At 42.7% G+C, this 283,938-nt stretch overlaps 1 protein-coding gene, 2 long non-coding RNA genes and 1 pseudogene across 4 annotated transcripts; 2 read left to right on the top strand and 2 right to left on the bottom strand.

Annotated features, from left to right (window-relative positions):
• Positions 1 to 111,429: 111,429 nt before the first annotated feature.
• Positions 111,430 to 188,849, bottom strand: TNFRSF21 (TNF receptor superfamily member 21). Of its 2 annotated transcripts, none has more exons than XM_059701492.1 (6): positions 188,357 to 188,849; positions 161,293 to 161,944; positions 159,216 to 159,701; positions 135,445 to 135,710; positions 114,660 to 114,888; positions 111,430 to 112,858 (listed from the first exon to the last, which is right to left on the bottom strand). In XM_059701492.1, exons 1-6 carry the CDS (start codon positions 188,438 to 188,440, stop codon positions 112,629 to 112,631), a joined length of 1,947 nt encoding a protein of 648 aa, XP_059557475.1. In that variant the 5' UTR covers positions 188,441 to 188,849; the 3' UTR covers positions 111,430 to 112,628. The 2 variants fall into 2 exon arrangements, with proteins under 2 accessions (XP_059557475.1, XP_059557474.1); XM_059701491.1 differs by lacking the exon at positions 188,357 to 188,849 and adding an exon at positions 172,735 to 172,767.
• Positions 115,751 to 119,711, bottom strand: LOC132237257 (uncharacterized). The gene is made up of 2 exons (XR_009453493.1): positions 116,225 to 119,711; positions 115,751 to 115,981 (listed from the first exon to the last, which is right to left on the bottom strand). It is a non-coding gene; the product is annotated as an uncharacterized LOC132237257 (long non-coding RNA).
• A 96-nt stretch (positions 188,850 to 188,945) lies between the features above and the next one.
• On the top strand, positions 188,946 to 197,900 carry LOC132237256 (uncharacterized). The gene is made up of 3 exons (XR_009453492.1): positions 188,946 to 189,220; positions 195,892 to 196,408; positions 196,612 to 197,900. It is a non-coding gene; the product is annotated as an uncharacterized LOC132237256 (long non-coding RNA).
• Positions 197,901 to 260,121: 62,221 nt separating this feature from the next.
• LOC132236540 (large ribosomal subunit protein uL15-like) lies at positions 260,122 to 260,575 on the top strand (annotated as a pseudogene).
• Positions 260,576 to 283,938: the final 23,363 nt, after the last annotated feature.

Raw genomic sequence — 283,938 nt, 5'->3', positions numbered from 1 at the left:
AATACTAATTACATTTTTAAATATCTTATTTTTTTAACCAGAACATTTTTCTATTTTAGGAATGCAATTTTTATATGCCAAGGGACACAAGATCCCTAAGAGATTCTCAGTCCATGAATGTCAGGATTGTTTCTTATTTTCTATGATCCCAATCATCTAGCCCTGTATTTATAACATAGTCAGCACTTGACAGAAATAGTAATAAACCCACTACTTCTTAAGTTTTAATACAATATCTTGGAAAATTTAGAAATAAACAAACAATTCATAAGTTTTAAACTGCATCAAAGTAGCGTGATGAAATTTGGAGTTGTCCTGCTCCATCCCACGCAGGACGTGAATCATCTCTTTATCCACCATATCTACAATGTAGGTATCCTATGTAATAAAAGCCTAATATGCAAATTGTCCCCTTGACCAGGAGTTCAACTGCTCACTGTGACGTGCGCTGACCACCAGGGGGCGGTGCAGAACATGGTGGGTGTTGGTGACACAGTGCTGGCAGTGGAGGCGCTGCCAGCCGCAATGGGCCCCGATAGGCCCTGATGAGAGTGGGACTGTGGTGGGATGGTGGAACAGGTGATTGGGCAGTATCAGGCTAAGGAGGGTATGAGCAGGGCTCCCAGGCACTGAGGGAGCCGGGTGGAGCTCAATCACCCTGCAGACGGTGACCAGTGGTAGTGGCAGGGGGTGGGGCTGCTGCCCAGCTCCCAGGTGCTGAGGGAATCAGGCAGAGGCCGGATGATTCAAGCGGAGGGGGTACATGGGGGCCCAGGGGCCCAGGTGCTGCCCAGGCCTCAGAGGTCAGCTGGGACCTGCCCTTTCACACCAGATGCTGTGCTTCGATCACTGGCCAGGCCTAGGGACTGCACCCATGCATGAATTTCATGCACTGGGCCTCTAGTAGTACAATAAAACATTTTGAGAGAGAACAGGGGAGAGAGACCATAACTTGTATTACAGTATATTGTTATTTTTTTCATTATTTTCAATAATTTTTTTCATTATTGTTATTAAATCTCTTAAGTTGCCTAATTTATAAGTTATACTTTCTCATAGTTGTGTATGTATAGGAAAAAACATAATATATATAAGGTTCAGTACTATTTGCTGTTTCAGGCATCCACTGGGGGTATTGGAATGTGTCCTCTGCAGATAAGGGAGACTGCTCTACAGTGTCTGGTCCAGTGTGCTCTCCAAAATACTAATTGGTTGGTGTTTAAGTGAGGAGAATGGCATTTTTACCTATTTTTTAAGATGTAAGAACTAAAGCCCCATCTGGTACTCTTGTTCAAGAAACACAAAAATTGGCAGTGACAAAGATTTCCCCCAGCTTCCTCTCCAATATCTTTCAATTAGACTGGCTGCCCGAATCCTAAGCCACACGATAGATACTTAACAAACAATAATATTAATAGTCACTGCCATGCATGAAGACCCTGCTCTTTGCTGGGCACTGTCGGTTCCTATACTCACATTATTTAAACATTAACAACAACTCTGTTAGATAATTATTATACCTAATTTACAGATGAAAAGGAAATATAAAGCTATTTTGAAAAGTTAGCCAGCTCACTCAAGAGTTCACAGTCAGTAAATGGCAGGTCTAGGATTTGAACCCACATTCCACCACTCATGCTCTTTTCATTGATTCTCTGTCATTATGCTATCTTTCCAAATGGGGAAAAATGGCAAAAAATATGATAAATTATTGAAAAAAAATTTGCACTGTACAGTCACTTGATGCAATGTATTTCAGGGCACAAAAATCCCCTCACTTTTTTTCTACCTAATTGCTATAGTTCTCAAGTAGTTTATCAGACAGGGCTGGTTTTGTCTACCCCTAAGGCACAGAGCAAAGGGAGGACTTGGAAAGACAATTCACCCCAGCAGGGATGATTGAGGTGGGTCCTGGGTAACAAATCCACCAAGAATGTCATGGACTCCAATGCTGTTTTCAGGAGGAACACGGTGAACTGAGTTGTTTGGATGTAAACATGTGTTTCTTCTCAATAGAACCAGACTCCTCTAACAGCTGTTTCAAAGATATAAGCTGGACCTGTTTGCTTTTGAGACTCAACTCCACGCTGATGTATTTTGGTTGTTCTTGGCTCTACAAGCAAATGGCCATAAGGGAGTGATTGCTGTGGCTTCCTCAACTTGGCAACCAAAGCTCCTGGGTGTTTACTGGGCATGTTCAATCCTGACAGCTACTCTCAGCTCTCAGGAGAGACAAAGGCAAAGAAGCCAGGAAACGGGCTGGGTGGTGGGCAAAGAAGAAAACCTGGGTCAAGCCAAAGGTGGATAAGGTATTGTCAAATGACCCTGAAAATACATAAATAAGACAAATGAGATCTAGTCTGAACTTTCATGGGACTTAACCCCTTTACTGATTCAGGTATTTTGCTAGAGCTTTAGTTGTAAGCTCTTCCCATGTAGCAACTTCGATAGGTACATGTGAGCAGCCACATGTAAATGCTTTCTGGCAATTTCCTTATAGGCCTTGTTGCCCCTAGAGATGCAATGGGCATAAGGGTGGAAAGTAGCAATGCATTTACAGACCCATGAACCAAGAGACCAATCGCCACTGTGAAAAAAGCCAGAGGACAGCGCCTCACCTAAGCATTAACTTCATAACTGGGGCGAAGTCCTCAGGTTGTCTGTGGCAGCAAAACCAGGCTGAGTAACTAAATTCCAGAAGAGCCGGGTTCCAGTGAGCTCTTCCATTACCCAGCTTTGCAACTTTGTGGCTTCAGTTTCCAAAAGTCTGGGTTTGGGGGCTCCTGATACCGAAAACATGGAGGCAGCACAACATGATGAAAAGTACATGAAATTTGGACTCAAACAGCCTGTGGGATGCTAGTTAACCTCTCAGAGCTGACTCAATGCAAAAGTTATTTTTCGGCTATTATTTACGGAGCATCTCTAGGCCCTGGGAATGTGGCAAAGAGCAAAACACATCAAACCCCTGCTCTTACCTTTTAGGAGGGGAAATAGATGATAACAAGCTAAACAAATATGTAGACAAGGAATATAATGTCAGCTAGTAGCAAGCTCTGTGAAGAAATAAATAAATAAAGCAGGAGAGCAGAAGAGAGGGCACTTGCCATTTTAGTTGGAGGTGTGGGGGGAGGGATTGAGCAAAAAAAGAAAAAAAAGAGAGAGAACTCATGGACATGGACAACAGAGTGGTAATATCACTCAGGGCAGGAGGAGAGGGGAGGTGGAAGAGGGCATAGAGAGGAAAAATGGTGACGGGAAAAATAAAGTAAAATAATAAAAATTAAAGACAGTTATTGTGAGAAAGCTAAAAGAGAATGTATTTTAACATATGACATCAGTAGGCAAACTACCACAGCCCTGTGGGGTTTTTTATTGTTGTTGTTGCTTGAATTGCTAAAAGGACTACTTCCCATAAGATAAGAGAGTTTTCAGGCTATTCCAAGACTGGGAAATATAGCTCAGCGTGCCAACTCTGCCATTTCATATTCCCTGGTTTCTTTCAGCACTGCCTTCTCAGGTTACTTATTTATTTATTTACTTATTTATTTGTTTGTTTGTTTGTTTATTTATTTATTTACTTTCCATCCTGCAGTATGAGCTTGACTTCTGGAGCAAGAACTTATAGAATACAAACACTTCTAAGAAGCACTGGTATATGGTGCCACCGATCATGAGTTCGTGGTCATCTCTGCTCCCCAGTGTTCAGGCTCAGCACTGGGCTCAAGGCTTGGGGGCCCTAGGTCTGTTTGTTTGGGAGAGACGCATCTGCATCCGCCAGGTGGTAGAACCTTCCCCGTCAGGAAATGAGCCCTGAAGCCATCAGGCCAGTGGACTCCCTCCGCCCTGAGCACAACAAAGAGCTCCTCTGTGCAGCCACATCCTAGCCCAGAAAAACACCCTCAGGTAGTAACACCCAGCCCGTGCCCCAGCCTGACTCTTGGGCTCAAGATCCTGACTTGAGTCTCTGTGAATTCATGAATTTTAGGTTTTAGAAGAAAGCCAGTCATCAGAGAGCTGACCTTCCCCATCACAAGCAAAACTCTGTTTTGCTGTGTGATTCCATCTATATTTTCTAAGCAGTCTCCTTAATAGCAGCACAAAGAGACTACCGAGGATTGCAGAGTCTTTGACAAAAATGTGATAAATAGAATTATGGGAAATTACAGAATAAGAAAAACATTTTAAATGTTTCTGGTTGTCCAGCCAACAGGCACTTCCCAATGTCATTCGAATCTGTTGTTGTTCTTCTCACCTAAAACCTTATATGGAATGAACTTTTCCTTAGAAACTCATGGCAACAAGCCTCCGAGCTTGCCCTGGGTGATCCTCACCCCATGCTATTCATGCCCTTATGTAGTCCCGCCTCACACTGAACCAGGACTCATATATGTGAGCAATAGAATAGAGCAGAAATGTGATTTCGGAGGCTAAGTCAGAAAAGGGATTGCAGCTTCTACCTTGGCCTCTTGGATTGATAAGGGGGTGGGCGGGAGTAACCCACCACGCCATAAGGACACTTGAGCAGCTCTTCAGAGAGATTCACATGACAAGCAGTTGGGCATCTCATCCATAGCCAGCCGTGTAAGCAAGCAACTTGGAAGTGGATCCTCGGCCCCAATCAAGCCTTCCAATGAGTGCAGAACCAGCCGACATCTGATTACAAACTAATGAGAGGGACTGAGCCAGCGAAGCCACTGCTGAATTCCTGCCCCACACTTGCTGTGAGAGATAATAAATGATTATTTTTTTAAGCCACCCAAGTTTGGGCAGTTTGTTGCACAGCAAGAGATAACTAATACAAAACCAAGTCTCAGGTCCCAGGATTGAATGGAAGAGACTATGGTCTCCTAAGCCCACCAGGCTTGAATCCCTTTAGAATGAGCCCTAGATTTACATGAATGCTATATATACCGTCTTGCCCAACACCACACCAATGATTTTTAGAGAATTATTGCCTGAAATTGGCATTGCATTTTGGAGTACTTTTAAAAACCGTGAGCATTCTAAAGAAACGAGCCTCTAAGCATTGCTCCTGAGTATGATCTTACAAATGTACTGTCCTTTCTTTTGTTGATGATGTGCTGAATTTCCTACCGGTAGTTGGCTAAAGGCTGCTGTAGAGGTGAATATCAATTCCCTGGCAATTCGTGACCAGAGTGGGCTCCTGCCTCAGAGAAAGCCAGCAGGCCAGTGGACTCAGGTGCTGGTGGTTGCAAGGTGAACCAGAGAGCTCAGAAATGGTATTGGCTGAGAGAGTATGGATGGGGACAACAACTGCTGGCTTCAGTTACCAAGCCAAGGCCTCAGACACAGGAGGGAGGCACAGACCTCCCAGCAGAACTGTGGCTACAAGATGGTGATTGAGATTTAGGAACAAACTCCAAGGGCAAGCCAAACGAGCATGAAAGTCAGGGCCAGACTAGTAACAAAGCCTTCCTAGAGCTGAGGTAAGTCTGAGCTTCCTAAATCCCTCTTGCTGGGAAGGAAAAGGAGGAGGCTTAAATACTGGGGTTCCTTCTCCTGCCTTCCAGCCCTAACCACAGGCGCAGGATTCACCATGCTCCCCTGTTGGAACTGGGCTACCACTTCATTGCCTTGCTGCTGGCTCTTACCTGAAGCAGCTCTGCCTACTATGGGCCACCCTAGGTGGGGGACAGGGCAGTCATTTAGAAATAAACTCTACCAAGGACTTAAAGAGATAGCACTCCTCTTCTTAAGGAAATCCGTGAGTTGAAGTAGCGCCCGGCACTCAGTAGGTGCTGCACAAGTATTAGGCCTGCTTCTCTCCAGCCACTGACTTATGGCTTCCGGCTGGAGCAGATCCATAGATCTAATCCAGACCTGCTCTCTCGGCCTTCTTGTCTCTTAACAAAGATAGCACAGATGGTGGCACTGAGTCCTCCATGAGTGGTGATGCTGCCTTTTCACCAGGAATCCCTCCCCCTGGGTGAAGGGTTGTTCCTGAGCCCCATTAGCTTGGAGCAGGCAAACAGGATGGAATGCACAGGATGATCCACCATGGGGCACAAGCCAGCCCCTTTGGCATTGATTTGTGGAACCACATGAGTTTGTTATCACTAGCCCAGTGGTTCCATGTTATTTCATGCTCAGGGTCATATATATATATACATATATATATATATATTCCTCCAAATATATTCCTCCAAAGTCCCCTGTCCTTAGTTCTAATGTGCTTTGAGGCAGGGACTTAGATAAGGAGCAGGGGCAGAAAATTGTGTCCTTTTTTTCCTCCTGCATTTGCGTCTCTGACTTCAACCTGCAGAGGGCACTGATCTTCAAAAGACTGAACCCAAACCCCAAGGCCCGCCCTGCACTTCTCCCGCTGTTTACCCTGCAGGCGGGAGCGAGCCTCGGCAGCTGTTCACTGTCTGTGAATAATGGAGACGGTGAAATTGAACCCTAGAGTCTAGGGCCTAGACTTTATTAACACTTATACATGGGGAATCTTCCCTGGTAACATAAGGAAGTCCCAAAGCCACAGCCGCTGCTGCTCTTCATGTCTTCCTGTTGGTGAGGCTGCCTCACCTTCACAGTCTCAGCTCCCTGTGTCTAGTAGACTTTCTCTGGAAATAACCCAGCAGTTCCCGGTCAAGTTTAGTAATTGGGTAACATCAGAAACTGGAAGAAACCCAGAGGCCCAGGAGCCAGTCCAGAGATTTTCAGGGGCACCAGGAGGCAGCAGTGATGATGTAGGACTACCTGTTAGCAAACAAGGACAGGAGTTTTTAGAGCGCAGTATACCTGGTTCCAGACCCCACCTCTGCCTCTTACTAGCTATATGACTTTAGGTAAGTCACACAACCACATCCCAGCCACACCTGCAAATGGAAATGGTAATTAATTTCATAATTTTTTGGCATGGAATAAATTCTTTGGGGCATATAAAAAGCTAGCACTTTGCCTGGCACGAAATAAGTGCTTTGTAAATGTTAATTTCTTCTTCACCAGCCTTCTTTCTACCTTTAATAATACCATACAGGATGAATAGATTTCTGCAAGTTTTCCTGGGAAAGCCTCAGCCACATAAATGAACCTAATTCTTGCCACCTTAAAAATAAATAAATAAACGTTTCTTGTTGTCTGCTAACCTGGAGGCCCGGGGCCGCCTTTGTGTTTGTACTCTGACTGCTATTGAGTTGGTGAAAGTTGGCAGAGACCTCAGGACAGATCGATCTTTGGGGAATGAGATTGGAAATGTACAATCAGATGAGGCACCTTGTTCTCCCTTCCCCACCTCAAGTCCCTTGTATGTTTCAAGGATGATATTAATGCTAAGTTTCATGATGAGTAGAGGACGTTCACAAACAAATCTTGAATCCATGTGCCACCTCTTGTATCCCAGATGTTCCCCAGCAAGTCCTGAAGCAGGCCCAGTCCTAACCCCTGAGACTGCCAGGCCCTTGTCCTCAAGGATCTTTCCGTCTCCCAGGGAGATGAGCAATGAACAGCGATGACAGCATCGTGCAATAAACGTAGGCATTTGTAGCCAAGTATCACCTGTCCAGGACTGAAATTGTAAGAGGCGGGGACCTGGGCTCTATTGAGGATGACCCACGTCCTCATCACTTGCCATCTTTGGCCACCGGGATGACTTGTCTGGATGACTGGGCTGAACCTTCTTTGAATTCCCTGTCCCTATCCTATCATGTAACTGCTATGCCTCAGTTTATTTGTCTTAAGGAAGGGCCAGAAACTAGACTTGGGAAACTGCAGGGATAGATCTAACCAGGGCCTAAACAGAGTGAAAATGTGGAGAGGAAAAATTAGACCTTTAATTATTTTTAAATGAGGGCTTTTAAATTTTTATGATTTTTAAAAATTCTCTTCTAATTTTATTTTTCAATTACAGTGGGCATTCAATATTACATTGCATTAGTTTCAGGTGTATATCATAGTGGTTAGACAATTATATAATTTATAAAGCAATCCCCCCAATAATTCCAGTCCCTACCCAGCACCATACATAGTTATTATACAATATTATTGACCATATAACCTATCTTGTATTGACATCCCTGTGACTATTTTGTAACAACAATAAATAACTAAATAAAAATATGTTTTCAAAATTTATTTTGAGCCTAGATTGTGTGGCTCAATGGTTGAGTGTCAATCTATAAACCAGGAGGTCACAGTTCGATTCCTGGTCAGGGCACATGCCCAGGTTACATACTCAGTCCCCAGTGTGGGGCATGCAGGAGGCAGCCAATCAATGGTTCTCTCCTATCATTGATGTTTCTATCTCTCTCTCCCTCTCCCTTCCTCTCTCTGAAATTAATAAAAATATATATTTTTTAAAAATCATTTTGAAACTCATTACAAAACTGAAGCTATCAACAAAACAAAAACCTAGCATTCACCAGCCATCCTGGCTTGTCTGGGTTGGTCCAGTTGTAGCACTGGGAGTTCCACATCCTGGGAGACCCCTTAGTCCGGGGCACATTGGAGCAGATGGTCATCCTAGCTTTGTTCTGATCACAGAGGTAGCAGCAGAACTCAGAGAAGTGTGCCAACCTGGTGCTTCAGCCCTGAACCATGAATGCAGAAACCATGAGGCCCAAGTTGCTTCCTGAGTATAAATGGGAAGGTAGATAATATTTAACCAACACAAATATCGATAAGTAATGAATGAATATGAGACCATCTCTGAGAATATTCAAGAAGACACAAAATTGTGGTTTCTTGTTCTTGACAAAATTGCCTGGAGCATAGCCTTACATGTCACTGAGAATGGCTGAGATCTACATTTGCCTGGAGAGGCTTAACAAAGGAGCATAAAGGTTAATAGCCTGGCATTGATACAAGACAGATCTGACCTCAACTCATGGCTTTAAGCTTACACACTGTGTGACCCAAGGTCAATTCCTTAACCTTTCTGTGCATTGATTTTCTTTTCTGTAAAATAATTTCTACTTTGAAGAGCTGCTCTATAAATTAAAATTATTACAGTACATGAAATATGATTATTTAATAAATATTAACTGCTATCAAAAAAAAAAGCAAGAACAAACACATAGCATTTTACTGTCTTGGGGGTACCAAGTAGAGTTAGTAAGGGTCTAAGAGTCAGTCAGCTCATGAAAACAATTTCCATGAAATACTAGGACGATAGTTTCAGATCGAATTTGGACACCATTATCTTTTCACATGTCCCCACAGCTAAAAAAGGCCTGGGGCTGAATATCTCCATTCGCTGTCTCAGTTTCTTCCTCCATCTTTTTCTTCATCCTTCTTTGTGCCCTTAGAGGCTGGCCTACGTAGTCTGTATCAGTGCACTTCCTGGCCCTCTGGATTCCTACTGGATTTGGTACAAACCAGCTGGCTGCTTCTCTCAAATGAAGGTCACACTCCTGTTAAGAGGCCTCTCCACCCAGCCTCCCTGCCTCCAGGTTACAGATGTCAACTGTTGACCGCTGCAACCAGCCTCAGGGATCTGCACCATCCTTTGGGGATTCCCAACAGTCTGACCACACATTTGTCAATCATCCTTTAGTAAACTTCTCAATTTATCCAAGTGAATGTTCCTTTTGTTTCCTGCTCAAATGCTGACAGATACAAACTTCAAAAGAGCCTCAAGCTCAAGATTCCCAAAAATGAATTTGGGAAGAGTTCTGGTCTGGCCACTGCAGAGTCACCTAGGGATCTTTTTTACCATACGGGCTCCTGGCCCTTGTCAGTGTGGCTCAGGTGGTTGGAGCATCATCCTGTGCACCAAAAGATTGTGGTTTTTATTCCTGATCAGAACACATACCCAGGTTACGGTTTTGATCTGAGTCAAGGTGTGTATGGGAGGCAACCGATTGATGTTTCTCTCTCTCTCCCTCTCCCTTCCTCTGTCTTTAAAATCAATGAGAGAAAGAGAGAGAGAGAGAGAGAGAGAGAGAGAGAGAGAGAGAGAGAAACAAAGAGGGAGGAGGAAGGAAGAGAAGGAGGGAGGGAGGAAGAGAAGGAAGGAGGGGGGATGGAAAGGAGAAGAAGGAAGAAAATATGGATTCCTGGCCCTCACACCTGGAGCGCTAATTCGGAGCAGTCATGGGTGAGGCCTGGCACTCTATATTCTGCACAACCAGACCTGGAAGAGGTGCCTGCTGGGGCCCCTGATGCAGCTGGGCACTTCCCTCATCAGTGTTTGCTGCTCTTGCTTCACATTCCACTCTCTTTGGTTTCATTTTGGGTAGAGACAAAGAAAATACAGCACATAAAAAACAAAACAAAAACAGTGTATATCCTCCTCAAAGGTGATTTCTATAAGGATAAGAATTTTAGTCTATTTTTTTCCAGGTCTAGAGCCTTGTCTGGCGTACAGTTGGCACTCAGAAAATATCTAAGTGAATGTTGAATGAATAATTTATTAAGAGCATTTGCAGAACTGTACAGGGCTTAGAGTAAGTCAAGTCTGTGACCTCCAGGAGGGGATGACCTAAGCTTTGCATTTGGTTAAGATCCAAGCAAACAAAAAGTGATCCTGATAAAGAAAGATGAATTCTTCATCAAAGCTGGGTAAGTTGCTGAATATAGGCATAATTTCCAGCTGGTGGCTTTCCTGGAATTTCCCCCAGCCTGTCCTCCAAAGCCTGATGCACACAGCTTTGGACAGAGTGGCTAGCGCTACAAGTCAGGAAGTTACTGTACACACCCATCAAGGCCCTGGGAGGTATGAAACCCCAACATTAACTTTCCCCACCTCCACACTATTACACACATTGCAAGCACTCACGGTGCCATTTTGAACCCAGAGGTTCTGTACATTTCAAATTGAGTGTTCAAAATAAATGTCCATGCAAAATAAAAGCCCAGAGCCAGGCAGGTCCTTCTACCCCCTACCTAGTCTACCTCTGCAGCAATTCCTAATTGCCTAAAGGGACTTGTCTCTGTCCTTAGTCATCCGCCCCTGCCTGCCCCTGCCTGCCTCCCCACTCCCCCACCCCCCACCCCCCCCACACCCCACCCCCCACCCCCCGCCGCTTTTTTGAGTTGCTAACAGAAAATCTCTTGGCTTACATTTTTCCGACAGTATATATGGGTAAAAATGTCTATCTAATTTACCTCTCTTTATGCCAAGAGGAAATGTACTTGAAAAATGTTGGTTGAAACAGTCTAGGATAAGAAACACACTTCAACCTTTGAACCGCCTTGTACTGCTCATACCCTTTGTGAACAGCATGTTTTCTAAATAATTCCTGGTCATTATTACGAAAATCGTTGCTGATTTTATGGCATTTTAAACCCAGTGACTGCCTAGGAGCCAAGAAGGTGGAGAGAGCAACTTGCACCTTTTAGACCTGGGCCCAGTCCTGGTGCATTGGCTGGGCCCTTTGCCTGTTCTTTATAGCCTTTCTGTCACTCCATTGCTTTATGGCTTCCTGCTATCAGGAGGCCTGCTCCTAAGTGTGTGTGTGTGTTGGGGGGGGGGGGGGGGAGAAGGAGTGGGGGGTGCCAAAATACCCCCTGAGTAGGGCAGGGGTCACTCGAGGCTTTTATACAAATATATATTTATACCCTGAGTTATGCAAAAGCTGATCTGGGAGGAATCTTCACAATTTGAAGGATGTTGTGAAATGAGAAAGTTCTAGGAATTAGCAATACACTGGTGTCTAAAAATATTTGTGTAGATTTAAAGAAAAGATTATGAAATGTGTGCTATTTAACTTAGAAATAAGCCTGATGAATGATCAGATCTTGCTTTTCATAGTTGTTATTGTTGGAGACTAGCTCTGATGCAGGGGTGGGGAACCTTTTTTTCTGCCAAGGGCCATTTGGGTATTTGTAACATCTTTCCCAGGCCATAAAAATTATCAGCTTAAAAATTAGCCTGTTATATTTGGCCAAACATTTAATTAACTAACCCTAATGCCTTGGCAGGGCCAGACCAAACCGCTGTATTAGAGAAAAGGAGACTTAGAAGAGATAAAGACAAAAATGGCTATGAAGGCTACTTGCAAAGCCCTTCAGAGGGAGTTGTGGAATTGCTGGTCCTTGCGATCTCTACAATTAGCACCATTTACTAAATTTACCTGCACTCCTGCCTGACAGGAATGGATGCTATGGGTTCTCAAATTTCTATCTAACCTCAGGGTTCAGAAACACTATTTCCCCACCTCCCTCCTATTATGCATTATGCGTTGAAGGTATGCTGTCCATAGGTTCACAATCAGGCCTAATCTCTTTTATGTTTTTTGTTGGAGTGTTATGGAGAAGTGAAACTATGTACTATCTAGGAGAAATAGAGAAATAGGAAAGTGGAATTCAGAATTTAAAAATATACTATTGTTTCTGGTCTTTGGAGGTACATGTACCCTGAAACATTCTGACTCACTCCTTTACATTATACAATGAGGAAGTATGAAGTATTAGGAGGAAAACCGGGCTGTAGCCGGGTAGCCAGTATCTTCTACAAGATACCAAATGCATATATTCACAAATGAAGAAGTATGGCATTTTGAGTTAAGTTTGGGTCTCTGAAATTCTCATCTTATCTCCTTTATCATGAACTCTAAGATGTTCTTGGCACATTATTTCACCTCTCAATGTTGTACCTCCTTGTTATTCTCTAATGTCATGTTCATATCTCAAGAACCAAAAATCAAGCAAAGGAACATGGAATGGTTGTCCTTATTCGCTGCCTAGAATTTGTCAAGCAAATAGGACCTATTTGCTGTCCAAAAATAATCCCTTCCCATATCTAGCAAGAGACTTCGCTTGCCCTGTAAGGCCCTCCCTTAACTTAGTCATCACTCCACCTAGTTCTAGAGGAGGAGTCATGAAACAAATGAGTCAGCCCTGGCTGGTGTTGCTCAGTGGTTGGAGTGAGGGCCCATGTACTGAAGGGTCACAGGTTTGTTTCCCGGTGGAAGGCACGTAATTGGGTTGCAGGTTCCATCTCTGGTCCCAGTCAGGGTACATGCAGGAGGCAACCAATCAACGTGTCTCTCTCACATCAATGTTTCTCTCTCTCTCTCTCTCTCTCTCTCTCTCTCTCTCTCTCTCTCTCTCTCTCTCTTTCTCTCCCCCCCCCTTCCACTCTTTCTAAAATCAATGGAAAAAATATCTTCCGGTGGGGATAAACAACAACAACAAAAAGATTCAAATCATTTTTATTTTAAAAAAATTTTTAAAAGAAAAAATGATAATAAAACTGACAATACCTTCCTTTCATGCCCTAACAGGAAACTCTCCATCGCCAGGGGAAAGACAGTTTGTTACCTGCACAAATTGGCAAATGGGGCCCAATGCCATGGGAGAAGTTTGTCCTTGGTGCCACAGGGGCTGAGAAAGGGCAAATATATCTTTTGAGCAACTGTTTGGTTTAATTGCTGAGAAGTCAATCTGGCCCAAACTGCTTGCATTTAGCAATTTCTGTTGATTATAGTTCTCTGAGTAAACATTAGGTGACAGATGACCTCAGGGAAGAAAACCAGCTTTAGGACCAAAAGAGGCAAAAAAGGATAAAAAAGAACTACTCGTCCCTCCACTCTCACAAATATATTGCTTTCAGACTGAGCCTCCAATCCCAGGTGCAGCAAGCATTAAATATCCTTGGTCATCACTCAACCTAGGACTCCAATAAGTACCTAAAAACTATGACACTTTGGAGCTTCAAGGAGCCTTAGAGATTATATCATCCACCTCTTTCATTCTCAATGACTGTAAAGTGACTTGCCAAATGTCTCAGGAACTGAGTCAGGATTAGAACTAGGGTCTCCTAATAGCTAACACAGTACTCTTATCACATATCATTCAAGGGGCTTTCTTGGCCTAATGTCCCAAATTATGGAGCACAGGCTTTGGGCTAAATCCACCTTGGGAAGAGGGGACGAGTGGAATGACAACTTTTATAGGAACCTCCCAAGGAAGCCTCACAGTTATTCTGCCCACACCCCCCCTCCCCAGCCTACCCCCCACCCCCACCCCCCAGAACCCAGCACTTCCAGAGGCCATATTTGTCTTCTCTTGGAAGCCCAGCAGAATGTTGTAATATATTTTGGGGAAAACTAAATGGTTATGCTTTAAAAAAAAATTATTATTGACTTGAGAGAGAGAAGAAGGGAGAGGGAGAGAGATAGAAACATCAATGAGAAAGAATCATCAATTGGCTGCCTCCTGCACACCCCCTACTGGGAATTGAGCCCACAACTCAGACATGTGCCCTGACCAGGAATCCAACTAGTGATCTCTTGTTTCAAGGGTCAACACTGAACCACTGAACCACACCAACTGGGCTAAATGGCCATGCTTTTGATGACAGCCCAAACCTCCTATCCTCCAACAACACACCTGCCAGCCCTGGTATTCTGGTTTCCAACGCTTTCACAACGTCCACTGCAGCCTTTGAGAGAGCCAGTGCCTAGAGTGGTCACAGCCATTCTAGCTGGCCCAGTAGAAGCCAAGACATCATTTATCTCTGGCCTCCAGATCTGTGCACTGATGGGGCAGGAGAGGATAAATGTACAAAGAGAGAAAAATGGAGCCACCGCCTTTGCCCATTTTTGTCATTGTTACTGTTGCCTCTGGACTGTGAACCGTTCTCCCTTGGTGGTTGGCTTCCTCTCTAGGTCTCATCCCTACCTCCTAGTGGTCTGCTGCTGTTTCCATCTGGATGCCCTCTACCCCTCTTGTTCACCAAACCTGAAATTGAACTCTTTCTTCTCCCTGAAAGATGGACTTCTCCATTTCTGTTAAAAACAAAACCAAACCAAAAAAAGCCAAACACTACTCTTCTGAGTTTCTTTTTGATCCAGTCCTCCTTTCCCACTCCCACCAGACATGTCAGTTGGTGCCCAAGTCTTATCAAGTCTTTTCTTTGGCAAGTCTTTCTTTGATGGCCCACATCTTGGGCCTGGAGTGCTAGAAGAACAAATCACCACGCCTACGATCCTTCTCACCCTTCCCTCTACCTCAATCCATGGTGCTTGCTCATTGCACATGAGACAATACACGTCTGTTGTTCAAGCCACCGGTATGCTATTATGTTACTGTAGCCCTAGCAAACGAATACACAGCCTGTCCCTCCCTACATAGCTCCAGGATGCACCCCACATTTCATACCCCCATGCCTTGGCACTGGCTGATGTCTTTGCATGGAATGAACCCCACCCTCCCCTTTGTCTAATTTGGTAAACTCCTATTTGACCTTTAAGATTTAGCTTGAGTGTCCCTTCCTCTGTGACTCTTTCATGGAACATCCCTCCCCCAAGGCAGTATTAGTCTCTTTCTCCTCTGCCGTGACTCACTAGGACTCACACATTCCTCGCATGGCACATAGCATGTGGAGCTGCCACTACCTGCCTGCTCTGCCTTTGCTTTTAGGCTGCCGTTCTCCATCTTTGCTGCACATGAGAATCACCGGGTGTGATTTTTTAAAATACTGATGCTCAGACCCTACCCCTAAGATTCTAATTGGTGGCCTGGGGTGAGGCTCTGGCATCAGTGTTTTTTAATAGCCCCCCCCAGGTCCATGGTCAGCAAAACGCGGCTCGCGAGCCACATGCGGCTCTTTGGCCCCTTCAGTGTGGCCACAAAGTTTCAATCGCACTGTACGTGCGCACCCGCACATGGTATTTTGTGGAAGAGCCACACTCAAGGGGCCGAAGTTTGCCGACCACTGCCCCAGGTGATTCTAACATGCGCCTAAGGATGAGAGCCACTGTATTACACGATGCTCCCAAAGGATAGGGTTTCCACCTCAGTCTTTGATCTGCCCTCACTCCTCACCCCCTAAACAGTGGCTAGCCTCAGGTAAGCACTTACTAAATGTTCATTGAACTGGATGAGGAACCCAGGCCCTCTGTGTGTCTTCTCCTTTTTTTTTAAAAAAACTTTATTGTTGAAAGTATTACATATGTCCCCTTTCTTCCCCCCATTTCCCCATTGTCCCCTTCTAGCCTGCCCCTGTCCCAGGCCTTCACCACACTATTATCTGTGTCCATAGGTTATGAATATATACATACAAGTTCTTTGGTTGACCTCTTCCCACCCACCCACCCACCCCTGCCTTCCCTCTGAGATTCCACAGTCTGTTCCATACTTCTATGTCTCTGGTATAACATCTCCATCTCTCCTCAAAGAAAATTAAAAAAAAATTTAAATCATGAAATAAATCCTCTGTAAAATGCCCATAAAATGCCTACCTTAAATCAACTTAGGCTGGGGATGTAAAAGTATGTTAATAGTATTTTTTTTAAAGTAAAACAAAAATGCAAAAGGAGCTTATTTTGAATATCCATTTTCCCGTCTTCTAATATATAAAGCAATCTCTTTTCTCCTCCTAAACAGAGAACGTGGGAAAGAGCCTCATCAGCCCGATGCATCTCCTACACCCACTCCATGCTTTTTCCCATGAGGGGTTTCAGAGAGGAAATGCAGTGCTATATTTACCCTTTTCCACTGTTCTAACCATGCTTTGCTCAGTAGAAATGGAGTATGGGAAGATTTTAGACCAACAGTTTCTCCTTCTAGAACCCCAACTTAGCTCTTCTCAAATGCACTGGGCCTCTAGTTGTTTTATAAAACCAGCAGGCCACATTACCCTAGATTTTGTATCTTTTTTTTTATACTAGAGGCCTGGTGCATAAAAATTCATGCACATGGGGGGGGTCTCTCAGCCCAGCCTGTGCCCTCTCACAGTCTGGGACCCTTGGGGGATGCCCACCTGCTGGCTTAGGCCTGCTGCACGAGAAGAGATGATCTAAAAGAAATAATCATATCCTTGGGTAAGGATTTTTTGAAAAGGTAATGGTCACATGAAAATTCACTGCCGGCAGGGCTGAGGGGACTGGAGGACTCCGGCACCTGCTGCCCCCCTGGCGGGGCTGAGGAGACTGGGTGCCGCCATCTTGTGAAGGCATGATGGTCAATTAGCATATTACCTCTATATTATATAGGATGCTTTTATTGATTTCAGAGAGAGAAAGGGAGAGAGAGATAGAAACATCAATGATGGGAGAGAATCATTGATCTGCTGCCTCCTGCACACCCCCTAGTAGGGATCAAGCCCACCACCCTGGCATGTGCCCTGACCAGCAGAATTGAACTGTGACCTTCTGGTTCATGGGTTGATGTTCAACCACTGAGCAACACCAGCCAGGCTGTATCCTTATTTTTAAGCTGAACACTATATTAGGATAGCTACCTTCTTTTTAATTAGAAACTGAACTGAAAGTTAAAGGCATGGGGTCACAGAGAGGGAAAATTCAAACAACAGCCCTCTGGGTTTGGTGGGATTTGAGGTACAGAAGACTCTCTCTTAGTCTAAGGAAATTTCCTATGTGAGAGCACAGGCTTCATTTAGCACAGACATTGCCAGTGACTAGGTATATGGGGTCATTTTTACTACCAGTTATTTGTAGATGTTGGCTTCATTTGGTAAGGACTGTTCTACAGTTCGGTTCTTGAGTAAATGAGGAAGGAATCCTGAAGGACACAGTGGCCCCCACCCCGAGGTCCCTCTTTTGGAATAGAGTGGGTAGACCCTCCCACATTTACATGATCTGATGACAGGCGAACCTACAAAGATGTGAGGATCTCTTGAACAAAACTCAGATATATTCCAGACGCCGAAGATTACTAAGTCTTGTTGCAGAACAGCTGGTGGGAGGCTGTCTGAATATTGGAAAATGAGGACACACAGTGAAATATATTCCAGGTGAATATAAAACTAAAAAAAGAACAAAATTATGTGCTTCTTCCCCTGAACTGGCCTAAGAGAGGAGGCAGTTTTAGGGTCCTGAACAGGTGTTGACAAATCACAATCCACAGGCCAAGTCCAGCCATACTCATTTGTTTTAAGTATCAGTCACGTTACCCTCCCATTACAATGGCTGAATTCAATAATTGGCAGAGGCCATTTGGCTTTCAAAGCCTAAAATATTTACTACCTGGTCTTTTGTAGAAAAAGTTTACTGATCTCTGACTTAGAGAAATTCATTCTAGTTCCAGGAACTCCCCAATTTAGGATTGTTGTTTTCTGGTGGGGAGAAAACTTCATTTTTCATAGAAGGAAGGAATGAGGAAATATACCATTCAGTGGGGGTAAGCAGTTTTGCATCAGAACCTAAGAATTTGGGCCTGTCTGGCAAGTGTCTGTAGGGAATGGAGGAAACAGGTCCCTTAGAATCAAATCAGATTGGGACTCAACATCTTCCCATAACACTGCACCTTCTACACCCATAATCATAGAAACACCTCTTGCACCCCTTGTAAATCTTCTGTAGGGATCAAAGGGGGTTGAATTATGCCAGTGATAACTGAGAAACATTTCAAAAGAGTTAGACAGCAAAAGGATGTTTCACAAGTCTCCAAGCTTTCCATTAGGGATTTGTTTTTGAAAATAATGTAGTCTGGTGGTGAAATATTTTGTCTCTGAGTTTTGCTGGATGAGTGAGCTGGGACAAGTTACTCTTCTTCCTATAGCCTCAGCTTTATCATCTGAAAAACAGGAACAATAATAGCAGCCACCTCATAGGGTTGTTATGAGAGGTGGATTGAACAATGAATGAAAAATATTCAGCACAATGCCCAACATATTAACAGTGTTCAGTACATGTTAGCTGCTATTATTATAAGGACAGTCCTCTGGCTGGCTTGTGTACTAAGAGTGCTGTCATCATAGCTTCCTAAAAAGTTTTTTTAAGCATTATTACTAATGGGCCTGGAAGAGTTTAGGCATTTAATAAGGGGTAGTAATACAAATCTGGGGTTTAGATTACTTTAGCTAATGGAAGTATCTTTGAAACTTGTTTAATTGAATTCATAAGAAGGACTACATTGTATAATGACCCCATCACATACACGTGTGTGTGTGTGTGTGTGTGTGTGTGTGTGTGTGTGTGTGTGTGTTTATAACTGAAAACAATGTTCAGGAAATAATGCATAATTTTCCCAAATGTAGTACACTTTTATATTTTCTACTATATTTTTAAAAGGTGGGCACAATCCACTCAATTAATTTTGCAATCCAGTAAGTGGTAAAGACCCACCGTTTGAAAAACACGCACCACAGTGCCATCAAATTGAAAGTCCTGAGATATAATGTCTCTGATCTCTAAAACAACCATCCTTTGCCATTTTGAGACCTATAACATATTCAATTATTATTTGTTTTATGTCTTGCATCCTTAAATATATCTTTTGAAGTCAAAACAAAGTGTATGCTTCTTAGGATCTTGCACAATTGTCTATCAGAGTGGTGGAAATAAAAAAGCTCTCAAATTTGTTTTTAGGTGTAATTAAATTTATAGTTGCAGGAAATTTAAGAAACAGATTGCCCTGTTTTCCACAGGAAATTTCATAACACAAATTATAGAAGATAACCAGATGCCAAAATTGTCCATTAAGGTCTACACCAAAATGAAGTTTTGCAGAGAAGAGATCTTCTGCAAACTATATAAGGAAAAAACCAGCCGATCCCACTAGTTCCTATCTCCACTTAACCCCCAAACCACATTGCTAATGACAATTGCTAAAGCGCTGGATGCCAATGACTTATCATCCAGTAGTTTAAGAGTTTCAGTTCTATCTCAACTCTTCTCTCTCTAATTATACTCTGGATCCAACTCGCTAAATTATGATGCCCTCTGTCACCGACAGAAACACAACCAACATCTACTGTTTTTGCCCATGTGACTTAATCAGGACCGTGAGCTCCTTGGAAGAGATGCCAAGACCTCAGTGCAAACTGAAGCTCCTGGGCTCCACCTGCATTCCAGAGCCACACTTCTGTTTTCAGCACATTCAGCTGCTCACAGCCTGAGCCAGATGAGACCAGCTTGCAGAATCCCAGGTCCTAAAATCTCCTTCCCTTAGTGCAATTAGTCACTCACGTTTTCTAATCATAGTCCCTGTAACCTGCTGAGCTTTTCCCCCATTGGAATTTCTAAGCAAGCAGTACTAGTACACGTTCAGCTAGTTAGGGAAGCTATTTGAATTTCAAATAAAGATTCACGTTTACAAAATTTTACTTGGGATCTTTATCCTTCAAACAGTGTGCCTTAGCTAAATATTACCAAAAAAATAAACTCAAAATATTAGTAGTTTAATGTTGACTCTTTCCCCTACCTTCCTCTTCTTCCTTCCTTTCTTCCTCCCTTTCTTTCTTTCTTTCTTTCTTTCTTTCTTTCTTTCTTTCTTTCTTTCTTTCTTTCTTTCTTCTTTCTTCTAATTTGCTGAATTTCCTGCCTTTTCTTTAATGAATCATGAAGTGATATAAAAAACTATTGCTTAAGAAAAAAATTAAACTTTTCTATCTCTTAAAATTTCAAGGAGCTTATATACAAGTATTCATTATATCTGGGATATTCATACCTGACTATCAAAGGCAAGGTCAGGAGAACAGGACATGTAGAGGAGTCATTAAAGGGAAGATAACCTGTGTTCAGGTACTTCCTTCCTTTGTTATTTTGTAGCTGTGTGACTCTACAAAGGTGCCTTACACCTTATCAGAGTTCTACCCCAAAGCCAGAGTCCCTATGGGAGGAAATTTGGGAGGACATGAAATATTTATGATTTTGAGGGTGGTGATGATTTCACATGATTATGTTCAAACCCATCAAGTTTCATTCATTAAATTTGTGCGGTTTTCTTAAAATATCAATTATATCTCAATAAAGCTGTCTAGAAAACACTGGGTTGGCATGCGTGGAAATACAGGTAGAGCAGAAATAACATCTGTCTCCATTAGAAACTAAATCATGCTATTAATAAATATAGTTTAAAAGAATTTCTGATTAAACAGAAATGGCAAAAAACAAACAGAAGATCCCCAAAGCCAGAGCCTATATTCCTGAGTTAGAAAGAGGCCTCCAGCAGCATGGCAGAGGCAAACTTCATTTCCATTTTCACCGAGAACTTCCCACCAATGAACAGCCAGTCCTGCGACCAGAAGCTATGGGAAGGACCTCCCAGAAGATGTGACTTAGTGACCATCCCATGATGGATCCTTAAAATCCTCACCTCTGATTGGCCTGCTGCTCCACAGCTCCCCAGGGCCAACGGCTCATAGGAGTGTACCTGCCCCTCCTAAAAATTCCTGAAAAGCACTGTCAGTGATGGAGTGAGGCCGAATGGAGAAGCCTCCAATTGATTTCCCACATCAATTGGGAAGAGGCTCCCACAACGTGTTTATCAAGAGCAGACAATCTGAGGCAGGATGAGGAAGACGGGGCTGAATTTCACCACATTACCCAGATTTCACAACATTATCCAGATTTCCCCAGACTCCACAACTTTGACCCTGTGTCCTAGAACCACAAGCTGGGAGCACATGAACTGGGAACAAGGGGTTCCACGTGTCCCCAGCTCCCAGACATTCCTGCCAGGCTTCCTACTGTCTGGAAACTTCTCACAGGACCTTAAGGAGGTGTGAAAGCCAGCTCTAAGTTCATCAGGCCCAGTGAAAAGATAACTCCCTGGCTGGGATGGCCAAGGTATATCACCTATATTGGGGAGGGAGAGACCTTTGGATGTCTCCGAGGCCAGCTTGATGCTCTTTGGAATGCCCTAGACCAGCGGTTCTCAACCTTCCTAATGTATTAAACAACCCTTTAATACAGTTCCTCATGTTGTGGTGGCCCCCAATTTCATTGTTAGAAATTAAATAAAATTAGAGCATAGTGATTAATCACAAAAACAATATGTAATTATATATGTGTTTTCCGATGGTCTTAGGCGACCCCTGTGCGACCCACAGATTGAGAACCGCTGCCCTAGACCAGGGGTCCTCAAACTTTTTAAACAGAGGGCCAGTTCACTGTCCCTCAGACCGTTGGAGGGCCGAACTATAGTTTAAAAAAAAACTATGAACAAATTCCTATGCACACTGCACATATCTTATTTTGAAGTAAAAAAACAAAATGGGAACAAATACAATATTTGTATTTGCATGTGGTCCGCGGGCCGTAGTTTAAGGACCCTGCCCTAGACTATACCTCAGCCCTCAGAGGAAGAAATAAAGCCAACAGTGACTTCTGGCTACTCTCTAACCCCAACAGACCTGTCTAGAAAAAGTTTTCACAATGTAGATGTTGAAAATGGATTGTATAAGCTTGGATCTGAACAAATAGAGCTGTAGACACATACCACAACATTCCCTTGCATTTCCCAGTCTCCAACATTTGGCCCTAAGCCCTGGAGCCCCAGGAGTCTGAGAACAAAACAAGACATTTTTGCCTCATGCTGAATTCCCAGATCCTACAATTTCCTGTCACATCTGCAGCTGTTCTCTGTGCCAGGGCTTCGCAGTCACATCTCTCAGACTGGGAAGGACTCTAGGGATCATCCAGGCCACCCCCTACCTCCTAGCAGCTACACTCACATCGTGAGATATGCTCATGGCTTTGTGAGTTTGACTTTCCTACACATCTTCCAAGCCCCTTCCAGATGAAGCTTTCATAGATAACAAACAGGGCTGGATATTCTGATGCCGAGTCAGAAAAGAGGAGCCCCTTCTCAGATTTTCCTCAGCCTCCTTCTAATGTGTAGATTCTCTGCTTCGCTTGTAACAGGAGCCCTTGCTAATACATATGTCATTGCCACATATTACAGAAAGCACAAATTTCCGGTAATGTCCCTGGGTTGGCCACTGTGTGATACACAAAATCTGCTTGCTTCTCAGGGTTTGGCGCTTGATGATATCATAGGTATGAGGGAGAAGGTAAGTTAAAGGTGACTCTGTGCTTCTGAGCCTGGATAACTGAGGCATGGTCTCTGATTGTATCAGCAAGTCAAGAAGTTGAAGAATTTTGAGGCTGTGGGAATATCAAGAGAGCAGATTCATTAGCCTTCAGCACAGAGTCATTTTCAAAGGCATTTAGACCATCATTCTAAATCCAGAAAGGATGAAACTCATTGGGTTAGTGATTTTCAACCTTATTTTTTATCACATAGCACACATAAACTAATTACTAAAATTCTGAAGCACCCCCCAAAATATATTCTATTTCTTGCCAATCTGGCAAAAAAAAAAAAAATAGTTATAATTTTGACTCATTCACACCAGATGGCTAGTGGGGTGTTGGCTGTTACCATTTTTTTATTTAAAAATCTAAGGAAAATAGGCCAGTGGCCCTGACTAAATAGTCAGGGTTTTGTATGTTTTAAAAATTCTTGCAGCACACCAGTTGAAAATTGTTGCACTATATAAAAAAAACTATTTCTGAAGATGAGGTGGGACTGCTCTGCTGTGGAAGCTATGATTTGTCACAGGACTTAACTAGAAGAATAGGAAGGAAATACTACAAGTTAACACAAAATTTCTTAATATTTATACTTAAAATAAAATGACCTTCTTCTATTTCCAATGTAATCTCCAAGGAAGAAGGAAATTGTAAGAGAGATTGTAGAGGAAATAATGATGCTCCCTCTTTCAACGTCAACCCTGAGTTCATATACATATATATTTCAGATAGGAAGGGAGAGAGAAAGATAGAAACATCAATGATGAGAGAGAATCATTGATCAGCTGCCTCCTGCACACCACTTACTTGGAACCGAGCCCAGAACCCGGGCATGTGCCCTGACAGGGAATCAAACCGTAATGTGACCTCCTGGTTCATAGGTCAGCGCTCAAACACTTAGCCATGCCAGCAGGGCAAGCTTTCTATTTTTTAGCAGAACAGCCCCAGTTCCATCAAGTCTTCCTCATACATGATTTGTTTCCAAAACCCTTAACACTCAATCTCCTCTGAATACATTTTAGTTTGTCAATGTGCCTCTGAAAATGCAGCATCTAGAATTTTAGAAAAGTCTCTAAATACAGTATGTTCTGAAAAAATTAACAGCCCTGCCACCCTATGCTGGCCACATTTCCCCTTAATACAGCCTAATGCCACATTGGATTTTGAGCAGCAATATGGCAGTCACCATTGACTTGTACTGTCTTTTTGTCCGTTAATTTCAACTTGTCTTTTCAAACAAATTGCTTTTTTATCTTAATTTAGTTGTTTTGTTTCATTTTGTTTTTGTCCAACTAACGGCAAAAATTTGCCCTTCTTAAATTATATAATATAAATTGTAGATGCCTGTTAATGGAACTTATTGAGACGACTTTGAATCTAGATTCTGACCTTTTGTTAGCCATCCTTCCCAGCTTTGTATCATTCCCAAATTAATAATCAAGCCACTTAAAATTCCTTTCAAAATGTTTGATAAAAATATTGAATTGGAGGAGGCAGGGAACCAATATATTATTTTCTTTCTTGTCAACTGGGTTCTTCAGGATTATATTGTTAATGTATGTTTTATTTACTTAGAAAATAAGCCATTGTATTATATAAGTAATTGAAAATTTTATAAACTATTTTCATAATTCCCATTTAATGCACTTCATTGGATTGAAGAAGTATATAAATAGCTATTTCATTAGGAGAAAAAAATGTCTATGTCATTAAATTGGAATATAAAAATAATATTCAACTACGTGAGGCTCCCATTTGGGTTCATTACATAATATCTTTCTAGCCCCAGAGCAAAGGTTAAGGCTGAAGGGAGAGTAGAGAATCCATAAAGTGGATGTTGACAGTTGCAGAGGTCACTACTCAAACTTCAGCAGGGTGGTGACATCATTACTTAATGAAATTCCTGAACATTTTATGTTGCATAGGCCATGTCAATTACTCTGGTACTTGACATAAATATAATAACATTTAAAATACCATTTTTCGCCCTGGCCGGTTTGGCTCAGTGGATAGAGCGTCAACCTGCGGACTGAAGGGTCTCAGGTTCGATTCTAGTTAAAGGCACATGCCTGGGTTGCAGGCTCGATACCCAGTACGGGGGAGGGGGGAGGCAGGAGGCAGCCGATCAATGATTCTCTTTCATCATTAATGGTTCTATCTCTCTCCCTTCCTCTCTGAAATCACTAAAAATATATTAAAAAATAATAATAAATAAATAAATAAATAAATAAATAAATAAATAAATAAATAAATAAATAAAATACCATTTTTCTCTTAAAATGATGTTTTCCAATGAGTATAAGCTAAAGACCTGGAGTAACTGAGTGGCATATTTTGGCATGATTATAAAGGCGGCAGAGGGAAACCTTTGTGAATATGTTGATATTCACCTATTAAATGTTCAAAGTGAACTGAGTTTCTTTCTGGCTATGGATTCCTGAAGGACAATCACAGTTCCTCAGTGAAACAATGTCCAGCATAATCCACACCCTTATCTCCTCTTGCGTCCATAGAAAAAACAGGCTTGTTGGTGATCCAGATTGGATTTGCTGAGACTGACGTGTAGTAGTCCCGCCCTCCTGTGGCCTTCCCAGGCCAGTGGGCTGACGGCAAAGCCCTCTCACGGGCAAGGCATCAGGGGTCACCTGCCCTGAGAAGATCAGTAAGAAAGTTGGAAACAAGCACAGAAAGAGGGTGTTGGCCTAAGTGGGGAACCCAGTGCAGGTCCGTGACTCTGAATTTCCCTTCTGGGTCTACCTAGCCTGAGTGTGGCAAGAATGCTTCAGATTCATGCACAGAAACCTCACACTGTAGTGACAAGCCATCCCAATTTCCCAGGGACTGAGAGGGCACCTGCTTCATGGGACTTTTCCACACTAAACCTGGGAAGTCCCAGGAAAGGGGGATGAGTTGGTCACTTTACCTCTTACACGCACTGGACAGTAAGATCACAGGGGCTCCTCCAAGTCACCCAATCTCTTCACTCACCCTGAAATCCAAACTATGATGGAAAAAACAACACTTGTTTGTCAACTCATATGGTGATTAATTCAACCCCTTCCAATGGAGTCCTGAGGGTGTGTAGGGTTGGTGGTTAATTACGGATTATTATCCAAGGAGCCATATAACACGTGGATGGGAAGCTAGACTCTGGCCCCAGACTGCCTACGTCTGAATGCTACATGACCTGATGAATTTTTCTTAACCTCTCTGTTGTTTAGTCTTCGTATTTATAAAATAGGGATGGAAATAGGACCAACCTCATATGTTGGCTGTGAGGATTGTGTTAAAATAGAAAGTGCTTAGTACGGGATTGGCCATGCAGTACCTAACTAACATCTGCTATCATTTCTATTTTGGGCAATCCAGCAGATCTTTGCTTGATCTTTGTTAGATCTTGAAACACACTGCATGTGATCATTCTTTGTCAGCTCCAAGCACAGTGGTGAATAAGACCAAGGTCCAGGCCTGATGCAATCCTCAAACCCCAAGGCAAGATAGATTAGCCAGCAACTGCACTCCACTGAAGTAAGGGCATTATTTTTGGAGTTGTCATAAATGCTCCGGGGTGCCTTCAGGAGGTGGTGTAACTGTCTTCAGAGTTAAGAAAGTGACATCGAGATTGAGATCTGAAGGAGGAGGAGGAATTGGCCAAAGATGGAGAGGCAAGTGGTGGAAACATTTGAGGCAGAAGGAATAGAGGAATGGGAGGGAGCATGTTCAGTTGCTGTACAGTTTAGGAAACATGCTGCTAAAAACCTTAAATTCCACTCCCTGTTGAGTTCTGCTGATAGACCTAAGGTTGTGGCAGGAACTAAGAACTGAATCCCATTGGAACCATCTTCCTTTTAGGACTAGGACTCTGATCTCCTCTGAGTTTTAGCTGACCACATGACCCCTCATATATTCTTGAACCTAAGCATAGCCTTGTGACTAAATCTTGGTCAATGTGCCAACTTCCAGAATATGTTTTTTAAAAAATAATTTGCTTGTCCTCTGTTTCCTCTCCCCCCCACTTCCTGTGGGTTGGAATATGTGGGTGTGGAGTAAGCCAGTTTCAACCATGCAGATAAATGCAGTATCCTACAAGATGGACTCTGGCTCTCCACAGGGCCTGGTGGAGAACAAGCTCCTTTTTCCATTGCTTCTGGACTAGTTCAAGAGTGTGAAACAAATTCTTCTCCCTTTTTTATGCTACAACATTTTGGGATCTTTTGTTATAGCAGCTTATCATACACTCTAAGGAAAAAACAGAGAGATGTGTTGAAGGGGGGTGGGGAGGGAGTGGAAAAACAGAAAAGGGGGTGAAGGGTTGTGCTGAGAAGAAAACAAAAAAAAGCTGCTTAAGCTGTCTAGTGCTTAAGTGATTAAGGGTAGGACTATTTCCAAATAGCCAAATCTGGCGATGAGGGAAAGGTGGCCTGAATCAAGGCCACCAGCAAGAGAAAAAGAGGCATATTAGTGAGCTGGCCCAGGAGCTGGTCTCCATCCTCTTAGGCAAAACTCTCTTCACCTCTCCGATGCTGAAAAAAACAAACTTAAGGATGAGCATAACTTCTGTGGATGCTTACTATATGCTGAGTGATTTACATGGATTCCACCCACCCAACCCCACCCCACCCTAAGGGTAGGTACAATTATCGTCCTCACTTTAGATTTTAGGAGTAAGAAGTGAAATAACTTACCCGAGGTTACACAGGTAGCAAGCAACCAAGATAGGATAGAATTCCAATCCAATTAGTTCTCTCCATAGCCTGGTTGTTTCACTGCTACATTTCACTTCAGAGTGAGCTGGAGTCTTAGGGGAAGCCCCTGAAGAATACTGAGAATACATCAGAGTTTCAAAACAAAGTACAAGTTTAATGAGAATTAGGTAAATTCTCAGCCACCTTAAAACGAACAGAGGAGAAGTATGCTTTGGACCAGGTAACCCACTCTACCACACACAGCTGATGGGCTCAGAAGGAGTGCTTTGCCCAAGGGCAGCTGATCCACAATATCACCAGTGAGTATGTCATGATTGGTCAAAAAATATGACCAATTTCTTCCCTTACAAAGATGAGCTTGAAAACATCAAGAGAATGTGTAATTGTCTACAGAAGCTTAAGCTAAAGTGTCTTAATATGAAGAAGGAGGCAGGATTAATTTTGAAGTTGAGGAAGCAGAAAGTATGAGAAAGGAGAGAAAAGAATGGAGACGGTAAGGTGTCGTGGGAAAGAGAATATGTAGACCGCAAAAGTGAGCCTGAGAGAATTGCACAGGTCAAGTTCAGGCCATTTGTACCCATAAAATGCAGCTGCCTTTTCTGAGATAACCTGAGCAAGTCTTCATTTATGCAACCACAAGAGCTGAAATAAAAAAATAATTTAAAAAAAAAACAGAGGAGGAGATTATTTACCTAGGACAGTGGTTCTCCAAATATGTTCTAGGAACCTCTGGGGACCCAAAGACCTTTTCAGGGTGTCTTTAATGTACGGACTATTTTAATAGTAATAATAATAAGAGGAAGAATAAGAACAAGAAGAAGACATCATTTTCCCTTTTCACTCTCATTCTCTCATATTTGTACAGAGTATAAAAATTCATTGATAGAGTTTGAAATTTCACATTGCAACTAATCTTTAAGAATCAAACACCTGTCAAATTTTGGCATATTATTCAAGAAGAATATCCATAATTTCCTGAAAAGCTATTAAATTACTTCTCCCTTTTCCAACTAACTACATATGACAAGCTAGATGTTCAACTAAAAGGATACATCACCACCGACTTAATGGTGACACAGATATAAGAATACAGCTATTTACTAAAAAGCCAAACACTAAAGAGGTTTGTAAAAATGTAAAACGATAACGCTCTTCTCACTAAGTTTTTTGTTTTGGAAAATATAGCTACTTTTCATTTTACGAATGATGTTACTTATGCTATTAAGGAATGAGTTTTTATTATTTTGAAGTGAAATAATAACTATTTTCAATGTTCTCAGCTCTACTATTCAGGGAGGTAAATATGATGGAAGCAGCCCACATAAACAAGAGCTCTTTGAGTTCCTCAATAATTTTTTAAGAGTGTAGAGGGGTCCTGAAACTTAAAAGTTTAAAAGTCATTGCTATAGTGTTTTTAATTCCCCTTCATCATTTGGCTTTTTATCCAACGTGCTTCACACACCGGCCCAAGCCCCGAGTCACTGCTTTCCCACCATTTTAACCCACTGTCCTCTCAGGTCACATTTAGGAGGTTGGGAAGCAAAAGCCAGTGTGCAGGGTGCTCTGCCAGGCCCCTGCACCACCTACCCTGCAGGCACTGTTTTTAATCCCCCCTTTCATTGACTCTAATGATTAGAGCCTTTAATATGAACTCTCCAGCTGATCTCATTTAGCAGGAGCTGGTTGACAAATTGGAATGAACTCGCTTCATAATTAAGATTCACAGAGACCGCCTCAAATGGAAACATCCTCCTTCCTGTTAAATTATTTATTTTGCTCCAAAGGCATGCTGATTTCACTTTGCACCCTCTTTGGGGACACAAAACACTATGTAGCCGTGATTGAGATGAAGTTTGGCCAGGCATGGTCATAAGGACTTTATGGGCATGGCTGAACTTACTTCTATGGAGAACTCTGCTGGGGCTGTTGTGGAAATGAAGTTCTCAGAAATAGAAAGTGAGCATTAAGCAGGACCTGCTCAAGAAACATGATGGTTGGAAAAGCCTCCCGACTGCCTCGTGACCTGCTTGCTGTTCTCAGACCCACTTTACAGATGAGAAGACAGACATGAAGCAGCCCCTGCAAGGTCACCCAAGCAGCGTAGCCAGGCTTGGAACCCAGCGCTGTGGCTTGAGAACCCACACTTTTAACCACGATACCTGGGACTTGTATTTGCTAGGAACTTATGAGACTTTCCGGTAAGACTGATTTTGTTCAACAACAACAACAAAAATGTTTAGACTCTGAGTAGTCTCTAAAATGAGAGAAATAATCTTCTTTTATTTAAATTCCTTGGTATGGTTCTTCAGAAACAATAATAAATAAATGCACAGCTACTTAATGCTGTCGTTATCAATCCTGTAAAAAAATAAAAAGAGGAGTAAGGAATTGACAGTTATCTAACAGGGAAGCTATATGGGTAATAGCCACCAAATCTCTTCTCTCAAAAGGTAAAATATTTCTATCAATGAAAGTCTCTTTCCTTCTCTCTCTTTTTTAATTTTTCTTTTTCTTTTTTTACCCTGGTTATCCGGATCACTAATAATGTCCTTATTTGAGGTTCTGAATCTTACAGTCTGCAAAATAAGAGCAATTAATCTGCCTCACTCCACAGACATTCATGGCAAGGCCAGGACTCAAGTGAGATCCTACAAGGCTCTTTAGTTGAGAGGAATTTAGTTGATGCTCAGAAAAACTGTGCTGCCAAATGTTACAAGCAAAAGTTAAAAGACTGGGGGGTGGGGAGGGCGGGGGCTGGTAAAGTGAAAATATCACTTTATTAGAATACTAGAGGCCCAGTGCACAAAAATTTGTGCACTCGGGAGGGGGGGGTCCCTCAGCCTGGCCTATGCCCTCTTGCAGTCTGGGACCCCTTGGAGGATGTCCACCTGCTGGCTTAGGCCAGCTCCCTGGGGGATCGGGCCCAAGCTGGCAGTCAGACATCCCTCTGGCAGCCCGGCAGCCCTCGGGGGATGTCCACTTACCAGCAGGGAGCAGACCTAAGCTACAGTTGGACATCCTTAGTGCTGCTGGGGAGGCAGGAGAGGCTCCCACCACCACCACTGTGCTGGCAGCCATCAGCCTGGCTTGTGGCTGAGCAGAGCTCCCCCTGTGGGAGCGCACTGACCACCAGGGGGCAGCTCCTGCATTGAGCATCTGCCCCCTAGTGGTCCGTGTGTGTCATAGTGACCAGTCATTCCCAGTTGTTCTGCTGTTAGGGTCAATTTGCATATTACCCTTTCATTATATAGAATAGAGGCCTGGTGCACGGGTGGGGGCCGACTGGTGTGCCCTGAAGGGTGTCCTGGATCAGATTGGGGGTACCGCTAGGGTGCCTGGCCAGCCTGGGTGAGGGGCTGATGTGTGTTTGCAGGCTGGTCAAGCCCCCCAGTGGGAACTCTCACCCCATGGGGGTTTGGCCAGCCTGGGTGAGGGGGTGAGGGATGTTTTCAGGATTCCCACACCCCCTTCAGGGTGGGGGTCCCCACTGGGGTGCCTGGCCAGCCTGGGTGAGGGGCTGATGGCTGTTTTCAGACTGACCAAGCCTCCCTGGCAACCGAAGCTCCCAGCCTTTCCTTTTTTTGTTTTTTCGCTCTAGCTCCATGGCCATGGCGACTGGAAGCAGGTATCTGGGGTTTATTTACCTTCTATAATTGAAACTTTGTTGCGTTGAGAGGAGGCAGCCGCCGGTTGCTCCGTCATTGGGGCAACCAAGCCTCTGCTCGCTCCAGCTCCGTGGCTGCTGGCTGCCATCTTGGTTGGGTCAATTTGCATATAGTCGCTCTGATTGGCTGGTGGGCATGGCTTATGGCACAGCGAAGGTATGGTCAATTTCCATCTTTGTCTTTTATTAGTGTAAATGGTTATTATAATTAATAACAACAATTTATATCACCAACATGAATGTATATTCTGCTGTTATTAATGATAAGATACACAGCTTTGAAGATACACTGCTCTGAAGATTTCCAAAATGCTTGCCTCAGAACCAGTATTTGGAATATCTTTTGAAAAGGCACACACATATAAATTGAAGTCATTTACAATCATAGGAAGGAATGTTTCAAGTGCTGGAGAGAAGAATTGTGCCAATGGGACCTCAGTGGGGAACCCTCAGCCCAGAGACCGGATGAGTGACATCCACAGAGTGGCACCGGGAGAGTGTGGCAAATTTGATGGAGACCAGGCAACACCTGACAAGGGCAGTCGGAACTTCCCCTGAGTATGAAGTGCCCTCACACGCAGAAGAATCTTGGGGTCATGGGGAAGTGGTGCTCAGTGCTTCATTCAAGTTGGCACTTAGTGGAGGAAGCAGGACACAGAGCAAAATCTGATGCCAAAATGCAGAAAGCCAAGATCTTGGCCTCGAAGACAAGAACCTGCCCTCTCTCGCATGGCTGTTGGGACAGACAGGTGAGAGGAAGTCCTTCTCAGCCGTCATGTCTGTGTTCCCCTTTCCCAGGCTCCGAGGTGAGGATGTGCAGGTTTCTCTGTGTGGGTGACAGATACTGTGAAGCACATTGGAGATATTCACATGCAGAAGGCGGGTAGCACCCTGCCCCTCCCTGACTCCCCACCCCCACCGCCATGGAATAGGATTAGCAAAGGCCACAGAACTCCTTGCATTCTAGAAAGCATTCCTTCCTTTCACCATGCTAATAACTCTGTGAGCCGAGCAGGAATATCTGTGGAGGACAGTCACAGGACAAAGCCACAGCTGTCTCCTGTGATTTTCATCCAACCTGCAATAGCTAATAAGAAAGAGTAAGAAAAGTGAGATATCCCTCCACCCGAATCCTTTGGCTTGGAGGCCAGGGTGCGTCATGCTTCATTCTTGTTTCTGTGTTAATGACACCAGATGTTAAGAAGCAACTATGTAGCCACGGACATAAAGCCACCCAAATTGTCTGAGACAGTCTCCTGCAGCCCCCAGTGCCATCAGAGAAAGCAGAAGTGTTAAGGGATGATATATCCTTCCCTCTCTTTGTGTTTAATGTATGTAGGGGTTAAAGAGTACACGCGACTGCAGTGCTGAGCACGCGGCAGCTGGTGAAAACACACCGACACGGACAGCCAAAGCCCTGCTTTGGGCACTGGGGATTGGGACAAGTCCCTCGGTGAGCCTCGCCAATATTTAAACACAGAGGAGGGCAAGTCAAAGGAGCATCTTTGTACAAATAAATTATAGACTTTTTTTCATTCAGACCACAAAAAGCAAGTGTGATTTGCAACAGGCCAAACAGCACTGAAATGTGCACCTCGAAAGCCCAAACTCGCCTCCCCTCCTCTCCTTCCCTGCCCTCCGGTAACTGTTATGAACAGTTTCATGTGTATTCATTCTGTCTACCACGCTTCGGTACAACCAAGCAAGCATTCACGTGTATCATATTGAGATTTTTAGAAATTTTATTCCACATCCAACGCATCAGGAAATCCTGTTAGCGGTACTTTCGTGATACATCTAGCATCTGACCCCTCACGCCCTCCACAGTGGCCACCCCGGTCTGAGCAGCAGCACCTCTGGCCTGGGTTATTGGAGTGCCCTTCTAAGTGGTCTTCCTGTGCTCTTTAGGATTTTTGATAATAAAAAACGTACGTTCCTTCTTTGTCTAAATCCTCTAAATCAGTGATGGCAAACCTATGACACGCGTGTCAGAGGTGACACGCGAACTCATTTTTTTTTTTTGGTTGATTTTTCTTTGTTAAATGGCATTCAAATATATAAAATAAATATCAAAAATATAAGTCTTGCCCTGACCAGTTTGGCTCAGTGGATAGAGCATTGGCCTGCGGACTGAAAGGTCCCAGGTTCGATTCCGGTCAAGGGCATGTACCTTTGTTGCGGGCACATCCCCAGTAGGAGGTGTGCAGGAGGCAGCTGATCGATGTTTCTCTCTCATCGATGTTTCTAACTCTCTATCCCTCTCCCTTCCTCTCTGTAAAAAATCAATAAAATATATTTTTAAAAATATATATATAAGTCTTTGTTTTACTATGGTTGCAAATATCAAAAAGTTTCTATATGTGACACGGCACCAGAGTTAAGTTAGGGTTTTTCAAAATGCTGACACGCCGTGCTCAAAAGGTTCGCCATCACTGCTCTAAGTATTCCTCTTTGCCTCAAAGTTACAGTCCTCCCCCTACCTCACAACCCTACCCTACTGCCTCTTCTGAGCCCCCAAATCCCACTCCTTTTCCAGTGCATTCTGTGCTCCAGCCTGAGCCCCAGCTGCCTGCGTGTGTTCCTCAAATGCACCAGCCACACTGCCCCCAACCAAGGGCCTTTGCTGGGGCGGCCTCCTCTGTTCAGAAGGCGCTTGCACAGAACTCACAATGACTCCGTCTCTCGTTTCCTTCTACCCTTTGCTCAAATGTCACTTTCTCAGTGTGGCCCACCCTGCAAACCCTATTTTACAATTAACATGCTACGCTCACCCCTGTACCTCCCCCTCACCTCCACTTTATTTTATTCACAGTAGTTGTCACCTTCTGACATAGCATGTAATTTTGTTCATTTATGGTTCCCCCCCCCCCCCAGCTAGAGTTTATGCAGAGGCTTTCATCTGTTCAGGATTCCAAAGGCCTAGATCAGTGCCTGGAACATAGTTGGTGCACAATAAATGTTAAACCATTAAAAAAATTTTTTGCATAATTGTTGAATATTATTGCAGGATAATCCATAGGTGTGTGTTCTATGATTTATTCACTCTTGATGGGGAACTAAAGAACAACAAAAAAGGATCCTGACAAAGAAATAAAGTCTGACATGTGGAGTGGAATGAGGAAATTGTAGAACACGGGTCCGATGCCTAAGCTATATCATGCGGTAAGACCACACATGCCCTGGCCAGTGCTTAGTGGTTAGAGCATTGGCCCACAGATTGACTGAAGGGTCTCAGGTTCAACTGCCAGTCAAGGGCATGTATCTCCATTGTGGTTTGATCTCTGGTCCCAGTTGGGGCAAGTGTAGGAAGCAGCCAATCAATGTGTCTCTCACATCCATGTTTCTCTCTCTCTCTCTCTCTCTCTCTCTCTCTCTCTCTCTCTCTCTCTCTCCTTTCTTCCTCCCATTCTCTTTGATCATCAATGAGAAATATCCTCTGTTAAGGATTAAAAAAACACACAAAAACAGACCTTTTAAAACATAACATCATGTTCTCTCAGTGTTGCCTGGTACCAGTGGTCTTACTCAGACCTTGGGATACTGGAAACAAATTAACAACAACAGTAAAAATACACAGCGTATCTAAAAATAATTTTGATCAAACCTCATGATTTTAGAAAGGCCACCCCTCACTCTTTGCTCTTCTTTGAACTATCTTGCCAAAAACTGGAAGTTATCAATGCCAAGTCTGGGTGCCCAGTGCAGATGTGAGAACTAACACAGCCCAGGGTCTTAGGAGAGAGGAACATGAGAAATACCAAAAAAGTCCATGTCAGATCAAGCCCCTCTACCCGCCCTTTTCTGTGCCAATTCTGCCAGCCACACACCTTTGCTGTAATTCATTCTGCTTACTGTTGCTCCTTTTATAGGCTCCCATCCCATCTGCCAAGTTTCTAAGGAAACACTAAAGGGCGGAAATGGCTTGGGTGAGGAAAGGATTAGAATACCCATGCTGCTGGGTGAAGCTTATTTAGTACTAGAGGCCGGGTGCACGAATTCGTGCATGGGGGGAGGTCCCTCCTGGTTGATCAGGGCCATCTTGCTCAGTCCCGATTGGGGTCGATCAGGGTGATTGGGGCCAGTCGGCCAGGGGGAGGGACCACGGGAGATTGGCTGGTCATGGGAGGTTGGCTGTGGGAGCACACTGACCACCAGGGGGCAGCTCTTGGATTGGGCGTGCACCATGGTGGTTAGCACGCATCATAGCTTCTGGTCGTCTGGTTGTAACAGTCACTTAAGCATATATATATATAAATTGGGGTGGACGGCAGATATACACTCCAGGAATTATTGTTATTGCTCTCATGTCTCTAATGGTCTATAAATATTCAAGCCTCTGTACTTATCAGAGTTCAAGAGCCTTAAAAGACAATTGAGAAAAAAAAGACAATTGAGTCTGACTGGGGTGGGGGTAGGGGGGGCACACTCCTCCAGGCATTCAACTGAAATATATGAAATTCAACTCCCTTGTTAAACACCTAACTGGTATTTGAAGCTTTTGCCATCCAAGCATATTTCTCTTTCTCCTGGCTCTCCCCTTCCCTCAGGAAAATCAAAGATTCTTTTGATTTATGGGAGTATCCCAGGATTACCACAGTCTTGGGTCCACCCACTTCGTTAGATTGTCAGTTAGCTTCTTTCACAATCTGGCTAAACATCAGTCCCCTGGACCCAATAGTTCAGCTCCAGGCTCCACCTTTTTCCAAGTGCTGTGGCCCAGAGGGGAGGGTATGAATGGAGTGCAAGGATAGCAGGAGATCCCATCTGGTTGTTGCCATGGTAATTTACTGTTGAATGAAATCCCAGTGTGGATGACTGAGTGGCCCCCATGTAGAGCAAATTTTACATTCATGTGTTCATTCATTCAATTCATCCAATAAATACTCAGCAAGCCTTATGGCATAGGTAATGTTCAAACTACACTTAGAAAAATGAATCACTTCTGAACAATAGAAGGGGAAGCACTGGGAGAGGGAAAGAGAGGGAAGGTGACATTTGTTTTCAGGGCTCTGGGAAAACTGCTAGAGCCAAGATCAGTTCATGGAAACTAAAAAAAGTGCACAAAGTTTGACCCATTGTCCAGGCCCCCCTTACCCCCCGCCCCACCCCACCCCACCAGGCTTCATGTCCTCTACTTTTCTGAAGGTGTCAAGACTGTGAAATCAGATTTCCCCCCCCGCACCCCCACCATCTCCTCTCAATGTGCTTTCACTCCGTCCCCTTTCCCCTACAGGGTCAGATAATCTGATCTCAGAAAATGACTCAACTAAGGTATGAGTTACCATTATTGACACTCCTGAGATCATGCACTTTCACAAGAGATAAGCAGCCTGTATCCAAATACATGACGTTGGACTCAGACTGTAGGTGCTTGGATGCCACCTCACCTGCATGTGGGGTCTACTCGCATTCCTCATGCATTTATTTTGGGTTTTCCTCTGTTGTGTAACCTCTTTGAGGACAGCTTTGTCCATTTCCTTTTTAAAAATAATATTTCTATTGATTTCAGAGAGGAAGGGAGGAGAGGGAAATAGAAACATGAGTGATGAAAGAGAATCAGTTATTGGCTGCCTCCTGCACTCCCCCACTGGGGAAGTACACAACCTGGTCATATGCCCTGACCAAAAATGGAACCATGACCCCCTGGTTCATGGGTTGATGCTCAACCACTGAGCCATATCAGCCAGGCACCATCTCCTTTGCCTCTACATCTGCTGCCTAGACCAGTGCCTGGTCTGGAATGGATATTCAAAAAAGACTTGTTAGCTGAGGGTTTAGTGAATGTTGCCTGTTTCTAGTGCCCTGTAGCACAGATCTGAAAAACAAAGGAAGAGAAGAGAAAGCAAGAAAGCCTGGAATTTAAAAAATAATGTTTTTCACACAGACTACATGTTCATTGTTGAAAAAATATTTAAAACAGATAAGTAAAAATAAGAAAATTGAAAGCATTCATAATTCTCACTCCAGTCAATTGCTGTTAACATAGTGATGCAAACCCACCCAGATTTTTATCTGTGTACAGTATATCTCTTTTTATGTAAAGGTATGTTTGTATGTCTGTATTCATACATACGTAGACATAAAGTTATATATATTTTAACCAAAAAAGTCATACTGTTCTTAATATTTTATAACTTGCTTTTAAAATACAATAAATCACAAACATCTTACCATGTAATAATATGTTTTATCATTTTTTAAATGAATGTCTAATAGTCTAGCACAGTGGTCGGCAAACCGCGGCTCGAGAGCCACATGTGGCTCTTTGACACCTTGAGTGTGGCTCTTCCACAAAATACCACGTGTGGGCACGCACGTACAGTGCGAAGTTGACTTAAAACTTTAAGTAAAGTTTATTAAGTTAATTTTAGGGAACGTTGTGGAGTGAAAGAAGATGTAGTGTTGAGGATTGAGAAAGGTATGTTGAGATGGTTTGGACATATAGAGAGGATGAACGAAAAGAGATAGACGAAACAAGTATACAAGACGAGTGTGGATGGGAGAGTTGGAAGGGGTCGACCTCAGTGAATGTACCTCAATCAGATTGAGGACGTTTTTAGCAAAGCCCAGCTTAGGAGTACCCTAATTAAGTTAATAACAATGTACCTACCTGTATAGTTTAAGTTTAAAAACTTTGGCTCTCAAAAGAAATTTCAATCGTTGTACTGTTGATATTTGGCTCTGTTGACGAATGAGTTTGCCAACCACTGGGCTAGCACCTAGATGTACCAGCTGGCCTAATGTCTATTGCTGTGTGTTAGGTTGTTCCAACTTTCCATTCTCATTTATGAAAACACTGTGCTTGCTATTTCCTCATACAAGTGCAAACATTTTCATCATTAAACATTGACAATATTTACTGAGTGCACTCTCTGTGCCAGGGTACTCACATTACTTGATTGAATCCTCCCCCAAACCCTATTATTCACAGATGAAGCCGGGAATTGCTATTAGTCATGTCTCCAATGTTTTCAATACATATTGCCACACTGTCTTCTGGAAAGGCATTCTGGAATGCCTCTGGAATTACCTGGGAACCTGCTGCTTCAGGTAAACCCTCTGTGAGGGGGGAGATTATACAACTTCCTTTAGTGAACAATTTCCGGGGTTTATTGACCTGCCAACGTTTGTTTTCCCATTACACTTATCCAAACCTTTGTGATAGATTAATCACTGTGTACTACCTGGCAGCCAGGTATCTTCTGATACAGCCTCTGTTCTCTCCAGCGCTCCAGAAAAGTGATACAGTCCTGGGCTCGGATCCTAAAACCGATGATTGAAGCCTGATTGCATAGCCTTGCCTGGCGTGGGGTCCTTAGGCACATCCGTCAGCTCACCCAAGCCTTGGTTTCCATATAAGACGACAGAAATGACACCGACCTCACCCGCAGGGTTGTGAGGATGGGAAGAGAAAATGAGACGGAAAGAGCTTTGCGTGCTGGGAAGATCAGTGGGGACGCGGTGTTGTTAGCATCATCAGCGGCAGCATCTTTAGCACAACCCTTAAGTCCTTTACCATGCTCTTTATCAGTGTTTTTTTCTTTTTTTAAATATATTTTATTGAGTTTTTACAGAGAGGAAGGGAGAGGGAGAGGGATAGAGAGTTAGAAACATCCATGAGAGAGAAACATCAATCAGCTGCCTCCTGCACACTCCCTACTGGGGATGTGCCCTCAACCAAAGCACATGCCCCTGACCAGATCGATCCCGGGGCCCGTCAGTCCGCAGGCCGATGCTCTATCCACTGAGCCAAACCAGTTAGGGCGATATCAGTGCTTTTAACAAGTGAAAGCAACCAGCGAGAAAGAAAATAAAAGATAGGAGGGAAAGAATGATGGAAAAAAACAAGAGGCCTGAAAGGAACGACCTGGGGTATTGGGGGACACGCCAGGGAACACCCGGTAAGGAGGAAGAATTGATTGAAATGCAGAACAGGCTGAGTGAAACCGGATCTATACCAGTGGATGGCGCATTGAAGAAAGTACTCCCAGGGAAATGTAGTCCGGCCTGTATAAACCTGCGGGCCTCACCCACAATCTGCGATTATCAGAAGTATCCTATCAAATTCCTTTGTCCCTGGGACTTTGCAAATGTCTTGCCCTCTTTCCAAGGCCCTGGGATTCAAGAACACTGAAATCTCACCCTGTAGGGAGAGGAGACTAGATTTATAGCACCTGGTATCTGTTATTCAATGTGGGTCCAAACCGCACTGTGTCTTTCTGGCCTCCGCATCACAGCCCCAAGCGAAGGTTTTCCAGGAGATCCCACGCCTATTGCCAGCAAGGTCTAGCCGGCTGGAGAAAATCCACTGCACAGAGAAGTTAGATTTTTAAATTTAATTCCTGCTTGCAGTCAGTCATTTCCAAATGAAATTTTTAAAAAGATTAATCTAATGCAGGCTTTGAAACAAAGCAGAAGATTAAAGTTAGCTTCTCTGTCAGGAAGAATTCTGAAGAGAGCACATAGAGAAAGGAAAATGGATAATTGATATTAAGCATGGCATGTCAGAAAGAAACTAGAATGGTTTCTAAATGGAACTATGTGCTCCCATAATTTCTTAAAGATGCACTTTTCCCCCTAAAAAGGGATATGAGAAAAATAGCTTTCCTCCCCCACTTATTTAAATAAGAGAGCTGAATGACATTTTATTGCCAAATTATTCTAACATTATTACTTGGCTTTTAAGAGGCAAAGAAAAAAAAAAAAGCAATGTTTCTATGAATGGTTTGAGACTAAAAATGCAAATGTCTGCCTCATTTACATAGCTGTTGTGGGGGAAGTGGAGCTGAGCCCTGCAGATGGGGCCATGAGGTTCAGTCACTAATTTTTCTAGAATGTGGGAGCCAGTAAAGCTGTTTGGTGCAGGTTTCTCAGATTCTTTGCACAGAAAACTGGTGCCCATTATCTTAAAGTCCATGGTGTTAGGTTGAAAAGATTTGTCTTAAATCGTTTAGACATCAAGTTGGGCAATGACTCTAGTGAGGAAATCCAATTCCTGGAATCAACCCGGTGAAAAAAAATGTGCTCGCTGATAGCCAGCGGCATGTCTTGTAAGGGGTCTCTTGGAAAGATAGCCTTTGGGAATGATGGGAACGTAATTACAGTTAATGAAGTGGATCGTCTTGATTGCAGAGGTCAACCTGGGTTTTACCGAGTTGCCCTGACGTTGTGGGGAAAGATCCAGGAATCCACTGAGCCAAGCCAGGGGCTGTTGGAGGCATGTGGAGGAAAAGGAAGATGGGCTGTGAGTCTCCTCTTCTGGGAACACTCTGGAAAAGGGTAGTAACGGTGCTGGGATTAGGTCAGTCCTACACGTCCTCACTTTGCAGGGATGGGGAGGCACAAGGGTTGTAGGTAGGAAGAGCAGAGTGTCACTGAGAAACCAAAGGGAGGAGAGAGAGGGGGAACATGCAGTAAGTGTGGTGGCATCCATTGTGACAGTCCTGCTCTGTGAATGACAGAGCACTGTGGTCCTTGTCAGCTCCTCCCCCCCCACCCCCAGGGGAGTGGCTGCACCTCTGGAAGAAATAGTTCCCCCTTCAGCCTGCTCTGAAATCCCCCCATATTTCCATAACAGCGAAAATGCAGACTCTGGTGGAAAGCAAATGAGCTGTTTTGGGAAATGTTGGAATAAATTAAATGTTGATTACTCACTCATATCTTGGAAAATTTTTATTTAGCAGAGATACCCCTTTTGCAGGAACTCTGATGAAATGTGTACGGTTCTTTCTGTATTAACAGTGGAGAGAGGGAGAGAGGAAAAGGCGTGCAAAGGGTTTGGTGCATGAATGTGTTTAATAGTGTTAATTGAGCACCTACCCACTCTGTGCAAAGTCCTATACTTGAAGTAGAGATTTTCAAAGGGGCTAAAGACAACAGCCCTGTCCTCAGGGGCTTACAGAGTTGTTCAGGATCGAAAGCCTGAGCTGCAGAGAAGGTAACGCTCAACAGAAGGCAGGACACAAATGCCAAATGAAAAGTAGAGTCCATTCTAAGTGCCACAAGAAGGCAGAGGAAAGACAAGACCTCTGAGGACGTTCAAAGCTTCCCCAAGAGGGGCCTGAGTAGAATATTGCAATGGCACAGAGGATGCTAACGTGGGAAGGTGAGAAGGAGGGCACAAGAAAGGGCTCAGAAGGTGGCTGGCTAGAGGAGAGGACGGGGACACACAACACAGGAAAGCAAAACCTGAAGAGAAGATTCTCAGTTGGGAACCAGACTTGCACAAGACTTGAAAGGCAGCCTGGTAAAGCAGAAAGAGCCCTCCGAAAGAATTGTAAAACCCCTCGGAGCTCTATTTCCATGTGGTCATTTCCCTCAGAAAATGTACCAGTTCATTTTTTTTCCTAATGAAATTTCTCCTCTTCCACTGAGAATTCTTTGCTCCACTCTAGTCCTGGAACTTTCCTTTCTATCTCTATATTTCTAGCCCCATGTTTTCCTCTTTCTTTGTTGAAGCCCTTGTTTTTGAGATGCACATCCTACAGTATCATTTGAGATACAGTTTGCAAAAAATACATTTTTTGAGACATTGCCAGTCTTTAAATATGTCCTTAGTTCACTCGTACCATTGTTTTGTTCGTTTGGCTGGGTTTGGAATTCAGCCCCCGATCCACAAAAATAATAATTTCCTTAGAATTGTAATATTTTTCTTCATGGTCTTTTTTTGCTTCCCATTTTCATATTGAGAAGACAAATATCATTATTTTTCTTGTTATACTGGGAATGATCTATTTTCCCTCCTGGAAACTTTCAGGATTTTTCTTTCTATTCCTTGTTTATGAATATTTCATGATTAAGACATTGATAAGAGTCTTTTTTCTTTCATTGTACTGGGTCCTTAGTGGGTTCTTAATACCAGAAAACTCAGATTCTTCTGTTCTGAGATGTCTGCTTCTATTATTTTAATGCTTTTCCCCCCTCTTCTCAGGGCTTTCTGTTTTGTTTTGTTTTATTTATTTATTTTTGTTTCTATTTTTGGAATCCTTATTATCTACTAGACTGATCCTCCAAGTGTTCTATTTTTTTCTACTTTTTGAGTTGCTTTCCTGTGCTTTTTGTTTTATAACCAAAAAGATTTCTTCAACTTTATCTTTCAAACTTTCAAGAATTCCTTCTAATCTTTAACCTCTTGTTGTTGTTTGTTGTTATTGTTTGTTTGTTTGTTTTTCACTAGTATGCTGGTCTTATTATATGAATGCAATAACTTCTCTTGACTTTTTGAAGATTTTTTTTTGGTTGTTAATCCTCACCTGAGGATATTTTTCCATTGATTTTTAGTGAGAATGGAAGGGAGGGAGGGAGACAGAGAGAGAGAAACATCCATGTGAGAGAGATACATCAATTGGTTGCCTCCCATACACATCCCAACGAGGGGTGGGGATCGAGCCTGCAACCAAGATGTATGCCCTTGACCAGAATCAAACCCGGGACCCTTCAGTCTGAGGGCTGATGCTCTATTCACTGAACCAAACCTGCTAGTGCTCTTTGAAGATTTTAATAATAGATTTTTAAAGTTTTCTTCTATTTCCTGAATTCTCTCTCTTTCAAAAACTAATCTCCTCAACTCAGGTAGTCAGCTGAGCTCTGCCTAGTTTCTCTCCCATCACAGCCTGGAAGCTGAAGCAATCATAGCACTCATAACATTCATTTTCTGTCTCTCAGGAATCACTGTCCTTCATTGCCAGATGTCCACTGTTTCAAAAATTATTGTTTCACATATTTCATCAGGGTTTGGTTGTTTCAGTTAGAAAGATAAATTCAGTCCCTCTTATTCCCTTTTAGGAAGACACAAATTGTGTGTGTGTGTGTGTGTGTGTGTGTGTGTGTGTGTGTCCTTACTACTTTTGTAAAAACAAATACATTTTTAAGATCTCATATTATTTTAATAGTTTTTAAATTTTTATTTTCTAATTTTTTGATATAATATTTATATCCCTTATTAATACATTTGTCTAGCTGTAATTGACTGTGCATAGCAAACAAGGTCTCAAAATAGTGCCGAGTGGAAAACCTTGTTTTTTAAAGTTTCCCGTGTTTGTTCTGCTGGGGGACTGCGTTGGTTGCAGTATTGTTCATACACCAAAAAGTTCGACTGCAGTCAGAGCACATACCCAGGCTTTGGGTTTGATCCCTGTTTGGGGCAGATATGGGGGGCAATTCTCTCACACATCAATTCTCTCTCTCTCCTCTCTCTCTCTCTCTTCCTCTCTCTCTAAAATCAATGAAAACAGGCCCAGCTGGTGTAGCTCAGTGGTTGAGCATCAACCTATGAACCAGGAGGTCACAGTTTGATTCACAATGGGGGCACATGCCCGGGTTTTGGGCTCAATCCCCAGATGGGGGTATGCAGGAGTCAGCCAACCAATGATTCTCATCATTGATGTTTCTAGCTCTCCCTCCTTCTCTCTTCCTCTCTGAAATCAATAAAAATATATTTTAATAAAATAAAATCAATGAAAACATAGCATTGGGTGAGGATTAAAACAAAAAGTTTCTAGTGTTTTCCCCTAAGCCTGATGATGACAGGGTTGGAAATATCTTTTTTATAGTTGTTTGGTGAAGAAAGTAGTCATCTATTGTAGTTTTCCTATGTATCTGTTGTTTGTCTGTGTTTTTAGATCAGAACTAAATATTGAACTTCATTAAATGTCTTTTGCCCCTCGCTGGTGTGGCAAAAGCATGGATAGAGCGTCAGCTTGCAGACTGAAGGGTCCCAGGTCCCATTCCGGTCAAGAGCACATGGCTGGGTTGCGGGCTCGATCCCAAGGCAGCCAATCAATGATTCTCTCATCATTGATGTTTCTTTCTCTCTCTCCTTTTCCCTTTCTCTCTGAAATCAATAAAAATATATTTAAAAAAATAAATGTCTTTTGGCCATTTATTGAGAGTAACGTTTTTCCTTTGATTTATATTAGTATAGTGCGTTATCACAATATATGTCAAGTACTGAGCTACCCTTAGTTTTTAAAAATGCACTCACCTGCTGTATGTTAATATTTTACTGAATTATGAATTTTTAATATTTGATTTAGGATTTGTCATCCCTAGTCTTAAATGAGATTGGGTGATAGGGTTTGATTGTTTTTCTCAGTGCTATTTTTGTAGAATTAGAGTTTTGATACAATGTTACTTTGGCTTTCTAAAAATAATTTGAAAGCTTTGTGTATTTCTCAATGTTCTGGAACAGTTTAAATAACACTGGGATTATGTATTACTTAAAGATAGGAAGCAACCTCAGCCTGACATTTTCATCAGTGGCCAGCAGGTGTAGGAGTCAAGGAAGTGGGTGGATAGATCTTTAATAAGTTTTTCAATGTCTTTTGTGGTGGTTGTTCTGTCTCATGTGTTTATATCTTTTGAGGTTAATTTGGTTGCTTAGAAAATTATGCTCTCATCTAAGTCTCCAAGTACATTTGCATATTGTCTTGCAAGGTGCGGTTTAATGATGCTTTAAATAATTTTCAGAATGTGTGGCTATTCCTAACTTCTCACTTATAATTATGTAAATGATTGGTGATGGTTTTTTTTCTTCCATCTTCTTGATTCCACTGGGTAGGGGTTAGCAGGTGGTTAAGATGTAATGGGCTCTGAAGTAAAAATGCCTGGGATCAAATCCTGTCCTAATTATCATTTGTCTTTAGAGTCTTCGTCTGTAAATGAATTTATCCATTAGGACAAATTAGGTTATGCCATGGAAACAAATCACGTCAACCTCTCAGTGACTTGCCGCTCCATCATGCTGCATGTTGATTGCAGATCAGCTTCATCCTGGCTCTACGTCCCATTCTCTCCAGGACCCCAGCTAACAGAGTCGCCTCTGTTTTGGAATGTTGCCTGACCCTTAGCAGAGAGGGGAAAGAAAAGGACACAGAGGATCACATGCTGGCTCTTGAAGCTTCTGTTCAGAAGTGATACATATCACTTGTGCTCAGATTTCCCCGGCCAAAGCAAGACCTGGCCAAGCCTCTATCAGTGAGGCAGATCAATTCAATCCTCCCCAAGGAGGGACAGCTAATATCTTAAGGGATTATGCAGTCCACCAGAGTAGATGACATTAATAAATGTGTGAGGATAAATCTACATGACTTCCTCGGCATAGTGCTTTACTAGAGTAAAGACTTACTAAATTATTCCATTCAACAAATACTCCAGAACCCCTGCTCTATGCTATGCCCTATGCTAGGCACCAGGGAGGTAATGTCATTGCAGGGGTGTTTAGTTACAAACCCATTCTCGCCCGTTTAATCAGAAGAATTGAACAATGAATGTATATTAGCTATCTTCCGGAATCTGTGGGGGAGGAAAGGGACAGAGAATATGGTTTGAAGGCTTCTGACTTGTGAATAGTTCACAGTCAAATTACAGGCCTGCTCCAGGCTTTACCTGCTGCCCCACAGTGTGCACGAACACAACAGGTGGTCCCAATGTTGCTGAATATCAGATGCAGAACCTTCCCCACTACTGTCCTCTTAAAAGCTTGACGCCCGCACATCCATCCTGGCCAAAAGGTGGATTCCTCATCATGCTTCTTCACGTAATCGCTTCTCAATCAGTCTCACACAAGTTAGTGTGGCTGGTAGAACCTGGGCAACTTACCTGAATTCTAGTTTCAAGGGAAGATATGTGAGTTCCAGATTCTCAAAGACACAGGAGTAAAGAAAACTGGCTTAATTCAACAAAGTAGTTCAAAATACTGGGTGACCAAAATGCATGATCAATATCTACCACATAGTGTAAGGGAAAAAGTGGGCATGGGCTTACCCTCATGGAATTTATAGTTCGGAAGAGTTACTGATATTAATCAAAATTCAAACAAATATAAACGTATCAGAAGCTCTGCCCAGTTATATTATAGCATGTAATATTCAGGTGTAATGAGATGGTCAAAGCTTCCCTGAGGAAATGGTAATTGAGTTGAGATTTGAAGTAGGACTGGAGTTTATCAGACAGAAGATAAGGAAAGAGCCTAAGAGGCAGAGGGAATGATTTGTGCAAAGGCCCCTGTCAGGAAGGAGCTAGGAACCCCTTGAGGAGCTAAAAGAGAAGCCACTGAATCAGGAGGGTGGAAATTTCTCAGGAGACAGCACTGAAGAGGTAGGCAAGGCTGCATCCCAGGATCCTCATGGGGCTCTGATAATGTAGATTCCTGGGCCCATCCCATTCCCCAGGTTTGATTCAGTTAGTGAAAAGCAAGACAGGAACAAGTGTAAGAGTAAACATTCCCCCGGAACTCTAGTGCATAGTTAGGATTTGGAAGCATCAGTCTAGCCTAGCATTCCCTTTTAGTGTGACCTTCCAAATGGTCTTAGCAAGGCAGTGAAAGAAAAGGAGTGATTGGCAAGACAGGTCAATATTTTTCAAACACTTACCATTTGCCAAGCACTGTGCCTAGGGGCGTTATATGAATTACCTCATAGGGCGCCATATTAACACAAATGAGAGAACTAATTCTCAGCAGAGTTAAGCAACTTACTCAGGGTCATACAGGTAATCAGGAATGGGAACAAGCTTTGAACTGGTGCCTCTCAGCTTCCAAGCCCCACAGCCCGGTCTTGCCATCACACTTTGTTCCCACAACAACAGATTGTGGGAACAATGCACCAGGCCTGTGATCCTCCCAGTGTGGTCCTCAAACCAGTAGCATCAACTGGTTTAACATTTCTGTGTTAAAAAAGCAAATTCTCCAACCCCACCCAGAGCTACTGAATCAGAAACTCTGGGGGTGAGACCCAGGGAGTGATCTGTGTCTTAACCAGTGGAGCTGGTGAGCCTGATGCACAGAGATTCTGAGAACCAGTGCACGAGGCCAGCTGTTCTCCAGGGGACTTGCTGAGGGGCTCTCACCCTCCGGTGACTAGTTTCCGAGCCTCTCTTCTTCAAACACGAAAGGCAGTCTTAGAAGTGCTTCTTAGGGAAGACCCCATGGTGCTACCAGGAATCTGCTCGCAGCAGCAGCACAGTAGCTACTGGTGTGTTCACAGATGTTATTGCCCTGATTTAAAAATAGTCCAACAGAACCTACCCCAGGGGCCCATGAGTAACAGCATGTGCATTCTCAGCTCCTCTGGAAAGTGGAGAGCACAGGAGGAATACAAGGGGAAACTTCCTGTCCCTTTGTACTTAGAAGAATGTAGAACTGGGGAGTGGCTTTAGAGCTCAAGAGAGGATTCTCAGCATCCTTAAAAAAGAAAAGCCAGCAAGAGGGGCCCTCACAGGGCAGGAATACCGCAGGAAAGCAGGAATCAATCACTTCTGTGTGCGTGTGTAAACAATATTAGCAGCTAAACCTATTATGGGACAGTGTGGCTCGGTCGTTGAGTGTCGACCCATGAACCAGGAGGTCACAGTTTCAGTCCTATTCAAGGCACATGCCTAGATTGTGGGCTTGATCCCCAATAGGGGGCATGCAGGAGGCAGCCGATTAGTGATTCTCTCTCATCATTGATGTTTCTCTCTCTCTCTCTCCCTCTCCCTTCCTCTCTGAAATCAATAAAGTCTATATAATAAAAGCCTAAGCAACCATTGTGGTGGAACAACCAGAACGACCGGTCACTATGATGCACACTGACCACCACGGGGAAGATGCTCAACGCAGGAGCTGCCCCCTGTTGGTCAGTGCACTCCCACAAGGGGAGCACCACTCAGTCAGCAGCCAGGCTCATGGCTGGTGAGCACAGTGGCAGTGGTGGGAGACTCTCCCGCCCCTGTGGCAGTACTAAGGAGCTTTGAGCTGAGTGGTAAGGAGTGAGCAGGCAGGTGGTAAGGAGCGAAGGATCCCGATTGCAAGAGGGATGTCCGACTGCTGGCTTAGGTCCCAGGGGATCTAAAGTGGGGATTAGGCCTAAGCTGGCAGACAGACATCCCCCAAGGTGTCCCATACTGCAAGAGGGTGCAGGCCTGGCTGAGGGACACTTCCCCCTCCCCCCCCCCACCACCACAGTGCAAGAATTTCATGCCCCAGGCCTCTAGTAAATAAACAAATAAATTAGTAAATAAATGAGTAAATAAATAAATAAATAAATAAATAAATAAATAAGAGCACAGTGGCAGTGTGATAGGCAGGAAAATCAAGAGAGAAAGATGAAGCCCGTGGGTGCCTGGGGGCAATAGGAGATGGGGTGCCACTCAGCCAAGCTAGGTCTGCCTGACTGAGGGATGTGGGGTTCGTTGTATATGCATGGGATGCTGCCTTTTTCACAATGGATGGTAGAGCTTCCTCCTCTCTATCCCTTCCCAACTTCAGCCATTGCCCTCTCCTGCCACGGCCCCAGTCAAGTTCATGGTTTCCCCAAAGCATCCAGCTTCAGAACAGTGACCCAGTTTACCATGGCCTGAGAGAGCCTGGCATTGGGGAATTGCAGTGTTAGGCTACACTGACTCTTTGTCATTTGCTCTAGACATGTGTCAAGTGTCAGCTCGGTGCCAAGACAGAGCCTAGATCTGAGGGTAAGGTGGCAACACCAACCACACAAAGTTTACTTTGGCTTCGAACCCTGAAGCGGAATTAGTGCTGACCCATGAATTTTCAAACAGGGCACTGCGAAGTTCAGAGGGTTGGTAGAGGAAAAATGAGGTTAAGCGGCAACCAAAAGCCATCAATTGCTTTAGTCAACAAGGATGGGAAAAAAAGGAAAACTCACTCGGTTATGCCCATGGGAAGTGTGTTTGTTTCTCTGCTCGCTGCAGAGCTGGGGCAGCCTGTGAAATCTCAGTAGCCTCTTTATTCATATGCAACAAAAGAAAGAGTGAGAAGAAAAATAGATTTGCTTTTCCTAAGCAGGTGCCGCAGGTGGGTGTCGGGTTCTCTTTCTTTTCCTGGAGAACAGTTCTTTTTCACCAGGTGCTGGTTACAGAGGAAGGGCCTGGATTCCCAGTATTTCTCTGTAACAAGGCTTATGTACCATGCACAACGTACAAGCTATCCTCCAATGTTCACATAAAGAATGAAAGTGGGGTCTCAGCTGATGCTAAAAAACAATCTGAATTATTTAGTAGACTTCATCACATGGCTGCTTCTGCTCACCCTTAAAAGCTAGTTGACCAGCCTCTCACAGGAGAAGAAAATTAACATTGAGGTTAAAGAACCCCCACCACATGAGTCAAACTCAGCATTCCTCCACCAGTGGGGTCAAGAGGCATTGCTCTCTGCTTAGCGGTTTCCCCAGCCCACAGCTATTACTGGGGCCCCTTTATCCTCCTCCTATGCCCTCCTCACTGCAAACCTGAAGACCTTGCTCTCAAATGAATGTAAGTTCTCACTCCGTGCTACGCTCTGTGCCAGATGACCTAAGTGTTTCTCTTAATTCTCACAACCCTACAATGTCACCTCTTTTGCTTTGGTTTTCTAATTAAGCATATGGAGCCAGGAAGAGAACAAGCAATCATAGTTAGGTAGGCGGTATCTAGCAGAGCTCGGATTTGAACCCAGAACTTTTGATTCCAAAGTTCCAGCCACAGCAGTGACGTTTATGAACAGCGCCTGCCTTCTCAGAGCACACAGAGGTTAACAAAATGCAGATGGACCAAGATTTTATCTTTTAAAGTCCAGGGGGTTTGCTTTGGGGTATTTTGAGAAATGCAGGTGCTAGTTGCTTCCTTCTTAAACTGGTTTACTCCATTTAATCACGCATGACAATTATTTCCTCAGCTGACACACCTAGAGATTTGGGCACAGCCATACCTCATTCATCTTCCTATATCTTACAGTGACACCCCTAGCAAAATGCAAAGGAAAATAACATTCAGCCGAGGATGGACTTAAAATGTGGAGCAAAATGAAGCCAGCATGATTCTTACACTGTCAGGCCCTAGTCTTTTTTTTTCTTTTCTTTATATTTTCTTTTTTTTAATATATTTTATTGATTTTTTACAGAGAGGAAGGGAGAGGGATAGAGAGTTAGAAACATCGATGAGAGAGAAACATCAATCAGCTGCCTCCTGCACACCCCCTACTGGGGATGTGCCTGCAACCAAGGTACATGCCCTTGACCGGAATCGAACCTGGGATCCTTGAGTCCACAGGCTGACGCTCTATCCACCGAGCCAAACCGGCCAGGGCTTTCTTTTCTTTCTTTTTTCTTTTTTTTTTTTTTGTGTGCCCTTGACTGGGATCAAACCCGGGACCCTTCGGTCCACAGGCCAACACTCTATTCACTGAGCCAAACCAGTCAGGGCAGGCCATAGTCTTTGAAGCAAAATTTTAATGGACTAGAAATGAAAAGCCTGCAGCCAGAAAACACAGGGAATTCCAGAGCTCTGCCCCCAAAATTCCCTGAGTGTTGTCCCTATCTGCATAAACCAGGGATTTTAAAAACAACCATTATTTCATAGTATGCATTGAGTCAATTTCAAAGGTCTGAGAAGCAGCCTGGCTGGTGTGGCTCAGCAGTTGAGCGTCCACCCAGGAACCAAGAGGTCATGGGTTCAATTCCCAGTCAGAGCACATGCCAGGGTTGCAGGCTCCATCCCCAAAACTGAAGACCTTGCTCTCAAATGAATATAATTCCCACTCTGAGCTATGCCCTGTTACAGAGTAATGGGTCTGTAAGAGGCAGCCAATTGATGATGTTTTTCTCTCATCTCATCGATGTTTTTTTCTCTCTCTCCCTCTCCCTTCCTCTCTCTCAATAACAACATTTTTTTTAAGTCTGAGAAACAAATAGTTGAATGTGTTCTGCCAAGATCTCATGATTCTAGGAATATTGAAGATGCTTCTGCTAAACAAACAAATAAACTGACTGACTCCAGATCTAAAAAAGGAAATAAAGAAATCTTTTACTCCTTGTAATGAACTCAAACAGGGAGACTGAGAGAGACTAAGAGAGAATTATGCTTCCTTTGGGATCACAGTTTCTTCTTCATCTGTGGCATCTTTCTCCCCCAGTGTTTTTCGATAGGACAGATTCTTAGTAAATTAAAGTAAAAACTGCTATGTCATCACACCTGGGAATTTGAGGCTATAAACCCATGAGGTCAGCTGATCCACATCTTCTCAATCTTCGGTATCATGCCACGTGCTGTAGAACATTGAGATTTCTTAAAACTGTCCTTATGTTGGAAAAGCTTATATTCTTTTATGGGAAAAGACAATCACAAATTAAAATATTAAATGATTACACTTTCTGACATATACTGCAAGGGCTGTAAGGGTTCAAAAGGCAGGAATTGGTTTGAAGCCTTTTGGTAGGCAGAATCGGGCTCATTCAATTTCTTAGTCTCAACATACTCCTTCCCTAAGGCCAGCCCCAAGCCTGGAGGCTGCCCTGCCAGGCCTGCTGGCGCCTTGCTTTGATATTAACCATAACGACTTCAGACATTCATACCTTATTAGCTTCCAGTCCAAACAAACAGAAATGTACTAATAAACTATCAGTTGCAAAGTACTTCCTGTGTTTTGAGGACACAGCATCACTAAGAAACCACTATTCTTCAAAGACACTTTCTTTGGATGAGGGCTGGGCAAGGCAGGTCTGTTTGGCCAAGGCACATATTGCAAAGGACCAACAGCTGAGGGTGTCTGTGCACTCCCAGCAGGTGGAAGGATGAGCCCTTCAGTGCAGAAGGGGGATCTGGGCAGTGCCTCATAGCATACACCAGTCTTTCCTTTACACCGTGAGGATCCACTACTTTAAGATCTGGAAGCATCTACTCTAGGATTCCAGGGTGGGTTGTGAGGGGTGGGGAGATCTTCCTGAGGGAAACTTAGAAAAGAAAGGTCAGCCTAGGCACTACAGCTGGTTTCAGAATCACATCCATTACTCATTATTTCCTTCCTTTTCAACTATTGCAGATTTGCCCTACCTCCTGGCTAGCGCCCCTGCGGTCTTGGTGGCTTACTCAGTGGCATTACCCATATCTTCATCCCTGAGGAATCTCAACCCTGGTCTTCCGGCCTTTATCAGACTGTGGCTGCTGCTTTTTTTTTTTTTTTAATCAATGAGCAAGGGAGTATCCAGAGGCACCCAAGTGAATTACTTGGGTCACAAACATAGTTCTTTCTGCCTCCATTGTGTAGCAGAAGCCATACTTTATCCTGATAATCAGGGTAAATTATTCCTGCTAGGACTGACTTGAGCTCGAATCCTTGAATCAAACTCAGGTTTTTGCCTCACCCATCAGCTAGTTGTTAGGAATCCGGATGGCCACAGGCATGAACTGAGAGAGAGGTTCTGTTGCAAGTGATGATGGCATGGGGCTCTAGGCTACTTGCTCAGATACCTAGCTTTTGCACTCTGGCCCTGCTCATGCTCAATCCCTCACGTGCTACTTCCATCTCACACTGGATTATTGCTGGGCCTGTTCAACCTATGATTTGGTGGGTCTGACAGAATTCTGTTCATGATGGACAGTTTTGACTCCACGATCATTTGTCTCCTGATCTGTCATTCCATCTCTACCATAGCGAGTAGCATGCTATGTGTAAAAATACACATTTTTCAAAGGGTGTATTATTATTTGTTAAAGTTGGCATGGTCTTGCTCCAGAATCCTAGGGTCCATGTTGTGATTGCTCTTTGGGGGTTAGCACAGGTATCTTGTGCCAGATGCTATTAATTAGATGGTGGGTGGAGGTCCTCATTCCAGGTCGAGCAGCAAGTGACCCAGCTACAAAATTTCATCTTAGAATCTAGTTTCTCAAACCACTTTTAGTATCAACTATCATGGGATGGGTTCTCAGGAAGCAGACTCTGAAACAGAGAGTAGCTTGCAGGAAATGTATTACAGGTTGCTCTCGAGAGTAATACCTATGGAGGAAAGGGGAAGAAAGCAGGATTGTGCAGAGGGAGAAGCTGGGCTAGCAGGCAATCTCGACAAGACTTCAGTTGACTCCTTGGGCACCTCTGACCTTGGGCTGACCCATAGAGTTGTGCAGACTTGGGGGAAGGGGCCAGGCATTTGTATCTTCACATTAGTTGTTGGATGTAGGCTGATCCTTATTAATTAATATTAAAGAGGATTGACAGCTAAAGCCTCTGTGGACACTACTCCTCCCATGCAGCGGAGGAATGGTCCTTCAGTGTTCCGGAGGGACCTAGGTGACGCTCTGCAGCATATGCTACAGATGCTATTCATCGTGTGAGCAGATGGGATAACTAACACAGGCTAAGGAGCCTTAGGGGACCAGATCTGGACAGTTCACACTGGAAGGTTATATTCCCAAAAAAGGACTGTATGCTTCAGAAAAATTGTGTGGGCTACCCTGAGGGTAAGTTGCTGAGTCAGGGAGACTTTGAGGTGAGCTGTGCGAAAGGTGCTGTGGAGATTCAGGACACGGAGACTTTGGCCTTTTCTTCCTCGGCTACTAAGTGACTTGGAAAATCACTTTACTTCTCTGTCCCTCCGTGTCCTCATCTGGAAATGAAACACGTGCCTAGCAGATCACATGGGAGAAAATCTAAATGACCTTTAGTACGGCAATGCCGTTTTAGGTATAACACCAAAGGCATGATCCATGAAAGAAATCATTGATAAGCGGGACTTCATTAAAATAAAAAACTGCTGCTCTGTGCAAAACAATGTCAAGAGAATGAGCAGACAAGTCACAGATTGGGAGAAACGGTTTGCAAAAAACACATCTGATAGAGAGCTGTTATCCAAAATATAACAAAAACAAACAAAAAAAACGCTTAAAACTCTCTACAATAAGAGAACAAACTACCTGATTTTAAAAATAAGCCAAAGATCTTAACAGTCACCTCACCAAACAAGACAGACAGATAACTAATCAGCATATGAAAAGATGTTCCACATCATAGGTGATCAGAGAAAAATGCAAATTAAAGCCACAGTGAGATAACACTGTACACCTGTTGGAATGATATAAATTCAGGACACTGACAACACCAAATACTGCTTCGGAGGATGGGGAGCAACAGGAACTCTCATTAATTGGTGGGAATGCAAAATGCTACAGACACTTGGGAAAACTGAAAACTAAGCATACTTATACTGTGCGATCCAGCAATCATGCCCCTTGGTACCTTACCAAGATGAGATCAGATAAGAACAGGGGTTACTTATGAGTGGAGGAAGAGATAGTTCTAGAAGGAGGAAATAGACTGGAGCCTTGAGAGTGATGGGGGCTCCAGCAGGAGTAGTGCAGGGACCCACAATGAGGCTAGAGAGGCAGACAGAAGCTGAATCTTGCAGGGTCTCCAAGGCCATAGCAAGGACTTTAGATTTTGGCTCAAGAGCAATGGGAAGCTCTACCCGGTTTGGCTCAGAGGATAGGACATCAGCCTGTGGACTGAAGGGCTCTGAGTTCAATTCCGGTCAAAGGCAAGAACCTCGGCTGCAGGCTCCATCCCCGGCCCTTGTTGGGGCGCATGAGAGAGGCAACCAATCAATGTGTCTCTCACATCAATGTTTCTCTCTCTGTGTATCTCTCCCCCTCCCTTCCACTCTCTCTAAAAATCAATGGGAAAATATTCTCAGGTGAGGATTAACAAAAAGGAGCCATGGGAAGACAAGGAAGGGCTTTAAGCAGAGTGAGAGGTGATTGAAGCTGCATGGGAACTCTAAACTATGTTAGGAACTTTGCACTTACACTAATGCATCAACACTGGAATAGATTATTAGCATAGCTGGGGGGGGGGTGGAATTCTCCAGAATAAATTGAGTGGATTATTAAGGAAGATAAATAACTTCACATGGGAAAGTTGCAGAAGAGAGCTCCAGGGGTTTGCGAATTAGGTCAGAGTTGGGGACTTGGATAAAGCAGAGATATCAGGCTCTGGTCTCTGAAATAGGAGCCTGCAAAGTGGGAAAGGAGTGGTAGACATTGAAGTCTCTGTTGAAGGGATACAGCAACATGTTCCTGTTGCATCTTAGACTGTTGCAAGATGATAAGACAATATTTCAAAAGGGGTGGAGTGATTAGGACAGCCAGAAGAACTGCTCCCTCCCAATTCTGTAAAGACTTTTCAGAGACTCCTCCACCTGCTGTAGGCAGTTAGACAGACATGAGCAGAGCAAGGACAATGGGCCAGGTACAGAAGGTCACCAGGGTGGGAAGCCCTGGGTGCCTAGCAAAGGACAATTGTAGGATGGGACCTCATCCCCAGGGTGACCTTACCTCCCCTAGCATATCTCTGGTCATGAGGTTTGAAACCCCTTACCTTCCCTCCCTAGAAATAACATTTAGGCCTCAGCTGTATTTCAGTTCCAGTCCCAGAAAAGCAGCAAAGCCAGACAAACAACACCATAGCTGACCTCCAGACCAGCGGCATTGAATAATGACCACCTGCCCTGGCACCCACCAATTAATCAGTGGAGACCACACCCTGAAAGGACACACCTGGAAAGCTGCTAAATAGTCTATTGATTTCTTCCTCTAGGGCAGTGGTTCTCAACCTTCTGGCCCTTTAAATACAGTTCCTCACGTTGTGACCCAACCATAAAATTATTTTTGTTGCTACTTCATAACTGTAATGTTGCTACTGTTATGAATCATAATGTAAATATCTGATATGCAGGATCGTCTTGGGCGACCCCTGTGAAAGGGTCGTTCGACCCGCAAAGGGGTCGCGACCCACAGGTTGAGAACCGCTGCTCTAGAGTCTAGGACTTCCCCTAAAAGCTCCACCCTTAAAACTCTTAGAAGAAAGGACCCATTGTGCTTCCCTCTCCCTCACCCCCTTGCCCCTTCTCTTCCCCCTTGCCCTCCCCCTTTTTCTTCATCCTCTCCCTCCCCTCTGGCACCTTACATTCCTCATTCCCAAGCTCCTAGGGCCCTTTCTTTACCTCTGCAACTTGTTTCCTAAGCCCATTTCTTCTAGGAATTACTTTTTCTATCTCTGATTTTATAAATAAACTAGAGGCCCAGTGCACAAAATTCATGCATGGGTAGGGTCCTAGGCCTGGCAGGCGATCAGGGCCGATCTGTGGGGCGACCAGCAGGGCGATCAGGGAGGCGGGGAGGTGCTGTCACCACTCTTGGCTGGCCTGGGGCCTGCGGGCTGGGGGCAGCTCCTGCATTGAGCATCTGCCCCCTGGTGGTCATGTGCGTCATAGCAACTGGTCATTCCACCAGTCATTCTGAGTTCAGTTGATTTGAATATTAGGCTTTTATTATACAGGATGTTCTCTTATAGTTTGGGTCTTGGCTCTGAATTCTTTCCTAGCCAGAACTCAAGTACTGAGGTTGCTGAACTGAGGTTCGGTCTGACCCCACGGGTCTAACACCTGCTGCCTACAACACATCCATATCGATGGATGAGTATTTTTCTGCAGCACCACCTGTCCCCAGTAGGTGGGCACCTTGTGAAGATGGGAATGGGCAAGGAGATGGTCTTCATTTTCAACAAGTTCTCAAGGCACATTTTCCTTTTTCTATTCAGTGTCCCCTGTCTCAGACTAAACTCTGTGTGACTCTTTTGGTTTTATTTCACAATTTCTGCCACTTAAGGACAAATAGTTAGAATGTTGGATTGGGAAAGCTTGTAAAATTCATGGTTGACAGTGGTCAATGGTGATAATTTCTAAGTACAATCCCAAATACACTTAAGGATAACATTCATGTCTATTGAGCACATAATAGTACCATGCCACCATAAATTTTTTTACACATGTAATTTCTAGAAAAGTATTAGTACAAATATACCTGAAACCCTGAAAAGCTCCAGTACATCCTGGTTTTAGCTCGTTACTAATTGGTTTGATGGAAGAGAAGTCAAACAAAACAGCAGAGATACCAGAGGATGCTCAGATCTCATGTAAAAGATCTGTGGATCATTTTGTTGCATTTAATGGGAACCGCCAGTTAAGAGTCCTTTTATTGAGTATGACCAGAGCTAGAAATTCTAAATAAATTATGTTAACTGTGACACTATGGCATAGGAGAACATGTGTGTGTGTATGTGTGTGTGTGTGTATGTGAATAAAATATTGTTGGAAATTAAAAATTCCATGTCAAGTAGCATTTCAACTTGTCTTTAATGTTTTATTTGGTATTGCATTTGGTATCTCATAACTGTCCTTTCTCAACTCCTTTCTTTTTTCCCATTCATTGAACCCAGGGCTAGAACTTAAAGGAGAAAAAGCTCAAAATCTTTTGAATGGTAAAGAGATCAAAACATATGGTAATCACCAACATTCAGGATGTTGGTTGTTCTATCAACCCAATTCCCTGAGCAAAGACTCTCTGTTGACCCATAAGAAACAAACCTTTATCACTGTAACTTGCTGAGAGTTTAGAGTTGCTTGTTATTGCAGAATAAATCTAGAGCATAGGTCTAGCTCCCAGTAGGAGCTTAATAATGTGGTATTTTGTTTTCCTGAACCATGCCACAGAATTTAAGCATTTGTAATCTGTAGTTCATAAATAGCATCAATAGTCAGCCATGCATATCCCTCTTGCATTTTATTTCTTTTGAACTTGATTATTTTTATAATGAACATCCATGAACCTACCACCCAGGCCAAGAATGAACATATTGTCAATAACTTCATCTATGTATGCTCTTTCCTTATCTCATTCTCCTACTTCCCCATACTGGGATAACCATTATCTTGAATTTTCTGTTTCTCATTTTCTTACTATAAAAAAAATTAATCTGTTTTATCATATGTATGTAGGCCTAGACAATATATTGTTTTGGCTTTTGAACTCTATAAAAAATATACTGTATACATTTTCCTGAAATTTTAATTTTCAATCCAATTCATCCATATTTTCCTTTTTGTAGCAGTAATTCTTTAATTTTTTTCTGCTGTATAATATTGCATTACATGAATATCCCAATATTTTATCCATTCTCCTATCAACAGACTTTGCATTGTCTCATTTTTTACTATTATGAATTGTGTTGCTATGAACATTCTTATACATATCTACTAGTAAACATCTCAAGAATGATGAGAGAAATAAAAATGAAGACACAATAAGATATCCTTAGGTATAAAATTATTCAAAATCTCAAAAATTAAAATGTCTATCAAGATCAAGTGTTGGAGTGATAAGTATCATTAGGATCTTGTATATATTGCTGATGGAGTATAAGTAAAAGCACCATTTAAAATAAGTTGTCATAATTCTTTTTTTTTTTTTTGCTTTCATACTCATTTCTTTTTTTTTTAATTAAATCTTTATTGTTCAGATTATTACATTTGTTCCTCTTTTTTCCCCCCCATAACTCCCCTCCTCCCAGTTCCCGCCCCACCCTCCGCCCTCACTCCCTACCCACTGTCCTCATCCATAGGTGCACTATTTTTGTCCAGTCTCTTCCCGCATCTCCCACACCCCTTTCTCCCCCAAGAATAGTCAGTCCATTCCCTGTCTATGTCCCTGATTCTATTATAATCACCAGTTCATTCTGTTCATCAGATTATTTATTCACTTGATTCTTAGATTCATTTGTTGATATATGCATATTTGTTGTTCATAATTTGTATCTTTACCTTTTTCTTCCTCTTCCTCTTCTTAAAGGATACCTTTCAGCATTTCATATAATACTGGTTTGGTGGTGATGAACTCCTTTAGCTTTTCCTTATCTGTGAAGCTCTTTAGCTGACCTTCAATTCTGAATGATAGCTTTGCTGGATAAAGTAATCTTGGTTGTAGGTTCTTGGTATTCATCACTTTGAATATTTCTTGCCATTCCCTTCTGGCCTGCAAAGTTTCTGTTGAGAAATCAGCTGACAGTCGTATGGGTATTCCCTTGTAGGTAACTGAGTTTCTTTCTCTTGCTGCTTTTAAGATTCTCTCTTTGTCTTTTGCTCTTGGCATTTTAATTATGATGTGTCTTGGTGTGGTCCTCTTTGGATTCCTTTTGTTTGGGGTTCTCCGTGCTTCTTGGACCTGTAAGTCCATTTCTTTCACCAGGTGGGGGAAGTTTTCTGTCATTATTTCTTCAAATAGGTTTTCAATATCTTGGTCTCTCTCATCTTCTGGCACCCCTATAATTCTGATGTTGGTATGCTTGAAGCTGTCCCAGAGGCTCCTTACACTATCCTCGCATTTTTGGATTCGTTTTTCATTCCGCCCCTCCGGTTGGGTGTTTTTTGCTTCCTCGCATTTCAAATCATTGACTTGATTCTTGCGCTCCTCTGGTCTGCTGTCGGGAGTCTGTATAATATTCGTTATTTCAGTCCGTGTATGCTTAATTTCTAGTTGGTTCCCCAACATAACATCGAGGGTCTCATTAGTTTTCTTGTAGATCTCATTAAGTTTATCGGCGGCTTCTAAACAGTTCTTGAGAGACCTTAAAAGTGTGGTTCTGAACTCTATATCTTCCATTGACAATTTTGTCCTGTTTCTTTGTCTCCGCATTTTGTTATGCTTCCTTGGTGCACCCCCTAGTGGTCTTTGTGCGCAGTCTTGTAGTTAAGCCTTGATTGTTGTAGCTAATACCAGGGAGGGTTTGACCTCCAGGCCAAGTGGCTGTGAAAATTAGCTGTGTCTGCAGTGAGAGAACTTCTGTCCTCTAGGGAGGTGCTAATCTAGCCTTTGCCTGAGGCTAGCCGGCAAATGCCTTTGTGCAGGGCTTGGGCGGGGCAGGTGGGTCTCACGGGATCAACAGGGCGGGCCGGAGAGAGCAGTTATGGCGGCTCTCAGTCCTGTCCCCAGGGCTCTGCCTCTCTGAGTCCCAGCGACCGCTGCAAACCTCGGAGAGAAAGCTGCACTCGCTCTGACCGAAGCCAGACAGTCCCATTTCTCCCGTTTGAGTCTGGGTCCCTAAAGACTCGCCTGTATCTGGAGCTCAGAGTCTGCGACTCCCTCCCGATTGAAAACGCCAACCGCGCCCTCCGCCGCCAGCCCGCTCCGCGCACTCCACACCTCAGAATTTGACTTCAGCACTGCGCCTCTTCTGAGTGTCCGTATGCGTTTCTCTTTCCTCCTAGTTGTAGGACTTCCACTCAGCCAGCGTTCCTGTGGTTCTGGGTGATGTCCGTTCCGTCTTTTAGTTTCACTTTTGAAGTAGTTGTTCAAGGCAGCAAACTCCGGCGTTAACTTATGCCGCCATCTTGGTTCTCCTCCAAATTGTCATAATTCTTAAAGCTGAACACTGGCATACCCTATAACAAATCTCAATAAATGTTGAGTGAGTACATGAGTGAGTAAGTATGACCTCACAGAATTAGTGTAAATACGTTCTACCTCTTTTTATTTTTGTCCCTTGCCACTCTCCTAGTGACTTTTCCATCTTCATGGATTTTCCTGTCTGCATCATGCCTGCCATCATTTTTGTTAACTTCAATTTCCAAGTGGATGATTCATTCAGTATGCTAGTCTTCTCTTTACATGACATCAGTATGAGTCCTAAATAAGCTAATAAATCCAAAATGCTTAGAACAGTGCCTAGCACAGAGCAAATGCTATATAAATTTTATTATTATTGTATTTTCTCCCATGCCCTTATTGAAAAATAATACTATGGTCTGGCACATAATTCAGGTGCCCTTGACTCTTTAGCTAAATATCTTTGTACATTCATTTCAATTTCATTTTGATTTGGGGCCCAGATATTTGTTTTCCTAATATATTTTTCCTGATTTCCCCTTTGGGGGTCCCCCATAGTGAACAATCCAGCATCAGTGAATTCTAGGTATGCCCAAGCAACCATTATTCAAATGAGTCACACTTCCCCTTCCATTCTATTGAAAGGATAGTTCCACTTGATGTTGCCTGCTCTTGGTCATTACAACAGCTAATGAGGATTTGAACTTAAGCCCCTGGAGCTGTGCCTGTGTTAACCTCATCTTCCCTTAGAGTTCTGTCTTTACAACTTGTCCAGGGTATGAGTCATTTCTACTTTTTCCTCTTCAATCACACTGCCACCTTGGAACTTACTGACCAATGCTCAAAATAGCTTACGGTGATCTTAATTCTTTTTCTCCACAAATGATTCAAATTTTCTCTGCCACCTTGTATAACTGTACCAGTCATCAAAGGTAGGTTCCTTGATGGAATTTATTATTGATTCCCTGTCCATAGCTTTAAGAAAATTGCTAGAAACTTTTCTCCTGCATCAGGAGCAAACATGCATTAGGCATTGCTATTTGAGGATTTAAAGCATATGCAATCCACTCTGGAGTTCACCCAGTAGAATTTCCTTAAGCCAGGAAGGACTTGGAGAGCACAGCTGATTCAGATGAAGCAGTTGCCATACTGATCATGTGAGCCATCAAAACAAGTCAACTTCCATGGCCTGTGAGAGAATTGTGTCTTGGGCAGCTTAGACATACTGTTCTGGGAAAGAGCTTGGAATGGGCTCTATTAGTGACAGCTGGTTCCACACCTGATAGCCATTCTTTCTTTGCTAACAGAACCCTGATTTTGTTTAAGCAGCAATATGCCCAACCCCACTGGATGATTCATGAGTAGTCTAAGACAGTCATGACAATACATATTCTTGAGCCAGTGACTCTTCTGGGGATCAAACCAATGAAAAGAGATGTCTGCTGGAGGTTTCTGGGAATGTTTTACTTCCCTGATAAGAGCCATCCTCCCTTTCCTTTCATGTTCCTGCTTTTAGAAGCTGTCACATGCAGATGTAATGTCTAGAGTTGTTGATGCCATCTGAGTAGATAAAGAAAATTACAAAGATACCAGCTAGTATTCTGATATCATTGAGGTATTTATTGCATATACATTGGAAACAACTACCTCCAGACTTCTTGTTAGGTAAGGTAACAAAGTGTTTATTTATGGTTAAAGCAACTTCTAGTTGGGGTTTCTGTTACTTGAAGCCCAAAGCATTCCTAATCAATGCCATTAGTCAGGATTACAGTAATAGTAAAGACAGTAATAGTAGCAGTAATAGTACAGTGGGCTAGAATACAAGTCTGTCTGGCTCCAAAGTCCCTATTTTTTCTCTTATAATGTGCTATCTTCCTTCTTTTCTAATTAATGAATAATTAATTTCCTTGAAATACTTTTAAGTTTTTGAAAGAAAAAAACAACTTTTTTCCAAAGGAATATCATAAGACCATTTAGTTACTCCAGATCATTTTAATTGTACTCTGGTCTTCCTGAATATTAATCACATTATCTTACTTAGCACTTTTTACAAATTTAATTAAGGCAATTTTCATTTTTTTCTTACTTACTAATAATGATAAAGAATAGAATTATCTCCAAGTCAATGCCAAAGAAATACCATTCAATTGTGAACATCTACTCTCTCCATCCTTCCTTCCCAGCCTTGAGTCACCAGCAATCCTCCCTCTGAGTTGGCTGTGCACCCGGCTCACACCAGTGGTGATTCCTGCCACCCACCCACCACAGCCGCCAAGCTCCCGGAAGCTCTCTCTCTTTCTTATTTTTCTTCACAAACCCCCAAAAGATACTCAGGCTGCAAACTGTTCCATCAATTCTACTGGTCCACTTAATTGTACCAACCATCTAAGAAACTGCATAGCAAGTTAAGGAGTTTTGCTACTTATATGACCTAAATTCCCAGAGTAAGGAGAATTAGGTGATTACTAACTGCAGTAAGCTTTTAATATCCTACATAATATACTATTTTTCCTGAGGGAATTCCAATAGACTGTTGAGGAAAGTGATTATGATGTTATCACTTTTAAGGAAATTGGGTAGAGAAGGTCCAGCCCTCTGAAATGGTGTGCATTCCCATATCAATAGATGAATTTAATCACAAACAACATAAATTGACCCTGGAGAAAACAATTTAAATACATAGGTTAGTGCAGTGATGGCAAACCTTTTGAGCTCAGCGTGCTAGCATTTTGAAAAACCCTAACTTAACTCTGGTGCCGTGTCACATATAGAAATTTTTTTATATTTGCAACCATAGTAAAACAAAGATTTATATTTTTGATATTTATTTTATATATTTAAACGCCATTTAACAAAGAAAAATCAACCAAAAAAATGAGCTCGCATGTCACCTCTGACATGCGTGTCATAGGTTCGCCATCACTGGTAGTGTCATATCCTAGATAGCTCATAGGATAAAAAATAGTATTGTTCACTCAGAAGGACAGGGGGAAAAAAGCAGTTCTGGGAATCTTGCTAACCAGGACTAATGGGCAGGAACTACCATTGGGATGATATTGTGCCACTAGCACCATTAATACCAAGCAGACAACATGGAGTGGGGAAGGAAAGATCTGCCACCCCCCCCCCCTCCCCCGCAAAATGGTGCTCTTTCAAAAAGAAAGAAGGAAGAATACTGAGCATGCTAGTGCAAACATGTGTGTTGCAATGGGGAGAAGAAAAATCTGTTGACAAAACCATCTATGCTGTAGGCCATGAGAAATTACAGGAGCAGTATTTGCATCCTAAATAAAAGCAACAAGGAGACAGTGAAAGTCATCAGTCTTTCCTAGTCTCTGGCTTGCATCAACCACCTACAAAACTGAAATGCAAACTGGGAAGTTTTGTCCTTGGGAGTGTCAGACTTCTTTAGAAAGAGGTATAGAGCTACATAAAGTTGGAATATGCTTAGAATACTGACTATAATATGCTTGAAGTTGTCCTGCAAGGAAGGCCATGAGCTCTTGTATGTTTCTGTAGATCTGGTACTGACATGCACAATTTGACCAAGCCAGTCCTAGAACCTTAAGTGCCACCTTAGCACCTACTCCCCAGCTCAGCTCTGATTATCCTTTCCAGCAAAAGGCATTTGACTCACCCTCCTATGCCTTGGGGACATCATCACTATAGTCACCTATTCTCTCTGTGGGAAGGAAGGCCTTGCCAGAATATTCACATTACTTACATTCTTAGCCAGCCCTGGAGAGAAGGGTTTATGTTACAAAGGGGAATGAAACTTAGCCTGAGGGCTCAGAATGAGCCACACTGTTTTCACTGGCCAGGTCTTCAGCTCTGTGCAATCAGCACTTTCCCCATTTCCTTTATGTAACTGCTCAAAGCAGAAATCTGAGTCCCTGGTTCCTAAGGTCAGTCATGGGTGGAGGAGGATTGGGGGAGTTTGGGGAACACTGTCTGGGTTTCTATGTTGCAATAATCATCGCTGTGACTTCTCACCCCAATCGCCAACATTTATCAAAAGGACACAACCATACCTGTTTATCAGGACAGGTTATATAATTTGTGGGGACCAGTGCAACAGAAAAATATGGGGCCTTATGTTCAAAATGTTAAGACTGCAACAGCAGGGCATTAAACCAGTTGCAGACACTCTGCACAGAGTGCAGGGCCCTATGGCACAGGTTGAGCACCCATGAGTCTGAACCCATGTCCATTACTTCCAGCCCACTTGTCATTATACATATATAATATGTATAACCTATAATAAAGTATGTAGTAGCTACATGTAACATTTTTTCCAAATTTTATTCAAATATAATTGATATGTAACATTATATTAGTTTAAAGTATACAACATAGTGATTGATATATGTAATATACTGCAAAATGACCACCACACTATGTTTAGTTAACACCCATCACCACACGTAGTGACAGCTATTTTTTTGTGTGTGATGAGAACTTTTAACACCTACTCTTTTAGTAACTTTCAAATATACAATACAGTATGTCAACTATAGTCATCCTGCTGTGCAGTACATCCCCAGAATGTATTTTACCTGAAAAGTTGTTCCTTTTGACCACTTCCACCCATTTTGCTCTGGCGGCCAGCAATCTGGCCTGTTTCTATGAGTGCGAATGTTTTAGATTTCACGTGCAAGTGAGATCATATGTTATTTGTCTTTCTCTGTGGTACTGATTTCCCTTAGCATGAATCCTCAGGGCATTAACCATCACCATGCTCTTCCTCACCCTGCCCTCTACCCTTCTCTGGAATTTTCATTGTAATTCTGTGGGGCAAGAAGAAACTTTTCTCTACTCCTCCATGTTCTTTCTATTGGACTAATAATTAAATTGACATGAGACTAATAACGAAATTTAAATACCTATGCATGAGAACCCTGCATACATGGGACAGTCAGAGTCCTCACATACGTGGGAGGTTCAGGGACAGGAACTTAACCTGAGGTATCTGACATTCTGAACTAAAGATATGGGAAGGCATCTTGTGACTTTGGGGTTGTGGGGGGAAGGTCATTTCAGGACAATAAGAAGAGCAGGTGTTCAGTAGTTAAAAGTTCACCCTACCCTATAGATAGATCATAAAAAGTTATTTCTGGTAATAACTCTTATTATGAGCAAAGCCCATAATTTATACTCTATAAGAGAGAGATAAAAGTTCCTCATGAGTCTGCAGGGTCTTGATAACCTTTAACACAAAGAATTCGCATACCACACCGTGGGGTGGGTCATCCTGAACCTCTCAAGTTCTTTCCAGTAGAAGCTGAGACCTAGGCCTGGTTTTTCAGATAACCATGAAGCCTGTGAATGAAGCTTGTCTCCACACTGGCCTCAGTGAGGCTCGCTCTCCTCACTCAGGAGTGGTCATGTGCATCCACTCTCTATACCCTACTTCCTCCTGCTCAGTGCTGGCCATCCACCCCTCCAGCGCCAGGTTAGGCTCTCCCAGTACAACTATCCCTGCAAGAAATCTCCGCAGACCATTTTGCACCTCTCCACTCCCAACACGTAACTATTTCCACAGCAACTTCCTGATAACAGAATTGTTTTCCTTTCTTTTTTGTATTTTATTTTACTTTCATTTTATCCATTTGTTATCCTGAGGACAGAGTTAACATGTCAGACAAAAAGAGCCATATAGGTCAATAGACAGGTTTGGGGGCAAATTACTCTATTGAGCAGTGACCCTGGGTGTTAGACAAAGGCACGTGGGGATGCAAGACAGCAGGGCTTCATATTCTGGGCTGGGGTTTTTTTTCTACTCTCACCAGAAGAGTGGGGGTGCCCCTCCAGGGGCCCTTGGCTACAGCTGCTTGGTAAGAAAGAAAGAGTTGAGATTTGGAGGAAGACCTCCCTATTGGAGTAAGACCTGAATTCATTGCTAACTCACTTTGTGGCCCTGGACACCGTTCCAAATGCTTCTCTCTGGGCCTCAGTTTCCCCATCCACAAAATGGGAAGGATCATATCTGCTTTCTGAGATTGGTGGGTAAAGCACCTGGCATCTAAGAGAGGCTGAGAAAATGGTTGTTCTATTACTCCATCCTTGCTGACTCATTTTGGAGAACAAGGGAGAGAAGAACACGCTCAGGGGCCCTGGGACAGACTGGGTGTGGTGTCCGTCTTCAAAGGAGAACCCTGGGGTGTGATGAGCCTCTTGCTTTTCCTTCCCCAAATCACTTCCCCTGCTGGCTTCCTGCAGCTCATCCCACCCTGGAGTCATCTCAAAGCTTCCTGCCAGCATGCCAGCACTTGCTGTTCAGAAACAGAGTTTAAAGGCCTATTTGGGCATAGCCAATGGCCGTAAAAAAAGCACTTGGCCTTGACCCACATTTGGCAATCAGAGAGCACCTGAGGATATGCAGCTGACCGTATGATTCAAGCAAAGAAATCCCCTCTCTCCCTTTTCTCCTTAATTTGTTCTATTTGCAGAATGGCATCTGTAATTGCTTAATAATTACATTCATGGACCGATAATTTTTGCACCAAACTTCCCACACTCACGCATTAAACTCTTGAGGTTCCAAGGCAACTAAGATTTATTTCCCCACCCCATGCATAAGAGTCAAGAAGGCAAGGCTTCTGGGCTCCAACATTCCTCTGGGGTCATTCGAGGTATCCATGCGGCTATATTTTACTTACGGATACATAAAACCAGCCTCCCTTCTGTTGCAAGACCCAAGGCTGCATCCTGCTGAGTCTTCCCTGGCCTCCTTCACTCAACCGCGTCATGCCCCCTGCTCTACAGTGTCAGCCCTGCCTGTGTGGCTGTGCCCTGCACCTCCACCTCAAGCTGACCAAGGGTCTCCTGTGTAGACACTTGTCTACAGTGGGGGGTTAGTAAAGGTTCTTGGTAAAGGGCCAGATAGTGAATATTTTAGGCTTTATGAGCCAAGAGGCAAAGTTAAAGATATATTGTAGGTACTTCTGTAATGCATTATATATATACTAGGGGCCCGGTGAACGAAATTCGTGCACTGGGTGTGTGTGTGGGGAGGAGTGTCCCTCAGCCCAGCCTGCCCCCTCTCACATACTGGGAGCCCTCAGGCGTTGACCCCCATCACCCTCCAATCGCAGGATCGGCCCCTTGCCCAGGCCTGACCCCTCTGACAGAGGGGTCAGGCCTGGGCAGGGGACCCTCATTTCCCCCCATCACTGGTTCTGCCCCCAGCCCAGGCCTGATGCCTCTGGCCCAGGCATCAGGCCTGGGCAGGGGACCCCCAGACCCCTCCGATTGCTGGCTCTGCCCCTTGCCCAGGCCTGATGCCTCAGCCAGAGGCGTAGACCCCCATCACCCTCTGATCACCTGATCGGCCCCTTGCCCAGGCCTGACGCCTCCGACAGAGGTGTCAGGCTTGGACAGGGGACCCCCATCTCCCCCCGATCACTGGCTCTGGCCCCCGCCCAGGCCTGAGGCCTCTGGCCCAGGAATCATGCCTGGGCAGGGGACCCCCATCTCCCTCTGATCGCTTGCTCCACCCCCCGCCCAAGCCTGACGCCTCTGACCCAGTCTTCAGGCCTGGGCAAGGGGACCATCATATCCCCCCAATCCCCTGCTCCGCCCCCCACCCAGGCCTGATGCCTCGGCCAGAGGAGTTGACCCTCATCACCCTCCAATCACCAATCACCGGATTGGCCCCTTGACCAGGCCTGAGGCCTCCGGCAGAGGTGTCAGGCCTGGGCAGGGGACCCCCAGCTCCCCGCGGTTGCAGGCTCCGCTCCTGCCCAGGCCTAACGCCTCTGGCAGAGGCGTCCGGCTCAGGCAGCGGGGACCCGCAGCTGCAGTGGCCCCACGATCGTGGGCTTCGCTTTAGGCCCAGGCAAGGGACCCCTAGCTCCCGGGACTGCCAGCTTCGACCATGCCCAGCTCCCATCGCTGGCTCCACCCCTACTTCCTGCTATCACTGGCCAGGGCAGAAAAGGCGCCTGATTCTCCGATCATGGCTGGGGGGCAGGGCAAAGGCGGCCCCAGGGCCGCCTTTGCCCTGCCCCCCAGCTCTTAGCTCCCCCCTGGGTTTCTGATCACTGTCAGTGGCAGGGGGCTTCTCCCTGCTTTCCCTTTCGCCTCCCTGCATTGTGCCTACATATGCAAATTAACCGCCATCTTGTTGGCAGTTAACTGCCAATCTTAGTTGGCAGTTAACTGCCAATCATAGTTGGCAGTTAATTTGCATATAGCCCTGATTAGCCAATGAAAAGGGTATCATCGTACGCCAATTACCATTTTTCTCTTTTATTAGTGTAGATATATATATTACTCTTATTAATTTTCTTTTTCATTTTGGAAGGTCTTATTTGGGAACCTTTTATTTGTTTCTTATTTTGCCTGGTGCCATGCCTGGGGATCAAACCTGCAACCTCAGTGTATCTGGACAACACTCCAACCAACTGAGCTACCAGGCCAGGGCTGAAGGTGCTATTTGGTTGTCAGATAGGGCCTAGTCATTTTTGATAACTCTTGTTTTTTTTTACTCTTCCACTTGATAACATCTTTTCTTTGTTAAAAATGTTAAATATACTTAAATTTATTCCATTATCAATAATGGAATATTTTTGCCCTAACTGGTTTGGCTCAGTGGATAGAGCATCAGCCTGTGGACTGGAGGGTCCCAGGTTCCATTCCGATCAAGGGCATGTACCTTGGCTGTGGGCACATCCCCAGTAGGGGGCGTGCAGGAGGCAGCTGATTGATGTTTCTCTCTCATCGATGTTTCTAACTCTCTATCCCTCTCCCTTCCCTTCTGTAAAAAATCAATAAAATATATATTTTAAAAAAAAATAATGGAATATTTGAAGTGTTTGTCAGCCTGTGTCTGTTGTTGTCTTTGCTGATATCTTGTTTCCTCAAGCGAGCTGGGGTTCTCTTTTTAACTGTAACTCCAGTTCAATGGAATTTTCTACCTGAGAATCTTTGAGGCCTGTGATAAAGGTGATGCCTTTCCCAAGAAGAGGATATGTTTCTGGACTGTGTTACTAGTTCTGGGACACATTAAAACACGTTATTCCCTGGGGTTTTTCAAACCACACTGACAATGTCCATTTGCTGCCAGCCTCCATAAAGGTTGACCTGTGGCTATAAATTCTCAGACATTTCCTCCTGCTATTTAGAACTATGGTTAAGACAGGCAAGTTTCCTTTCGGTCCTCTTCAGTGGGGAAATGAAGTTGCAGAACTTCTGGTTTAAACTGTCACCCAGGAGATAGCCTTTGGGATCCAAGATAATTTTTAAGAGGGTCTCTGACGTCTCACCTTCCCTAGACTTCATCTCACATTTGCCTGCAGATATTCAAACCGACCCTCGGAGTCACTTGGAAATAGATACTGCCAGGGGAGCTTTCTGCTTAAGCACTCATTCATCTCTCTGAATTTATGCTTTTACATTTATTTGTTTTGCCTCTCATTTTCCAGTTAGCATAGTGATGTCTTTGAAAATATTTTTAAAAATAATTAATTTGGAGTTTTTAGGTGTATTAAAGAAGAAAACTTTTTAAGAGATTCAGGTCACATGTTACCTCTGGTATATGTTTCGAAAACTCTAGTCTCCCCAAAATATGAATTCAGTGGTTCCAGCATTTGAACTGGTCCCAGTGGGTACTCTGGTGTTTGTCCCCTAGTATAATTCTCTTTCATGTTGCATTAAGGAGGGTCTGAGTGACCAGTGAAACCCAGCAGAGGTGATACTTTCTCGGACACTTGGTCATAAAGGCGCTGAGGTTCCTGTTCGCTCTTTGTCTCTTCCAGCCCTCATTCTGGGGGAAGCCAGCTGCCGTGTGGCGAGAACACTCACTTATGGGGAGACCCTCCCTATGAAATGGAGGCCTCCTGCCAACAGCCATGCATGTGAGCTTGAAGCAGATCCTTCTGCCCCAGTCAGGGCTGCAGCTGCACAGACCTGGCCAATATCTTGATTGCATCCTCAAGGAGACCTCAACCTGGACCTACTTAGCTAAGTGGTCGCTGAATTCCTGACCCTGAGAAATTGTGGGAGATAAATTTTTATTGTTTGTTTACAGCTGCTAAGTTGGGGCAAATTTATTACATAGCAATAGATGTCAAATATAAACCCTTTCTGCCCTACCTGTAATTCCAAAAGTTTTAGAAATATTTTATGGCCACATGCCCAGAAATTCCTCATTAAAATGTATCTTTGTTCTGTGGGTGGGTTAATATATTAATACCTAACCCCAGATTCTCTTGTATAACTGGTTACCACCCTTCAGAAAGCTGTGCTGGGCAGCCTGGAACATGGGATGGGCAAGCTCAGTTGTAGAGAGCATTGTGGTCTGGAGTCAAGACCGTATTTCAGAGGGGCCTATTGTGCCTGGTGAACAAGAATGGATGGCATGATGCCAGGAAGTGCCTCAGGTCACTGAGGCGAAGTCTCTCTCCGCCCATTGCTGACACTGTTTCCTCCCCATGCAATCCTGGTTCCCTAAGACCCACTCATTCTTCATTCAACTCAAGTCTTACCTTCTCAGTGCAGTCTTCTCCACTTGATTGGAAATGAGTGATTGCTCATTCCCTCTTGTCAGCAGCTACCTCAGGCAGCACAGAACGTGCACTGCCCTCCTTCAAAATTAGATTTGAAACGTCTGGGCATCTATGCAGCCCACAACCTTGAACCTGGCTGAGCACTTTTGCATGGGGAGAGTGCTCTGTGCAATGATGTTAATGAAGGCCCATTTTGAGAATAGCTTGCCTCTCAAGAAAGGGCTATTATGATTTAGGTTGTAGTCTTAAATAAGATGTTTTAGTCTTCTAGGACTTAGCATCCTCATTGATGAAAGGGAGACACACTTAGTGTAGAAGCTTCCCAGGGCCTTCTTGTACAGTTACAAGGAGTAACTGTGCTACACAAGGGTCCCAGCTGAGAGGTGATGGGGGTTGAAATCCAGCCACCACTCCCCTCCCCAAATCCGGTGCCAGCCCAGAGCAAGGGGCACATTTTGTAATTAATCCACCCCGGGAGGCCCTGTGAAACAGACACAGGATGTTCTCTGTGCCAACAGGGCCCTGCACATTTCACAGTAGAAAGTGGCACGGTCTTGCCAGCTGCAACCTGCTCTATGGTACAAGCCCATGGGCTCTGCTGTTTGAGTCCCGAGATCATCAAGGAGGCATCGAATAACCAAGGCAGGAAGCTGGTTCTGATTCTTGAGCAAATGGTCAAGACATGTTATTTGCTCTCTTCCCTCAGTGGCTAATGGTACCTGGCTATGACCTTGATTCAGATACTTATGTTTTGGCTAGGATTCCTGTAGGTTGCCACATAACTCTCTCCCTGACTCCTGGTCATTCTCTCCTTTTTGTGTGTTTTAATGTTCCTTGTTTCCTGGTTAGACCAGTTTTCAGTGTTGATATTTAATACATCTGCTTTTAATAAACCTTGCAGGGTGTTGGCATTTGTGCAAACAGAAGAGTCAAATACATTCAACAGCCACTTGAATGAACTAATGATGATAGCATGACCCTTTTGCTCAGATGTGCAATAACATGGGTGCTCCTTTCCATCTTCTTTTTAAAGTCTTAACCCTAATCAGTTTTCTCAGTGGTTAGAGCATCAGCCCTTGGACTGAAGGGTCAAGGGTTTGATTCCAGTCAAGGTCACATACCTTGGTTGCAGGCCCCAGTCAAGGTGCATGTAGAAAGCAACCAATTGATGTGTCTCTCTCACATCAGTGTTTCTCTCTGTCTGTCTGTCTGTCTCTACCTCTCCCTTCCACTCGCTCTAAAAATCAATGGGAAAAAAAAAATCCTTCGGATGAAGATTTAAAAAAACAAAAAAAAACCCCACCCAGTTAGGATTCAAAGTACCTTCTGAAAAAATTACCTATGTGTACTTTTGTTCATAATTCTCTACCAAATGATTAATCATTCATAATATGTTTCACCCACATGGTAAATAATAGGTATGATATAAGTTCTACAATCCAGGGACCAGAGTCTCATGTTGCCCCAGCAATGCTGGATGCCTGGGATCCCCAAAATGCGTAGGGAGAGGTTGCTTCAGTCTTCCATTTTCCATGTGTTCTTTTCCCTGCTATTTGTCCACCTCAGATCTTGTTTTTCTTTAGCTGGGGCAACATTTTATAGGGGTCGTGTTGGAGGTTTCCTATGAGCTATGACTAAAAGAAAATCAGAGAAGTCTTCCGAAAATATAAATATTTACAAGTGCCACATGCCTGAAATTCTACATAAATGAGTCCTCCTTGCTCTTAGGTGTTAACTTTCCCTAGGATCCCCCAATTTTCTTTCCTCTCCCCGACATTTTATTATGAAAAATGTCAAACATACAGAAATAGCAATAGAACTGCACAGTGAACACCTCTAACCCCTAGATTCTACAATGAGCATGTTTGCTGTATTTGTTTTATCACATATCTAAGCACCTAACCACCCATCAGTGCATCATATTTTTAATGCATTTCAGAGTACATTGCAGACATCAGCACACTTCATCCCCAAATTTTGCAGCATGCTACCATTAATTAGAGTTCAATATTTGTTTACAGTTCCTTTTTAAATATATTATGTACCTACAATAAAATGAACAGGTCTTGAATGTGCCAATGAGTTTTACTTTGGACACTCTTTTAAAATGCAATGATCGCCCCACCTCTTGCCCTGAGAATGATCCCTGAAGTCACTCATGCCTGAGTATGAATTGGGTTGATTGTTTCTTTCTTCTTCATAAGGAGAAACACACAACTAGATGAAAATATATAGAAAGTGAAAATATATAAAAGTAAAAATCTTCTACTTCATTAATTGGCCTCTTTGGAGCTGACTAGCCTTTTTTTTTTTAAGTAAGTAGCACTTAATTTTGGAATATATGTCTGGTTCCCAATAATATCATTGTGTAAATCAATATTTCTAGGTAGCATCATCATCTTTATTAGCACTGGTAAGGATCTTCTATGTGTCAGACACTGAATTAATTTATATATATGCACATATCATTTAATCTTCACAACAATCATATGGCAATTATAATAATAATTGTTATTAATTTAAAAATGTAGGAATGAAGGGTCAGAGAAGTTAAACAACTTGCTCAAGGTCACAAAGACACAGCAGAAGCTCAGAACATGGCATGTCTGCTTCCCAAACCCACTCCACAGTCAACATTACAGCAATATTTACTAAGCACCTACTAACTCCCACCACAATTCTAGGCACCAGATACACAGTGGTAATCAAAACAGACTTGTGCCCAGAAGAGCTTACAGTTTTACTAGAGGAGACATATTAAACACATAAACATACCAGTTTTGTTTAGCAAATGAATTTTCACAGAAATCATGAGTGGAATATTTTATTATGCCTCATTTAACAAGGAGAAACACTGAAATTCCCCATAATAAAATTGGTCAAAGATCACAGTCCTAATAAGTAGGCCAATGGTATTAAAATAAAGACCAACTGCAAAAGTCAATCATTAACGGCACATGACAATTTTCTTTGTGGGGAATTTTCTTGGGTGTTGTAGAGTCAAAAAAGTGAGAATACAATCCTCAAAATTCTTACACTGAGATGGAAACAAACAAACAAACAAAAATTCAGTTGAGCAAAGACAACAAATCATATAGCCTTCCCCTGCCCCACTCTGGCTAGAGAAAGGTGATGTAGTCTACTGAGTAAAGATCATTAAAGAAGAAACAAGTCTTTGAAAACTGAGTAACATAAGATTCCCAAAGAAAGCAAACTTGAGGGGAAAGTCACCAAGACATTTTTTTTAAAGAACTCTTTTCAGTCCTAGCTGGCTCAGCCCTAGCCCTAATTGGCCTACAGACCAAAGAGTTCTGGGTTCAATTCTGGTCAAGGGCATATGCCAGGGTTGTGGGCTCGATCCCTGGTAGGGGGTGTGCAGGAAACAGTCGATCAATGATTCTCTCTCATCAATGATGTTTCTATCTCTCCCTCTTCCTTCCTCTCTGAAATCAATAAATATATATTAAAACCAAAAACAAAACAACAACAAAATCCAAGAACTGTTTTCAGACAGCAGGAGAACAGGACATGCGTTGTTTCTACTTTGGTACTTCTGAGCAGTTGTATCCACACTGCTTTGGTTATACAAGGAACATAAATACCTGGGCTCAATCACAGCAAATGAGACAAACAATCCTGAGTATGAATCACAGGAAAGGTTTAGGGCCCAAGTTCCGTAAGTAGGGACTATGGGAAATCAAATTAGATTGTATTTGATCCTTTTGGACTATGTCCTAGTAAATAGGAGAGCAATATAATTGCAATGATTGTAAAAATAATTAAATCAGAATCTCTGGGGATGAGATCCAGAGATCAGAACATTGGAAAAGCTCTCTGGGTTGGTTCTAATGTGCAGCCAAGGTGAAGAAAGAGCCTGGAGCATTGGAGAAAGAGCCTGAGGGCTGAGGTCAGGACAGTGGGTTTGAATTGCAGTTACAAGTTACCAGTCGTGTGGCCTTAGAGCAATTTACTAATCTCCCCATTCCATTTCCTCATCCACAAAATGAGATGAGAACACCTACTTCATAGAACTCTTGTGAGTATTCCATGGGACAATGTAAGCCAAGTATCTAACAAAGTGTCTGATACAGCACTGAGGCAAAATTAAAGTCAGGGAGGGTATTATTTGCATATAGACTAGTAACAATGAATACATGTCCAATTTGAGTGATTTTTCTAATGGCCACCCATCCAACAGTGCCTGGATAATTAGGAGATGCCAAAATCACTTATTTATTCCCTTGTTACACACACACACACAATCTGAGTGCTCAGTTAAATTTCAGATAAATGACAGAAACATTTCAGTATAAGTATCTCCCATTCAATATCTGGACCATACTTATACTAGTACTAAATAAATTTACGTAGGGATTAGAAGATGGCGGCAGAATAGGCAGATGCATCCCAAGGCTTGTCTCGGAGCAAATAAAATGAGCAGCTGAAACTAATAACACCCACCCCGAATTGCCGAAATATACTCAGCTGGTGTTTGCAGCCAGGAAGGGCAGAGTTCCCCTGGAAAGGTAAAAACCAGGGATCTGGGCAGGAAAGTTTGCCAGACCTCTGAGCCCAGAGGGTCACAGGGAGAACACGTGGCACCCAGCCACATCCCTTGGGACAGGCACAGCCCCTGACTGTGGAAAGGAGATCCTTGGGATTGCTGGCCCCGGGGGATTCGAGATCTGGGTTCTGTAATTACAGAGGACTGAATCTAAAAGGGGCAGCCTGAAGCACTGACCAGATCATGCAGTACCAGTAGGAGAGGAGCTTACAGAAACTCAGTCTTCTCCATTTCTGTGGCCGGCGTTTGTTTGTTTGCTTTCATTGAACCCTGTTCATAGGACATTTCGGATACAGACACTCACCCGTGCTGAGGCGCGGGAGAAGGTGAGGATGAGTGGAATCTGGGGAGAGGCTGGGGAGAAGGGGGTCCAGGAGAGGTGGCAGCAAATTGAGTGCTGAGTCACACCTGAGCCCAGGACTTGGACAGCCATTTTCTCCTGAGAATATAACTCTTCCCTCCTGGCCCCAGGCAAGGAATACAGCCACACCCAGATTCCACCCTGAATGGGATGAAGGATTAAAATAATCTGATTAGTCCCTGGGAGTTAACAGGGTCTGGCCTATAGAGGGGCTTTCAGTCCCAGCAACAGAAAAAAAAAAAAATCACAGACATTCCAGAAAACTGGGATCTTAAGCCAGCCAAAGGAATGACATTTCAATTTTTCATTTTTATTTTTTTATTATTATTTTGTTAGCTTTTTGCTTTTTTCTTTGTTCTCCTTTTTTTTGTTTGTTGCTTTATTTCCTACTTCTTTTCACGTTATTTTTCAACCACGTGAGCAGCAGACACGTGAGCAGCACACGCTTGTCCAAGGAGCATCAGCCCCGTGAGCAGCCTGCCTCAGGCCTAAGAGCAACAGCCTCATGTGGCCTGCCCCTATCCAAGGAGCAGCAGCTGTGTGAACGGCCCGCATCCCCTTCCGAGGAGCAGCAACCACACGAGCAGTCTACCTACTTCTGAGGAGCAGCAGCCCTGCACAGCCCGCCCCCACCCGAGGAGCAGCAGCTGCGCACAGCCCGCACCCTGCACTAGTCCAAGGAGCAGCAGCTGCACAAGCATCTTGCCCTCGTCCAAGCAGCAGCAGCCGCAGGAGCTGCCTGCCCAATCCGAGGAACAGCAGCTGTGTGAGCAGCCTGCCCCCATCTGAGGAGCAGCAGTTCTGTGAGCAGCCCATCCCCATTTGAGGAGCAGCAGCAGCCCACCTCAGTCCAAGGAGCAGCAGCCACATGAGCAGACCGCCCACGTCCGAGGAGTGGCAGCCCCGCGCAGCTTGCACTGGTCCGAGGAGCAGAGCCACACACAGCCTGCACCTGTCCAACGAGCAGCAGCCGGGTGAGTGGCCCGTCCCCATCTGAGGAGGAGCAGCTATGCGTGCAACTCACTCCCGTCCAAAGAGCAGCAGCCGCACAAGCAGCCCACCCCCATCCGAGGAGCGGCAGACTTGCAATCAACCTGTCCAAGTTCAAGAAGCAGTAGCCCCACAAGCAGGCCACCACATCAGAGGAACAACAGCAGCGTGCAGCCAGTTCACATCCAAGGAACAGCAGCCACGTGAGTAGTCTGCTCCAGTTCAAGGAGTAGCAGCTGCATGTGTAGCCTGCCCCCATCCAAGGAACAGCAGCCTCGTGATCAGCACACCCTCTGTCTGAGGAAAAGCAGCTGTGTGAGAAGCCTCCCCCCACCAGCCAGAGGAGCCACCACAGCTGTGAACAGCACCCACCAGAGGAGCTGCTGCCAACTGAGGAGCAGCTGCTACCACAGCCGCCTGAGGAGCAACCAAAGCCCGAGGAGCCACTGCCACCCAAGGAGCAGCCCCTGAACGACTCAACATCTAGATATGTCAGTGAGATCAAACATGGGTAGACAAAGAAACCCCCAAAGGAAAGAAAAGGGGGACTCACCAGAAAAGCAGCTAAGTGAAACAGTGGCATGCAACATGACAGAAAAAGAATTCAGATTAAGGGTCCTAGAATGCATACACCAGATGGAGAAAAAAAATCAACAACTTACGCAAGAATCAAGAAGAAACGGATGCATATGAAAACATGCTCAAAGTCACTAATAATCCAAGAGATGCAAATCAAAACAACAATGAGGTACGATCTCACACCTGTCAGAATGGCTATCATCAACAAATCAACAAACGACAAGTGCTGGAGAGGATGTGGAGAAAAAGGAACACTCGTGCACTGCTGGTGGGAATGCAGACTGGTGCAGCCACTATGGAAGACAGTATGGAGTTTCCTCCAAAAACTAAAGATGGAACTCCCATTTGACCCTGTGATCCCACTTCTAGGAATATATCCCAAGAAAACAGAAACACCAATCAGAAAGGATATATGCACCCCTATGTTCATAGCAGCACAATTCACCATAGCTAAGATCTGGAAACAGCCTAAGTGCCCATCAGTAGATGAATGGATTAGAAAACTGTGGTACATCTACACGATGGAATACTATGCTGCTATAAAAAAGAAGGAACTCTTACCATTTGCAACGGCATGGATGGAACTGGAGAGCATTATGCTAAGTGAAATAAGCCAGTCAATGAAGGAAAAATACCACATGATCTCACTCATTTATGGATAATAGAGACCATTATAAACTTATGAACAAAAATAGATACAGAGGCAGAGCAGCCTCGAACAGACTGTCAAACTACAGCGGGAAGGCCGGGGAGGGTTGGGGGACAGGAGGGAGGGGGGTAAGAGATCAACCAAAGGACTTGTATGCATGCATATAAGCATAACCAATGGACATAAGACACTGGGGGGTAGGGGAGGCCAGGGGATTGTCAAGGTTGGGGAAAAAAGGAGACATATGTAATACTCTTTGTAATACTTTAAGCAATAAAACAATAAAAAAAGTGAAAAAAATAAAAAATAAATAAATAAATGTACGTATTGTTTATCTGAAATTCAAACTTAACTGGGTGTCCTATATTTTATCTGGCATCCTTACTGTGTAATAGGTTTTATGCTAGAGATTCAAGGTAGAAATGCTGAGAGTGAGTTCTAGGAATAATTAAAACCAAGATAGCCCTGCTGAAGTTGAGCATCAACCCATGAATCAAGAGTTCCCTGGTTCGATTCCCGGTAATTTGGGACACATGCCCAAGTTGCAGGCTTGGTCCCCAGTAGAGAGTGCAGGAGGCAGCCGATAGATGTTTCTCTCTCTCTCTCTCTCTCTCTCTCTCTCTCTCTCTCTCTCTCTCAAAACATATTTAAAAACAAAAACCAAGATATGAAAAATGACAAACAGATGGAATACTGAGATGACGCATAAGGAAAGATCATACCTAGTTGTGTAGTTAGGAAGAGCTAACAGGTGATATTTGCATTTGACCTTAGAAGGCAAGTAGAATTTGCCTGTATGCGAAGGAGAAAGGTGGCATTTCAGGCCACCGAATGGTGTGAGCAAGGACGTGGGGGTGTGGAAAAGTAAAGTTATAGCTAATCTAGCTAAGAACAATGAATTGAGCTGAATTAGAATCCACTTTTTTCTGTCTCCAGAGTCCATGCCTACCAAATTGTACTAATTACAGAAGAATGAGGTCTACACAGGGTAGAAGCCAGTGACAACAGTTGTTTGGGAACAAACTGTCCAGGGACTAGAATGCCAGGATGAGTCTTCTGGGCTTAATTAAGAACAACTTAAAAATAATGAGGAAAGATACCACCTCTAGAGGACACTACATGCCCAAGCCAGAACTAACAGAGGGGCTCCAGAAACGTTTGGGACTGAAGGTGAGGAGGGCGGTAGGGGTCACAAAGCTGGTCAGTTGGCCAGATGCTTTCCTCACCACCCCAAGCCCACACCCTGTGTGCACATCCCTAGCATATGTAACAGTGTGACTGGGAACCAAAGAGGCCGTGGCATTTTATTGGCCAGAGATGCATTTGGCTTCAACTAGTTATCAGTGTTCCAAGCATCCATTTTGTTCTTGTTTTTACCAAAAAAGTTTCAAAAGTGTGCATCTCCATTGTAAGACGCCAACAAAGAGAAAAGCAGCTTAACAACTTCACCCATAATTGTGCTGACTCTGAAAATGCTTTCCTGATGAGTGGCTAGGTCATGGCAACAGTCATTCTGACCTTATCTTGTTTGCAAAAATGTGTCTTCTCACCCAGTTGTTCCTCCTGTGGAGGATGAGGTTGGTCAGGTTGGTTGAGACTTTGGAGTGGGGGCTGGAGGGGCGGGGGCAGTCAAAGTGGATAAACATAAACGTGCATTGTCTGTTACCAATGACTCACTGGAGAGCACCTGATTCCCCCAGGGCTATCTCCAGAGTGCCTCATCCTGAAGAGCAAATCACTCACCACACAGATCACCCAGTTTACACATCCATCTGAAGCTCCAGAGGGAGTTAGGGTCCATTTATAATCATACCCATGACCTCAATATTGAAGAGCTTTGTGAATGATATGCCCTAGGGAAGGAGAGCCCTTTAGTCAGGGTGTTAAATGAGACTTCTTCTGGCCAGAGAAAGGACACAACCAAAGCAACTGCTGTTTGTCTGTATCTGCCATTTGGCAGGTACTATGTATCTTTGAAAAGTGGACAAATTTATTCTGTAGTTATGAGTAAGATCACTTAAAATTTTTTTAACTTGAGCACACTGAATGTGGCTCAAAGATACCATATAACTAATTTATGGGGATAAAATTATGGGGATATAAAGCAGAGTAATGCCTTCCCCCGCCTCCACTCACCCTCCCCACCCCCACAGTGGAAGAATGATTGACTAGAAAATGGCACAACGTAATTTTCCAGGGTGATGAAAAGAGTCATGTCTTGATTGGGATGTTGGTTTCAGACAGTATGCATTTATTAAAACTCATCAAATAGTACACTTAAGATCTATGCATTTATTGTATACTAGAGGCCTGGTGCATGAAATTCATGTACAGGTGAGGGGGAGGGGGGGTCCCTCAGCCCGGCCTGCACCCTCTCCAATCCGGGACCCATCTGGGTATGTCCGACTAAACCAGCAATCGGACATCCCTCTCATAATCCGGGACCACTGGCTCTTAACCACTCACTGCCTGCCTGCCTAATTGCTCCTAACCATTCTGCCTGCCTGCCTGATTGCCCAAACCACCTCTACCTGCCTGCCTGATCACCTCTAACCCCTCTGCCTGCCTGCCTGATGCCCCTAACTGCTCTCCCCTGCTGGCCTGATCGCCCCTAACTGCCTCTGCCTTGGCCCCTGCCACCGTGGCTTTGTCCAGAAGGACATCCAGAAGACATCAGGTCTATCCAGTCTAATTAGCATATTACCCTTTTATTAGTATAGATTATACCTCAATTTAAAAAAATACAAGCTTTTTTTTTAATGCCTGCTCCCTAATCATACAACCAGAGTCTATGGAAATCATCTCTCACTGGAGCCTGAGTAAGCCCTGTGGCCTAAAGAGGGACTTCCACAAATTCTACATCTCCATAAAGCACTCCAGAAAAACAGTGGTAGTGACAGTCCTATTTCCAAAGTTAGATATTTAAAGTCTTTATGGCTATGCATTTTGTGTTTTAATTTTTGTTTTACATTTTAACATGCATTAGATCAACTGGCCCAATAGGTACATGACTGTATAGATATTTCTTAAGTAAGATTGAGAAAATAGATGTTGTGATAGATTTTTGCTAATTGTCTAGACTATCTCGTCCTCTTATTTTATTCATAGAACCCAAGTTTTATTCTTAGCCATGTTACTAGTTAAAAATAGTTATCTCCTCAGACTCTCTTACAGCTAGGATGGCATGTGGCCAAGTCTGGCCAATGAAATGTAAGCAAAAGTCTATTGGACAGGAATTTGGGAAAAACTATTATTTTCCTGATAAAAAGGATCAGACACTGGCAGATAACTTTTTCCCTTCAATTCTCCTCCATCACCCTCTCCAGCACCAACATCCATCTTCCTGAAAAACTAGATGAAATGGCTGGCTAAGGTACAGATATTTTGGACAATGAAGATGCTAAGGATGGTAGAAAAGGAACAAAGAGTCTGTTTCCTTGAGCAGCTGCCCTTGTGCTGCATATCTTAACTGTAGCCTCTTCATTACATGAAAAACAATTCCCAAGACTGGTTAGGCCACAGCAGTTGGTTTTCTTGTATATCCAGCCAAATCAAATTCTGGTACTTTAAATTTTTCAACTTGAAAAGTATGTTACTTAAGTATACATATAGTTGATCTATTATGCAGAAGACATAAGTATGAGACACAAATGACTGATATCTAAGAAATACTGGATTATACCATGAACTCTTTGAGGATGGGGACCATGTCTGCTTGTCGTAACACCTTTTCATGAGCCCAGCACTGGAACACAATACAGGTATGATCTATAGCTACTGCGTGGAACTCCCTGCTGCCCCATGCAAGGAGTCACATTTCAAGAGAACCTATTTCCCAGGTCCCAGATTTGTTTTCTCTATAGAAACTTGTCCTAATAGGGACAGTTCTTGCATTTAGGTGACTCTTCCTTCAACCAAACTTGAATTCTTCCTGAGGCTTTGTAAGCACTTAATTCACTCCTTTTTTCCCCTTTAGTTTTATTGAGATACTAGTAGCCCTGCACACAAATCCATGCACCAGTAGCTCGCTGCCACCCTCTAATAGCTCTGTGCCCACTGCCCTGCCCTCCTGTAGCTCCCCCGCTCCCTCCCCTCTGCCTTCCCCATAGCTTGCTGCCCTGCCCCCTCCTGTAGCTCTCCACTGCCCACTTGTAGCTCGCTGCCCCACCCTTCTGCTGATCCACGATCCGGTTGTTATGCAGTCGGTTGTTATGCTTCACGACATAACAACCATTTGCATATTACATCTTTATTATATAGGATAATTGACATGTAATATTGTATTAGTCCAAACTGCACAACATAATAATTTGATAAATGTATAAATTGTGAAATGATGACAACAAGTTGTTACACAGTTACTTTTTTTTATGATGATAATTTTAAAGGTCTCTCTTAGCAATCTTTAAATATACAACACAGTATTACTATCTATAGTTATCATGCTATATATTTCATCCCCAGAACTTATAAATGTAAGTGTTTACCTTTTGACTACTACAACCTTCCCTCCTTGACCGGAAGGGAAGGCAGAGAATAACATATACTCTCATTCTAAAAATTATGAACTCAAACTCAATGCAGATTTTGAAAGGTTATTTTACTCGTATTATCTCTGGGTTCACATTAATATTCTGGCCTCCCTATGTGAGGATTATGTTGAGAATCACCATAACGTTTTGTGATGAGACTGGGTTTGAGCTTCTTGGGGTGATGTGTTGCATGGAGAGACCTGATTTGTGTATCTTCTCCCAACTTCTGATTCAGTGACTTCACATTGTAGCTTGACATGGGCCATGGTGGAAATATTTATATCATGGAAACAGGTAAATGCTATAAATCAGGGGTCTTCCCACCCCATTTTGGTCCCAAGAACTGTCTACTAAATATTTACCAGCACATCACTATGCTTATCAATCCATACTTCCTGGCTCAGTTATAAATACGGCCTTGTATTTAGATAGTGGGTTACAGTTTTGGAAGTGGAACTACATAAATTATCTCATTTGGCTCTCACAGCAGCTCTAAGAAGTAGACAGGGCAGTTATTATTTGCCTCCTATAGTTTCCTACTGCTACTGTAACAAATTTTCACACACTTAGTGGCTTAAAAATAACACAATATTATCTTACATTTCTGGCAGACAGAAGTCCAAAATGGGTCTTATGGGGCTGAAATCAAGGTGTTGGCAGGGCTGTGCTCCTTCTGGAAGCTCTAGGAGAGAATCAGCTCCTTGCCTTCTGCAATTTAGAGAGACCCCTGTATTCCTAGGCTGGAGATCCCCTTCCATCTTCAACGACAGCAACCTGACTTCTGCGTCGGCGGGCACATCGCCTTCTCCCGCTCTGACTCTCCTACCTCTCCCTTTCACTTATAAGGACTCACATTGAACCCACTTGGATACTATAAGATAATCTACCCAACTCAAGACCCCTAATCACAACTGCAGATCCCTTTTTACCAGGTAACATATTCATGGGTCCCAGGGATCAGGGTGATCTGGGGGTAGGCCATTATCCTGCTTACCTCCCTCCCTTTTTCAGATGAGGAAGATAAGAGTCCTGCACAAGTTCATGAAGCTGTCAGTGGACTTGGGCCAAGGCCAGTGCTCTGTCCACTGCAGTGTGCTGCCTCTCTTTGTGAGCATTTGTCCGATAGCTGGCCCAGGAAAGGACACACTCTGGGGCAATGTGCATACCATATCTAAGGATAGAGCCTCTGGGGAACTGAATTTTGGATCTTCTGAGTCCTCCCAGGCCCAATCTTCTACTAGCCAAACTTTCTTAATTTTTCTTCCCAGCATCCCTGGGAGACTTGGGAGGTCAAGGTACAGTGACCTGAAGTCCCTACGAGCTGGATTTTCTAAGTGTCAGCTGAGACATAACTGAGGACCTGCCAAGACACAGGGACACATTTCCTCCCACCTTCTCTTTAACCATTCATGATTAACCCCTTTCTTTTCTGGGGCTTAGCCTCCAGCCTCATCACTTCCTACTCTCTCCTCCATGCTAACCACCACCTCCCTTAGTCAGATGAAATAGTGGGTAAACAGGGGAAACTATTAGGATATCAAAACATGGCAAGGACATCTGTTCCACTCAAACTGATGGGAAGGTGATGGCCTTAGAAATCCAAACTGGAAGAGGGACTAGAGCCCTGGGCTACTCCTCCTGCTCGAAGTCAAAAGAAGTCAGACTAAAAGATTCTGAGTTAGGAAGCCTTCATTCACACTCTCCTTCCAATTCATTGCGTGCGTGAGTCACTTCTTCTTGTGAACTTTCATCTCCTTCTCTGGATTGATGCAAGGGGCCCTTTGCTCCATAAGGTCCTCTAACTTGGTGTGAGAGTGCCGGATCTAGCATCAGACTGCCTGAGTTCATAACCATGGTTCCATCAGTGGGTACATAGGTGAAGCTGGGCAAAATACTTAACTTCTCTGTCTCTCATTTTTCTTAGAAATAAAATAGGGATTCTAATAATGTCACCAACCTTACACTTATCGTAAGGATTAAATGAGCTAATATGAATAAGGCACTTAGTACAGTGCCTGAAACATACTAAGCTCTTAATAAATGTTAATTATTGTTGCTATTGATCAGTGATTTTCTAAGTGTGCTCCCTGGATCAGCAACATCAGCCACGCCTAAGAGATTGTTAGAAGTACACATGCTTAGGCCCATTCCAGGTCTTATGAACTGGAAACTCTGTGAGGTTGGGAAGTAGGATTCCGATGCTGCAGGTTAAAGTTTGGGAAGCACTGTATAGACGGTTCTAAGATCCTTTCCAGTTCTTGAATTCTACTTCCTGCAAATGTATCCAAGGCTCCAGGAAATCATTATTATTTGCCCATGTTGTTCCACAAGCGTTTATTATATCTCTGTTCATGCTGAAATCTGGAGGGTATTAGGGGTGGGGGAGACAAGACAAGACAGAGCTAAGGCTCAACTAGTTTACAGTTCATCTCACTAACTTTAACTTAGAATTTTAAAAATATGCTGTTTGTAAGTTTTTCTGCATTTGTTCATGAATACATGAGTTTCACTACATGAAAACAATATTTTTGAAAGTGTTTTCCTGTGGTTACAGTTTGAGTAAAATATTAGCTAAGTGACCTTGAATCTCAGTTTCTTCATTCTAGAACAGGATTTGTGATACCTATCTCACTAATTTGTTATGAAGATTAATATGATTAAATATGATGACATGTATGAAATGTCCTAGCTTGTTATAGATATCCAGTAATGGTCAGTTAGATCTCAATCTGGATCTACTTCATAATTAAATATTGTTGATTAGTATTGATTTGGCCTTATGGTGTATGTTATTAATATACAAAATAAAATGAACATAGATCAGCTCATTATATGTTGAAATACAGCTCCTGAATATTATAAAGAGCATGCACCACTTTCTCTTTTCTAGACTTCAGGCAATGAAGACCCTTTGTACTTCAGAGATAAGTCACAGATGTAACTTGTGTTTATCCTAAAGGCAAAGTGCAGGCCAGGAGTCAAAGGAAAGTTCACACTCAGCTACAGGTTTCTCACTGTTTGTAGTCAAAACTTTGAAATCCCCTCTGAAAACTCCCTTTTGATTATTATCTCATTAACCAGGCAGTCCATAGATTCCAGAAGACTTTCAACCCTTGTTAGTTAAAGTCCAAGACCTGCCCTGAGCTTGAACTGGAAATGGGACTCCTTCTAATTCACCAACTTCCATTCAACAAACATCAAAGACCACGATGCACTACTTTTGAAGTTCATGACTTCTTCAACCACAAGGGCTCACTCAGAACTTGAAGACTTTCTAGATGAGAACAGAAACTTTCCCCACACAGGGAGAAGGACAACCACCACCCAACCCACTGATATGAAGCATTGTATCTGTGTTTCCTTTATCTGCCAGGCTCCTGAGAGAGTACTTTTCTTGAAACACTTTGGGCTGAGATTTGAAATGTGAACCAAGATCTTGCTGCTCCGATAAGTCCCAGCCAGAGAAGAAAGACTGCTGAAAAAGGCACCTCATCACTCCTTAGGGCACTAGGAGTATTCCTCACCCTTCCCTGCTGCTTCTCACTCTTCCCCAATCTCCAGTTGCTGAAATCCAAGTGGTTTCTTTCTTGTTAATGAATCCAGGTGAGCTTTGAATTTTTAACCAGGCAATGATAGTCCCAGGTCCTATGAAGTGAGTTAGCACATCCAAATAAGAATGTTGTGAGGGTTTCTATGTTAAAAGTATAGCTCTTGATAATTGCTGTAAGGGACACAGTCTAAGATGCTTTTGTCTATTTGGGGAGATGTTTTATCTACAAGATGTTCTTCAGGGAGCTGGGGTTTAGCATGTTGAAACCCCGAATATCATCATCACTCTATTTCACTGAGTGTTTGTTATATATGTGTCAGGCACTGTGTGAGACCCATTTCTTACCTGACCTCATTTCAACCCTCATGACTCTGCAAGGCTGATTTTATCAACCCCATTTTCTAAGGGGAGACATCAAACCTCAGCCTGGTCAAATAATGTAGCTGAGTGTCCATGGTTAATTCAATAAAAGTGAGATTGAACCCCAAAACCCATAATCCAAACCTGTTTGTCCTGATCTTCCTCCTTTCCCTATGCTCCAACCATTGGTAACCACTTAGAGTTTTCTGAACGCACTGTGCCCTCCAACCTCAGTGCCTTCCAACCCATAGTTGGCTCCCTCTGCCTACATCCTATGCAATTGATTCTCTCTCGTTCTCTGAGACTGAATTCAAGCATAACAACTCTAGTAGAACTTCCCTATGATCACAGCTATCCTCTGAGGTTTATACTAAAGGCACTGTCTATGCCATAGTGATCAATTTGCCAGACTGTCAGTTCCTTGTGAAGTGGGCTACAGGCTTCTTGAAAGGGACTGGCACATAGTAAGTGCTCAGCAATTTTTCTGAAGTTAAAAATAGTGAAGGTAGTATATGACAAGGGACAAATAAGTTCTACAGAAAATAAAATAGAAAAAAAAAGCTACAAAAAAAGTTTGAGAGAAGGAGATCATAGTCACTAGAAAGTCCAGCAACATCTTCAGTGTACATAAGAGAAAACTGAGGCACAGAGCGTTTTAATAAGTTTCCCACAATCACACAGCTAGTAAGTCAAATCTCAAGTTGTCAGGTATCAGATTCCATACTCTACCTATATAAATTTTTTGTATTTTAACAGTATGCATTTAATTCACAGTGTATAAAATATACATATGAACTAGTGATTTCATGAATATTATCATTTTGAATGAGGATAAGATAATGATTAGCTCATTGAAAAAATAATAGGAGTTTTCAAAATAACAAAAATCAGGACTGTTAATAACTGATTAAGGGTCATCTTTATGAAACATAATTAACTATGATAAAAGTTAACAGGCACATAATTTACATTACTGTGGCAGATAGTGGATGAGATGCACTGTAATGCTAGGCTTACGTGACTCCATGAGAATTGATTGACTGGTTAAACCTTATTACTGTACCCTCAGGAACTCTCATTCCATTGTCAATAAATTCCTTTACACTTTGGACCTTTGGCCTGAATACTTGCACTTTTTCCTCCCCCTTCCATTTCCTTCCACTCCTGAAAAGCTAACTTTCCCTCTAACCAGCTGTTCACCATCTTGGTAGAGTTTCCATCCTTCCTCATTTCTCCTTTATCTCAAAGTCAAGAAAGGAACATATCTCACTACCCTCTACTCCAATTGCACCCAGATCGATTTGCATTACTTTTTTCCTCCTAAACTCAACAACCTCTCCTGTTTGTGCTTTTTAAATATACATATATATGTTTTTATTGATTTCAGAGAGAGGAAGGGAGAAAGATAGAAACATTGATGAAAGAGAAAAACCAATTGGCTGCCTCCTTCACACACCCCACTGGGGATCAAGCCTGCAATCCGGGCACATGCCTGACTGAGAATTGAACTAGTGATCTCCTGGTGCGTGGATCGATGCTCAACCGCTGAGCCACACCAGCTGGGCCCACTCCTGTTTTGAAATCCATGTCAGATTATCATCTTCAGCTTTGCCCTGCTATCTAGTAGTCTTCCACATGCTGAAGACTCTGGCCACAACATTTGCGTGTGACTGCCTTTTCCTTCTTGAAAAATCTCTTCATTTGTCCTTTGCTGGCTTTGTGTTTCTCTACTAAAAAAGGTAGGATTTCAAAGTCCCCCTACATGCAGCACTTAGCTCTTTTTCCTTTCTCTTTTCTCCCTGGTGACTGCCACATCTTCAACCATTATCTCTTTTCAAAGGTCTCTCAACCCCACATATCTTGCTCAAAACTACTCTGAGCTACAGGCTGTAATTTCCAAAGGTCTCTTTGCAATATCTCCAAAATATCTTGTCTCTATAAGAAAAAAAATCAACACTGTCTTCTTTCTAAACCTGGCTCTCCTTCTGTCTCCTTTCTCCCAGTGAATGGTAATGATATAGAAGAGAATGCTGAGAGTAACTTCCAATGTCTTTCTCTCTTTGGTCATTCCCAACATGCCTTTGGTCACCATGCCTCTTCAATCAATCATCATCTTTCTGTTCTTATAGTTGCTCAACCAGGCTATCCCTCATGCCTCACCTTCTGTGGACACACTGCATCAGTTAACAGAATGGGCTACTAGACTAACGGTAGAACACATCATTCTCTGACTCGGATCTCTTCCAAGTGTCAACTTTGTGTATAAGATGGAGCTAAAACTTTTTAGCTTGAAAGCCAAAAGTCTCCCCCCAATATTTTTCATCATCACCTATATACTAGTACATCCTATGCTATCCAACCCAGATTTCTTGATGTCACCTGAACAATCAATTCATTCATTCACTCAAGAAATTAAAAAAATAAACTTAGTAGCCCTAGCCAGTTTGGCTCCATGGATAGAGCATCAGCCTGCGGACTGAAAGGTCTCTGGTTCAATTCCAGTCAAGGGCACATGCCTGGGTTGCCCTTGTAGGGGACATGCAGAGGCAGCTGATCAATGATTCTCTCTCATTGATGTTTCTCTCTCTCTCTCTACCTCCCCCTTCTTCTCTGAAATCAATAAAAATATATTTTTTAAATAAAATAAGTAAAACAATTATAAGATATCTTAGGACTTGCTAGAGTTATCTTTAACCTCTCAAAATATTTCCACTATTATTCACATACTTTACATATTCAAAATTTTAAAAAATCATTACCAGTTTGATTCTGAATACAAATGAATACTCTACAAACCAACTTTCTGATTCAAGTGAAGCAATCCACTCAACTTTTTTTGTTTGTTTGTTTTGTTTTTACTTTTTGACTTTATTATGGAATTTTTCAAGCATACATAAAAATAAAGAGTATAATGAATCACTAAGTATGCATCACTCAGCTTCAATAATTAATAGCATGTTGCCATTTGTTTTATCTACTACTACTCTCATCATACCTTTGAAATATTTTTATGTATGTAGAGAAAATCTCAAACGTCATGTCATTGCACCTGCAAATACTTTAATATGTATCTCTAATAAATAGACTTTAAAACATATCACCAAAATGCCATTATGATATCTAAAAAAAAGTTACAGTAATTCCATAACATCTACTATCCAGTCAATGTTGAAATCTTTCTGATTGCCTTAAGTTTTTCTTTTGGTAGTTAATTTGTTTAAATCAGAATCCAAACAAGTTTCTACTTGTGCATTTAGGAATTATGGCACTACATTTTTCTTTTCCCCCCCACTCAACTTTTTAAGCTCAAAACATTCAAGTAGCAACTCATTAATGAGGTTGAGTTAACTATTCACACATATCTCTCTTTTCCAAAGAACAACCTAGGAAATTGTTAAAGCAAGCCAAAACAGAAAAGTGACATTGGACTTTTGGTTTTCTAAGGATTGAAACCAAAAGGATAAGTCATATTCTTAAATTCTAAATTGTCTAATGGTCATTTGGAGATGGCTGATTTGAAGACGGCAAGGACAATAGCTAGACTGATGGATGAATTTATTACGTTGTAGATAGAATGACTTTGAAAAATGTTCAAACATTTTAGTAGCTGAGGACATTAAGATCAACTTAAACTCTAATTTGTACAATTGATAAACTTCAGTTTTAAAATATTTTAGAATGTCTATTAAGCATTTTTCAAAATTATTCTGCAACAGAATCTGGAGCTTTTGTCACCTCCCCCCTCCCAAAGTCCAACCTTTAAAACTTTTTATTTATCACATGATTTTTTTTATTTTTTTTAGGGGGAGAGAGAGAGAGCGAGAGAGAAAGGGAGAAAGACAAACACAGAGAGAAAGAGAGACATGACTTTGTTGTTCCACTTATTTATGCATTCATTGGTTGCTTCTTGTATGTGCCCTGACAGGGAATTGAACCCGCAACCTTGGCATATCTGGACAATGCCCTAACCAACTGAACTACCTGGCCAAGGCCCCCAAAGCCCCACCTTTTAAACACAAAACATGAAGGTCGCCAGCTAATCCCTAGGACACAGGATAGAACTGGTATTCAAGTGCAATGCTACATTTCTTTAAAAAAACAAAACCCCGAAGCAACTACTGGTAAATGTTAATATCTGACAAACTGGATTCTTTTCTATTGGTGTGAAATATTTCATGTCTTTACATGAGAGGAAAAATGCCCATGTATTCCAAAATCACTGGAGAACTCAATAACTGAAAGAATTTTCTGTACTGTTTCTTAATTATCCAAGCTCCCTACTTGCCCCATGAGCACGTAGGCCAGAGCTATTTCTTCGGTTTCCAAAGGAAGAAATAAAAGGAGTTAGGAGAAACCAAGTGATTCTGGAGTAAGGGCAGGTCCAAGTTCAAGTTAGACTTTCAATTAATACTTATTTGATTAATTGGTTGCTTGTTTAACAGGAGTAAAAGCTCAGCTCCTTAAGAAAGCTGGGATATGTCACCTTCTATTCACCACTGACATGGCAGTGCTGGCTCAAACTAGGGAGACCTTTGTGTGACTTTAGTAGTGACAACAGGTTATTAGTAATATGGGACCAATCCTACTCTCAAGAGTCCTTGCTTGGGGCTGGTGGACCCAGGGGTATGGGTACTTTATGTAGCCTCAGTGTGAAGCAATGTTAATAAATCCAAGACTAGAAAGAACAACTGAATCGAAGGACAAGAAAGAGCAGAGCTATCCCCAAAGAAATTGATTTCCAAGCTGCTCCCTCATTTTGCCAGCATTTCAGTGGCTGCAGAGGTGACTAGAGGGTGTTGATTTGGTTGGTGGAGAGTCCACCAACAAGCAAGGGAATGCGTGGTAATCCCAGTACAGCTCTCGATTTCTGCTCTCTCCTTCCGTTCCATGCAGCAGCGTTTATTAAGCACTAACCTTTACTGAGCACCAACAGCAAGACACCACTCTGTCTTCTCCCCTCCCCCTCCCAGTGTTCTCTCTCTCTCTCTCTCTCTCTCTCTCTCTCTCACACACACACACACACACACACACACACACACACACACACACACGCCCTGCTCCCCTCCCCCTTTCCAGGAGCCAGCTGCTCAGCTCATTCCCAGTGTCCTTGACTCATGCCTCCTTCTCTCTCTCCAACACCACTGCCCATGAAACTTTGCCTCAAACAGGCCAGTCCAGGCTTGTGGCCCTCCTCTTTCTCGTATGCATGTTGGCCCATGTTCTCCTGAGAAGTCTCCGAGTGTCCACCCACTCACCCAAATCCTCCCAATCCTTTCCCCCTGGAAACCTTCCCTGGACCCATCAGCTCCTCAGCTTCCTGAAGAGTCTGTGGCACTGAAAACCTCTCCCGTGAGGGGGAGTTTCCACCTAAACCTCTGTAGGGTGGGTTACCTCACTCCCTTCACCAGACCGAGATCCTTCCCGCTGAAACCCTAGCCTGCGCTGCTCTGGGACAGCACCAAGGGCCTGGGGCACCCGCGTACCCATCTCCGGGTGACTCTGCTGTTGTGAGGCATGAATAGCTGAGAAGGGGGTCTGGAAATTCAAGGAAATGGGGCAGAGCAGAGGAACCAGGACATGTGTGACTTAGGAATACAAGCACATTAAACATGTAGAATTTCCCTTGGCTGTGTCTCAACCCAGGGCCTTAATGCGTGCTGGAGGATTTTAGGGACAAGGACACAGGTAATATACTCACTGAAGCTTCTGGGGGGTGTGGGAGGATGTAATTCAAATTCATCCTCTCTGGAGAGAGAGATCAGAGTCACAGGAAGCAAAACTGAGTGTGTGAGGTGTGTGTGTGAGGTGTGTGTGTGTGTCTGTGTGTGTGTGTGTGTGTGTGTGTGTGTGTGTGTGTGTGTGTGTGAGCATGTGTGTGACTATTGTTTGCAGGAGTGGTTCCTGCTTGGCCATGGCTCTCCTGTGCCCTCACTGGGCAGCCACAGTCTGGTTAGAGCCAGAACTCACACTGAGAATGGGAAGGTCCTCGGGACCCTGAAGGCAGAGCTGGAAAGGAGTAAGAGAGCAAGAAGCCCACGCCCATGGCACCAGTAGAGAAGTGAGGCCTGGAGATGGCGCAGAGCTTGGACCAGGCTATGGCTGAGCAAGAGCCGCAACTCAAGCCCTGCTCCTGACCTGTGGTGAGGTGGGGCACCAGTGCCCGGGAGCCTACTTTGTTACCTATAAATCACCGCCTGTGAGGGAGCAGCCGCAACCAGGCTCGCCCTCTCATTAAGTTGCCATCCGAGACTTGGCTGCACATAGTGTCTTTCCAAGCCTTGACGCTGGGACTGGCAGCAGACTGTCTCCTCACAGCCAGAGAGGGTGGGGAGGGTTTAAGTAAGTGCGATGTATGAACAGGTGGGAGAGAGGGCACCCAGAGGAGGGGCCGATGAGGTGCTCCAAAGAGAAGCCAAGGTGAGCCAAGGAGTCAGCTATGGACGTGTGACTGCCAAGGCCCCTGGCCAAGTTTAACAAAGCGTTTCTCCTCGCAGCAGGGGAGAAAAGCCAGACCAGGCAGGTTCTGGGAGGCACCTCAGAAAATCCAGCCTCCTGAGCCCTTAGGTTTATATTCCCGTAGCATAGAGCAAAGCTGGTGTTAGGATGAGCCCCAGATGCAGGCAGGTTCCCTAGGTAATTCCAGTCTTACTGAAGGAGACCGCCATAACTGCACCTTGGGACCAAAGCTGGGCCCAACCTCAGGACATGGTAGTTCCTTTGAGTTGCTGATCAACCATTGGTCTGAACCTGTCTAAGACCAAGACATCTTGTGCCTCAGCCAGCCTAATCCTGAAAAAGGCTTTCATCTTACCCCTCCCTGGATTAGATCACTCTCCTGGGTCCACATCGCCTCCGGCTTCATGTCTAAACTGTTCTTCCCCATACGAGGAGCCCCAATCCAAACCTGCCTCACTCCTATCCTTAGACCCCTCTCCTCATGCACACTCCTGAATTCATCAGAACTGCCTCCTCACTCTTCCCTGCACCCTCTACACTCAGTCCTAACTCTGGTGCCTTTTTTCCCTTCTTCTTCCCCAAGAAATCCTGTCTTCTCCCTCTGCCTGAAAATAATCTCCTACCCACCAACGTGTGGCTCGGGCTCACTTTCTTCCATGAATTCTTCGTTACCAATCCACACTGATCTCTCAAAATGTCATTGTAACAGCCCAGTGCACATCAGGGATTGAACCGTGTGTGCTCTGTAGAAAGCCCAGGCTTATGCTCAGGCAGCAAAATCAAGATTCAATGCGCCGACTCTGGAATCGGCTGGCCCTGGGTTCACACTGGGCCACGGCTAGCCCATAGGCACACTTGCGTCCTTTAGAAAGAGGTGTTCCCAGCCTGCACAGCTGTCCACAGCAGCCCTGGTGCAAATCTCTCCTCTGCGGCCCACCAGCTGCATGATCTGAGGCAAGTCCTTCTCTTCTATTATTGCAGTTCCTCTTCTGCAGAATGGAGATAATAGTGCCTCCCCGACTGGGTTCTTCTAAAAGTTAAGAAGCGTAATGTAAAGTGCTCAGCATTAGAACCTATTGGGCGCTCACTAACTATTAGCTATTATTGTCATTCGTCTTCTCTACTTTGATGAGCTATCTCCAGAAGAGGAAGGGGCATCAGTAATTTCTTGAGAGAGCAGCAGACTCGCCTACTTCCTTCTCTTCCTTTTCCTTTGCCATTATATCACCACATCTTTTAATTGGCAATTTCAAAGACTTCAGAACCAAAAATAATACAGCTTTGTGAAGAGTATTTCTGGGGACTAAGAGTAATCATAGTTAGCCTAAAGCAATTCAGCATCAGGTATCAAGTAAAGAGAGAGAAAAAATTAACCTCTAAATGGGAGGAGAGTGAAAAAGTTTTCCCTAAAAAAAGTTTTCCCAGCATTTGAGAGTGGGATAGTATCAGAACAAATGAAATGGATGAAGAAACCAAAGCATTATAGGGTAGACTTGGGTGTTTCTTAGTGATTAACTGAATTGGCTTTGGAGTCAGATGCCCTTAAGGTTTGATCTTCAATCTATCCCTAACTTGCTGTGTGAACTAGACAAGTTATTTAGCTTCTCTGTGTCTTTTTTTTAAATTTATTTCTTAAAGTATTACAAAGAGTATTACAAATGTCACCTTTTTTCTCCCCCTTGACATTCCCCCGACTTCCCCCACCCCCTAGTGTCTTGTGTCCATTAGTTATTCTCATATGCATGCATATAAGTCTTTCGGTTGATCTCTTACTCCCCCCAACCCTCCCCAGGGTTCCCACTGTAGTTTGACATTCTGCTCAATGCTGCTCTGCCTCTGTATCCATTTTTGTTCATCAGTCTATAATGTCTCGTATTATCCATAAATGAGTGAGTTCATGTGGTATTTTTCTCAGCTTTCCAGGGGCCGTCTCAGTCTCACAGGGGCTGTCTCCGCCTCACAGAGGCTGTCCCAGCCTCACGGGGGCCGTTTCAGCCTCTCAGGGGCTGTCCCAGCCTCATGGGGGCCGTTTTAACCTCACTGGGGCCGTTTCGACCCCACCAGGACCATCTTGACCTCACGGGGGCCGTCTCAACCTCTACGGGGCCGTCTCAGCCTCACCGGGGCTGTCCTAGCCTCACCAGGGCTGTCTCAGCCTCACATGGGCCGTTTCAGCCTCACCAGGGCCGTTTCAACCTCACTGGGGTCGTTTCTACCTCACCAGGGCAATTGCATCCTCACCAGGGTCACTGCAACCTCACCGGGGCCGATTCAACCTCACCAGGGCCGTTTCAACCTCACCAGGGCCGTTTCAACCTCACCGGGGCACTTGCAACCTCACTGGCGCCACTGCGACCTCACCGGGGCTGATTCAACCTCACCGGGGCCAATTCAACCTCACCAGGGCTGTTTCAATCTCTCTGGGGCATCTCAAGTCCACCGGGGCCATCCCACCCCTGCCAGGGCTGTCCCAGCCTTGCTGGGGCCACCTCAGCCTCACCAGGGCCGTCCCAGCCTCTCGGGGGCCACCTCGGCCTCACAGGGGCTGTCTCAGCGACACGAAGTTTGACATTCTGTCCTTTGTTGGGTGGCTCCTTGCTAGACAAAATCTCCAGGCGTTCCTGGTGGCTGAATATCTGTTATTCTTGCTTGGATTTCGTTTTCTACCAAGTGCACAGATTGCCTGTCTGCCGTCACCCAGCGTCCCATGTGAGACTGGATCTGGTGGGCCTGCCTGTGCGTTTGCTGGTACAGCGGTTCCACATTGCCGGCCCAGCCGTGTCTGGCTCCGGCTTCCTCCAAACCTGATTCTGCTTCCTTATTGTGTCCCTTATGTATGCGAGGAGTTGAAATCTGCATTCTGCTGGGCTGGGCTGCAAAAGCATCAGTGGTTCTCTTTGTGTCACTAACACAGCTTGGTTGAGGATGTAATTTGAGTAGGGCAGGGTCCCCGGGAATCACCAGGGCGGGGCCAAGGGCAATGGCATCTCCGCTTCTACTCGCCTCTCTGCAACTCAGCGACTCGCGTCCCCGAGTGCCGGCGAGCAGTTCCGCGAGACAGCCATTGTCGCTCTCCGGGTCATTGCAAGGCCGTCCCACTTCTCCCCATAGGGGTCTGGGACCTAAGGACCCCACCCCAAACACGGCCAGTGGATTTGATAGTCCGCCTCCCCTTCTGGTTGAAAAAAAAACATGCAACCAGTTGCAGCCAGCCTGGCGTGCGATTCCGTACCTCCGTCTTAGAGCCTCTGCACAACCTACTCAGTCTCAATGCTCTTCTTTCTTTCCTTCCAGTTGTAGAGCTCCCACTGGGTCAGCTTTCCCATAGTTCTGAATGATAGCTGTTTCTTTTATAGTTAATAGTCTCGATGTTGTTGTGGGAGACAGCACGCACAGGTCTGTACCTTATGCCACCATCTTGGTTCTCCCTCTCTGTGTCTTAATTTCCTATCTAAAGATAGTAGATGAGTGAAATCATATAAGGGATATGGCATGGTAAGTGTCCTCATATTTGGTGGCATGCAATGGGAAAAACTATGCCCAGTAAATGTTGATGGGATTAATAAAAAGAAGTTAGGAAGTTAAGAGATTGGTTAGGGCCCTAGCCCGTTTGGCATAGTGGATAGAGCATCAGCCTGTGGACTGAAGGGTCCCAGGTTCGATTCCGGTCAAGGGCACATGCCCGAGTTGTGGGCTTGATCCTTGGTTGGGGGCGTGCGGGAGGTAGCCAATCAATGAATGATTCTCTCTCATCATTGATGTTTCTATCACTCTCTCCGTTTCCTTTCTTCTCTGAAATAAATAAAAATATATTTTAAAAAAAGAGAGATTGGTTAGGCAAGAAGGCAGGACACTAAGAAGAAAGGGAAGCAGGACGGTAAGAGAGATGTCCCATGGAACACTACAATATACAACATAAATTCAGTAAGATGGCTCTTGCTAGCCAGGTGTGGGGCCATAGATGACCATCTCCCCCCAAAGGAATCAGGGTCAGGGTCCAGGACAACTGGGTTCAGGTTGAGGAATAAGCAGGAAATATAAGGATAGTTTCATTTATCACAGTAAATATCTTATGCCTTGTCAAGAATCTGACACATTTCACATGTGCATTAATTTTTGATGAAGGCATATACAAGCATTCAGTTAGTATTTAATTTAGCCTGGTAAATTATTTAACCAGAACAGAACTCATGATTTCTGCAGTATTTATTTTGAATTTTATATTAAAAATAATTTACACAAAAGTAGAAAAGCTTAATAAGCCCTAGGGTAGCCATCGCCCAGATTCAACAATAATCAAGTCATAGCCAAGCTGATTTCATGTATATCCCACCCACTCCCTGCTGACACCCAAACTATTTTGAAGCAAATCCAAAAAAACTACATCATTTCATGCTGAGGATACTTCAAACAGAAAAAAAAAAAAAGGGAGAAGAGACACATGCATTTTACATAAATTTTATTTACCCTAAAACAAGGGATGGGGCACGGCAGAAAGGAAAGCAAGACACCCAGTTCCTAGGATGGACAAAAAGCGACTAATTCTACTCCATTTTCATTGCTTTTCCACTTTACCTTTACACAGTCTATTCTTTATCATTGCTGTTGAAACTGTTGCCCTGTAATTTCAGCTTTAATGTTCTCACTTGGGTTTGTTATCAACTCCTATGGAATCGGAAACACCTGACAAGCAAGAGACATCTTATTACAGTTAATGCTGTGTGTTGTAGTGCTCCGTGGGACATCTGGCTTACCTTCCTATCTCCCTTCCTTCTCCATGCCCTGCCTTCCTCCCTAGCCAATTTCTTGACTTCCTAATAACTTCCTTTTATCAATCCCATCAACATTTACTGGCCCAGCTCCTAGCATTTAAGTAGACAAACTAAAAAATGAAACAGATACTTTGCAGGCCCGAAGGGAGTGGCACGAAATATTTAAAATGATGAAGAGCAAGGACCTACAACCAAGATTACTCTACCAAGCAAAGCTATCATTAGAATCAAAAGACATGTAAAGAGCTTCACAGACAGGAAAAAGCTAAAGGAGTTCATCACCACCAAATCAGTATTACATGAAATGTTAAAGGGTTTTATTTAAGAAAAACAAGGAAAGAAAAAGATCAAAACATGAACAATAAAATGGCAATGAAACATATCTACCAACAATTGAATCTAAAAAATAAAAACATAAAATAAACAAGCAAGCAGACCAGAAACAGACTCATAGTTACAGAGAACATTTTGACGGTTGCCAGATGGGAGGGAGTTTGGGTGTATGGGTGAAAAGGTAAAGGGATTAAGAAGTACAAGTTATCCTGGCTGGTTTGGCTCAGTGGACAGAGCATTGGCCTGCGGACTGAAGGGTCCCAGGTTCGATTCCAGTTAAGGGCATATGCCTGGATTGCAGGCTCGATCCCCAGTAGGGGGCGTGCAGGAGGCAGCCAATCAATGATTCTCTCTCATCATTGATGAAATCAATAAAAATATAATTTTTTAAAAAGTACAAATTGGTTATTACAGAATAGTCATGGGGCTGTAAAGTACAGCATAGGGAATATAGTCAATAATATTCACTTTTAAATATATATTTTATTGATTTCAGAGAGGAAAGGAGAGTGAGAGAAACATCAGTGATGAGAGGGAGTCATTGATTGGCTGCCTCCTGCACACCCCCTACTGGGGACCAAGCCCAGTGTGTCCTGACCAGGAATCGAACCATGACTTCCTGGTTCATAGGTGACACTCAACCACTGAGTCACACCAGCGGGACGGTAATATGCTAATAACTATGTATGGTGTCAGATGGGTGTGAAATTTATCAGGATGACCACTTAGTAAGTTATGTAATGACTAGTCACTGGGGTATGCACTAATATAATATTGTATGTCAACTGTAATTGAAAAATAAAAAATGATTTTTAAAAATGAGGTGAAAACACTTAGCAGACACTGGAGGCTAAGAGCTGGCAGGAACATGATGAGTGCAGCTGATCCTTGAAGAGTAAGAATGAACTCGCCACTGAAGGAGGAAGTGAGAAGTAGTTGAGGGTGCAACAAATGCATTCTAGGCCGAGGAAGCAGCCTGGCAAGCGTCTGGGATGGAAATTTGGGGCCTAGTTGACGAACTGCAAAATGTACCATGTGGCTGAACCAAGAAATGTGATGGATAAAGGAGAAGTGGGGGGGAGGGGGGATAAAGATTGAAAATACAGAATTAAGCACAGTCCAGATCTTGGAAGACAGTACTGATTGAACTGAGGGGGTGAGGGGGCCCAGTTGGAGTAGAGCTGGTGGGAGAAAGAGTCCTGTAGACAGATGATCCCTCTCCAAGCACCGGCATTCATGGCAGCACTTCCAATTTCTACAGCGTCTCCTATGAGCACATATCCTCCAAAATCTACCATTTTCTTCTATAGTTTACTAAGGACTGGTGCCTCCACCAAAGATTGTTCCTCGATATAGGAATATGTCAGATTAGCAATTATCCAAGGCACGCACATTTATTTAGTTTGCAAACATTTGTTTTCCCAGAAAATGTTCTCAAAACAGAAACTAGGCCAGACCTTATTATTTTTATATATTTGTTTCACTTGGTGCGACAAAACAAATGCTAATGGGAATGGAAGGATGGGAATGCAGATAAATCATTTTTATTCGGGTTATTGTTTTCACTAGGTTGACTGTAGCAGCAATGCACCTGTGCCTGGGGAAATACATTTGGAAATGTTCACTTCATGGCACAAGAGCTGCTTAATCATGTAGCTGAGACTTTGAGCTAGATTTGCATATCTCAAAATGAAACCCAGAGTTGCCAGTTGGTGGCTGAGTTGGAGTGGTGCAGATAAACATGGCCATGGCATTATCTCCTCTGGCTATCACTGCTGCCCCAATTTGTTTGGCAGTTGAAAATTTTACACTTTGCACTTGACTGGTTTCAGAGCCCCAGGGCTGGAGGGAGGATGTTTTTTTAAAGTTCCAGGGGTCATGAATTTGAATTGCAATAAAGTATGCAACAGAGCTTTGGGGTGAGAAGTGTGATTAAATGACCTCTAATGTTCCTCGCATTTGCATAATACTCTGGTCCTTGGGCCACAGCTATCTGGAGCTCCTAAATGTCTAACTTTTTTTCTAAAATAAAAGTTATTCAGACTTCAGGGAGATGACTTGGTGACCAGTTTAGATGATGTTGGGAAGAGTTTGACAAGATCAAGATCTAGTTTCATACTGACGAGATTTGGATTTGGATTTCATCAAGAATCTTATTCCAGGATATATCAGCTCCCACATTAAGACATGACCTTGTTTTCACCCATAAGCTGTCTCCATTTGAGTCAGGGGCTCACTCACCTGTTTTTCTCATTTGTAGTCCATGGTTTTCCATAAATAATGTATTTATTTATTTTTTTAAGAAACCCACTTTATTTTTTAATTGTTTTTGTTAATTTTCACCTGAGGATGTTTTTCTATTGTTTTTTTTGGGGGGGGGGTGTTTAGAGAGCTGGAAGGGACGGGGAGAGATAGAGAGAGAAACATCAATGTGAGAGAGACATATCAATTGGTTGCCTCCTGCACGTGCCCAACCAAGTCTGCAACCAATATATGTGCCCTTGACCAGAATCGAACCCAGGACCCTTCAGTCTGTGGGGCTGATGCTCTATCCACCGAGCCAAACTGGCAATATATATATATATATATATATATATATATATATATATATATATATATATATACTTTATCTATTTCAGAGAGAAGAAGAGAGAGAGATAGAAGCATCAATGATGAACTATCCATTGGCTGCCTCCTGCACACCTTCTACTGGGGATCAAGCCTGAAACCCATGCATGTGCCTTGACCAGGAATCCTAACCTCCTGGTTCCTGGGTCGATGCTCAACCACTGAGCCACACCAGTCAAGCTGTAGTCCATGGTTTTCTATGACCTGATTGTACTGTCTTGCTCGGCTGCCATCCATCCACCTCTCACCTTCATCTATTAGCTCAATTATGCCTCCAACTCCAGGGATAGATCTGATCTTAGAGAAGACAGGCTGTTTCTTGGGTACTTACAGCTGATAATCCTTGTCTTTAATCCCCCCACTCACAGACCATCACTAGTGGGTCTATTTCCAATCATTCGGAGGCTGCTAGCTTTCTTCATAACAACATCCTACTCTGTGGACGTTGGCTGATCTCCCACACTACCCCTGCTTGGAGCTACCGCTGAATTTTAAACCATAAGGCCTTGAAAATTGTCCTTGTGACCTACAACTTCTAGATCCCTGGGACCCATACCCTCTGGAACCCCACCATCATACATCTCCCAGCTGGGCTCTCATATGGACCTTCAGTCTCTATCTTGACTTGACAGCTCACCTGGACTCGTACTCCCACAGTTCCAGAGTCTGTCCCAGCCCCTGCCAGACCTGAAGCCTCACCTATGACTCTGGACTTCGTTCCCGGCCAAGGAGAAAGTGAAAGTGAAATGTCTGGCTATGCCAAAGCCTTCCCTCAGTTATCAGCACCGCATTATCACTAACTGATTTTCTTCCTTATATGTCCGGACACTGGTCTCTGACCCAAAGTTTGACCTGACCTTGGTAACAGTGTCTGTCTTACACTTCTTGCTTCCCTGGAATTCTCAGGGCCTCTTGAGCCACTGGGATATTACCTTACTCTGATGGTTGGCTCGGATGTGCTCAGATCTTTCTAGTCATAACCAACAGTAGGTGGGGGCCCAGGACTTCTGAACCCAACCCAGTGTCCTTTCTAGGATGCCACAATGTTATGATCTACCTCAGAGTCCTCTAGACTCACCTCTGTAGAAAAGTACTATTCTATAAGACAATAGAAATTTGTAAAGGGGGGGGGGGGGAAGGAGACAAATGTACTACTCTTTGTAATACTTTAAGCAATAAAAAAAAAAAAAAAAAAAAAAAAAAATTACATATATATACATATATATGTTTATTTCATGATCATGTGAATTTGGGAAGCTTCATTATAGGACTTTCGGAGTCCTTTAATATGCTACTGATGAGCATTATAATATTAAAGGGATGGTGGGAAAGGGGCAGAGTATATAGTTTTTTAAAAATGTGTTGGCCTACAGAAGTTTTTCTGTGAAATAGTCTACATGTCACTAGAAGTTCCCTGGAACACCATGTGGGAAATATTGAGTGATTTAAGCTCTTTTCTTTGATGCTGACCTGGAGCCAGCTGAACAAATTTCCCTCTAATTAGAACCTACATAGAGCAGGAGCATCAAGACTTGTCTTGATTCTATATCACAATGAAATAGAATCCTTATCTTACACTATACCCAACAATCAACTCTAAATGGATCAAAGGTTTAACCATAAAACCAGAAACTATAAAACTCCTGGAAGAAAACATAGAGGGAAAGCTTCGTGACTTTGGTCTTGGCAATCATCTTATGGATATGACACCAAAAGCACAGACAACAAAGCAAAAATAGATAAGTGGTATCCACCAAACTGAAAAGCTTCTACACCACAAAGAAAGTAATCAACAGAGTGAATGGAATGGGAGAAAATACTTGAAAATCATATATCTCATAAGGGGTTAATTTCCAAGATATATAAGGAACCCCTACAACTCAGTAGCAAAAACAAAACAAAAAAAATGAATAACCCAACTTAAAAATGGGCTAAAAGGTTGCATAGACATTTCAGAAGACATACAAATGGCCAACAGATATATAAAAAGATGTTAAACATCACTAATCTTCAAAGAAATGCAAATCAAAACCACAGTGAGATATTACCACACACCTGTTAGGATCAAAAAGTTAAAAAGTTAAAAGATAACAAATGTTGTTGACAATGTAGAGAAAAGGGGACCCTTGTGCACTGTTGGTGGAAATGTAAATTGGTGCAGCCACTGTGGAAAACAAAATGGAGGTTCCTCAAAAAATTAAAAATAGAATTATCATATGACCCAGCAATTCCACTTCTGGGTATGCATTCAAAAGAATTGAAATCAGGATCTCAAAGAGATATTAGCATTCCCATGTTCATTGCAGCATTATTCATAACAGCCAACATATGGAAACAGCCTAAATATCAACTGACAGATAAATGAATAAGGAAGATCTGGTATATACCATAATGGAATATTGTTCACACTATAAAAAGAAAATTCTGACAACATGGATGAATCTTCAGGACATTATGCTAAGTGAAACAATCCAGTCCTTGAAAGATAAATATTGCATAATTCCATTCACATAAGCTATTTAAAATAATCAAATTTATAGAATAAAAAAGTAGAATAATGGTTGTAAGAAGCTAGAGAGAGAGAGAAAATGGAGAATTATTCATCAATGGGCATAAATTTCAGTTATGCAAGGTGAATTACTTCTAAACATATGCTGCATATCTTTGCATCTATAGTCAATTATACTGTACTGTATGCTTTAAAATTGTTAAGAGGTAGATCACATTTAAGTATTTTTTCTACAATAAAATAAAATTTTTAAAAAAGAAAAAGAATATAATCGTAGTAATTAAAAGCATTAGAAAAATAGGACTTTCAATTTTAAATTCTTGCATTTGTCCAAAACTTTATAAATTCAAGTTTACATATTAGAATGACTAAAATAAAAACATTTTAATAACATTATATGTAATACATTTTTAATGAAAATAAAATACAACAATATTAAGGACTAGCAAGGATGCTCTTGAACATACAATGGTACTACCAACTGTGAAAACAGTTTGATAGTTTCCTATGAAGTTAAGCATACATTAACATATATTCACTATACTACCGAGCAATCATACACCTGGATATTTGCCCTAAAGTAATGGAAAACATATGTGCACACAAAAACCTGTATGCAAGTGATCATCATAGCAGCTTTACTTGTGGCAGTCCAAATGTCCGTCAGTGTGTGAATGGTTAAACTGTGATGCATCCTTATCATGGATACTCCTCAGCAGTTAAAAAACAACAACAAACTGTTGATATATTCTACAATTTGGTTAGGTCTCAAGGTAATTATGCTGAGTAAGAAAAAACCAATCTCAGAGGTTACATACTGTATGATTCCATTTATATAATACTCTCCAAGTGACAGGTAAATAACTCTCTCCACCACTGCAGGGATGGAGAACAGTTGCCAGGGTGTAGGGTGGCGGGAAAGCATATAAAGGTTAACAGGAAGAAGTGTCTTTCTGGTGATGAAACAGTTCTGTATTCTGATTATGGTGGTGACTACACGAATCTACAAATGATAAAATGTCATAGTGCTATACACCAAAAAGAAATAATTATAAAAGTGCATGTAAAAATTGGTGTGAACTGAGTAAGGTCTGTAGCTTAGTTAATAACATGGTCAGTTTCCAGATTTGGGTAATGTTTATGGCTACACAAGAAGTTATCCTTAGGGAAGCCAGGTGAAGGGTAGATAGAAATTCTCTGCACTGCTTTTGAAATTTCTTGTATGTCTTAAATTATTTCAAGAAAAGTTATTTTACTTTTCTTGCTTGATAAGGAGAAAGCCAAAACTAAAACAAAAACAATTCAACTTTGGTGGAGTCCAGATGAAAGGCTCTAGGAAGACAGGAATTGAGTCCACCTTATTTGCCATTCAGAGCCATGCCTGGCTGACTCCATTCTATAGCTGGTCTTCCTGATTCCATTACATACTAGTTATGTGACTTTGAGAAAGTCACAATCTATCTGTCTCAGTTTCTTCATCAGTAGAATGGAAATAATAATGGTTCCTACATCATAAGATTGGCTGGTGTGGCTCAGTTAGTTGAGTGTTTTCCCGTACACCAAAAAGTCACTGGTTTGTTTCCCTGTCAGGGCACGTGCCTAGGTAGTGAGTTTGATCCCCAATAGGGGATGTGCAGGGGGCAGCTTGCTGGAAGCCGGTCCACCCTTGCTGCTTGACACAGTCGCTGCAGGGAAGAAACATCTGCACAGCTTATGTTTCAAGGGACCTGGTGTATATGGCATATGTTTGCTCCCCCTCTTAGCGCTATGTGTTTTAAACAGGACCACCTCTCCGAGAAAGGTTGTTTCTCCAGGTGAGGATTCTTCCCTGGAGTTAGGGATTAACAGGACTAAGGAAGAGAATAAATCAGTAAAACCCCCTATTGTTACAGAAATACCATGTACTACTTATGAAGAACTTGGACTAAGACTGTTAGCGATAAATTTGGGACTTGTTGGGCCCACATCCCCAGGGGTCTGCCCACCAGGGAAAGCACCAAAGCCTATATACCCCTGGAGACTCACCGACACAGGGCAGTCCCAGGGAAGGCAAGCAGCAAGGCTGGGAGGACATAACCTTTACTGGGTAGGATAATCTCCTTCAGTCACTTCCTTGTACCTTATCAGTAGAGCAGTGACCTTGGAATAGCCCTTATAACGGAACACAGAGATTAACCTAGACAAGATTAAAATCAACAGAACTAGATAAAGACAGGATTTTTGGCAAAGGTCAGGTAAGAAACTATGGAAATAAAATAAGGAACTGTAGAAGGTTACCCAAAACATATCATGATGTGATTATAGAGGCATGCTTATAGGATCAAATGGTATAAATACAGATGTAACAGGACAATAAAGAGAGAACCTGACTAGGCTGATGATCTGGACGCTGCCTCTGTGTCATTCCTTCATTCTTCGCCGACTCTGTCCACACCTTTGGGAACCCCTGGACCGCTGGGGCTGGACCTCAACAGCAGCTGATCAATGTTTCTCTCTTCCTCTCTCCCTTTCCCTTCCTCTCTCCTAAAATCAATAAAAAAAAAAAAAAAAATTTTTTAAAGATTCAGGTTAAGGTTAAAGATGAATAGTGTCAAGGGCTTTGAATACTTTATAGGAGGAGGAGTTCCATGAAGGGATATATACACTCTAATCTATAAATATGTGATATATACAAACAGTCACATGATTGGCCTTATGTCTGGTCAAGATGGTTTACAGTACACCTGAGAAATGGTGAAGGAGCCAATGTATAAATGAAATGAACTTCTTGCTTTTATAGTAATTCTTCACTATACCTATATTTTCCTTATGGTTTTCCCCCTTTTCAACCTACCTCACTTCCCAAAGCTTTGAAATGCATGGAACACCAATTGCTAATGTGTTGCTTTTGACACAATTTTTCTTGAAATGAATACAAAGGAGGGCTGACACTATGGAACTTTGCAATATTTTCCTTGATTCATTTTTTGTTTGACTCTCTTAAGGTCCTTTTTAGTGTTTCCATCATTTTATGTAGACACATTTGATTATAATGTCCATACACCTGGTCCCCTTATGGAGCTGTGAACCTGAGTTTGGAACCTGCATGCCTTCATTTATTCAACATATAGTGACTGAGCACCTACCGTGTTCCAGGCACTATTCCAGGTGCTGAAGATACAGCAGTGTACAGACAAATGGCCTGTTCCTGTTGGTAGTTACAACGTTGTATGGAATTCTTTGTATTTCCATAGTTCCTGGCCCATGGTAGGTGGTTAAATGTTTCATGGATGGATGGGTGGAGTAATAAAATGAATATTTCTGATGTCAGATACACTTATTTAAGCAAAATAAACCCAAACCTGATGGGAAATGGGCTTCCTGAGAGAATGAGAAACAACTGTCATGACTATTGCAAATGAGCTATTGCTTTGCCTCTTCCTCCATCCCCACGAGGTTTTCTACTTAGCATTTTGCTCCGTACAAAGCAGTAGGTGCACAAAACAAGACGATGTCAGCAGTGTCCTTTGGAGAGATGAAGAACTACTAAAAGACTCTTAAGAAATCTTTGACCTTTTTTCTCATGAAGATTTTAATTATAAGCAATTTCTGTGCTGAGAAATATAAAAAGATTGGCCAGAAAATAGCTGCTATGCTCCTCTCTGAAATTCTAAGCTTGAATTGTCTCCATTTGAATTTTGCCTCACTCTAATGCTTGTTTCGGCCAAGTCCAGGAGAGGATCTAAAATCATAAAGAGATTGGGGGGTGGAGTGCCACAGCAGGACAAGAGGCTGATTCTCTGCAGATTGTACTAAAATGCTCCTCACAAAGCTATTACTAACATTTTAAGTCTGGTCCATGCATTGCTTACCTTGGTTTTGAGGTGTGTAGATTCACTGGACGCCATAGAAATATTCTAAAACTAATATTAATATATAAGTTTTTTTAAATTAAACAATACACACGACAAGGTACAAAACTTACAAGGCTCCAAAGAACAAATTGCCCAGCTGGTGTAGCTCAGTGTTGAATGTCGACCTATGAACCAGGAGGTCACTGCTTGATTCCGTCAGGGCACATGCCAAGCTGTGAGTTCCATTCCCAGTAGGGGACGTGCAGGAGACAGCCGATCAATGATTCTCTCTCATGGTTGATGTTTTTCTCTCTCTCCCTCTCCTTTTCTCTCTAAAATAAATAAAAACTTAAAAAAATAAAAGGATCCAAAGACATTTAATGATAAAAACATGTCCTTCCTCTCCTCTTCCTGTTTCCTGGCCACCCTGTTCCTCTCCCTAGAGAGGAATATTAATGTGTTTCTTATATCCTATATATTGTATGAATATCTATGTTTTGGAAATAACACGACTCCAGCATCCAAACATGTTTCACATATGCAGCTACTTGGAAGTCAAATAGACTATGTAAAAACTTTTTCAGATTTCTAATTCTAACAATTCCTGCGCACATGATTAATTTTATTTTCTACTTATTTTCAAGAAAAGAAGCAAAAAGGGATTATCTTGGAATTACGAAGGAGTGCTGGTGGGGACTAAAGCAACGTGGCTCTGTCATTAACAGGCAGATACAGCCTGACTTCCCACCTAAAAACTACAGGCTTTCTAGATGACATCCAAGCTCCTTCCAAAGGTAAGACCCTCAATTCTGCTAAACAAGAGATCACACTTGCTCTTCTCCAAAGCTCAAGATGTACCCACAGGACTGTACAATGTTGTAGCTGTTGTACCCACAGGACTGCACAACGAGATGGATGCTCCAATGACTCAGGTGCTACAAATCTGAGATTCTCTGATACAGTCAGTGCAGTTTTATGACTCATTACAGGTTACTTCATTGCTTTGACTAGTGAGAAAACTTCAATCAAATATATATAGAAATATCAATAAGAATAACATCACTCCCCAAATGTTCTTGACTAATCATATCTTATACATTATGCTCAAAACCACAAATTGATTAGTTGCAGATTTTATCAATGCAATGTAAGCTTTAGGATGTTGGTATTGTATCAACTCTTAACAGTTCCATAAGCTTTTACAGTAAGGTTATGGGCCCTACAGCAAGTCTACAGAGCTGAGCAGGACTGTCTATAGGAAAATCACAATGGCAGATTTATCCCTGTAAGATTTATCCATGAGATCTGGGGGTGAGGCCTGAGAAGCGCTCCCTTCGCAAGCTCTTCTATCAGTGGTTCTCAAACCAACTCTACTTTGGGACCTCCTGAGGAGCTTTTTTTGTTTTGTTAATCCTCATCCGAAGGTATTTTTCCATTGATTTTTAGAGTGGAATGGAGGGGGAAAGACAGAGAGAAACATTGAAGTGAAAGAGACACATTGGTTGGTTGCCTCCTGCACACGCCCTGACTAGGGCCAGGGATCGAGCCTGTAACGCAGGTACCTGCCCTTGACCAGAATCCAACCTGGGACCCTTCAGTCTGTGAACGGACACTCTACCCACGGAGCCAAACCTGCTAGGGCCTGAGGAGTTTAAAAATGCAGATGCCTGGGTCCCATCCCCTGAGATTCTGCTCATCCCAATGTGCAGTCAGGACTGAGAGCTTCTGCTGTAGATTTCGACCTGGGTTACCTGCCTGGAAATCTCTTTGGATCAACAGAAATTGTTTACTTCCCTCCCGTGGAATTAGTGTAATCTCCATTATTAGCGCTACTCTGCGTGAAAGCGAGGCATAATCTCAGGCCACTCAGTGTGATCTGGAGACCAGCAACATCCACATCACCAGGCACCCGACTCCCGACAACTGACACAGAATCTGCATTTTAACAAGATCCCCAGGTGTTTCACTTGCTCATTCAAGTTTAAGGAGCTCAGCAGAGTGGCCTTAACCACTATGCTGTACACCTGAAACTAAAACAAATATTGAATGTAAATTATACTTAAAATTTTTTAAAAATAAATAAGAGCGTTTGAAACAGTGGGGGGAAAAACTCTGGGCCTGCCTTCACAGACTGCTGTTCCCAGGTGATTCTTATCTACAGGAAGGTGGAGAACCACCAGGGTAAGAGTCTTTCTCTCCTTTGCAAAGCAGCCCAATCTAATTGCTTAAAAGCTCCTCTGCGTTTAACCCAGTGGTTCTCAACCTGTGGGTCGCGACCCCTTTGGAGGTCGAACGGCCCTTTCACAGGAGTCACCCAAGACCATCCTGTATATCAGATATTTACATTACGATTCATAACAGTAGCAACATTACAGTTATGAAGTAGCAACGAAAATAATTTTATGGTTGGGTCACAACATGAGGAACTGTATTTAAAGGGCCAGAAGGTTGAGAACCACTGATTTAACCTAAATCATCCCTGAGGAAACAGTAGTCTCTCTAAAGCAGTGGTTCTCAACCTTGGCTGCACATTAGAATCATCTGGGAATCTTTTTTAAATCCTGATTTCTGGGCCTCATCCTCCAGAAATCTGTTTATTTGTTACTAATGTTGGGGCCCCACCCCACAACAAAGAAACAGAATTTCCAGAGGATGAGGCCCAGAAATCAGGATTTTAAAAAGATTCCCAGGTGATGCTAATGTGCATCCAAGGTTGAGAACCACTGCTCTAAAGAAAAACCGTCTCTTCCTTAACCCTTCATAATTCGGACGAGTCTTTCCCTTGCCCGTATGGTCTTCATCAGGCTTCGAGCCCCCAACGTTTGCTCCTGATTCTGTTTCTTGCTCTTCTGGTTACTCCCACTCCCCACCCCACACTGGAAACCTTCCAGTTCAGCACACCCCTCAAATTACACGGCTCAAACCAGAGGAAACCTCCAACAGGAGCAACATAGTATAGAAAGGAGACTATCAACTCGGATCAGAATATTGTATTTTTAATCATGCAGCTGGAGGTCGCTTTATGTTTTGTTTTTAGAAAAGCTCTGTATCATGTTAACTTAATATTAACCTTGTTTACCAACAACTGCTATATCCCTTTCCCCTGGGTCTTCAAGAGACACCACCAATACTTTCACAATTATGCATTGAACGTAAGTACAGGGCTTTACTTATAACCCATGTACATTTCATCACTTGATCTTTGCCCACTGTTTCAGCCCAACAGTTCTGGTTACTAGTCCTGGATAAACAGTCTTGGATTCAGATTCAAGTCTGACCTCTACAACTCTGCTGTAGGGCCTTACGCAAGCTCCTTAGCCTTTGTAAGCCTACTTTTCACTGTATAGGTACAATAACAGTCCTATCACAGGCCAGTTGTAAGGATTCAATAAGGTAAAGTAAAAAGCCTTTGTAAAGTACAAAGCTGTGCAAATGGTTAAGACTCAGTGGTTCTCAACCTGTGGGTCGCGAACAATGAAAATACATCCTGCATATCAGATATTTACATTACGATTCATAACAGTAGCAAAATTACAGTTATGAAGTAGCAATGAAAATAATTTTATTGCTGGGGGTCATCACAACATGAGGAACTGTATTAAAGGGTCGCGGCATTAGGAAGGTTGAGAACCACTGGTTAAGAGCATCCCCAAGCTTTGAATAATTCACACTTAATAACCATAATATCTTTGCATCCATTCATTGTTTCCCACCCTCACAATAAGTGGCCGTCCTGAAATCTTTTGTAATAAAAAATCTTTCTCCTCCACTACCATCTATGACTCATTCTAGTTTGCCTTTTTTAAAAGCCTTTTTCTTTTTTTTCTTTTTTTAAGAGAGAGGAAGAGGGAGCGAGAGCAAAAAACATCGACACGAGAAACAGACCTGTTGCCTCCCTTGTGCACCCCAACTGAGGATCAAACCCACAACCTGGGTATGTGCCCTGACCGGGAATTGAACCCACAACTTTTTGGTATTCAGAATGATGGTCCAACCAGCTGAGCCACACTGGCCAGGGCTAGTTTGCTTTGTGTGTGTGTGTGAATTCTTGTCTTCTGTCCCAAAGGAGGAAGGGAATCATAGCCCGAGAACCAGTTAAACCAAATACCAGGATAGTTCCCTAAAACACCCATGTGGAAGTGGATGACACAAAAATACCCTGTCGTGTCCCTGACACGGGTCAAAGTGTTCAGACAGAGTATCTACTTCCAGTTTCTCATGGAAAGAAGAACTCAAAATTGCTGATTCTAGCATCGGAATTGTTGAGCCAGGGTTCCCAAGATAAGCTGTGATAAAATATAAAATATAATAAATGTAATGTTATATGATATATTGTACCATAAGATTTCTCCCAGCCTTACTGCCAAGAAAGAAGTTACTTGGGGCAATGTGGTTTCACACAGAAGCCAATGAACTTGTATAGACCCCATGAGTGATAAGTTTCCTGGATGGAAATGAGTAAGACGAATATACTCCAAGGCCTCACCATTTGTACCTCTTCACCCCTAAATCCTCATTTCTTAATATAGGGACAATCTCAAAAACAGGAGCCTCAGGTTTACACAGCGAAAGACAAGGAAATGCTCGGCCACTTAGTGCTCGGTAATCCTTCTCTGTGAATCTCCAGGGACTTTTCCAGACACAAACTTGTGCTAATTTGCATGATTTACAGAATAGAAAGGCTGGGGTTTTTATAACCTGAATACTTTCCCAAGGGATGAATCAAAGAGTTATAAGGTGAGCACATGTACAAGGCAAGGATTCAATATACTCAGACTACTCAGGTAACAAACACCTAATATTTATTAATAAATTAGTACACTTGAAGGCATTTTTCTGATATCAGTCCCTCACCACTATCCACAGACCCCTCCCACACAAAGGGAGTCCACATCACCTTTGATTTAGAATCTGACAACTGAGCATTAGAGAGTATGTTTATAAATGGAAGCAGAGGTGCAAATATATCAGACAAGAGCTCTTACAGCTGCAGCCACTTTTGACGTGATTGAATGATGCAGGAATCCCACCGAGTCCAAGGCCTTGATCCAGGGCAAACTGGACCAGTCAACTACTTGTGGATTAAAAAAACACCTTGAAAGCAAAGTGGGGCAAATTCCCTGTGGGAAAGGTGCCCTGACACTCAGTTGTGACCTTCCAAAGTGCAGCAATATGTTCCCGAACAGCTTGACCCCTAAAAAGATGAAGTTCAAGTTCTTTGGTGGTCCAATTGTTAAGCCACTTAAATAGCAGGTCCTGGTGGCTTGAGGATTTCACGTCTCCAGCCCAGAGCGCATTAGAGGAGGACAAGTAATCAAGCATTCTACATGGTGTCCAGGTGAAAACCAGACAATTGGCAACGGTGTGGTCAAGTTTCGGCCATGAGCATGAACGACACAACAAGGCATATGAAAAAGACAACGCAACATCTCATTGAATTACAGTAACTCGACAGGGTCTTACATGTCCTTCACCCTTAAGAAAATTCGCAAGTGACAATCATAAAAAAATGGTGAGAATAAAAAACATAGATGTGGATGTTGAGACACGCAGACCGCTGACAGAATTCACAGGGCGCCATCACACTGCTGAAGAGGCTCACAGTCCGGTGCGCTGGAGCAGTCACAATGCATTTGTGCTACATGAAGTGAACATCAAGTGCGCAGAACAACTTGGAAAATACATAAGAAGGCAAAACAGAGAAAATATGGAACCTAAAAAACTTTAGTGGTGGGTATTTTGCAACAGTTATATCTTGAAAAGGTTTATAAACTAACTTCCCAGAAGGGCGGGGGGGACAAAAAAAAGGAAAGAACTCAAAAGACTGGCCATATACTTACTCTGTTACACACACACACACACACACACACACACACACACACACACACACACAAACAGACACATACCAAAAGCAACAACAACAAGAAAACCAGCCACCCTGACACTAAGATGAGTAACTTCCAGAGTGCAGTCTTCCCTGCGTCCTACAACAGGTCGGGAAGATGGCTATAAACAGAGTCTAGGAGGGTCTGGCTGGCTTCCTGGCTCTTGACGCCAATAATCTCAAATAGCCGGTCCAGCTTGTCCTCAGCCTGAGGAATCTCTTCAATCACACGCAGCTCCTCAGGATTCAGAATGTGGAGCATGTCATCAAAAATAGGCTGCAAGTCACAGGGGTCCAGGCGTACCTGTCGCAAAACCGTGTCCTTCTTTTCTGCACAGGGAAGAGAAGAGGACAGCGGTAAAGGGACTGTGCTGGGGGCCAGGGAGGACCGCTAAGAGTGACAGCTACTCTCCCCCCAGGCTATCCCCAACCTACCACCCCAAGGTGAGTGAGGGAACCTCTGGCACATTTTTAACAACACAGGAGTTCTTACTTGCATTGCATGTAAGAAAACAAAATAATATTTGCCTAATAAAGATCAGACAAAGATCTGCTTCAATGGGTTGCTGATGTGTGTGTCTTTTAACAGGACCTTTGCCTAACCCTAAATGACTTCTAAATTCTTCTAAAACTCAGAAGGAAAATACTGTAATACCTTTTTAAAAATCTGAAAAACTACCCCCCCCCCCAGATATTTTACTATTTTCCCCATCAGTAGTTTGCTCACTAAACAAAAGACCTCAACCCACCTCCCCCCCCCACTGTTTATTTCAAGTCAATGTGATCTAATTATATGACTGTCTGCTTATGATGCCATATTTTAAAACTGAACTGCTAAGAGCAAAAATACATACATGAGAAAATAATGTTTCTTGGGTCATGCCTTACAATGGTGTGAGAAACTGTAACTTATCTATATATATAAAAGCCTAAGCGACTGTTCGACCGGTAGCTATGATGCGCAATGACCACCAGGGGGCAGACACTCCGACTAGTAGGTTAGGTTGCTGCTGGGGCCCTGTCAACCCCGAATCTGGTTCACCCGCACCCCAGACCCAGAGAGGAGGGAGGAGGGAGCCCAATTCCTCACGGAATCGTCCGTGGGTTTAGCTTGCTGCTGGGGCCCTGTCGGGCCTGAATCTGGTTCACCCGCACCAGATTCCCTTTCAATGTGCACAAATCTGTACACCAGGCCACTAGTTATTATCAAAATCTTTCTCACCTGGCCGGCATGGCTCAGTAGTTGAATGTCGACCTATGAACCAGGAGGTCATGGTTAGGTTCCTGGTCAGGGCACATGCCTATGTTGTTGGCTCGATCCCCAGTTGGTGGCATGCAGGAGGCAGCCAATCAATGATTCTTTCTCATCATTTATATTTCTCTCTCTCTCTCTCTCTCCCTCTCCCTTCCTCTCAAATATCAATAAAAATATTTTTAAAAAGCTTTCTCTAAAATATAACACAAAATATAAATATTTTACATAAGTATAAAATAGATAAATATAAATATTTAAAGTATTTAAAATATAAGTATGTAGAATAGAACATATTTTATAAATTATGAAATAGAACATAAAATATAGTCCTTCACTAAAATATAACTGGAATTAAACAAACTAGGAAATTCCTAACAAAATATCTGTCATCGATATAGTGTGCATGTTAATTCCTAAGCCTGCTATTAAAAACTGAAAGTGGCAAATTATGTACCAAAAGTACCAATTCATAATGCTTAAAATATTATTATTTACAACTAAGCTTAACAGTGAATTTTAATTCGAGTCACTAAACCCTATACTTCAGCCACTCAAGAGAGGCTGATGCTTTAAATCCGTGGGTTCTGCAAGCCTGGTAAATAATTTTCAGAAAACCTGCCAGACTACATTGTATCGGACCTTTTCTGAAACACACATTTGATAGCATGAGGATCAAGGGTGACGGACACTCCAGGAGCACAGGCTCTCAGACAGACAGCCAGGGCTGTCAAGAGTTTCCACGTGGATCCCCGCTGGCTAACGACATGATTTCTCCCGGGCCGGCCTTATCACGTTGCTGGGACAGGTTCCCTAGGACTGTGGAAGTGGCAGGGAGGCGTCCTGAGGGCTCTTATGGGGAAGGCTTCATGGCTGTACCTTTGGTAATAAAGGAGCCCGTCCTGCTCAGCGCAGAGGAGCCACTGGATGTGGAGTCGCAGCGAAGAAGGGGCTCGGACTCGTCCACAAAGAAGCCCTTGCTCTTCTCCAGCGGGGAGGGCTCCACGGTCAGGAGGGTGGAATTCTCAAGTTTCGGGTTGGGGCTGGGGATGGGGCTCGGGCTAAGTGGGCTGGGGCTCATCGGGAGAGCCAGTTTGTCTGCATCCAGCTGTGGGAGGGAACAAAAAAAATAATGTGTTTAATGATATACTTAAAAGTCATAGAGAAAGAAAATGAAATTAAAATGTTCTCAGATGCTTTTCTGTCTCATTTAATATTTTATAGATAAAGTCTCCCATTGACAGTCCTTACTAACTTATCATATTATTGTTAAACACACACAAACTCACCATACACAACACTTGAAAAAAAAAATTTATTGATTTTTTAGAGAGAGAGGAAGGGAGAGAGCGAGCAACATCGATGTGAGAGAGGAACATCCATCGGTTGCCATCTGCACACTCCTACTAGATAGAGCTCAAAACCCAAGCATGTGCCCTGACCAGGAATCGAACCAGCAACCTTTCAGTGCCTGGGATGATGCTCAACCAACTAAGCTACACAGGCCAGGACCACACAGACTTTTAAACCCTTCAAAAATATACATAAGAATATGTACGAGCATTAAAAATCCGGGAGCATATATATCGAGCTGTCACCTCATAGGAGTAGAACTGGACAGGGAACAAAGAGGAAGATCTCCAACTTACAGTGTAATTTTGTAGAGCTAGAAAAGGTCTTAGATAATAACTGGTATACTCCTCTCTGATATGGTTTGAATTATACCCCTCCATCTCCAATTCATACGTTGAAGCTGTAACTCCCTGTATCTCAGAATATGGCTGCATTCAGAGATAGAGCCTTTGCAGAAGTAAGTGAGCCCTGGCCAGGTGGCTCTGATTAGAGCATTGTCCTATGCCAAGGTTGTGAGTTCAATCCCCAGTCAGGGCACATACGAGAATCAACCCGCGAATAAATAAATGAGTAGAACAATAAATCAATCTCTCTCTTTTTCTCTCAAAACAATAAAATTTTAAGAAAATCTTAAGGAGATAATTGAGGTACAATTGGGTGCTGATTCAGTATGACTGTTGTCCTTATAAGAAGGCACAGACACACACAGAGGGAAGATCATGTGAAGACACAGGGGGGAGACGACATCTTCTCCGAGAGAAGCCTCAGAAGGCACCAACCCTGGTGACACCTTGATCTCAAAGGTCTAGCCTTCAAAATTGTGAGGAAATAAATTTCTGTTGTTTAAGCTTCCCAGTCTGTGCTACTTTCTTTCTTTCTTTCTTTTTTTTTTAATATTTTATTGATTTTTTACAGAGAGGAAGGGAGAGAGATAGAGAGTTAGAAACATCGATGAGAGAGAAACATCGATCAGCTGCCTCCTGCGCATCTCCTACTGGGGATGTGCCCGCAACCCAGGTACATGCCCTTGACCGGAATCGAACCTGGGACCTTTCAGTCCGCAGGCCGACGCTCTATCCACTGAGCCAAACCGGTTTCGGCTGTGCTACTTTCTTATGGAAGCCCTAGCAAACTAATTACACCTCTTTACAAGTAAGGAAACCGAGGCCTCCAGAAGTGACTTAATTAAAGACTCCCAACCAGTAAGCGCCAGCACTAAGTCTAGATTCTAGGTTTCCTGATTTCCATTTCAAATTAGCTCAGAAATTAAAATTGTTTGAAAGAACGAGAACAGAGCACCCGAAGCATGAGCATGAAGCTTGCCTTCTGTAGTGGGCACCAGAGAGACATAACAAAAAGCAAACACAAGATGGTTTCTGATGGAGAGAGTGAGCTTCATGGCCACCCCGGCTGGTGTGCAGACAAGAATCGAAGTAGGATGACAGCATGCTGCAACTTTGGCCAGGTGAGCTAGAATCAAGGCTGTACCCGGTGTATAGTGGAGATGGGGGAAGTGATAGTGTTATCACTCCATTTTACAGGTGAAATAAGGTCACACAGCTACTGGGAGAAAATCAGTGTTCACCTCAGGTCTGTCTGCCATCTCTACACAGCCCTGTCGTTTGACACTATACTTCAGAACTCTGGCAGGTACTTGTGGTATTTCCTAGTCCATCGACTTTATCTTTTCATTGGCTCTTCTGGCATGGATGAAAATCTGGGAGCAGGTCACACAGGGCAGGGTTCAGGGATGAGCACTCTTCCCAGAGCTGTTAATCACTACTCATTAGAACCCTCAGACTTCACTCACACAAGTCAACTTCAAGTTCCTCAGCCAAGAAGACATTGACCCTCCTTTCAAAGTATCACGTTGAATAGCTGTAAAATGCACAAAGCAAACACAACTGCCTCTTTTACAACCTTTAAGGCCTAAGAAATTCTTGCAGTGGACTGCAGGTTCTGAAGACCACTGATTACCTCACGTCTAATGTTGTTCCAAGAGCATTTTTCCTCTGTACAACCACCCACACCTCACTTTTGCTTCCAGTGCAAGTTTAAGACTTGGAAAACACGCATTCCCGGCAGCCCCCGTCTGATCCACAGATAAGTTTTATGTATATGCTTTTAACATTTTCTTTCAATAGGCCCTGGCATGTGCCCCTGCTCCCTGCAAATGCACATGGCCATTCATGCCAATACACGGTTTTCATTCACTCAGACAAAGAGCACTTGTCTACACTCTGGTTCTCAGGAACATTACATTGGACAACATGGTCAGTCAATATAGTGCACTATTCTTGCTTAAAAAGTAATTCCCACACACAAATCACATGATAACAGGCTAAGAAATAAGATGTCCACCCACCTATTTCCTGAACTCAGTTCAAAACTTTAAATATTTAACCCCCTCCCCCTACTTTTGCCGAAGGACTAATCATGTGACTTCCAACATAACTTGGGAAGACAGAATGCTGATGTGATGCTCTCCTATAATTAGGAATGAGTCAAGTGAATATGAAAATGCCCCTAGGAATTGTTTTAGCATCACCACACTGGAGCTAAGCTAACATCTACCACTAAAGCCAGACCATGACAATCATCTTTCTAGAAAAATCTATTCTACTAAGGATACACAGTAGCTGGTTGCATTCGAGATTTCTCTAAAGTTATATGCATTTTTTCACTCTAAGAAAAAAAATTGATCCTACAAACTTACTTTTTTCCTCTTTACTTTAATATTTACAATATCCCCCAAAATTGGTTTGCAACACAGCATGTAACTCAAGCACTGTGTTACCTGTGGTAGCTCTCATCAGAAAATCAGTCATCAGGATATTTGGAATAAATGAATTCTTTCTTTTATTAATTCAGAAAGTCCTTGGTTCAGTATGGAGTTTATAGCAACTGAGGAACTCTTATAATAAGATTTAGAAACTGAAAGAGAAGACAGATATTCTAAACAAGAAAGCCAGATTTCCACAGAAGAGGGTCTTTTCTTACAAAAGCTTTGAGGGTAAACTTTTCAAAACATGCACAAATGAGTAACTTAATTTATTCCTTATGCTTCTTTGAGCTTTCCAAATTCTCTGCAGGGACATATTAACTTTATAATTAAGAAAACAATAAATGTTATTTTTGAAAGCAGTCACCACTGATAAGTATATTTTCCTTCTGCTAACTTGAAAATGTTGTGGCCGCAGCCTCTTTTATTTATATCGGTAGCCAAGAAACAGGATAGTTGGAAGAGCATCTACTTGGCTGAGCTCCTCTCTATACTTTTGTTAAATGTTCATGGGCACAAAAGGGCAACACCCCCCCCCCCCCCACACACACACACACAAAAACCCCTCTTGCAGTCAGACAGATATTAAGATGTAAAAGAAAGGCCCTGGGAAAACTTGGCCAATGAAGGAAATGTATCCACCAGATATCTGAAGCCCCTTTGGAGAAATGTGAAAAGTTCGGTTCTTAGCCATGTTTTATAGCCATGAGGTAATCACGCTAACTTGGAAGGCTCAATTGAGAAATGAGGTAGAGACAGTAAGACAGACCAAAAGGGGAGGGGGCAGGGATAATAAAGAAAGAACCAGCCCAAAACAGATGGTTCTATTGTGGAAACTTCAAGAGCATGTACTATATTTTGGCCAAATGAGCCCCAAATGTCCTTCTGATTAGTTTCTTTCCATGGAAGTACACTTAGTCCTTCCAGAGACTGCAGTTATTAGTCCAACCTGAAATGGGAAGAGATAAATGGTTCCCCTGACTCAACAGCTGAGTCACACCATAGAGGAGCTCCACCGCTGATCTGACCATCTTCCTTTGATTTCCAGAGCCACCCAAATCGGTTAGTACACGGGGTATTGACTGAAATGTGTGAGCTTGAACACCTCTGGGCTACGGAGGTTTGTAGCCGTGTTTATGAGAACGAGGATTTTACTTGTACTCGCGTTGTACTGGAATGAGCCATTTCCAGCTGTGTCCTTACAACCCTCTCTCCTACCTCAACCAGAGCCCCAAACTGCGTGTTCACTCTGGGTGCTCCACCAAATCACAACCAGAAACTGAAGCTGGAGCTAAAGTCTCCTCTTTTCACATCAAACCAAAAGACCACTTGGTTGCCTGCCTGGCCTTCCCTAAGATGCTAGGAAATGGAAGGTCAAATGTTTCACTAGCCCCTTGGGAGAGTGGAGCCGGGAATGGTAAAGGAAAGTCCTTCCGAGCTTTATCCAAGAAAAGGGCGGTATATACATGAAACAAGATTCTGAGAGCACTTTTCTTCTCTCCTAAGAGCTAGCAGCATTCCTGAATATAGTCTACCAACAGGAATGTGCCCAGAACTCTGGCCTCAGAGCTACCTTTTCAGCATGCATTTCATTTTCCCCACAGTCAACTTTTAAAAATCAAAGTCATGAAAATCCTGGAATATCATTGCAAGGGAAGGTGTGATCTTAGAAAAACCATTTCCTTCTGCAGACCTGTTTCCCTGTTTCTAAACAAAAAAGTCTAGACAAGGTCATCTCTGTTCAAATTATGTCATTTATTGTTTGTCTTCCTATTGCTATTTCATTCTCTACTCCCATCCCAACCCCCACCCCAAATCCGTTTCTCCTTCCAAGTTACCGCCAACTGGTTCACTCAACTAAGGTTTACCTCCGAGTTAATTTCAATTACTACCCAATTACAATCTCCCTGTGGATGCACAATCTGTTTTCATAAAACTAATTAACAACTTCGATGCCTCAGTAACCCCCTGAAATGAAGCAGTAATTACCCAGCCTGGGTGCTCCTTACCAATCTGCTAAAATGATTCAACTTAACCCCCTGGCTCCTGGCACTGCCCATTTGGATTCCAGGAGACACCCCTTGTCCTCTCTGCAGCCAGATATGCCTGACAGACTCAAGAGGAAAGCTTCTTAGAGTCACAAGTCACCCTTTCAACTAAACTTTTCCTCCAGACCTCATCTAACACTTAGAAAAATTTCCATCACTTTAAAAATGGTTTTTAAAAGCCTATTTGCTAAATTCAATGAAATCAAATTGCTATTCCATCTAAGTTGACCAGCTTGTTACACAGATCCAGGATATGAAAAGGACCATTAAGAAATAGGCCATTATTAATACTGTGCAAAATGATCCAGCATGAAATATTATGTAATCCATTTGCTGTTAAGGTAGCTTTTTATTAGCTCCATTTTACAGATGAGAAAACTGAGGCTCTAAGAGGTTTAAGTAACCCAATCAAGGTCACAAAGCTCCAGGATTCAAGATCGGGTCTGTCTAGTTTCAACTAATCTTCGTTTGGGAGCCTTGTCACTTCCCTGTCTGGACCCACTGCATTTAGGGAAATTGAGAAACACTATAAACTCAATATAAAGAGTCTAAGGAGCTGCCCTGGCCCCTTAGCTAGAGTGAAGGGGTCAGAGACAGGGTCTTCAAGGGTCTGTCACTCAATGGCAGAGCTTACACCCCAACTGTTTGACTGCCTGGAGACAAAGATGAGAGATTCTGTCAGTACCAATCACTTCAACTGTAGCCAATAACTTTGTTGTCTATTGGAAAATATTTCAGATCCAACAGACCAGTGACTGTTTAAAAAAAACAAATTCCATTTCTATTAAAGGTTTATTTCAAAGGAATTAATACACAAGTAAATATATAACTACAACTACTTAAGGATTATAATAGCTAAAGCTTGTTTCTCCTGCTTTCCCAGCTGCTCATGTAAATGAGATTTCATGACCTCCTACGTAGGTAAGTGCAATGGAGCTCCACTAAAAACAAGCATTATTCTCCTTGCCCTATAAGCATCTCTTGATATCTGAATCTATTCAGTCCATTTTTATAAGAATTTAGATAATAAGAAATGCTTTGTTATCCAAATCCAAGATTCCAGCTATAAATGAGGGCTCAGATAATCAGGGTTACCAGCCCTGATACCAAGGAAATACCTATAAACAATGATTTCTCCCTTAAAACAAACAAACAAATAAACAAAAAACCAAATACACCGCCCCAAGAAAAAAAGAAAAATCGAGGCAGGTTTCTTTAAAATCCTAAATGACAGTTTTACAGGCGGTGTTGGTGAAATTGGACCTCGGTTCTTGAGTTTGTTTGGCAAAAAAAGATTTCAGAGCCAAGAACTCAAATTATAAGAGCAAGTTTATTCAAAAAGTTAGAGGTAATAGAAGGGCCGGCCTTGAAGCTTAGGAGAGAGGAAGGCAGAAGTTAACATTCCTGGGGGTGTTAAAGGCTGATTGCTTAGGGGAGGACCTCAACACAATACTCATCAGCTTTATGCTGATGCGCCAAAATCAGATTTATTCCCCCGACTTCATCCGTCCGCAGGTGTGTTTGACACAAATGGCACTGACTGGATTTCTGCTATCTCCTGAGGAGGGTGATGTAAGTTATTCACCCTCTGGCTGGGGAGTGTAAACTACTTACTCTTAAGTGTCCTTGGTTAGGGAAGATAGGATTTTTCGGTTTATTAAATGGCTGTAAACTGCTTGGCGGTTTAACTATCTCAGTTTCCTTATCCCACTTGTCCTGGCTTACCAACCTGTCTCAATAGGAGACTATGATTTTTAGGTTCTTGTGAGTGTGAATTCTTGTTATACCCATCCCAGAGTAGGGATTTGGGCAAGGATAATCCACATTTACTCAGCATAATTTTTGCAAAACAAAAAGAAAAAAGTTGAGGAAAATAGGCAGATGCTGATTTTTAAACTTTTTTTTTTAAAGAGTTAGGTTATCAGTTATCAGAAATTTGGAGGACGTCTCAGAAATGAAAATATGTACTACAAATATACACTCACATATATATAAAGCAAAATGATAAAATGCAAAGAATTATTGAATCGAGCTGATGCATTTATAAGTGGTTGTTGTACTGTGCTTTCAACTTTGTTTGGTAAGTCTTACTTTTAAAACTCAGGAAAACAAATTTAAAACATGGGCTAAGAGCCAAATAACCTTATGACAAAAATTCCCCAAACTTTTCCTCGTCTTTTCATTGTTTAGGCTTTTGTTGTCTTTCCTTCTTTTTTCTTTTGCTGGTCCAGATCACAGGAAAGGGAGCAAGGAGTGCTTCCATTGTATAGGTAGGCAACAGGCTGACACTTAAATCTAAAATGATCCATTGGCAAGCAGACATTGTTGACCTTACTCTGTCTAGAGCTCCCTGAGGTCATTGTGACACAATCCAGTAAGCCAAGATAAGTGGAATAGGGAAACTGAGACAGATAAGCTGAACAAACCAACAGAACAATTTACAGCAGATACAGAAGGTCGCCTTCCTAGAGATAACATCCAGGCCTCAGTTGTATTTCAGCTCCAGATCCAGAAAAGCAGCAAAACCAGGTAGTGACACCAGGACCAGCTGCGATGACTAATGACAGTCACAGACACTGACCAGCCCTGGAGGAGCACACCTAGAAAACTGACTAACATTCTGCTGAAACCCTCCCCTGAAACCTCACCTTTGACTCCTGCCTGGGAGAAAGAGATAAAGCCTCATGACAAAGTACCCATTTCACGTTCTCTCTTTGGGGAGCAGCCCCCCTATTCCCCTTTCCCCTCTTCTTCTCCCAGAGGCATGCATTTTCTAAACCCTAAAGGACCCCACAAGGCTTGAACCAGGGGAGCAATGGGCAGCAGCAGCTGGCAGCTCATGCCAGGCTTCGCTGGACCTGATTCCAGGTCGCTTTTCTCTGTTTTCCCAGACAGCGAGGGCAGCCTAGCATGGGCTCTCCTGTTGCTTCTTCTACGCCAGTAGTTCCCAACCTTTTTCTGGCCATGCCCCACCTAAGCATCTCTGAAGTCCTGGTGCCTCCCCTGTGACATATGATTCTTATTCAAAAAGTGAACTCCTATTCACGTGGAGGAAACCTAAAAGGCCATTAACGTGGTCTAAGCAAGCTTCCAAAGAATATGGCATCCAGGAAAGAGAAAAATAAAAGAACGAAAGGACAGTTGAAGTACTGAGGAAGAAATCACTAAGAAATTGTTAAAAAAAATAATAATATGAAGTGATATGAAAAGATAGCAAATAAAGTTTCAAAACATATAATAGCGAACTGAAATGTATACTAGTAAATGTCACAAAATATATTTATATACTACTGTATATGAGGCCCTTAGAACCACAAGAAATGCAAAAAAAAAATCACTATTAATAACTCATTCTCGAATTGCCCCCGTTAAAAATTAAGTTGCCCCCTGTAAGGCATGTGCCCCACATTGGGAACCACTGGTCTATGCTAAGCCCTTCCTTGTTTTACCTCCCCAGCTTTAATAAATGTTCCCTCACAGTCACCTGGACTCGCATTGTGAAATTTTTCCTGCACGAAGTCAAAAACCCACACACTACTTACTGGCTGGCCCTAGGCAGACCCACCAAGGGCCAGGTCCTCCTTCTGGTAACAATTGGAGATCATAGTGTAGACGCTGGAATAAGAGTGGATGCCAAGATGCACCAGACCACAGGGGTTGCAGAACCCAATGAACACTATGCAGTGCCCAGGTGAGTGGGGAGCAGAGCCTGCAGAGTGAATTCTCCCACCCTCAAGAGGCTCACAGGATGAACTTGACTGAAAACTGCCAAAACCGCTAGGGAGTTAGTTATTTAAAAAAAACAAAACACCCCTCACCCACCCTAGATCTGTCCAAGCATCAGATAACGAAAGGATTTTGTTTCAACTGCAACCTTACGTAAGATTATATTTAAACTTTAGTCCAGCCTAGCGGGCCATGGTGTGTTTTTCCCTTAAGTGCCCCAAACGCAGGTGAAGGTAGCTGCTCTAGTCTTGTGTATACAGTATAGGTCATCTGCGAATTCTGATCACTTCTAAGAGTTAATTTCAAAAGGCTACAAATCCTGAAGGCTACACATCCACCCACATTTAAGTCAAGGTGTGAGTGGCCAATCCTTGCCCTAAGCAAGGGAATTGTTCCTCTTCTGGAAGCCTGGGGGGAAACCACAGGAAGTCACACAAGTAGGAGTGCTGTGCAGAGCTGCCAAAGCTGGTAAGAACCAGCCCGCTCTGGAGGGAGGAGGGCAGGGTGTGCCTCGCCCAGCTGCTGGTGCCTGTGTCTGCAAGCTGTCCGGCCGCTGACATCAACAGCAAGGCTGCGGCCCTGAGCTGACTCACTGGCTCTCAACAAAGCAGGCTGGCTCCCCTGGTTCAGAGTCAGAGTCCACTCACATTCGAACGTACTGCCGCGCCTCTAAGAGCTCAGCCCCATGGAGACGTGAGGAGATCATGCTGTTGGAAATGATCTCCTCTTCAGTGTGTCCTAAACTTCACTGAATGAGACCTATTAGGAAGCCTTCCCACAAAAAAGCCTTTGGACAATTCTAACCACGAAAAAGAAAGTTGCACAAAGCATGCCATAAGACATTGCGGAGGATAGAAAGTTCACAGGAAACGCGTGACTTTGACGTAAGAAGGCTCGAGCTCATCTGTGACTCAAATGTTTTCAACTTGCCACATTTGATTAGGGTAGCATTATTTCATAAAATGGTCCATTGGATTCATGTCATCATAATTACACTATATGCGGTACACTATTCCAAAGGTTCAAAAGAAATAGACTTCTCCCTCGCTAACCACTGACTTCAACCTCCTGCTTCGAGGTCTCAGCTACTCAGTTCCACTCCCGGGTGGTAACCACCATTACCAATTCCCTGTGTACTTCCAGAAATACTCTACACTCACACCAATAAAGAGGTACAAATATCCCCCCCCCCCACCCCAGCTCTTCCTTTTCATTTGTTACAATTTTTTTACATTCTTTTTTACAATATGTGACACAGTGTACGCATTGTTCTACACTTTGCCTTTTCCCATTTAAATGCAGTTCTTGGGGTTAGCACATACAGATCTGAGTCACTCTTTTTGACAAGTTCATATTGTCTCACTGCATGGATGTTCCGTGACTTACATAACCAGCTCTCTATTGGAGGGCATTTGTGTTATTCGCCTCCTGTTATTACAAATGATGTTCTAAGGAACACTTGCAGGACCTGTTGCTAGAAATGGAATGTCAGTGGTCAACTGACAGTTACTCTGGTAGCTAACGCCCGATGGCCCTCCAGGGGGACTGGGCCACTGCACACACCCATTATCAGTGGACGCTGTTCTTTCTCTGTTCCCTCACAACACAAGAATTTTCCAGGCCATACTTTTCCCTCTTCGCCAGTCTGAGTGGTTAAAATTATATCTCTGTAGGTGTTGATTCGAACTTTTCTTATTAGGAACGAGGCTTAAAATCTGTATACCTTTAAGAGCCTTTAGTATTTTCTTTTGTGTGAACTACCTTGTTCACAGACTGCCCATTTTCCTTTTGAGTTGTTGGTGTTTTAGTTAATTTATAAAAGCTCTTCATTTTTTCAAGGAAATTAATCTCACATTGCAAATAACTTCTCCCAGTTATTTAGTCTTTAGATTTGCATGTTTTCCAGCTCACACAGTTACTAAGTAGTTAAATCTTTCTTGTATAGTTTCTGCGTTTCATATTACTCTCAGAAGAGCTTTACCTCCTATTGAAATTATAAAAAATTCCCATTTTTTTCCCTAGTAGTTTTTGGGTGATAAGCCACTCTAAATGAATGAGTGGTTATTGCAGCTTATCCCCTGAAAGCCCAACTGTGGAGAAATCAAAATTCCCTCTGTGACAATTTTTTCATGGGAAAATCATGAGTGATAGCTGTTTCAAGGAAATAGTGAGGGAAAAGCAATTTAAATGTTGAAATTAATTGGGATATAATAAAACTTGCTACAATTCCTCATCAGCAAGTGTACCCACTATTAGCACTTGAGCTATAACTCACAACCATGGGTGGAGAAGCTAGGCCAACAGTGGAAGCTACTAAGCTTTATCCAGATTATGTTTTGGCTTTTAAAAAATGAAAATATGATCTTCAGCACTGGTAATTGATGAAGAAAATACGCTTCTTTTCACAATATTGATTCTGATTTCTTCCCCATGAACCTTCTGAGAAAGCCAGGAAGTGTGTAGAAGAACAGGCTGAAAATGTCATCAACTGAGAGACTCGGCCTTTTCTGGATGTTGAGCACATGTCTCCAGAAGAAAATAAAAGCCCACCTCAAATCATCTACATAACAATTTCACAGAATATATCCTAAAGGTTGGCTCACCAACCTATCCCTCCTCTAAAAATGTCAGCATCTGGAGGGATGATTGTGTTTTTATGTTTTGGTGTGTGTGTGGTGTGTGTGTGTTTCATTTAATATCTTCCATGCTTGGTGCAGGGCTCAAAATACAATGGGTGTTCTAAGAATATTTACTAAATAAATTGCTTGTGTTAAACCATTTCAACCTTAAAGGCTACTGGGGGAAAAAGAGGCATGTGTATATGAGAGTACATCGATGGCAAGACCCCAAAAATCTGTTTCCCCAACTTTTCTTTTTGTAACCTGAATACCTCAAGCTCAACTACTACATTTCATTAATTCTATGATGCATATTTTTCACATTTTAACATCTCTGAAATGGGGATGTATCTTACAACTATAATTGGCAGTATTTTTGTTTCTTTCTTAGCCTATTTGGTACATTTTACAACTGACATGGCCTTCAACAAAATACAGAATACATTTTAATTCCATTACCTACCTATACCTCGCATGACCATGAAGCTTGCTAGATAAGCACAGATGTAAAGCACTCAGATGGTGTTTGGGACACCATAGATACTCAGCAAATAATGCTTTCCTTTCTCCTTAACGTGCATTATTGAAAGCAGAGTGGTATTATTTGCTCTTGAGTCCAAAAAAAAGAATGTGGAATTCAAGTTCTAACATAGGATACACTGTGCCCTACTATATGTCAAGTGCAGGACGACGCATTTATGTTCACTGTATCTAGTATATACACTCGCTATCTTTGTATACACTACTACACTCACTATCTCTAGTCCTCACCAGATACTTACTTGTAACAAGGCAACTATGAAAAAAACTGAGGCTTGGAGACACAATAGGATTTGCTCAAGGTCACACAGTAGGTGCCTAAAGCACGATCAAACCGAATCCAGAAGAACAAAACCAAACTGTTCAATTTGTCAGTCCCTTCCATTAGTTCTTGGAGATTTAAAATTCAAACCCGGCACTCGACATGAAGTGGCACCTTGTTCCTATACTTTTAATATCACAGATCAGTGAATGGTTTCTGAAAAGCTTGCGACTGAGCAAACAAAACAAGATTCTGAGTAAATCAGACGTTCTTTGCAGAATCAAAGGTTTGAGAAGCCCCTCGTGTGAAAAAGCAGGGAGGGGGGGCTCCCTAGGCAGAAACCGGATGGGAACGTCTTGCGGAAAAGACCAAAATATAGTCTTGAAAATACAGTCTGTTTGTTTTAATGACTTTCAAATCAACTAATGCATACCTGCTCTTGTTTCTTATGTGTGTGTGGGGGGGGGGGGGGGTATTCCTGCTTTCTGATACTATCTTATATGTCCTTGTGCACCCACACTTCTATTTAACATTTGCTTATCCCACTGAATTGTAATCATTTGCACACGTGTCTCCAGCTCGGCCCTCGAGCTGTGAAAGGCAGGGCCCACTTTCCTTCTTTACATGGTACCAGGGCCCCAAAGGTCGTGGACTAACTGAATGAAACCTTAAAAGATGATAAGAAGTAGTACAGCCTGAAATGTCATTCAAACTCTAAAGGCTTATTCACGGACATCACTTCTCTATGCACAATAACCACCTTACACACAAGCGTCGTTCAGTGTCCCTGGGCCTGTTATGTGTCAGCAATCCTTTTATAAGGTCTCCTCATCACCCCAGAGGTTCCCCACAAATTAAGTAACCTGACCTCACATGGCCCCACAACAGAAGGCAGGGGCTACTAGATCCATGCAAGCTGAGCCAACATCTTAAGGTCTTAGGACAACAATCCCTATTTTATAAGAGACGACCAACTGGCAAAGTGACGACAAAGACAAACTGGAATAGCCAAGAAGCCAACAGTTAAGTGTACAGCTGGTATTTGCCTCAACTCGTCCTCACTGCAGTACATTTCGGAGAGTGGCTGGTCTCGGGCAGGTCTTGGGTAAGGACAGCTGCATCCTGCAGGTGTAAGCAAAGCCCAGTAACTGTAGCTCCCTCTGCGGCAGAAGCCAAGACCATGCCCAGTGCTCTTCTCACTGTAAATCCCGCAGCTGATTTTACAGAGCGAAGCCACCCAGCCTCCAACAAAGAGTCTACTGTAGCCGAGAGAAAGACAAAGGGGGGGGGGGGGGGGGGCGCGTTCTGTCTCTGGGATGTATTCCATGTGGTTTCTGGAAAGGATAAGATACCCTTAGAAATAATCAAATCATTCTACCACATATAAGTCAATAACAACAACACTGGCTTCAGTTCCATTAGTTGTTAAGTTACAGTGTGGCTTTTATCTACCTAACCTTATGGAAGGACGGAAGGAGGGATAAGATCAATTCTTTACACTTGTGAATCTCTGGTCAAAGCAGACAACCAAAGTAACACTCTGTATTATTTTAAATTATTGTGGTTGTTTTTAACATTATCATTTTTAAATGTACACAAAATTCCTTCTTCTTCCCCTTTTCAAAAGGCAACAACAAAGGAAGGCTGGAATTCAAATCCCACTAAGCATCACTTTAATACCTCACTTTTCCACATCCCACAATTTAGCAGGCTATTACCTCATTTAATTCTGATAACACCTGAAGTCCCATTTTAAACAGAAAACTCTAAATCAATAAAAATGCAAATTCACCCCCTTTGAGGTGCGTGTGTCTTTTGGGGGGTTTGGGGGGAGGGCGGGTTGCACTCATTAAGCCTATCTACATATGCAACGTTTCAAAAAGAAAAAAGCATAAAAGGGAACCCAGACATTCAGTTGCTCAATTTTGTTTCCCTTTTCTGACAGCTATTGAAAGCACAGACTGTTATCTTCACACATACCATCACCTTTGTTTCTCCACTAGAGAAAACATCCCTGCCGGCCGAGGAACATTCGCCCGGGGAGAAAGAAATATTTACCATGCGCTGGAATGTCCAGTCCTTGGGTACTGAACCCAGATGGCCGCCCTTGTACTCCACCATGCATTCTAAGCAGCCTTGGAGTTGGGAGTACCTCCCTACCCGACACTAAGGGACCCTCGTGGCAGGATTTAAAGGATCTATTACATGTATGCGTTGGAGCTGTCAGGAAACATTCCTCCATCTCTCTTACCTCCAGGGCCTGGGAATGACTGCAACTATTAATAGTATAGTCAGTAAGTGCTGACTGTGGGTCATACCTAATTCTCACAACAAGCTCACAGGACAAGCCCTAATCGTGTCCCCATTTTCTCAGGAAAAAACTGAGGCAGAGAGGCCAAAGAATTTACCATAAAGTGAGAAGATGCCAGACAGAAATTTAACCTGGCACACACCTCCACACTGATGTTGCGATCTGGAGTCTTACTGGCTGATTAGTTGTACATCCAGTACTCCCTCCGCCCACTCTTGGTGGATTTACTCCCTTAAATTATATAGGTCTGTCTAAATTTCTCCCATCAACTACAAACTACCCTTGACGGCACTGACTGTCTTACTTATTCGTCTTTGCATTGCCCAAAGTGCCGGGTAAAATATTGCACACATCATTTCTTATGTAATATAGATTTTAAAATAAAATCACATCATCTCCTTTGCTGTTCAGCAGGGGAAACATAAACCCAGGCATGCAAGTACTGAAGGAAAATTAACTGTCAAGCTTCAATTCTATTTTGCAACTATCCTTCAAAGACAACGGGCAAATCATGCAACTTATTGCTGGGAACCTGCAGGAAGTATCCTGTAGGCCAAATGATGGCAGGTAGAAGCTGACGCTGCAGGGAGAGATGAAGAGCCGCAGAAAATATTTATCTGCAGGTAAATCAACATGAAACCATAATAAATATGTGTTTTGGGGTTAAGAAATGTGCAGCGTTAAAATTCATGACAAAAAAAAACACACACGTAATGCAAGAAAGACTAAATAGGACTAAAGTCTTCTGAGGCTGTTATACTGTTTGGAAACAGTAAGAAGTGCACATTTATAAAATGTCTCTCATAATTGAAGTCTTCATGTTGTAATCTCCATGGTATCCGCACAGAGTAAAGTAAAAAATGTGTAGCTGACACGCTACCAGAAGAGAAAAAGTGGAATAACAAAAAATACTTGATTAACCCCAAAGAAGACAAGAAAGAAGGGACTGGGGGGGGGGGGGCGGGGGGAGGTGGCAGGGGGGCAGAGAGAAGGCAGATAGGACAAATACAAAACAAATAATACGAGAGCAGATGTAAACCCAAATATGAGTAATTACATTAAAAATATAACCACATTGAAATCCCCTAATTAAATGACAGACACTGTCAGACTAGATTTTTAAAAACCTTACAAATATGCTACTTACAAAAGACTTTCTTTAAATAAAGCTACAGAAAAAAATCAAAGTAAACGGATAGGGAAAAAAGATAATATACAATTTGGAATGTTGTGCTAGGTTTTTGTTTCATTTTGTTTTTTAAAGAGCTCTGGTCAACAATCAATAATTCTCTCTCATCGTTGATGTTTCTCTCTCTCTTTCCCTCTCCCTTCCTCTCTGAATCAATAATATATATATGTATATATTTAAAAACATAAAAAAATGTTTTAAAAAAATAGATAGCTTTGGCCAAGTCCCAGTAACTTCCCATGATTGTCCCATTGCTTTGCTATTGCTTCTAAATGCTTATGTCCTAGAAAGGGAAGAGTCGATATAATTCTGAAAGGCTGGGTTCACTTTAGATGTTTAAAGAAGAGGGTACATAAAAATGCATCTCATACCCAAGAAAAAGAGTGAAGTGGGTGAATGGTTAAGTGTGGTACATCCAGACAGTGAAATATTATTCAGTGCTAAAAACAAATGAGCTACCAAGTCATGAAAAGACATGGAGGAAACTTAGATGCATATTACTAAGTGCAAGAAGCCAATCTGAAAAGGCTACAGACTGTATGATTCCAACTATAGGACATTCTGAAAAAGGCAAAACTATGGAGACAGTAAAAAGATTAGGGGTTAATGGGAGTGGGGTGGGAGAAAGATATAAATAGGCAGAGCATAGAGGATTTGGGGGGCAGTAAAAATATTCTGTATATTATAACGATGAATATGTGTCATTGTACACTTGTCCGAACCCACAGAATGCACAATACCAAGAACAAACCCTAAGGTAAACTATGGGTTTGGATGATTATAATGTGTCAATGTAGGTTCATCTTTGGTGAAAAAAAAATAAAAGTCATTCTGGTGAGTAATATTGATAATGGAGGAGTCTATGAATGTGTGGGAAATCTCTGTACCTCCTTCTCAATTTTTATTAAAACCTAAAACTGCTTCAAAAGAAAAAAAAAAAAACAGGTATAAAAATAAAGAGAGAGAACTCAAAGAACAGTACACCAAAAAGTGAATTTTACTATATAATTTTTGAGTATAAAAAAATTTTTTTAATGAAAAAGTTAGGCTCTGAATGTGTTTAATTTAAAAATGGCTAATAGGCTACCATGGTTAACAATGAGCCAGCTGTTCTGGACAGAAATCACTGAAAAGCACACTGGGGCTGATCCTTTGAGTGGAACATAACATAGGTACCTCATGAATAGGAACAAACATTAACCATTTTTAAGCGCACATACACAGGCAGTAGTTTTTACACATTAAGAGGCCATTAGCTCCTGGGGCAAAGTCTCAAATCCCCAGCAGCACCACAATGCGCAAAGAATACAAATCCATCATAAGATGGGAAGAATCAGTCTCAATTATGCCCCCAGGGTTCTGATTCCTTGTTTGACTCTGACAGATCTCAGAGGTAAACTATGAGCCTACAGTTACATAGTGTGCAGTTAGTAAGATCTGGCAGCCAGAAACCCATGCTCGTTAGCTACTAAATTAGAGTCCAGAATGCTGCAGGACAATGATGGACATTATTAAAATATGGAACAAGAAGCATAATATTGCCTTCTTAGCCTCCATCATAACACGTAGGCTATCCTAGCACCAAAAAGAAAGGTGTAAGATGCTCTGATGCCAATGTTTCATAGAAAATAAATAACAAAAAATAGATATGAGATTTTTTTTTTTTGTACTACAGAGGAAATAGAGGGGAAAAAAGAACTTAAAGGTGCAAGAGTTTGGTACTTGGGACTGTTCTGCTTATTCGTTGATGCAGTGACTTTTCTTATGAACCACCCTCCTTGATATGCATTCTCTTGCATGGAGACTTTGGGCCCACTGCTCCTAGCAGCTATGTCAGGGCCTAGAATGAAGTAGGTGCTCAGTCAACTGCTATGGAACAGCAGTTTCCATTATTTCAATGGAATCATCAGTGAAACATAAAAATGTCACTAGTGATAGTCAATACCCTATCGTCATCACTACTACCACCCCTAAAATAGTACCCCAAAGACTAGGTCCAAATTCTAAGTGATTGTTGAGTGTACAACACAGAGAAATGAAATGGATTTGCAGAAACCAAAAATGAAGCAAGTTTTAATAAGCTTTTGGCAAATCTGACCCAACATCACAACCCGCAGGCAGTCCTAATAAGGAAGAATTGACTGTCACCTAAATCACTGCTCTCCCTAAATTAAAATGAGGATGATCCCTCTCTCAATTTAGCACAGTAAAGCAAGCCCTACCTATCCTTTCTCTTGTGCCCTTTCAGCTGTCATTCTAAAAAATATTTAAAATCACAAAAGTAATCTTCCTCATTATAGCAAATGATTTAAAAAGAAGAAAATCACTTCTAAGTCTACCATCTAGGTTCAATAACATTAACATTTTTATGCATTTTCATTTTCCTTTTTTTATACATCCCCATGCTCACATTTGCTTTTTCTAATGAGAAATAGGCAACGCAGTTCAGTAACCTCCTTTTCCCCTAACAATATATCACGATCATCTTTCTACCTTATTCAATATTGCACTTAGCCTGTCCTAAGATGGCATCCATTGAATTTTATCTTTCTTGTAGGCATCATCAACGAGGCAATGTGACTTATTCTGAAGTATCTAAAGCAGTGGTTCTCAACCTTCCTAACGCCGCGACCCTTTAATACAGTTCCTCATGTTGTGTTGACCCCAATTTCATTGTTACAAATTGAACATAATTAAAGCATAGTGATTAATCACAAAAACAATATGTAATTACATATGTGTTTTCCGATGGTCTTAGGCGACCCCTGTGAAAGGGTCGTTCGAACCCCAAAGAAGTCGCGACCCACAGGTTGAGAACCGCTTATCTAAAGCCTTCTTCAAGGACCTTAGAACCTACCCTGTGCCCTGCCAGTGCTTCCTTAAAGCCAACACTCCAAGGAAACATAATAATATCCACCTCTGGATTCCCTCCATTCCATTCACCAAAGCTGTTTTCTTTAATTGGATATTTAACGCCTCCCTCTGCTTTCCCCAAATCCAGCTGCTTAAAGCCCAGTTTTAGTTGTGAGCTACGCATATTGAGATCACTCCTCAGAAAGTCACGAGACACTGCTGTGTGCCTTTGAATGTTTAACACTACATCTATTAGGAATTAGTTTTTTCCAAAATTCCACATTTCAAAGAAGTTAAAAATATGCCAGGAGTTTTAAAGACCACCTTCAGAGTCAATTAGCAGCTGCAAATTTCTATCTAGTCACTTAGATAAAAGATCCACCTGATGACTATTGGTATGAAAAGATAAAAAGCATTTGGAGTTCTTAAATATATAAAAGGGAGCCCCTTGATATATAAAATTTAGTGCAAAAAATAGTGAATTAGAGTTAATTCACTAGCTCTTTCAGGTAATAAGTTTGGACCACTAGAAAATACCACAGGCAGAATGGGCTTTTACATTTTAAGTGGGTTTTAGCAAGTCTCCATGGCAGCATTTTTTTCTTACTTTGGGAATATGCTCCAAAACTTTAATCGAAGTCTGTGAGGACTATAAATCAATACCCACATTTGTACTTGATTCATGGCCTTTCAGGGAAGCACATTATGAATAGGAAAGGCTAAGTAAAATGATTTACATCATGGTTATAACTACCACTTGTAGAACGCCCTCAATGCGTCAGGCATTTTATGTACTTAATTTCTAGTCTTAATCAACCCTACAAAGTTGGCTTACAAATAAGATACCAGAAGCAGAGAAAGCTGAAGTCCTTAACCCTTGGTCACCCAGCTACTACCTACCACAGCCAGGATTCAAATGCAGGGCATTGGGCCCCCAAGGGCTCAGAGACTATAAGTAAGTCACACTCCTGGGTCCCCTCCATTCCCATCTGATGTGGGGACTTGAACAAGCTCAAGGAGGAGGATGAATCGTGTTACTGACTGCTGTCAGCACCACCGACATGCTCAGGGGGTAAGCTGAGCCACATCACAGAAGTTTTCAAGAAGTAGACCCGGCTGCACAGTCTGACGTTAGAACCTACCCCAAAGACAATGATTCTTAACTGCACATTAAAATCACTTGGAGAGTCCCCTAACTGGTTTGGCTCAGTGGATAGAGCATCAGCCTGCGGACGCAAGGGACCCGGGTTTGATTCTGGTCAAGGGCATGTACCTTGGTTGTGGGCACATCCCCAGTAGGGAGTGTGCAGGAGGCAGCTGATCGATGTTTCTAACTCTCTATCCCTCTCCCTTCCTCTCTGTAAAAAATCAATAAAATATATTTTAAAAAAATAAAAATAAAAAATTGTTTAAAAAAAGATGCTTTAAAAAAAAAAAATCACTTGGAGACTTTGAAAAATACCGATTCCTAGTTCCCCGTAGAGATTCTGGCTTGACTGGTCTACAGTGGGACCAAAGTACCAGAATTTTTAAAAAGATGTCCAGATGAGTCTCATGATCACCCATTGAGAACAAATCCCTAGCCAGGCCAGCGTGGCTCAGTGGGTGAGCATCGTCCTATGAACCAGAAGGTCATGGTTCGAGTCCCGTCAAGGCACATGCCCAGGTCTGGGGCTCCATCCCCTGTGTGGGGCCTGCAGGAGGCAGCCGATCAATGATTCTCTCTCATCACTGCTATTTCTCTCTCTCCCTTCCTCTCTGAAATCAATAAAAATATTTTTTTTAAAAAAAGAGAGAACCAGTGCCCTAGAGGGTGTGTAGGGGTGTGTGTGTGTGTGTGTGTGTGTGTGTGTGTGTGTGTGTGTATACATATACCTAAACACCTAATATCAGGTATTTTTCCTTATTATATATTCCTAGCAAAATGTGAAGCACTGGAACCGAAAGGTTAGTGGGGACGACAGAAGACCTGGATACATTACCTGGGTGGTATCTTCCATGAGTCCACGGATCTTCTCTACCACGTCGTTGCGCCGGTACTGGCGCAGGGCGCTGATGAGCTGCGCGAGGCTGGCCTCGGAGCCGCGGATGGTCCAGTGCTGCAGGGCCGCGTAGGCCCGCTCGTGGTCCGCCGCGTACCCGTTGGAGAAAGCGGCCACCTCCCTCTCGCTGGCATTGCACAGGAACTGATAGATGTCCTTCCACTGGCTTCCCACCTGGGCTGCCACCAGCTTCAGGATGTCAATACCTATACCAGAGATAAAATAAAAAATAACAACTGTAATAAAAGCATGTGAGGGGAGGGTTTTATATAAGGCTGCTCTGTTTTAATGAACTAAAAGAAGCATGCTTGCCCAGCCAGTGTGACTCAGGGGCTGAGGGTGGACCTATGAACCAGCAGGTCACAGTTTGATTCCCAGTCTGAGCACAAGCCCGGGTTGCTGGCTCCATCCCAATCCGGGCCATGCAGGAGGCACTTAATCGATGTTAATGTTTCTCTCTCATCATTTATGTTTCTGTTTCTCTCTCCCTTCGTCTCTGAAATCAATAAAAATATATATACTTTAAAAAATAATAATAAAAGAAGCATGCTTATTGCTATATGCCAAAGGAATGCATTGCCTACTATAAGCACTTGACACCGCAGCCCATCCTGGGGACTAGGTAGGTACTCTCCTGAACATTTCAATTCCTAAATGTGGAACCAGGAGAAGGAGCAATCTTGAAAGTACAATAAATCGCCCCTAGAAGATGTTTTGAAAGCCAAACCCAGACAAAGTCATCAGAGTGGTTCCTTTGTTACTGCTAAAAACAACCAGAACCAAATAGATTAGCGGCTCCCAGACTAAAAAAGTGGTGACTTTTTCAAGAAATCTAGAAAAAGATAAGCCATAGATGAAAACTACAGTGGAGCTCCTCCAGCACTGTGTGGGTAAAGGGTGCTCAGCTTCTGGCAAGGGCGTCCATTATGTCAGCTGACTATGCACCCGGCTGTTCCAGCCCAATGGGGACACTCCTTAAGAACGTCTCACTTCTTATGCTCTAATTGATGCTCGAGAAGCAATGTTCTGATCTATTATTCAGTCTCCTATAACACTTGCAGCGATAATGAAGACAACAGCCAAAATGACACTATAATAACAATAGCAATTATCTTCCAGGCAGTATAGTAAGACATTAGCCATTAGCTCACTGAACATCTTTATAAAGCATTAACATTCCAATTCTACAGGTAAGAAAAGAGAAAAAAACTTAGAAAAATTATGCAATTTGCCCAATATTACAATATTAGGTTGGGTACTGAGCCCGATTTACTGGATTATGTTATAAATTGTCATTCTGATTTATCAGCCACTTAGAAACTCAGTCAGTGTGGGTCTGCAGTGCCCACATTTGATGAAATACAGGATGAAATGCCAAAATCAAATCTCAGAATCTACGAACTCAGGACAGGCTGTTGGCACCGACCCTCTGTGAGATGCAGCTTTCCCTGAGTAGCATGCTCTGTTATCTTCCTCTTTATGGAACCTTCCCTCTGCAATTGCTTAACAGCTTTGCCCAAATTTATACACAGGGTGTGTATGCAACCTCACAGTAAGGGCTCTGGTAGTTTACCCAACAGGTGGGTGAGTTCTCTGAGTTAATACTATGTATTCCAATGAGGCTATATTCACACACCCTGATACGAGACCTATTTTGGTTAGCAATGCCTTAGAAACATGTACTACTCAGCTTTGGGACAGCATGGACAGACCTGGAAAATATTCTGCTAAGTGAAATAAGCCAACCTGAGAAAGACAAATATCACATGATCTCACTTATTTGTGGAATCGAATGAACAAAATGAGATGACCAACAAAATAAGACCCGAAGCAGGGAGGCATGGAACAAACTGACACACCTCGATGTGGGGGTGGGGGGACAAGAAGAAGTAAACCAAAGAGCTTATTTACTTACTAGGGGCCTGGTACACGAAATTCGTGCACTGGGTGGGGGGCGGGGGAGTGTCCCTCAGCCCAGCCTGCCCCCTCTCACATACTGGGAGCCCTCAGGCGTTGACCCCCATCACCCTCCAATCGCAGGATCGGCCCCTTGCCCAGGCCTGACCCCTCTGACAGAGGTGTCAGGCCTGGGCAGGGGACCCTCATTTCCCCCCATTACTGGTTCTGCCCCCAGCCCAGGCCTGATGCCTCTGGCCCAGGCATCAGGCCTGGGCAGGGGACCCCCAGACCCCTCCGATTGCTGGCTCTGCCCCTTTCCCAGGCCTGATGCCTCGGCCAGAGGCGTAGACCCCCATCACCCTCTGATCACCTGATCTGCCCCTTGCCCAGGCCTGACGCCTCCGCCAGAGGTGTCAGGCTTGGACAGGGGACCCCCATCTCCCCCCGATCACTGGCTCTGGCCCCCGCCCAGGCCTGAGGCCTCTGGCCCAGGAATCATGCCTGGGCAGGGGACCCCCATCTCTCTCTGATCGCTTGCTCCACCCCCCGCCCAAGCCTGACGCCTCTGACCCAGGCTTCAGGCCTGGGCAAGGGGACCATCATATCCCCCCAATCCCCGGCTCAGCCCCCCGCCCAGGCCTGATGCCTCAGCCAGAGGAGTTGACCCTCATCACCCTCCGATCACCAATCACCGGATCGGCCCCTTGACCAGGCCTGAGGCCTCCGGCAGAGGTGTCAGGCCTGGGCAGGGGACCCCCAGCTCCCCGCGGTTGCAGGCTCCGCCCCTGCCCAGGCCTAACACCTCTGGCTGAGGCGTCCGGCTCGGGCAGCGGGGACCCGCAGCTGCAGCGGCCCCGCGATCGTGGGCTCCGCTTTAGGCCCAGGCAAGGGACCCCTAGCTCCCGGGACTGCCAGCTTCGACCATGTCCAGCTCCCATCGCTGGCTCCACCCCTACTTCCTGCTATCACTGGCCAGGGCGGCAAAGGCGCCTGATTCTCCGATTCGCCTTTGCCCTGCCCCCCAGCTCTTAGCTCCCCCCTGGGTTTCCGATCACTGTCAGTGGCAGGGGGCTTCTTCCTGCTTTCCCTTTCGCCTCCCTGCATTGTGCCTACATATGCAAATTAACCGCCATCTTGTTGGCAGTTAACTGCCAATCTTAGTTGGCAGTTAACTGCCAATCATAGTTGGCAGTTAATTTGCATATAGCCCTGATTAGCCAATGAAAAGGGTATCATCGTACGCCAATTACCATTTTCCTCTTTTATTAGTGTAGATAGGTGTAGCCCATGGACATGGGCAATAGGGCAGTGAAGACCTGGGGCGGGGGAGAGGGGAGGGAACGGGGATGGGGGCGGATAGGGCCTAAGAGGAGGAGGGAAAGGGCGGGAGGGAAATGGGAGATATCTGTAATACTATCAACAATAAAAAATATATCAAAAAAACATTTGCTACTCAATAAACAAAATGGGGTCCCGTTCCCAAGTGGAGTCTAGTGAAGAAAGGCAAAGAGAAGAATCAAGGAGCTTCCTGTTAGGGTTAATTGGCTTTTTCAATTAATTAGAGGTTAACCAAGAAAAAACCGAAATGTTTTTGCTCCAATCAGTTGTTGGGAGGAAATGTTTATAAACTGAGCTATCAATTTTTGTTTAAGGAAAAAGCAATACTAATTCCAGAAGCTTCTTTGAAAATAGAGGACTTTGTGGTTCCCCCATATCAATTCTCCCTCTGCCATGCAATCCTACTGAGGCACACGGTTTAGAAGACTGAATACACACCCTCAGTCAACCTCCTGAAAATGATTTTCAAAAAAAAAAGTTCATGGCAGAGGCCACTTTCTTGTCAACTGTAAAAGTAGAATGCCACAAATTGAGACATTACTGTACTTCTCACCCTGTTTTCTTTGGCAGTGTAAACTATACTTGAACCGGTTGCTTTTCAGTTTTCACAGCAACGTTGAGCCAGATACAGAGCTTTCGATTTCAAGCAAACAGAACCCTCAAAAAAATCCCACAGGTACCTGTGAGGAGAAAGGCAGCTCTCTGCGGTTGATGTGGCAGATTGTGCCAAACACCAAAAGGCTTATTAGTCCCTGAATCTTAATTTAGGTCAGTTTGACTAAGGTCCACCGTGTCTGACATGAAAACATGACTGTTTTCTTGTATGTGGGTCTATTGCTTAAATCTTCATAATGCCCATGACAGTGTGGCTTTGGGCAAACCACTAACTGTCATGTCCACTTCCTCATTTGTACAACGGAGATAGTCACTGTGGTCCCTGGGGATGAGCTGATTAGCATTTTCTATAGAGTTGATTTATTTTTGGAATACCCCATCATTATAAATGCTCCATATACTACTAGGCACTATAACTTAAGACTAAATGCATTTCTGATGCAAATACACTGCCTTTATAGAGTAATTACAGAGTTGAAAAGGCTTAAGTTTAATAACAGTTCCTTCTTCCAAACCCCAGTATTTGTACTTTTTTTTTAGCCACAAAATAAAGGAAAAAAAGAAAAACACAAAGGATAAATAACAGTGGGATTTTCCTTCAACTGAATTGCCTGGAAGCTAAATGTAAGGCCTATAAATCAGGTTTCATCTTATTCTTTTACTATGAAAACATGGAGCCAACGCACAAGTGAACTGGCCTGGGTCAGCAAGTCTACACCACTGCCCCCTCCCATTGTGGGAGCTGATAAATCTAACGATGGCAGAGACAGTGGCTCCCTCTGGAGATACCAGCCTTTCATCATAGCACGCAATCACTCAACCTCAGCAGGTGAAGGGAGACCAGCCTGAACTAGCCCATGAGTCTGAGGCACCTTACTACAAACGAGAAAAGAAAAGTCTGCCGAGTGTCTCGGGAGTATTTATTGAGCAGCCACTGTGTGTTACTGTGTTTGCTGGACCGAGAGCCCTTTAGGAACTTTTAAGACAGAGTTTATCACCATGAAAATGTAGTAACACCAATGAAACACAAAATGTGATGGGCTTTGAAAGTGTTCTTTCTTTAGAAAAAGTTTTAGGCAAAACTAAATACAGCTATGGAGAAAAGCAGTGGGATGATAAAACGAAATTGAGACAGTTACCTCTGGAGGGAGGGAGGGGAATGTTACCAGGTAGGTGCACAGAAGGAACTTAAAAGCTATTCATAAGGTTCTATTTTCTAAGCTGGGTGGGGAGAAAACGGGTCTTTTTATTGTTACTTTATTTGATGTTTATTTATTATTCCCTTTAAAACTGTATATGTAACACACTTATATGACGTGTATTTATATATACTTGATGCATACACATACTATTGATGAGGAACCTCATGTAGAAAGGTTAGTATTTAGTTCAAGGTCACTCAACTAGTTAGTGGTACCTCTATTGTGGTGAATAGGGAATGTAGTGTTGTAGAGGAGCATTACTATTCACTCGGATTATGTTCTAGGGCAGTGATGGCAAACCTTTTGAGCTCGGCATGTCAGCATTTTGAAAAACCCTAACTTAACTCTGGTGCTGTGTCACATATAGAAATTTTTTGATATGTGCAACCATAGTAAAACAAAGACTTATGTTTTTGATATTTATTTTATATATTTAAATGCCATTTAACAAAGAAAAATCAACCAAAAAAATGAGTTCGCGTGTCACCTCTGACACACATGTCATAGGTTCGCCATCACTGTTCTAGGGCATGGCCATCTAGTCAACCTATGAATGAACTCAGGGCTGGCCATGGTGCATGTGCTTCTTCCTGGCCTGTTATTACTGATGAAGCAGATGCTGGGAACATTTTCTCTGGGGCTAGCAAGTGTATTTATTGCCTATAAAACTATAGTAATCTAAAAGAAGAAGTCAGTAAACTTTTTCTGTAAAGGGCAACAGTAAATATTTTAGACTTTGAGAACTATATGATCTCTGTCCCAATTCAACTCAGTTGCTAATGTGAGAACAGCCCTAGACAATACAAATGAGTGTGGCTGTGTTCCAATTAAAACTTTATTTACAAAAACTAGTAGTGGGATGGATATGGCAGGTGCAATAGTTCACCAACCCCTGAAACTATAGCAAAGTTAAAGAGACCTAGACCACCAAATGGCATAACAAATTCGATAATATTTTGTTAGAAGAAATCATGCGTGCACACACACACACACACACACACACACACAATGGAAGTTTCCACCCCAATTACTAACCTCAATGTGAAATGATAGTAAATGAAATAGAGACCAACTTTCTGTTTGATCATCTGTCCCATCAGAGTTCTAAGAGTTTTTATCTAGACATGAGACAGTCAATGTGTTGAATTGACCTGATTTGTTTAGCTAAATGTGATTCCAAAGTCTCTTTTTTCTTAGGTTGAAAAGCAGTAAAACCGTCAACCCACTGAAGTAAGTGCTATGAGACAGAGAATGAAGCTTAACTTTGCTTTTTCTGTGATGTCGGGTCCTGGAACACTGGGAATCGCTGAAGTTTCTAAACAAGTTACAGAAGGAGTCCAGGTCTATACATCAGTCTGTACTTCGCCAGGAGTGATAGGCTTGCTCAGGTGGCCCTGGCCATGGGTAAATGCCTTGTGAATTTTAAGACGCAAGTAGAGAAAAGATCATGAACTTTGCCATCACAAGATATGGTTTCAAACTCCATGACCTTGGGCAAATGACAACCTCTAAGATTTCAGTGTCCACAACAGTAAAATGAAAATAACACCTCTTATCTCATAGAGTGGGTAGGATATTTATGGAATCCAGTATAAAAACCATCAAGCACAGCACCTCACTGCACACTGGTTCTCCTTCCCCCGTCCCCTCCATTTCTGCATGGGCACGTCTCTCACTGGGCAACGTACCTAAAAGGTGGGAGGAGTTCTACATAAACAAAGGCTTTAAAACCAGATCAGAAGAGCTGAGCAATGAAGCCACGCACCAGAATCCTGGCTTCCTGGGCTTTTCGAAACCCCACTAGCCTGCGTGAAAAGGGGCACCACTGCAAAGGAGGGGCATCATCCACAGAAAGGCAAACGTGAAAGCAAAAATGCTGCTGCTGCCCCTGCCACACACAGGCCATCGCAACAGTACACGCTGCTGACGCTGCCCAGGCCCCCCATGAGAAAGGCATGAGGTGATCAACTGGGTAATTACGGAAGAGATGGCATTTTCCAGTGCCTTATAAAACCCTGAATTAGATACTATCTGGGTGACAACCCTAATTTGAAGCTCTTTCCTTTTTAAGCTCAACATGAGCTACATTATGCAAAAAAGGGTTCCTCCTCTTTTTATACAAACCTGAATTGACCTTTATAATCAGAGAAGATATTAAAGCTCTTTCCTGGAGACAAATATCTGCAATGAGTGCCATTATTAAGAGCCCATATTAAAGCTTCCCTGGACGAGGTATGAAGGACAGTGCTGACAGAGCCAGAGCGAACAAAGGCCATCTAACCCACAATGCAGCACTCTGGTCTTCAGGCTGTGCCACCCGGCTCTGCACAAAAAGGGTGCATGAAGAAAATGAACATGTTTATAAGCCTTTTCATGGTACCAAATGCTCATCATTTAACCTTAAGAGATGAAAGCATTCCCACTACATCTCCCAACTTATTAAATGTAATGTCAGTTCTCATTATTCTTCTGGAAAGAGGTAGAGGGAAAAATAATGAGAAAATTCCCATGGAGGTAATTAATGAACAAACTCCTCCGAGTGCAAACGACACCACAGTTCTCCCTGTGCTGGTTTATCTGCATGCGCACGTGCACACGGGTGCACACACACACACACACACACACACACACACACACACACCTGTGTATCAGGAGATATGAGCTCAAGACTACTACCCTTTTACTTACCACCCTGACCCCCACCCCCCACAGACATGCTGTTCATTGGCATGCGCTGTGACCTCAGACTTACCAATTACAGAGCCAAGGGCAAAGATGGACACAACATATGTACAAAACAACATAGGTCATGTTTGGAAATTTGAATAAAAGCCTGTGGACACTGAAATTTTAGAGGTTGTCATTTGCCCAAGGTCATGGAGTTTGAAACCATACCTTGTGATGGCAAAGTTCATGATCTTTTCTCTACTTGTGTCTTAAAATTCACAAGGCAAAAATACCCATGGCCAGGGCCACTTGAGCAAGCCTATCACTCCCGGCAAAGTACAGACTGATGTATAGGCCTGGACTCCTTCCATAACTTGTTTAGAAGCCTGGCTTTAGCATTCTTAGAATCCATGTTCTTTCTGTACAATGGTAATTTTCTGACTACTGTTTGCCCCACATCTCCTTTGATTAGCTATCCCAGGACCTCCTTTGATTAGTTGTCCCCAGAGCCTACCACATGATAGAAGTACAATGAACATCTTTGAATGAATGAATGAATGAATGAATGAGATCCTTTTTTGTCATCCCTCCCCTCTTCCCTGAAAGCCCCCACCATTTACCATCTCATTAGCCTCTGTAGAAAGCCATTAAGTACCTGAGCAGCCACATACCATCACACCTTTGCTGTGTGGCTCTGCCAGGTCTCTAGTCTCTAGAATAATGTCAAGAAAGGCCCACAGAGTGGTCACCAATTGGTGGAACCTGAGCTTCCTGGCACAGGAATCCAGTTTTGTGCAACAACCTCTCCCTCTGCTGGTGCCCTCTTCCCACTGAGGGTGGGCCACTGCGTCCATGACAGTAACAGAGCTCAGCAGGAGCAGAGGTCTCCTGGGTTCTCCCACTGCACCGGAGATGAGCCGCCCAGGCCATTGTCTGTCTGGCCTCATAGCAAAGTAAGTGCTCCCACAAGCAACAATCTCACATGTAGATGCGTTGTTGTAGTAACCAGCATATCATAGGGTGATTCAAACATGGTAGAGTAACAGGGATCACTCCCAACGCAGCACACTAGGAACTGGTTTGCCCTGAGTTAAAAAAAACACTGCTTTCCTAGCGGAGGTACAAAAGTTGAAGAGAATGTTTAGATTTCATTTTAAACCCAACAGGTGCTTTCTGAAGCAAAATTAATCTCTATCTTGTTGAAGGTTTAATGGACAATAAGTGTAAGCTCTGATGAATCTCAGGAGATACTAAAAACCACTGTGCAGAGGTCTCAGGAGGTTAATGGACAGAATGTTTACCAATGGCAAACTATCAAAACAGCAGACAATTTTCCAGATGGAAGAAATAGATATCGCCGGGGCTGTGAAAAAAAAAAAAAAATTATACTTTATTTCATTCCACCGGGGAAAATAAAATACACAAAACTCATCTTCGTCAGTGTTTGAAGCTGTTCAGTCAACAAAAGTGTAGTGAGCCCTTGCTTTGCACCAGACACTAATCGAGGCACTTTGTTGTGACAAAGCACAACAAAGCCCTTTCCTTATGAAGCCTGCATTCTACTGGGGGAAGCAGGAAGAATCAAGAAAATAGGTACTAAGATATTTAGTGTGTTAGATAGTGAGGAGTGCTAAGAAGAAAAATTGAGAGGGGCTGGAAAAGGATGGAGGAGGCGGGGCTCAATTTTAGATACAGGGTCTTCTACCCCATATCTAAGAGAAGGCCTCACTGATGTTGAACATTCCAATCAAGAGTTAAAGGAGGAAAGGGAGGAAGCCATGCTGATATCTGGAAGAAGGGATATCCAGAAAGAGGGAGCAGCAGGTGCGAAGGATGGAAGGATGTTGGCATGAACAGGAGAAGTAGGCTGGAGCCAGTGAGCCAGGAGGAAAAGAGTGGGAGTCAGGCTGAGAGATAAATGGTGGAGGAATATAGCTTGCATTGAGCCATCAAGGCTGCAACTATGGATGCAATAAAACTCACTGGAGATTTTGAATAGAGAATGGCATTTGAACAGGATCATTCTGGCTATTGTATCAAAAATAAACTAAAGGGGCACAGGCAGAAGTGGGGCAACCATTCAGAGGCCATCGCAATGATTCAGAAGGGAGATGATAGTGGCTTGGGCCAGAGTGGTGGGAATGGAAATGACAGGAGATGGTCAACATCTGTATGTATTTTGAAAGTAAAGCTGACTAGACTTGCTAATGGATCCAATAAGGGGTGAGAAAGAGGAAAGGTGTAAGGATAATTCTAAGGTTTTAGCCTGAGCAACCAGAAGGTTGGAAAAGCCACTTTGTGCATTGGGAAACTGATGTGGAAATATGGTTTGGGATTCAGTTTTAGACATCTTAAGAGTGAGGTGCCTGTCATCATAATTAAAATGCAAAAGGTTAAAGACAAACAGAGAACCTTAAAAAGAGAAAAAAAAAAAAAAAAAAGCTGTTAGCTACCTACAAGGGAGCTCCCATAAGACTGTCAGCTGATTTCTCAAAAGAAACTTTTCAGGCCAGAAGGGAGTGGTAAGAAATATTCAAAGTGGTGAAAAGCAAGGACCTACAACCAAGATTACTTTATCCTGCAAAGCTACCATTTAGAATTGATGGACAGATAAAGAGCTTCCAAGACAAGCTTTCACCACCACCAAACCATTATTATATGAAACTAGAGACCCAGCGTGAGACCCCAGACCCACGGCGCCACAAGACCCATCAATGCACCTCCTGGTGACCAGTCGTCTGGTCGTTATGACGTTATAGCGTTACGGCCACTGGCCTTTTATAATATAGATTTATAATATAGATGTTAAAGGGTCTTCTTTAAGAAGATAAAAAATATGAATAAAATGGCAATAAATACATATCTATCAACAATTGAGTCTACAAACAAAATGAAGTAGCAGAACAGAAACAGACTTATAAACACAGAGAACTTTTTGTTGGCTGCCAGAGGTTGCGGGGGGATGGATGAAAAAGGTGAAGGGATTAAGAAGTACAAATTAGTTGTTATAGAATAGTCATGGGGGATATAAAATGCAGCATAGAAAATATAGTTGATAATATTCTAATAACTAAGAGTGGCATTGGATGGGTGCAAGACTTATTGGAGTGACCATTTATTAAGTTATATAATGTCGGGTCACTGGGGTGTACACCTGAAACTAATATAATGATGTACGTCAACTTTAATTGAAAATAAAAAATGATTTAAAAAAATAAAAAGAGTGAGGTGCCTATTAGACATCTGGGTCTGTCAGGCAGGCAAGAAGGAGGATGTTTGATTGTCCTGAGCCCTGGGGCTCTCCACTACTTATCAGCGGTTCTCAACCTGTGGGTCGCGACCCCTTTGGGGGTCGAACAACCCTTTCACAGGGGTCGCCTAAGACCATCCTGCATATCAGATATTTACATTACGATTCATAATAGTAGCAACATTACATTTATGAAATAGCAATGAAAATAATTTTATGGTAGGGTCACAACATGAGGAACTATATTTAAAGGGCCAGAAGGTTGAGAACCACTGGCTTAGATGCTGGATTAAAGAAGAGCCAGCCAAGAAGATGAAGAAAGAATACAACAGCCAGAGAGTTGAGAGAACCAGGAGGAAGCAGTGTCCTGCAGGCCAAAGGAAGAAAGGGTTTAGGAAGCAGGGGATGAAGGTGCCAAATGCTGTCAATGGGCCTGGTAGAGGAAACCTGAGAACTGAACAACACAGTTAAAATCTTATTGTCAGACTCTATGGAAAAAAAGGCAAGATTGTTGCTAAAATTTCACTGATTCTAAGACATCTCAAGGCATATATATTTTTTTTCCAAGGTATATTTTAAGGAATGCCTTTCCACAGCTTGGTGGCAGTGGGGTTTTTTCCTTGGTGCTATGTAAATAATGGCATGTCTCGCAATCAATGGCATCTTAGATTTGCTGAAACAAAGTGAGTCATTTTTTTAATTTATAAATTTGAATCCACTTATTTTTTTTTTTAAACTCAACATTATCATCAACACGCCTAATATGTGGAATTCTGCACACATATTGCAATGCTTACAACCAATCGGTCGTAAAGAATAATCAACAGATGTCTACCAATTCCTCATCCTCTGCAAAATCTGCTTACACAATGCTTGACCTGGTCGATTCAAGGACACTCATTTTTTTTAAATTGTTTTATTGCTTAAAGTATTACAAAGAGTATTACATATGTCTCCTTTTTGTTTTCTCCCCTTGACCCTCCCCTAGCCTCCCATGCCCCCCAGTGTCTTGTGTCCATTGGTTATGCTCATATGCATGCATACAAGTCCTTTGGTTGATCTCTTACCCTCCCTCCCATCCCCCAACCCTCCCCAACCTTCCCTCTGTAGTTTGACAGTCTGTTCAATGATGCTCTGCCTCTGTATCTATTTTTGTTCATAAGTTTATAATGGTCTCTATTATCCATAAATGAGTGAAATCATGTGGTATTTTTCTTTCATTGACTGGCTTATTTCACTTAGCATAATGCTCTCCAGTTCCATCCATGCTGTCGCAAATGCTATGAATTCCTTCTTTTTTACAGCAGCATAGTATTCCATCGTGTAGATGTACCACAGCTTTCTAATCCATTCATCTGCTGATGGGCACTTAGGCTGTTTCCAGATCTTAGCTATGGTGAATTGTGCTGCTATGAACATAGGGGTGCATATATCCTTTCTGATTGGTGTTTCTGATTTCTTGGGATATATTCCTAGAAGTGGGATCACAGGGTCAAATGGGAGTTCCATTTTTAACTTTTTGAGGAAACTCCATACTGTCTTCCATAGTGGCTGCACCAGTCTGCATTCCCACCAGCAGTGCACAAGTGTTCCTTTTTCTCCACATCCTCTCCAGCACTTGTCGTTTGTTGATTTGTTGATGATAGCCATTCTGACAGGTGTGAGATCGTACCTCATTGTTGTTTTGATTTGCATCTCTTGGATGATTAGTGACTTTGAGCATGTTTTCATATGTCTCTTGGCTTTTTGAATGTTCTCTTTTGAAAAGTGTCTATTTAGGTCCTTTGCCCATTTTTTGATTGGATTGTTTATCTTCCTTTTGTTAAGTTGTATGAGTTCCCTATAAATGTTGGAGATTAAACCCTTATCAGTGATAACATTGGCAAATATGTTCTCCCATGCAGTGGGCTTTCTTATTGTTTTGCTGATGGTTTCTTTTGCTGTGCAGAGCTTTTTATTTTGATGTAGTCCCATTTGTTTATTTTCTCTTTAGTTTCCAAAGCCCTAGGAGCTGTATCGGTGAAGAAATTGCTTCAGCATATGTCTGAGATTTTGTTGCCTTTGGATTCTTCTAGTATTTTTATGGTTTCCCGTCGTACATTTAAGTCTTTTATCCATTTTGAGTTTATTTTTGTGTATGGTGTAAGTTGGTGGTCTAGTTTCATTTTTTTGCATGTATCTGTCCAATTTTCCCGACACCATTTACTGAAGAGACTGTCTTAACTCCATTGTTTGTTCTTGCCTCCTTTGTCAAATATTAATTGAGCATATTGGTTCGGGTCGATTCCTGGGCTCTCTATTCTATTCCATTGATCTATATGTCTGTTCTTGTGCCAATACCAGGCAGTTTTGAGAACAGTGGCTTTGTAATACAGCTTGATACCTGGTATTGAGATCCCACCTACTTTGTTCTTTCTCAGGATCGCTGCAGCTATTCGGGGTCTTTTTTTATTCCAGATGAATTTTTTGGAGAGTCCGTTCTAGATCTGTGAAATATGCCATTGGTATTTTAATGGGGAGTGCATTGAATTTATAGATTGCTTTGGGTAGTATGGACATTTTAATGATGTTGATTCTACCAATCCAAGAACATGGTATGTTCTTCCATCTGTTTATGTTTTCCTCTATCTCTTTTTTCAACGTCCTGTAGTTTTCTGAGTAGAGGTCTTTTACCTCTTTAGTTAAGTTTATTCCTAGGTATCTTAATTTTTTTGGTATGATGGTAAATGGGATTGCTTTTTTAGTCTCTCTTTCTGTAAGTTCACTATTGGTGTATAGAAATGCCATAGATTTCTTGGCATTAATTTTGTATCCTGCTACATTGCCAAATTCATTTATTAAGTCTAATGGTTTTTTTATGGAGTCTTTAGGTTTTTTATGTATAATAGCATGTCATCTGTGAATAAGGACAGTTTTACTTCTTCTTTTCCAATTCGGATGAAGGACACTCATGTTGAAGGATTTATTTTTTCTATTTGTATTTTAGACTTGCGTGGGGGAAATGCTGATTTATTTTTCAGTAAACGGAATAGCTTAAATGCAAAGGCTGCTCCATAAATTATAAAACATACATTTAAAAAATAAATAACTTCCTTCTAAAGCCTAGAGGAAGAAGTCATCAGTGAGTGGCCTGGGGAGGACAGCAGCCTCAACTCCCCAGGGCAAAGGCCACATCAGCTACTCTGTCTTTAGATGATGCTTTTAAAGCTACAGCAAGAAGCTTTTCCCCTGCAATGGTTCTGTCTGCTTTAGAATCCTCAAACATCCGGACAGGTTTAAACAGAAAGGTGCTGTCTGCTGGAAGCCGCATGACTGGATGCAAAGGTGGCAAAGGCAGGGGGTGAGGGGTGTGGGTAAAAACTGCCTGCCTATTCCTTCCGCTGTAAAGCAACTGTGGCTGGGACAGCCCTGGGGGTGCAGCGCTGGGACACAGCAGCCTCTTAAAGGGAATAATCTACTCCCTTCAGCCTGGCTTCCTGGTGTTTACACTTCAAGTCTACTTCCCATAGGAAACTTGGGCTCAGACAGGCTGACTGTCTGGAATTTTTAGTCAAGGAGGCTCCTGGTGAAGGGAGGACGGCTTCTTTGGCTGCAGCTGCTGCTCTGCCTGGCGCTGAGAAAACCCAAGTTCAACAGATGTGAGTTCAGATGAGCAGGGCTCCATTACTCTGACTTACTTGAAATAGCCCTTATTTTTTTAAAAATAATCATCAGGGCCTTTAGCCATTGGATATCTAGATTTAGAATTCTTCCTTTTCAAGCAATCCCAGAAAAAAGGTAGGAAATCAGAGCGACCTCTACAGAGGAAAAGTTCTTATTGATGACTATTTTGTAGTTGCTTCATTTCAGAACAAACTGGGGTTTGTTACGAAGAAAAATAAATTTTTCTTGATTGAGCATGGTAAACAACAACAACAAAAAATCAACCACAGAAACCTGGAAATTTCTAACCTGGAAAAATGAAAATTCATATTTTTATAAGTCAAAATTCTAAGAATCAAAGCTAAACTGGAGCCCAAGTACTGTACTGCCACTTTCTAGCTGTGTGACCTTGGGCAAGTTACTCTTTGTGCCTCAGTTTCCCCATCTATAAAATGGCAATGATAGTGGTCCACCTCATAGGTTAAGAAAATTACATTAATCATTATAAAATACTGAGAACAAGATATTGCACTTGCTAAGCACGGTATAGGGCTTTGTTAAAGAAAAGTAAACAATGAAAATTTCATGGTAACAGAAATCTTTCTTATGTTAGAAAAATATATTAGTAATCACAGTGTATGTCATCTTTGCATCCCCAAACCACTTTGTGATCTGTGTCAGTAGTAGCAAACACCCCATAACTTTACTTCAGAATTACTTATTGTCGAATTCTTACCACACTTCATTCGTTCTTCATTTCTGAATACTGAATATGGGAGTTTTAATCATTCAGAAGAAATGTTTTCTTAAGTCATTCCTGAAACCTGATTGAAGAGCATGTTGATATTGTTCAAATATATCTAGGGCACAGCTTCCAGAAACCCAACATATGTCACCTAACCTACCACAGCAACCTCACAAAATTTTTTTGTATATTTACACAAAAAACAATCACACTCCACTCCTACAATTGGACTGCATCTTACTACTTAGTCTGGAAAGAGAACAAAGTCTGCAGAGTTGTGAACCTGGAAGATGCATTTCCGTCACAACCCTCAATAAAGACCGGTTCTCCCCACGCTTGACCAATCTTTGAAGAGGAACCACAATTCAGGAGGAAAGGAAGCATTTTCCTGAGCCTGTTGTTGGGATTCACAAGGATGGAACAGAGAATGAGATTGTTACTGAGCAAAACTTAAAGACAACAGATGAGAAGGGATGTGTCACTGTTTGTTTGCTAGGTAAGGTGAGGTGATGTCCTATTTTGCTTTTGAGCAGTGAGTTGTGGATAGGGGGCAGGATGGAAGAAATAAAATATATAATATCAGAAACTCAAGGTCTATAACAGAACTTGGTTCAAAGACAGTGTCTGAAGCTTTGAGATAACTGCTCTAAGCAAATAATAGCCTGGTTCTTCATCATTGTTTCCCCTAAGAGCAGTCTTTACATATAGATTAGGGTATCAAAATTATGCAAATCAGAGGTTCAACCACCAAGCCAGCTGGTCTGTACAAAAACTTTGTCTTTGGGTTTTAAGCTTGAAATAAAACGGAAAGCGTTGGGTTGTGGGTTGTTTTCAACTTCACATTTCCATTTTTGCATCACTTTAGGACAGGCTTTTAGAATAGAGGGAGATGTTAGACATACTTGAATCCAAGACTTTCAAACAGCTGAGCAAACCAGGCCCACACGGTTCTTCCCTTTGCACAGCTTCCCTCTCCCAGCCAACACTGCCCCACTCCACTCACCCCATTCCACCAGCAGCTACTCCTCACCCTACAGGAGCAGGCCAGGCGAGCCTAGTTCCTTCCTTTCACCCTCTAGAATGCTGAGAATCAGACTACATGTGCCACACTGTCATTTTCCAGTTCCTTTTGTACTGGTCAATTGGCCTCTAAGGCATTTTATGGCCAAAATTCTAGTTGCAGATGTTTTCTCCGTAGCCATTTCTCATTAAATACGATCCTTAATGGATTTCTACTTGGTTGAAAATTAGATATAGTTGTCCCTCTGCCCTGACCTCAGCTCATCATGAAATCTTCAGTACAACTTAACTCCCTGACCTTCTTGTGGGGGGGAGAGAGAAAGAAAAGGAAGCTGAGATAGCAGCTTTATTAATGTTTGCCGGGAGCCGGTCCATCCTTGCTGTTTCAAGGGACCTGGCATATATGGCATACTCTGTATTGATCTTTTAACACATATGCTTGCTAGCAGAGGAATTAAGGTACTCCCAGTCAAACAGAACGTTTTATACAAGAAGTATGCCCATGCTTTCTGAGGAAGGAAAGGTAAATGTAAAGGCATGGGAGAAGGTAGGCCCAAGGAGCCTTATCCTTAACCCCACTGCAGCCTTTCCACCCTGGGAAAGTGCAGGATTGGCAAGCTCTCCCTGGGGTGATAGATCAGGACTCAGGTAATAGCGGAAAGCGCCAATCCTACTCTTAAAATGGATACAAGAGAGCATTTGGGTTTGTTTTTTTTTAATGCCTGCTTTTAAAAAATAAAAAAGGGGGAATTTGCCGGGAGCCGGTCCATCCTTGCTGTTTCAAGGGACCTGGCATATATGGCATACTGTTCTTAATATGTTTGCTCACCTTCTTGGCACTATGTGTTTTAACCAAGGTCACCTCTCTGAGAAAGGTTGTTCCCCCAGGTAGGGATTTTCCCCTGAAGTTAGGGAGGGAATAAAACCCCTCAACTAAGTGCCAGGCGGGTAATTAATCACTTTAACTACGAACAATCATGCTTAAGCTACCTAATCTTTACTCCCTGGAATGGAGATAAGAAACGCCCTAATCTTTGGAATAGAGATTGATAGGATTGGAATCAACTGGTATAAATACAGATGTAACAAGACAACAGGACACAGAACCTAGACACAGAACCTACACAGAAGAACTTCGCTGGAGAGAACATGGCAAAAGATCCTGGACAGAAACTGGACACAGAAACCTAGAGTCAGAACCTGGCTATAGAACCTGGATAGAACATGGCAAGAGAACCTGACTAGAACCTGGTGACTGAACCTGGCTGGAGAACCTGGACAGAACCTGGCTGGAGAACCTAGCGAGGGAACATGGCTACAGAACCTGGCTGGAGAACCTAGCAAGAGAACATGGACACAGAACCTGGCGGAGATCCTGACCAGAACTTGGCTAGAGATCCTGGCTAGGCTGCTGATCAACTGAACGCTGTCTCCATGTCATTCCTTCTTTGCCGACTCCGTCCACACCTTTGGGGACCCCTGGACCTGCTGGGGTTGGACCCCAGCAAATGTTACCTATGATCTCAGTCAATGTTCACAAACAACCCCATGAGATAGACAAGAGTTATGTCCACACTGCAGATGACAAAACTGAGGAGGGGTTCAGTAGCCTGGCACAGTTACAGAGCTACGCTGATATTCAAAACCCAGGCCAACCTGACTCATCAGCCCTCATCTTTCACTGCAGTGTGCTGCCTCCCAGGACTTAGTAAAGTATTATTAACCCTGTCTTTCTGAGTCTTGGTTGCTTTTTTTGAATGTGTCTCCCCACCAACCCCCATTACCCAATTAAGTCAGTGGCTTGGAAACAATCCAACCTTGAATAGGATAAGTGGATAAGTCACAGGTGCTCTAGACCAGTGCTGTCCAACAAGACTTTCGATGATGGAAATAGCCTGTACCTGTCCTGTCCAATACGGTAACTATTAGCAACACGTGGCTATTGAGCACTGAAGCTGTGGCTGATTCAACCAAGAAACTTGGACTTTTAAGTTTAGTTCAATTTAGTTTTACATTTAATAGCTCATGTGATAGCCATATAAGCTAGCACAGTTTGAGACCGCCCCTCCTTGAGCCCTGTGCTATTGGCCCAGCCTAGGGGACACACAATAAGACCCATTGCCTTCTAAGAGCTCCTACACAATGCACAGAAACAAACCACAGGCACACAGTTAAACGGTATAAAACAGAACAAACTGAAGGAATTAAGAAATAGAATCTCAGAATATAGTTCTACAGAGTGAGACCTTTGCCCTTTTGCTGCTGCAGGTACAGAGCATCTGCTGGAGAAAGTGCACCAGCCGCTTTCACAACCCCTCTTGCAGTGCATTTAGAGGAGATGCTATCTTTCTATCTCGTGTACTTGGAGTAACTACACCGGGAGGGATTACTGTCCCAGTCAAATGCTTACTGTCTCCCTAAGGTTCAGGACTGAGAATGTGCTAATTAGGAACTAAGCCAGTTAAAACTAAATAAATCCAATTCCTTTGTCTCACCCCATTTTTCTTCATAACCTGAAGTCTGAAAGAAAAAGGAAATACTATCGAGCAGAGATACTGTCCATTTTTCGCTCCTTTTATCACCTTGCAGAACTTCCTCCACAAGTAATTTCAGGGCAATTTCCATCCCTCATCTGCTTTTCAGACTCCCTAAGGCAACAGATTGCTTGGGACCCAAGGTCACAGTTTTTCCAAATAGTCATAAGGGTGAACAAAGGAGGGGGGGGGGGGGGGAGAGAAGTGGGGAAGGGAGAGAGGAGAAGAGGAAGAAAGGAGGGGAAGGTCACTAGGAAGAACCCGTATTAGAAACAGCAGTAAGAGAACAGCAGTTGGTTCTGTTCTCGGCCATCCCCGTTCCCAGCTGGGGCTGGACCACAGCTCTGTGTCTTGCATAATTATAAGGAAGTAACTGTTTTGAGACCATTTGAGACTTTCTCAGTGCAATGTACAGCCAGCTGTGTGTGGACTAAGTTTCACTATCTTTACTTTTGACTTTTGTGCTTTATGTGAGAAACAGATCAGACAAAATATACTGTTTTCCATGTAACCTCCCAATTAATGTGAACCCGCATTAATCTTAATTTTAAATAAAATTGAACATGTTGGATCCCACTTACCCCATAATGTTGGGATTATACTACAAAAGGAAATAAAAGTATTACTTAAACAACAAAAGCATAACAAATTGAGCATTAGCATAGATTTACATCCTAATGACACCTGAATCTAGTAATAAACTCATAAATAAAAGATTTGTGTGTAAGAATTCTGGGCGCTCTCTCCTGGGATCGCGCCCACGTGCTTCTTCCCTCTCAGGCATGCGTCTTCTAAACTCTAAGGGGCCCAAAGAGACCTGCAACCTGGGGAGCAATGGGCAGCAGCAGCTCATCCCGGGCTAACCCCCAAACCTACCTCAAAGGCCTCTTTTCTCTGACTTTCCTATAACATCTGTAGAGAGCCAAAGCAGCCCACCTAGGCTTTCTCCTGTTGCTTCTTCTATCCTAGGCCCTGCCTTGTTTCACTGTCTCCAGTTTTAATAAATGTGTTCTCAAAATTGAAAAAAAAAAATTCTGAAAGGACTTCTGATGCCTGTTGCTGAAACAGACACATTACAAGAAACCAGAGTCCAATCCCAATTTACTAAACATTAAATTGCTCTGACTTCATGAAGGAAAGAAGCACACAAAATACCACAGCACCCTCAGTCTTCCATCCTCCCAGCCACGTAAGGTGTCTCCAACACCAGGATTCCATGAAAGTAGGATTGCAGTTTTGTGGAGTTCAACTTTAAAAACTATAAATCCTTGGTAGGCAGAGAGGGGTGAGTAGAGCCCAAAAAAGAGGTTCTTTTTTTTTTCTTTTTTTAATCCTCATCCGAGCATATTTTTCCATTGATTTTTAGAAAGAGTGGAAAGGAAGGGGACAGACAGAGAGAGAAAAACATCGATGTGAAAGAGACACATTGATTGGTTGCCTCCTGCATGCACCCTGACCAGGGCTGGGATTGAGCCTGCAACCGAGGTACATGCCCTTGACCAGAATCGAAGCCAGAACCCTTCTGTCCACAGGCCGATGCACTGAGCCAAACCGGCTAGGTTCTTGTAGAGAAACACGGGAACCAATGGCTTAGCTTCAGAGTGCTGAGGGTCTGTCTATATGGCACTCAGGAGCGTGACATGGACTGCTTAAGGTGGGCAGGCGTAGGTGAGGTCTTACATGACCTATTATGGAGAGCACCCTGGGCTAGGCAATTTGACCTCTACTCTCATCCTCACGAACAATTCAGTGTAAATGGACAAGGACCAGAAAAAGATCTTATACAGGATTATCTGCTGCCCAGAACTCACTGCAATCAGAACAACAAGATATTGTTTCTAGAGGCCTCTCTGAGCACCTGGAATGGTTTTTATTAAACAGAACCTCTCTTTGTAATGGGATTTTACTTAGTTGAACCTTTCAGAACAGAAATTTGGAAAAAAATAGACCTCATTTAGAAAAACATCCTAAATATGAACATCCCAATGGAAAAACCGGGTGGGGGAGGGAGAGAGAGTTAAACTCTTGGAAAAGATAGTTACACTTGAATGAGGCCACAGTAATCCCCGCTTCTCCACGGAGGATACATTCCCAAGACCCCCAGTGGATCCTTAAACTACAGATAGCACCAAACCCTAATCCATAAATTCAACTACCAAAGAAATGGAGTTATTCCTTTAAAGAAGTAAATAAGGAGAGGAGAGTTTCAAATACTTACATAATCCAACAGGACATTCTCTACTAATTAGACATATCAGAACAAGTATCTGACTGATCACTTAAAGAGCAATTTAATGAAATACTTGGTCCTGGACCAGATTCTATACCAGAAAAAAAAAAAAATGCATGCTATCTATGAAGGCCCTTAATGGACTGACTGAGAATACTGGAATATGGATGGTAAGTTACAATATTATATTCATGTTAAATTTATTTGAGGTTGAAAACTGTACTATTTTTTTTTTAAAGAGAATATCCTTATTGTTTAGAAATACACACTGAAGTTTGTAGGCACAAAGGGCCAGGATATAGTCTAGAAAAATTATTTTCTGGATGTACATGTGTTCATATACACAAAATATTGTATATGTTACATTATATAATAAATATAATAAACTATTCTGTATTATACATATTTTATAATTTATAAAGTCTATTTTTAATATAAAGAGAGCACATAATGCAAAAGAGCAAAATATTAACAACAGGTTGACCTGGGTACGGGTATACAGGTATTCTTTGTACGACTCTTGCAACTTTTCAGTAATTTTGAAATGATGTCCAAATAAAAAGATTTTTATTAAAAAGGAGGGGAGGATTGAAGCCTTCCTTCCCCAGCTGGGTTGCCAGCAAGGGGTCGTCTCCTTCAAGTCCGGGCAGGCTCTGTCCCCAGGAGGGGGTTCGTCTCAGTCTGATTTTCACTTGATTTGCTCATTCACACAAATTAGCAAAGGAAAGCAAAATAAGTTATTGTTGTTGTTTTTTTTCACTTTCTCTAAATTTCTGATTATAAAAGTAGCATGTGCTACTTTTAGAAAATTTGGGAAAGGAAAACTAACAAAGAAGAAAAAAAACGCCACACATTAATCTCACCATACTTAAAGAACATCACTGTCATTTTGGCCAATTTTCTTTCAGTCTCTGTTTCATAGTTTTAAGGGAACTGGGATTATATTATATGAATTGTGTAGTCTGGGTTGTTTTTTCTTTTCTTTAACCTAGTGTAAAACATTTTCCTATGTCATCAGTCAAAAAATTCATAAAATCTTCAATGTCAATACATTTCATATTACAGATAGGCCCATGGTCGGCAAACTGCGGCTCGCAAGCCACATGCGGCTCTTTGGCCCCTTGAGTGTGGCTCTTCCTAAGCCTTAGGAGTACCCTAATTAACTTAATAACAATGTACCTACCTATATAGTTTAAGTTTAAAAAATTTGGCTCTCAAAAGAAATTTCAATCGTTGTACTGTTGATATTTGGCTCTTTTTTTTTTAAAATATATTTTATTGATTTTTTACAGAGAGGAAGGGAGAGGGATAGAGAGTTAGAAACATCGATGAGAGAAAAACATCGATCAGCTGTCTCCTGCACAGCTCTCACTGGGGATGTGCCCGCAACGAAGGTACATGCCCTTGATCGGAATCGAACCCGGGACCCCTCAGTCCGCAGGCCGACGCTCTATCCAGTGAGCCAAACTGGTCAGGGCATATTTGGCCCTTTTGACTAATGAGTTTGCCGACCACTGAGATAGGCCATCATTTACTTAATTCATTTCCTTAAAACTGTCCCTATGTTTCCAATTTCAACTTAGTTAAAAGTTTAAGATCTTTTTGCTTAAATCTTTTTTTTTTTTTTGGTATTTCTGGTTAAAATAGATGAATAAAAATGGAATTGCTGGAACAAAAGGTATAAACAGAGTTTTAAGACTCAATACAAAAGGCCAACCGCTTTTTTAGAAAATTAGGCTAACTTTAAAGGGGCAAGAAGGCACCTGACTGGAATTGTCAAAATTGCAGGCTGAAATCTCATTTTAGGATTTATAGAAAGGGAAATTACTGCCACCGTCTGAAAACTCCTATCTCACCTCAAACAGCTCCTGGGACAACTTCCGTAAGCTATTTCTGGCCTTCAAAAAAGGAAAAACAAATATTCCAGCCTGTGTCAACACATACTTCTACGACTATGCAGAAGATGGGAGGCCCAGCCTCAAATGATCACCAACACATTAAGCTTTGAGTGTCTGTCATCTAAAAGCCCTTCCTACCCTGATAGAAATGGGATCCTAAAAATATAAGGAGGGGAAAAGTACATGGGCAAAAAGTATAGGGACCTAGAAGCAAGGTTGAGGTTCTAAAAGGCAAACTTAAGACAAATTCTTTTTTCTTTTCTTAGCAGCCCAGTAGTGAAAAAGAAGTGAGGGTTCCACTAGTCCGGAGACGTGGAGTCAGTCCCATCTGTCCTGAGCAAACAACCAGCCTGAGTCAAGGATGCAGCCAAACCTCTCTGAACTCAATCTCCTCCCATGTTCAATGACAAGGCTGAACAAAGTCCCTAAATGTCCCCCTCACACCTCTCATTTTGCAACATGCCCCTTTAAATGCGCCAGGGGAGAAAAGGGCAGAGTGGTTATTCTCTCTGAACACAGTGCATCAAATGCTGACCACCTCATTTCTCCTAACACATCTAGATCAAATAGCACTAGGTGTACAAAAGACATTCCAGAAATGTTGCATTTCCCACTCCTCCAGACAACAGGGACGAGGGAAAGAGAGGCAAGGAGAAGAAAAGAAAGCTCACCGTGGCCATTGCAGTAGTAGATCCACTTCTCCCGGTTCTGGGTTGGGGCGATGGATTTCTTCAGCCCCGCCTTTTCCACAATGGCACTGGGATCCTGCCGGGGCCCCTTTTTTAGAGTCCTTGAGCTTTTCCGGATACTGCACACCACTATCACCACAAGCACCAGCAGCAGGAAAAGCACAATCATCCAGGGCAGATGCTCATTGATGTCAAAATGCTTGTGCGGGTTCTGTCTGGGATGACCCCTCTTGATGCTTTTGATGGGCGTGCTGGACTTCTCGCCCCCAGTGGCCTCCATGGGTGGCAGCAGCTTCAGGATGTGTCTGTGGTGGGAGCCTTGCTGGTGGTCCACTACCTGGAGGTTTGGGAGGGTCTTGTTCACACCTTCCTCCCACCTTGTGTTGTTGGGGACTGTCTCTTCGTGGATGCCACTCAGTTCCTTTGGTCTAACAGAGGCAGAGGAGTTGAATTCTGTTGAGTTCATGCCTAGAAAAAAAAAGAGTAAAGAGGGGGATGAGTTTTTCTATATTTGGGATCTATATATCCCATCCTCTTCCTGCTCATCTCCACACCAAGCAGATCATTAAAGAAGAGATGACCTTTGGAGTTTAAAAATAAGTTATATTGCACATTTTCATAAAGATCTTAAAAGCTCCTTTACATGGAAGATAAAAACGAAGGGTAACAGCTAAACTCATTTACTTCCTCGTGCCATAACCAAGGGCATTCTCAGGGATCCGACATCTGACCTTCACAGCAGCTACTCCTGTGCCTCACACCCTGAGCAGACACACATATATATATATATATATATTCAGAGCTTTAGTCGATTCTCAACTGTTCTGACTACTCAGAGAACTAGTTCAAATTTAATTTCTTTGTCCTTTAATTTCTTTGTGCCTCCTCTCCCAACTTTTGACTATGTCATAATGCAATGGTAAATTTGAGGATATGACGAAGGTAAGAAAAGAGCTCAAACTCAAATCCAAGTTTGACCAGTGAAAGGAAGTTTTGGTGAGACAGGTCAGTGAATAAAATAAGGCAGGACTTCCTTAGTATCTTTTATGAATAGATTAAGAAAGATTTAGATTTCTCAACCACTGGCCATGGGCATGGCCAGTTTAGTGGACTTCTGTCAGAGAAGCTTCCACAAGTTGTCTCCATTAACGAGTGGTGAGAGCCAGAGATTTTGAGTCCCGAGAAATAGGACCTGTCCTGTATCGGACCCTGAGAAAACCTGGTCAGGTCATGTGAGTCCGTTTCTTCCTTTCAAAATGGCGGCTGTCAGGCTCTCCTCACAGGGTCATCATCAAGGTCAAGTACAATCGCACCTGAGAGGACGCTAGAAAGCACAACTCAAGTGGGCTACCATCTCGATGAAAATTAAATTCAATCAAAAAGGATTTGAGAATAAAGACTAAATTTTATAGTCTGCCTGGGATTCTAAAGGAATTCTGAGGAAAACAGTGATACCCAATGAAGAACCTCAAGTTGGAATCATTTGGAAAAAAAATGCATTATTTTCCAGATGTGAATGCTAGCTAGTTACCTTCAGTGTGATACAAATTTGCTTGTTTCCTGAAGCCTCTAACTTATTTTCCCCACCTTTGATCCAATACTCATCCCTCCCCTCCACATCTCATAGTATTTTCTTCCCTTCTCCCTCCTTCTTCCCTCTGGCTCTATCTACCCAGGATTGACTCCACGTTGAAAAACTTTTCATCGGAGTGAGACCTTAAATATCTAAATCACTCATTTACTTGACGAGTTTGAAACCAAAACCAGAAGAAGTTCAGTGACTTACATAAGGCCACACACTGTCCTTGTTTTACTAGGTTCTTATTTGCTAGCTTGATGTGACCTAGTTTTTAGATATCTGATCCCCCTAAGTGCAACCTTCTGAGTTGAAATGTTTCTAAAAGGTCCCAAAGAAGCTAGATTTAATTAGCCACAAAATGCAAGCCCCTTCATCAAGGGATATACAAAATGCAAAACCATCCTTGGCACAGGCCCATTGCCAGTACCTTCACTGGGCTCAAAGCCCTCCTCAAATAAACAACTCATGAGGTTAAGTTACCTTGGGAAACATACGTGGAGGAAGGGACTTCATGAGATTCCATGTGCTCAAGGCGTGAAAAGATGGCTGTGCCAGGGGAAGGTGAGGTTGTACTGGAGAAGGTCGGGGGTGTGCCACAGACGTTGTCTGCCACCTTGGTGCCTGGCTTGATCACCACCAGGTTCTGAGCCAGACAGTCTGTGTATGCTTTGCATTTCATCACACTAGAAGGCACATCAGAGAAGGTACCCCGAGCACACTGCTTACACCGCACATCCTCGGTCTCCGTCCCTTTCTTCCGCACACCCCAGCCCACAGGACACACCGTATGGGGAGCGCAGGTAGCATTAAACTGGAACATGCCAGGTGGGCAAGTGCATTCTCGGTCAGTCAAGGCAGTACAAGGTAATTTCTCAATCATTGGCCATGGGCATGGCTGACTACAGTCATGGCATTTCTCTATGCCATTCTCATGCCTGGTAAAGGTCCCCACAGGGCAACTGCTGCAGACACGCAGGCTTGTGTTGGTACAGTGCTCAGATACATAGGTTCCTGCCGGACACTTGTCACAGGTTAGCACCTGGCCGGTGGCACGGTCAACGTGATGATATTTGCCAATGAGACTTGAGGCCTTCTGTTCTGGCTGAGCAGAGGTGGTGCTAAGGAATCCAAGCTGAAAGAAATAAAAGGGGAAGGGGGAGGAATAAAAACCAAGAAGGTGCTATAAAGGAACAGAGAATAAAAGATGGAACAATCCCACCACCACCATTATCATTCCCAGGAAAGATCTGATGGGTATAGTATCCTCCTAACAGTAGGCTGCTGCAGAAGAGGAAGAGAGAAACAGACTCTGATTTGCCCCCAGCACCTGACCTTCTAGCTGTGAGGCTTTGGTTTCCTTGCCTGACCTTTGCCTCAGCTTTCTTTTCTTCCATGTGTAAAATGAGGCTGACAATACCTCTCGATTATAAAAATCAGCTGAGAATATGGACATGAAAGCACTCTGTAGCTTGTATAAAAAATGCCATATAGTAGCCGGTTTGGCTCAGTGGATATAGTGTTGACCTGCAAACCAAAGGGTCCCAGGTTCGATTCCGGTCAAGGGCATGTACCTCGTTGCAGGCTTCTCCTTGGCCCAGGCCCTGGTCAGGGCATGTGCAGGAGGCAACCAATCGATGTGTTCTCTTACATCGATATTTCTCTCTGTCTTTCCCTCTCTCTTCCTCTCTCTCTCTCTCTCTCTCTCTCTCTCTCTCTCTAAATATAAATGGGAAAATATTCTCGGGTGAGGATTTAAAATAAGTAAATAAATAAATACCTAGCGGTGTGGCTCAGTTGGTTGGAGCATCACCCTGTACACTGAAAGGCTGAAGGTTCAAACCCTGGTTGGGGTGCATACAGAAGGCAACTGATCAATGTTTCTCACATTGATCTCTCTCTCTCTCTCAAATCAATAAAAGCATACCCTCAGGTGAGGATTTAAAAAAATGCTCTATGGAAGTCAAACATTCTTAAAAAAAAAAAAAAAAAAGGCAAACATCCTAATGCAAGAAGAAAATAACTTGCTGAATAGTTTATCATCCTTTCCATGACCCAATGTTACCATATCTTGATACCAGGACAAAACAATTGAGAAATAGGATGGCATGTATTCAAACTGCTACTTTCATAGCACCAGATACTCAGAGGTTACCTAGAGGCATGGCATGGTGTTTTCAAATGTTTCATCTATGCAAAGCTCTATGTTTCATTTGCCTGGTTTGGGGTTGTTTGTTTGTTTTACAAAACAGAGTTAGGCCCTTGACATCCTTAATATGCTTTAATCAGCAGAGCTGATGCTTTTAGATGCACGCCCTATTTGTCCAGCCTCTGATGGCCACGGCCAATAGAGCATGGACCTGCAGCCACCTAACAACCCAAGCACAAAGCTGGCCTCAGCAAGGCATCAATAGACGTTTAAATTTAATTCATAGAAGAGAAGCTTTACCTAGCTAGACAGAATTTTAAAATATCTTCCAGAATGAAAACTTGGGAGAAAGGAAAGTACATTTGTGATACTAAATCCTGAGGTCCTTTGGCAGGGGGTTGGGTAAGTTTAAGGATGCATGTTTAAAAAGAGCTTTACTGCATTAATGAAGATTGAGAGGGTGCAACAAGAAAGTTTTCACTGTCTTTTACAAATTCTTCAAAATGGAGAGAGGTTGCTCAGTGATTGAGTGTCGGCCTATGAACCAGGAGGTCATGGTTCAATTTCCGGTCAGTACATATGCCAGGGTTGTGGGCTCGATCCTCAGTAGAGGGCATGCAAGAGGCAGCGATTAATGATTGTCTCTGATCATTGATGTTTCTATCTCTCTCCCTTCCTCCCTGAAATCAACAAAAATATTTTTTCAAAGAGAAATTTAATCTAAAAAAAAATGGAGTGAGCTTATGTGTCAAGAAAATAATGGCTACCTCAACTACCAGCTATCCAGCAGGGCAAATTCCTTCTAAACTTACCTCTGTACCAGTAACCGAGAGAGTAAAGCAAGAATTTCTTCAAAGTGATCAGAGTTCCTGTTTCTTTAAAACCTTGAAACATAACCCATCTCCTCTACCTCAAATTTAACTATTTGAACCAAAAGTATCAACCTTAAAGTCCTTTACCTTGTCCCCGAGCTGCCTCCAGTTAAATGACAATATTGAAAACAAATTTTCAGTTTAAAAGAATATATTCATCTTTCCTTTAATCTGAGACCCCCCCCCCCCCCAAAAAAAAAGGATAGTAGTTGATTTTCTTGGTAAGAGACTTAACTTCATCTTGGTCTCTGGAGAAAAGTAACCTGCTTGATAATAAATTCTGTAGTAACATCCCTTTTTACTTCTGGCTATTTTTCCCTCCTTGTTTTTGCAAAATCAGCCCAGCCACCCTCTTCTGAACATAGTAGATGCATCAGACTGAGGAAAGAAAGCTCATTACTATTTTGTGGATCCCAAGTGCCATCTGCCAAGTACATGAAGACAAATCTTGTCCCAAGCTCCGCAACGATAAGAACCCAACCCAAGAGGTTGCAAAAGAGGCCCTGCTCTGTACTTCTCCAAGTTCCTTCCTATCTAGTTTCTAAGTGCAAAAGCCACTGTAGAGAACTGCAGTGTTCAGGAAGTCGGAAAGATGTAAACATGCTTCTAAATCTAAGGTGAGGGATGCCACTACTGGGTTCTGCATGAGTCCCCTGATTACTGAATTACTGGAGGTCCCTCAAGCAGGATACAGAACCCACCTCCAAACCTCATTGCACCCACATGCTTCTCCACTCATTAAGTAGATTTTCCAGTTCTTTGTTCATTTAAAAGAACTGATCAAGTTTCTAATTAAACAAAACTCTGGGCTCTTTAAACTGCACCCTACTAGGTAACCCACTTAAGATGATGGGGCTCTACAAAGGGACCATGCTACAAGAGGCAATTCCAGCTCCTACAAATACAGTGAACAGAAAACAGGCCTCACAGCCTCACCTGGGCTGGACACTAGACCCGAACCTTGTGCACAAACTAGGTACTGTGAAAGCATTGGACAAATGTTTCTTGAAGATCTGCTATGTGTGTATAAGAACCTTTCAAACTCTACCCCAGGCTTTATGGTGTTTACCTTCTAAGGGAAGACAGACAGAAACAACTAATTACATCAGTAATTACATAATTAGATTGAGATTACTGCTGAGAAGGAGAAATAGAGTCCGGTGAGAAGGGTTTAACAGGCACTTTGTAGCTCAGAGATACTAGAGAAATGTTTTGGAGTATCTCTGAAGGATGGAAACAGAACTTAAGTCTGAACAGGGGAGTGGAGGGGGATTTGGCAGAGGGAGTCTCGGAGCAAAAGCCTGAAGCAGAGAAGGTCAGCTCAGGAACTAAAAAACTCGTGTGGCTCTACCTCCAGATGCAACACAGTGGCCACAGTTAAACTCGGAGAGGCTCCAAAGTTTGATTCTAATCCAAAATGCAATGAGAAGTCACTGTCTGTTTATATTGGAGGTTGGTGACAGAGGCATATAATCACATTTGTGAATTAAAAAAAAAAGTTATCTGGCTGCAGAGAGGACAGAGAAAGTGGTGTGGGAGGAGAGCAGATGAGAAAACCCACTGAGAAGGTGAAAGCCACGGGGAAGAGGTCGTGGAAGGAGGAGAAGGCAACAGACATGAGAGGTCAGAGCAGCTGGATGTGGGGAATAGTTACCTATGGAAGGAGAAAGAGGAAAACGTCAATGGTTTCCAAATTGGACTCCAGATCGCACAGTACCGAACACATTTCTCAGGGCTGCCCCTGGGCCTGGAGGGTGAGTCAGGGCAAGGACAGGAGGTAGGACTCTAAGTTCCCTGCCTCAAACAATGCAGCTCTGATCTACTAATTTGCTAAGGGTTTCCAAGTAAGAATTCATTTGAAGGAATTCATTTACTCCCTCTGCGCTAGAGGGACCCCTAAGAGCTCCTCCAATCCCAAAGTTAACAGTTAAACCATCTGAGCTACAAAGCTGGAGGAACTAGTTGTTCCCGGGGCTGAAACCTTGCTGAGAGGAACAGGTGGCAATGTCCCTTCCTCTTAGGAGACATTGGATAAAAGTTCTTTTCCTAAGGCCTCAGCTGAAGACCAGTGATCTAAAACTGGAGCTTTTTCCACTAGCCTGGTGGCAACCCTCTGGTTTCTAAGAAAACTAAAATAACGTAAAAATCATTCCCAAAGGCAATTCAAAGGGTGAAGCAATGGGTAGTGGGGACGAAGGGGGTCAAGTTCAAAAACAATATTAAAGAATGTTCCCTATAAAACGTAAACACAGTTTAGATGATACTTAAAAGCTACTGTTGGGGGAAACACTGGAGTGAGGAGACATGGTCACTGAAAAGTGACCACCCAGGGCTGGGTTCTACCTGGTCAAGAGAGTTAATGCTCTCACTTTACAGAAGCGGGGAGACTAAATCAGAGGTTCCCCAAAGCCTCAGGCCTCAAGTGCAGCATCAAAATGGCCTGGGAAGCAGCTTTCGCAAAAATTCACAGCCTCAGTCCCATCACCTGAGATCATGTGGGTCTGCAACAGGGCCAGGAATTTGTTCTGTTTTTGAGCTTTCCAAGTGATTCTGATGTGCAACCAACTTTTGTACCCCCTGAACCAAGGGCCGAGCGCTCTGGTTTGAATCTTCTCCGATTCTGAGAAACATTTTGGAAACAGCCCAGTTTCACTGTCAGAGCCCCTCCCTTCTCCTCTTTCCCAACCTAGCCCTTTCATTGCTTAAATATTATTCTTACTTCATCATTATTTTCATAATAAGCATTCTCATAATAATTCTAACAACTACAAGAGAGAATAAAATGTTTAAGTATCTGCTCAAATCCACCCATCCCTAGAGAAACTCACAGTTAAGTTGCGTGCACATCTTTCCAGACCCTTCGTGAGCATTTACACACAACACATGCACCCATACTTTAACCTGGCTGCTTCAGTTTCATCTAAAGGAGACAGGCCATACATGGTGTCCTCTGATTTGATTTTGTTCATCTTCTCATACTGCATCACTGAAATCCCTCCATGTCAGAACATAGAGACAGCTTCATTCTTTAGAATGACAAGTTCTCTTCAGCAGCATGCGTCTGCCTTCCTTCAGAGGTACTTCCTACTGAAGACGTTACATATAGACTGCCTCCTTGCCCTTGTCAGTGTATGCATGCATTTTCTATATTCTGTATTCTCCTCCTTCACTTCCCACACTCCAGCCATTTCTCTCTCTCTCTCTGTCTCTCTGTCTCTCTCCCTCTCTCTCTCTTATGACAAATGACAGCTACAGCCACATTGCTCTCAGGTTCTTAAGAACCACTGTTCAGGGACAAAAGAAGGCTCTGTGCACCCATAACTTGGAACCTTCACTCTTCCTCCTCCCTACCAATATGACTTAGTATTAATATGATATAGAATTAACATTAACACCATATATGTTTTTCAGCCTGTGGAGGCCCAGATCCGAAGAAGAAAGAATCGCTGGGCAAAGCTTGAGAAGACAGAAGACTAAGATCAGTTAGACCTGGTTCTTGTGCAGACCCTGCCCTAAGATCAGTTAGACCTGGTTCTTGTGCAGACCCTGCCCTAAGATCAGTTAGACCTGGTTCTTGTGCAGACCCTGCCCTAAGATCAGTTAGACCTGGTTTTACTTGCTTGTAAAATTAGCAGGTTGGACTAAGTTATATTCAACGCCAGCCTCCGAGGTGTCGGCGATTGTCAAGTTCCACCTTCTCCCTGAAGCTGTGACATTTCCTGGTCACCCAGATCCCAAGCAGATGGGCAAACTTTTCACCCCACTTCCTGTTTCTGTTTGTCATTTAGGTGCCTAATTACATACTGTCTTGTCGTGTTTGCTGATGGCCTCATAAGTGTATGTATTTATCGTCCCATAATGATTACAAGCGGCTCGAGGCCAGGGACAACCACGGAGATGGCATTTCCTCCCTTGCTCAACCACCTCGAAATGAGGATCACCAAAATGATAAAGAAAGCATCCTCTGAGCCAGGGGTCAGCAAACTAAATCCCGCACGCCACTTGTTGTAAATAGGTTTTACTGGAACCCGGACATTCATTTAGCCATTGCACGTGGCTGCTTTCACGCTACAATGGCAGGGCTGGAGAACTGCAATAGAGACCATATGGCCCGCAAACTCAGAATATTTACTATCTGACCTTTTTAGGAAAAAAGTCTGCTGAGACTTCACTGATGGGTCAAAAGAAATGCCTAAAAATGCAGGGACGGGAGTCTTAGGCTTCTTGTAGAATCCAGCAATGATACTGAGTTCCTGGCTGCGTTTCTGACACCCACTCTAACTCACACACCACATCTGATATTTTCATCCCCTGCTTAAAACTCTCAATGGCTTCCCACATCACATGACTTAGAAAGAAATGCAACATCTTTTACAGAGATAGGACATCCTCTGAAATGCCGTCCTTGCTCTCCTCTCCATCCACTTAAGTTAGATTTCACTGCCTCCCCTCATCCTGCTTTCCCCTATATGACTACCATAATCCTGTAGTCAGGAATTTTTCCATGGATGGTATCTTCCCCTCTGAGCCACAAGCTCCAGGAGGACAAGGATAAAGTCTATTTGACATGACTGGTTACCAAGTACCCAGTTCATGGTATACCTGACAAGGGTTTGTGGACTAAATGAATGAATGGATTCACAGACCAGGAATAACTACAAGCAGCGAAGCAACTGCGAGAAACCCAAAAAGCCTCCACTGTGTACCCACAAAAACTCAAAAGATAAAATCATCTGGCTCCAGTAAGGGCAGACAGTTTCACCTGCAAAGATCCTGAGGATATCATTCTGTCTTCACAGAATAACTGGCTTAAAAGCCATTATGCACATCATGGTACTTAAGATGACAAGCAAATGTAATGACGAATTTAAAACATACTTCCTCATTTTAAAAACAAGCATTACACTAATTTGATGCTTAAAATTATAAGCAGTATCATGAGATTGTTTTCCTGAAGTTACTGATGTTCTATTCTACTTTAAACTTTAGTTATTTGGAAATTTTCATTTATCCAGAACATGTACTTCACCAACCATAATGGATAACTGAGCAAATGTCAGTGCACCATCCCAAACTGTATGGGATATGGGGACACTATAAATACGTATTGAGTAGATTAAAAGGTAACAAAGCAAATTTCAAACAAATGGGGGAAACTTTCCTTGCAGTTTACAAGAATAACATACTTATGTCATTCTTGTAACCTATCAAATTGCAGCCATTTTTAATGAAAAAAACTGAAAGCAGTGATAAACTTTTGTCTACTCATAATGGACAAGCAGGAAGACTTTGAGTTTAACATAGAAAAAAATTTAATGCTGCATAAAACTAGTATTTTAAGAAAAACCTCAGTTACTGTGGATATTATTATAACAAAGATAAAGCAACCAAGACCTAGTCCAGAGATGGTGACTATAAAACATGCTAAGGGATGATCAAAAGGCAAAAGGCCGGCAGAGCTAGGCACTCCCAGAATTTCTGACCATTTTATTTTGAGCATCACATTAAATTCGTCATAGCAAGGCTCTGACTGTTGGGACTTCTCTAGATTTGAAGGGAGAAAATGAACGGATGAAGAGAAAGCACCAAGGGCAGAGCTTCCACAAAGCACACAGACAGATCTGCTCCCAGGAATGCTATATAAATTGGATTGGCTCTGGCATTTATTCCCTACTCTCCTTTCTGACTTAAAAGTCTTCTGTTGCTAGGGCAAAGGCAGGGACTGTTATTAAAGCTACAAATACAGAGAAAGCCAACGCTAGAAGGTGCTGACTTTAGGACTGGAAGGAGGCAAGCTTAGGGGACACTGGGGAAAGGGGAAAAAAACTGGCAGGGCTTCACCCAGATGCTGTCTTGCCTGAACCTGCAATGCAGAGGAGTGAGCACTCAGCATTCTGTCCGTGGACCACAGACCTTCATCTCCTTCTGCCCGCTGCAAACATTCCTACAGGATAAGACCCTCATCTGCGTGCAAAAGCCATTTTGTTAACAAGACAATGAATGGTAAAGGTTTAGGGGAAACTCTCTCCTGTGCTTGCTGAGAATTCATGGAATCCTTACACAAACCAAGGCAACAGTAAGGACACCAGCCAGTACAGCGATTCTAGCATGAACATATAAACAAAACCCATTTTAGCCTGGGGTGTGCTAAGCAGGCCCATTCTCCCGGTCCTAGTGGGGGATCTGGGCAAAGGACTCAGCCTGTCTGCTTCCTCATTAGTATGAGGAAGATACTAGCAACACCTACTCTCTTAAGATGGTTTTCAGAATTAATTGTTACTACAGGTAAAGCAGAAAGGACAAAGTGTAACACAAGTAAGTACAATGTAATGTTAATTATTTTAATTATCACTCCTTCTATTTATCATTTTACCATATTTTCGCTTCATTCTCTTGGGATTAGACAATCTTTTTAAATGCCCCAATTAAAATGCAAATATTCACTTCCTGAGAAATGTATCAAAGACTCCAGATTTAAAAAGCTCATATGCCTTACTAGGCTTGGAGCATAATACAAAACAAACAAACAAAAAATACAGATTGTACAACAATGAGGCAAAAGACAAACCTGGGGGCATTTCAAAACATATTTAAAATATAAACTTGGGCCCTGGCCAGCATGCTCAGTGGTTAGAGCATAGGCCTGCACACTTGAGGGTCTGGAGTTTGAGGTTGCTCCTTTTAAAAAAAAAAAAAAATGTATTTTTTTTATTGATTTCAGAGAAGCAACCAATTAATGTCTCTCTCTTCTTCCTCCCTTCCATCTTAAAAAAAAAAAAATCAATGGAAAAAGTATCCTCAGGTAAATATTAACATAATAAAACAATATATAAACTTAGTATATCTAGTAAATGAGAGAACACAAGTGAGGTGAGGAGAGAGGATTTACTTATTAATAAATACACTTTACACAAATGGGGCAGAATTTCAGTAAGCATTTTCCAGAGTGAGTTTCTTTGATCTAATCCCACAAGATGTTAATGATTCTAGGGTCTAAAACATGGGTGAACAAGCACCAGCCAGCTGCCTACTTTTTTATAGCCCAGAAACTAAAAATGCTGTTTACATTTTAAATTGTTTGGGGGCGAGAGAGGGATCAAAAGAAGAACAATATTTTTGTGACACAGGAAAATTATTTGAAATTCAAATTTCAGTGTCCATAAAATTTAGTTTTATTGGAACACAGCCATGCCCATTCTTTTAGGGATGGCTTAGGCTGCTTCAAAGTACTGCAAAAGCAGAGGTGAGTAGTTTCCACACAAATAGAATGGATTTAAGGATATTAACCTAACTTTGGTGTTATTAAATATAGTATTCAAATTAGAATGTAAAAATATATGGCATACACAGATAATGAAAACTTATAACTGAAAATGTAAAGAATTAATGCAAATGAGGTTAACATAAATTTCACTCAATAGTTGGGACAGCCCGGCAGGCATGGCTTAGGGGTTGAGCATGGACCTGTGAACCAGGAGGTCACAGTTTGATTCCTGACCAGGGCACATGCCAGAGTTGCCGGCTCGATCCCCAGGGTGGGGTGTGCAGGAAGCAGCCGATCAATAATTCTCTCTCATCATTGATGTTTCTACCTCTCTTTCCCCCTCTCCCTTCCTCTCTGAAATCAATAAATGTATATTTTAAAAATATAGTCGGGACAGAGGGCAACGTGAGTAACGGTAATTACCACGTGGATAAGTTATGACATCCCTCGAAACTACTGGAATGCAAATTTGTGCAGCATAACTAAATTAAAGTGATTAGCTCCAAAGCTGGCAGGCTTGTGGGGTAAAAGGCACATTAATAGGCTGCTGGTGGCACTTTAATCCAATCTTTCCAGACAATCTGGACATATGCAGCAAGAACCATATAACTGTTCACTTGTTTCCTGCGATCCAGTAATTCCACTTTGGGGAATACACCTCAAATACCTCTCACTTTTGGGAACAGCCCAAAAAGAAGAAGAGCAATTGGGCCAAAACCGGTTTGGCTCAGTGGATAGAGCGTCGGCCTGCGGACTGAAGGGTCCCAGGTTTGATTCCGGTCAAGGGCATATACCTGGGTTGCGGGCACATTCCCAGTAGGAGATGTGCAGGAGGCAGCTGATCGATGTTTCTCTCTCATCGATGTTTCTAACTCTGTCTCTCTCCCTTCCTCTCTGTAAAAAATCAATAAAATATATTAAAAAAAAAAAGAAGAAGAAGAGCAATTGGTTTGCACACAGACAACTCATTAGTGCTGCTTGCTTGCAGCAGGAGAACAATGACAGCAATCCAAGTGTCCAACAAAAGTAGGATGGCTCAACGCACCGCCAACCAGAGAGGCAGCTATTAGAAACGGTAGGCATGAAGGCTTGAACTGACACGATCATGGGTACTTCGAACTTACTAACACCAATCCAAACTCTGGGTTCCCCAATCCCACCCACTCCTACCCCTTATTTCCCTTCCAAGTAATCAGACCACCACAGACTCAACTAAATGACTTCTTTCCTTCAACTCCTCTTGCCCCCGTATATCACCATCAGTAAACTCTCCCCAAAATCTTTGAAATCTATCTGTTAATCCCCATAGTCACTGACACCACCCCAGAATGGTCCTCTCTCCCCTGCACAGCGAAAGATTCCAACTGGTCTCTTGCTTCTATGCTTCCCTCTCTAAGCCATTCTCCACGGAGCTGCCAGAGTGATCTTTAAAAGAATCTACCGGTAATTCAAGTCACATTGTAACTCTGCTTCCCACTGTACTCCGGGTGATAGCCTGACACTTTCACACCTTTAAAAAGGTCTTGTATGATCTGGCCCGACTACCTCAACCTCAGTCCACGTGCCCTTTGCCCCTTCTTGCTGAACACCAACCATATCAGCCTTCTTTCTATTCTTTGAACATGCAGACTCTTTCTTACCTCTGGGCCATTCCACATCCTGTTCCCTCTTTCCAACATACTCTTCCTTCCGTTCTTGAAGGCTTGTCCTTCTTTTATCTTCCTTGATAAACTATGAACTCCAAGAGGAAAGGACCATAAATAGCCTTTTACTATCACATACCCAGAGTCTAGCAATGCGACATTTAACAGAAGCACCATATAAACATTTGTTAAATATATGAAAACTAGAAATATGTCACTAAGATAACAGAAAATAGCTACACAAGCAAATACACATTAGTTTTAGGTATATGTAAATGAAGAAAAGCAAAACACAAGCAAATACATACACATTAGTTTTAACTAGATGTAAATGTTTGTACAGTCAGAGAACAGAAATGAATTGGGAAGACACATAAAGAGAATTCCATACCCGTTCTTCTAGTCTGCTTTGTAGCTCTCAGTAGTGAGATATAGTTCAAGTTCCAACTGCCCTCTAACTTGTCTAGAATGAAGTTAATTTTTGTTGTTTTACTTTGTATTAATCCTCACCCGAGGATATTTTTCCATTGACTTTTAGAGAGAGTGGAAGAGACGGGTAGAGACAGAGAGAAACAATGATATGAGAGAGGCACATCGACTGGGTTGCCTCCCACACAAGCCCGGACCAGAGCCGGGAATCAACCTGCAACTGAGGTACGAGTTACGTGCCCTTGACCAGAATCAAGCTTGGGACTCTTCAGTACGTGGGCGGACACTCTCTCCACTGAGCCAAACCAGCTAGGGCTAGAATGAAGTTAGTTTAGAGCAAGATCCTTCTGGAATTCATTCATCATTTATTGCTTAACTACTAGGTGTCATGGCACTGAACCAGAAACACAAAGATGAATAGCACATTGTCGTCTTTGAGAAGTTGAAATGGAATCGCAGCCTTGGCCCTGAAGACTCCAAGTGAGGCAAGAAGCACACCCAAACTCTGTCTGATCTGGTATTTTTCCTGGACCCGGTTTTAACACAAGATTTAAACCCAAAAGGAGAGAGAGAAGCCCTGGACTTCTAGAATTAAGGGAAGAGCAAGGCATGACTAATAACCAGTTAAATTATTCTGGAAGCCTGTCACCATTTGCCTTTGAAGCTTTTCCCCCTTTCTCAACCCTCCCGCCTCTTCTAGTCCTGATTAAACAAACTTACCTGGCCACGCTGAGAATGACATCAGATAATGGTCTTGTCTCAAAGGTTCTCGGGAAGACCAGAACTCCAACCTCTTTCCCAGAATCGGTGATTACATTTCCTCTCACCCTTTGCCTTTAGTCTACTCAGTATCTGCAATCTATGAAGTGCTATGTTTGAACGCTTGCTATGGGAGCGCGCTACCAGGGAAGTCTGAAAAACCTCACACAATCATGGAGTTAAAGCAGAGACCTGAATAGTTAACAAAGGAAATGCTAACAACCGATGATGCAAACTCATGCGCTAATCCTATACAAATAATCAGGTTGGCGGCAAAGAAAACCTAAAAGGTCTTTAATTTCTCAGGATAAGTGAAACCACACTGCTAAGCAGAACCATGTCACACTGTTACTCACTAAGCAAATATTTTTCAAAATGACCCAAGTAGCAGGAAAGCAAAGTATCCATCCCCTATTTATAACATTTCAGTCTGCAAGCGTATCTTTCCACCTTACCATGGCACCACTGCCCGTCACAGTCACACCATAGGAAAATGCTTGCCAATGACTCCACGCCCTCCCCTTTCAACCCACACACACAGGTTGTTCATGCTTTATAATCGGCTGTTTGGGCTAAAATTCCAAGTGCCATCCTAGAGCAGAAGCGCTCTTTGGATGGCAAGAGAATGTTCAACTCTCGAGTAAAACCATTCCCTTAACAGAAAACAAAATTCCAGTAAATTAAGGTTACTCATCCCCTACCCGCAACTTGGCAGAAACGGCCGTGTGTATGCCGCCACAGTGGCCTAGATTTGAGTCCTCTGTTTAGCAGTTGCCAACTGCTTCACTCTAACTAACCTCTCTTACATCTCATTCCTTATGTGTAAAAGGGGGCTAATAACATATCCCATGGATGTGTAAGATTAACTGAGATAATTTTTAAAAGGTATTCAACGGTAAGCTATTCAATAGTAACTACTCAATGAATAGGAGCTAGTAATATCAACATCAATGATTAACAGGAAAAGCCACCATATTCCTCCCCTCTGAGTTATCAGTGCTAAAGCCCTCTTGAATCCACAGCCACTTGCTCTCTTTTGATTCCAGGACTCATGGCCTCACTCCTTTCTCCTAAATCCATTCCAGTCGTCTTCCTCCTCCCAAAACAGTTCTTCAAATGGCTCCAAGTGACTGAGCCACCAGGCAATTCTGGTGGCAGAAGAGCAAATGGAAAATTATAGAAAGATCAGATAATGAGCTTTGTTAGGACTTAGCTTCCTAAGCCCCCTCTCCTGCTTTTTTTCTTTAAAACAAACCCTTAGACATAATTTTCAAATATTCTAAAGAGAAGATAGGGCTATCGCTCAGCACCCTCACTACCCACCCACACCCTGCCCAGGCCTGCCCTCTCTGAGATCCCTCTGAGCACAACTTTCCCACCACTGCAAACATCTGTCAACCTCCAACACCAGGATGTTGACATGTGAAAACGAAAAATTTAGATAGCCAGAATCTAGGGAGAAAGAACCACTCCCGGTAGCCTTTACCACCCCTCAAAAAAGTGAGATCACCACTCTGAATCAACAGCCTAACACCCGTGAGCCCCACCTCCCTCAGCCCCAAGTCCAGCACACACGGACATCTGCCAGGTTCCTCCCAGATTATGACCTCTGCCCAGCTCCTCTTGGATTCAGGCTGCAAATGGGAGGTGGTAGGAAAGCCAGGTGGCAGCGTTCAAGCCAATTTAGGATTCCTGTTTATTTTCGGTATTTGACAAATACAAACACTGGGGTAAGGCCAGTGTTTATTCACGCTCTCACCCCTATTCCTAAAGAATCAGAGCTCAGCAGCTGCTCCTCCAGCAGCCGCAAAGCCCAGCGTCCAGCTAACGCTAAATGGAGATTCAATTTGGGGACCCTGTTGACTCCTCTGATGGCTCGTTTTCATTCTGTCAAACAGACTTATCTGTGCCTGATGGTCCAGACCGAGTTTGCTCCAAATGGTCATGGACACACGCCCAGAGGCAGTGAGGCCACCAGGGTTCTTCCTGCCATAGAAGAGAAGCACCTGAATGTGCCAGGAAATTGCCAGTGACCTGGCACCACCAGAATTTGCCTGACGTGCTTGGGGTGAGAGGGCCAGCAGAGTATTATTGCTTACTGGACTATAAGCTTCGAAGTATCCATAATGAAAAGTCACTTAGGGGGGTGGAGGGGTTGGAGGTGGAAGAAGGCATAGAGGGGATAAATGGCGATGGAAAAAATAAAATAATAAAATAAAAACAAAAAGAAAGAGAAGTCACTTTGTTCGAGTCTGATGATGTATCTGACCATTTCCCATACGGAAAAAAAAATAATTTAATAAAGTTGACTTAAGCCAATTAATTATAGTTCACATGCTTTATAAAGGGCCAGCTGAGTACAACACCAACTAGCAATTTGCCTACAGGGTCTCCAAAGAGGCTTTACGTCTCACCTTCACGGACTGAATCAAGTGTAAGGTTCAAGTGTGATGTCTCCGCCTTCTGATCTATGATGCAGAAAGTATACACATGACCAGCAGCTCACACCTACTTGCCCTTATCCAAAAAGGATGTGCCCGGAGAGAGGGGCCTTCTGCAAACTGTCCTGGGAAACATGGCATAACCATGCTTACCAAATCGGGCCATTTGATAGACTGCGTCCTTAACTCCGGATTGAACCACACTAACGTATGTAATGTACCCAACTGGTAGATCTCTGCCTACTTAGTCTTGGGGTTTTTCTCAGTTTAGGTTAGTACACATTCCATTAACAAGGGACTTTTTTTCTTGCTGATTTTAGTTTGCTTATGTATTTTATTTACACTGGAGGTTTGCTTTTCTTTTGGACGGGACCCGAGGCAGATTCATCCACATGCCTTTAGAAACAGTTGGGATAAAAAAGCAAGTTGATCACGTTCTATACATTTGACAACAGGGGTAGAGATTCCTGGGGTCAGTCCAAGTCCTGCATTCCAGGCCAGGCCTGCCTCACCCCTTCTGCTGACTAGAAGCCACTTTCCCTGCGGAGGCTAATGTATGTCCTCCTGAAACTTGGCAGATTTTTCTTCCTCTGACTTGCAGACTAACAGCCAAATTTACTTCAGGTTTTTAAAGATGTTAGCATCAATCACATCATGTGCTTTGCTTTTTGTACATTCATCTGCTGGTTCCATTCAAGAGAGTGAAATCCACCCTCACAACTAATGGCCATGCACACTCTATGTACCATACAAACTGTACGTACGGACAAGATCCAAATCCTTGCTCATCCCCAGTTCCCACTGCCTCTCGCAGAGAACATGTTCAACGTAGGCTTATTGACATGAAAAATAAGTTGTGTTCCCAATCTAGGCTGGTTTTTCCCCTCCAGATTGGTTTCCCTTCCAGTTTTCACAATCTAGGATTCTGGAGTTAAGGTTCACAAAAAGGAGAAAATCTTTTGGATATGATATCAGCTCTGATTCAAAGTTCTACCTGAATGTGCCACCAAGTCCAAGTCAAGACTTCAGCCCCCACCCCCCAGACCACTCCATGCCTGCCTAGTCAAACAGCCAAAGTCAAGTGCCAAGATGGTGATAAACTTGATAAACGAAGGTCGGGAGCTAGACATTTAGTCACAACGACCGTGACAAACGCTAATACTTGGCGCTTTCTAGGCTAGCACACAGCTGAACAGGCTCTTTCAGCAAATGTCCCTCTATCTGGAATTCATGATGCATGCAGAATAGTGCTTTCCAAAATTTCAGACCTCATTTCCTTGTCAATTATGGCTCCCTTCTCTTCAGACTGCCCACTGCCAACATTCTATCGTCCCATCAAAGCCAGTTCCCTGAGGGCAAAAGATATCTCTGAGTGTGTTGTTTCATACGAGGCAAGCTCTTCTAGGGCATTCCTTAACACTAGTACAAACCCAAAGGTCTCACTTATCTTCTCCACAAGCTTTTGGCGTGGAACACATAATATTTTGTCTTTCAGTTTATGGTTGACTTTCCAATATCATGCAGACACAATTCATCAGAAGCAAAAGTGCAAGCGGCAAGAACATCTCCTTCCAAAGACGCTCATGTAATTTTCATTAATGTTTTGCAACAAATCAAACCACCAGTCTCAACTTTCCCCCAGTGAGCCTTCTTTGTTGTTACATTTCACCATCTAAAATTTGGAGTTATGAAATAGAGTGGCACAGGACTGGGGGTTCCAGCAGTCCTGGGGTCCAGCCCCAGTGCCATCACTTGTGAGCTGTGTGGATCAGCACAAACCAATGAAGTTTTTGCCGCCTCATTTTCTCACCTATAAAAGAAGAGAATAGCACAGGCTCCACAGAAATTTTGAAAGTAAATAAAATACTGTATATAAAGCACCTAACACAGCATACTTTTTATATATAATCATGACATAACATAGTAAAAAGCTAGGAAAATTCCAGGACAAGTGGAACAGGGAAACTAAGACAGTTAAACAGCAGTTTGCAGCCACCTAGGAAATCTTATGCTCCCTAAACCAAAAATACCTAAAAGTAAATGGTTTGCACATCTCCTCCCAAACCAGAGGGTAAATAGCTAAATCACCCTACTCAGGGAGAGATGTAACAGAAACCCAATTAAGGTTCATTTGCCAACCCCATCAAGGAGAGACAAATGAAGAGAATAAATCTCATTTTGGTATATCAGTATAAAGCTGATGAATATTCTATTCACCCTCTCCTAAGATCTCCCCTAAATATCCAGCCTTTAAAACCCCTGAAAACAAAGATCCCAGGGTGCTCCCCCTCCAGGGAGCCTACCAGTGCCATTCCCTTCTCCCTCTCATTCCCCACAGGAATGCATCTCCTAAACTCCAAGGAACCCCACTAGACTTGCAACCAGGGGAGCAATGGGCAGCGACAGCTCATCCCAGGCTAACCCCCTGAACCTGTCTCCAAGGCCCCCTTTTCTCTGACTTCCAGTGAGCCAAAGCTGCCCAGGCTAGGCTCTCCTGTTGCTTCTTCTACGCCCTTCCTTGTTTCATTGCCCTAAGTGTATTTTTCCTATGAACAATAAATTCTTGTTTGCTTTTCTACATCAGGGTCTCACTATCTCATCAGTAACAATCCTCAGTTTATTTTGTTCATTAGGTTCCAGGTATGAATCAGATCATGCGATACTTGTCTTTCCCTGACTGGCTTATTTCACTGGGTATAATACTCTTCAGACCCCTCCATGCTGTCTCAAAGGGTAAGAGATCTTTCTTTTTTACTGCTGCATAGTATTCCATGGTTTAAATGTACCGCTGCTTTTTTATCAACTTGTCTACTGATGAGCACCTGGGCTGTTTCCAGATCTTAGCTATTGTAAATTGTGCTGATATGAACATAGGGGTGCATACAATCTTTCTGATCGGTGTTTTGGGTCTCTTAGGATGTATTACTAAAAGTGGGATCACTGGGTCAAATGGCAATTCCATATATACCTTTTTGTGAAAATTCCATACTGTTTTCCAGAATGGCTGCACCAATCTGCATTTCCACCAGCTGTGTACTACATCCTCTTTTCTCCACATCCTCACCAGCACTTGTCATTTGTTGATGGTAACCATGCTGACAGGTGTGAGGCAATACCTCATTGTCCTTTTAATTTGCATCTATGGAATAATCAGTGACTTTGAGCATTTCTTCATGTCTCTTGGCCATCTATAAGTCTGCTTTGAAAAAATGTCTATTTAGGTCCTTTGCCCATTTTTTAATTGGATTGTTTGTCTTCCTTTTGTTAAGCTGTATGAGTTCCTTATATATTTTGGATATTAACCATTTATCAGATGTATCATTGCCAAATATATCCTCCCACACAGTGGGCACTCTTTCCAATTTGTTGATGGTTTCTTTTGCTGTACAGAAGCTTTTTATTTTGATACTAGAGGCCCGGTGCATGAAAATTCATGCACTCGGGTGGGGGGGAGGGTAGGTCCCTCAGCCCAGCCTGCACCCTCTTGCAATCCAGGACCACTTGGGGGATGTCCACCTGCCACCTTAGGCCCACTCCCGAGGGAATCGGGCCTAAGCTGTCCGTCAGACATCCTTAGCGCTGCTGCAGAGGCGGGAGAAGCTCCCACCACCGCTGCTGCTGCACTCACAGCCATCAGCCCAGCTTGTGGCTGAGTGGAGCTCCCCCTGTGGGAGCACACTGACCACCAGCGGGCAGCTACTGCATTGAGCATCTACCCCCTGGTGGTCAGTGCGCATCATAGCGATCAGTCATTCTGTTAGGGTCAATTTGCATATTACCCTTTTATTATATAGGATAGTCCCATTTATTTTCTCCTTAGTTTCCTTTGCCTTAGGAGATGTATCCATAAACATTTTGCTACCAGAGATGTCTGAGATTTTGCTGCCTATGGTTTCTTCTAAGATTTTTATGGTTTCACAACTTACATTTGTCTTTTATCCATTTTGAGTTTATTCTTGTGTATGGTGTAAGTTGGTGGTCTAGTTTCAAATTTGGCATGTATCTGTCCAATTTCCCAACAGTATCTATTAAAGAGAGTATCTTGACTTCACTGTATGTTCTTGCCTCCTTTGTCAAATATTAACTGAGCCTAATGGCTTGGGTCGATTTCTGGGGTCTGTGTTCTGTGCCATTAATCTATATGCCTGTTCTTGTGCCAGTACCAGGCTATTTTTATTATGGTGGCTTTGTAGTATAACTTGATATCTGGTATTGTGATCCTCTGACCTTATTCTTCTTTCTCCAGATTGCTGTGACTATCTGGGGTCTTTTGTGGTTCCATTAAATTTTTGAAATGTTTGTTCTAGATCTGTGAAATATACTGCTAGTATTTTAATAGGGGTTGCATTGAATCTATAGATTGCTTTGGGTAGTATGGAAATTTTAATGATATTAATTCTACCAATCCATGAACACAGTATATTTTTTCACTTGTTTATATCTTCCTCCAAGTCTTTTTTCAATGTCCTGCAGTTTTCCTAGTACAAGTCTTTTACCTCCTCAGTTAAGTTTATTCCTAAGTATCTTAAATTTTTTTGTTGCAATGGTAAATGGTATTGTTGGTTTAGCTTTTCTTTCTGAGAATTCATTATTGGTGTATGAAAAAGCCATCGTTTTGGGGATGTTAATTTTCTATGCCACTACATTGCCAAATTCATTTATTAAATTTATTAGTTTTTGGTGGAGCCTCAGGGTTTCCTATGTATAATATCATGTCATCTACAAATAATGAGTTTTACTTCCTCCTTTCCAATTTGGATGTCTTTTATTTCTTCTTCTTGTCTGATCACTGTGGCTAGGACTTCAGTACATGTTGAATAAGAGTGTTGAAAGTGGACATCCCTGTCTTGTTTCTGTTCTTAGGGGAAATGGTTTTAGTTTTTGCCAATTGAGTAAGATGTTGGCTGTAGGTTTGTCACATGTGGCCTTTATTATATTGAGATATGATCCCTCTATTCCCACTTTGCTGAGTTTTTATCAAAAATGGATGTTGGAATGTGTTGAATATTTTTTCTGCATGTATTGATATGATCATGTTTTTTCTCTTTCAATTTGTTTGAGTATATCACATTTATTGATTGGTGAATATTGTACCAGCTTTGCATCCCTGAAATAAATCCCACTTGGTCATGGTGTATGATCTCTTTAATATATTGGTGGATCCCATTTGCTAATATTTTGTTGAGGATTATTCATCAGGGATATTGGCCTGTTAATTCTCTTTCTTTGTAGTGTTTTTATCTGGTTTTGGAATTAAGATAATATTGGCCTTGTAAAGAAAGCTTATAAGTCTTCCCTCCTCTTTAATTTTTGGGAGTAGTTTGAGAAGGATGGGTGTTAGGTCTTCTTCGTTTGGTAAAATTCACCTGGGAAGCCATTCAGTTCAGGATTTTTGTTTACTGGGAGATTGTTTATTACTGCTTCTATTTCATTAGTTGTTACCAGTCTATTCCAGTTTTCTGACTCCTCCTGATTCAGTTTTGAAAGACTGTATGCTTCTAGGAATTTGTCCATTTCACCCAGACTGTTCAATTTGTTGGCACATAGTTGTTCATAATATTTTCTTACAATCCTTTGTCTTTCTATGATGTCAGTTGTTACTTCCCCTCTTTCATTTCTGATTTTATTTTGGTCCTCTCTGTTTTTCTTTATGAGTCTGGCTACCAGTTCACCAATCTTGATTATCTTTTTGAAGAACCAGCTCTTGGTTTCATTGATTTTTTGCAATGGTTTTTAAAGTTTCTATGTCATTTATTTTTGCTCTAATCTTTACTATTTCATTCCTTCTACTTCAGCGGTTCTCAACCTGTGGGTCGTGACCCCTTTGGGGGTCGAACAACCCTTTCACAGGGGTCGTCTAAGACCATTGGAAAACACATATATAATTACATAGTTTTTGTGATTAATCACTATGCTTTAATTATGTTCAATTTGTAACAATGAAAATACATCCTGCATATCAGATATTTACATTACAATTCATAACAGTAGCAAAATTACAGTTATGAAGTAGCAATGAAAATAATTTTATGGTTGGGGGTCACCACAACATGAGGAACTGTATTAAAGGGTCGTGGCATTAGGAAGGTTGAGAACCACTGTTCTACTTACTCTGGGTTTTTCTTGTTGTTCTCTTTCTAATTATTTAAGTTGTAGGGTTAAATAGTTTATTATTAATTTTTCTTGTTTTTTGAGGTAGGCCTGTAGTGCTAGGAACTAACCTCTCAGGACTGCTTTTGCTGTGTCCCAGAGATTTTGGGTTGTTGTGTGTTCATTTCCATTTGTTTCCAGGAAGTTTTTTATTTAATTCTTGATCTCCTTGATAACCCATTCATTGTTTATTAACCTGCTGCTTAGCCTCCATGTGTTTGAATGTTTTTGACTGTGTTTACTGTAGTTGATTTCTAATTTAATTCCACTGTTATTTGAGAAGATGCTTGATATGTTTTCAATCTTCTTGAACTTGTAGAGATTTGCTTTGTGTCCTAACATGTGGTCTATCTTTGAGAATGATCCATGTGCACTTGAGAAGAATGTATATTCTTCAGGTTTGGGGTGAAATGTACCATAAATGTCAATCAAATTTATATGATCCAGTGTATTGTTTAGAGTCACTGTTTCCGTGTTAAGTTTCTGTCTGGTAGATCTATCCAGTGAGGTCAGTGGGGGTGTTAAAGTATTATACTATGACTGTATTGCTGTCGATCTCTCCTTTAAAACCCTCTATATTTAGGTGCTGCTATATTGGATACATATATTTACCAGGATTGTATCCTCTTGTTGTATCTATCCCTTTAGTATTATGTAGTGACCTTTGTTGTCTCTTGCAATGGCCTTCATTTTGAAATCTATTTTGTCAGATATGAGTATTGCTACAGGGCTTCCCCCCCCCCCCCCCATTTACATGGATATTTTTTTAATCCCTTCACTTCACTCTCATCTGGTGTGAGTCTTTTGCTCTGAGGTGGCTTTTTTTGTAGATAGCATATAATTGGGTCATATTTTTTTATTCATTCAGCTACCCTATATGTTTTGCTTGGAGCATTTAACCCATTTAAATTTAAGGTTATTATTGATAGGTACTTATTGATTGACATTTTAATTCTGTATTCCTAGGTATTTTTTCTCTCTCTGTTTCTTTTTCTCATTACAGCAGTCCCATTAGCATTTCTTACAGTGCTGATTTGATGGTGATAAACTCCTTAGCCTTTTGTGTCTGGGAAGCTCTTTATTTCGCCATTTATTTTGAATGATAGCCTTGTTAGATATAGTAATCTTGGTTTCAGATCCTTGCTATTCATTAAATTGAATACTTCATGCTATTCCCTTCTGGCCTGTAGAGTTTCTGATGAAAAATCAGCTGTCAGCCTTATGGGAGCTCCTCTGTAGCTAGTAAATTACTTCTCTCTTTGTCTTTAATTTTTGGCATTTTAATTATGATGTGTCTGGGAGTGGGTGTGTTTGGGTTCTTCTTGCTTGGGACTCTCTGTGCCTCCTGAACTTGTGTAACTTTCTCCTTCACCAGGTTAGGGAAGTTTTCTGCCATTATTTCATCACATTCTCTATCCCTTGCTTTCTTCTCCTTCTCTCCCTCCCATTATGTGAATATTGTTACATTTCCTGTTGTCCCACAGCTCCCTTAAGCTGCCCTCCTATTTAGTTGTTTTTTATTTTTGGTTCTCTGATTGAGTGGTTTTTTTCCTACTATCTTCTAATTCACTAATCTGATCTTCGACTTCCCTTAATCTGCTGTGTATTCCTTCCAGTGTGTTCTTTATTAGTGCTATGTCATTATTTATTTCTGACTTTTTTTCATGGTTACTATATATCTTCTCATACTGTTGAGTATCTTTGCCATCATTATTCTGAGCTCTATAGCTGAAATTTTTTATCTTCATTTCATTTAGCTTTTCATCTGGAGAATTCTCTTATTCTTTCATTTGGGAGTTGTTATTCAGGCTGGAGTAGCCTCAGGCTATTGACCACAGGGCGGGGCAAGAGGTCTTCCATTTTGGCTGACCGTTTGGGTTTGTGTCGATGTATTATGTAGATCTGCTATAACTCCCAATCTCTAGAGGAGGACAATGTCAGACGCTGTTTGTTACTGACCCTGAGGACCCTGTTTGGACCTAGCAGCAACCCATAGCTTGTGGTTCCTTCTGCTGGGGCTGGGTGTCTTTGGAAAGTGCCAAGATGTGCACCAGTGTCTGCTTTTCCTAGCCTCGAGCCCCAAAGGAGATCAGGCAAAGTCTCAAAGCCTCCAGAGATCTCCCTCTGCCTGCAGTCTGATTGTATTCAGGCTGGATTAGCCTCAGGCTATTGACCACAGGGTGGGGCAAGAGGTCTTCCAGCAGGCAAAAACCACCTGGATAGCAAAGGTCCACGGAGAAAAATGTCCTCTGCAGCGTAAGGGAATGACTCAGCATAGAAAACCCGGGTGGCTACCCTCCAAAGCCCCCAACCCTGGACTCTCCTCACACAGCTCCAGTCCACTCTGCCCTCCCTCTGGCGGAGCCAAAGGTGAGTGGCTGCATACACAATTTTGTGCTTTGGCCCTTTAAGAGGGTGCCTGCATTTCCAGCCATCTCTTGCTGGCAGATAGCAACCCTGCTGCTTTTCACAGCCACATGTTTTGTGGGCACCTTTCCCAGTTCTGGCTCTCTGGGCTGGGGAGCCCAGCTTGGGTTTTAGATCCCAGAGTTCTCAGTGGGGACCCCCCACAGCTGAGATATCTCTCCGGACCTTCAGCTGCTGTCTGTGGGAGCCTGGCCAGCCCTTTGGCATCTCCACACTTTCTGCCAGTCTCCACGCAGTCTCCACTTTTTGTCCTTGGTTATTAGGGTTCTCTCCAGCTAGTATTCAGTTGATTTTTCAGGGTGCTTTTTCTGTATTTTAGTTGTATTTCCAGTTTGGTCCTGGGAGAGTGTCAGTGTAGCTTCCACTTACTCCACCGCCATTTTTAAGACTCCAGGTTCAATACTTTTTTTTTTTTAAATATATTTTATTGATTTTTTTACAGAGAGGAAGGGAGAGGGATAGAGAGTTAGAAACATCAATGAGAGAGAAACATCATTGATCAGCTGCCTCCTGCACACTCCCTGCCAGGGATATGCCCACAACCCAGGTACATGCCCTTGGCCAAAATCAAACCTGGGACCCTTCAGTCTGCAGGCTGACACTCTATCCACTGAGCCAAACCGGTTAGGGCTTTATATATATATATATATATTTTTTTTTTTTTTTATTGACTTCAGAGAGGAAGGGAGAGAGAGAGAGAGAGAGAGAGAGAGAGAGAGAGAGAGAGAGAGAGATGGAAACATCAAAGATGAGAGAGAATCATGGATCGGCTGCCTCTTGCACACCCCCTACTGGGGATCAAGCCTGCAACCCAGGCATGTGCCCTTGACTGGAATCGAACCCGGGACCCTTCAGTACGCAGACCAACGCTCTATCCACTGAGCCAAGCCAGCCAGGGCTCATTACTTTTTAATCTAACTGCATTGTATGGGTAAGGTCAGTAACCTCCCACTTCCTTCAGGAGCATCCTGAGCACCTGACAGGTTTACCTGAGCTCTGGGTCCTGGTGCCTGTCAATTTCTGTAGCCAAGAATCCAATGGGATAAATAAGCCTTAGAACAGCGGTTCTCAACCTGTGGGTCGCGACCTCTTTGGGGGTCGAACGACCCTTTCACAGGGGTCGCCTAAGACCATCGGAAAACACATATATAATTACATGTTGTTTTGGTGATTAATCACTATGCTTTAATTATGTTCAATTTGTAACAATGAAAATACATCCTGCATATCAGATATTTACATTATGATTCATAACAGTAGCAAAATTACAGTTATGAAGTAGCAACGAAAATAATTTTATGGTTGGGGGTCACCACAACATGAGGAACTGTATTAAAGGGTCGTGGCATTAGGAAGGTTGAGAACCACTGCCTTAGAACGATGCCATAAGATCATTTTATACCTTAACAACACCTGTCCTGAGGACTGGACCTTGCAGAGTGCGGATGTCAAAAATAAGATCCTGCTCCCCACACTGCTTGCGGGTTACAGCATAGCCCGTTCCTCATAACTCTGATACACCCTCTCAGTTACACTGTGGGACAAAGGGATCAATCCCAGGCCATTCCGTGAATGGAGTAAGAGCCTTTCTATTATAGTTAGCAAGACACCAAGGACTCCTCTTTTAGTTAACACCTTGAAATTGCTTATAAGCTCTGCGATAAATTTCATTTTTTAAAGAGATAGCCAATTTTAATTCTCAGGCCTTCAGTTACAAGTCTTTACATACTAAGTTTAATAACTTAGGAAAAAGAGCTGGGGTCTTCCTCATTCGGTTAAAGCAACCTATATACTTAGATTACATCAAGACCTTACTTTAAGCACCTATCTCATACTAACAGGTAAAATAAATGAAATACTACATTGACTTAAGAGTTAGTCTAGGAGTAGACTCTATGGGAGAATAATTGTGTCGGTGGGACAGAGAGGCATGGAGGGGTAGAATAGTGGATCTAAGGTGGAGGAGGAGGATAGAGCCAACTCCACGGATGGTAAGGTTACTAATATGGATTTAGATGGGTTTCTCTCTACACCAAGACTGTCAATCCAGGTTTACTGTTTGAAAGGACCCCCTCCTGCTCCTTATCCACACTGTTTCACATAGAAATCTTCACTTTGTCATTACTATAAATGGGCAGAAAAGAGTCTCTGAAGGGAGACTGGGACTTGCTTCATTATAAATGCTAACAGCACCAAACTTTCTTTAGTCTCTCTCTTCCCCTTAAAACACACACTCCCACAAGGAACCAGAGTGTCTGTAGGATGAATTCCAGGCCATAGCAACTGCACTGCCCTGGGATCTAAGCAGATCTTGGCTGACCAGGCATTAAACCCTTTCCAGGAAGGAGACAGCAAGCCTGCCTTTAGGCTTTTTGTTTTTTTGTTTTTGTTTGTTTGTTAGCTAAGAATCTCCATCTTCTCTGCAGAGACAAAACGATAGTCATGGGAAGCTTATGGTGGCTCCAGGGTTTGCTCTCAAAGGCATTTTCTTCCACCTAACTTGCCCCCTCCCCTCTAACATTTAGAAAGGAAGGGATCTGGGGGAGTTTGGGATAAGTTTTGGGTCAAGGGTAGTTTCAGGCTTCGACCAAGTAAGTGATGGAGGACTAGGATTAGGGGCATGCCTTAGAGCTAAAGGCAGTTTATGTCCCAAAGCCTGGGCGCAGGTAAAGGAGGGATAGGTAAGACTGGATAAAATTCATCTTCCTTTATGTAGTTCTCTCTCCCCCTTACCCCACTCAAGTGCCAGCCCTCTGGCTGGCTGAGAGCCGGCGCTCTGGGGGCGCCTGAGAGTGGGTCGAAGGGTTCTGTGTTCTTGGCGTGCAGAAACTGGGACCCACCCGAGCCCAGGAGCAGAGGCGGGGGAGGGGTGGCTTGCGCCCTGCCGGGAATGCTAGGCGCGGTGCACCGGGCGGTCTCCAGTGCCCGGCGCGCACCGGTACCAAGCTCCCACTGCGGTAGCATCCCGACATGACACTGCAGCTGCAACAAAGCGCCGGCCCCGCCAGCCCTCAGCGCCCCACACCGCAGCCGCGGACCCACGCCACTCCGAGAGAGCAGCGGCCGGTGGCTGGGGAAGGGGAGAAGGTGGAGCATGCGGGGGGCGAGTAGGGGAAAAGCCCTGAAATGCGCAGGAAGCACGGCGGCCACCTCTAGCGCCTCCTCCAACGAAGCCCGATTGCAAGGAAAACAATTCGCCTTCATTCCCTAGTCCCAGCTGAGCCCTGCGACTCCCCCAAAATAACCGGTCGGAGCCCTCCGGTGTGTTGCCTTCCCTTACAAGCTCCCTAACCCAGCCGGCCGGCCACCGCGCCCCCCGCAGTCCACGCCCGGGGACCCGCCCCGCTCCCGGAGCGCGGCGCCTGCTGCTCCCGCGCGGCCGCAGCCCGCGGTCCTCCCTCCCGAGCGCTCACCAGGAGGAAGCTCGCGATCATCGTGGCTCCGGCGACGCGGCTGCAGGAGTCGGGGACGGTGCTGCGGCTCGCAGAGATGCCCATGGCTGAGCCGGGGGCTTGCAGGGGCGCCGGGAGCGCGTGGCTCTCCGGCAGCTGGAATCGGCGGCTGCTTCTGCCCAGCGCCGCATCCACCGCCGTCTCCCCGGCCGGGAGCCCATCTACCTCCAACACCCCATATGCACTGCGGCAGCCGGGCAGCCGGGCCGTTGGGCAGAGGAGGGAGGCGGCGACGGAGGCTCTTGGGGCGTTCAGCACCTGCCCAGCGGCGCGGCCGCCCGGGCGGGGAGAGACAGCTTCGGCTGCCACCGGCGCCTCCCCGTGCTCTCCTCCGAGAGCGGCTGCGGAGAACAAGGGGAGAGGGCTGGGCGCGAGAGAGCAAAGAAACAACTTCCCATAGCGAAGCTTCCAGGCACTGCCAACCACCCTCCTCCGCTGCCTGCACCCGCCAGCGAGGGACTAAGTCGGTGGCCGCCGGGCGTGGGGACACACGTGGTGGCGCCGAAGGGGCGGAGGATCGGCTCTTTGTGACGTCACCCGGGAAGAGGAGGGTCTCTTTGTAGGATCCGAAATGGGAAGGCTTTCCCGGTGGAGCCAGGAGGAAGAGGGTGCCCCTTGGCGTTCGCTGAAAAAACTGCAGCTGCTTTCGGACCCAAGGAAAAACGCTGCGAGGGCATGCACTCCCGGACCACAAGCCCTTTTTCCCAGGGTGATTCCGAGTAAATGCTATCTGCGACAGGCGCCTTTCTATTGTTTCTGACCCAAGGATTAAAAACAGCCATCGAACATAAGCACTTAGATCAACTGCGTGTCAAAAAGAGGCCAGTGAGTTGGTTTTCAAACTTGGCTGCGTTTTAGGCTCACCTGGACAATTTAAAACATAGACTGTAGACTGACACCCGGTCCCACCCAGGGATTCTGATTGAATCGGAGCTGGGTGTGGCCTGGGCATTTGGGATTTTAAAAGTTCGCCAGGTGATTTTAATGGGGGCTGAACTTGGAAAACTTCCGGGCTAACGAATGCAGCTAAGGAAATCCAGGTTAAGGATTCCAAACCCCAAGGCCCTGCAAGCTGGCTCCATGGATGTTCCCCCGGGAGGCCTTGGAAATCCTTGAAATGGGTGGGCAGGTGCATTTTCATAATGAAAGCACCCAGAGTTTTTGAATCAGATTGTCATAGAGATAAGAAACACCGCCCCAAACCCCCAAAAACGTGTTAAAATGTTTCAGTTGAGTTCCAAATGTCTTTGTGCCTGTGGATGGGTAGAAAGAGAGTTGCCTGCTTCAGAGCAGCCAGAGCATCTTCCTAGATGGCGGGCATCTCCCACATTGCTGGATGTGAGAGAGTGGTACAGAATACTGAGAAGCTAGGAACATTTCAGGACAAGTGTCTAGGACAGTGATGGCGAACCTTTTGAGCTCGGCGTGTCAGCATTTTGAAAAACCCTAACAATTCTGGTGCCGTGTCACATATAGAAATTTTTTGATATTTGCAACCATAATAAAACAAAGACTTATATTTTTGATATTTATTTTATATATTTAAATGCCATTTAACAAAGAAAGATCAACCAAAAAAATGAGTTGGTGTGTCACCTCTGACACGCGTGTCATAGGTTCGCCATCACTGGTATAGGACTTAGTTATTCATCATTCCTCTCCTTCGATCTGTCACCAACACCTGCTAGTTCTGTCTTAATCAATTCTAATTGATCCCTATCATTTTTCCCCTGGCTCCTCTTCTATAGCCCCTCTGCTCTGGTCTAGGCCGCTTACATAGATCGTTACACAAACCTCAAGGTTGGCATCCCTGCCTCTCCATTTGCCTGGACTTCTCAATCCTTAATCTCTTCTTCATGCCCTAAGGAAAATGAACTTTTTAGAACCCAGATCTGATCGTGTCCTTCCCTCGCCAAAAGCCAAACAAACAGACGTGGCACTTGGAGCCTTGACTTCCTATATCCCCAGCTTAGTTTCCCATCCCCACTACCTGCCAATCCTTGTGAACTGTAGGTTCACATACACTAAGCCCATTAGATCATTGTTTCTTAACTACCTGGTCCCTTAACTACCTGGTCCCTGTCATACTTCCAGGCTTTTGTTAGGTGTTATTATCTTTTCATTTTCCCTCCTCTGCTTATTTATTTCTCACGAATCCACCCTTTAAGACCAAACTCAAATGCTACCTCATCTGAGAGGGCATTTTTTCTAATGCCCTCTCTTCACTTTCTCTACCCTCATTTGAAATGGCTTCGCTGTTCCTTCCTCTAGTTTTCCCCCCACTGGCCTCTGTTATAGCATGTATGACATTATACTAGAGTTCGTTTACCTCTCTGTGTCCTTGAGCAGACTTTGAGTCCTTTGGGGCCAAAGTCTGTGTTTTAATCATCTTTATATCTCCATACTTGAGATTCAAGATGTTTACCTGGCTCAATAAATATTTGCTGAATGAAACAAACTTAGGCAGTTTGATAAGCAGTGGAATAGTTAACACACCTGGTATACCTTTTCATTTTCCAAGTCTTACTTCAAACATCCCGAGTTGTGTTATGAAAACAATAACACGTTTAATCTTGCATGTTACCAAAGGCCATTTCCCAGGCTGGGGTTAAACAACTGGCCTGCAGCTCTGTTTCCTTAGGAGAATTCATTTAAGAACTTGCTGTTCTTTGGCCTAAGGAGTATCAGCCAGTCAGTAATAGATTGCAAGATTAAGTGCATGAGCATGAGTTTGACCAAGTCTCCATGGTGACAAGGCACTCACAGGTAAGATGAAATGGGAACAGAATTGCAAAGCTGGCAGGATTTCAGGAGTTTTCTTTTCTCTCAGATGATAAAAGAGAGATAATTTGAAAATATAAAATAAAATAGCCAGTCCTGTGAAGGCATGACATATTTGTCTCATTCCCAAGAACAGTGGGGCAATTAAATTGTTTTTTTCCTTTGCAGGAGAGAACCTGTAGTATTGTGAAAAGAGGAACTCTCCTTGAACTGCCTGTTATCCACGTGCATTAGAAGTCCACACCTGTAATGTTTTCATTTTGCCATAAGCTTTTTCCACTCAGAGTCCTGAATCATTTCTCACTTGATGGGAGATTTGATGAGAAAATAGACTTCGTTTAATAGTTTAATGGAAAGATAATGGGTTTCTTGAGCCACCAGATATGGAGCAAATCTCCCTTGTATTACTTAAGTGGGTGGGTGTAGGCAAGAACCTTACTATCTTTTTTTGTTTTTCTGTCTCTTCACTTATAAGACAGTAAAAACTATCTCATGGTGATAGTATGAGGAATAATTGAGGTACAATATGTAAATCTCCCCACATTGCACTTGTCTCTTAGCATGTACTCAATAAATTAACTCTTCTTCTCCAATCCCCTTTGGAGATGATAATCTTTCATAAGTTACTTTAGAGAAGAAACATTAGGTTTAAAAGTTTGAAATTTCTTCAGACACACATTAGAATTTGGGGTTAAGATAGCTAGAAAAATTGCTTGCCTGATATGCAATATGGTGTCAAGAAAAGTGTAGTGGTTGGGAGCTCTGATTTCTGCTTGCCTCAGGCATTAGCCAGCCATGTGAATTTGAAGAAGTCACTGCCCTTCTCTGCATTTGTTCCAGTTTTCTTTTAAGCTTCCCAATGTACCAAATGATAAATGTGGATCAAGTAATCTTTTATTATCCTTTCTATGACTGAAGTTCCAGGACCCTGAGGGTCCCCGCAGCTCTGCCCAAGTCAGTCAGAATGGGGAAATAAGACTACAGTTTTAACCAGATACTGAACTAGGTTGCAAGCCCTCGTCCCCCTCCCCTGCCCCCCCCCCCATTTTCCTTTTCACTAAGAGGCAGGATTGCAGACAGCACATCAAGCAAGTTCTCTACTTTCCAGAAGTTTCCATAAAATCAGATAGATGAGATGAACATACATGAAAGCCTACAGGATCAGACTGTAATTTAGTGCTGAGATGTGTGGCCTGAATTGGACAGGTATAGAAGAAGACTGTTGAAGTTTTGATTACTTGGAGAAGGTTGGATGGGATATTCCCCAAATGAGGAAATTTGTATTGGAATTAACTGGCTGGGTTTCTGAGCCGGGAAAGCAACACAAGCAAAGGCACAGAGACAAGGAAGACATGATATTGCCATTTCTAACTCTAAGACCAAACACCCTTATTATAGAGCTAGAAGCCCAGAGCATGAAATCGAACAACCCCGCACACCTGCCACCCGCCCCCCTCACCACCACCACCAGACACACACACACACGCAGCGCCAGCCTTGCTGTGATCAGAGCCTGTGGGTGAATCTCGAGCCCCACCCCACCACCGGGAGCGGCTCACGGGCTGGGGGGAGGGACTGAGAGGTGCTCCATGGTCGTTATGGCGTTAAGACCTTACTGCCACTTGCTTTTTATTTTTTTTTAAATTAAATCTTTATTGTTCAGATTATTACATTTGTTCCTCTTTTTCCCCCCCCATAACTCCCCTCCTCCCAGTTCCCGCCCCACCCTCCGCCCTCACTCCCCACCCACTGTCCTCATCCATAGGTGCACGATTTTTGTCCAGTCTCTTCCCGCATCTCCCCCACCCCTTCCCCCCCCCCAAGAATAGTCAGTCCATTCCCTTTCTATGTCCCTGATTCTATTATAATCACCAGTTCATTCTGTTCATCAGATTATTTATTCACTTGATTCTTAGATTCACTTGTTGATAGATGCGTATTTGTTGTTCATAATTTGTATCTTTACCTTTTTCTTCCTCTTCCTCTTCTTAAAGGATACCTTTCAGCATTTCATATAATACTGGTTTGGTGGTGATGAACTCCTTTAGCTTTTCTTTACCTGACCTTCAATTCTGAATGATAGCTTTGCTGGATAAAGTAATCTTGGTTGTAGGTTCTTGGTATTCATCACTTTGAATATTTCTTGCCATTCCCTTCTGGCCTGCAAAGTTTCTGTTGAGAAATCAGCTGACAGTCGTATGGCTATTCCCTTGTAGGTAACTGAGTTTCTCTTGCTGCTTTTAAGATTCTCTCTTTGTCTTTTGCTCTTGGCATTTTAATTATGATGTGTCTTGGTGTGATCCTCTTTGGATTCCTTTTGTTTGGGGTTCTCTGAGCATCCTGGACCTGTAAGTCTATTTCTTTGACCAGGTGGGGGAAGTTTTCTGTCATTATTTCTTCAAATAGGTTTTCAATATCTTGCTCTCTCTCATCTTCTGGCACCCCTATAATTCTGATGTTGGTATGCTTGAAGCTGTCCCGGAGGCTCCTTATACTATCTTCGTATTTTCGGATTCTTTTTTCATTTTGCTTTTCTGGTTGGGTGTTTTTTGCTTCTTCGCATTTCAAATCTTTGACTTGATTCTTGCACTCCTCTGGTCTGCTGTTGGGTGTCTGTATAATATTCTTTATTTCAGTCAGTGTATGCTTAGTTTCTAGTTGGTTCTTTATCACAACATCGAGGGTCTCATTAGATTTCTTATAGATCTCATTAAGTTTATTGGCAGTTTCTAGAAAATTATTGAAAGACCTTAAAAGTGTGGTTTTGAGCTCTATATCCTCCATTTCTGTCATGTTTCTTTGTCTCCGCATTTTTTATGCTTTCTTGGTGCACCCCCTTGTGGTCTTTGTGCACAGTCTTATTGTAGTTAAGCCTTGATTGTTGTAGGTAATACTGGAGGAGATTTAACCTCCAGGCCAACTGGCTATGAGAATCAGCTGTGTCTGCAGTGGGAGAACTTCTGTGCTGGATCTCTAGGGCAGTGCTAATCTAGCCTTTGCCTGAGGCTATCCGTCAAATGCGTCTGTGCAGGGCTTGGGCGGGGCAGGTCCCAGGGGATCTACAGGGCAGGCGGAGCGAGCAGTTATGGCTGCTCTCAGTCCTGTCCCCAGGGGCTCTGCCTCTCAAGAGTCCCAGCAACTGCTGCAAACCTCGGAGAGAAAGCTGCCTTCGAGTTCCAACCGAAGCCAGACAGTCCTGCTTCTCCCGTTTGAGTCTGGGTCCCTAGAGACTCGCCTGGATCTGGAGCTCAGAGTCTGAGACTCCCTCCGGATTGAAACAGACAACCGCGCCCTCAGCTGCCATTCCACTCCGCATGCACTCCGCACCTTAGTATTTGACTTCAGCACTGCACCTCCTCTGAGTCTCGGTATGCTATTCTCTTTCTTCCTAGTTGTAGAACTTCCACTCAGCCAGCCTTCCTGTGGTTCTGGATGATGTCCGTTCTGTCTTTTAGTTGTATTTTTGAAGTGGTTGTTCGAGGCAGCAAACCCCGGTGTTAACCTATGCTGCCATCTTGGTTTCCTCGCTTTTTATAATATAGATAGTAAGAAGCTAGGAAAATTCAAGGACAAGCAGATTATATAAACAGCAATTTGCAGCCACCTAGTAAATCCTATCTTCCCTAATCCAAGGGCATTTAAGAGTAGATGGTTTGCACTCCTCCCTAACCAGAAGGTAAATAGCTTAAGTCACCCTACTCAGGGAGACAGATAACAGAAATCCAATTAAGGGCCGTTTGCCAACCACACCCAAGGGCAGACAAATTAAGAGAATAAATCTCATTTTGCTACATCAGTATAAAGCTGATGAATATTCTAGTGATCCACCCCTAAGACCTCCCTTAAATTCCCAGCCTTTAAGACCCCTGGAAATGAAGCTTCTAGTGTGCTCTCCCTCAGGGAGTGAGACCTTGCCATTTCCTTTCCTCTCTTCTTCTTCTCCCCCCTCAGGCACATATCTTCTAAACTCCAAGGGACTCTAGGAGACTTGCAACCAGGGGAGCAATGGGCAGTGGCAGCTCATCCCCTTGAACCTGGCTAACCCCTTGAACCTGTCTCCAAGGCCCCCTTTTCTCTGACTTCCCAGTGAGCCAAAACAGCCCAGACCAGGCTCTCTTGCTACTTCTTCTATGCCCTTCCTAGTTTCACTGTCTTAAGTGCGTTTTTGCCGTAGTCAATAAATTCTTGCTTGCTTTTCTACACTCTGCCTCTTGATTAAAATCTTTCCTTCAAGAAGACAAGAACCGAGGTCTCTGGTAATCCCCTGTCCTTCCCCGGCCCCCTTTAGCCCTGCTAAGCCTGCCCTGTATCCTCCTCATGGTTTCTGATCTCTCTACCTCTCCCTGCTCTCCCAGTCTGTCCTCTCTCCTCCTTTTGTCACTTCATTTGCCCCAGAAGTGTTCACCATGTGGCCTACCACCCTCACCTTATGTTTACTAGTATTTTGGCAGAAACCTTGTCTTCATTTTTCTCACATCAGTGTTGGTAAACACGTCCTGTCCATGCTAACAACTCCATGCTGTCCTACCTCAGCTCCATCCTCACTGCTCAGCAGCAATCATGCTTTTCTCTTTTACTTCTATTTTCCTCAAATCCTCTATCTCCACCAGATAAGCTTGACATCATGGCTGCGCAATGAAAGCTTCCTCCACTTCCTTCTTCACAAGTCTGAGTCATTATCTTTCCTTACCTATTTTTTTTTCCTTCTATTTCAGTGGTTGAAGCACTAGTCTTTCTTGCCAGGACTGAAGCTTCCTTTGACGATCTTGAGTTCCCTGCTCCTGCCTTCTCTAAGATTGCAACTCCTTTTCTCCCTGCATCTTAAAAATCAATCACAGCCTTGATTACATTTGAGAGCTGCTGAGGAACCCTTGACTGATGACTCCCCATTGACTGAAAAATTAAGTATAAAATTTTCATTTTGACATTCAAGGCTTTTTCCACAACAATGGTCTCAACCTCCCTTTCCTGCCTCATCATCCACCACTCTCTTTGCCATAAAGGACATGAGTTTCTCAATGTTGCTACAGCGTATCATGCATTTTCTTACTAAGTGATTTTGTTTAGTCCATTTTCTCTACCTGGAATCTCTACCAGTTGAACTCATCTGTCCAGACTCATTTGAGGATTTTACCTCTATTCAGTTTCATTCAATTCAGCAAATATTGACTGAGGACTGACGCTGTTGAATGCATTATGCTAGGCAGTGTGAGTGTACAGTGGTGAATAAAGGTGACTTCTGCCCTGACCGGTTTGGCTCAGTGGATAGAGCGTCGGCCTGCGGACTGAAGGGTCCCGGGTTCGATTCCGGTCAAGGGCATGTACCTGGGTTGCGGGCACATCCCCAGTAGGGGGTGTGCAGGAGGCAGCTGATCGATGTTTCTATCTCTCTGTCCCTCTCCTTCTCCCTTCCTCTCTGTAAAAAAAAAAAAAAGGTGACTTCTGCTTTCAAGGGGTTGCAATATTATTGAAAAGACATATTGGCAACATATAAATTGTTCAGCTTTTGACACTATACTAAATGCCTACCTAGAACTTGGCTCACAGACCATGCAATGCATGTTTGTCAAATGACTGAATAATTGTTATATGAGATGCAAACATAGTGCGTACTATGCATAGTGCATAGTAGAGAATAGGAAATAAAGACTTATCAACTGGGGGTCCATCTGGGAGGCCTACAGAAGTTACATTTGGAGCAGAGGGATTCCGTGCTGTGTAGTGGTCAAGAACCTGGGCACAACAGGAAGTTAGATTAGATGCTGCTATTGTTCTGAAAGTTCACCTGCCAGTTAAAGGGAGCCTGAGACACACAGCCTCTGTCTCCTGAAAAGTCCCACCTCGTTTCTTGGGCCAGCCCTCTCTGCATAGCCTTTCTTGCATCTTTCTTTTTCTCAGCATCCCTAGACTTCCCCCAATCTACCAGGTGTCTGTCCCTAGGAAATCCCAAACTATTTTGCATAGAAAAACTTTCATGTCTTAGAGAAGAAAGATTTTACTTTGCTATTCAGAGCCTTCTGGACACCAGAGGACTGTTGCCTTTCAATCAGGCATTTTGCAAAACAAAAGAGTAGTTTTTTCCTTTTGCCAACTTCAAACAAAGAAACCTGATTCTTTTTGCAATGGGAGCAGCGGAGAGGGTTTGGGGCACTGTAGTCAGAGTAGTGCTAATAGTCAGCAGCATGTATTAAACATTTACTATGTACTAGTCACCATATAAGTCCTTTACATACATTATCTCATTTGATCCACACAGCAAACTTTTGAGGCATAGATTATTGGAATCCTCACCCCATTTTACAGATGAGCAGACTGAGGCTTATAGAGGTTTTGTAACTTGCCTATGGTCACATACCTAGCCACTGGAGGAGACAGAACCTGAACTCAAGTCTTATGCCTTCATAGCTCACCTGTTTAGCCAATACACAAGAGATTGCTTCACAATAATACATTACTGGTTACAGAAAAATTTTTGGATGAATGGATACACCAGCACCTCTCTTGAGCTATTCTTTCAGCTTTTGGGAATTATGAGGGCAGCATTAAAAGCCTCTGACAAATGGACAGAGAAAACTTCCTTGGCAAAAGAAAACTGGATCCAGAGTCACTACTTACACAATGGAAATTTAGGCAATATTATCACACATTCCCCAGTTTATTACACACACATACAACCTGCCTCACCCTTTCAAGGACCTTTAAATTTGTTTTCTTTTTCTTTTCTTTTATTGTCTGAAGTTTTACATATGTCTCTTTTTTCCCCAGTTGCCCTCCACCCCCCACCCCACCAGCCATTCCCCTCCCACCCCAAGGCTGTTTTCTTTTTATGACTAGCCTGCAGCAACTAATCTGAGAGGTGGGGGGGGGGGGGGGCGGGGGAGGGGGGGATCTTTTACCCAGGAGGAAATTTTCCCTTCTGATTAAATCTTTGACTTTTATTCCCCCACAGCACTTACTATATATAGTGTTTTACAAGGGGTATCTCAAAGGTCTTAGTGCAATTTGAAACTTTAGTACTTTCAGAAGAATATGTGTTACAAACTTACCACAAAATTTTAGAAGTTTCATTTTTTAACATTTATTGTACAATTACTACATTTTTTTATTTTTTGGAATGACAGATTTAATTTAATTTTTTCCCCTCTAAATGAAGATAGCAAACATTGACCATAACAAAAAAAATTTTTTTTAATAAAACAATTATTGAAAATGAATAAAAGTAAAGAAATTGAAATAATACACTTTCAGGAGATTTGTTGTTGTTTTTGTTGGTGGTGGTGTTTGTAACAAATGCGAGAGAGAGAGAGAGAGAGAGAGAGAGAGAGAGAGAGAGAGAGAAAGGGGGAAAGAAACATTGATTTGTTGTTCCAGTTATTTATGCATTCATTGGTTGCTTCTTGTATGTGCCCTAACCAGGGATCGAACCTAAAACCTTGGCTTATGGGGACAACGCTCTAACCAACTGAGCTACTCGGCCAGCATCCATATATTCTTTTGGAAAAATTAAAGCTTAAAGTTGTATTCAGATTTTGGGACACCCTACACATACTTTGCCTTAGGTTACATTGAAGTAACTTGCTTGCACCTGAAGTCACTTCCCAAGACACATGAACACCCAAACTTTGCTCAAAAAAATAATCATTTCACTAAAGTATCTAAAATATTTACAAGCCTTACATTAGTCAGCCATGTGGTGTTACTTTGCAAGGTTGTTGGTCATCTCTCTTCACAGCACTAAAATTAACGCTAAATAAAAAATTCAAAATGATGAGCGCAATGGATACTTTAACTGCTTTATAGGCAGTGTTTGAAAACCCACACCACTTACATGTCTGCTCCACAGATTAGTTAAACTCTGTCTTTAAGATCGAGCTGTTCACTATTTTTAAAAGTAAGAGTTAAACATGCCATTATTGGTTGCTGAATTGGTATTTTCTGCAATTTTTCTCTTAGAAATAATTGTAAAAACGAGTGGCATTAAATTACTGTTTTCCTAATAAAATAATTATATCTGTTTACAAACATTTGAAGAAAAAAACACTCCCTCATTTATATTGCCTTTTTTTTTTTCAGATTCTCCGGCTGTGTGGGCTGGGACAGAGGGATCTGCAAAGCAGAGAACAGAATCTAGGGATGGGGAAGCCAGGGCTAAGAAGTGAAATGTTATCCCTGCAGAGATCAGAGACATAGATAACTTTTTTTTTTTTTTTGACAGGGCTGTTAAGTTTAATTAGATTTTATCATCGTTATGATTTTAAAAAATATATATATTTTTAAATTTTTTAATTAAATCTTTATTGTTCAGATTATTACATTTGTTCCTCTTTTTCCCCCCATAACTCCCCTCCTCCCAGTTCCCACCCCACCCTCCGCCCTCACTCCCCACCCACTGTCCTCATCCATAGGTGCACGATTTTTGTCCAGTCTCTTCCCGCATCTCCCACACCCCTTTCCCCTCCAAGAATAGTCAGTCCATTCCCTTTCTATGAGAGACATAGATAACTTTAAATTTCAGAGTTGGAAACTTTTAGTATGAGCGATTACTGTATGCCAGAACTTTTCAAAAATATATCATATTAATCCTGTGAGGCAAGAATCCTTAACTATATTTTACAAATGACGAAACAAATTTTCAAAGGCAAGCAACCAGTCCAAGATCACACAACCAAGTGATAAAGCTGAAGTCCAACTTGACTGCTTTCGGATGACACCTGGTGGCAGAAACAGACACAGTTTGAGAAGTACAGTTTTATCCTGCTAGGACCAGAGGTTTTGACCCTTGCTGAAGACAGCTGTCTGAATTCACTATAGATATTGCCACCATCACCACCCTGCCCCAGTATTACATATCCAAACTATTGAAAGGTTATTTTTTTCTTTTTTATTCCTTTACTACCTAGTCTTTGCAAAGATTCCACTATGTGCTAGTGATGGTTCTGAGTACATGGCAAAAAGCAAAACAGACAATAACTCCTACCCTAATGAAACTTACTAAGAGATAAAAATAAATACTTCAGTTATTTTTAATGGGCTGAATTGTGTCCCCCGCCAAAATTCATATGTTAAAATCCTAAACCCCAGTACCTCATAATGTGGCTGCATTTGGAGATAGGGCCTTTAAAGAGGTAATTTAAGTAAAATGAGGTCATTAGGGTAGGCCTAATCCAATAGAATTGGTATTCTTATAAAAAGAGATAAGGACACAGGCTTGTACAGAAGGAAGACCATGTGAAGACACAGGGAGACAGTAGCCACCGTGGAGACAGGTTTAGGATGAGCTACGGCTGCCCATCTGGAGATATTTTTGGCCTTTACAGTTTGGGGAGGGCAGTGCTACTGGCATCTAGTGGGTAGAGCCCAGGAATGCTGTTAAGCTGCCTACAATACACAGGACAGCTGGCCCTTTCCAAGAAGGACCATCCAGCTCAACATGTAAACAGTGCCGGGGATGAGACCACTTAGACTCTCAGTTCCCTAAGCGCAGGAAGCAGGTACCATCGCGTTCTTGTCCTGCACAACAGTCTTTCTCAACACCCTGCATTTCACAACCACTCGGAAGCTGCCTAAATCACCCAAAAAGTCTGACCACATTGGTCTGGGTGAGGCCTGGGCAGCAGTCTATTTTAAAGCTCCGAGGTGATGGAAATGTTCGAACGTTGCATTGTGACAATGTTCACACAATTCTGCAAATGTATTATAAATCATTGAATTGTATACTTAACCCAGGTGAATGTTATGGATATGGAAATCAAACCTCAACAAAGCTGTTAAAAAGAAAGAAAAGAAAAGCTCTCCAGGTCTCCTTATTTTCCCTTCCGTGAGTGAGAACTGCTATTCTTAAGCAAGTAGGTAGTGCTTTGTTCATAGTAGCCACTCAGCAAATATTAACTGTGTAAATTGAAATGTGACTGGATTGACTTAAATGTGTGGAACAAACGGCCTTTATATCAAAGCCAGAATGTAACTACTTTAAGTTCCTTTAAAGGTTATAAGCCTTTCACAGAAAATTGCATTACATTAAAAAGGGATAAAGCTCTGGCGGGGTAGCTCAGTCGGTTCTATTACACCAAGGTTGCGGGTTCGATCCCTGTCAGAGCACATGCAAGAATCATCCAGTGAATGCATAAGTAAGTGGAACAACAAATTGATGTCTCTCTCTCTCTCTCTCTCTCTCTCTCTCTCTCTCTCTCTAAGCAATAATTTTTTTAAAGAGGGTAAAGTTCTTTGGCCCAAGAGCTTTGGAAGTTGGTCACCCTGGAGCTGGCTGAGTGGCTCTCCAGGGACCATTGTGACATGGCACTTGAAAGGACACCCTATGTACATTCCACCAAGCAGGGCACTCAGCTTCTGCACCCGGAAAATAGGAAACCTCTCTTTTCCCAGGGAGCATTGGGGAAATGGGTTGGCTATGTAGCCATGAAATCATCCGTATGCTTAAGGATTTGCTATGAACTAGCTGTCAATACCTTCCTTTTCCAATTAAACTATATATTTTTCCAATTGGGAGCTGTAGGATGAAACGGGCCTATTTGTGTGGGTTGGTATGTTATTGCAGGCCTATGTGAAATCCTGAGTTTAAATGAACTAGCAAAAGAGAATTTTTTTTAACATTTAAACTCTTTATTGTTTAAAGTATTACATGTGTCTCCTTTATACCCCATTGACCGTCCCCCCCCCCTGCCCCGCCACTGGTCACCCCCCTCCACCACCACCCAGCACATGCCCTTGCCCTCCTACTATCTGTGTCCATTGGTTACGCTTAAAGAGAATCTTTTTGACTGTGAGTGTTGCCTTTCATCTGGAGAAAAGAAGGATTATCTACTTTAGATTTATTGTAGGAAAAATAAATTGTCCCCTCCCTTTGTGGCAGCAGCAGCAGAAGTTGAGTCACTGCTGTATTTGTGGAGCATGAGACACAGGATCTGGCTTCCCCTTGCTGGGGCCCCTTTAAAAACATAAAAAGGCATTCTCTCCCTCCCAGGAGCACGCCCATGCCTTCCCCTTCCACCTTCCCTTCCCCCACACGCACTGTATCTCCTCAACTCTAAGGGACCCCACCAGACTTTCAACCAGGGAGCAATGGGCAGTGGCAGCTCATCCCAGGCTCAGCCCCTGAACCTGTCCTCAAGACCCCCTTTCTCTTACTTCCCAGTGAGCCAAGCAGCCCCGCACTGGCTCACTTCCCACCTAGTCCTTCCTCTGCTGCTTCTTCTATCCTAGGCCCTTCCTTGTTTCACTGTCCCCAGCTTTAATGAACATCCTCTCAAAACCTAAAATAAATAAAATAACATTGAGACAAATGAGTGCAGGTAGCCTCTCTGTGGCTGAAAACATTTCCTTCCACTTTGTTTTACCTAAAGGACCCTTGTCTGATGAGGACTGTCAGACTTTTTCTTCTATCACTGGCCGCCAAGAGGGTATTTTAAGGGAAATGCAGGGCTCCCTCTGTTCTGATATCTTCATGGCACTTTGGTAACATGCAGTCAGGCTCCTGAGCTAATGAGTGTTATTTTGGATCTGCTCCCAGGAATGCACGCAAGCTGGATTCATCTTACGCGCCCATCCTCCTTTGTTCCTCTCCCTTCTGACAAGGTGGGGTTTTCTTGAGAGCTTGTTTGGAGGTTCTAGCAGGGGAGCGCAGCTACTCGTATACCCTTGACCGAAGACCGGTCCTCTCCTTGGGGGGGGGGGGGGGGGGGGGGGGGAAGGTCGTCCTCTTCGACCGAGCGCGCAGCTTCGGGAGGGACGCACATGGATCGGTGAGGGAGGAGGGGGACACCCGCCTAGCCAGCCAGATCAGCCGAATCAACCCTGGCGATCAATGGGGTGACAGATGTCGCAGCCAGATCGCCCTCACATCCAAGGTGGGGTTTTCTTAATGCCTCTTGCAGTCCTGTGGCCTTGCCTTCTCAGGTTGGTCACATCCAGGTCACCTGGCTATGAAGAAGCTCATCTTCCCCACGAAGATTCCCGGGCTCCCTGCTGACCAGGGAAGGCCAGGAGAGGCCTGGAGAAGTGGCCTTGCTAGCCGAGTCCTAACCTCATCAAATCCCCCCCCCCCCGCCCCCCGCCGCCTCCCCGCCCCCCCCCCCCCCCCCCCCCGCCCCAGGCATGTGGATGGACCAGGAGACTTCCCTCTGGCCTACTTAGTCACCAGGAAGTCTGAGGGACTTCTGGGGAAGCATTTCTGTACCTTAAGACTTGTGAGGCAGGATGTCAATTTCTCTTTCTTCCACCTTATTTAACTCTCGGGTGTGGTGGTGAAATAGAGTAGACCAGGCAATAGATAGAGACCTTGTGCAAGTTATTCAAACCCTGTGTGCCTCAATTTCCTCATTTGTAAAACAGAGATAATAAGAGTTTATATTTCATAGACTTAAGTAGTCAATGAATGGGAAGTATTTTGCTGTAAGGCAATGTAGAAATAGAGGCTTTGTTAGCAGAGCAAGGCAATGCAGTTATTCTCTGAGCAAAATTTTACATTGACAAAATGTTTGCTTATGGCTCTGAAGTGCCCCCCATCTGAAGAATCTGAAGGACTTAATGCCTTTTTCAGGGCAGGGTGGAGATACTAGTGATTCCCAGGGCACAGAGGCCCAGAAAATGCTCCCCTGGGTGCCCTGTGGAGTGCAAAAAGAAAAGAAAGGTTGGGAGGGGCCAGTCAGGGGAGGAGAACAGAGGGACCACATTGGAAAAGGCCCCTGGTGCCTATGGGAGGTTGGCTCTGTAAGCACTAAGAGGCGACTGTGGGCAAACACAGAAATACTTGGCACTATCCTGGGCACTGCAGTTGTCCAGCAGTGACACATGGCTTCACTTTCTGGTAATAGACTTTCCTGCACACTTGTCCAGGCAGTTTGCACCTGACTGAGAGGTTTTTCTGGAGGCTTCTAGGAAGGCTGGGAGCACTCTAGTCAGGATGTCTACAAGGGTTGGTTAAGGGCCAATTCTTTAGACACCAGAGAGAAAAAATGCAGAGATGAGTTAAAGGCAAGATCCAAAAAAGAAAAAGAGAAAGGAAGAAAGAAAGAAAAAAAGAAAGAAAGAAAGAAGGAAAGAAAGAAAGAAAGAAAGAAAGAAAGAAAGAAAGAAAGAAAGAAAAGAGTTTATATTTCATAGACTTAAGTAGTCAATGAATGGGAAGTATTTTGCTATAAGGCAATGTAGAAATAGAGGCTTTGCTAGCAGAGCAAGGCAATGCAGTTGAGAAAGAAAGAAAGAAAGAAAGAAAGAAAGAAAGAAAGAAAGAAAGAAAGAAAGAAAGAAGAAAGAAAGAAAGAAAGAAAGAAAGAAAGAAAGAAAGAAAGAAAGAAAGAAAGAAAGAAAGAAAGAAAGGAAGAAAGGAAGAAAGAAAGTTAAAAAAAAAATAAAACAAAGAAGGAAAAGAAAGTTTATGCCAAGCTTTTCCTGGTGCGATAAGACTTACACCATGAGGTGTGATTACAATCAAGGCAGAAAGTTACTGCCCTGGTGGGGTAGCTCAGTTGGTTGGTGCATCATCCTAATACCAAGGTTGTGGGTTGGATCCCCAGTCAGGGCACATATAAGAATCAACCAATGAATGCATAAATAAGTGGAACAACAAATCAATGTCTCTCTCTCTCTCTCTCTCTCTCTCTCTCTCTCTCTCTCTCTTTCTATCTCTCTCTAACAACAACAATAGAAAGTGATTGAGTTGCACTTCCGCGTGGTGGGGAAGTTCCAGGAAGAGAGAGATCAATAGAGACAGGGACATAGGGATAAATATTGATTTGAAAAGCTACTCGAATTTTTCCACTCACACAACTTGAAAGTTTGGCATTACTTTCCCTATTTCACTCAGAAAATTGCAGTGCAGTGAGATTTAAAACAATGTCCAAACTCATGCAGCTAATAAGTAGTTGCGTCTAGATTTGGACCCAGCTTTGTCTGTACCCAGCATCCTTTCTCATTCCACTCTCTCTTGGACTTAAGATGAGATTTGAAGAATGACGATGAATTGGATGGGTGGGGGTTCAGTAGAAGGAGGGGCATTCAGTAGAAGGAGGTATAGTTTGGACTGGTGTTTGATAAGGGCGAATCCTCATTTTCTTTACTTTGGCAATTGCTGTGCATGAATCACACAAGAACGAAAATATCCCAGTGGCTTTCTTCCCTTGGAAACTCTCCTGGTGATCTGGTGTCACCGAATTTTGCCTGGGCAGCTCTGTGGAGACAGTCCAACATAGTGCTGGAAAAGTTCCAACAGCCTCTTCATGATTTTATGAACAGATGGCACCATTTGGAGCACATTTCAGGACTTACAGATTTTGTCCAGGAATTTTTTAGTTGCCTTTTCTGTGTGTAATCATATGTGCCTTGACACCTTACCTTACGGAAACATTCTCCTTTTAAACTCTACACTCCCGGTTGGTCTCTATCTGGCTACACCAATGGCCAGTTTAAACAAATAAATAGTAAATTTTTTTACAGTAATTCATGCCCAATTTTTGCAAGAATAACTCAAACTAAAACTTTTGTGAGATTGTTTAAAGTCCACTTGGATGATTATCTCTCTAATTCTGGTGCTAAGGTGGACAGAAGGAAAAGGAGAATTAGCAATGGGTGGTTGCCCTGCTAGTCCCTTATGCATGCATTATCTTATTTTGTCATCAGTAATATTCTGAGAGTCTCAAGCAGACAGAATTGGACTGATAGGACCAATCAGACTCCTTAGTTTGTGGTGCGTTATTGACAGCCCTACCTGCATTGTCTCTCTTGTTTTTTATTGATTGATTTCAGAGTGGGCAGGGAAGGGGAGGAGAGAGAGAGACTGATGTGTTGTTCCACTTACTTATGTATTCATTGGTTGATTCTTGTATGTGCCCTGACCAGAGATCGAACCCACAAACCTAGGCATATTGGGACAAAGCTCCACCCAACTGAGCTACCAAGCCAGGGCCTTTAAAGTCTCTTTTTAATGTAATTTTATGCATATATATTTTTGTCATCCTAACCTCCCACACTCAATGTCATTCTCCTTCTCCTCTCCCACTATACACATTCATGTTCATGTATTTAATGAAATTTGTATGACAATGAACAACATAAAGTATTATTTTATGTTATGTAAAAAATACATTTTATTTTGATAGTATTACAGATATATCCCATTCCCCCTTCCCTCCCCTCCTCCTATCCCCTACCCACCCCCTAGGTCTTCACTACCCTATTGCCTGTGTCCATGGGCTATGCATATCTATAATAAAAGCATAATATGCTAATTAGACCAGACGTCCTTCCAGATGACCTTCTGAACGGCCTTCCAGATGAAGCCCGGGTTCCGGGTGCCAGAGGGAAGCCAGTGTCAGCAGCCAGGGGAAGGAAGGCCTACTCTTGCACGAATTTTTTGCATCGGGCCTCTACTAAATATATAAGGACTTTGATCTATCTCTTCTCGTTCCTCTAACACCACATTGAGGTATGTCAGTCTGCTCCATGCCTCCATGCTTTTTTTTATGTTCTACATCAATTATATTGTACTAAGCATTTCATTTTATTTGGGTAAAAATTTTAAAAATAGTAATATATCCAAAATATAAATATTTTGACATGTAACTAATATTATGAAATTATTTAGGAGATCGCTTACTTTTTAAAATACTAAGTCTTCATAATCTGGTGTTTTACATTTACACAACATCTCTATTTGGACTACCCCCACATTTCAAGTATTCAGTAGCCACGTGTGGCTAGCAGTTACTTCATTAGACTGCAGAGTCCTAGAGCAACCTGTGTCACCCCTGTCATCACATGCATCACTCTGGATTGTTATTCTGGTTTACTAGCCCATCTTTCCTTGGACTGTAAGGCCCCTGAAGGCAGAGACCGTCTTCATCGCTGTTATATCCTTGGCATCTAGCATGGGGCCTAGTGCATACATGTTTGCTGAGTCTATTTGATTAGAAGGTGAGTATTCTGACCTTATCTTACTTGAGAGGTTGACCTTTGTAGTCTTCTATACCCTTAGGATGCTCAGAAAAACTGGAACTTGAGAGATCTTGCCTGAAAGAAATGCCATTGTCACCTTCTCTAGTTAACATTAATATTAATCATTAACACTCTCAGTCATTTTTAGTTTTCATTATGTTATTTGATACAAAATCCCCATAGATGGGTAGAATATGTTTATCCTCCCCCATTTAAAGTTGAGGAAACTGAGTCTTAAAGATATTAAATTACCTAATCAATATGCTGGTAAATGTTTCACAACAAGCTTTCTAGGGAGGGAAGTGGATGAGGAAGTCCTGACTGATAGCATTTGCCAATTTCCATAGTGTAAATATTCCCGCCATAGCAAATTTCAAGCTACCACCATGATGTCCCTGAAACAAGAAGCAGTGCATACAATGGGCCCTAGCCAACTCTAGTGTGAGCCAACTCCAACACACCACTATGTGAGAAAGAGGATTTGTGGAAGGGAGATGGCAACTGATATTTCTGAGTACCTGTTAAGCACTGGGTAATCTGCAAGGTGCTTTTCCAATATTATCTTAATCATGATAAACATTTGAGGTAGGTATTCATTATCCCCATTTTAAAGCTGTGGAAAATAAGACAGGTTAGGTACCAGGCCCAAGGTTGCTTGCAAATATGTAAGATGACTAAATCAATGGCAAACCCTCCCTCCTTGACTTTTCCACTCTCTCTCTGTGCATTTGAGTTCGCTATTGCTGGCTTTTGTAAAAGTCCTATTTTTACCTGGACTGTGTTTCTATGCTAGCTCCCCCAATACCAGGGTCACCTCAGCTTGGCTTACAGATTCCTACAGCTACATTTCCTGCTCCCAGGAACTTTACATGCTCTCCTAGAATATCTTAGGGCTTCCTCAAGACAGAAGGCTCTCAGAGACTTCTCACAGTGAGGAGCTCTCAAAGGGGGAAAATACAGTATGTGAGGATTCTGGCTCGGGGACATCACAGGCTAAAGTTCGGGGACATCACAGGCTAAAGTTCGGGGATATCACAGGCTTGAGTTCATAGTCAGTGTGAGTAGAAGACATGTGGAGTAGGACAACATCGACAGTGTACCTGGAATGGGAGGAGACACCCATCAGGATGACACGTTTATATATCTTTTTGTTTTTTTACATTTAAATAATTTTTTTATTGATTTCAGGGAGGAAGGGAGAGGGAGAGGGAGAGATAGAAATATCAATGATGAGAAAGAATCATTGATTGGCTGCCTTGAGCCTGCAACCGGGCATGTGCCTGACTAGTAATTGAACCATGACCTCCTTGTTCATAGGTCGATGCTCAACCACTGAGCACACCAGCCGGGCTATATTTCTTTTTAAACTAATTTCCAATAACCTCAGCTATAACCAAGGGTGAGTTTATAAGAAAGATGTTTCAGGACAAAAAAAAATACATAAAAACAAAACTATTGGGTATATTTTTGAAACAAAATTTTGAAAGGATTTTTTGAAGCAAAATTTTTGAGGCAAACTTTCATTTTCCAGACCTATTTATTAGCCTAGTTAATGGACAATAGTTTATTCTAGCATAGAGAAACAACTGGCTACTTTCTTTCACCAGAACATACAGCAGGAGTTATCAAACTTTATCCTCTCTTTCCCTAGAGTGCCAGAAACAATAACACCTACTAGTTTTTTACTGCTACAATGCAGCATATGGTTTAAATATACTTCTCTAATTCTTTCAACAACCTTAGAAGATTGGTATTATTATTCCTGTTATAATCATGGCAATAGGGCTCAGACATTTAAGTAATTTGCAAAGATCCTCATCTGGGATTTGAATCTGTCTACCTAACTGCCAAGCACACGGTGTCTCTGTCCCACCATCCTGAAACACAGGTCCCAGACCAGAGCTCTGCTTACCCAACAGCCTCTCTGGAGCTCCTTTTCTGCCTTTTGTTCCTATTGTGGCATGTTTCCTTGCTTGGCAGTTTGATGCCAATCTCAGTCTGAAAGCTGGGTGAGTGGCACCTGGCATGTGGGCAGACAGATAATTAAAAGACACTTTCCACCTCTCCTATGTTCTCTTGGATTAGGCAAGCAGAAACTAATGAAGCTTACTGACGTCAAGGGTATAGTCCTGTGGGAAGGTGTGGTGCTCTCACGCCCATTTCACAGACCAGGCAAACAGAGGACTAGGGAAAGAACCTGACCTACTCAAAACAAATAGGTGGGAAGATGAGCCTAATACTTTGTCTCATTGCCTCATCATTATACCTGTTCACATAGATTACCTTTGAGATAATGTTATTATTCTAAAATTTGATATCTAGAGGTACATTTCAGAACTTTTTCAGAGGGGCTTGGGTATGTGCCCTGACTGGGAATTGAACCTGACGTCCTGGTTCATAGGTCCATGCTCACCCATTGAGCCACACCGGTTGGGTGCATGTTTCATTATTCATTGATTCAATAAATATTTGTTGAGTCCCTGCTATGTACAATGTACTCCATCACAAGCTGATTCAGCAGAGAATAGATTAGACAGTCCCTGCCTTTATGGAGCTTATGGTCCAGATGAGATTACAGATACTATTCAAGTCATTACTGGAACATTAACTTTGACTTGATTTGGGGTGGTGAACACACAGTACAGTGTGCAGATGATGTATTATAGAATTGTGCACCAGGAACCTGTATCATTTTGTTGACCAGTGTCGCCCAATAAATCCAATTAAAAAAAATAAGATAAAATTTAATTTTTACAAAGAAATACTAAGAAAGCCACACCTGGTTGAATTGGAGTAGAGGAGTGTTATAATCTTTTAGAAAAAAAAAAAATAATGTTGAGAGCCACAAACCTAGAAAATCTAATTGACCTGGACTTAATCTAGATTTTTTTTAAGGTTTTTTTTTGTTTATTTGTTGTTGTTTTTAAAATATATTTTATTGATTTTTACAGAGAGGAAGGGAGAAGGATAGAGAGTTAGAAACATCGATGAGAGAGAAACATCGATGAGAGAGAAACATCGATCAGCTGCCTCCTGCACACCCCCTACTGGGATGTGCCTGCAATCAAGGTACATGCCCTTGACCAGAATTGAACCTGGGACCCTTCAGTCTGCAGGCCGACGCTCTATCCACTGAGCCAAACCAGTTAGGGCTTGATCTAGATTTTTAGACATCTGCATCCAATGCTGTGTCCCAATGTAGGAAAATTAGGTTCAATTTATATAATCGTAATTGACAGGCTGTGTGAAGAATGTAGCTACAAAATAGATGAAAGAGCTGGGCTATTAATTTGTTGTGTTGGGTCAGGACTCCAGGGCCTGCTCAGAGTGGCAGAGCACAGCTGAGCTCAGTAGGTGGAGGGAACAGCACATGCCACTTAGCCTGACAGCCGAACACCGTGCTTACCCTTCTCGCTTCCTATCTGCTTAGGTAATTAAGTGGTGCCCATCTGCCACTCTCCAGCCACTCAGAAAAAGACGGTAAACAGAGTGAATATATGGGATGGAAACTCCACCTAGACTTGCTTCTTCTATTTTCTACTCTGTCTTCATCACTGAAGCCCAGAGGGCCTCCTAACCTTAGACATAGCTTGAATGAGTGCGGTGTTTCATGGCACCCTACCAAATAAAGTTGGCTATGAAAGTGACTCAGATCATAAACCACCTAAGTCCTAGAATGCCCTAATCCAATCCTGGTCTATCTTTCAGAACACAGACCAAGTATTTCCTTGTAGATTTTTCTGACTATTCTACCAAGTCCACATTGACCTCTTTGAATTCATAATCCTTCCAATGAGTTCAGGTGAGTTCTCTATTCTGACTTTCCATTTATGAATTGGTTAAGGAAGCAAAAGTGGTCATAATTTGTCAGTATTTGCTAAGGGTGGATCATTAGGATCGTTTTATAAAATTAATCCTCACCCTGACTGGCAGTGAGACAACCACCCACATCACAAACAATAGCCATTGATAAATAAGGATCTGGCAGAGCACTACCAGTTTACAATGGAGGAAAATAAGATTAACAATAATGACAAAATCAGAATAAAAGGCTGATTAGAATACCAAAAGATTAAGAAGGGCCCTTAAAGCCCAGACAGTGTGGCTCAGTGGTTGAGCATTGACCTATGAACCAGGAGGTCACAGTTAGATTCTCAGTCAGGCACATGTCCAGATTGTGGGCTCGATCCCCAGTATGGGGTGTGCAGGAGGCAGCCGATCAATGATTCTCTCTCATCATTGATGTTTCTATCTCTTTCTCCCTCTCCCTCTCTGAAATCAATAAAAATATAGGTATTTTTAAAAAGTCCTTAACAAAATTGATGGCAACTCAATTATTTTTTTAAAAAGAGACTCTGTGAGTGAGTACATTAGTTTCCTATGGCTGCTGTAACAACTCACCACAAGCTGGGCATCTTTAAATAAAAGAAATTTATTTTCTTATTGCTCTGTAGGCAAGAAATCTGAAATCAAGGTGTCAGCAGGGTCACACTCTTCCAATAACGATAGGGGAGAATTTGTTCCTTGTCTTTTCCAACTTGGAGTAGCTGTTGGCATTTCTTGACTTGTGACCACACTACTCATTGACTTTTTGGTTATCTGTGTGTCTTCTCTTCCATGTTCCTCTCTTATAAGAGTATACGTGACTGCGTTTAGAATTCACTTGGATAATGCATGATAAGCTCCCCTTTCAAGATCCTTAACTTAATCATATCTTTTGGCATAGAAGATAATCACAGCCTCTAAGGATTAGGACATAGAATAGACGTATCTCTTGTGGCCCACCATTCAATTTATTATAGCAGAGATTTTTCAACCAGTGTGCTGTAATAATTTTTTAAATTATATTTTTATTGATTTCAGAGAGGAAGGAAGAGGGAGAGAGAGATAAAAACATCAATGATGAAAGATTCATTAATCAGCTGCCTCTGCACCCCCCTACTGGGGATTGAGCCTGCAACCTGGGCATGTGCCCTTGACCAGAATCAAACCTGAGACCCTTCAGCCCCAAAGTCGAAATTCTATCCACTGAGCCAAACCGGCTGGGGCTGCAAGCATTTTTAAAACATGCATTATCTGACTATTTAATCAGGGACACTGACCTCTCTTCCCTTAGATCAGGGGTCCTCAAACTTTTTAAACAGGGGGCCAGTTCACTGTCCCTCAGACCGTTGGAGGGCCGGACTATAGTTTAAAAAAAAACTATGAACAAATTCCTATGCACAGTGCACATATCTTATTTTGAAGTAAAAAAACAAAACAGGAACAAATACAATATTTGTATTTGCATGTGGCCCGCGGGCTGTAGTTTGAGGACCCCTGCCTTAGATTGTTAAATTTTAAAAAATGGCAACAGCCAAACAACAATAGCCATCCAGTGTGAATGTCCTGTCTTGCTTGAACCATAAATATATAGGTCATATAATAGAGTTTCATCATATTGGTCACATTAACTCTTGATACCAGAAATCTTTATATATAAGAATACAAGAATAGATACCTGACTTTTTAAAAAGTCACTTTGGAGCCCTGACCAGTTTGGCTCAGTGGATAGAGCATTGGCCTGCAGACTGAAAGGTCCTGGGTTCGATTTGGTCAAGGGCATGTACCTTGGTTGCGGGCACATCCCCAGTAGGAAGTGTGCAGGAAGCAGCTGATCGATGTTTCTCTCTCATTGATGTTTCTGACTCTCTATCCCTTTTCCTTCCTCTCTATAAAAAGTCAATAAAGATATATTTTTTAAAAAGTCACTTTGGAGCAAAAAAGTAATTACTGCCCTGACTGGTTTGGCTCAGTGGATAGAGCATTGGCCTGCGGACTGAAGGGTTCCAGGTTCAATTCCAGTCAAGGGCATGTACCTTCCTCTCTGTAAAAAATCAATAAAATATATATTTTAAAAAAGGTAATTACTATTATTATTATTATACTTGTAAGTCAATCAAATGTATATGTATTTTTTGTCAGATCAGCAAAAATATAATTTATTCTTTGATGTGCTGAAGAATTTCAGTGATTAGGTTACATGTGCCATGCGATAGTTACATATATCATGAAGATACAGAGGACAGCAAGATGAACAAGATCATTACCCTCATGGATTTATAGTTTTATATCTGGTAACCAATAATTACATTATAGTAACTAGTAACCATTTTTTCCCAACATAACATAAATAATAAACAATTCAAGGAGTCTATGTTTCCATCACCTGCTGTAAATCCTCTTATAAGGTTCTATTAATCTTGCCTATGTTTAGTGGTCTATGGTTGTAAAGTTTACATAATGACTTAGCTGAGCCATGCTTGGAGGCCTCCAAAGTCTAGCATACTATGCAGCCAAACTTCTAACTAGTCCTTTAAATCATGACTAATTAATTGCTTGGATGGAATAACAAAAGCTGATTAGACAAAGATATGTGTTAATTATCAAAAGGAAACTGAAAAAGTAAAACAAAAAATGGAAGGCAAAGCTCTTGGCCCTAGAGAAATGCATCATTTAAATCACAAAGAACACATGCAAAAGTACCAACCTGGAACTCCAGCTCTGATGAAAATTACACAATTAAGAGTGAAACGCAGAAGTCAACAAATATTTAGTGGGAGCTCATTCAATGCCGGTTTTTGTTCTAGGCACAGAGGATAATGCAATAAACTAGGCCATATCCCTGCACTTATGGGTCTTATGTTCTCGTGTGAGACAGAGACAATGAGCAAATTAGCAAATACACATGCAATACAATGACAGATGCTGTGATGAAAAATCAAGTAGGGTAAAGGAATATAGTTGGCTGGGGCTACTATCTTATATAAGGAAGCCAGGAAAGAAGGGAGCAATGAAATGTGAAGGCATGACTCTGAGAATATCTGGGAGAAGAGAGTTCCAAGGGGAGACACAGGCAATAAAGCATAGTTGGCATTCCAAGGACAAGGACTAAGGCACTGAGAACAGAGGGGAGTGAAAGGGGAGGATGTGCTATGAGGCCAGAGTTTGTAGCCTTTTAGGCTATGGTAGGAGTTCCATCTGAAGGCCACCAGACACCAGGAGCGACATGTGTCAGGCCTGGTTCCCTTGCATCCCTTCTCCAGTTCTTCCAAAAGGTGTTGTTTTGGCAGTCGGTCTGAGGAAAGAGCAGACATCAAACACATGGGTCATAGTCTACCATTAACGGAGTTAATTATGGGAGCACCACTGGAGAGTTGGTTTCCACGTGTGGATATTATCCTCCCCCACTTTCTTGTCTCCAAACACCTGCACTGGTAGGCGGCGGAACACAGACAGACATCAACTTTACTGAGCCTTACTTCTGTTCAGAGTTCCTACTTCTCAGTAGGCAATTAATATCTAGGGCTATTCTCATAATTCGTTTAATTGGGGATTTAGATTAATTTGTAAACAGCAGTGACTTGATAGATGGCATTCCTATTTGTTTTTATTTTTATAAGCATTTATTTGAGCCAAACTAATGACATATGCTGGAGATTAAGATCATAAATGCTCCAGAGATTTTGCTGTTTCTTGTCAGCAATGATTCCTTTTCCAAATAAACTTACATTACAGGTTTGAGGGGTTAGGACATTGACACATCTTTGAGGGGCTACCTAATGAGGAATAAAAGAGAAGTAAATTATTAACATCAAGAGAATGAGAGGAAACACAGTGACAGATTCTACAGATTTTAAATTGATAATAAAGATAATATTAATGCAACATGATGGCAATGCATTTTACAGCTTTGATAAAATGGATACATTTATTGGAAGATATAAGCTGCTTAAGCTTATTCAAGAAGAAATATATTACCTGAATAGCCTATATGGAAGATATTGTGTTTGCAATGAAAAACTTTCCTACATTCTTCACCAAAGAAGATATGCAGATGGCCAATAAGCATAAGATAAGGTGTTCCACATCATATGTCATCAGAGAAATGTAAACTAAAGCAATGAGATACCACTACGCACCTACTAGAAGAGCCAAAATCCAGAATACTGATAATTCCAAATGTTAGCAAGGATGTGGAGCAACAGGAACTCTTGTTCATTGCTGGTGAAGATGCGAAATGATACAGCCACTTTGGAAGACAGTTTGGCCGTTTCTTACAAAACTGAAGGTACTCTTATCATATATTTCAGCAATTGCACTTCTTGATAATTAACCCAAAGGAGTTACAAAAGTTATGTCCACATAAAAACTGCACATGAGTGTTTATAGCAGCTTTATTCATAATTGCCAAAGCTTGGAAGCAACCAAGATGTCCTTCAATAAGTGAATGGATAATAAACTATGATACATCCAGATAATGAAATACTATTCAACACTAAAATCAAATGAACTATCAGGCTATAAGAAGGCATGGAGGAACCATAAGTACATATTTCTAAGTGAAAGAAGTCATATGAAAATTCTGCATACTGTTTGATTCCACCTATAAGACATTCTAGAAAAGGCAAAGCTATGGAGACAGTAAAAAGATCAGTGGCTGCCAGGAGTTAGAGGGAGAGCAGGTGAATAGATCAAAGAGTTCTTTCTCACAGTAAAGGACTTACGTTTGCTGAAGTGAGTATACAGAGACATAAAACATATCCCTGCCCAAACTGGTTTGGCTTAGTGGATAGAGTGTTGGCCTGTGGACTGAAGGGTCCTGAGTTCGATTCCAGTCAAGGGCACATGCCCATGCCAGTTGTGGGCTTGATTCCCAGTAGGGGTAGTGCAAGAAGCAGCCAATCAATGATTCTCTTTCATCATTGATGTTTCTATCGCTGTCTCCCTCTCCCTTCCTCTCTGAAATCAATATCTACACTAATAAAAGAGAAAAATGGTAATTGGCGTACGACGATACCCTTTTCATTGGCTAATCAGGGCTATATGCAAATTAACTGCCAACTAAGATTGGCAGTTAACTGCCAACTAAGATTGGCAGTTAACTGCCAACAAGATGGTGGTTAATTTGCATATGTAGGCACAATGCAGGGAGGCGAAAGGGAAAGCAGGAAGAAACCCAGGGGGGAGTGATCAGAAACCCAGGGGGGAGCTAAGAGCTGGGGGGCAGGGCAAAGGCGGCCCTGGGGCCGCCTTTGCCCTGCCCCCCAGCCATGATTGGAGAATCAGGCGCCTTTGCCGCCCTGGCCAGTGATAGCAGGAAGTAGGGGTGGAGCCAGCGATGGGAGCTGGGCACGGTCGAAGCTGGCAGTCCCAGGAGCTAGGGGTCCCTTGCCTGGGCCTAAAGCGGAGCCCACAATCGGGGGCCGCTGCAGCTGCGGGTCCCCGCTGCCCGGGCCGGACACCTAGGCCAGAGGCGTTAGGCCTGGGCAGGGGCGGAGCCTGCAACCGCGGGGAGCTGGGGGTCCCCTGCCCAGGCCTGACACCTCTGCTGGAGGCCTCAGGCCTGGTCAAGGGGCCGATCCGGTGATTGGTAATCGGAGGGTGATGAGGGTCAACTCCTCTGGCCGAGGCATCAGGCCTGGGCGGGGGGCTGAGCCAGGGATTGGGGGGATATGATGGTCCCCTTGCCCAGGCCTGAAGCCTGGGTCAGAGGCATCAGGCTTGGGCGGGGGGTGGAGCAAGTGATCAGAGGGAGATGGGGGTCCCCTGCCCAGGCATGATACTTGGGCCAGAGGCCTCAGGCCTGGGCAGGGGCCAGAGCCAGTGATCGGGGGGAGTTGGGGGTCCCCTGTCCAAGCCTGACACCTCTGGTGGAGGCGTCAGGCCTGGGCAAGGGGCCAATCAGGTGATCAGAGGGTGATGGGGGTCTACGCCTCTGGCTGAGGCATCAGGCCTGGGCAAGGGGCAGAGCCAGCAATTGGAGGGGTCTGGGGGTCCCCTGCCCAGGCCTGATGCCTGGGCCAGAGGCATCAGGCCTGGGATGGGGGCAGAACCAGTGATGGGGGGAAATGAGGGTCCCCTGCCCAGGCCTGACGCCTCTGTCAGAGGCGTCAGGCCTGGGCAAGGGGCCGATCCTGCGATTGGAGGGTGATGGGGGTCAACGCCTGAGGGCTCCCAGTATGTGAGAGGGGGCAGGCTGGGCTGAGGGACACTCCCCCCCCGCCCACACCCAGTGCACGAATTTCGTGCACCGGGCCCCTAGTACATATATATATATATATATATATATATATATATATATATACATATATATTTCTTTCTTTCTGCCATTATGAGATTTATTTTCTAATCCTGGAAAAAGGAAAAATATTCAGTGCTGGCCTGGTGGCTCAGTTGATTGGAGTGTCAGCCATACACCAAAAGATTGTATGTTCGATTCCCAGTCAGGGCACTCACTGAGATTTTGGGGTCAATCCCAGTTTAGGCACATATGGGAGGCAACCAATTGATGTTTCTCTCTCACATCAATGTTTCTCTCTCTCTTTCTTTCTCTCTCTCTCTCTCTCTCTCTCTCTCTCCTTTCCTCTCTCTAAAAATACATAAAAACATATGCTCAAGTGAGGGTTTAAAAATAAGAAGTAAAGAAAAAGGAAAAATACTAAATATGATAGATATATTTATACATACACACAACAGTATGTAACAGCATCTACTGTATAATGGTTAATTTTATGGTCAACTTGACTGGATTATGTGATGCCCAGATATTCAGCTAAACATTTTATCTGAGTGTGTTTGTGAGGGTATTTCCAGATCAAATTAGTAGTGGACTCAGTGAATTGGTTTGCCCTCCCCAGTGTGGGCGGGCATCGCCTAATCTGTTAAGGGCCTGAACAGAACAGAGAGGCAGAGAAAGGAATAATTCAGCTTTTCCTGCCCAATTGAGCTGGAACATCAACCTTCTCTGGCCCTTGGTTGTCTTGGTTTTCAGGCCTTTGAACTCAGACTGAACTGCACCACCGGCTTTCCTGGGTCTCTGGCTTGCAGACTGCAGACTGTGAGACAGTCTCATGGATCAATTTCTTGCAATAAATCTACTCCTGTAGATTTCCTATTGATTTTGTTTCTCAAGAGGACCCTAACTAATATCCACTAATAGCCGAGTAGTTTGTATAGATGTGAAATGCAAAACTGGTTCAGAGGGTGAAAATTACAATGAATTGGGTTGTACGGGAAGAGCTACAAATTCTAAAAATTAACAGAAGAGTGAATTTTTAGGAATTTTGTTCAGTGAGAATTTTGTGTCTCCTATGTGACAGATTATAACTAAGTGGTGAAGCCCAAATTTAACTTCCTGGTTGTCTGATTCCCTTATTTATGCCCTTTTAAATAAGAAGTTATTTAAATTCATCTATGCCCTTTCTAGTCCATTCTATGCCCTTTCTATTCCATATTTGATATTTCACCCTTTTTTTTTATATTTCACTCTTTAAAACTCCCATATTCACTTAACAGTAAACCGCATCACCCCAAAATGGGGACGTAATTGTTCTTTAGAGCACACCCTATTCACATTCGTGGGCCACTGCAGAGGGTGCCGGAGGCCAGCTCCCCCTAGAACACGTTGGCAGTAAGTGTCCAGCTGTCAGCCTGGACACTCGCCAGGTCCTGCCTCCTTGATCTCTGTAGCCTGTTCCCATCCATATTATGGTGGGAGGATGGCCCCTTGGGCACGGTCTCCCGCACAGCTAGAAATTAAAGTCACTGTGGTTCCCCTGGATTCCAGCTTCCCTCACTGCTATCCACCTGGATTTAAGAAAAAGAAGTTGCTGGGATAGCTGGAAAAGAGCAGAGGCATCTATGAGTGGGAGTATGGTGTGCCATCATGGCCATATTTTTAGGTTGGTAACTTAATGCTAGCAAGGATAGCCTCTTGAGTTATGTTGCTTGTACTGACACCAGGAAAACAGTCATGGTCTGGGTAAGCACCTGGAGAAACAGGAATCTTTGCCATGGATGTGGTTTGCTCGAGCTGGAAATTTTGGCGTAATTAAAACAAAAACAGAACTGTATATAAAAATAGCTAACTTCACCAAGGACTACTAAGATATACTAAGTCTGTTGACTGAAGTTTAAGAATAGAAAAAACTAGATTCAGCCAGGTTGTTGTCCTGAATAACAAAAAGGTTGTAAGTTTGATTCCCAATCAATGAACATATCTAGGTTTGGGGTCTGATCCCCAATCACTGGGGGCAACCAATTTCTCTCTCCCTTCCTCTTTCCCTAAATTAATAAACATATCCTCAGGTGATAATTGGAAAAAAAAGAATGGAAACAAATATTTATTTGTGCCCAGCCAGTGTGGCTCAGTGGTTGATCATGGGCCCATGAACCAGGAGTTCACAGTTCAATTCCCAGTCAGGACACACACCTGGTTCGTGGGCTTGATCCCCAGTCAAGGAGTGCAGGAGGCAGTTGATCCATGATTCTCCCTCATTATTGATGTTTCTATCTCTCTCTCCCTCTTCCTTCCTCTCTCTGTAGTCAATAAAAATATATTAAAAACATTTATTTGGTCTTTTATTCACTCATTCTTACTAAATCTTACGATCCTAAATCATTTTGCCCCGGTCTTCTTTTCTCCTTAGTTTCTAAAGAGAAACCCTTAAACCTTTGTTGTCACTCACTTGACTCCATTCTCAGAATTTTGTCTGTTCATCATTCGACTCTGTGGAAATTGGGGAGTAAAAACTCAGATTCTATGGAGAATGGCAATAAGCCAGACCTCCATCTCTTCCTCCCTTAGCTGGCAGGAGACTTGCTGGGATAAAGACATTGCCTCTTTATGTGCCTCTAGCTTAGCCTGTTCTTAGTTTTCCTTTTAATGGCAGAAGGTTAAGAGCTAATAGACACATGGAACCCGGTATGGAATACATTAGATCATCTTCCCTCTGCAAGATTTCCTGACAGTGGCAATTTAGGAAGAATCAAATGACTTCTCTTGCCTTAGATTTCTAGATGCCATTAAGAGTTTATTGGTCATGTAAATACTATATTTTCCTTTGCTGACAAGTTTGGGCCTAGCAACCTACTTTCACATTTCAACAAATATAATTACTGTTGTTGTTGTTGTTGTTGTTGTTGTTATTATTATTATTATTATTATTTTAATCCTCACCTGAGGATTTTTTTCCCATTGATTTTTAGAGAGAGTGGGAGGGAGGGAAGACGGGGAGAAAGAGAAACATTGAATTGAGAGAGACACATCAATTGGTTGCCTCCTGCACTCACCCCGACGAGGGCCAGGATCGAACCTGCCACTGAGGTACATGCCCTTGACCAGGAATCAAACCTGTGACTCTTTGGTCCAAGGGCCAACACCCTAACCATTGAACAAACTGGCCAGGGCTATAGTAACTATTTTAGATGGCATGCCCCCAGGCACAAATTCAAGTTAACACCAGGGATACCCTTTTAGAAGATAATTGAAGTAAAGTTTAACAAAGGGCCTTTTTAAAAAAGTAACAGAGATGTCAGCGGTTTCTCTTTGCTGCCAAGTAGTTCCTTAGTAAATTGCCCTGAATTGTAAATCTGCATGCATATATGCAAGAGTTAAGTAATATTTCTCCAGATTCCCTGAGTTTATGCTCTCCACCAACATCCACCCATGTGTTTCCACACAAATGTCATTCATACCCAAGCATTCAGTGACTCCAGAAACTACAAGCAAGGCCACATGGTGAACTGTGAAGATGACCAGTTCAACAGGACAGATCTCACCCTATACGGAAACCTGTACTGGCTGCTGGAAAAATAAATATCCTGCAACTCACTGTAAAAGCGGAGGTTCCATGATGAGAGTGTCTGGGTATGTCTGTGTTCGACTGGATTACATAGATAATAGGGTGTGTCTTCTTCCGGCTGTAAAACATTACATGAGATATACAAACATACCTCTGGGAGTATTCAAACATGCTTTTGGAAAAGACCAGGCTATTGAGACATTGGTGCAGATTATCTTAGCTGTCCCTTTGGAAAGAGGGGAGAAGAGGCTGAGAAAGGGCAGTAGAAGAGACGGGGTCAACTATGGAAGGTCTGGAAGAGAGTGATATAGAATCATCTGACAACTGGACTCCTCACAGAAAGGCCAGGCAGCGATGGGGCAGGAAGGGATGCCTGTATTAGCCAGGTCCCCAGAGACAGGCACCCAACTCAATTTAATTTAAGAGGGGAAATAAAAGGGAAATGTATTAGCTCACTTATCTGGGAGAGACACCGGGCCAATTCACAGAAAAGTGGGCTGCGGGAACCAGGCCTCAGGAGAGGGGGACTCCCTGACACCAAACTCCTCCTCGCTCCCTGGGTCACCCATCACCCATCCCTGCGCTTCTCCTTGGTTTCTTCCCAGAGACAGGCTTGCTCCACCCAATGCAGAGGATGGCTTAGGGAGGTCCTAACCTCAGGCCCCTACACAAAAAGGACTTCTTTTTATGCCCCTTTTACAAATTTCAAATAAGGCCCTGATTGGGCCTGCTCGGGTCACATGACCAATGTGTATAGGGGCTAAGGGAGCCTCACCAGGAAAATAAGGAAAAAGGAAACAATTACCCCAAGAAAAGGCATGCCATTACCTGTCGAAGGAGGATAAGAAAGTATAATAAGCAGACAAAGCAATCCATAGCTATTCCCAACTACCCTAGGAGCCATCGATGGCCTGTGAACAGGAGGTGCCCCGGAAGAGGTGCCTGTGCCGAACAGGACTGATGCGAGGAGGGATGTGCCAAAGCCTTTGTAGCAGTCACAGCTCTGCTTGGCCAGACGATGGCAGCAGGAAATCTGAGGAGATCCTAGGTCTTCCGCGTTGCCATGCAGGAGTACTCATGGAGTAGTGAACCGATATTGTCCTGAGAGGTCAAAGCTGGAGGGGGAATTTTATGGTGGGAAACAAATATGGAAAGGAGGCTGGAGACTCAGGCTGGAAACCAGTCTGTTCCAGTCCAAAGATCCAGGGCCTTTCACAGCTCCCTCCACTGTGGCTGTGCGGCCAGGGCAGCTTGAGTTCACCGGGAGGACCGGCAAATATACAACAGCGCCCTTTCCCAGTAGCTGCCTCCTGCAGTTTGCAGAGCAAAGCGGGAGAGAGGCAAGAGGAACAGCCTAGCATCCCCGCAGTTCCCCAATCTCTGCAGTAGCTACAGCTTCAACTTAGGACGATTCAGAGACTCCGCTTTAAGTCTTTCTCTCTCCCCCTCCCCCCCCAAAAAAACCCATTTTTATTGATTCAGAGAGGAAGGGAGAGGCAGATATAGAAATATCAGTGATGAGAGAGAATCATCAATCGGCTGCCACTGGGGGGTCGAGCCACAACCTGGGTATATGCCGTAACAGGGAATTGAACCATGACCTCCTGGTTCATAGCTCCATGCTCAACCACTGAGCCACCAGTCAGGCTCCACTTTAAGTCTTAATTTTGAGTAATCCAGATGGCGAAATTTAGGCTTAACTACAAATAATACTGAAAACTTCTGATAACAGCAGCAACCATTAAAAGGCAGATGATATGGGACAGAAGACAACATAAGATACCAAAGAGAGGGATACGCAAATTAAAGAGAAATGTCACTTAGACTAGAAGGATGTGATAACTTTGGTTCACTGTGGCATCTTTCAACTGCCTCAATAATATGTTTTTATCCATTAATAAAACAATTATTTTAATCATGCCATAGAGGGATAGCTCTCCTCCTTTTTATTTTTATGACTCTTTTTATATCCTACATCATTCCAAGATAAAAATTGCAAGAAAATGCACTGGCTCTGGGAATCTTGTGGAAACTCTCTAGAAATTCCTGGGTATGGACTGGATGACTATAGAATGCAAGGACAGCACACTCAACCAATGGAAGGGAGGAGAAAGAGATAAGTAATTAATTGGATGTTTTTTTAAGATCCCTTACTAGCAATTTAAATGCATTTTTAAAAATTTCTGAGATTTCTGAATTTTCGCCAGAGTAAGTCTGTGCTTACACAATTCATGTTGATTGGCTGCCATTTGAATTAAAATACACACACACACACACACACACACAAATGCATACACACATTTTCATACCAGGTCTCTTTTACATCTCCTCTTGAGAATACTTACCAAATGGAAAGCAACATTAATTATTGGGTTACTTTACCCAAGCAATGGAAGCCATCATGCTTTGAATTTTTGTGCAGACATATTTCTGGAGTCCTTCCCTCAACTTTGGATGCATTGAATGGCATCCCAGAAGTTCTGTGCTTAAAACCTCAAATGCAGTATAGGTGATAGAATCAAATGAGCTGACTGCCTTTGACAGCATCATCAGAAACTGAACAACACAGTGGCCATCTCACTTTTAAATCATAGATATGTATGGGATCTATGATTTTAAAGTGAAATCTTTGCTTTTTTTTCAATTTGGGAAAGAAGTAGGAGGGTAGGAATCTGAGTGCAGGAAAGTGAGTATCCAAAAACATTAAGATCACATTAACTTATGGTTCTAAAAGGGTACAGATCAGATGAAGTTTTCTTCCTTCCTTCCCTTCTCTGCCTTACTCTTCCCTTCCTCCCTTCCTTCTTTCCTTCCACTTCACAAATTCCTTGTTTGTAAACCTCAAGCTACTTTTACCTTTTTCATGTGAAGTACCAAGAAGTTTCCCATCTTTGACACCTAGAGCAATGCATCAATTAAAGGAGGAACATAATTCAATTTATTTCAAAGCCATCTGGGAAATGAGCAATGCCCTGCATGGCTATCCACACTGCTTTATGAGGAAAGTGGCATTTGGTACCTTAATGGCCTTTCATTAGGATATGAGTGTATCCATTTTTAAAATGTTATCCCATTGCAAAAAAAAAATCTTTTAAAATAATAAAATACAAAATAAAATAAAAATACTATCTATCTCAAGAAACCATTTGGGAAAGAAAATAAGGCTTGCTGGAATGGAATGTGAGGAACACAATAGCCACCTACAAACTTCACCTCTGGGATTGGTCCATCTGGCATGTTAGGAGGACATGTTTTTCTTGCTCCTTTAATGTAGAGTTGCCAGGTCAGAAGTGCAATTTCATTTCAGATCCTGCAGAGCTGAAGCATCTGACAAGGCGAGTCTCCCTTTTTGTTCTTATTTAACAATGGGAAGACTGTCCCTGGGCCTGAAAGTGTCAGCTGCCCCTGAGGCAGAGTAATTAAGTGAGAGAGCAATTCTAAAATTCTGTCCTTTCTAATCCTTGTCACAAAGTATATATATGTATGTATCATAGTGGAAAGTGGCAGCTTATGAACCTCACTGGTAACTACAAAAAATTTGTCTATTCATGGCACAATGGTATTTCTCAGATTAGAAGGGTGTTTTCTAGGTGGTTTTAACTTGTTTCTGTATAATTGAGACAAAACATTCAGGGGACAATTGTCAGATATTGCATTGTATTTCTCAGGGTCGTTTAAGAATAGAGAATGTGTATACACACACAAACTCCTGGTGCATCTCTTTAAATGGATAAGTGATACTAATATATATATATATATAAACTCTCCTAAGTGAACTGTCAAATGTGATATTGAGAAACAACATTCTATCAATAGCTAGTCTTCCTGCTTCTTTCTTGTCTCCTTTCAATATGTTCTCAACATAGTACCCAGAGTGATGCTGTTAAAATAAAAGACAAACCCACCCATTGACTTCTATAATGATGGTAAAGCCAAGTGCTTTGAAGAAAAATAAAATCTGACAGGGACTAGGGAGTGATGGGAGATGTCATTTCAGATAGAGTAGTCACAGAAGGCCTCTCTGAATAGATGACATTGGAGCAGAGTATAAACCAAGTCAGAGAGTGAGATGTAGATATATCAGGGGTAGAAAGAAAAAGGAATATTCAAATACACAGCAGATAAATACTGCAATTTCAATAGCCTATTCATATAAATGTACTTCTACATAAATGGGTACTAATTACTTTCATATCCTGAAAAGTTAGCTGTATCATTGTATTCTTTATATCTGCTCACAAAATATTTATTAAATGAAAAATTTCTATATAACAGATGTCATTGACTCTCATCTCCCTCAGATTAAATGTCAACATTTTTCAATGGCCTAAAAGTCCTCCCACTCTCTCCTGCCTCCATCCTGCCCACCCCCTACCCCAATTCCCTCTCTGACCCTATTTCTTACCACTCTGCCCCTCCCTCACTCAACTCAGCCACTCTGACCTCCTCAGTGTTCTTGGAATATTCCATCACACTCCAGCTTCAGGATATTGCATTTGCGTTTTTATTTGCCCAGAATGATCTTCCCTACCCGGATTTTATGACTCACTCCCTCACCTCTTTCTGGTTTTGACTCAAATGTTGCCTGCCCAGAGCCCTTTCCTGGCAAATCTTTCTAAAATTGCAGCCCCACCCCTCAATATGTATTCTTTATCCCTCTTCCATGCCTTATTTTTCCCCATAGAGCTTAACATCATCTAGCATACTATAGCCTAGAGTCTTATCTAATTTTCTTGTCTCTCCATGAGGTCAGGGATTTGGGAGGCATTTGGTTGGTTTTAGGGGGCAAAGGGCGAATGTTGCTGCTGTTTTCTCACTGCTGTATCACCAGTACCTAGGACAGTACCAACCAACATGATGGACACTCAATAAATACTGGTTGGATGAATGAGTGAATGACAACTGTACTCAACAAAATAATCAGATTACTTACTTTTTTTTTTTTTTTTACAATACTTAGCATTTTGGTGTGTCACCCCAGAGTCATAGAGACCTGAATCTAGTTTTTCCAGCTACAAATATTCAAAGTGTCAGAAGATTTAGCCCTTGGCTTAGTCTAGGACAGGTCAAATGCACTGTGAACTTCCTGTATCAGGGATTGCCAGGATCCAGGAAGGTTACAAGTTGGGACGTGAAGCCAGCAAAATATTCCAAGGGGAGCCAAGGTAAGAGTAGACAAGGCCCTTGTACTGGGTGGCCCAGATGAAGGGCTATGTAACTCTCACCTGGGAGAAATCACCTCCAGCTCCTTGGCGAAGACTTGTTGGAGGATGGTCTGGCCACTGTTGTGTTGGCTCCCAACAGAGCTGGTCTTCAAGCCTCCCATCCAAGAACTCCCTTTATAGGGGGTTCATCTTTGCTCTTTTCCTTCCTTTTCCAACCTTTCAGCCAGTGTCCTCTCAATTCTGCTCCCCTCTGAAAACTTGTTGCTGCTACTCTGGTGGAAGGGTAGATAGGACCTGTTTGTCATTGGAATCTGAGTAGGACAGACCTTGGTAATCTTATTGGCTTCACCACAACCAGATGGGAAATTGACCCCATTCTTTGTTACCACATTGTGGCATATTTGACCCTCTTTGGTGTTCAATAAATGCTGCCTTCAGAGTTAATGCTCTCTTATTGATGTCTCTGGTTGATATAGATCCTTTACTCCAGAGTTCTCTGTAAGACTATGGGCATTATACCTTGTCCATAATTAGATTATGCCCTAGGGACCTATGGATGAAAGTTAGCCTATCTCAAATGTCATGTTTCAGAATCCTAACTATAAAAATCTATAATTGACTGCCTCCTTAAGAACAAAGAGAATGATGGCTTGTCTGCCCCAAGAAGGATATGCTAGAGGAACCAAAGAATTGTTGCTGCTGGGAAATGAGATTTTTCAATGAGCTGGGAAAAACTGATGGTATGGCTCATGGGGGTAAACTCTGTGAATATAAAAACCAAGCTGGGGACGAGGCTAATCAATGCTTATACAAATACACTCTGAAACTAATGTTGGCTCCCTCAGGATGCTGGGAAGTTTGAAGGTAATTACCTGTGACACTCAGCCTTTCCTTGGGACACAATTTTAAATAACTGACCTAATTTCTGAGCCAACATTGAATTTCTGCTCAGTTGGAACCAATTTCATTCCTAGCCATCTCTCAAGTGAGTTGGCAGTACTTGCTTTGAATTCTTTATTCTACTTATGCAGAAATAATTTGGGGTCATGTTTAAGTCTTTCTCCTTTGGGCTGGGAAGTGGTGGGTGAGGTGTCTGGAATGACTATAGGGTTAAGCCTCAGAATGACCTGTGGCAGGGCCACAAACAAGTCCAGCTTGGAGGGCAGAGCTCTCTTAGCATAATTAAGCTTGACCTTATAGTCCTCCCTAGCTCCTTCATAGGTAGCTAATGGGCTGTGGGAAGTGCAGCAAGTGCTGCCAAAGCAAGGTGAAACTCACAAGAACATTGTAAACATGTTGACCACTACCCTTGTTTTGCTTTGTGTGTTCTGACTATAAAATAAAGCTTTGGCTTTCAGGCCAGGGCCCTGTCTCTCCATCAGAGAAGCAGCATCCCATGCCCCAGTTGTATTCTTTTGTCTGTCTTCTTTAATCCTTCACGGCCCCTCCTCAGGCTCACGGAACCTGCCCGTGCTGGATGCGGCAGTGAGGTAGGCAGTGTGTGGCACTGAGGTTCCTGTTTACCTCTTTGTCTACGTGGTGGCTGCTTGGGTTTCTTCTTCCACTGAAGTCCTGTTCACTTATATGGTGAACAAGTCTGCTCTTGGGTTCACCTCAATTCCATGAGCAGTTGTTGAGTAATCATCATGGGTTTGGGTACTCTGTTAAATGCTGGAGTGGCAGGTCTGGAGGAGGAATAGTATGGCTTAAAGAGAATGTGGGATTCCCCTGGCTGGTTTGGCTCAGTGGATAGAGCATCAGCCCTCAGATTGAAGGGGCCTGGGTTCTATTCTGGTCAAGAGCAGGTACCTCAGTTGCAGGCTTGATCCCCGATCATGGTCGGGGCACGGGTGGGAGGCAACCAATTGATGTGTCTCTCTCACATTGATGTTTCTCTCTTTCTGTCTCTCCCCTTCCATTCCACGCTCTCTAAAGATTAATGGAAAAATATCCCCAGGTGAGAATTTTTAAAAAATTTCTCTCTAAAAAGAGTGTGTGATGGAGGAAAGAATCCAGGCACTGGAGTCAGACTTTGTCTTCTAGCCCTGGCTCCCCTACCAACCAGCAGGGAGAACTTGTGCAAGTTATATACACACTATGAGCCTCTGTCCCCTCAACTGTGAAGTTGGGGTTATAATTCCAAATTTGAGAAAATTGTATGTGTAAACAAAATCAAAATCACATATCCTATACTAATAAAAGAGAAAAATGGGGAGAAACTAAGATGGCGGCATAGATAAACACCGGGAAATTGTCGCCTCACACAACAATTGAAGAATACCGCAAGGGTCGGAGCAAACATCGTCCAGAACAACAGGAAGGCTGGCTGAGTGTAATTTCTACAACTAGAAGAAAAGAGGGGCACGCTGAGAGCCAGGGGAGCTGCGGAGGTGAGGTGCAGAGGTGCGGAGGTGAAGTGCAGAGGTCCGGCGGCGGCTCGCGCGCGGAAAGGGGGTGGCGCCTGAGGACTCGGCTGTCTTTTTGAATCACAAGCTCCCGACTGCTCTGAACTCCGGTTCCAGCAGGTCTCTGGGGACCCAGGGCTCATACGGGGAGAGGCTGGTCTGTCAGGCGGCAGCGGGCGAACTTGAGGGCGGCTTTCCCTCAGAGGTGCTTGCAGCCGTTACTGGGACACTGAGACGCGCGGCTCCGGGCGCGGAGAATCACCATAGCTGCTCTCACCGCCCTTTGACTCCCTGAGACCCGCCCCACCCAGGCTGCGGCAGAGGCTTTTGCATGTGAATGTACCTAACTGCAGCGGAGCCAGGCAGACCCGGAACTTCCAAGAGAAGGCCCAAGGCCCCTAAGCGGCTTGCATTGCTTCACAGCTGAGCCTCTTCGAGGCTCCTGCTGTGTGGCCTCAGGCAGGGGCTGAATTAGCACCTCCTTAGATCCAGGAGCCACTGCACCCAGTGGTCAGAGGGGGACCATTCTCCCACTTCAGACACAGCTGATACCCACAGCCAATTGGCCTGGAGGTCAATTCCTCCCAGTGATCCTACAACAACCAAGGCACCAAGAGTGCACCAAGAGTGTCTACCCCAGGTAACTGGGGAGGCTGAGCCACTGGGCCCTACAGGACACCTGGCGCGCAGGGCCACTCTATCAACACAGGGAAGCAGCCAAAATGCGGAGACAAAGAAAAAGGTCACAAATGGCAGAAACGGAGGAAAGCAAACGACTGGATATAGAGTTCAAGGCCACGTTTATAAGGTTTTTCAAGAATTTTATGGAAACCGCCGATAAATTTAATGAATCCCTCAAGGAGTATAGTGAGACCATGGAGGACGTGAAAAAGGACCAACTAGAAATTAAGCATACACTGACTGAAATAAAGAATAATTTACAGAGATCCAATAGCAGACAAGAGGATCCCAAGAATCAAGTCAAAGATTTGAAATACAAAGAAACAAAAAATACCCAACCGAAAAAGAAAAAAGAAAAGAGATTCCAAAAATATGAAGATAGTGTAAGGAGCCTCTGGGACAACTTCAAGCGTACCAACATCAGAATTATAGGGGTACCAGAAGGAGAGAGAGGGCAAGATATTGAAAACCTTTTTGAAGAAATAATGACAGAAAACTTCCCCCACCTGGTGAAAGAAATGGACTTACAAGTCCAGGAAGCGCAGAGAACCCCAAACAAAAGAAATCCAAAGAGGACCACACCAAGACACATCATAATTAAAATGCCAAGAGCAAAAGATAAAGAGAGAATCTTAAAAGCAGCAAGAGAAAGACAGTCAGTTACCTACAAGGGAGTACCCATTCAACTGTCAGCTGATTTCTCAACAGAAACCATGCAGGCCAGAAGAGAGTGGCAAGAAATATTCAAAGAGATGAATAGCAAGAACCTGCAACCAAGATTACTTTATCCAGCAAAGCTATCATTCAGAATGGAAGGTCAGATAAAGAGCTTCACGGATAAGAAAAAGCTAAAGGAGTTCATCACCACCAAACCAGCATTATATGAAATGCTGAAAGGTATTCTTTAAGAAGAGGAAGAAGAAAAAGGAACTCTTACCATTTGCCACAGCATGGATGGAACAGGAGAGCGGATAAATACCACAGGATCTCACTCATTTGTGGAATATAATGAACAACATAAACTGATGAACAAGGACTGATCCAGAGATGGAGAGGCATTGATTGGACTGTTGGGACTTGGAGGGAAGGTAGGGGAGGGTGGGGGCAAGGGGGAAAGATCAACCAAAGGACTTATATGCAAGCATATAGGCCTAACCAATGGACACAGACAACGGGGGGGTGAGGGGATGGGGGGGGGGGTAGAGGGTACACATATGTAATATCTTAATCAATAAAAAATATTAAAAAAAATAAAAAAAAATAAAAGAAAAATGGTAATTGGCCTATGACCAATACCTTTTTCATTGGCTAATCAGCGAGATATGCAAATTAACTGTCAGCCAAGATGGCGGCTGGCAGCCAGGCAGCTGAGAATAGGAGGCTTGGTTGCCCCAGCGATGGAGAAAGTCAAGGATCCCCGCAGCTGCGGGGCTCTGAGCTCCTGAAGCAACAACTCCAAAAGATACAATGTTTCAATTATAGAAGCTAAAAGATGGCGGTTAATTGGCATACTCAGGCTCCAAGCAGAGCAAAGCCAAACAGCCCTGAAGCAGCAGGGCAGAGAGGCCTCAGGGCCAGGGATCAGCAGAGTCCAGAGGCCTCCCGGCCCCACGATCAGCGGAGCCGAGAGGCCTCCCGCCCCGAGATCAGCGGAGGCCAGAGTCGGCCCAGCCCCGCAATCAGGGAGGCGAGAGTCGGCCCAGCCCCGCGATCAGCAGAGCCTAGAGGCCCCCCAGCCCCGGTTATCATCCGAGCCGAGAGGCCTCCCGGCCCTGCAATCAGCGGAGTCGGAGGCCCCGCGATCAGTCCATCCGAGAGGCCTCCCGGCCCCAGTGATCAGCGGATCCGAGAGGCCTCCCAGCCCAGGTGATCAGCGGAGCCGAGAGGCCTCCCAGCCCAGGTGATCAGCGGAGCCGAGAGGCCTCCCAGCCCAGGTGATCAGCGGAGCCGAGAGGCCTCCCGCCCGCGATCAGCGGAGTCGGAGGCCCCGAGATCAGCGGAGCCAAGAGGCCTCCCAGCCCCAGTGATCGGCGGAGTCCAGGTGATCAGCGGAGCCGAGAGGCCTCCCGGCCCCGGTGATCAGCCAAGAGGCCTCCCAGCCCAGGTGATCAGCGGAGCCGAGAGGCCTCCCAGCCCAGGTGATCAGCGGAGCTGAGAGGCCTCCCAGCCCAGGTGATCAGCAGAGTTGAGAGGCCTCCCAGCCCAGGTGATCAGCGGAACCGAGAGGCCTCCCAGCCCCGGTGATCAGCGGAGTCCAGAGGCCTCCGGGCCCCGGTGATCAGCCAAGAGGCCTCCCGGCCCACTCCAGGCCCGTGATCAGCGGAGTCGGAGGCCCCGCGATCAGCGGAGCCGAGAGGCCTCCAGGCCCCAGTTATCAGCAGAGCCGAGAGGCCTCCAGGCCAGGGATCAGGGGAGCCGAGAGGCGTCCTGGCCCTGGGATCAGCAGAGCAGCGAGGCCTCCCAGCACCAGGATCAGTGTGACAGGGTGCGGAGCCCCAACCCCCCTGATGGGCCCTGCTCTGTGCATGACAGGAGTGGCGCTGCAACCTCCCTATGGACCCTGCCTTGAGTGTGACAGGGGGCGGTGCCCCAACCCCCCAATCAGCCCTACCCTGAGCGTGACTGAGGGTGGCATCGCAACCTCCCAATCCGCCCTGCTCTGTGCATGACAGGGGGCGGTGCCCCAACTCCCCAATTGGCCCTGCTCTGAGCCCGACCAGGGGCTGCACCTAGGGATTGGGCCTGCCCTCTGCCACCCGGGAGCAGGCCTAAGCCAGCAGGTCATTATCTCCTGATGGGTCCCAGACTGTGAGAGGGCACAGGCCAGGCTGAGGGACCTCCTCTCCCAACCCCGAGTGCACAAATTTTTGTGCACCGGGCCTCTAGTATTTCTATAATAGCATAACCTATAATCATTAAAAAAAATTTAAAAGCACATCACAATGCCTGCCTAGATGTTCCCATCATCTATCATCCAAGCCTCGGTGCTCACCTAATTAGGGAATGCAGGGTGTTTGGTTCTCTCTGTGGTGCCTAGTTTAAATTCCACTGCATTCTAGCCCACATGAAATCAGCATATAAATTGAGAGCTGTTTGAATCTCTGAGATGAGGCAACTTTGGCTTTTCTATTTGAAGGAACGGTGTCATTGCTACTCTATTAAATACCAAAAAAAAAGGGAAAGCCATGCCAGAAATTTGACTGGTGAATAGTTTGATTTATTAATATAATGGCTCCTAGTAGTTGTAATAATGTATAGCTATAATGTAATAGTAATACACATATACATAATGTATATGTATGTATATGTAAAAAAGGAATATGTATGTGTTATGATATACTGACATGGCAACCATCATCAGCGGCCAATCTATGTAACCTCTGGAGGATAACTTTTTGCGCCTGGGAGGGCTTCTAAGGTCAGTGATTCTCTAAATATAAAACAGAGCACGTGAAACCCCACCTAGGGCTGTGCCCAGCTCCAGGAAACAGGTGACACGGGAGTGAAACTAAGATATTCAAGGCATCGACTGTCCTCCATAAGTGAGCATTTCTGGTTTTCTGACTTGAAGATGCAGATATTTTCAACCTTTTAATTCTAGGCTGCCTTGCGCCTGTCTCCTCTGGCGGGGCACACACCCTGTGAAAAGGCCTGTTTTATCCCAGGAAAACAGTCTTTGACAGGCCACTTCCTCACAGCTCACCTGATGCACACCAGTTGGCCTGTCTTTGCCTGATGTCAACACAGTCAAAGGCCATTTTACTCCGAAAGTGTCCATTCAAGACTAATTCTCTTAATCTGATAATACCAGTCTCATTTAAAACCAATTTCTGGCCAGGGAAACACTTGAGTCAAACAACTGTGTAATCAAATTCTTCCCATATCCTGCAAGCATAGCTTGATGATTTTAATGAGTGATAATTTTGTTGTTGTTAATCCTCTCACCTGAAGATATTTTTCCATTGCTTGTTTTTTTTAGAGAGAGAGGAACATCGATGTGAGAAAGACACACCGATTGGTTGCAGGGCCCGGGTTAGAGCCCGCAACTGATGCTCCCTTTTCAAAGAAGTAGATTAATTGAAGGTGGGAAAAGTGTGGGTATATAACCAGAAAATTGCCCTTGACTGGAATCAAACCTGGGGCCCTCGGGTCCACAAGTCAACGCTCTATCCACTGAACCAAACCGGCTAGGCCTGTTCATTTTTTTGACTGTTTCATACAGACAGATTTTTTTCCCCTAAGTCATTTATGATGCCAAGATTTCAGATAGATGTTGACCCTCCCAGCAGCTTTGGCAGATCATACATTTTTTTCCTTTCCAAGACGAGCTTATGTTGGCTATATTTTCATAGTGTTGCTGATACAATGCCCCCTTTTTAAAGAAGTAGATTAATTGAAGGTGGGAAAGGTGTGGGTGTGTAACCAGAAAGTTGTTCTCTTTTTATAGAACTATTGAGTCATTTGGAAGACACTGTAGCAAGCATCTAGATCTCCCCTGTAAAATGAGGGGCTGAATTGGATTTCCTTTGTGTCTTCCCCCAATTTAGCGTTGTGTGAGTCTATCACCCACTTGACTTTGTATGGAGTAGAATGTGAGATATTACAGATATCACCAGGCCTTAATCACCTCAGTATTTCCAAAGGCCTAACACCTTCTTTACTTATTTGTCAATGGATTAATCATCTTGCCTTTTTATATGGTTCATTCTAATGCCTTCTGAATAGAGCAAGAATCAAATATTTCCATGAATAGCTCACAATATAAGATTTTCCCATTTTGTATTTTGTTCCCATGCTGTAGGGCACATACACATACACTAACCACTTATCAGTGAGGGTGATTTTGGTTGAGGTGGGTCAGTTCATTAACTCACACAATAATATTTGCAGAACACCTACCAGGCACTGGGACCACCATGCTGAACTAGACTCAGTTTCCTCCCTCCTGGCACTTAGAGTATGATGAAGAAGACAGGCAGGCAAGTGTAAAATAATGCAAGTGCTATGAAGGCTAAGCACAAGGAGCTGTGGGAACAGAGGAATGCAGGGAAGGTTTCCCAGAGGAAATAATAAACAAACTCAACCCTTATCATTAAATAGGAGTTAGCCAAGTACAAGTGAGGAGAAGGGTGGGCGGCACTGGAGCAACTGAGAACTAGTGGTTGCTGAGATAGTGTTTATTTAGACGACAATGAAGGACTTTGGAAAGAGTTCAAGCAGAGGAGTGATATGATCTGAATTGTGTTTTAATTGCACTTAGAGAATTAGAAATGGACAAGATCCGGAGCTAGACATGTAGGAAGCTTTGGGAGTGGCAGTGAAGGTGAAGAGAGTGGCAGTGGATGTGAAAAGAATTAAATGAATTCTGGAAATACCAAGGAAGATAGAGAGTGAAGGTATATTTGTGCGTGTTGAAGGGGGATGTAGGGAACGAGGAGTTGAGCCTGATACTTTCTTGGAGAAATCAGGTGGATGGTGTGTCACTGGAGTAGACACGCCTGCTAAAGCTGTAGCACTCTGGAAAGGGAGGAAGGGGATGATGAATTCCACGGGACAGCCAAGGACATCCAACATGAGAAGCCTGCTAGCCTGTCGATTATGTGGAACTAAACCTCAGGAGAGAGTTCTGGGTTGAAATTACAGAATTGATCATCATCAATATATAGATAGAATCTGAAGGTATTAGAATGATTATCCTGGGGAGGAGAAGAGGGCTGAGGAACCCCAAGAAATGCCAGGCTTAAAGGCCAGTCAGATATTTTGCTTGCTGATTAGTATTCCCTGCTTAGTCCTCACGGCTAAGGGCAAGGTTCAGTCTAGGATCCATGGTGGGCAAATCACGGCTTGCGAGCCACATGCGGCTCTTTGGCTCCTTGAGTGTGGCTCTTCCACAAAATACCACATGCGGGCACGCACGTACAATGCGATTGAAACTTCGTGGCCCATGCACAGAAGTCGGTATTTTGTGGAAGAGCCAGTATTTTGTGGAAGAGCCACACTCAAGGGGCCAAAGAGCCGCATGTGGCTCGTGAGCCGCGGTTTGCCGACCACTGTTCTAGGTCATCAAGGACCTGACAAGGTCCTCTCCACTGTGGTCCCAACCAGAAGCTCTGTGGAGGACAAAGCCAGGCCCTGAGCACTCAAGGAGGCCTCACATAAACGATCAAGTACGCAGTCAAAAGGATTTGCAAATATTGCTTGCTCATGTAGGTGTGGAGAAGAGGAAATATGATTATGAAATATTCGGGAGCTAAGGCATGTTCCTGAGCTTAATGTAAGAATGCTTTCTATAGATTGCATTGAGCACGACAGACAGAAGGTCCGATATCATAAAAATCCATCCAGGATGGAGATCCCTGTGTTTGTCACTGAGCTACAACTGGGGAAGGGTGTGGAGCAGAAGCAACACACGTCTCTGCTCTCACCGTCTTCCCAAATCACAGACACAACTTGATCCAGGACGAGGAGCAGATGGAGCAGAGGGCAGCTGTGATGGTATTAGCAAGAATGAGGTCTGCACAGAGCCACAACCCAAAAGAGCACTTGGATCCTTGATAACAAACAGAAATGAAGAGCTTTCGGCGTAGTACCTGAGTCACACCGTTGGCCTTCTATATCCGTGGGTTTCACATGAGCTGATTCAACCAACTGCACATCCAAAATATTAGGCTTAGATGGTTGCTGTACCAAACATGTACAGACTTTATTTTCTTGTCACTATTCCCTAAACAATACTGTGTAACAACTATTTACATATCATTTACATTGCGTTCAGTGTTATAAGTAAGCTAGAGGTGATTTAAGTATACAGGAGGATGTGTGTAGGTAACATGCGAAACCTATGCCAGCTTATTGAAGGGACTTGAGTATCTGCAGATTTTGGTATCTGTGGGAAGTTGTGGAACAATTCCTGGTGGATACTGAGGAACAACTATAGACGTATGATGTCCCAGCCATCATAAGTGCTGGTCTCAGAAGAATGTCTGTAAACAGGTTTGGGCAGAAGTCCATAACTAAGCAAATAATCATCGATACTAATAAAAGGGTAATATGCTAATTAGTCCAGGAGACCTTCTGGATGTCCTTCCAGACAAAGCCATAGTGGCGTGGCTGAGGCAGGGGCAGTTAGGGGTGATCAGGCCAGGAGGGGAGAACAGTTGGGGTGAACAGGCCAGCAGGAGGTGTAGGTGGGGGTGAGAAGGCCAGCAGGGGGGGCAATTTGGAGGATCAGACTGGCAAGGGGGGGCAATTGGGGGTGAGAAGCCTGGTAGGGGGGTAGTTGGGGGCAAGCAGGCCAGTATGCAGAGTGGTTAGGGGCGATCAAGCAGGCAGGTAGGTGAGTGGTTAGGAACCAGTGGTCCCGGATTGCGAGAGGGATGTCCGACTGCCAGTTTAAGCCCGATCCCACAGGGATCGGACCTAAACCAACAGTCAAACATCCCCCAAGGGGTTCCAGATTGGAGAGGGTGCAGGCCAGGCTAAGGGACAACTCCCCCCTCCCATGCACCAATTTTGTGCACCGGGCCACTAGTTTATTTTATAATTTTATAAAACCCTGGAAAAATTATAGTTATTTTTTAAATTTTGTTTTGTTTTGTTTTGTTTTGTTTCACATAAGCTGACATATCCCAGAGCTATTTAAAAATCCCATCTGCTGAAACCTTTCCAAGCTGGTTGTCGACTTCAGGACAAATATTTTGATTTACCAAGGAGCTTAAATCAGATAAGACATCCTGGGGGATGTGGAACCATCTAAAAATTGTTATCTTAAGAGATTTAGTTATTTTTTTAGCCTTACATCTGCTACAAACTTCATGTCTTAAAAACTTAACTTTTTGCAGGCACTCCAGTTCTGAGGATACATTGAATCCCTGGGATTAGACCTCTTGGTAAAAATAGACATGTGGATTAGAGGCAGATAACAAGGTACCCAAAATGGAATCATACATCCTGCTTAAGATCCCACCAGCGCTGTGGACTCTTTGAACTTTGACAGGAAACTGGGTATTACACATTGGCCCAAGACAATTTTATAAATAAAAATCCACCCGTTTTCATTTCCTTTGTAGTGGGGTGTTCTAACTAAAGTGAAGCTCTATTTTTTGTGTGATATAATTGACATATAACATTGTATTTGCTTTAGGTGTACAACGATGATTTGATAGTTGTGTATTTTGCAAAATGATGACCACAATAAGTCTAGTTAACATCTGCCACCACACATAGCTGCAAATAATTTCTTTCATGTGATGAGCACTTTTGAGATCTATTCTTTTAGCAACTTTCAGAAAAGCAATACAGCATTGTCACCTATAGTCATCATGCTCCACATTACATTCCCATGACTTACTAGTTTTATAATTGGATGTCTGCACCTTTTGACTTCCACCCATGTTGCCCACCCCTCACCCCACCCCGACTTCTGCCTCCAGCAACCACCAGTCTGTTCTCTGTATCAATGAATATTGGATGTTTGTTATATTTCAAACACTTTACATTTCTCAACTCATCCAATCCTCACAACAAATTTATAAAATGAGCACTATGGCCCTGGACAGCATGCTCAGTGGTTAGAGTGTCGGCAGGTTTGATTCCCAGTCAAGGGCACTACCTGGGTTGCAGGTTCCATCCTAACCGCCCGGTGGGGATGCATGCAGGAGGCAACCAATTTGATTTGTCTCTCTCACATCGATGTTTCTCTCTCTTTCCCTCTCCTCCTCCCCCTTTCCTTCCACTCTCTCTAAAAATAGATGAAAAACATAGCCTCAGGTGAGGATTAACAACAAAAATACCCAGTTCCTAAGGGAAACTAACCCTCCATGCACTGTCTTACAGGAGGCCCATCTTCCTTTCCCTTGGGGCAGGGTGGGAATGGGGAGTTACTTCAAAAAAAGGCCAAGTTTCTTGGGGCCTGATTGAAATGTTCTAAAATTAGATTGTGGTGATGGTTGAATAACTTTGTAAATTTACTAAAAGTCATTGACTTGTGCACTTAAATAAGTGAATTTTATCTCTGTAATTATACTTCAATAAATTTGTTTTAATGAAAAACAATCAGCAAAGTCTCTCTCTTCCTGCACTGAACTCTGATCTCTCTCATCCCTTATAGAAGTCATTTGTGTTAGTTCTTGGTTTATCTTACCAGTTTTTCTTTGACAAATATCAGCAAATACATCTGTATAAGTAATATTTTGATTGATTTTAAAATGTTGCCTTAAATACTGGTGATTGAGGAAAAGAAATCTAATCTAATCCCTTTAAAGCTTACGGGGATTCTGAAAGAAGGGCAATTCTGGGCGCCACAAAAGTTTTAGACTTTCTTACATTGGTTTCAGTGTGTCTAATAACGCCTAAAAACATATAAATTTTATTAACTTGAGTGAGAGGTTCACAGATTTAGGGGGGGGAGAAAAGGAGAGGTTTTGGAAATGACAAAACTGCCTGAACAGAAAAAATAGCAACAGTTGGAGGCTGTAAAGGTGGAGGGGGGTGTGGTGGGGAGAGAAAGAGAGAGAGAGAGAGAGAGAGAGAGAGAGAGAGAGAGAGAGAGAGAGAGAGAGATTATCTTTAGTGGCATTTGCTGAGCTGTGAGTGTGAATATCTGAAAGGAAGTCTGGTATATTACAAGTTTTCCTGACTGAGAAAGACGGCAGTCTGCATTTGCTAGTTCCCCTAGATAGCCACTAGGTGGCAAAATCGATCCAAGGCAGTTGTCTTCTGAAAAAGGAGCTGCTGTGCAGGAGGTATACAGTAAGTGTAAAATAGCTAAACATGCAGTACACTTTTTTTTTTTTTTATAAAATATATGTTTTTATTGATTTTTTAGAGAGAGAGGAAGGGAGAGGGAGAGAAGATAGGAACATCGATGATAGAGAAACATTGATCGGCTGCCTCCTGCATACCTCCCACTGAGGACTGAGCCCCCAACCGGGCATATGCCCTGATGGGAAATCGAACAAGCAACCTCTTGGTGCATTGAAAGATGCTCAATCCACTGAGCCACACCGGCCAAGCCACTTTTTTTAAATATATACTTTATTTTTTAAAGAAATTTTAGGTAAACAGCAATATTGAGTAGAGGTAGATAGATTTCCCGTATAACCTGTGTCCCTACACATGCACTGCCTTGCCCATTACCAACATCCCCCTCAGAATAAGTCTGTTAAAACTGATGAATCTAAATTGACACATCATTATCACCCAAAGTCCCTACTTACATTAGGGTTCACTCTTGGTGTTGAACATTCTATGGATTTGGACAAGTGTATAATGATATATATAACATTATAATACATACAGTAGTCTCACTGGCCTAAAAATCCCTGTGTTCTGCCTATCCCTCCCTCCCCACTCCCACCCGAGACCCTTGGTAACCACTGATCTCCTTACTGTCTCCATAGTTTTGCCTTTTCCAGAAAGTCATGTTGGGAATCATACAGTCTGTAGCCTTTCCAGATTGGCTTCTTGCACTTAGTAATATGCATTTAAGTTTCCTCCACGTCTTTCCATGGCTTAACAGCTCATACAGTACCCTTCTAAGCCAAGTATTCATGCCACAGGAAGGGCAGGCATACACTTATGCATCTATAAATCTAAGAATACAAGCCGGACAGGTAACTGAAAAGCAAAATTTCCTCAATGGTTAACATTCAAGTCTCCGCTCACTAACTCTTCCAGCTGAGGAATTCCTTTACATAAAAATGGGTTTGGACCTGACCGGTGTGGTTCAGTGGTTGAGCATCGACCTATGAACCAGAAGGTTGAGGTTCAAGTCCTGGTCAGGCCACATGCCCAGGTTACAGGCTCAATCCCCAATGGAGGGCATGCAGGAGGCAGCCAATCACTGATTCTCTCTCATCATTGATGTTTCTATCTGTCTCCCTTCCTCTCTGAAATCAATAAAAATATATATTTTTAAAAATGGGTTTGGTCCCCAAAGTGAGAGATGGTAAGACATTAGATCTTCAGACAAAACCTATTTAAACTGTACGTTTACTGTCAGCGTCTCAGAACCCAGCCCTCACATTTAAGTGTTTCCAGTTTTTATTTCAACTTAGTATCCAAAGAGACTTCTTGTCTTCCCACTTCCTCAGGTAGCGAGGATTTCTCCAGCTTTAAGCCAGCGAGGCCACCTCCTGTGGGTGTCAGGAGAAAAGGTGTTGTGGCTCCTTCATGCTTCCCATCTCATCAGGACAGGACCATCGGCCTCTGTCCTCAGTGGTGTTTCCAGGAGGATTCTAATCCTGCCAGCGTCCCACACACCAGAAAAATTTATTTGAGCCATGATCACCTTGAAATCACATAACCTTTTGAAGGTTTTCCAAGGACTTTTTGTTTAGTGAGGTTTGGTTTTACTGTTAAATATAACAGGAAACAGGAAAGGGGTGGAAACAGCAGAGAGAGAAAGTTGCAAACAATTCCACACACACACACACACACACACACACACACACACACACACACACACACACACACACACAAAGTCTCACAAAGAGAGCGGTCCCTGGTGTTCATTGAAACATAAATGAAATTAAGCTTTGATCATTCTCTAGACAGCTTAGCTTTGTCCTCCAAGAGATTTTCCCACTATCTTTGCCTCCCCTTCCTCCCACAGGACGAGCTGTAGATACATACAGACATTTTCGGATACAAAAATAACTACATGAGATTTAACAGCATTCAGAAGAACACTGAGATTTTTCACCCAAGTTTTTCCTTCTTTGGAAAACTGTTGTCTGCTCTTCCTTACTTGAGCAGGGGATGAAGAGCAAATTGGGAAGCAAAGAGTTGGACTGACGCTAAGGATGTAGGCAGTTCAAAGACAGAGTTACAGGGACTGATGGTGTGCCTGGTATATGCTTCCCATCCAGTAAGTCCTAAAGTATGTGATTAAACATCTGCCCAATCAAGAAATCTCCTCCAATTCAAATGAATTAATGCCATCCCATTTGAATTAGCAATGAAAGTCTGAATTAAATACATTGAGGCAGACGCTGTGGGTGCCTCAGCCTTTACAATGTATGTCCGGCTGCCCGCATTGGGGCCCCTTTGCCCAAGGCTTTACACTGGAGCTCACTTGCCTGCACCTGGCTCCCATAGACATCTGGGGAGCAGACCTTAAAAATGACTGGTGGAAACCAGAAGAACAATATCCCATTGCTTCGCCTCATCAGGGAGTTGGCTCTAAGGTTATACTGGATCCCAAGCCCCCCGCTGGATTAAGTCTCAGTTGTTCTTGGTGATAACTGTATTGATAACACAAACCATCTGGATTGCTTTTTCTTCCTGCCTCTCTCTTTCTTTTTAATATTTTTTTTATTTATTTCAGAGAGGAAGAGAGAGAGAGGTAGAAACATCAATGATGAGAGAGAATCATTGATAGGCTGCCTCCTGCACGCTCCACACTGGGGATCGAGCTTGCATCCGGGCACGTGCCCTGACCAGGAATCGAACCGTGACCTTCCGGTTCAGAGGTCGATGCTCAACCACCGAGCCAGGCCAGCCAAGCTTCCTTGCCTCTCTTCCCCACGTTCTAATATTTCTTAGTTTCCCAAATAAACCACATATTCTTTCGGTTATTGTCGACACTATTACAGATTTCCACCACCACCCCTTTGCCCACCTCCACCCAGCCCTTGCCCCACCCTGGCCTAGCCACATGTTGTCTGGGTCCATGGGCTATGTATATGTTCTTTGGCTGACCTCTTTACCTTCTTCAGCCCAGTACCTCCTGTCCCCCTCCCTTCTGAGATCTGTCCGGCTGTTCCACGCTTCCATGTCTTTGGACCTATTTTGTGCGTCAGTCTATTTTGTTCATTAGATTCCGCATATTAGTGAGATCATATGGTATCTGTCTTTCTCTGACTGTCTTATTTCACTTAGCATAATAATCTCCAAGTCCATTCATGCCACTGCAAAGGGTAAGAGTTTCTTCTTTTTTATAGTCAAGTAGTATTCCATTGTGTAAACATACCACAGCATATATATATATATATATATATATATATATATATATATATATATATATATATAATTGATTTCAGAGAGGAAGGGAGAAGGAGAGAGATAGAAACATCAATTATGAGAGATAATAATCAATCAGCTGCCTCTTGCACGCCCCCTACTGGGGATCGAGCCCTCAACCTGGGTATGTCACCTAACCCTGAATTGAACTGTGACCTCCTGGTTCATAGGTTGATGCTCAACCACTGAGCCAGGCCTGGCAGGTATACCACAGCTTTTTTATCCACTCAACTGCTGATAGGCACTTGGGCTTCTTCCAGATCTTGGTTATTATAAATTAGCTTCTATGAAGATAGAAGTGTGTATATTCCTTCTGATTGGTGTTTTGAGATTCTTAGGATATATTCCCAGAAGTGGAATCACTGGGCCAAAGGCAGTTCATTTTTAATTTTTTGAGGAAACTCCATACCATTGTCCACAGTGGCTGCACGAATCTGCATTCCCACCAGGGTTCCCTTTTCTCCACATCCTCTCCAGTACTTGTTGTTTGTTGATTTATTTATTTATTCATTCATTCTCACAGGTGTAAGGTGATGCCTCATTGTACCTTTAATTTGTATCTCTCTGATTATTAGTGATGTTGAGCATTTTTTTATATATCTACTGGCCATCTGTGTGTCTTCTTTGGAGAAGTGTCTATTCATAAGCTCTTTTGACCATTTTTAAATTGGATTGTTTGTCTTCCTGGTGTTGAGTTATATAAGTTCTTTATATATTTTGGAGATTAATTCCCTATCAGATGTATCATTGGTGAGTATGTCCTCCCATACAGTGGGCTCCTTTTTCACTTGCTGTAGAGAAGCTTTCTAGTTTGATGTAATAACATAGTGTTATAGTTTTAAGTCTTATGTTTAGGTCTTTGATTAATTTTTAGTTAAGTTCTTAAAAGTGTATATTTAATAGTTTTTAAAATTATTTTTTAGAGAAATAAAGGAAGGGAGAGAGAGTGAGAGAAACATCAATTGGCTGTTCCACTTACCTATGCATTCACTGGTTGACGCATATGTGCCCTGACGAGAGATCGAACCTACAACCTTGGCCTGTTGGGACAATGCTCTAACCAACTGAGCTATTCAGCCAGGGAGTTATTTCAGTTGATTTTTTTTTAATGTGGTATAAGGTAAGGCTCCAACTTAATTTTTTTGATAAATAATGTGGTAAATAATTTTTAAAATAAGCCTCAATTATTATGAATTAATATGAATAGTTTTACTATAGGAGAGGGAGGACCATTTATTATCTTTAATAGTCCTCCTAAATTCTGTTTATATTGTGGATTTCTGGTCAATTGCCCACAATTGTAAGAGAACGAATTCAATGGCAGGTACAGAATGATAATTCTGAACTCTAGGTCTTTTGTTTGTTTACCATTTTTATTGTTTTCAGAGAGGACGGGAGAGGGAGAGAGCGATAGAAACATCAATGATAAGAGAAAAATTATTGAGCGGCTGCCTCCTACATGCCCCCCCACTGGGGATCGAGCCCACAACCCGAGCATGTGCCCTGACTGGGAACTGAACTGTAACCTGATTCATAGATCAATGCTCAACCACTAAGACTCACCAGCTGGGATCTGACTGGTACACAAATGAGTGGTTAACATCAATGTCTTTTTCCTGACTTTAGACGGGGAAATTGATTGTGATATTTAAGAAATAAGGATATACTTTATAAAAGATAGAAAGAAGCCAAATTAGATGACATCCATTCCCATTTGAAAGCAGGCTTAACAATAGCTTGAGATCAATAGAAGCACCCAGACAGAACCTGTTTCATCCCATTACATACACAAATGTACCCAGTTTTATCCCAAATAGAATACTTCAGGCTACCAACAAAACTGCTGGAAGAGTCCCTGGTGGTATGCCAGTGTGTGAGGTAGGTTCTCAGGGAGTCACCAGGTATGGGCAAGTGGTGTTCAGAGGGTTGATACGATTCAAATCCAGCTCCAGTGCTGGGTCTACAGCCACTCTGGAGAAGTCTCAGGGTGCCCCAAGGCCAGAGCCATCCTCCTGGTGCCCACAGACCTTTGTGGTGGAGAGGGGTCCCAGGGAGTCATCAAGGTGAGGCCAGTAGCATTCATTAAGCTAAAACAGACTGAGATGTGGCCATGTGGAGGGAGGGGGCTGCACAGCAACTGTGGTGCCAGTTGGGGTGCATGGGCTGGGGAACAGGGGGGAGAATGGCCTTTGCCCTAGAGCCACACAACTCAGTCTCTCCCTGTGCATCTCTGTCACCCCCTGAGTCTGCCCGGACCTCATCAAGAGCTTTCCAAGAAAGGCTGCAATGGGCCTTGGCCAGTTCATCTCAGTGGTTAGAGCACTGGCCCAAAGACCAAAGTTGTCTTGGGTTCGATTCCCAATCAAGGGCCCTGGTCAGGGTGCATGTGGGAAGCAATCAACCCATTTGTCTCTCTCACACCTATGTTCTCTCTCTCTCTCCCCCTCTCTTCCACTCTTTCTAAAATCAATGGAAAAAATATCCTCAGGTGAAGATGAACAACAACAGAAAAGACTGCCCAGGCTTCCCATGGCTAGCTGATTCCTCGACAGATCACAAGCTTGGCAGAGCCAGCCACAGGGTGTGGGATGGGGTCTGTGGATCCCTGAGGCCGACCCAATATAGAGGCAAGTGCTTGAACCCAGGAAGATGGCCACCTGTGGGCAGCTTGGGAGAGGGACTCAGCACAGGGGCAATGGTGGCTGTCCCTCCAGGCCTCTCTTGAAGCCACGCAACCCAATCTCTCCCTGTATGACTCCAGTCTGTTCTGAGCCACTGTCCTTTTGCCGGAGTTTAGGGTAAATGCCCGGGAACACGATTTTTCTGTGCTGGCCCTTTGGAGGGCACCTGGGTCTCTGGCAGAATCCTCCCTCTCCCCGGTGGGCAGGATCCCCGCTGATTTTCACAGCCAGATGGTATGTGAGCTCCTCTTCCCGGGCTGGTGTTGCTGGCTGGGGAGCCCAGCAGGGGGTTGAAACCCCAGGCTCCTCGAGGGGAACCTTTGCAGCTGAGATATCCCTCCGGCCCTCAATAACTGCATGTGGATGCTAGGCCAGCCTTTTTCTCATCTCCACCCTTCCTGCCAGTCTCGACGTGGCTTCTTCCGTATGTTCTTAGAGGTAACGCTTCTGTTCAGCTGGTCTTCAGCTGCTTATTCAGGTCGATTCTTCTAAAACTTAGTTGTAATTCTGAGTTGGTCCGGGGAGAAGGTGAGAGTAATGTCCACTTACCCCTCTGACACCTTGGATTCCCCCCAAACCACCTTATTTTAAACTTCAAATCACTCCTACGTTTTGTGAAAAAAACAAAACAAAACACTATAAAACACATTTAACTTTTTAGAACTTTGGGGAAAGAGCTCTACAAAACTAGTTTGATTTTTTAAATCCTAAAGAAGGGAACAAAAAGCTTAGAAAACGGCCTTTCTGCATTAATAAGAAAGACTAAAATATGTTTTCTAAGCCTAAGGTACCTTATGAAAAATGTGTATTACAATGAATCACTAGAAGGGAGATAACACTTTTAAAAAAATTAAGTAGAAGGTCAAAAATAAGCATTTCAGAACCGCACCTGTTTAGTTTAACCAAACATGTCTCCTTATTAGCCGTTCTCTCTGCTCTAAAAGTTAAGAACAATAACGTTTCCTGCAAAGGAAATAAAGGGACAGATACACGAAGGCAATTCACTTTCTAAGTGTCTTTTCTACATTAAGTATTATTAGGCTTTGCATCCAATTAAAGAAGAGGAAATTCCCCCAATTATCAGGGTCTTTGAAAGCACTTTGGCTGTTATTGTTTCTTGTGCTGAAATAGTTTGGGTCTGACTAAGCTTGGCAAACCCTCCTTCCCAGTGGGTAATCATTAATCAGCTTACCAATCCTAATCATTTACAGTTAGATCACACAGACTCCCTTCCCAGAACCACAGCAAATTGGGGGGGAAAAGGAAGGAGGCCATTACTAGTGAAAAGCAAACTTAATTTCTTCTCATTTTCTAGAACTGGACAACTTCAGCTTTCTTCATCTTTCCCAAGAAGTAGCCCAAATGATTGTACAATTAGGAATCACATTATTTTAAAACAATAATAAGCTTCCCTTAGAGATCCTATGCCCCAATTAATAACAAATTGATAAAAGGCAGAACAAAAATAAACCAACACATATGTATTAGCTATGGTACTTAGTATATGCTCAACTATGTTGCCAAAATTTTATACTCTGTTCGCTGCATTTGGTTGGAAGCTTTGTACAGCACAGCTCAGCTTCAGTAGCTCCTGCTTTTGATCTTTGCAAATATTTTATCAACAAGCTGAGAAAACAAACAGCATCCCTGCCTCCAGCCCTCATCTCGCTTTGCTGTCCTGCTAAAGAGCAAGCAGGTGAGGTTCTTGTCTTCTCCACCCTCACCCTCCACCAGCTCCGAAGCTGGAGGGCAGGTAGAAAGCAGAGTAGCTTCCAGGTATGATATCCTGATGCTCAATTAATCAGAACATCAGGATTAAAATATTTAGAATCTCCTGGAAACCACCTGTGTGTGGCTGAGACACCAACCTTATGAATTCTGAGTCATCTGGCTGGAATGGAATCCGGGGTAAGCATGTTCACACCCACCCAATTTATCTCCACCTCTGGAAATTATCTTGACTAAAGCAGGCATTTCACTGCATTGGCTCTTGGGCTTGCCCTCTTGGAAACAAATCTTTCTTGGTAGGAAGGGTCAGACGTATTTGCTAAGAGCACCGAACCACCAGGAAGCCTGAAGGCAGGCCCTGTACTCCTGCAGTCCACCCATTCTGTCGCAGGAAAGATGTAGCTAAGCTCTAACTTAGAGTCTCTTTCAACCTGTTCAGCTGAATTGCAAAATGTAAGCTATGTTTCTTGGTAAGGAATTGAAATACTGGAAGCTGGCATGCATAACTAATGCGCTATTGTTTATGTGCAGAAACCTACTTACTCTGACATTTCCATAGCCATTTGGCCCTGGTGAGAGCAGCCCTCTACCATTTTATTTCTGAACTGTCTCTCGGTGGCAAAACTGAATTTGTGCTCAAGGAATAAAATGCATTATAATGTTCATTTGAATGAGTAAAATAACATATATAATACAATTATATTAAAAGCAAAGCATATACATTATTCATCATTATTTTAAAATTGCTTCCTCCATTGAGTTCATTGCCTGTCCATTTAAATATATGTATATACACTTAGCAACTACTTTTACTGATTCTTACCCTTTGTTTGATATTACTATCTCAGTTCTAAGAGGTATTTAAATTAAAAAAAAAAAGTGTGTGTGAAGGTAAAAAGATCAATGAAATTATACAAATAATCAATTATTCAGGACCAAAACTGGAATATATTTTCTTCCTTCATTTTGCTTCTTAGCACATACTAATCAAGGTAATTCATTACTCAAAGTACAATAAAACCACACACTCTATTCAAGGGACATTTACTATTCTCCACTGCTGGTTATTCTCTCCCCCATCCTCCCCAAAATTTAACATAGGCTGTCATTTATATGGCATTTCTTTGCATTTTTAAAAATTTATTTATTGTCTAAAGTTTTAGATATGTCTCCTCTTACCCCACTTGACCCACCTCCCCGCCCCATCCCCCAGCCATTCCCACCCCAGGCAAGCCCCCCCCCCACCCCCAATGTCTGTGTCTGTTGGTTATGCTAATATGCATGCATACAAGTCCTTTGGTTGCTCTCTAACCTTACCCTCCCACCCCGCCACCCCCTGCCCTGGATTTTTCTCTGGATCTATTCTTGTTCATCAAATTATGTTGATCATTATATCCCACATATGAGTGAGATCATGTGATATTTATCATTCTCCAACTGGCTTATTTCGCTTTGCATAATGCTCTCCAGTTCCATCCATGCTGTTGCAAATGGTAAAAGTTCCTTCCTTTTTATAGCAGCATAGTATTCCATTGTGTAGATGTGCCACAGTTTTTTAATCCACTCATCTGCTAATGGGCATTTCTTTGTATTTTATAGTTTGGCCTGATTGGCTTTGCACATGGTTTTCTCTTCATGTTTACACAGTGGCAGCCTGGGAGAAATCCTTATTGTTAATGCTATTAAACTACACTGGAGCCGAAACCGGTTTGTCTCAGTGGATAGAGCGTCGGACTGCGGACTGAAAGGTCCCAGGTTCTATTCCGGTCAAGGGCATGTACCTGGGTTGCGGGAACATCCCCAGTGGGGGATGTGCAGGAGGCAGCTGATCAATGTTTCTCCCATCATCGTTGTTTCTAACTATCTCTCTCCCTTCCTCTCTGTAAAAAAAAATCAATAAAATATATTTTTAAAAAAATAAAATAAACTACACTGGAGCTTACTGCAAGGTGGCTTTGGGTCTGATGAAAGTCTGTCTATCATGTGTTCTGTACAAAGATCCATTGTTGAAAGACCTCACTACATGTAGCTCAGTTTCACCATGAGCACTATCTCCAGCGTGTGCCCAAAGACCATATTAGAGAGAAGTTCCCTGAACTACTTATAAACTCATTTTGAGAACTGAATGTGCACCTCACCTAACCTCATCATGGAAAGGGAAGCAAAACTTTTCTAGGTATAAATTTCCTCATTTGTCACATAAGGGAGCTGGGTTAAATGACCTCAAGGTCATCTGAGCTCTGTGAGTGCTTATTTTTACTCTCTGTTATATTTTAAGACCTTATAGCCACTGAATGGGATATATCGCTAGAGGTTGATTTTACATATTTGCTCCTAATGAGATTTCTCCCTTTCAGAAGAGCTTTTCATGTTTTGCTTTTTGTTTTTTTAATCCTAACCGGAGGATATTTTAGAGAGAGTAGGGAGGAAGGGGGAGAGAGAAAGAAACATCGACATGAGAGACACACATTGATTGGTTGCCTCCCACATGCACCCTGACCTGGGCTGGGAGGGAACCCGAAACCCAGATACATGCCTTTGATTGGGAATCAAACCCAAGACTCTTCGGTGCACGGGCCAATGCCCTAACCGCTGAACCACACCAGCCAAGACTTCAGAAGAGCTTTTTATTTCTCACCTCCCAACCTTCTTACACCTGTTAGTTAGGAATTGCTTTACATTAAATAGCCCGTGGGACAGCTCATTTATTATAAAATAAAGCAGAACCCACACCCAGAAGTTAAATGTCTTTCTTTGGCACTAGCTGGTTGGGCTCAGTGGATAGAGTGTTGGCCTGCAGACTGAAGGGTAACAGGTTCGATTCCGATCAAGGGCACATGCCTGGCTTTCGGGCTTGGTTCCCAATATAGGGGGTGCAGGAGACAGCTGATCAATGATTCCCTCTCATCGTTGATGTTTCTATCTCTTTCCCTCTCCTTTCCTCTCTGAAATCAATAAAAAAAAAATTTTTTTTTAAAGTCTTTCTTTGGCCTTCTGAAAGGGTCAGTTGCAGTCCAAATATGCAATAGATTCCAAGTCCAATGTGGAAGGTTATGTTTTTATTAGGAAATAGGCTGCTCAGATAATTATCCTCCTTTATTTAGTGACTAGTGAACTAGATCCGGCTGGTCATTTCTATTTCCTGTTAAATGAAAATGCAAGAACTATGCCCCAGCATGAGTCAGTCTGAAATGTTTACCGAGTAAAAAATAGCTACAGCTCTCAAAGGCAGGAGTATGAGGAAATAGGATGGAAATAAAAGATACATATCCCTTCTAGGCAGCTTTCAATCTTATAGAAAAAAAATAGAGGTAAATACTTTTGTTTTCTCTGAACTTTCGAAATTCACACAAAGCATAGTATTGACACTATACAAAACGAATACTATGTGGCAGTGTGTGGTTATTGAGTAACTGAGACAGGTTGTGGTGAGGAAGAACACTTTCTGGAGCAGAATGAGTTTTCAAGTGAGGGTGGGGCATGGTTCAGTGGGAGAAGGATGAGCGATCTGGGGCAGAACAATGGTATGTGTTATGGCTCCTCCATTGCGAGAGTATGCAAATAATAATAGGCAATTCAATTTAAAAAAGATAATAAATTTGCCTTTCAATATTTGGTATCTCAGTAACTCTCATTCAGGTACTCATATAGGAAGTATGGAGTGGCTATGATATGACATTCTTTGTGCTGGGTATTATATAATCTACAATAATAAAAGCATAATATGCTAATTAGACTGGACGTCCTTCCAGAAATCCTTCCAAAGATCTTCTGGATGAAGCCGGGGCTGCGAGGGAAGCCCGGGCCCCAGGTGCCAGAGGGAAGCCGGTGTCGGCAGCTGGGGGAAGGAAGGCCTGCTCTTGCATGAATTTCATGCATCAGGCCTCTAGTTACATATACATGTCTCTACTATGATGATGAGTTCCAAATAAGTACCCTCCCTTTCCAATACTTCCAAGCTCTTTCTATGAGGCTACCATTATCCTAATTCCAAAACCAGATAAAGACACTACAAAAAAAGAGAGAATTACAGGCCCGTATCCTGGATGAACATAGATACTAAAATCCTCAACAAAATATTAGCAAATCAGATCCCGCAATATATTAAAAAGATCATCCACCATGACCACGTGGGATTTATTCCAGGGATGTAAGTACCCTCCCTTTCCAACTCCATTCTTGTCATCTCACTGCACATTGGCATAACCGATACACCATGCCACCGAGGGGGAGCAGTTTGCTGCCCCCAGATATGCCTTTTGGGGGATATTGGTTATTTTAAGCTGGTTACTTTGAAGAAACAGAACACTCAGGTGAACCTTTGACCTTTTCCCTAACTGCCTTGAAGAACTTAGCCAGAGGACCTTCTCCGGGAAGGGTGCTGCCGTCAGAGGTCACTGGACTTTAATGTGAACTATTCTGTGATAGATGGGGGAGACTTAGCAAGGCCCCTCCGATCAGAGCCCTCTGGGTTCCACTGTTAGAGTTGGCTCAGCAAACATTTGTTTACCGAACATTTGCTTTTCCACCTCCAGGTTTATAACCTTTCTCCCCTTTGAAGTCCAAACCACAATGCTTGCCCTTTCCTTCTTAGCTCAACACGGCTTATAAACCTTCACTGCCTGACTTGTCCCAGGGGCCCCATATTCTTATGGAACCTGCATATGTACATACGTCATTAAATTTGGTTCTTTTCTCCGGTTAATCTGTCGCAGGTCATTTTGATTATTAGACCAGCCAGAAGTAGGAGGGAAAAGAGGGGCCATTCTCTCCACTCCACCCCCCACCACCACTTTATCAGTCTTCCCAGTGTAACTCCTCCCGGAATCCCAGGGAATGGCCAATTAGCACTTCAGGTTCAGGTCTGCTGTTCTAAGCCTGGAGATTTAAGTTACTGCTTTAGGCCATTGTTTTCACCATTCTCCCCTGTTGTGTATACAATGTGAGGCTCGTGTTCTGGAATCTCAAGGTGTACGCCAATGCTATCCCCTATCTCAAAAGACAGCACCCTTCACCTTCTGCTCTTCATATTTTTTGTGCCATTTCTGCCCTCTCACACATGATCTCACAGTTCTTTTTAACCCTTTAGCTCCTATATAAGTTAGGGGATGTGCTCAAATGTCTACAACAAAAACCCAAGGCCCTGACCAGGTAGCTCAGTTGGTTAGAGAATCGTCTAGTATATCAAAGTTGCAGTTTCGATCCCCAGTCAGGGCACACTGAAGAAGCAACCAATGGCTACATAAATACATGGAAAAACAATTGATATCTCTCTCTCTTCACCCCCTTCCTCTCTCTCTCTCTCTCTCTCTCTCTCTCTCTCTCTCTCTCTAAACCAATTTTTTAAAAAACAATCTGTACATGAATATTTTGTTTTTTTAATCCTCATCAGAGGATATTTCTTTCCATTGATTTTTTAGAGAGAGTGAAAGGAAGGGAGAGAGGGTGAGAGAGACAAACCTATACTGGTTGCCTCAGCTGGATTGGTTGCTTCCCATGCATGCCCCAATCTGGGCCAGGGATCAAACCTGCAACCCAGGTACGTGCCCTTGACTGGAATTGAACCTGCTAGCCTTCTTAGTTGTTGCTCTAACCACTTAGGAATACAGGCTAAGGCTGTACACGAATGTTTTAGTAGGTCTATTCCTAACAGCCACAAACTGAAAACAACCCAAATGAGTTGTTTTCAATGAGTGAATGTCTCAACAAGCTGTGGTACATCCACAAAATAAAATAATGCAGCAACATAAAGAAATAAACTATTGAAACATGCAGCAATTTGGATGAATCTCAAAAGCAGTATGCTGGATGAAAAAATAAAAAGCCAGTTTTAAAAGCTTATGGACTATACAAACTCATTTATACCATTCTCAAAAGGTAAAACTATATAGTTGAAGGATAGATTAGTGATTGCCATTATAGGGATGGGGGGTGCTCTAACTATGAAAGAATAGCATGGGGAACTTTTGGGGGATAATGGGACTTTTCTATCTTGATTATGGTGGTGGTTCTACTAATCTGTACAATGTGTCAAAATTCATACAACTGTACACTTAAAAAGTCCAATTTTAATGTGTCATACTGTAATAAATACTCTTAACACAGACAATTCAACGGATGGGAGTAAAAAGTAGTGAATTAGCCATAAGCAATTTGCATGACAGTATGCCGCCAGAATGTCACAGTGAGCATGGAGAGGATTGGCTGGCCTAGAGAGTTGGGTCAGTGGAGGTCTAAGAGATTCTCTACTGCACTTTCATAATTTCACTCTTCCTTTAATAAATCTATTCTAGCCGAAACCGGTTTGGCTCAGTGGATAGAGCGTCGGCCTGCGGACTGAAAAGTCCCAGGTTCGATTCTGGTCAAGGGCATGTACCTTGGTTGCAGGCACATCCCCAGTGGGGAGTGTGCAGGAGGCAGCTGGTCGATGTTTCTCTCTCATCAATGTTTCTAACTCTCTATCTCTCTCCTTTCCTCTCTGTAAAAACTCAATAAAATATATATATATAAAAAAAATCTATTCTGGTTGTTTAAAATCTCTAAAGTTAAAAATATCAGTGTAGCCGAAACAGGTTTGGCTCAGTGGATAGAGCGTCGGCCTGCGGACTGAGGGGTCCCAGGTTCGATTCCGGTCAAGGGCATGTACCTGGGTTGCGGGCATATCCCCAGTGGGGGATGTGCAGGAGGCAGCTGATCGATGTTTCTCTCTCATCGATGTTTCTAACTCTCTATCTCTCTCCCTTCCTCTCTGTAAAAAATCAATAAAATATATTTAAAAAAAATATATCAGTGTAGATGTTCTTTAAGTAACGTGATTAAGCATGTTTTCCCCCTTGTTTTTTTGTTTTGTTTTTATCAATCCTCACCCAAGAATATTTTTCCATTGATTTTTAGAGAGAATAAAAGGAAGAGGGAGAGACAGAGAGAGAGAGAAACATCGATGTGCGAGAGACACATTGATTAGTTGCCTCTGGCACAGGCCCCAACCAGGGCTGGGGATTAAGCTTGAAACTGAGGTAAGGACGTGCCCTCAGCCAGAATCGAACCCACAACCCTTCAGTCCATGGGCCGATGCTGTACCCACTGAACCAAACCAGCTAGGGCTCCTTCTCCTTTTGATTATTGAAAATCAAAAACACTTTTTCTGGGCACATGAACTTTCGTATGCACTTCCCACAAGAGCTATCTCAAAGTTCTCAGTTCCTCTTCACTGCCCTCACTTACAGTGGGTGACCTCTCTTACCTTCCTCAGGGAAGATGGCTTCGTAGTGTCAGTATGACTAAGATCTCCATTGACTGGAAACAACCTGCCAGCCCTGACCATCACTCTCACAGGGGCTCGCTGACTTCACAAATGGCTGACACACGACAGCATGAAGTAGTAGGTCTGTGTGAGCATTCCCTTGCACTCCAAATATAATTTTGGATACAGGCTTTGCTGAGGCCAGACCTTGAGAATGTTCCTTTTGAGACAGATCAAGAGACACCTGTCATGGAAACTCTAGCTCACTTTCCACCTCAATATTCCCCTGAGTCCATCATCTTTTCCTTCTACAAAAATCTCAGAGAAAACGGGGACCCTTCTTAAAGGATAATAACCCCCCTCTGTTATGATTCTATGAACTTCTTGTAGTCAAATCTTCTTTTTCCAATGGAACACATTTTTCTATGCTCCCAAGCCAATTATTCTTCTTTAATCATTTTTGTGATCATTTAGATCATCATATTGAGAAATATGGGGGTATATTTTCATACCTCATCTGTAGACATCTGTTAAATCATTCTATTTCTTGCAATTGTTATTGCTTTACCTGGAAACTTTTGTAATCAATAGGTAGAAATCCCATCTAGGTCTAATCTGCTATTAAGAGTGTTTCTGTCTACATAAGCCAACACATGGGAATCGTGTGCCATTTGAAATATGTAGAAAGGAGAACGAGGTATACAGAACACAGTGCAGAGTGAAATGCCCTCGCAGGCCCTCCTATTGAAAGTCTCCTCGCATGACCATGGTACTTGAAGCATAAGGTTGAGAAATCAGTGAGCACCAGAGCATGACCGTGGCATTTCTTCTTTTTCTGTAGAACCATTCGAGGTTGTGACCCTTCATGAGAGGAAGCTGCAGGAAGAAGTCTTGGGCTGGGGAAAGAGAAAGAGGCCACAAGAAATGCCCACTGTCTTAATGATCTTCAGCTGTCCCAAGTCTGGCCTAAAAGGAACCCAATATTAGTCTGTTAGGAGGTTGGGAATGGAGCCTGTCTGGCCACAAATGGATCCTATGAATTGACTGAAAGCCACCGAACCTGTCTTCTCCCACACTTTACACCCACTTACCAGCTCTCCTTGGCCATCAGGGCCTTGAGCTGCTCAGATTCAAGTCTGAATTCATGTGGAAGATATAACATGCCTAAAGAAGGGTATTGGGTAAATAAATGAGAATAACAAGAAAATTCTGATGTACATGCTATGTGCCAGTTTTTATGTTAGACATACAATAGGCCCAGTGGGCGAAATCATGCGAGACCCAGACCCGCCCTGCATGAGCCAGGGACCCCAGACCCACTCTGTGTGAGCCGCAGGCCTCGCCTCCACCGCACCAGCCCCGCCTTGCCACACAAGCTGTGAGTCCGGCCTGCGAGAGGTGCTCCATGCACCCACCTCCTGGTGACCAGTTGTTTGGTCGTTCTGCCCTTACGGCATGACGACCACAGGCCTTTTATGATAGAGATTTCACAGAGATAGCTAAATGTCAACACTAGCTCACTGTAACCGAGCAGCTTTCTGAAAAATAGAGAAGGTAACTTTGCTCTGAGTGATGACCTTGATAATTTACTATGCACTTTTACCCCCACTTGCCAAGCTTCCTTCCGAAAAAAATGTCCTCTACCTACTTCCCTTTCCTCAGCTCTCCTTCCCCCTTCTTTAAAGGAATGACAGCACTATGTGGACCGTGATCTGTCATTACTAAGGCAAAATACTCCTTATGCCCATTCTCTGTGCTACATGTCGCTAGACACTAGGGCTACAAGCTACAAGGATCTATAGGCCCTGTCCTTCTGAAGCTCAACTATAATAATCCTTTTCTACCTTTTTTCATTATTCCCCTCCACCAATGAAACTTTTTAGAGTCTTTTTTCCTAACCACCTCCACCATGAAATGTTAATACCACAGATATACTATGTATCTGTTTATGTACTATGTTTATCTATATATATAAAAAGCCAGCGACCAGAAAGCCGCAATGACTGGAAAGACCAGTCGCTTTGACACCCACTGCAGCCAGCAAACATACCCAATTAGGGGTAGGACCAACGGGCCCAATGCCCACAGCCCCTCCCCACAGCCGGCCCTACCCCTAATCAGCCCCCATCACCCCATTAGGCTGTGGCCCCTCCCCCCAGCTAGTTCTGCCCCCAATCAGCCCCCAAATCCCAATCGGGGGTGGGGCCCTCCTGCCAATCGCCCATGGCCCCTCCCCCCAGCCAACCTGGCCCTGATTGGGCCCCGATTGGGGCCGGCCAGATGGCCAACCTCCTGCCATCTCCTACTCCCAATAGGCCTGGCCCTGATCCACCCCAATTGGGGCTGGGCCAGCCAGACCCATCCAAGAACCAAGTTTTATCCTGTTGGGGGTGATATTATCCTTGTGAAAAATGCATGCTCTGGGACAGTGGTTGGCAAACTCATTATTCAACAGAGCCAAATATCAACAGTACAACGATTGAAATTTCTTTTGAGAGCCAAATTTTTTAAACTTAAACTATATAGGTAGGTACATTGTTATTAACTTAATTAGGGTACTCCTAAGGCTTAGGAAGAGCCATACTCAAGGGGCCAAAGAGCCGCATGTGACTCACGAGCCTCAGTTTGCCAACCACGACTCTAGGAGAAAGACAGATAATTAGCAAATAAGTAAGAAAAGTAATTGTGATAAATAAAATGAAGAAAAATAAAGGGGCTAAAAACTGGGGCATGCTTACTTTGTACCCAGTTGCTTGCACCACTGAAAGAGGAAAAGGAAACAGTTTATCTGCAGCTTCTCCTTATCTCTATTTCTTCTCTATCTCAGTTGTTCTGGGAACACAGGGCTGTGTCTTTGCACCTGTGCAACCACATGCCTGCAGGCAAGCTCCCGAGGTCGGTCTTGCCTGGAGCCCAGCTGCTTCAGTCCCCCACCTGAAAAACTGGAAAGGAAAATCGAAGCTGAATGTAATCCATGATGTAAAACTACTTTCTCTCTTGCAATTTTTCAGACAAATTCCGGTGAAGTTGTGCTGCCTCCCTTAAACAAGCTGCAAGGAATTCTGCAAGGAATCCAAGCTGCTTGGTCATTTGTTTCTGTGCAACTCTGAATGGGCCATTGTTCCTTAGTGGGGGGTGAGACTATCAGAGATAGATTTAACTTGCCATGGTGGTGGGGGAACAAAGCATACATCTAGGCACAATGCTCTCTCCACTCGTGTGCCTCAGCAAAATAATGAAGGCAGGGTAGCTGAATGCTGAAAAGCAACATAATGCTCTGTTGGCGATTGGACAGGCAATTCAAACCCTCTGAGACTCAAACCATAATCCAGCCCTCTGAGACTCAGTTGACCCAATGTTCGTTGCAGCATTATTCACAGTAGCCAGGACGTGGAAACACCCTAAGTGTCCTTCAATGGGTGGCAAAAGGAGATGAGACAATGGGTGAGCACACAATGCAACATACAGGTGATGTGCAATGATATGTATATAATTTAATTTAAAAAAGACTCAGTCACCCATATGTAAGATGAGAGTAATGACACTAACATATTGGGTTGTAATAAGGACTAATGAAAGTCATACGTAAAAACAATTTGGCATATTACTTAGAGCATAGTAAGCCCTCTAGAAATAGTTGTTCTTGTTATAACTGTTTCTGTATGCCAACCATATTTTTTGTTTTGGTGATCATTCCTACTTTTGCTATTTTTGAGAATGAAAGGTTAAAATTTGGTTAAAAATCAAAGCAAGATCTCTGGTATTTATAGGCATTGGCCTAGCATGCCTCTTAGATACACTTGCCCTTCAGTTATATTTGTTGATATTCTTCTAAGTCAATCTATTACTTTATTTTCCTACTTTGGCTGTTAAATTACATTTTATAAATGTAATTTTTGCTACCCTTCATCCAGCACAATGAGATGGTGAATTAATAGTGGTAGATCTGCTAACTTCAGTTTTTACAGAGACTCATTCTGTAAAAACTGATTTTAGTCCTAGAAAGTTTGAAAGCACAGTTCCTTCCTGAACCTGTATCAGCTGTGAGATCTCTACCTTGATTATGAGCATCACATTCCTGATCATTATCTCTGCTAATCTTCAGGATCTCTTCTCATGCACAGTCCAGTTTCTCACCACATCCAGGCAATATTTCTGTTCTGTGTTCCTGCCTTTCCATTCCTTTTCCAAAACCTATCAAATTATATTTCCTCAAGAGAGGTGTTGTTCCCACAGGCCAGACAAATGCTCAAGCACTGTGGAAGGGACATTCATTATGCCTGGGGCCACCCCACATGTTTAAACACCCTTTTGATGTTTCAGGAATTTCCCATAGCTCTTAGCCTGTTTAGTGAGGGTTCATGGATTTGGCCAGGAGCAAAACCTGGTTGTGTGGGGCTTGACGCTAATACAATTATGGGCCTCTTTAAGAAAAAAAGCAACAAAATTATAAATTTAAAATGAGGTTACAAATTAAGTACTTATTTAGAAAAAAATAAAACAAATTATACATTTTCAAAAGCTGACCAGTATTACAACCATCACAAACCTAGGGGGGAAAAGGTAATGTTAAGCCCGGCTGGCTTGTTTCAGTGATTGAGCATCGAACCTATGAATCAAGAGGTCACCGGTTCGATTCCTGGTCAGGGCACATGTCAGGCTTGTGGCCTCGATCCCCAATGGGGGGTGTGTAGGAGTCAGTCAATCAATGATTCTTTCCTCATTGATGCTTCAATCTCTCCCTCTCCCTTCCTCTGAAAATCAATAGAAAAAAATATATGTTTAAGGTAATGTTAAAAGTAATTGCCTAATATACCTCTTTAATATTTTCCTTTGTTATTTTAGCTGTGTACTCTCTGTGTCTTCACATACAATGATTTTGTAATATTTTTTAAAATTCTTTATTGTTTAAAGTATTATATATGTCTCCTTTTCCCCCCATTGACCTCTCCTCAGCCACTCCCATTCCCAGCACAGTAATATTTTTTATAAAAAAAAAATAAATATATGCTTTCTCCTTTCCTTTAATAAGGTTGGTCTTTTTTTATATTATTGATAGTTTTGTAAAGTTTCTTTAAACTTCACAGCTTATGGTTGATAATATGTAAATTTAGTAAGTGGGACAAGGAAGGCAGATTTGTAGTTATGGTATCTTTTGTAAATTTTCCCAAACTTATGACATTTCTAGGATTCTTCCAGGGCTGGGGGAGGGGGTATGCAATTGAGGGGTCCTGAAGCTCACCCTTCATTAGCTCTATGGCACCTCCATCTCTGCGTGCACTTAGCCTTCACCAATCATTCATAATCATAAATATTCCACACCAGAGAGGAACAACTGGGGAAGCGGGAGCCCTTACAATCTTCCATTAAAAGAATTTTTTAACCCTGGCTGTTGTGCTCAGTGGTTAGAGCATTGACCCATGTGCTGAAGGGTTTCATATTTAATTCCCAGTCAAAAGCACATTCCTCAATTGCAGGTTCAGTCCCGGCTCTGGTTGGGGCCTGTGCAGGAGGCAACCAAAGGATGTGTCTCTCTCTCACATCTATGTTTCTTTCTTTCTCTCTCTCTCTTTCCTGCACACCCCCCCCCCCAAGCCCTCACTTCCACTCTCTGTAAAAAACAATGAAAAAGAAAATATCCTCTGGTGAGGGTTTAAAAAATAATTTTTACAGAGTTTTTATTGATTTTTTTTTTCTTGAGAGAAAGGGAGAAGGGGAGAGAGGGAGAGAGAAACAACGTGAGAGCCAAACCGGGGATCGAACCTGCAACCTGGGCATGTGCTCCAACCAGGAATCCAATCAGCAAGCCCTCTGTGCACAGGACGAGACCCAACTGACTGAGCCACACAGACCAGGGCCTTGCAAACTTCCATTTCACAAGGATGACCACAGGGGCTCACTCTTCCACAACCTCCTTGGTGACATTTTCTGTCCCCAGGGCCACTGGCAGGGACTGTGGTGCTGTGCTGCGCCCCAGTACTGCTCTCCCCGCTCCGCAGCCCTCACAACATGACGTGGGCGTGATCCTGGCTGCAGACCTCTCGCCTGACTCCCCAGCCCTCTTGGAGATTCCAGGAGATGCCAGACATCCTTTATTATATTAACATTTTGTTTCCCTGCCAAAACTAGCTGGAGTAGTTTCTGTTTGCAAGGGTGAATCCTCCCTGATACATGTGGGAATGGCTCTCAGACTCAGGGCTGAGGCCTGGGCTGAGGCATCGGGAGATGATGGAATAACCCGAGGATGGAAACGTGAATTAGAGCGGAGTGCAGTGTAGAAAACTAGGGTCCAAATACCAGGGAAGTAAGGATGAAGGCCAAATGCTTGGGGCCCGGAGTTGAAGGTAAAAGTCAGGAAGCCAAGAATCTTAATTGCTGAGCAGAGGTGAGGCAAAGGAGATTGGGGGGGGGGGGGGGCAAAGAGGTCTTGCATCTGAGCCACCGTCATGCCATCCAGACTGAGGAAGACCCGGAAACTTCAGGGCCACGTGAGCCACAGCCATGGCCTCATCGCAAGCACTGGTGGGGGGGTGGGGTGGGGGGGGGGCTGGTAATGCTGGTGGCTTGCGTCATCCCAGGATGAACGTGGACAAATATCACCCAGGCTACTTTGGGAACGCTGGTGGGAGGCATCACCACTTAAAGAGGAAACAGGGCTTCTGCCCAACTGTCAACCCGGATACACTGTGCACCCTGGTCAGTGAGCAGACACGGGGAAAGGCTGCCAAAAGCAAGACTGGAGCTGCTCCTTTCATGGATGCGGTGCCATCGGGCTACTACAAAGTTCTGGGGAAGGGAAAGCTCCGAAGGCAGCCTGTCATTGTGGAGGCCAAGTTCTTCAGCAGAAGAGCTGAGGAGAAGATGAAGGGTGCTGGTGGGGCCTGTGCGCTGGGAGCTTGAAGCTACAAGGAGGGGGAAGTTCATTAAAATGCCCACAAGTAAAAAAAAAAAGGCTAAGAAGGGGAGGTCAAGATTCCATTTGCTGGGCGGGAAGAGAGCCGCTCCTGAGAGACAAAAGTGGGAGGGAAAGCTTGGCACCCTCCAGAAAAAGAGAGAGAGCAGGCGTGGGGTCCCTGTCCTAAGGGTTTTATCTGGAAGTTTCAGGGAAGGATTTCAATAGAATATTGATCGGCCTCCCAGGTGTGCCACCTCAAGGTCGTGGTCTCCACTGATTGGTTGGCACCAGAATAGGGGGGTCATTCGTCAATGCAGCTGGTCTGTCAGCCATGGCATAGCTCTGTCTGATTTTGCTGCTGCTCTGGGTCTGGAGCTGAAACACAGGGGTTAATGCTTAAGGGAGTGGTCATGCAAGGGCTTGGCCTTTTGCCTGTTGCTAGGCACCCAGAACTCTCTGCCCTGGTAACCCTCTGCACCTGTCTTATCCTTCCTACTCTGCTCACGCCTATCTGACTACCTACTACAATAGGATATCTCAAGTGTGACCTGACCAGTTCATAGAACAGTGAGAATATTACTTGGCATGATCTGGAACCTATACTTCTGTTTTTACAGTACAGGATAGCTATATCAGACTTTGACTAATTTTAAGCTTGTGATTAACTAAAATCTTCAGAGTTTTTCAAGAACAACCTACCTTCAGGTCACAGGTCCATTTCATACTCGAAGCTAAATACAAATACTTACACTTACCTCTGTTATCTTTCAACTAATTTATTGAAGCCCAGAATTTTACTTTACCAAAACAACTTTCAGCCTTGGTTTTAATAATTTTTAAAAAGGCACAGCAGGGGTGGGGAGGGGGGCGGGGGGGGTGCGGAGGAGGGAGGATAATGGGAGTGACCCTATGCAATAACTTCAGAACATTCTCCTTAATCTTATTTAATTGCAAATAAATACCTCCCACAGTGGTCTGTAATGCAGGCCAACATTTGTGAGTATGAAGAAAAAAATTAACTTCTGCTAATCATAGCCATGGCAGTAATTAAACTTCAACAAAGTAATTGAATAATAAAAATATATTTTTTAGAGGTCAACTTAAGGAAAATAAAAAAGATGACATTCCTTTAATTTCTCAAATAGAAGAAATTCTCCTGTGTTTTAAGTAAACACTGTATTCTTCCAACAGCACTGCCCCCAGACTTGATTATCAATAATATTCTTGCTCTATTGCACGAATTTAAGAAATTTAAAATTTCTGAGTCTGTGCAGATAAAACTATATTTTTATTTGAGAACATGTAAAATAAAACAATATAAATTTAAAACCTTTAACTGAGGTTCTTCTGGAAAACTGCTCCATAGAGAAGCCATCAGTAATGTTTTTATTATTGGAAACTTATAGGAAATATTGTTGGGAGGCTTCCAATTTCCCTTATCAATGTAAATCCTGCATACTCCAAATGCATGTTTAGAGGGAAAGATATTAAAAATAAAAAGAAACTTCTTCAACACAATTTCTATAAAGTAAAATAACTTTAGCAGAGTGAAGAAGAAAAATTCTGATAAAATTTATTTTTAAATCTCTGCCACATTTGACAAGGAAATGAGATTAAAGTCTAAACCAACAAGAATATTATAAGAAGCTTGTGGGATTCATGGAGTCTACGGCCAATATTTTTTTAACATTAAGGACTATCTGGGACATTGAATTTATACTTAAAATATTTTTTAAAAAAATTCTAACCCAAGGTCCAAACAAAAATAACCCATGAAATCAGTCTTGGGGTTTCAGTGCCAATAAAGTTAGAAGATAGGGAAGGTGGGACTGGGCATTGGAATGGGACCCATTTGAGCCAAGGAGAGAGGGTTTTCGGTAACCTCTAGGGGAAGAATAGTTCTTGTTTAAAGAGAGCAGCAGAAGAGATACTCTTTTTTCTTCCGGACAATGTTGGAAAACAGGGGTGTGAAGCTTGTACATTTTGCATCCATTCTGTCATCAAGAGGGATGCTACCTTGAGAATGAGCCAGTACTCAGAGATGAGCATCGCCAGGAGGATTGTGAAAACAGGGGCTGCAGTTACTTAATTAACCAACCTCAGAGCCCGCTCAACCTCTGGACTTCAGTTATGTGAGCCAATACATCTGAGCTATGTTACCCACCCCTTCGTTTTACAGAGAAAGACTGCATCCTCTTCGATTTTAAGTGACTTGTCTGATGAAGCAGAACATAGATTAGAAGGCCTGGGGAGGGGAGGAGGAGATGAGGAGTGGGCTGGAGGGTGTCGATGGGGGGAAAAGGGAGACATATGTAATATTTTCAACAATAAAGAAGTCTTTAAAAAAAAGAAAAAAGAGAACATAGATTAAATAACTAAAAACAATTTTCTTTCCTTACCACAGCCAGATTAAATATTGAGGGTGCATACATAAGTGATAGGAACATTAAGAAGTGTACGAATAAAGTATTTCATGATCAGGATGACGAAAATATTCCTGTTTATCTGATCAACCCAGGAAGGCTAAAGAGAGAATGGGAAGCATCCGAAAGGAGAAAAGAGATGTAAAAATGAGCCTTTTCCCCCAGCTGGTTTGGCTCAGTGGCTAAAGCATCAGCCCACAGGCTGATTCCGGTCCCAGGTTTGACTCCGTCCAGAGCACATACCCTCGGATGCTGGCTCTATCCCAGTCCTGGTCAGGGTGCTTGCAGGAGCCAACCAATCAATGTGTCTCTCACATTGATATTTCTCTCTGTGTCTCTCCCCCTCCCTTACACTCTCTCTAAAAATCAATGGAAAAATAACCCTGGGTGAGGATTAACCAAAAAATAAAAATAAATAAAAATGAGCTTTTTTAAAAATGAGTAAGTTGACTCTTATGTCCTTCCTTCCAGCCTCAACTTCAGTCTCTTTAGTAGGGACTCTGCCCTACCGAACATTTACCCCCTCTATTTCTTTCATTGCCTTCCTGATTGTGGGTCTCAAGATTTCTGTGCTGCTCCAAACATTTTTCCACCTGGGGGTAGCCCACCTGCACTGTAAATCTCCCATGATCTGTAAATCATAATTACATTTGATCTGTAAATCATAATTACATTTTCAAAGTAGCTTCCATATTTTTAAGTGGTTAAGACATATGTTTTATGAAAATGCAGACTGTGTTGATCTTCTATGTAAAGAAATCTTATTAACCAGTTGATAAGTAGACATTTTACCATATTTGGCCCCTTTAAATTTTATTTTATTGATGAGAGAGAGAAACACCGATTTGTTGTTTCACTTACTTATGCATTCATTGGTTGCTTCTTGTACGTTCTCTGACTGGGGATCGAACCCTAAAACTTGGTGTATTGGGATGAAGCTCTAACCAACCGAGCTATCCAGCCAGGGCCATATTTGGCCACTTTAAACTTCATGGCAGTTTCAAGCCACTCTATCTCACTGAGATTAATATTCCTATTCCAGAGAGTGGATAATGTCACACTGAGATACTATCAATTTATGCATTCTAGGTCATGCTTTTGTGATTAAAGTTTTTTCTTTTAAGTCTTGGCAAATTAAATTATGACTTGGGATTATCAATCAAAATTAAATTTTATTTTTAACAGGCATACTATAATTATAATGAGAGCAGGAATATTTCTTCAGAGCTTAGAACTGTGCCTGGCATATAGTATAAGACAAATAAATATTCATTGAATAAATATTTGAATGAATGATTTCTGTTTGTTCCTTTTTGGTTTTGTTTTTAATTTTTGTGTTTGTTTCTACTCCCTTGACTCAAATGAATGATTCTGACACAACTTTGTGATATAGTTATGCATTTCAAGTTGAATAATTTTATTTTAAAAATTACCTCTCGGGTCATTTTAATATCAAATCTTTAAAATTTCAGATCAATATATATGACAGGAAATGATAAGCTGTGCTATCAGGTTGTTGGGCTATACATGTGATGATGTTATTTGAACCTGTCGATTAGTAACAGAGTTGGACAGATACCACAGAATGCCTTGACTTAATGGGATATGATTATGCAAGGAACCATATAAGGTAGCCTTTCCTCCCTGGAGGATGCATAACAATTAGTGTTACAATTCATCTAAATTGCTACATGTCCTCATCCACACGTGGGTATGTCACTTTCTTGCCACCTGTCCATAAGCTGTAGCTCAAATCAGTAACACCAATCTAGGTTTTTATAGTTGGCATGGATAGAGTATGATACCCTTATCTCCTGAATGTTTCCAAGTTTGCTGTGGGGTCGCACTGTTGAGTATTTAAGGGAAGCGGAAGTTGCAAGTACAGTTCTGTACTAGAAAAATATGAGAAATTTTGTTTGTCTTTTAGTAAATCAGGCATAGTCAAAACCCTGCTGCTGTTTTCGTTGCGATAGCTTATATTCGTCTCACGGTTCATCCTTTTTTTGTTGTTCTTCTTTTAATGATTTAAAACTTTAAATTGCTTATTACCTTAAAGTACAATTGGTATTATATATAAATGTATGGCCATATCCTCATTATTCAGGAAAAATTATCATTTTATTAGTGTCCAATTATACCTTTCTAGAAACTCTAATCTAAAACTTGGATATGAGCCCTAACCGGTTTGGCTCAGTGGGTAGAACGTCGGCCTGCGGACTCAAGGGTCCCAGGTTCGATTCCGGTCAAGGGCATGTACCTTGGTTGCGGGCACATCCCCAGTGGGGAGTGTAGTGTGCAGGAGGCAGATGTTTCTTTCTCATCGATGTTTCTCACTCTCTATCCTTCTCCCTTCCTCTCTGTAAAAAAAATCAATAAAGTTTATTTTTAAAAAAAAAAAAAAAACTTGGATATGAATATCCTGGAAAGTATGGTCCAGAATTTCTTCATTCGTAATTTAAAATCCTAACTATCCAGAACACCAACCTGTGAAGTAAGCCATGAGTGGTCACTGATGCACAAGTTGATTTTGTAATTTTAACATACTTTGCCTTCTTGTTTCATGAAAGAAACAAAATTTTTCCTGAAACAAATGTTAACCACTTGATCAAAAGCTGAAAAGAAAAATGCATCTAAGTCTCATTCAACAGTGTCCGTGCTCCATTGCCCCTAGCTCTGCCTACTTTCCCTAATTTTGTGTATCCAGGGCCACATTTGCACAGATATTTGAAGACAAGGTTTACAAAGAACGTGTCCTGTTTTTTTCTTTTTTTTTTAAGTGTAGCTAGCCAGGATTAAAAAGTGTGCCACTTGGCAGCCAGTCACCTACCATTTTTTCCCCTTCATGCTCAGTGTTCACATAACAAGGCGAATTTAATCTCCTCGCCAAGGTGGGGAGCTCTTTCTGACCTTTGCTGTTCTAAGAAACATAGTCATGGAATCATTTCCTTACTAAATTACCTGGTAAACAAGTTATCTCCAGTTTTAGGCTATCAAGGAGACTGAGAAGTTATTGCATATTTCCACTTGTTTTCCCAGGGCAATGATTTTCTGCTCAAACCACCATTGTTGTTTCTGATCACTGAGCTCCAAGATGTTAAATGAGACCAGAAGAGTGTCAATGACATTTGGGAACCTAACAGTGGGCCACTAGAAGTCCTTGCAAGTGGGTGTTAATTTTCCTATAGACTCTAGGAAATAGCACTTGAAAAGAAATTTTCATCGAGGAGCATGAAAACACAAGCGAAAGACTTCATTGTTGTTCATTTACTGGCTGCAGATTTAGGACTGAGTGAACATGCCAGAAGCTGCCAGCCAGGTCTTATGACTCACAGACACATGATGCTTCTGCTTGGGAGCACCAACAGGTGGATACAGACCTCGCCTGTTCACTAACTCTGTTCTGAGATTTCAAATAGATCACCCACTAGTTGGTGGAAAATGATTCCATTTGCATTTTTTCCCCAACAAATGCTGGTAGATTCAAAGTAACTTTGAAAAAAAAGGAAAGAGAACAAACCTTCAAATCAAATAAGTTGTGTGACGGCAGCCTCAGCGTGAAGGGTTTTCTTTTAGGGGTGATCTAGGTCACAGTTCTTACCTTCTTTGTACCTCAAAATGGAATGTTCCTACATCAAACCGGTGCTGGGCTCCATCCCAAGAGACTCTGAATCATTGATCCAATAATCCCCCTTCTAGAAGGGAGGCAGAGGAGATTTCACTTTCATTTTGTAACTTTTATAGACTGTTTGAGTGTTTCCATGCTTATATAGATTTTTTATTTTAAAACTTAATTTGAAAAGCATTTGTGCTCAATGTGGCCTTTCCTGGCCAAACCCCACTGCTAGTGGTTCTAGTTCTTCTAGACACTAAAAATACCTAGCCAAACATCCAAACAAACATCTATCTATGGCTTTCAATACATCGGACTGGTGTTCTAAATTCTTACCATAAAAAATGGATTTGAAAGTCTGGCTCTGCCAATGTATAAATTTAGGCAAGGTCTATAGCCTCTGAGCCTCAGATTGATCGACTGTGTAATGGGTACTTTGTATTAGTTCTCAAGGTTGAGTGGATATTAAAAGATACGATGCATGGCCGAAACTGGTTTGGCTCAGTGGATAGAGCGTCGGCCTGCGGACTGAAAGGTCCCAGGTTCGATTCCGGTCAAGGGCATGTACCTGGGTTGCGGGCATATCCCCAGTGGGAGATGTGCAGGAGGCAGCTGATCGGTGTTTCTCTCTCATCGATGTTTCTAACTCTCTGTCTCTCTCCCTTCCTCTCTGTAAAAAATCAATAAAATATATTAAAAAAAAAAAAAGATACGATGCGTGTAAATCAGTTTTATGCAGTAGGTGTTCAATAATGGTTTCTAGCCATTATCCACCCTAACCCCCATCCCCACCCCAACAATAAAAGGTAGTTTATGAATTCATTGATTCAGATCATTTTTTTCTTTTTTAAAAAACCCTTCCTTTTATTTAGTTAGTTAGTTTTATTGAGTTCAGAGGAAGAGGAAGGGAGGAGAGAGAGATAGAAACATCAATGATGAAAGAGAATCATTAATCAGCTGCCTCCTGCACGCCTCCTACTGGGGATTGAGCTCACAACCTGGGCATGTGCCCTGACCAGGAATTGAACCCAACCTCCTAGTTCGATCGACGCTCAACCACTTAGCCACTCTGCCCGGGCACATATGGCTCTTTTAATTACAAATGTAGAAAATATACAAACACTTCTTAAACAGAGTATCCCGTCTGAACCCAACGGCAAATATGAGTTATTATATAAGATTTTTTCCAGTTATCAAATGATCTCTGGTTCCTTTCTGTTAGCTTTTCCGCATCACCTGCCATTTGTAGACCTGTCTTCATTGGTGTTTGTTTACATGTAACCCCAGCTTTTACGGCTTCACAAAACCCAAGTAATGTTTCCGTGGGTGGTGTGTTTTCAGATAGGGGACAGATGGATTTGGGGTATGAATGAGTCTTTGTTTTGTGTTGTTGATAGTAACGTTTCATGCCTGCCAGGTAGACACGCAGTCCAGGGACTGAAATGAAACAAGGAAACAGGTAGGTTATACTAATATAATATGCGGTCTGTGTCTGGAGCTTTATAGTTTTCCCATATACTTTCCCTCGTGGAACAGTTTAATGTTGTTATTCCGCATTCTCTTGCTGGCTCTGGACTCACTCCCCTTGTGGGTGGACCAGCATCTGGCATCACCTGGGCACTTGGTAGAAATGCAGAATCTCAGCTGCCCCTCCCCGAGCTGCTGAATCAGAATCTGTGTTTCAATAATATCCCCACGAGTACTTTTTATTTTTATACTGGGCATTACAGTCACCGGACCCCTCTATGCATAGTCCCACTGCGCCATTTCTCTGGTCCCCCTGAGAAAAGGCCTGAGCCATCTGGAGGTGTGGAGGCCTCAGTCCCAGGTGAGCAGCCCTTCTCCTGTTTCCCACAGTTCTTCCTGCTGAACGTTTGAGGTCGCATCTGACAGTGTGTGCAATGTTGTCCTTGATGGAATCAGATTTCTGGTCACAGGTCAGCTCACTGCTTGGAGCAGTTTCTCCCGCCACACCCAGTGAATTCTCTAGTGGGGGGCGGGGGGGAAAGAGGCATGCAGATTTTTGGGGCCCGCCTGCTTGTATTGGTAATAGTGAGAGCAGTAAAGAGTTGTCTTCCTGGTTCTAGTCAGTGATTAACTTTCTTTTCTTTCTTTTTTTGTGTGTAGTGATTAACATTTGAAGGCAACTCTTCTACAGCTAGCCTAAGTGTATGAGTGGGGTGTGTGTGTGTGAGTGTGTGAGTGTAGGCCATAGAGGACCTGCTTTAAGTGTTTTCACACAGAGTTACACTCCCCTCTTCCTTATCAATCAATGGCCCAGTTTCAAAGGGTTGTGACTACTATCATTGAGTCAGTAGTAATATGAGTAAATTCCAGGGATCTTCTGTACAAATTAGTGCCTATGTTGTAAACAATAAGGTATTATGTACTTAAAAATGTGTTGAGAAGATAGATGTTACCACAAGAAGAAGAAGAAAAAAAAAAAGGAGGGAAGGGAACATAAGGAAACTTTTGGAGGCAATGCATATGTTTATTACCTGGATGGTGGTAATGATAACGCAAGTGTGTACATATGTCCAGACTCACCATTAAATTATATACATGTATTATGTGCAGGTTTTTTGTATGCCAATTATACCTCCATAAAGCTGGGAGTGGGGAAATAATAAAGTCCTGTTCTCTCAGAAATCTCTTAATTGCCATAGAAGGGAAATTGGCATACGGTTTCCCTGATGGGTCCCTGTAGTGATGTAAGGCTGACTAAACTTACCGATGTAGCCTATGGGAGTCCACAGGCCAATACAGTGGGAAGTGCCCAGAGGGATCAACAAACTGATTGCAGTTATGCCTGTCCGCCACATTTCTAAGAGAGGAAGTCTCAGGTTACCATTTCTACTCACTTCCTATTGAAGTGATATGTGTTCATTTAATATTAGTGAGAATGAGCACAGATCACTCTGTAAGTTGGAAACCTGTTTTCAACAGATTTCATCAAGACCTTCATAATGGTTTGGGTGGTTATTGAATGCATATGGCCAGCAGACTTGCCCTCCCTTAAATTTCCAGTTCTTCATTTCAACAGACTGCCCAGACTCTGCTACTTGAAAGACCATCTCCAACTACCAACCCCAGTGCTGCATAAATCAACGCATTTTTCTTCCCCAAACAAAATACCACTTCCTCTGGATTCCCCATTTCAGTCCCCATTTCTTTAAATAAATCCGTTTTATACTCTCTCAAGCTCAGCATTATACGTAATTTACTCCTCAAAACATTTTTATAAAAGTTTAATAGCTTTTATTTTTGTAAGACGATCCTATAGAACTAGAGAACTGTTCGGTTTTGGCATTATGCCTGTAATCTTTACAGGTACTAACAGTGGAATTGTGGTTCTTGGCTATGGAGTGCAGCCCAAATGGTTATCCTTATTCAAGTGATGGATAACTGAAAGTAAGTCTTCTGTGTATATATTTGTTAACGAGTCACACTAACAAATGGGTAAGTAACAAATGAGAGCAAAATGCAAAGTCAAGAAAATATATAAAGATTACTTCTTACCTATCACTCATGTAAAAAATAATATAAAACTAAATTCCAATAACGATCAATTACTGCTTCACCTATGTTCTTCCTCAACTAGACCAAATAGAAAACATTTATTTCACCAAGTACTGGTGTGGCTACCCTGGTCTGTGGACCAGCTGTATCAGCATGATTGGAGATATTTTTATTTATTTTCATTTACTTGGCTTCATTTTGCCCTATGCCATTTAAAAATTATTTAGTTGTGAATAACCAACATATGCAAAGTACCAATTTCAATGGTTACAAAGGATATACAGTAGATATAAAGTGTTCCTCCCATTCCACCCTACAGCCACTCGACTGCCCACCTGAGCAATATCCACTATACCAGCTTCTTGTGTTTCCTTACAGAACTATCCCAGTGTACTTCCAGCAGATATCTTGGTTCATTTGTTTAATATCCATTCTCAACTTCCTGTTGGTATGCCTTCTGGTGTTGCAGACATTACAAAGCTAAAAATAACAATCTCCCAGACTCTCTTATAACCAGAGTTCCTGCAGTGATTTAGGTTCCTCTAAACAGATACACTGTATGACACTTGATTTTGAAACTGAGCTACTGTAAGAAGAGAGACAGAGCAAGCGATAACCACTTTGCTGGTAGAATCATGGCAGAGGCTGCAAGATCAGCAGTGCAGTCTTGGATTCCCAATTTAGCAGAGGCAGCTTTCTAATTGTAGTGGAGCTGATAGCTTTTACAGACAACGACCCCACCCACAGCTTCCAGATTCCATAGACACGTGTACCTGATTGCATGTCAGCTCTTTGGTGGCCTACTTCTGCTCTGTGCTCTTTGGAAATGACTCCTGGAAGTTTAAATGCAGTCTCGTTAGTTATTCAACCAACAGTTCTAATGCCATTGAAATAGGTTCTTTTCTGCTTAACCTAGCTAGAGTAGATTATTCTCTCTGCAATTGAATGTTGACTTGTAACATGTATGCAAATGTATATGCTGCAGTAGGCAGAATAATGGCCCCTCCAAAATCTCCATGTCCTAATCCAGTGATGGTGAACCTATGACACGCATGTCAGAGGTGACATGCGAACTCATTTATTTGGTTGATTTTTCTTTGTTAAATGGCATTGAAATATATAAAATAAACATCAAAAATAGAAGTCTTTGTTTTACTATGGTTGCAAATATCAAAAAATTTCTATATGTGACACGGCACCAGAGTTAAGTTGGGGTTTTTCAAAATGCTGACACGCCGAGCTCAAAAGGTTCGCCATCACTTGGCACCTGTGCATAGACCAAAGGGAATTGGATGGAATTAATGTTGCTAATCAACTGATGCTAAAATAGGGAGAGTATTTTAAATTTATTCAGTGGGCCCAATGTAATTACAAGGATTCCTTAAAGTGAGAGAGAAAAGCAAAGAAAATAGTCAGAGGAGATATGACTACTGAAAAATGATCAGAGAGATGCAAAGTTGCTGGATTTGAGGATAGAGACAGGAGCCACTAGTCAAGGAATGAACTAAATTGAGAGTAAAAATAAATATCAAAAAAGACTTTGGGCCCTGGCCGGTTTGGGTCAGTGCATAAAGCGTCAGCCTGTGGACTGAAGGGTCCCACGTTCGATGCTGATTAAGTGCATGTACCTGGATTGCAGGCTCGATTCCTGGCTCCCATTGGGGCCCAACACAATCAATGTGTCTCTCTCACATCCATGTTTCTCTCTCTCTCTCTTTGTCTCTCTCCCTCCCTTCCAATCTCTTGAAAAATCAATGGAAAAAATATCCTTGGGTAAGGATTAACAACAACTATATATATATATATGGAAGACTTTGGGAAGAACACTGTATCCTTTGTGTGCCATAAATGTTTATAAAGTTTTAAATAGCAATAGGAGGAATAAAAAAAGAGATTGTCTTTTCAAATTACAATTTTTGTAGAAGTGTTGGAAATGCTGACAGTCACAGCATTAAAGAGGATGTTTATGAAGTATATTAATTTTTAGTTATTTATTTACGATTAAACAATTGATCTTTCAAGATAAATTCTTTGGGAATCCTTTTCATTGTGTGAAAAGAAATTAAAGTCAGGCTGTCAATTCCACCATTTCAATGTTGTATGGAGAAGAAAAACTTCAAAATCACATACAACGCTATTCATATTAAATTATCTTCATTCCGACATAGTGAAGACTTTGAAAAAAATGAGAAATAACAAACACAATTTTACCACTAATCAAACAATCAAGCCAGATTTTAAAAATGCTCTGAGAAGATAATTCCATATACTTTAAAGCTATGGAGCCCTAGCCAGTTTGGCTCAGTGGGTAGAGCGTCAACTTGCGGACCAAAGGGTCCCAGGTTCGATTCCGGTCAAGGGCACATGCCCAGGTTGCGGGCTTGATCCCCAGTGGGGAGCGTGCAGGAGACAGCCAATCAATGATCCTCTCTCATCATGGATGTTTCTATCTCTCTCTTCCTCTTTCATCCTCTCTGAAATTAATAAAAAATATTAAAAAAAAATAAAGCTATGGAGACATTGCCCTAGTCCATTACCAATAGAGAAGGAAGAAAACTTGAAAACTTTGTGGTTGGCTAAAAGTAACTTGCCTACCCACTGATTACTGTTAAAATGAGCATATATTTAGCATCATAAAATATGCATAACAATGACCACAAGAGCAACTGAGCTGGCATGAGCACTGATACATTATTGTTCCTTCTCTATAAGGTCAAACTTAAAAATCTGACTTCTAAATTTTTAAATAAGATAATAACTTTTAATGAAAAATTCAGATTTATTCTTTTATGCCGGAAATTCAGTCTGTGACCAGCTCTGATCACAAGTTCTGATAACGATTGATTTTAATACTTAATCAGTTGGAATTTAGCTAAAATGTGTGTTTGGTGTATTCTTTCTGCTCAGCCAGGTTCGGAAACCACTTATTCACTTAATATTTATGTGTTCCAAGTCCTGGCTAAACGGGCAGTAGAAAGATAAATATCTGAATAGAGTTACACAAGACAATTTATTAACTACGTTAGCTGACCTAGAGCTTGTGTTTGATATTGCTCATTCTTTCTTGCAGGGGTAAAGCCCTTCTGTAAATATTTAAAACAGTTCATATTCTGAGGCTGTGTAACTAGGGTGAGGAGAGTTATTTAGCACAATTTTACATTAAAACATTAAGAAATAGTGAACTAGGCCCAGCTGGTGTGGCTCAGTGGTTGAGTGTTGACCCATGAACCAAGAGATCATCGGTTCAATTTCTGGTCAGATCACATGCTTGGGTTTCAGGCTCAATCCTTACTAGGGGGCCTGCAGGAGGCAGCCAATTGATATTGATGTTTCTCTATCATCAATGTTTTTATCTCTTTATTCTTCTCCCCTCCTCTCTCTCTCTAAAAATCAATAAAAACATATTTTAATAAAAGAAATAGGTAAATACTAACATAGGTAAGATAGATCAGAGTCCAGAAATTGATCAAGTACATGCAGAATTAAGATTTGATAAAGATGGCATTACAAATCCATAGAAGAAATATAGCTGACTGCTCTCTATTATGAATAGCTAGTACAGAAGGGAAACTGAATCTGAATTTCAGTCTTACTCTATACACCCCAAATCAATATCACTTTAAATATAAATTGTGAAATTATAACATGACTAGAAATTTATAGTTTATAAAAAGTCAGCAAGCAGAACACTTCTAATACATACTTTTGTGATTGTATATTATTTATCAGTAAACATATTTAAACTATTTAAAAGTTTAATTACACGCAAATTTAAACTTTCTGAATGGCATAAAAGCACCATAAAACACACACACAAAACCTGGCTGGTGTGGTTCAGTGGTTGAGCATCAACCTATGAACCAGAAGATCACAGTTTGATTCCCCGTCAGGGTGCTTGCTCAGGTTTCTGGCTCAATCTCCAGTGTAGGGCATACAGGAGGCAGCCGATTAATGATTCTCTCTCATCATTGATGTTTCTATTTCTCTACCTCCCATTCTCTCTGAAATCAATCAAAATATATATATATATTTTTTTTTAAAAAGAAAATCCATCCTGAGTCATGGTTAAAAATTCTCCTTCTAAATGAATGAATGAATGAGTAAATAGAGATTTTTCCCTCAGGCCTCTTGTGGCTAGCATTTCTCTCAATAAATTTATTTAGAAAGTGATGGGGTCCTGCCCCAGCAGGTCCAGGGGTTACCAAAGGTGTGGACGGAGTCGACGAAGAAGGAAGGACACAGAGGCAGCAATGTTCAGATGATCAGCATAGCCAGGTTCTCCAGCCAGGTTCTGTTTTTATTTTCATGTTACATCTGTATTTATACCAGTTGATATTAATCCTATCCATTCTATTCCAAAGGTTAGGGCATTTGTTATTTCCATTCCAGGGTCAGTACTCTATTGTTCTGTTAAGCACAAGGAAGTAACTGAAGGAGATTATCCTAAGTAAAGATTATGTAGCTTAAGCATGATTGTTCATAGTTAAAGTGATTAATTACCCGCCTGGCACTTAGTTAAGGGGTTTTATTCCCTTCCTTAGTCCTGTTAATCCCTAACTACAGGGGGAAATCCCCACCTAGGGAAACAACCTTTCTCAGAGAGGTGACCTTGGTTAAAACACATAGCTCTAAGAAGGGGAGCAAACATATTAAGAACAGTATGCCATATACGCCAGGTCCCTTGAAACATATGCTGTGCAGATGTTTCTTCCCTGCGGTGACTGTGTCAAGTAGCAAGGATGGACTGGCTTCCGGCAAGAACGTTCCTCTTTCTCAGGGTTCTCCCCCCACAGATGAAACTGTCCCTATGTGTTTTCAATTCCTGTCTCTACAAAGTGTCTGTCATGAAGTTCCTTTCCCTTTCATTCATTTGGTTTAAGCGATATTCAAGTGGACGCATTAATTAATACTTTCATTTGGGAAAGAGATCTGTATGTGAGCTTATAATAGAAACAAGAGGCCCAATGCACAAAAATTCGTGCAAGAGTAGACCTTTCCTCCTCGGCCACCTGCAGGCACCTGGGACCCGGGTTGGCTTCCCTCTGGCCCTGGCTTCGTCAGGAAGGACATCTGGAATGATATCCGGAAGATGCCCGGTCTAATTAGCATATTACCCTTTTATTATTATAGATGGTAATTCCTCTAAGACTTTCTCTTGGCACAGTTTTCCTTTCCTGGGCCTTGGAAACCTGCTGGCCTTTTAACAAAACTCTGCTGTTTGGTGATCACAGCATCTTTCTCTTTTGCAAATATTTTATTTAATTGCTTAATCGGATTCTGAAACATTGAGCTCATCTCTGAATCCTGGATTCTCGTTTGTTACCTGATTTGAGGTAAAACGGTGCACATGGGTGAGTGACTAATTTCCTTACCAGCAAGTCATGACTCTTTAATATGTTTTGAGCTCAACTTTTTAGTGTTACAATAGCCTGGAGTTCTACATTCTTTATATACTTTTTAAGGGTGGGAGGTGAGGTTTGAAGAACAAGGGGGGATTCCACAGTGGAAAGAGAACATTCTCATGCGTAGAAACATTAGGATGTGTCTACACTCAGGTTGGACCCTGACATTTTTAGTCTAGAACTGATTATAAATTTTTTATCTTTTCTTTTCTTTTTAATCCTCACCCAAGGATTAAACCAAGGGATCACCTGTCAGGAGTGGCTGCTCTGATGTTGACTGTAGGATAGATAAGATTGTTCCAGCATTTCTTTTATCAGTGTTTATTTCACTACTTCCTCCCACCTCCCACCCTATAATTCTTAGAGAAAAAAAATGACATAATAAATGAATGTGTTTACTCTAAACATACTTCTTCAGCTTTTTTGATATTGTATTTCTAAGAAAATTCAGGCATGCAAAAATTAACTTAAAATTATTATTTAATTGTTTGGGAAGGTCTGTCTTCACTATAAAAGATAAGGGGGCCCTTAGTTAAGCATATGTCTTAGTAATCACATCTTGGCTTATCACTCCAAGAAGAGTGACAAATATTTCATTTATAAGACAGCATTCATAAGAAGAAGAATCTGATGTAAGCACTGAAATAACCATTCTTTGATTTGAAATCTTGAGGACACTGAAAAATAATTTTACAGTGTCTTTCTATTGATAAATGTGATACAAATTATTGAGAGCCTCCTACATGTTAATAAGTGGCAAAAATAGGGAGGACATAGTCCCAATTTTCAAGGCCATCACCATCATGACAGGAAATGAAAGTCGTATGATAATGACTATACTAAGAGAGAAAATACACCAAATGTCCTAGGAGAGTTATAAACACAGTGTTTATGAGGAAAGGAGCCAAAGAAGGCGTGTGAGAAGTAATATAGATGATTTATATTGTATACTTGGGAAATACAACTTCCTCCTTTAGACCATAAGCTCCATGAAGGTAGGGACCATGTCTCCTTTATACACCCACCTTCTACAGTACCTGGCACAGAATAGGTCCTCAATGAATGCTTAATGGTGGGAAAGAAATTAGTATCAAGTATCTACTCTGTTTTAGGTTTTTTTCTGGTTGATCTTCATAACAAGCCACTGAAGGAGAATTCCTTTAGGTGCTCCTCCGACCCCTTTCTCTCTTTCTTCCACATTCTCTTTAGAAAAAGGCAGGGAGGGAGCAGAAATCATGGCTCAAGGAGCAAATGGACTTGAGTTCGGCTGGAACATTAGCTATAGAATTAGTGCTGCATTCAAGCACAGGCTCTGCTACTTAATAGTTATGTGATCTTAGGCAGGGTAATTGCTGGTTTCAGTTTCCTGCTCTTTAAAAAGTCGTTTAAAAAAACACACAATAATACAAAAAACGACTCATAGAATTGTAATGAGGATCATATTAGATGAGGTCTATGAAGTGTGTAGGTCGGTGCCCAAGACTTAAAATGGTCAGATTGTGTTAGCTGTTAATCACGCTGCTTTGATGCTAATGTAAAACAAGAAGTAGTATGAGCTACTTCACTGATTTACTTTAAGGACTATATTGAGATTATGTGCTATTAATGTGTAAAAACTTTTGTTACCTTATAATAGATTCAATAAGGTCCAAGATTATTCTGTGAGAAGATTTGTGGTGGTGAAGGAGAGTTAGGAGATCAAAGACGCTGCATGTGTAGAGGTTACTAGACCGGGCAAACTGGATTGAGGATCAAAGGACAGTGTTAAAGAGTTAGTAGAGACATGCTGTAAGATAGTGAAAAAGGGTGGAAAGGAAGAATGAAAAAAGGAGGAAGAGGATACAATCTAGGAAATTAAGTGTGAAGAAAAGGTATAAAGTATAAAGTATAACTTATGAAGTTATGAGGGTCCAAATAAGAGACATGACTGTTCTGAGAACAAAAGGGGTCATCTTGATGTTGAAGAATCAATTGTGTAGACCAGGCATGGGGAACGTCCAGCCCCGAGGACCGTATAATCATTTGGTCTGGCCCTGCCAAGGCATTAGGGGCGAGTTAATTAAATGTTTGATCAAATATAGCAGGCCAATTTTCAAGTTGATAATTTTGTATGGACCTTGAATGTTTTTATAAATATTCAAATGGCCCTAAGCAGAAAGAAAGGTTCCCCACCCCTGGTGTAGACAGAGTGTGCAGAAGATCATTTAAAATGCCTCGTTTAGCTGGTTGCAAACTGGAGGAATTAGCATAAGCTTCAGGAATAAGAAAGTTGTACTGTTCTAGGTTTCACTTGAATTCACCCTCAGATACTTAAGGAGATCAGAGAAAAGGCAAAACTGGGCAAGGAGGTGTGGGCTGACAAGGAGGTTGAGGAGACCTGCTTAGGAGCCACATATACAATATGGTACAGTAGGGGGAGTGGTGAGATGTGGCCCGGAACCAGCAGAACGACAGAAAATGAAGTCTCAGGAATATGCAGAGAAGAATATCTTGGGTTATGAGCTTCTTTTGCTTTGGCAGGCATTTACTTTTAGGCATCGAAATAGTGACAGAACAGGCAGTTTAAAGGCTCCAGTGTCAGATGGGACATAACCCACATTGTCATCTGTGCAGTTGAGGAAGTTACAGGGATTGTAATAAAGTTTCCACTTCTTGTTTCAGAAGCACAGAAATATAATAATTTGATGAGTGCCTTTTAGTGTCACATTAGGCCAGATGTAGAAATGGTAGTGCCCAAAGGATAATGATTATAGATGGAATCCTCTGTTGAGTACTCTCTTGAGTTATTTTTTTTTTAATTTCCTTTTTTGTCATTTATACAAATTCACAAAGGAAGAAAATACACATTACTAATATTTTTGTTTTTTAAAAAAGCTATTTTGGGCTATTGACTTGTGATATGTTCAAATATCTTCTGAATATTGGGCATCAGGTTATTTGTATTTACAGCTTAAAATCTGCAAAGTGATCTAAATAAGAATAGTGAAAGTTCATGACTAAAATGAGAATGTGCCTAGTTTGGTAGTTGTGCCATGACAATTCTAAATGCAGAATCTCCGCAATGAGGTGAATTTTACATCAATAAGCATAAGTTCGAAATAGTTAATCATATCTTAAATGTCTTAGCTGGAAATCACATTTCTTAAAAGCAGAGTTTATGATTGTTGTGTTGAATCTCAGAATACATAGTGCCTTGTATACTATATTAGCTTAAATATTTTTATATTAGTAAAAACATATTTACTAATTGATCAAGAGTATGGGTGCTTAGCCAATGCTTATCAAACCAAATGTTTCATAACTGAATTTTTGAGAGGTATGATTTTTCTTCTGTGACTGTAGACATGGTTGAAAGAGAAAATCCATTACCTACTTAAAATTTTTCATTAACTACCTATAACTTCTAGAATAACATCACAAATCATTCCCATAACGCATGGGGCCCTCTGTGTTAGACTTTCATTCCCTGAGCCTGGCCCCCGCAAAAGGCATCCTAGGGCTTTCATGGGACACCTGTCTGTTGTCCTGGCTGTCTGAATACAATTCCTTATCCTTATTGGGCAACTCCAATGTACCCTCAAAGACTCTCCAATCCTTCCTGTTTTGGAGGCAGGGACTGTATTTTCTATCTTTATATTTATCACAGAGCAGGTGCTGATCTATACCGGGTGATCAGTAAATGTTTGTGGAGTTGAATGAATGTATATGCATGACTGGAAATTCTTTACATAATATTGTGTGTATCATGGAATTGCCTGATATTTGAAAACGCAAATGTATTTGAGATTGCTTAAAATATCTGACACTTCATCAGAGTCTAGCTTTAACATTTTGAAAAAGTAATACTTCTTGAAAGAGACTCTCTTTGAGGACCTACAAAGCTCTGTGACTTACCTGTCATATATGAGCTCTATAATGACACTACAATCAGAATAAAGTACAAGTAACATTGTTAAAAAGGTCATTTCAGTTGGCAAAGTGGTGAGACATTTGGCTGGCCTCATCATGTTTTTAATTAAACTTTTCCTTAATGTGCAATAATGAAAAGTGCTGAGAGTGGTTATCTGTTTGAGCACATCCCCAAAATTGCTAGCAGAGTAGCAGGATATTGTCCCAAGCTGATGGGTCAGTTTGAGTGGGCCGATTTTCCAGCTTTAATGACACCACAATATAGGAATTGTGGCCGAAACCGGTTTTGCTCAGTGGTTAGAGCGTCGGCCTGAGGACTGAAAGGTCCCAGGTTCGATTCCGGTCAAGGGCATGTACCTGGGTTGTGGGCACATCCCCAGTAGGAGGTGTGCACGAGGCAGCTGATCGATGTTTCTCTCTCATCGATGTTTCTAACTCTCTATCTCTCTCCCTTCCTCTCTGTAAAAAATCAATAAAATATATTTTTAAAAAAATAGGTATTGTGTTTGAGATTATTATTTCCTGCAATTGGTTTCTAAAGAGTGATTTTTAAAATTCAGGTTATACATTGATATAATTTGTGCTTAAGTATACTGTAAACTAGCCAAGCCAAAACAAGATAATAAGGAAAATGTCCAGGAAATATCATACTATAAAACTAAGAATAAAGACACAAAAAACAATTAGTTACCTGTATATAGTTATAAAATTTGAGCTAAATGAGTGTTTTAAAAATAACACAATTGAAATGATATTTAATTGAATTTTCTTCAGAATGATCTTCCTGGTTAGAAAAGTTTTTACCAGAAGGAAAGAAGGTAGACAATTTTTTCAATATATTTATCTTCTGATAAATTTCTAAGCAAATAGTAGGAAGAAATGATGGCAATTTAACATGATTAGGTCGGTGTGAAATTGTATCATTTTCACAGAGATTGTAATAAATATTCTCTTTGATACCAGATTGACACATTAGCAGATTTTTTTTTAAAAAAAGGGAGTATTTGTCTATTTGTCTGGGAATACAAAGAAGATTGAGGCCACATGAATGGAAAAAAAAACCTAATTCATTATAAGATAACAATAAAGGAAATAAAGGCAAAAAGAAAAATAATCTGTTTTTAGCTGAAAGAAATTTGAGGTTAAATCTAAAATGTGTGATAAATATGAGATTATCTTCTCACCATATTTTCTAATAGTTATTGCTGAGGAAACCAGTGTTTTGAGCTGAATAATGTGTTAGCGATATAAAAATGTATAAAATACTAGAGGCCTGGTGCACGGATTCACACCCCAGTGGGGTCCCTCGGTGTGGCCTGGGGGGATTGGGCAAAACCAGCAGTCCAACACTGCCTGCCACTCCTGCTCCTGCTCATCCTAGCCCTGCTGCACCTGCTGTGTGCTGATGCCCAGTCAGTCCCGATCCAGAGGCTCACACCGCCGCAGCAGCGCTCCCCAGCCGTGAGCCCTGCATCTGGCGCCCATCGGTTAGCTAAGCAGTGCACTAACGACCAGGGGGCAGCTCCTGCATTGAGCGCCTGCCCCCTGGTGGTCAGTGCACATCATAGTGACGAGTCAACCAGTCGTTTGGTTGTTCGGTCATTCGGTTGCTTAGGCTTTTATATATATAGATAGTGCATACTTTGAAGGTTTCATTGGGGAGGTAAGACAAGATGAAAAGAACTCCATGGAGTAATTAATAGGAAATATTTGCTTAGTACTTGGAATTTGGAATGTAGTTTTTACATACCTGCCAGAAGCCGGTCCATCCTTGCTGCTTGACACAGTCGCTGCAGGGAAGAAACATCTGCACAGCATATGTTTCAAGGGACCTGGTATATGTGGCATACTGTTCTTAATATGTTTGTTCCCCCTCTTAGCACTATGTGTTTTAAACAAGACCACCTCCCGAGAAAGGTTGTTTCCTCACGTGAGGATTTTTCCCCTGGAGTTAGGGATTAACAGGACTAAGGAAGAGAATAAATCAGTGAAACCCCCTAGTGTTACAGAAATACCATGTACTACTTATGAAGAACTTGGACTAAGACTGTTGGCAATAAATTTGGGACTTGTTGGGCCCACATCCCCAGGAGTCTGCCCACCAGGGAAAGCACCAAAGCCTATACCCCTGGAGACTCACCGACACAGGGCAGTCCCAGGGAAGGCAAGCAGCAAGGCTGGGAGGACATAACCTTTACTGGGTAGGATAATTTCCTTCAGTCGCTTCCTTGTAGTTTATCAGTAGAGCAGTGATCTTGGAATAGCCCTTATAATAGAACACAGAGATTAACCTAGACAGGATTAAACTCAACAGAACTAGATTAACAAACACCCTAACCTTTGGAATAGAATGGATAGGATTAAAATCAACTGGTATAAATACAGATGTAACTGGACAATAAGAACCGAACCTGGCTAGAGAACCTTGCTATGCTGAACAACTGAACACTGACTCCATCCACACCTTTGGGAAACCCTGGATCTGCTGGGGCTGGACCCCAACAATACCATTTTGTAAGTTTAAAAAATACATTTCTGATTTCATTCTTCTATTGGGGTTTCCTTTGGCTTTACGTGTAGAAGATAGGATTAACTCTAGGATTGTGATTATTTTATAGCTTTACTTCAGGTTTTTTTTTTTTAATTTTCTTTTATTTATTTTTTTCTGTTAATTCTCACCCAAGGATATTTTTCCATTGATTTTTTTTTCTTTTTTTTAGGGAGAGTGGAAGAAAGAGGGAAAGACAGAAACATGGATGTGAGAGAAACACATTGATTGGTTGCCTCCTGCAGGTGCTCCAACAAGGGCCCAGGCCAGGGAGGAGCCTGCAAACGGGCTAGGGCACTTTACTTCAGTTTTCTCAACCTTTCTTATGAGTCCTATTCCCCTGATCCTTTCAATTTTCTTATGATCCAATATTTCAGCAATATCTCATGAGATATTGTCCTCTGAATTTGCAGTGATTTTGCTTATTTTAATTTTCTAACATCTAAAGTACATGACTTATTATGGAAATAATACAGATTCTGACATTTCTAGGCTAGAACTGATTGTAAATCTTTTATCTTTTCTTTTCTTTTTAAAATCCTCACCCAAGGATATGCTTTAGAGAAAGAGAGAGAGAGAGAGAGAGAGAGAGAGAGAGAGAGAGATCAGTTGCCCCTTGAACACACCCCAACTGAGGATTAAACCTGAAATTTAGGTATGTGCCCTGACTGGGAATCAACCAACCACCTTTTGGTGTACAGGAGACACTTGGCCAAGGCTAAATGTTTTTTGTTTGTTTGTTTTTTTAAATATGATTTTGTTGATTTCAGAGAGGAAGGAAGAGGGAGATAGAAACATCAATGATGAGAGAGAATCATTGATCAACTGTCTTCTGTACGTCCCACTGGGGACCTAGCCCGAAACCTGGGCATCAGAATCCAACTGTTACCTCCTGGGTTTGTAGGTCAATGCTCAACCACACTCACATTAGCTGGGGGCAGGGCTAAATGTTTTATCTTGTTGTCAGATCATATGACCTGACTTCTGGTTAAGAAAATATGGTCACCTTATCTCTTTGTGGCCTCCACTCCTTACCACTCATTTAGTCACTAAAACCTTTAACTGAATTTTAACTTTTCTGTTACATATTCTATATATTCAGTATATCATCTATATCTATATCTATATCATCTATATCTATATCTATATATCTATTCGGAAATTACACATTTAAACATAACCATATTGTCAAATCCAGTGGTCTTTTTTCTAGAGGTTAGTTTTCCTTAACCTCTATTCAGTTCTATTCATTGGCCTTTCTTCTTGAAATGTCTAGGATTCTAGAGACCTGGGAGTTTAGTTCTTTTCCAATATACTATTATTCTTTCTCTCCTTTCATGAATTTTCTTTTGCCTCCCACCATCCTCACTCTTCTAAATCTGAAATGGTTTACTTTCTTAGGGGCAGCTGGAGCCTCATAGACTTCTTTAAGGCTCAGGAATGTTCTTTTTGCATATCCACTTCGTCTTCTAGGACTCCTCCAGGCTGAAATTATTGCCTTCTCCCAAGCTTTGGTTCTATTTATACCTTCTTCCTGAAACTTGCCTTGCCCATAGTAATTTATTTTCCTTTAAATTCTCAGGCATTGCCGAAACCGGTTTGGCTCAGTGGATAGAGCGTTGGCCTGCGGACTGAGGGGTCCCAGGTTCGATTCCGGTCAAGGGCATGTACCTGGGCTGCGGGCACATCCCCAGTGGGAGATGTGCAGGAGGCGGCTGATCGATGTTTCTCTCCCATCGATGTTTCTAACTCTCTATCTCTCTCCCTTCCTCTCTGTAAAAAATCAATAAAATATATTAAAAAAAAATAATAAATTCTCAGGCATTTGACCCTCCCTACCTCATACTATTAATAAACTGTGTTAATGTGTCACTTCCTAGTTAGAATGCAAAATCTTGAGGATAAGGGCTGTACTTCAGCTTTTTGTTTTTTGTTTTTGTTTGCTTGCTTGGTAGGG

The sequence above is a fragment of the Myotis daubentonii genome, chromosome 6 (genome assembly GCF_963259705.1).
Source record: "Myotis daubentonii chromosome 6, mMyoDau2.1, whole genome shotgun sequence".
Lineage (NCBI taxonomy): Eukaryota > Metazoa > Chordata > Mammalia > Chiroptera > Vespertilionidae > Myotis > Myotis daubentonii.
The sequence above is the reverse complement of the archived record's forward strand: the minus strand, read 5'-3'. Positions and strand labels throughout refer to the sequence as shown.

Excerpts from the sequence above, each read along its gene's own strand:
- TNFRSF21 (XM_059701492.1), bottom strand. The coding sequence starts at position 188,440 with ATGGGCATCTCTGCGAGCCGCAGCACCGTCCCCGACTCCTGCAGCCGC. Across the intron at positions 159,702-161,292 it reads CTCCACGTATGTTTCCCAAG|GCATGAACTCAACAGAATTC; the intron begins GTAACTTAACCT and ends TTTTTTTTCTAG. Across the intron at positions 114,889-135,444 it reads TCATGGAAGATACCACCCAG|CTGGATGCAGACAAACTGGC; the intron begins GTAATGTATCCA and ends TCCCTCCCACAG.